We start from the raw sequence: 288,358 nt of genomic DNA on the forward strand, positions 1-288,358 counted from the left end.
AATTAATTCTTGGTGTATGGCGATTTTAAATTTTGATATATCTAATATGTCAGTAATTACTACAGGTTTCTGTTCGTGTTTATATATTTCTTGGATTTCTTCAGCGTTCAAAATTTTAATGTTGAAAACATATATTTTTGCTAATGTAATTGTATCCATTAAATTCATCAGATCGTAAGTGAGCAAGCGAAGACGGTGTTTTCTGAATGAAAATTCTTGATTTGAAATAACTGTTTGAAGATTCTCAGATAGGGTTTTTATTTCTTTAAATAATTTAGAGTTAATAACAAATTGATTGTTATTATTTTGGATTAAATCATCAATTTTATTTTGCACCGTTATCAAATCATCGTGATCGGGAGTCCCTGCTATCCATTTCCAAAGGGTACCTAATTCATTAATTCCTCTTTTTGCCCTATTTGGCAAAATTTGTGAGAGGAGCATTTTAATAATATCTAAATCATAGGAAATTTCCCACTGTAAATTAATATTTTTGTTTATGTGTGCTGATTCGAGTTTGATTATGTCTTTATATAAACTTAAATTAGTTATATGAAATAGGTCAGCGTATGAATCATAAATAAGAATGTCTTTTGTATCCTTGTAGAGGAAAAAATCATGGTTCGTGTAATCCATTATTTCGGAATTGGTGGCCGCTACTATCAATAATACAAATATTATTGAATTCATTTTCTGTAATTTAAGACAAACTGTGTTTAAGATTTGATGTTATCTTTATGAATCGTGCGATTTCTATTGTTTATGATAACCTTATTATGTAAATTCTCCTTAACTACTTGTTTTTTATATCTAGAGTTAAGCTTATTCCTTTCCCCGTGTTTTTTCTCATAAATGACTTCCCGTACGAGATAGTCCTTTTCCTTTCTACCTTTGTTGTGAGAACTTAACATTTTCTCCTGTGCCTGTTTTAATAACTGTGGAACAGTATCATGTTCGATTTTATTGTATAATATATCGTACGGTCGTTGGTTGGTAATGGAATGTATTGTCATGTTATATTTCTGAGCTGCTCTAATTATAACTTCAGAATAATCAACTAAGTTAAGTTCATCTTTGATGCAACGAGCGATTTCAGTAAGGGTTAAATGAGCTCTTTCTATTTGTCCATTGGACGTACTATGGCGAGGATCTGCGAAATATAAATTAATACCGCATCTTTGTGCGAAGGATTTAAATTGTGTTGATGAAAAACTAGGCTCGTTATCCATCATTAAAGTTTTAGCAAGTGGAAAATGTTGCAATATTTCTGAAATTTTGGTTTTTATGTTGAGTTTATTTTGAATCTCCTTTACAACTAAGTATTTTGAATATGAATCAATACAAGTAATGAACATTAAATTTTGAGCGTAAAAAATGTCGATATGCAAATTTTCTCCTTCTTTATTTGGGATGGGTGCTTGACCAATAGGAATTAGTACAGGGTGTCTATTATATTTGTTACTATTACAAATTGTACAGTTCTTTATGTACTCCTGGAGTTTTTTGTTCAAATTTGGCCAATAGTATAGTCTGTTGATTTGCTTGTAATTTTCGTCCAGTCCCCTGTGTGCTCTACAATGAGTTTCTTCTATTATTAATGCTCTGTCTTCAGGGTTTTCTACATCTTGGACGAATATTTTTGTATAAAGGAATTTATTCGTGAAATTTTCTTTAAGTGAGTTTTGAATTTTGTATAAGTCTTCTAAAGTACAGTGAATACCTATTGTTATGTTAGGAGGGATATATTCCCTTAAGATTGATACCAAATTTTCAGGGGTATCAAATTCTATTATATGTCTGGTATTTCCGAATATATTGACCATCTCATGTATTGTATACCTCCCCGTTGCTATTAGCAATTGTTGCTTAAACTGGTTTAAGGGTTTGCGGGTTTCTTGTATAACATTCTCAAAACTACTCTCTGCAGAATGCTGAGTGTTTTGATCTGAGACCGACTCGTTACTGTCCGTTAGGTTGTTAATTTGAATTCTTGATAGGGCATCAGCAACTACATTGGTAGATCCTGGTTTATAAATTATTTTGGGAGAGTAACTCTCAATGAATGAGTACCATCTTTTCATCTCGATGTTTGGATTTTTTTGAGATATCGAGAAAGACAGTGGTTGGTGATCTGTATAGATTTCTATGTTGTTAACGCCGTATAAATAGTTTCGCAAATTTTTAAATGCCCAAAACTATTGCTAAAAGTTCTTTCTTATTGGTGGCATATACTTGTTCGGCTTTTGTTAGAGTTTTTGAAATGAAGGTTATTGGTTTTCCTTCCTGAGAAAGAACAGCACCAATGGCTAGATCGGACGCATCGGTCGTTAAAGTGAATTTTTTATTATAATCAGGTTGTACCAATTCGATTTGTGCAATTAAATTATCTTTGAGCTCGTTGAAAGCTCTTACAGCTGAATCGTCCAACTGTATGGAAGTTTTACGAGACATTTTTTTGGATACTTTACCATTTTGACCTTCCAAATACTTTGTTAGCGGTTTTGCAATTTTTGCGTAGCTTTGTACAAATTTTCTGTAATAGCCGGTAAGGCCTAGGAAGCTTCTAAGCTCTCTAATGTTTTTTGGAATTGGATACTTTAATATTGTAGATATTTTTTCGGGGTCTGTTTTGATTACATTGTGGGAAACAACGTAGCCAAGAAATGTGGTTTCTAATTTAAAGAACTTTGATTTTTCAATTGAAATTTTCATATTTGCGTTCAGCAATATATTAATTATGGCGATTAAGTCCTTGTAGTGTTGTTCTATTGTTTTAGAAAATATAATAATGTCATCCATATATACGTGACATGTTTTACCTACTTGTTCTCTCAAAATATCATGCATTGCTCGTTGGAATATTCTGGGAGCGTTCGTTAGCCCAAATGGCATTCTCAAGAATTCATATTTTCCGTTATTTATAGAAAATGAGGTTTTTTTAATGTCTGTTTCTTTCATTAGAATCTGGTGAAACCCAGACTCCAAGTCGATCGTGGAAAAGTATTTAGCCTTTCCCAGATTTGACAAAATCACTGAAGGATCTTGCATTGGATATCTGTCGGGAATGGTGTTTTCATTTAGTTTCTTATAGTCTATAACTAATTTTAGTTTTGCAGTACCATCTTCATTAAATCCCTTTTTTGGTACCACTAAAACTGGAGAATTATAAGGGCTTTTGCTTGGTCTTATAATTCCTTCTTTTAACATGCGATTAACTTCAGAGTTTACGAAATCTGAAGCCGATAGAGCATAGGGATACTGCTTGCTATAAATAGCTCTATCGTTTTCGGTGTTTATTTCACCGCGAATATCAGTCCTGAATGGGACTTGCATGTTTATCTTCGAGTGCTCTTTATTGATAATATTTATTATCTCATTTTCCAAATCCATTCTTTGGTCTGGAGTTGATTTACTCATATTGTTTATTTCATTGTTGTCGGATAAATCAACGACGGCTTGTTCAGGACTTTTTAATCCCAAACTAGAATTTTTGTCGGATACTTCAACGACGGCGTGTTCAGGATATTTTAATCCCAAACTTGTTTCGCTTTGATTTGCCTCTTCAGACTCAGTTCTGATTTTGGCCTTTTCATCAAAGTATTTTTGTATAATAAATTCCTTTAATGGAAGAATTGTTTTATCTTCAGATAAGGAAAGTTTGTTAAAAGAACTGTCATTATCATAAATTAATTTTTCTTCTTTTCCCCCATATTTTATTACTCCTTTTTCTGTGTCTATTACAGCTCCTATTTTTTTTAATAGGTTGTAACCTATTAGAAAATCTGATTTTAACCCGTCTATTTCATAAAATGTGTAACGCGTGTCAAAGATCGTTACCATGTGATAATATTTAATTATAGAATATCCATTAACCGTAGATACTCTTTTATATATAGGAAGCTCGTTTTTGTTTTTATAAATTCCTGTTTTGATATAGCAGGAGGTTGCTCCTGTGTCAATTAAGATTTTAAGCTTTTTATTTATTTTGCTATCATATCGAATTAGGTAGGGTAATCCTACTCCGGATTCTGGCCTAAAAAATGGTCCTCTTCGATATTATTTAATCGCATAGTTTTGTTTGCCGGTTGGTTAACCGTACCTGTTGGTTCTCTTTTGTTCTGAGGATTATTTTGCTGAGTTGTTTGTGTCTCTGGCTTTTTATTCTGATTCCATTTATTCTGATTATAGTTGTTGTTACTATAATTGTTATAACCCTGATTGTATTTTGGCCTATTCTGAATCTGTAAGGATTCATCTACGTCCATCGGTTCTGGCTTGCTTTGCTGAGCTTTATTGGAATTCCATTGATTATGGGAATTATATTGTGGATTATACTGTCTGCCCTGATTCCAATTATGATTTTTATTTTGATTATAATTGTTTCTATTCTGGCTATCGGGTTGATTAAACCTCAAGTTGTTAGTATTCCTTTGGTTACTATTAAGGTTATTATTGTTACCTTGCTTGGGTCTATTATTTGAGTTTTGGTACCCGAATAAATTTGACTCATAACTCCTGCGCTGTGATGATGTGAAATTGTTAGCGAATTGGGCCCTCAACTGGCCGTTGAGGCCAGTTATGAATACTCTTAGAGCTGTCTTTTTGTGTTTTTCGTTCATTTCAGCAGTTAAAGGCTTATTTCTGCCGTAAGTCATAATGGTTTTATTTATTAGAAGAGTTAGTTTTTTATTAACTAACCCATAATATTCCATTATGGACAGTTTCCCTTGACTTAGTACTCCTAAGTCTTGCTCAATTATATGGATTGGACGTTTGTCGCTAAAAACAAAGTCCAACCTTGCCATTATGGCGTCAAAATTTAGTACCGTTCCATTGTGTGTTAGGGCATCGTTTGCTGTGCCAGTTATTTTGTTCCTCAAGATTGATAATGCAGAAAAGAACCTTTCGCTACCTCTAGCATATTGTCCCATGGCTATTTCTGCTGATTCCCTCCAACTCACATATTTGTCTTCTTCTCCTTTAAATTCCCTGACTGATTTGATAATTTCAAAGGAAGTTTCACATTTAATATTTGGGTCAATGACTTCTACTTGAAAATCTTCAACCTTTTTTATATTTTGATTTAGTTGTGCTTTTAAACTCACGATCTCATTCCTTAAGGGATTCAATTCATTATTTACAATATGTGCAATTAATTCGCTCACTTGGTTATTAGCTTGGCTGCTAGAAGCCATTGCAGGTTGTGGTAGGGGCATTGTGAGAATTCTTTCAAAATCGTTAATGAGGTCTTCCACCTTGTTTGATTTTATTTAAATTTGTCTGCTTATAGTACTTCTTCTTTTCTTCTGGATTTAGTGTGATATCGTCTGTTTTCCTTTGATGATCCTGCTGGGGTCGTCCTTCTTGGTTGTTTTTAGCGAGGGATGGCCCTCAGCTCTTCCTTCAATTTATTTTTCGGTCGTTAATTTTTAGCGAGGGATTGCCCTCAGCTCTTCCTTCAATTTGATTTCTGGTCGTCGCTGTTTAGCGAGGGATTGCCCTCAGCTCTTCCTTCTTGTTGGATTTGATATTTGAATTTTTAATTGTTTTTGAATTTTGTTTCTCAGTTGTTTTTTTTGTATCAGCTTTCACTTTCACAGTTTTTAAATTTTTTTGTATCAGCTTTCACTTTCACAGTTATTAAATTTGTTGTTTAACTTTGTAAATTGTTTGGTTTTATTTTTTAGACCGTTTAGTTTTTTTGTTAAACCGAAGGTTTATTATGTCGATTACTAATTAACAGATTGTTGTAAGTAAAAGGGGATTATTTCATTTATTAATTTCCTCCTTTTATTTTTAACACAAACTTTTTTGTCGGTTGGGTTTTTATTAGACCACGCAAGTTCCTTTTCACTTTAAAACCGTTGGTTATTTATTTTAAAGCGTGGCCCCACGTTGGGCGCCAATTAATAACTTCACTAGTGAATTATTTAAAAAAATTTATTTTTATTTTTTATTCACTAAGTTTAAACTTCACAACATTTCCTTAGTATCGACTTTTATTCTTGGCGGTTCACAATTAACTTCTTATACAACCGATCTTCTCGGATTCAAAAACGGACTGCCTGGCCAAGAGCCGCTTATCTGATAATCAAACCTCGGTTTAAGAGAATTGGGGAACTCATTAAGAGTTGGACAAGGGTTGGACTCAAGAGAGTCGGGAAATCGGATGATCTAATTCTCTGCTCAATTGCCAAACGGATTACGCTGCAGTTTTGGGGCTCGCCGGGTGTTGACCGGATGCTTGTGTTTACATTAGCTGGACCCAGCTTAGTTTATGTTAGGAGGACTGCGGCGCAATTGAATTTTAATAATAAACTTCGATTGAAGTGGGGGAGCTAATTGGGATTCTGTGGGAACGCTGAGTAAGGGGATCCCAGCTAAGAATTGTTTATAAGAAATTGTTTACGACTTGGGTAAGGCGGCTGGGCGCTCGAGCTGGAAGGCGTTCTCAGCTAAGAAATTGTATATGAAGAGTTTGTTTATAAATTGGGTAAAGAGGCTGGGATCATGAGCTGGATAACTTACATGTCCACACACCCACACATACACACACACACATTATGCAGTCACCCTCAAGACACCCTCTAAGAAATAAGAACCCAAATTTAATTGTCAACAAGCCAATGGAAAATTACCGAACTATAAGACAAAGGAAATTTCCATGTAACAAAAAACCACAGTCTGTAGACTAAACAATTAGAACGAGCCGCTGTTTAGACTATCGGCCCGTTCCCACAATTCAGGATGCTCAGATTTCGGGACCCAAGTCTGGAGTCCAAAGTCCAAATTTAGAGAATCACTCAATAGCAATAAGTCCCACTCACAAAAAGCTCTAAAGCTTAAAACCGAGGTATGATCGTAAATGAAGTAGGAGTTAGAGAATGAGTTCAGTTTGAGATTTGTCAACAGCAAGTCGGTGTTCTTCCAAAATATTGTAACCAGTGTAAATTAAATTAAATAAAGTTTTTTTTAATACACTTATGGTGCAGAAATTTAATTATATATATATATTTTATATTATATTATATTTTGAAAGACTTGGTAAGCAATCTTCTTAGTTTTTGCGATACCTTTCGATTGATGTATCACTCGTTACGATCGGACCATAATGGCAGATTTTCAATTCTGCGGCTATATATAGTAGTTGTCTTCGCACGCTCTCTTGCGCGCTTTGCCACTACGTGTACTGCCGTCCATAGTGATAAGATAAATATATAAATAAAAATTAATTAAATAAATCATTTATTATACTACAAAATGTCTTCCTTATTTATCCAGCTAGTTTTTGAAAACCCGTGTTTTTTTCAGTTCTTCTTTATAGAACCGCCCTGAATCGGGCTACCATTTAAATCTTTAAGTAAGTATGTTTTAGGGTATGTATTCTTCACCTTTCTAATTTTAAAGATTTCAGTTGTATAGTTTGGTGTATACCCTTTCTCAAAAACATGTTTGAAAATTCCGTTAGGTTTTTCATGGAAAGAAAATTACACAAGTTGGACTTGCGGTCTAGCGGCCTAGCTGGGGATTTTCCGTCGCGCAAAAAAAGACGCAGCAGTCAAATTCGATATATTTATTGCGCTGGCGCAGCCAGCAACGACAAGAGATTATGCACGACTGCCGCAAACGAGCAGTGCCAACAAATTAGTTTACAATTCTCCATGCTTATCAATATAAGAGTGTACTACATTACAAGCTCGGCTTAGAGTACAAAAGCTCGTATATGAGTATGTGAGTTCTAACATAACTTTAATTTGCATTACTTCAGTTTACCTACTTCAATTTATCTACTTCATTTTTATTCTCTCTCTACTTATAATTAATCATTATTTTAAATTATGGATCGACTGCTCCAACAATGTTTATATTTACTAATTCGAACGTGATCCCCCTTACGGAATTTACTTGCAACAAATATTTTCAGGTGATTATACGATGTTTGTAATATTTGTTTTTCATTGGATGAATTGACATTACTTGGACTCAGGGTATGTTTTTTTATGCTCTTTATGCTCTCGATTATTATATTTATTAATTAATTGTTTATACATATCTATATTTTCCATTGAAACTAAACTCACGCCACATTAATTCTTTAAGAGTTCTATTGAAGCGTTCAACTATTGATGCTTTTAGAGTACTGAAGGTTGAATAATGATTTATCCTATAACTTTTCATTAATACCTTAAATTTAGAATTAAAGAATTCAGTGCCATCTTCAGTTTGCAGGTTTTTTGGTGTTCCATGACCCGATTTAAATATTCTCTCCATGGCTTGGGAAACATCATTTGCATTTTTTGATTTTAATGCCTCACCCCAAGCATATTTCGAAAATGTGTCTATAACAGTCAACAAGTAACTGTACCCATCATTAGATTTTGAAAAGGCTCCCATTTCAACCAAATCTGCTTGCCACAGATCGTTTATACCCCTTGTAATCACTCGTCTTCGTTGAAAGTTTTTTCGAGATGGCCCGTGTAACTCATTTACGATTTCTCGCTTAATCATATTCTTCTAATACGCTGAAAAGCGACACCTTCTAACTCAATTGTGGTTTTTTTCGGTAATGATATCGGTTTTGTGACATATTTAAATATATAGTCCTCAATGGTTTTAATCCTTTCCAGAATTTTGGCAAAAGTTTGGTCAGCGCTGTCTGCCCTCATATTAATCAATTCAATTTTATTTTCTAAGCTTGAAATTTTTGTGAGTCGACGATTAACATTTTGAGTTATAATTTTCCTTAAGTCTTCTCCCAACTTTCCGAGGATCTCATCAGTATATTGTTTCGTTGCTAGATCATTGTTGTCTAAAGGCTTAGATCCATTTTTGATACATTAATTTTTTAGTATTTAGATTACTCATCGATGAATAATCCCTCAGTAGAATTAACACGTCGTTTAAATTTTTTCTGATCGTTCCTTATCAACAGAAAAATTTGCACACTTGTCGACAGACATGATGTTTATAAATGTAAAACATATTTGTCCTTCCTATTTGTACCCATTAAAATATAATCCTTTCTTCACGCAATTCCTCTAATATTGAAAAAATTTCGTTATTGTGGCTTTTGATGCTACTAAAATTTCCAATCGTTCGACTAACTCATTTACATCATTCCAATACACATAGTTTGGATTTGATTTCTGAAGAGTCATGTAACCAAAACCTGTTTTTAATCGAAGTGGAGTAGGCGTAGTAGGACTGAAATCTTTGTCTATCAACTTCTTAATAATATGGCTATATTTTTATGCTCGTGTACCTTTGATTCTGTTATTAGGTTTAAAGCCTACTCTATGTATATTCGTTTCTAAAATAATTTTTTTATGCATTTTCAAGTCTTGATCGGCACGATTGGTAGAAAACCTCAAATTTTGGGTACATTAATTACACGAGGTACCTTAAAATTTTTCTTAGAACCCATTTATTGATGATTTGATTTACGTGCAACTTTAATTGCACTCATAATGTCTTATAGTTTTTGTTTTTTTAATGTCTTAGTAGCAACATTAATAACAGTCGAAAGGTTTGTCTTCTTCATTTTATTCTTCAATATCTTTTTCCTTCCTTTCTTTTCCGTTTTATTCAATCCCATACCAAATTTCTTGGCTTTTACTATATTTGCAACAAAGTATTCTGCTGCTTTTTTACCAAGACTGCTATCTGGTGCCTTCACACGCGACCAGGCTTTGTCAATTAATATGGAGTCTGCCCTATGTCGTTCACTCAATGCCTTGTTTTGAGAATATGCAATATCGTGCTCTTTGCAAGCTTCATCCAATGGGTTTATTCCTTGATCACCACGTTCCAACCGTTTCTGTAACTTTGTACCCGGTCCACAAAAATTATATCCCGGAATATGGGCTTCAAATGGTAATGTATTGATTAGCTTATCGACAAGACCACCACCGTGTTTACAATTAAAAATACGACTGATGCGATTATAAAAACGTTTCCCCATTTTATTGATGTTTAATCATCAAAGATTTCTCATTGAATGAGGTACATTAGATTAAAAGATGCGTTTAATAGGTCAAAAACAAAAAATTTTAGTTAGAAATATTAACGATGTAAACGAGAAAAATCTACCGCCACGACATAGTGCTCTGTTACCGAACAGAATAATGGCTCTAATTGTTGGGCCTTCGAATTGTGGTAAAACTAATATTATGTTAAGTCTAAAGAGAGTCCTAATGGATTAAAATTCGAAAATGTTTATATATTTTCAAAAAGTTAATATCAACCTAAATATGAGTACTTGGAGAAATTAATCAAACCGATTAAAGGAATGGGATATCATACATTCTCCCATAATGAGGGTGTACTAGACCCCAGTGAAGCCAAAAACAATTCTATTGTGATATTCGATGACGATGATCTTATTTTTGTATGGGTCGACATAAAAATATCGACTCTTTTTATTTGTGTCATACGTATAGTCATATACCTAAACATCTGATTCGTGACAATGCCAACTTTATTAAAATGTTTAAACAAGATGATTTAAATATGCGGCATATATATCGGGACCATATTAACACTGATATGATTTATGAAGCATTTGTGAAAATTTGTCAAAAATGTTGGGAGGACAAGCACGGATTCCTATTAATTAGCAAGGATAACGAAATGGATAACGGAAGATACAGAAAAGGATTTGATCAATTTTTTTTATGATTTAAGGAGTAATTTCAACCTTCTTGAATTGTCATCTATTGTAATTAATGGATTTAAGAAAAAAATGCAGACTGACGTTATATATACAGATTTTAGTAAGGCCTTTGACTCTGTCAACCACTCTCTTCTATTATTCAAATTAAATCAGCTTGGGTTTCCATGTAATCTATTAACTTGGATTTCAAGTTATTTGAATGGTAGGACTCAGAGGGTTATATTCAAGAACACTGTTTCAAAATTGATCTACGTGACATCTGGAGTTCCTCAGGGTAGTCATTTGGGTCCTTTGCTGTTTACTTTGTTTATTAACGATCTTCCCTCTACCATAACACATTCTCGTGTACTAATGTATGCTGATGATGTTAAGCTTTGTTTATCATATAATGACATAGCGTCGGGTTTCAACTTACAGTCAGATATTGATTGTTTTCAGGGATGGTGTGAGTACAACCTTTTAAATTTAAACTGCCTTAAATGCAACGTTATGACTTTTTATAGGGGTACTCCTACTTTTGTAAGTTACTCTCTTCAAAACACGTCACTCGACCGTATAGATTCAGTTAATGACTTAGGCGTTCTTCAGGACCCAAAACTTAAATTTGACTGCCACATAATGTCCACTGTCAACAAGGCCATGAGTGTTCTTGGGTTTATAAAGCGTTGGTCAAAAGAATTTGATGACCCTTATACAACCAAATTATTATTTACCTCCCTTGTCCGTCCTATTTTGGAATATTGTTCTTCGGTTTGGAGTCCACAATATCAAGTGCACATTGACCGTATTGAGTCGGTACAAAAAAATTTCTTCTTTTTGCCCTTCGTAGCTTGAACTGGTATCAAAACGTAAGGCTACCTTCCTATCAGAGTAGATTACTATTGCTTAATTTACCTACACTTGTAAATCGTAGAACAACGCTTGGTACTATTTTTATGCAAAATCTTATTAGAGGTGATACTGATTCTGTAGAACTTGTAAACCGCCTAACTTTCAACGTCCCTGCTAGACTAACACGAAATTATTATCCCCTAAATTTGCCACGATGTACATCAAATTTTTGTCTGCACGAGTCCTTTCGCGTTCTATGTAATAATTATAACAACCTTTACCATTTAATTTGCACTTCAACTTCTATCCCGGTATTAAAAACTAATATTTTAACTCATTTGCTTCATTTTTAGTTGCTAATTTTATTTTCATTTGTGTCCCGTCTCTATTTGTTTTTTGTATCTTCCTCGCGAACTCGCATTTTTGCCCAGACAAGCACGTTTGCGCGTAACAAGCACGTGCTTGGTGTCGTTGGGCCACTTGTTTGTACTGCTCGTAGTGCATCAACGTCCATCAATATATAAAAGCTTGGTTAGATACTTACAATCCCACAGTTTATCAAGAGATTTCAATATGTCTAGATCACTTGCATTATCCTTGAATGGAAATAATTCCATTATAAATACAAACTTTTTCCCACCTATCGAATTGCATGGTCGATATGAGTGCGCTCTTATCGATTTTAATATGTGTTGGGGCGGGGTGGCTTGATCGCTGGAATAGATGAAGTCCCAGGAACGGAGGGTACGCAAAAAAACACGGGTGTAGTTTGGGGTTTTTCGCGCGACGGGCATAGGTGTTTATTCGTACACTCATTAAGCCTAACTTAACTTAGGCGCTCCAGAGCGGAGCGGAGACTTAGGGGAGAGATGGAGAGGGAGAGCGGACGGCAGTGCGAGCGCGCGAGATGAAGACATCTGGATAAAAACTGCCGCTCGACACTGTCTCCTGAAACTAAACGCCCTTTTTGACGTAAACATTCTCCCGCCCCCCCCCCCCCCCTTGCGAGGACACCCGTAGCAAGAACCTCAGGATAGTAGGCTCAGGAATATGTTGGGAGTGAAGATCGGTCGTCCGTATGTAGGAGAGTGTGGTGGTCCTTTCCACACTTGTGGCAGTGATGACCACTGCGGCAGGAGTCCTTGGAATGATTGTGATCCAAGCAATTGGAGCAGTACTTCTGGATATGTACTTCCTGGAGCCGATTCTGGGGGCTTAGCCGTAGAAAGTGGTTGCACTTCCGTAGAGGATGGATATTTTGGCAGACTCGGCATTGGTAGGATTTTACACCTCGAGTACGTCTGCCATCCAAGGCGGAGTATGGGACCCAATATTCGGATGGAGTATTTTTAGGAGGGACTTTTTGTACGGAAACTTGCGTTGAATAGGAAGAAATGGTGTGTGGAACTGAGGCGGATACTGGCCTTGGAGGGTCGGATGGAACCGGCAGAGTAGTAGGATTGCTGTTTCAATGCAGCAATGTGTGATGCCGATCTTGGCAAGTGAGACAGTTGTGAGCGCTTGTGCAATCCCGGAATTGATGGCTACTTGCAAAGCAATTGGAGCACAACTGCTTACTTTCGATATAGGCTAGGCGATCGTTTACCGTCATTTGTAGGAAGCGTGGACATATACGCACGGGATGGTTCTTCTTCGAACACAGAACGCAGCCTTTGGGTATCGAAACTAACCTTGTGTTAAAGGAATTTATTTTTGGAAATTCTGCCATTCGATTTGTGTCTTTGGACTGGACGTGGAGTAAATTGGCAGTTCGGAAGTTATCGACGGCCTCAAGAGTTTGATGGCGCTCCGTCAAATAGAATTTCGGCTTTATTTTGGATGGAATGCTCCCATAATGAGAGGGTGAGCTTTGGTAGTTTTGTCGAGCACATATAAACCAGGATAGGATCCCAATTCTCAATGTTAACACCGGAAAGTTTTAAAAAAGTTAAGCAACCTTGAAAATTGCGTTGAAGTTCATTTAAGGCTGCTCCCGACTCCTGTGCTATGGATTGCACATTAAAAAGTGTTTTCAGGTGACTATTCACCTGCAATCGTTTATTTTCGAAACGCTCAGTTAGGTTTTTCCAGGCTGAGCGAAAGACATCATTGGTGAGTAGGGATCTCGAAACTATGGAATGAGCTTCACCACTTGTTTTTGAATTTAAGTGGAATAATTTTTCAACGGGCGTTAGACTTTGATTGTCTATGTATATTGCCGTGAAAAGGTCCCGGAAAGTCGGCCAGCGAAGATAATCGCCAGAGAAAACCTCTGTGTCGATAGGAGGGAGCCGACAGCCATAAGACGTGGAATTTTGGGACGGAGTTATTGGAGCTTGAGGTATTTGGGAGGAGCCTTTTTGGATTTGTTCCATGAGCTGCGCGGAAAACATTTCATAGGTGGAGTACGTTTGGTAATACTTGGATTTTAGTATGGATTTCGTGTCTGAGGCGCCCTCGCCTGCAGCTATAATGCAGTCGGAGCATATGTCGTATGCTGCCTTTACCGTTTGCCACAAGGAATTGAAGTGATCGCGACGGATTTTACAGGCGGATAACGTTGGGGTAGGAGCACCTGGAGCGTTCACAGTGGCCTCAAAGTGGATCAGACAGTCAGCTGTGGCCATAAATCGGGTTAGAGCGGATTTGACTGATGTTGCCATGACGTAAAATAATTTAAAATTTTTAATTCAGAAGTAAGGAAACGGGCTAGAATCCAATTGGAATTTAGGAACCAATCAAGATTATAAATACAGGGGTGGTCAAAAGTATTTTCACAAAACAAAAGTTGAATATACTCATAATTTGAACTTACATCTTGTTAACTTTGGCATCAATGGAAAGGTAATTTAAATGCCGTTTGAATGATACAATACATTTCTTAACCCATTCAGTACTTATTGAAAAGGACGAACTTGTGTGAAAATGTCCGTTTTGAACTTTTTTTCTCGACTTTAAAACTTTAATTTTTTGATACAAAAAGTTTCTTCAAACAAAAATAATAGTAACTGCAAAAAGAATTTTTCAAAAATCATTTTGCTTACATTTTTTATGATTTTTTGAAGGAGACAATGTCCCAAAAAATTTGTATGAAAAAGTGAAAAATATGGCTCAAATGCATGTTTCTAAGCATTTTCAAAAAATCATAAAAAATATAAGCAAAATGATTTTAGAAAAATTCTTTTTGCAGTTACTATTATTTTTGTTTGAAGAATCTTTTTGCATTAAAAAATTTAAGTTTTAAAGTCGAGGAAAAAAGTTCAAAAAGGACATTTTCACACAAATTCGTCCTTTTCAATAAGAACTGAATGGGTTACAAAATGTATTGTATCATTCAAACGGCATTTTAATTACCTTTCCATTGATGCCAAAGTTAACAAGATGTAAGTTCAAATTATGAGTATATTTAACTTTTGTTTTGTGAAAATACTTTTGACCACCCTAGTGTATACGGTCACACTGCCGGATAGGCAGAGTCAATAAATATTTATTATATTGGATGGTCGGAGTTATGTAAAGAATTACGGACTTTAATTTTGTTTGTTTGGAAGGAACATTTATTGTGAGCTCTTGACCCACTGTGCACTGGCGAAAATATTGATATACGTATATGTACACTGTATATGTAAATATGTGGGGTGCGAATAGCGGAATAACGCTGCGGGAATTGTAAAGACTTCGCTTATGCTTGTTTGTCGGTGCGTTTGTTTGTCACCTGCACAACTAAATTGCAGACGATTTGGTGGAGTAAATTTGTGGATATTGTAACTATGTTTTTAATTTTAGAAATAATTTAGCCGTATTTGTAGGTCGAGAAAAGTAGTTGGAGTGGACTGTATTAGAAAGAGTATTTATGTAAATATACACACGCAGCTGGAATACAGTAAAAAATAAGGAGTGCAAATCTTAAGGAAAAATTGTATGATCGGAAATTTTTTACTGTGGCTGGGCTATATTTTACACACAATTGGAATTGAAAATATATTTGAGAAATATTTTAGTTGAATAGTAGCACTGAAATATCGAATGGAATTGTTTCAAGTGTACAATTGTGGGCAAAGGAAACTGGAATATTGTCGGGCACAAGTAACGGAATTGAAAAACATTTATATATTGCCGTTGCGTCGGATTAATCACTTTTGGACAATATATCATACAGAAAGTTAGTCGAAATAGGGTTCGAAAAACTGACTGTATGACCGGCAAAATATAGTAAGTGGAATTTATCTGGAGCGGTTCAAGCCTGCTGGGAAAAAACAAAGGAAACTCCAGGAGAGGAAAATCCAAAGTTTTTAAGATACGGCTTCGACTGGACCAAAATGTTGTGGCGGGGTGGCTTGATCGCTAGAATAGATAAAGTCCCAGGAACGGAGGGTACGCAAAAAAACACGGGTGTAGTTTGGGGTTTTTCGCGCGACGGGCATAGGTGTTTATTCGTACACTTGAAAATAAGAACTCATTAAGCCTAACTTAACTTAGGCGCTCCAGAGCGGAGCGGAGACTTAGGGGAGAGATGGAGAGGGAGAGCGGACGGCAGTGCGAGCGCGCGAGATGAAGACATCTGGATAAAAACTGCCGCTCGACACTGCCTCCTGAAATTAAACGCCCTTTTTTACGTAAACAATATGTATAATTCGATTCCAAATATTGATAAAAAAAACAAGGAAGAACGCTATAGTCGAGTACCTCGACTATCAGATACCCGTTACTCAGCTAAAGGGACCAAAGGAAAATGGAGATATGCAAGCAGCAAATGCGCCACCTACCGGCGGTAGACAGATTTAAGCGTTGTGGGCGTTAGAGTGAGCGTGGCAAAGTTTTTTTTTAATCAATCGATAGGTATTGACAAGACCAATACATTTCAGTTAAAATTTTTTATCTAGCATGAAAATTGTGGGCGCCACAGGCTTGGGCGGTTTGTGGGCGTTAGAGTGGGCGTGGCATATTCGCGTGACAAACTTGCGCTGCGCTCAAGCCTACAGAATCTAAATCTGAAATCCCATTTCTCTATCTTTGATATTTTCCGAGATATCCGCGATCATATTTACGATTTTTTGAAGTTTGTGGGCGGTTTGTGGGCGTTCAAGTAGGCGTGGCAAACTTTTTTTTGGGTCAATCGATAGGTATTGATGAGAACAATACATTTCAGTTAAAATTTTTATTCTAGCATGAAAACTGTAGGAGCCACCGTTTTGGGCGGTTTGTGGGCGTTAAAGTGGGCGTGGCACTCTGCTGAAACAAACTTGCGCTGCGTAAGAAGCTCAGGAATCTGCACGCCAAATCTCAGTAGCCTAGCTCTTATAGTTTCCAAGATCTCAGCGTTCATCCGGACGGACAGACAGACATGGCTAGATCGACTCGGCTAGTGATCCTGATCAAGAATATATATACTTTATGGGGTCGGAAACGCTTCCTTCTGCCTGTTACATACTTTCCGACGAATCTAGTATACCGTTTTACTCTACGAGTAACGGGTATAATAACCTCTTCCACATCGGTGACAAGGTTATTACAATTCCAGCTCGATCATATAAATTGAATGATATCACCGATTTCATTTACAATAAACTAAAAGACTATAGCCTTGAAAATACATTTAAAATTCAAAGTAACAATAATACACTTCAAGTTGAAATAACTACCATGCGAGAGTCAGTTTACTTTAATAAGGAAAGATCGGTTGGACAACTGTTTGGTTTCCATCAAAAAGTACTAGAACCACATCCTACAAAAACCTATCGATCAGATCAGACCGTGAACACATTAAAAATTAATAAAATTCGTTTGGAATGTAATACTATCAGCGGTTCATATGTAGATAATACACCGAATCATACAGTACATGAGTTTGGCATTAATGTTCCGCCTGGGTATAAAATGACAGTGACACCACATCATCTAATTTATTTACCAATCAACTGTGACGAAATAAGAACACTATCTATACGCATAGTTGATCAAAACGGTGATTTGGTGAATTTACTGAAAACGTTTCACTTCGCATGCACATTCGGTTAGTAGAATGATTATTTATAATAAAAGACGTAGCTTAAGTACTCAGCCAAGCAGTAAAAAGAAGCTCACTTACTTTGAAAAATAAACTATTTTTAAAGTCATTAGGCTTGAAGCTTCGAGTATAATATAAAAGGTGGAAAGGAAAACAATGAACGAAATGTTAAATGTTCGAGAAAAGGTTTACTCAGATGAGAGTATTTCGAAGAAAGAGTTCATACTTATTCATTGTATAATCAAACATTTAAACCAAACGATGAAATTCGAATTACTATTCAAAATCAAGACTTGTACGTGCTTCCTCACGAAAGTTACCTTAATTTTCAAGGAATTATTAGAAAAGATTTACCGAATGGACCTACAACTGATAATGTTACCACTTTTTTTTTAAACAATTGTACGGCTTACTTTTTTTATGAAATTAAGTACGAAATAAATGGATGTGAGATTGATAAAAACCGATTTGTCGGTATGACTACAACCCTAAAAAATTATATATCTCTGGATAATCTTCAAAGTCAAAATCTATTAAATTCCGGATAGAGCAGTGGAGACGCAATTTGTACTGAACCCCACTTGAACTTTTCTGTATCATTAAAACATTTGTTGGGATTTGCTGAGGATTATAAAAAGGTTTTGTTAAATTGTAAAAACGAACCAGTGTTGATGCTAACTAAGAATCTTGGTGATATGTTTGAACAAACCACAAATGAACAAACTTTTAAGTTGGAAATGGAAATAATAAAAGTGGTGTAAACCTACCAATTGCATTCCGGAGTTGGGATTCATATGTTAACCTCAAATTGGGGTATGGAAGTCAACACAGTTGGAATGTGAAATTGTCGGCTAACCCCGAAAAACCAAGATTTGCCATAATTGGATTTACACTAAAGGGAGAACTTATCACAAATAACTTATCAAACTTGAAAGTTCACTTGAATTCTGAGTCATATCCATATGATAATCTGAATGTTGATTTTAGTACGAATCAGTATGCTCACCTATATGAAATGTATACAAGATTTAAATCTTGTTACTATAATCGTGAATCACAGCCATTTTTGACCCGAAATGAATTTAAATTGAAGGCCCCTATTATTGTGGTTGATCTTTCATATCAAAACGAATCAGTCAAAACTGGTCCTATTGATGTGAGAATTTCAATAGAACTGAAGACACCATGAAAATACCCAAGCTTATTGTCTCCTCATACATGACCGTTAAGTCGAATATAACCCATTAAACGGACTTGTACAACGAATTGTTTATTAGAATAAGAAAAATGGTGAAAAATACTGTTTCGATTGATGTTCAAGGTTTCTTTGATAATAATAATAATTTTATTCTAAAGGAAATTGGAATTATATTCGAATGATTCGAAATGATTTTTGAAAAATACTTTTTGCAGTTACTATTATTTTTGTTTGTATCATTCAAACTGCATTTAAATTGCCTTTCCATTGCTGCCAAAGTTAACAAGAAGTAAGTTAAGTTAAGGTAATTATGAGTATACTTAACTTTTGTTTTGTGAAAATACTTTTGACCACTCCTGTATAATAAACATGTTCGCAATACCAAAATAAATTAATAAATGTAATATTATGCTACAAAATAAACTTCTGACTTTCTATTTCGAGTTAAAATTACTGGTACGGAGAATGGAAAATATTTCCTTAACTGAGATATGTCAGCTACTTGCGAGTTGTTGCACGGCCGTGAGGTCGTTGGCGTGAGGCCCATGATCTTGTCAATGAGCGTGCGCCTTCAGGCTTGTGCATGTGTCCCTTTTCTTACGGTCAAGTAATGGACAGGTGCGCATGCTCGGGTAGCTCTTGCTTGAATCCCTCTTATGGCATGTGGTCATAGACAGTTGTGGAAAGGAGAGAAACTTGGAAAATTTACCAGTTAAACGGTTTGGGGCGGAAACAAATATGTGTGTTTGAAAATATTCCACATCTGAGAATCATTAACTTTTGAGATTTATTTTATTGGGGTTCTTTTGATTTCTAAATTAGTCTTAGAATCATAGGAAACATTATTCCCCAACATGATCGAACATGTTCCTCTTAGATATCCATCTTTGAATACTTTGGGTGTGCGACCTTTCTCACGTGCACAGCAACACCTGTGACAATGACGCAAAACGGGTACGTGATCACACCTTTCCCCGACATGATCGGATATGTTCCTCTAAGATAATAACCTTTGGATACTATAGTTGTGCTATCTTTCTCACGTGCACCTTTCTTACGTGAGTATTAATTGCACATAATGAGGGGAAGGATACATGATCAATATTGTCACATGGGGATGTGGGGGCGATGGGGGCGATGGGGGCAGTAAAGTATACTCTTTATGGACATGATCGTGACATTTTTATGACTTCAAAGCCCATTAAAATCAGTTAATTTATTGAATTATGCTAATTGTCCTAGAACCCGCATATGTTAATGTGGGGAGGGGGGCCGGGGGGCCATTAATATGCTAATTGTCCCAGAAACCGTCTTTTCATACTTCTAGAGGCTATGCCGGCATTGAAAACAAAATAAATACGAATGTACATAAACACTAGGGTTGTTGATAATGTATCAAAATATCAGTATATCGATAGTTTTTTCTAAAAATGATATATTTATATCGTGATATTTTGCTTGCCCAAATATAGAAATTGCGATATTTTTACCCTTGCCGGGGGTATAATGATTTCAGTCAAAAGTTTGCAACGCACTGAAGGATACGTTTCCAACCCCATAAAGTATATATATTCTTGATCAGCATCACTAGACTAGTCGATCTAGCCATACCCGTCTGTCCATCCGTTTCTACGCAAACTAGTCTTTCAGTTTTAATGCTATCGTGCTGAAACTTTCCCAAAAGTCTTCTTTCTTTTGCAGGTCGTATATAAGTCGGAACCAGCCGGATCGGACGACTATATCTTATAGCTCCCATAAGAATAATCGGAAAAAAAAATTAAGAAATTATATCTTTGGTGTTTTTTAACATATAACCACCTACGCTTGGAAATAACGTTTTTATACCCGTTAGTCGTAGAGTAAAAGGGTATACTCGATTCGTCGGAAAGTATGTAACAGGCAGAAGGAAGCGTTTCCGACCCCATAAAGTATATATATTCTTGATCAGGATCACTAGCCGAGTCGATCTAGCCATGTCCGTCTGTCCGTCTGTCCGTATGAACGCTGAGATCTCGGAAACTATAAGAGCTACAATACTGGGATTAGGCATGCAGATTTCTGAGATTCCTGCGCGGCGCAAGTTTGTTTCAGAAGAGTGCCACGCCCACTCTAACGCCCACAAGCCGCCCAAAACTGTGGCTCCAACAGTTTTGATGCTAGAACAAAAAATTTAACTGAAATGTATTGTTCTCATCAATACCTACCGATCAATCTAAAAAAAAGTGTGCCACGCCCACTTTAGCGCCCACAAACTTCTAAAAATCGTAAATATGAACGCGGATATCTTGGAAAATATCAAAGATAGAGAAACGGGACTTCGGATTTAGATTCTGTAGGATTGAGCGCAGCGCAAATTTGTTACGCGAATATGCCACGCCCACTCTTACGCCCACAAACCGCCCAAATCTGTGGCGCCCACAATTTTCATGCTAGATAAAAAATTTTAGCTGAAATGTATTGGTCTCGTCAGTACCTATCGATTGATCTAAAAAAAGTTTGCCACGCCCACTCTAACGCCCACAAACCGCCCAAGCCTGTGGTGCCCACAATTTTCGTGCTAGATAAAAAATTTTAACTGAAATGTATTGGTCTTGTCAATACCTATCGATTGATTTAAAAACAACTTTGCCACGCCCACTCTAACGCCCACAACGCTTAAATCTGTCTACCGCCGGTAGGTGGCGCATTTGCTGCTTGCATATCTCCATTTTCCTTTGGTCCCTTTAGCTGAGTAACGGGTATCTGATAGTCGAGGTACTCGACTATAGCGTTCTTCCTTGTTTTAATTAGTTTGTTACGTGGGCATATTAGTGCCCGAGTCTTGACAGGGACTTGGGCCGAGGGAGAGGCGTCCAATGTTCAGGCACCATTTGCCGGCATAAGCTACGTCGTATTCGGGTCGTGGGATCTTGGTAAGTCCCTCTCCTCTCCAACATAACGAGAATAAATATTTAAAGTGTCTGAAAAATAATATTAGTCATAAAGTTCGTCAGTTGTCAGTCCACACTGCCCCACAAGCTTAGCTGTCGCTTGATCGCAATACGATCGGGCTGTGTTTCGGCCATATTCCCTCCCCTTCACACATTCGTGTGCCAATGGATCGTCGCGGGCCGCGCAATACGATCCCCTATTGTCAAGGTTGTCCGTAAAAAGTTATGTCATTGTTATTGACCTACTCCACTTCTCGCGTCAGCACACCCCCTCTTGTTAGAGTTCTAGCACACCATGGTTTCGAATTCTTTTTCACATTATAAATTTATTAGGTAATATATTTCTATCGGCGAGTGCCGTGGATGAATAACATAATGTTGGCTAATTCATATGGAAATTAAATTAATTGACAATATTTTGTTAGCGGAGACTATCGAATTTACGACCTGGTGAAGGTGCACACATCAGCAAAATGCTGACTATTGACAACTACAAACGTCGCTCAGAGGGCTCTTGCAATTGTACATACAACCACAAGGCTGATACTCGCCGCTGAACAAGTTTATGGTAGTCTATAAAACTGTAGGATACTGCACGAATATTTATGTATGTATGTTTATAAGAATGGAACCGTGCTCCGACAAACTTACCCCCTCTTTAAATCCTTGGCGATGAGATCTCGACGCTCCGGATCCTGGGCTTTGGAAAATATTATATTGGATATATATATATATATATACGTGCACCAAAATACGTCTGTTCTTAAGTATACCAATTCACTTAAACACAAAATATATATTTCTATTATGCCAGAGGCATGCGACTTCTTCAACGGCTGTTCATCAGGATTCGCACTTTGTCTATCGATTCGGTTGGTTTAATTGTATTTCAGTGCATGTTTGAATGCTTCAAATATTTTTTGTTGATTTTCGGTTGTTCTCCAATTGTATTACTTGAGGATATTGGTCTTTGGTTATGCATGAGTTCACTTTAGCTTTGGTTGGCTCGATTAACATATTTATATTGCACCACTACTTTCTCCAGAGTACGTTATTGGTCACCACGCTTTCGAACGGATGGCTCCTACAGGTGAACAATTTTCAGGAGCATGGGGATCACGGGTACAGCGGCTCCAAACATCACAGTATGTCAGATGTCGTCCTAATTGTTGATCCCCTCCACGTTCTTTGATGACAATGGCGACGCTGATCCAACACATAAGGATCTTTCGAGCAGCGATTTATGTCCTCCTCAAGGACTGTTAGATATGGTGGCTGGTCCTGGTCGCAAAAAACTCCGTGGACGACTACCCCCAGGGAAAGTCGTCTTCCCTCGCAGCTGCCGGCTTCCGTCAGCAAGGCACACAAATGGATTCTCTTCTCTTCTCTAATTGTCTAAGGTCTTTTATACCAGACTAGAGCTTTTACTTGGCAGCCGGTATGGATCGGACCACTTGGTGTTCCCTGCTAGGATTACTATTCCTCGATATCTGCTATCTTGGGAGTCAACGGCCGGCTGTTGCACTTTGCCAGCTACTGGGGTATGGTTACCAGTAGGTCGATCGTGGCCGTTGTTCTGGCCACGCGACACCCGAGAATTGCCGAATTGCATTTTCTTCTGCCTTTACCAGTATGAGTCTGGTTAGTCACATGCACCCCTCCTCCTGTCTAAAGACTCGTCGTTGTTTCTCTTTGTGAATCTTTCTATGTGGTGGGCGTACGTAACAGGCTCGAAGTGATCGATGCGGACCGCATGGAATGACTTCGCAAAAGGAATATGCGTACGACCATCGTTGTCTGTTCCGTGTTTCTTCTCCTTTCACGTGTGGCTTCGACCCACTCCTATGATCAAGAGTCTCATGTTTTATCGGCTGAGCTGTCCGGGCTGATATCTTCACTGCTGTTGCCTTATGTAAAAGGTATATTATGTACTCTAGTATTTTTCATAAACTTGGCGCATGGAATTTGGCTTATGATTTTTCCTCTTAAACATCAAACAGACCAATTAAATCACATTTTTTAGAAATGTTTGATTTATATGTTTAAAAGATGTAAGAACGTTTGTACTATTAGGAAAGCTTTGTAGTGCTGGGCATGTTTTTCGCAGTACTTTATGTACCTTTTGAATTCCGCTAACGAAGTTAATGGGGATGTTAGCAGAAAGCCGCCCATCTGGGAGTTCATGTTGTCTTTCAAAAGCCCAACAAATTCATCTTCAGCGATTTTATGATTCAGTTTGAAATGCAAGTTTTTCATACCGGAGACATAATCGCTGAAGTTTTCGTGCTGTCCTTGCTTGCGTTCCATTAATTCCTTGACTTTAATAAGGTCACTTCCGTTAGTGGATAACGCTCGTTCCATCTCCTGTGTCAACGAATAGTAGTCAAAGTCGTAGTCGTAGTATTCTGCCCTGTCCTCCATTAACTGCCAATACCATTTGGTGGCCGCACCTGCCAGCAGAAGATGGAATTCCCGATCGGTCCAAGCAGAACAGGAAACTTTCAACTGTCATGCCGCAACCGCTTCCGTCGAACTTTAGGTTCCATCTGTCTAATCTGTTCCGATCGATCTCTGGGTGCAGTTGGTGACTCGTCTCCCTTTCGTTTGTTCTGGACTGACTGTGGGACGGGGTGTCCAAATGGTGCAAATGGCTATTGAGCATGTCCTGTGTTACCGGTTCCAGAGGCGGAGTCTCTTGGTACCTCAAGAAGCTGTCGGTTGGATTCAGAACAGTTCGGGGCGGCGAAGGCAGTAACTTCTGCTCGGGTCTCCTGGATGTCGGAGATTGCAATTCTGTAATTTGTGCTTTCAGCGCTTCTATCTGGACGCTCATACCACGCCTCAAGAGCTCCATCAATCGTTGCTCCCGCCGCTCGGCAGCCTCTAAGTTGTCCTCCTCGTGCCTCTGAAATTGGGGAAGCATGTTTGATCTTCCTTTCGGCGGTCCCAGGGGTAGATTCTCCCCACCGGCGGCTCCTTCCATTTCAGTGCATTGATCCAAATTGTTTTCTTCGGACAGGGTAACTATCTGTCCTGGCTGATTCTGTGCGAGCTCCCAAGGCTCTCTTTCAGGTGAATCTCCTAGGCTTGGCGCGCTTGCACTGCGGTGATGATGATTTTCACCGCGCGTTGTTGCTCGGGTCACTCTTCCGGTGCTGGGTTGGAATAGGACCTTCTTCTTGGCCCCCTTCATTTATATGATTGGGCCTTCCTTAAAGGCCTCCGCTTTTTATATTGGTATATTGATTTCAGTCCGAAGTTTGCAACGCAGTGAAGGAGACGTTTCCGATCCCATAAGTATATATATTCTTGATCAGCATGACAGGGCGAGTCGATCTGTCCGTCCGTTTCTACGCAAACTAGTCTCTCAGTTTTAAAGCTATCAGGCTGAAACTTTCCCAAAAGTCTGATGTCTTTTGCAGGTAGTATATAAGTTGGATCCAGCCTGATCGGACAACTATATCTGATAGCTCCCACAGGAATATTCGGAAAAAATTTTTTTATATATTATATCCTTGGTGTTTTTAGCTGATAACCTCCTAAGCTTGGAAATAACATTTTTTAATTAGTTTTGAATCTTGAACTAAATTGTATCGAAATCGTACGACTATATCATATAGCTGCCATAGGAACGATCGGAAATTTGGTGGAAAAATAATATGAAACATATTATAGCTTCGGTGTTTTTCAACATATAACCTCCTACGCTTGGAAATAACATTTTTTAATTATAGGAACATAGGAACAATCGGAAAATTGGTAGGAAAATAATATGAAACAAATTATAGCTTCGGTGTTTTTTAACATATAACCTCCTACGTTTGGAAATAACATTTTTTAATTAGTTCTGAATTGGTGAAATAATAATACAAGGTTAGTTCCAAAGTAAACAGGACTTAAAAAAACAACAACAGAACAAATAGTTTTTTCGGCAAAATCCATTTATTTTATTCAAAATAGTCTCCTTCTGCTTTAATACAGCGTTTTGCACGGTCCAAGAGCATGTCGAACGAGTGTTTTAGCTCTTTGCCGCCAGTATGCCGGTGCAAGCCTTTTGAATGAACTCTACGTCTGCATAACGCTTTCCTTTCATCGGCAAATGCATATTTCCGAAAAGGTAGAAGTCGCACATTGCCATATCAGGTGAATACGGGGAGTGGTTGATGGTTAAAATGTGATTTTTGGTCAAATAGTCGGACACAAGCGTCGATCGATGAGACGGCGCATTATCGTGCAACAAACCCCAACTTCCATCTTCGCGATATTCGGGCCGAACACGTCGAATACGGCGCACCAAACGCTTCAAAACTCCAAGGTAGAATACCGCATTAACGGTTTGGCCGGGTGGAACATATTCTTTGTGGACAATACCCTTGGAATCTTAAAGACAAATCAGCATTGTCTTCACTCTTGACTTCTCCAGGCGCGATTTTTTGGGTTTCGGCTCGTCCGTCATTTATGTCCTCACGACCACTTTGAAAACGTTGAAATCACTCGTGCACTCTGCTACGGGATAGGCAATCATCGCCATAAACTTGTTTCATTAATTGAAACGTTTCGGTAAAAGTTTTACCAATTTAAAAAAAAAAAACTATGTTGGCTCTTTTTTCGAAGCTTATTTTCGCACCGATGACAAAAACATACTGACACTTAAAACGCAATAACCTCACTTCCAATAGATGAAATGTCATGAAATTTTTACTGGAAATCGATAAACGATAGCAGATTCTAACACACCAGTTGACATATAGATGGCGACACTAGAGGGCGCTAGATTCAAAAAGTCCTGTTTACTTTGGAACTCACCTTGTATGAAACGAATTATAGCTTCGGTATTTTTTACATATTACCTTATGCTATTGGGAATATCTTTTTTTGTATTTTTCAGAATTTCTAATTTAATTTCATAATTATAGCTGCAAGGGTATACAAACTTCGGCTTGCCGAAACTAACTTCCTTCTTTGTTTTTTTTTATATTGTTTTATATTTTTTATTTGGTCACTCTGAATTCCAAAGCGGCTCCGAGTGGTACAATTTTAAGCCTTGAGAAAAATGAATTAAAATCGAATTATACAAACATTGAAAACGGAACAGCAAAATGCATACATTGCGAAAGAGTGATTAAGACTAGCGGGATCTGTCTTTTCACTTTAAAAAAAACATCCCTGCAAGCAAAAGGAAAAAGGACGACATCCCTGTCGTCCAGAACGTCGACGACACTTCCAGATGTAACTTCGCCGATATCGCATTCGGATCGCGGAAGTCGGGCAAGGCACACTGGGCTTAGACAACATTCCCCTCGAGCTCACGGTTCCTCGTCGCAGGAGTCTATTGCTCGACTCTGACGCACCCGCCGGGCGCTATGCCATGGTGTGGTCGCGACAAAGTATGAAACACTCCGCCTTGACTTAGGCGTGTGATGCCCTCTGGGCCTCATCTACCTGTATCTCAATTCGGAGATTCCTCATGTCCCAATCCCGAACGTCTCCACGTAGCGATCTTGCTCCTTGTAGGCTTTCCACGGCGCTGGTTACGACGACTTGACTTGTTGTTGATGACTTGTTGTTCTCGTGCTGCTGGTTTACTTTGTTCATTGACCTTAAACTGACTAATCTTGATGGATCAAGTCCTCGTGATCGACTGATTCAGCTCCCAGAGCTCTGCGGCCTTATATCGGGCATTGGATCACAGTTATTTCCCTTTAGCGCACGGCCCGGTGATACTCTTCACTCCAGGAGCAAAGCCCACGTATCCTGTTTTGCCTCTTTGTCCTAGACCAACGGCTACCACCGCGACGTCCCGCTCCTGAAATTTGGCACTTCTTCTTGGACCAGGGTCCACGGGAGAGTCCAAGGTCCGGTGCTTTTCGTTATGTCCTTTTGCACACACCCTCACTCTGCCATCGAAGTCACCACTCTCTCTCTCTCTCCAACCTCTCGTTCTTCAAACTCTCTTTCTCCAACTTCTCGTTCCCCAAACTCTCGTTCCCCAAACTCTATTTCTCCAAACTCTCTTTCTCCAACTTCTCTTTCCTCAAACTCTCATCTTCGCCATGACGTTACTACGCGCTAATTCAATGCTTATCTGGTAGCCGGCAGGAGTTATTCAACTACGCACACGCATTCAAGGAGAAGTCAAGTCCAACTGTTTGGCTACAGTGGCTGTTGCAACTCAGGTTCATCCAATCTATGAGCTGATCGCACGATTTCCTTCTTGGCTCAAGGTGTCGCCTTTGTAAAGCGATTCTTTTAGCGGACACGTAGTCCATCCTACGACAATACCTGAACAGCTTTCACATTTGGAGAGATTAAGGCAGCAAGGATTATTCGTATAAGACAACGCTGTTTCCAAGAGGACCATCAATTGCTTCTTGCTAAGAAACCCCGAAGGAACCGATTGCAGCTGTTCAAACTAGCACCAAAAATCGACGAAAACGATGGTAGGGGGACGACTGCACCAATCTCAATTGTCACGAGAGGCAAAAGACTCAAAAACGCATCGAATCTCGATGCTAGTCCTGGAACACGAGCACCGATTAAGCCTTAACCCTGATGTTTCCTCCCTGCTTGTAATCGTTCAGCAGATGTTCTAGATAATTATATCACGTAATCCTATTCGGAGAATATCACACGATTGTTTGTCCTGCTTTCGTCAACGCTACCACACGTCCCAGCAACAAATGGCTGATTTACCCAGCGTTCATGTCACTCAACCCCTTCCATATTTGTATGTTAGTATGTTTCGATTTTGCAGGTCCCATCTTTCTAAAAGATGTCAAAGTTCGGAAGCCACGTATCAGCATGGGCTACATTTGCCTGTTTGTCTGTATGGTCACCAGCAATTGTATTAATGTCTACAGTGACATTGGAGCAAACTTCATTGGAGCTAAGCGATCCTTAGAAGAAATGTAAGAATTGCTTTCATTGCAATAACATAAGGACATTGTCACAAATGTGAGTCGGCATTTCGCTGAATCAACGGCAATTCAACGCTCACCTTCGAACAGATGCGCACCTTGCTTGCTCAAATCACCGAAAAAAACTACCTAACACCCGCCCACTTCTTAATTGCGGACCGTTAGCCACCGTACCAGATCCTGACTTAGGCCACATCCCTGTGGGCCGATTAGGGTATTGGCAAAGAATCCAGGCTATGCCCAACGTGGGGCGCCAGATGTAACGAACTGATTTTGTTGGTCTGCTCGTTATGAGCCTTACGATTGTGTGTTCGTCCCACCAAATTGATATGACGTGAATGCCCTATATATGAGTGAGAAAGCACAGAATTCAAAGTATAACAATGGGTTTATTTTCGTTATACTTATTTCAGCGGTGGGTGGCTCGGTTGGTCTCGGTGTCGCCTTGCGCTGATTCCAATGGCTGCTGATACTGTTAGTCTTGGCTGGTCGACGCGTTGACTTGGTGATCGCTGACTCCTTTCGGTATCTCGGGACGATCGTAGTGTCCCTCGCCTCTGCTAGCTCGCCGAGGCCGCTTGTCGCGCCTTGGACTCGCAGAGAGATCGGCCTTACGGGCTTAGGGAAGCGTTATCGTTCTCAGACTAGGGTGAACAGGTGCCTTGCTCCAGGGCAACGCCTTTCGAGACAATGACCGCCTCTCCCTTGCTCTGCCCCGGTCGTTCCCACTAGGGTTTCGCTCGTACGAATGTTCCACCCCAGCCTCACCCTATTGCTTGACGTCCTTGACGTTCCTGCGCTCCTCAATGAGTTCTTCGCGGCGGTCGTGACGTGGCTGCCGGTGATGTCCACTGATGTCGCTGCCGATGTCCTCCGCTCTGCTCCTTATCGTGCTTACTGCGAGGCTGGATGTATCGTGGCCACTGGCTCATGAGATCTTGAAAGATCGCCGTTCCTCGGCTTGCCGCGTATCTGGTAGCCGGCAAGCCACCATGTATAAATGCCTCTGCAATTTGTGGGGAGTTATTCAACCGAAGTTATTAAGCCGAATCGTGAGTCGTTCAACTTTACCAGGTATTAATCCCGTAGCCATAAAAGTTCATTTCAACCCAAATGGAAGTCGATGAGGTCAGCAGCCATCACACCCCTGGAAACACAGTCAGCCGGGTTTGATTTGGAGTGACATGATGCCAGGCCTTCCTAGGAATAGTGTCAACAAAAAGTGTCCAACAAAAGTCTTTACTTGGGCTTGTGCATAGGTAAATAACTATTGATGAGTCGGACCAGGCAAAAACAGTTACGTTCTTGTGGCGTAGTCCGAATAAGATCGAGCGAATAAGTTGGCTTAGAAGAAGTGCAGCGCAAAGTTCCGAGCGTCGCAAGGATTGCTGTTTCAGTGGAGCCACATTTGTTTTCGCAGCCACAAGAGACAACGAGAAAGATCCATCGTCATTTGTAACTCTGCTGTTCACCGCAGCAGTATACGCCTTGGTTGAAGCATCCGAAAATCCGTGAGGCTCGATGTTGTGTGCGTCGTGTCTAGTGTCTAGTGTCTAGATCTGCTCTCCACTTCAGCCAGTTGTCCGCCAGTTTAGTTGGGAGCGGGTCAGCCCAATCCAAGATCAAAGGCCAAAAACTTTGGAAAATAATCTTAAACTGGATTACAATGGGTGCCGAGAGTCTGAGAGGATCAAATATACACGAGTCGTCAGACAAAACGTGTCTCCATGTGGAATCAGGATTTACCGCTAGGCCTACGTTGTAAGTCAAAATGTCTCCCCCAGGATATCAGTATAGTTCAAGAACTTTATCTAGCGAAAATTGTGAGTTGGTATCCTCCGTTTGTTTAAATTAGGTATTAGATACCCATATTCCAAGCTCAAGATTTGCGCAAGACATCAGCTGAATTAACTCGTTTCGGCTTCGCAGTAGCTCATCCTCACTGTTTGACCCAGTAAGAATATCATTGACATAAATATCCTTTAGTAGGAAGTATTCAGTTATTCCTCTTGATGAACAGCGAAGTGTTCCAGCACTCGGACCGCCAGGAATGGTGCACACGACGTTCCGTAGGTTACAGTGCACAATTTGAAGTGTTTGATTGGATCTGATAGTTTCTATGCCTTTCGTTAACCCATTTTTGGGGAACATTTTAACGATTTCCGCTTAGAATGTCCGCTTGTACATTCGAAAGCGTAGGCACACAGAAAATATATCTCTTTGTATACTGGGTCCTGTGAAAGAGTGTTATTTAGCGCAGTTATCACTCTAGCACTGGGTGGTGGGGAAGAATGAACTGATTCCCTGTAGCGATTTTTTCTGGCTTCCCAATAGTATATAAACTGGTGTGTTAGCGTCGAAATGTGTATCCGCCAACTGCAGATCCTTAAAAACCTCGATTGTTTATGCTTCAATGTTTTGCCGTCCCAGAGAAGGGGTGATTCTGCCTAGCACGTGAGCATAGAAAACCAAACGATCATCGGATACGCGTGTCTGCTTTTACCGAAGAGATTTTTTTAACCAAGATGCATGATGCTGACCGTGTTAATCTGAGAGCTTAAATGCAACGCTCAGATACATAAGACAGCTCTGATCCAGAATCCAATAGGAGACGGCATGTTACAAGGTCACCACTTGCGTTTTTAACATAACCCATAGCCATTGGTAATATTTTTCTCTTAAAGTCCGTTAGGTGTGTCGATTGTGCAGTGCCTTGTGCACAAACAACTTTTTGGGTGCCCTCTCCTTGGGCCAAATGACTGAAAGTCACTGAGTTGTTGTTGCTGGGCAAGATTCGCAAAGCCTTTGGATTCTGTTGGACATGATGAAGGGAGTGATGATTTCCTTTGCATTGTCTGCATTTGTATGTTGACTTGCACCTGTTGACCCCATGACCTGGGCGCAAGCAGTTGTAGCATAGTGATATCTCCTTCACAAATGATCGCCTCTGCACTATAGACACATCCAGAAACTGCTGACAGCCATATAAAATGTGGTCTATAGAACTATAGAACTTTCAACCGCAACCATCGATTGTGTGATCCTATTTGCTTTTCAGGATGTGTTTTTGTCTTGCTTCAAGTTGCAAGCTCCCTTTTGCTCAGTTCTTCTTCCAGTTCTTCGCAGCGAAAATCAAGGAACTTGAAGAATTCCTCCAGAGTGGGAGTATCTGTTTCCATGCTGCGCTCAATCCACCTGCGCCGTGTGTCAGCGTCAAGTTTCTCTAGGGCTAGATATATGATATAACAATCGCGTCCCGTCTTATTCACCGCATCCAATCCACAAACAATTTCGTTTTCTCCGTCTGAGACCTTCCGTAGAACTGTTGCATCGATCTTTGTAGTTCTTGGCAGGTTCAGAAACTGCTCCAAAAACGAGTTTACAATGTGCCGCGGACGATTGTATCGTTCCTTAAGACGTTCCCATGCAGTGTTGAAAGCTGTCATTAATGTCCAAGTGTCGAACCAAGTTGGCAGCCTCATCAACGATAAGTGTTTTCATGTGATGGAACCTCTGAGTGTTGGGCAAATGCTGTTTGTTATGAACTGTGCTTTCATATATGCAATTTTCGGCAATTCGCTTATAATAGAATTCACCGTGAGTACCGAGTTAGAATTGGCTAATGTGACGTCACCACCAACATGAACAGCCGGGTTCGGTCTGCTCTGAGTTACAGCAAGTCGCTCACATAGTTGTTGTTTTTGCTGCAGCAAGTTTAGGATTGCATCATTGTTTGAATGAAGCCCGCTGCTGCCATTCGCACTGCTTGTAGATGTCCCCGGATGTAGATCAATACTTCTTTCCTTGAGTATAGCGTTTGCCCTTAGGTATTTTGATTCGTAAAGCGCACTGTCGATCTCCGGATCGGCAAAACCTTCCGCATTCTCGTAAAAGAACAATGAAATCGCTCAGCTCGTTGAACTCCTTCCAAACTTCGTATAGGAGCTCTATTCGTGTGAAGCTCTCTATGTGTGCAGCACCCTCCGTTTGTTTAGACAATGCCAAGAAAAGTTTTCTTCAGCAGTTAGTTCATCCTGTATTTTCCTCCTTTTCTTTTCTTATTTTTATTTGTTTGCCCATTTTCTTTTTTTTTAAGCAATATATGTAAGACAATTGGATATTATCTGTAGTTTATTAATAAAGTTTAGGAATATAATAGTTTGTACATATAAGAGTTACATAAGTTTTGATATTGATTAACGTGACTTTTCAACTGATTTTGCGACTGAAATTACTACTTTTTGACCAACGACTTTGTTTCACAACTTCTCTGTCTCTTGATTCGGCTGATGGTGGTGGACTATCGAATATCATTTTAGAACGCAGCGTGATAAGGACTGCCAACCTATGTCCAATCTACCAGCTCACATTCGGCCATCCTGCAAAACATCTGTCCCAGATGCCTCGTCCTCTTCAGTTGAAAGGTTTTCATCTTCGTCCTCGTTGCTAGCATAGCGCCACAGCTTCATGAAGTCAGCGCTAGTAGACGTCTGTAGTGGACCCTCAAAATCGGCTGTTTTCTTTACATCATACCTGCCGTTGCGTTTAACCTGTATGACTTCATATGGTCCCATGTATTTGTTGGCTAACTTTTTGCCGGTTATAAACTGCGTCACCTTGATGGCAACCAGATCACCTAACTGATAACCATGACGTCCTTTTCTCTTCTGCACTGACCTCCTTTAACCGTTTTTGGGGCTTTTCTTCCATTTAAAATTTTTAAATTCCCCACCGCTCCTGCACGAACACCGCCAAAGATTAAATTTCTCTAACATTTGTTTGTTGTACATCCGTACCATAACCATTTTCTTCAATTTTTGTTGCAAGCAGTTTTAGCACTTCGCTCAACTCGCTGCTGTTGGTGTAGACTTCTTCGCGATTATTGTTGTATTTCAGCTCCTGCTGAAATTCAGCTTCGTGTGTTAAATCACTAGTACTAGCGAACTTAACTTGCTCCTCGATATTATTTCCGTTCTCTTCCTCGTCAGGCGGCACGATCAAAGTATGATTCATATTCACCACTGCTGCTGCATTTTGCGAATCTTCTGGTTTAATTTTCTGGTTGTTTTGTTTTCCACCTGGACTGCATTTTTTGTTCTTTTTCGCGGAGCGAAGCATTTTTACCAACTTCTTTGCTTTGTCAAATTCAAAGTGTTCGGTTTTTCCCCGAAATCAGACGACGTTCACTCACACCAACAGATTTTTTACTTGCTCGACGGTTGAGCCCCCATGTAAGATAATTGGATATTATCTGTAGTTTATTAATAAAGTTTAGGAATATAATAGTTTGTACATATAAGAGTTACATAAGTTTTGATATTGATTAACGCGACTTTTCAACTGATTTTGCGACTGAAATTACTACTTTTTGACCAACGACTTTGTTGGTGGTGGACTATCGAATATCATTTTAGAACGCAGCGTGATAAGGACTGCCAACCTATGTCCAATCTACCAGCTCACATATATAAGCGGTTTTTTTTTTTTAAATAATGATTTTTATTGTCAATATTATTAAGTTCTTAAAGAAAACTAATATGTATATTTAGTGGAAAAGTATAAAAACATTGTAAACAAGCACAAAAATTCGGGAGACGCAACAGAAAATGTTGTTTTTTTAACGTTTTTTAACAAATTCATTGTGTCTTACATAAAGTTTATATAGTCTTGCTCACGATCACTAGCTAGTCGATCTAGCCATGTCCGTCTGTCTGTCTCGGAACTACACAGCCTAGAGAGCTGGGATTAGGCATGCAGATTCTAGAAATTATTATGCAGCGCACCCACATTTCTTAATATTTTAAAATAACCCAAATAAGGTTTTTATACCCTTGCAGAGGGTATATTGATTTCAGTCAGAAGTTTGCAACGCAGTGAAGGAGACGTTTCCGACCCCATAAAGTATATATATTCTTGATCAGCATAACTAGACGAGTCGATCTAGCCATGTCCGTCTGTCCGTCTGTCCGTCCGTTTCTACGCAAACTAGTCTCTCAGTTTTAAAGCTATCGGGCTGAAACTTTCCCAAAAGTCTTATATCTTTTGCAGGTAGTATATAAGTCGGAACCAGCCGGATCGGACAACTATATCTTATAGCTCCCATAGGAATAATCGGACAAAAAAATGAAAAAAAATTATATCTTTGGTGTTTTTTAGCATATAAACTCCTAAGCTTGGAAATAACAATTTTTAAATAATTTTGAATTTTGATCATCATATCATATAGCTGCCATAGGAACGATCGGAAAATTTGTGGAAAAATAATATGAAAAAAATTATAGCTTCGGTGTTTTTCAACATATAACCTCCAACGCTTGGAAATAACATTTTTTAATTAGTTCTGAATTTCGAATTAAATTTTATCAAAATCGGACGACTATGTCATATAGCTGCCATAGGAACGATCGCAAAATTGGTAAGAAAATAATATGAAACAAATTATAGCTTCGGTGTTTTTTAACATATAACCTCCTACGCTTGAAATTAACATTTTTTAATTAGTTCTGAATTTCGAATTTAATTTTATCAAAATCGGACGACTATATCATATAGCTGCCATAGGAACGATCGCAAAATTGGTACGAAAATAATATGAAACAAATTATAGCTTCGGTGTTTTTTGACATATTATCTTATACTATTGGGAATATCATTTTTTGTGTTTTTAAATTTAATAATTATAGCTGCAAGGGTATATAAGCTTCGGCTTGCCGAAGCTAACTTCCTTTCTTGTTTTTTTATTATCAAGCCAAAAATGATTAAGTCGGGCCATTCATTAAAAAGTTAAAACCAAGCAATATTCAACATCTTGCAAATTAAATCGAGATGGCCATCACATGCAGCAAATCAGCTGCTTTCACTAATACGCAACCAAGCCGCTTGGGGCGTTATGGGCGAGATGGTGTTATGGGCTAGGTGGCACTAGCTAAGAGCAGGCATATTTCCATCCCATATGTCGATGGGATCGACGAAAGAGTTCTCTATTACAGTTATAAAATAATTCAATTATTTACGCTTCTTTATTTTTCTTTCGTTTGCCTAATATAATTCTATACTTTTGACTTCATTTTATCTTTGCTACTTGAGCTATGTAACCTTAAAACACTTCTCATTTCCACACCACCATAGAGGTAGAGGTTTGTGGGCGTTAGAGTGGGCGTGGCATATTCGCGTGACAAACTTGCGCTGCGCTCAAGCCTACGGAATCTAAATCTGAAATCCCATTTCTCTATCTTTGATATTTTCCGAGATATCCGGGATCATATTTACGATTTTTCGAAGTTTGTGGGCGGTTTTGTGGGCCTTCAAGTGGGCGTGGCAAACTTTTTTTAGGTCAATCGATAGGTATTGATGAGAACAATACATTTCAGTTAAAATTTTTATTCTAGCATGAAAACTGTAGGAGCTACAGTTTTGGGCGGTTTGTGGGCGTTAGACTGCTGAAACAAACTTGCGCTGCGTAAGAAGCTCAGGAATCTGCACGCCTAATCTCAATAGCCTAGCTTTTATAGTTTCCAAGATCTCAGCGTTTATCCGGACGGACAGACAGACGGACAGACGGACAGACGGACAGACGGACATGGCTAGATCGACTCGGCTAGTGATCCTGATCAAGAATATATATACTTTATGGGGTCGGAAACGTCTCCTTCCCTGCGCTTCAAACTTCTGACTGAAATCAATATACCCTCTGCAAGGGTATAAAAATGGCTGTAAAAAAAATAATAACAACTGTTTCTACGCAAGCTAGTCTCTCAGTTTTAAAGATATCGGGCTGAAACTTTCCCAAAAGTCTTATTTTTTTGCAGGTAGTATATAAGACGGAACCAGCCGGATCGGGCAACTATATCTTATCGCTCCCATAGGAATTATCGGAAAAAAATTATATCTATGGTGTTTTTTAACATATAACCTCCTAAGCTTGGATATAACATTTTTAATAAGTTTTTAATTTCGAACTAAATTTTATCAAACTCGGACGACTATATCATATGGCTGCCATAGGAACGATCGGAAAATTGGTGCGAAAATATTATGAAAGAAATTATGGCTTCGGTGTTCCTTAATATATAACCTCCTACGCTTGAAAATAACATTTTTTAATAAGTTATGAATTTCAAATTTAACTTTCTCAAAATCGGACGACTATATCATATAGCTGCCATTAGAACGATCGGAAAATTGGTGGGAAAATAATAAGAAAGAAATTATAACCTCCAAAAAGTATTCAGCGAGATTAGCAAAGTACCCACTTTTGTACATAATAATTTTACAATGGCTTTTAATAGGATATTTGAAAAAGCCAGGAAAATATTATACATCCAATTTACAAAAATGGAAAACCAAAAGATGTACAAAATTATAGAGAAATATCGTTTCTGAACTCAAGAGCAGGATACTCATATTTTTACTAAAAACGATAGCACGTGAATATCGTGAAAAAACCGACAACTTTTTATGTTTTTTATAGATTTCAAGGCAGCCTTCGGAACAATCAACAGGGACAACTTATTTCTAAGCTAGAAAGAAAGGGTATCTCGTAAAAATTCGGAACCTTTTTTACAACAATTGAACACCAGAGATCAAATGAATTGGAAGCAAGTCTTAGAGTAAAAGAAGGATGCGACGAAAGTATGGAGATGGAAACCCCAAGCAGAGGTGGAAAAAAGCCAGAGACATTTCATAAAAAGAATCTTCTATTTACCACAGAACACACCACATTACGCCATACACTTGGAAACCGGCTACTTTCACTTTTTGCCTACACACTGGAAAATCACTTTAAATGTGTAAGGAAAACCCTGGATATGCCACCACATAGATACCCAAATGTCATTGTAAAACACCTCCTGCAGAATAGATCCCTATGCTCCCAAAAGTGGTGTAGCCTGGCAAACGCTCATAACATTGAATTATCGCTGGACAATACAACAGGCAAATCTTATTCAAGCGATAGTTGACCAGGAAAGACTAATGTCTGTAAGGCGCGTCATAGCCTTGCGTGAAATATCTATTCACGATTAAATTACAATCTATCAGACTGAAACTACTTTCAGGGCGAGATGGGGACCGATCAGATATCCTTCATATTCAAGGCAAGAGTTGAAATGCTTCTGCTTAAATATAAAGTGCACCACCAAAGTGTAGATAATGCGGCACGCAGTTTTAAAGCTATCGGGCTGAAACTTTCCCAAAAGTCTTATATCTTTTGCAGGTAGTATATAAGTCGGAACCAGCCGGATCGGATAACTATATCTTATAGCTCCCATAGGAATAATCGAAAAAAAAAATTTTTTTAATTATATCTTTGGTGTTTTTTAGCATATAACCTCCTAAGCTTGAAAATAGCAATTTTTAAATAGTTTTGCATTTCGAATTTAATTTTATCGAAATCGGACGACTATATCATATAGCTGCCATTGGAACGATCGAAAAATTGGTGGAAAAATAATAGGAAACAAATTATAGCTTCGGTGTTTTTTGACATATTATCTTATACAATTGGGAACATAATTTTTTGTGTTTTTAAATTTAATAATTATAGCTGCAAGGGTATATAAGCTTCTTGTTCAAATTGTGTTTGTTCTCTATTTTCTTTTCGTTGTAACGACCCTGTTTCGGAAGGCAGTGGCCAGGGTTCAAGACAGAAATTTATATTTAATCTGGTCCCTATTTAGAGCGGCTTACCTCTCCTTTCTCAAAAAAAAAAGGAAGTGCCTCTAGTCTCAATCTGTTCGGACGCCACTGTAAACTGCGCTATCATTATTTTTAGAGTCCTATTTGCCTTTCGGTCGGGTTCTCCTGAGACGTGTATGAGGCTGTAGGTGGATTGGAGGTACCCCATCTTCCTAGATGGGTTTAGAATTTGCGTCTCGTACACTGAACTCCGTCGTCTGAAATTAGTTTCTTGGGTGCTCCTTACCGCTTCAGGATCTGGTCCCTTATTATTTTTATTATCCTTACGGCTGCCTTTCTTACGTCCGCCAGTTCGATTTTTGTCGTAGAAAACCAGTAGCATGTTGTGGCCGTGGCCTGATCCCGGTAATGGGCCTACAAAGTCCACGCATACTGTTTCCCATCGATGCAACCCCTGCCAGTAGTCGGTGGCCATAACTCGGTGCTTTGTCTTTCTTATGTATAAGTGTTCTGCTGCTGTATCGCAATGATTTTCTTTAAAAACTCGCTCCCATTGCTTTCTCGCCACGCATCGCTTCCATGGTTGAGTATCTTCACCCTTTGCCCATGGTGGTGGCTATTACCGCGTAATCTGGCCAAGCTGCTGGGTCTTTCTTTATTGCTAAGAGTTTTCGTTTTATCCAGCTGTCTTCCTCTATTTGCGCTCCCAGAACTTCCTCTTCAAGCATTCGGGATAGTGCGTCTGCCACCACATTTAGCTTTCCTTTGCGGTAGCGAATCTCAAATGAGTATGGCTACATTGCCAATGCCCATCTGGCTATTCTGCCTGACGGGCTCTCAACTGAGTTTTGAGTGCCACGAAGTGGAATCCTTCTAGGTACATCCTCATTTTATGGATTGCCCAGTGGATTGCCAAAAACTCTTTTTCGGTGGCTGAGTAATTTGCTTCCGTCTTCGTCAATTTTCGACTAGCGCATGCGATCTCTTGCTCTCCGTTTCCCTCCTTTGCGTTAGGACTGCTCCCAGTCCGCAATCACTGGCGTCGGTCTTCAGTATGAAGGTTTTTCTGAAGTCTTGACAACTCAGGACTGGTGCCTCTGCTAGCGCACGCTTCTGGGTTTGTGTTGTCGCTTCCTGTTCTTCGTTTCATTTGAACTTTTCTTCGTTCTTCGCTAGTTTAGTAAAACCTGGTACAAAGCATTTGTACCAAGAAGCTACTCCCAGGAAACTGTGGAACTGTTTTTTTGTCTTTGGGCTTGGCATGTTAAGGATTGAGGAAATTTTTTCCGGGTCCGTGTGTATTCCTCTGGCACTGACTATGTGGCCGAGATACTAAAGCCCCTCCTTAAAGAAGTGGTACTTGTCTGTCCTAGAAGGAAGGTCGTCTCATTATTTCGTTTCGTTTTACCGATAACTACAATATCGTCCAGATATGCGAATGCAAATCGTTCTATCGCCGGTCCGATAACACAATCTAGCACACTCTGAAAGGCTTGTATTCCTTTTTTAACTTTATTACTACAACTAATAAATATACATTTAGAAAATAAATGGGCGTAAACTGCAGATGTTGTGCGGTACGGCCGCAAAGCAATGCTTCGCACAACCGCGGCAGCTTACGTGTCCAGGCCTCTCCTCTCTCTCTCAGCTATCCTGAGTTTTCGCATTACAGACGCGGCGAATTTGGTCGTCGCGTCCCACTCCATTTGGCCTCTTAGCATGGTTGGCACTAGCGTGCTGGGGCTAGTGCTGACAACGGTCGCTATGTCCAGGGCGGTCCTGTCCTCTACGAACCGCACGCACTCGAATAGGACGTGGCGTGCGTTCTCCTCGATTCCAGAGCCGCAGGATGGGCATCCGTCACTCGTGTCGTGTCCGTACTTCTTCAGGTACGACCGGAAGCATCCGTGCCCACTCAGAATCTGGGTCAGGTAGAAGTCCACCTGCCCGTGCCTCCTTTCCAGCCACGGACTCAAGACGGGAATGAGATCGTGGGTCCAGCGTCCAGAGGTTGCGGAATCCCACCTCTCCTGCCACCGAGAGATGGATCTCTCTCTCGCAGGCCGTCTTGCCTCGCGCCTAGCTTGGGCGTCCGTGGTCGTGACCGTTTCCTCCACTTCTACTGCCTCTCTTACCAGTTCTTGCACCGGAACTAGACCAGCTATGACCAGCGCCGCTTCCTCGGAGATTGTCCGGAAGGCACATGATATTCTTGTGCCACATAGTCTGTGCGTGCGAGCCTCGCCACTCATGTACGAGGGCGTCGTGGCGGCTTTAGCCCATACCGGGGCGGCATAAAGTACTTGGGACGTGACGACGCTCGCTATGAGTTTCCTACGTTCCTGCTTTGGGCCCCTTGTGTTCAGGAGAATCCGCGCGAGCGATCTGGCGGTCGCTGCGGCCTTCTTGTTGGCGTACTCTTGGTGCTCTTTGTAGGACAGCCTGGTGTCTATCATGGCGCCTAGGTATTTTATGGCTCTTTGAGAGACTATGTCAATCCCTCCGACCGTCAGCTTGGCCGTCTCGACGAGTTGCCGGCTGCTTATAAGAACGGCCTCTTTTTTATGTGCCGCGAGTTGGAGCCCGGCAAGTGACAGCCATGACTCCACCTTCCTTACCGCAGTGTTCCACTTCGGCTATCGTCTTGGCCACGATCGTGATGGCGACGGCGTCCGCGAAGCCAGTCACGTGGAAGGGAAATGTTCCCTCGCGCAGGCAGGCGTTGTAGAGGTCCGCGAAAGTGCCCGGCCGAAGCCCAAGCGCCAGCTTCATTGCTCTGTTGGGCACTGCGTCGGGACCTGGGGCTTTGTTGTTCTGCAGGCTGCGTCCTGCTTCAGCAACCTTGGCCTCCGTAACTTCCTCGATCTCCCACGTAGGCGCCGTTTCGTGCTGTATGCTTTCCTTGGCGCTACCCGAAGGAAACAGTGTGCGAACAATCTCCCTAAGTGTTTCAGGGTCCGTTGGAGGGCGGCTGCCTGCGCTTACTTGCTTTACCACGAGTCTGTAGGCCCCACCCCACGGATCCTGTTCGGCTGCGTCGCACAGCTTCAGGAAACATTCCCGTTTGCTGTCCAGGATGGCGTGCTTCAGGGTCCTCCTGGCTTGCTTGAAGACGGCGTGTGCGGCCTCGGCCCTGTCAGTCCTTCTTGACCGTTGAAGAGCTCTTCTGCCTCTGAGGCAGGTCCTTCTGAGGGTCGCTATCTCCGAGTTACCGGCTCGTGGTCTCTACTGCATGGTTTGCGCATCAGCATCCCTGTCCTGCACGCATCCTCCAAGCTGGCTGCTATCGCGTCCGCGTTGGTGTCTATGATAGACCCAGCTCCAGCCCGATTGAACGTCTCCTGCGTCCCTTAGCAGCGTAACGTCTAGCGTCGCAAAGGCATTGAGTAGGGTTGGCCCCCTTATGTTGCTGCTGGGGCACCCCCATTATCTTTGACTTTGTAGGGTTCACTGATGACAGCCAGATCCGCCTTACATTCACTCGCTGACTGCAGGAGTAAGTCCTGCGCAGCCCGGCAGTGATTCAGGTTTATCTGGATCACTTCCATTCGCGGGGTTTGGCTACGGCTCTTTTTGCGGCGTGAGGACACCGCCTGCTTCCTGCTTGGTGGTTCCTCGACTTCGGTCCTCCTTCTGTGCATATAAAGCATACGGTCTCTTTGGGACATTGAGCGATTTTGTGCCCCGTCTTGCCGCACTTAATGCAACACCCACTTCTGTCCACTTTGCTATGGCACTTTATAGCAATGTGCCCAATCTCTAGGCACTTGTAGCACCTGGGCTGCGAGTGCCTCTCCTTCACCTTGCAGATAGACCATCCTAACTTGATTTTACCCTTGCAGAGAACCGCTTCTGCGTCTCTGCTCGGCAGTCCAACCACTGCCGTCTGGGTGTCTCTGTGTGATGGACGTAGACTCCTCAATTTGACCGATTCGGCATTCACGGCGAATTGGTCCACCAGAGCTTTGGTGACATCTTCGGCCTCAACTAGCGGGTCAAGGTCGCTAGTCACCACCGTCCTTGTCCTCGCGCTTTCGGATAGCGCTCGCACCGCAGTCGCTTCTCCTAGAACCGCCTCAAGGCTCTCTTTTATTGCCTCCGTGCTGGTGTCCTCGATTCTGTTGAGCTCCAGAAGAAGGTTCCCGTTCGCTGTGCGCCTGACCTTGTTTACACGGGTGCTGAGGTTTTGCAGCTTGCCGTCGTCCCTACGTGTTACCATCGCTAGGACTTCGCTGAAGGTCTTGCCATTTGCCTCCACTATAAGGGCGTCCGGGCGGTGAGGCTTTCGCGCCCGCTTTTTTGGAGCAGCCTTTCTCCAGGCGGTGGTCGCGTCCTTTGCATCGTCCTTTCCAGCGCTGCCTCTCGCGGCTGTTTTTTCTCGTGGGCCTCGGTTTTTGGCATGCTCCTCATGTGGATTTCTCCTCTTTTTCTGCTGGGATCCCGCTGGCGCTCTTCGCGCAGACGATTGCGCTGGTGGAGTCGGGGGCTCTCCCCCGTCTAGAACCGTGCCGGGTTGACTTAGCCTTCGCCACGGGTCTGTTTGCGCCGCGCTGGTGACCATGGGGCCTTGTGTCGCGTTTCGCCAGAACTCCGTTTGAGCGGCGTTGTCCTTTTGAAGACAAACCGGAGTCTGTTGCTCCTTGCTCTCGCTGTTTCGGAGAGGGCCTTTGCATTTGTTGCACTCCGTGGGCTCTTTTTGCTGGTGGGAGTCTCCAACTTGGTTGAAGGAGATCACTGCACCTTCTTGGAGGGACTTCATCCTCGAGAACATCGCTTTCATGGTCACATTGATGTGACGCACCTGCATTACGCTCGTGAGGTGGAGGACTTCGTCGAGAAGCGCTCCAATCTCCGCGAGCTGTTCTGGTCCGCTTTGGGCCTCTTAGCAGAGGCAGTTCTTTGCCCACCGGTTGGGCTGCCTGGGTCTCTTTGGCGCTTGGTCGCGTCCTGCAACTTATCATCTTCCCGAGTGGACGGCTGGCCCGCGGGCTTTTCCAGGACTGGTGACCTAAGAAGCTTCGAGCTGCTCTTGAACGCTCCGGCTGCTTCCGTACCTTTGTTTTCGTTCCTCCTGCTTAAACTTGGTGCATTCACTGTCGAGACGGCCAAGTTCGCCACCGTCTCGCCAGGTTTGTTGTTGGGAATGGGATTTAGTGCCTCCAGAATCCGTGCCCTGGCCGTGGGGGTTCCCACGGGTGGATTTCCACTTGTGTGGTTGCCACCTGGAGTAGTATCGTTTTTGTCGACATTCCTTTCATTTGTTGCATTTTATACCTACTGCGAGGTTATTTGCATTTTAAACCTACTGCCAGGTTGTTTGCATTTTATACCTGCTGCCAGGTGACGTGACTGCCGGCCAATATGGCACAGACGCAGACCACGCAGCCGCCCAGTATGGGCCAGACGCTACGTGGGTTTTTGGCGATAAGATCGGTGTGCGCGGATCGAAGTTTCCACCGGTGGCCGCGGATTTCCCCACGACTTTCCGATGGAGGTTATAACGCCTCTACTCGGTCGCCAGAGCCCCGTTTCACGGTGTACCGCGTTAGCGGAGGGGTTGGCAATCAGTCTGCTCCTTGACCTTTGGCACCAGGAAGACCTCTGCCGTGCAGAAGTGGTGTTACTCGTTCGGTACCGGACTCCTTGCCAAGGAGTTCGAGCAGCAGCCCTTAGATTTATGCTACTGCTTAGCGCCGATCGACAAGTGCAACCCGTAGCGGGTAGCAGTCGTCAGCTAGCAGCAACGCTCAAATGTAGGCAGTACATTCCTACGCTGGGTGCCGCACCAACACGACATCTACATGTAGGGTCTCGGTCTATCATGGCAGGGAGCTTTTGCCAGCTTGCCCTACGATCAGCTGGATCTGCTGACGTTGTGCAACACTGCTCAGGCCAGCTGAGCGTAATGCGACTCAAAGCGTGGGAAGCTGGAGAGAAGGTGCAACAATAATATTTACCCGCCATCTAGAATCACTAAAGAGAGTGCTCCTTGGTGCCGCTTGGTTCCCGAGGAACTTCGATGTCAGCCTAGATGCCTTCTGGAGTTCACGGTGGGTTTGCCTTCATGTGCGGAGACAGGCGAGTCCCTGAGCCGCCCGCTGGAAGCCGCGTGCTGCCGCGCCGCTGTATGTGGACGCTGCTGGCCGACTTTTTCAGCGGAGCGCAGAATCCCACACCTTCACTAACTGCACACACTTCTTCTTCCCACACTCTGAAAGGTGGCTGGCGCTGTGTGTAGCCCAATCGACATTACCTTCCATAGGAAAAATCCTGGTCCTAGGACTGTGAAGGCCGTAGGATCCATCCGTGGTATTGAGTTACCTGTAGTCAATGCACAGTCGCCATTGTTTGTTCTTGTTCTCCACTATTATTACTTGTGCTCTGTACGCTGAACGGGAGGGTTAAGTGAGGTCCTGTGCCAGTAGCTCGTCTTCTTGCTCGTTGATGATGAACTACATCGCCGGATTCCAAGGGTAGTACCTCTGTTTAATTGGCCGGTCGTGTTTCATGAAAATCCTGTGTTTAGCTATGTGACTAACGCTACTTACTTTGGCCCATTAGTTGCAGTTCCTTTCTGAGTGCTTCCTGGATCTCCTCCTCTATGATGTCGCCCGTCGTGAGACCTGTGTGGAGCGTTTTGTTGGATTTTTATTGTGGTGTCTCTTGTTTTTCCTGCTTTGATACCTCTACACTGGATGGTGGCATTGTATTGTTCTAAGAAATCAACTCCCAGGAGTAGGTCTCCCATCATTTCGTCGACGACTAACAGCGTAATTGTTTTTGTCGGGGCTCCCAGTTTTATCGGTACCTCCAGCGCCTTTGTTACAGTTCTGTTCGTGCCGTCCGTTACCCTTATAGCTTCGGCTACTCGCTTTTGTGTCCCGTGTGTAGCTATCCTGTTCACTAGTTCTCTGCATATGGAACTTCTTGTGGCTCCGGTGTCGACGGCACCCTGCAGTCTCCTGTTGCCTATGTTGTTGTTCTATTATTGTTGCGGGTTGCCAGTCGGTGGCCTGGGCCTTGCTTCTATAGACCTTTCTCGTTTCCCGGGGTCTCCTTTCGGCGTGGATTGTGCGTTTTTCATCCTGTCCGCATACCCAGAAGAACAGCCTCGGTGGGTTGTTACATCTCCGTGCTATGTGTCCCATTATTATGCACCGTGAGCCTTTGTTCCTCATGTCGAACGTCCCCGTTACGCATCTGTTTATGGTGACGGATTTCTTGTGTGTTTTTGTGAAAGTTTTAAGAGGCGTCTTGTTATTTCCTCGCCGTGATCCGTTCTAATGAATTCTGAGATCCGCCCTTGCATGTCTTTGCACAGGGTTTCTAGTTATACCCGTTACTCGTAGAGTAAAAGGGTATACTATATTCGTCGGAAAGTATGTTACAGGCAGAAGGAAGCGTTTCCGATCCCATAAAGTATATATATTCTTGATCAGGATCACTAGCCGAGTCGATCTAGCCATGTCCGTCAGTCCGGATGAACGCTGAGATCTCGGAAAATATTGAGATTTGGCGTGCAGATTCCTGAGACTCCTGCGCAGTGCAAGTTTGTTTCAGCAGAGTGCCACGCCCACTCTAACGCCCACAAACCGCCCAAGACTATGGCTCCTACAGTTTTGATGCTGGAATAAAAATTTTAACTGAAATGTATTTTTCTCATCAATACCTATCGATTGATAAAAAAAAAGTTTGCCACGCCCACTTTTACGCCCACAAAGCGCCCACAAACTTCCAAAAATCGTAAATATGAACGTGGATATCTCGGAAACTATCAAAGATAAAGAATTGGGATCTCAGATTAGACTCCGTAGCCTTGTGCGCAGCGCAAGTTTGTTACGCGAATATGCCACGCCCACAAACCGCCCAAACCTGTGGCGCCCACAATTTTCTCGCTAGGTACAAAATGTTAACTGAACTGTATTGGTCTCGTCAATACCTATCGATTGACCCAAAAAAAAATTTGCCACGCCCACCCTGACGCCCATAACTCTTAAATCTGTCTACCGCCGGTAGGTGGCGCATTTCAATCTTGCTTTGCTGCTTGCTTATCTCCATTTCCCTTTGGTCCCTTTAGCTGAGTAACGGGTATCTGATAGTCGAGGCACTCGACTATAGCGTTCTTCCTTGTTTGATGTTGAATTCTTTGAAGTATTATTCCAACTGGGTTTTGCTTATGTTGATTATCCAACCTCGTGATAGTTAGTGTATTCTTATATGGCCTTGTTTTTGTTTTTAGAGGATTATGTGCTCCCGCGACTGATTGAGCAACATCTAAGGGTAAGTGTTCTGATTTCTATTCTTGGTGGTGGTTCCGTAAGAGTGCGGATTTGGATCAGACTCACGATATAGTAACCAGACTTGGCCCGGTCACGATCTCTGAGTCCGGTGTGATTTGTTAGTCAGCCCAGCTCAGTGAGTTCCTCCTAGAAGTCATGTTCCCGTCTTCCGACCCAGAAACGACGCGGGTTAGCAATGAACCGCACCCTAGTAGAACGTACCAGACCCACCAATAAGATCACGAAGAAGCATCTCGTAGCCACGATCACCGAAGCATCTCTCGGCCCTCTCCTAGGGCCACTCTTCGATGCATCTCTCGCCCTTCCGTAGCGCCAATCATCAAAGCATTTCTCGGTCCTCCCGTAGTGCACGCCCGTTGTGCAGAGAGAGGGGAAATGATATGTGCATATACATTTGGATCAATTTGTCGCCGTGCTGTGGGAAGATGCTGACGAAGCCGCTTACTACTCGCTAAAGGCTTATGTGATTAAATTTCGTTTGCACTTGAAGAGTGCTGATCGCGCATATTTATACCCGTTGCTCGTAGAGTAAAAGGGTATACTAGATTCGTCGGAAAGTATGTAACAGGCAGAAGGAAGCGTTTCCGACCCCATAAAGTATATATATTCTTGATCAGGATCACTAGCCGAGTCGATCTAGCCATGTCCGTCTGTCCGTCTGTCTGTCCGGATGAACGCTGAGATCTCGGAAACTATGAGAGCTAGGCTATTGAGATTTGGCGTGCAGATTCCTGAGCTTGTTTCAGTAGAGTGCCACGCCCACTCTAACGCCCACAAACCGCTCAAAACTGTGGCTCCTACAGTTTTGATGCTAGAATAAAAATTTTAACTGAAATGCACCGGCGCCGCCTGAACCCATAGCCCAAGGACAACTGCAGCAGGATAAAAGTGTGGTAGTCATGGCATATCCTCCTACACCTACGAGGGAAATCTAATAAGTATTAGAGACGACGTTGGACTAGAGGAAGCTGCTCCTGTCGAGCAAAGGAGTGCACCGAGCCTACAAGAAGCTCTAGAGGTGTATCCAAACGATGGACCACGCCCCCTCATAATAGCTTACTACACGGCACGCCAACAAAAAAGGACCAAGCCTAAAAAAAAGAGGAGCGGCAAGAGGAAAAAACTCTTGTGCCAACGGAGGTTGGCTAAGAAGTTAATCAAGTCGGCAGCGACACCTGGAGAGGCAGCAGTACACGAAACCGAGCTGGCTAAAATTGAAAGTCAACTTCGCACTGGCATAATATATAGAATTATGGAAAATATTCCCAAGATGGGCCTTGAAGACACAAAAAAAAAACAAAAAAAATGCCTTTTATAATTTCAAGCAATTTAAAGTGTGAACCAATTTCCGATTGTAATGTAATTCAAAACAATCCAAGTATGAGAGAACAAAACATCAAAAAAGTTCCCGTTCAATTTGAATAACAAATAACGGAACTATGTGGAAAATATACTGACATTCTGTCTTGAAACCGAATCAATAACAAAAAATAATTTTTAGCAGAAATTGAGATTGAAGGACGATGAACCGAATTATAAAAAAAAATTATTTATTTATTGGCACAGCCAAGTTGAGGAAATTCAAAAATAAGAAGGAAAATTACTTAAAGACAATATAGTCGAACGATCTGTATGAGAATACAACAGCCCACTTCTACTTGTTCCCAAGAAAGCCCTTCAGGGTTCAAACGAAATGAAATTGCGACTAGTAGTTGACTATCGTCAAATCAACGATGTCATTTTGGATCAACTAGGTAGAGCAAAGACTTCTCATGCCTTGATTTAATGTCAGGTTTCCATTAAATTGAACTAGAACAAAATTCACAAAACATAACGTCGTTTTCAACGAGCAATGGCTCATATCATATATTACCTTTCGGTTTAAAAATAGCCCCAAATTCATTTCAGAGAATTATGACTATTGCATTTTCTGGACTAGAAGCTTCTCAAGGATTCCTTCATATGGAGGATTTAATAGTCATTGGTTGTTCCGAAAAACATATGCTTACAAACTTAAAGGATATTTTTGAAATATGTAGGATATACAATTTAAAACAAGGAAGAACGCTATAGTCGAGTGCCTCGACTATCAGATACCCGTTACTAGGCTAAAGGGACCAAAGGGAAATGGAGATAAGCAAGCAGCAAAGCAAGATTGAAATGCGCCACCTACCGGCGGTAGACAGATTTAAGAGTTATGGGTGTCAGGGTGGGCGAGGAAAATTTTTTTTTGGGTCAATCGATAGGTATTGACGAGACCAATACAGTTCAGTTAACATTTTGTATCTAGCGAGAAAATTGTGGGCGCCACAGGTTTGGGCGGCTTGTGGGCGTTAGAGTGGGCGTGGCATATTCGCGTAACAAACTTGCGCTGCGCACAAGGCTACGGAGTCTAATCTGAGATCCCAATTCTTTATCTTTGATAGTTTCCGAGATATCCACGTTCATATTATTATACACGTTTCATAAAAAACTTCGCCGACTATTCACGGCACATAACTAGATTATGTAAAAAGAATGTTCCATTTGAATGGTCATCCGAATGCCAAAATTCATTCCAATATTTAATAGATAAACTTATAGAACCTACTTCTTTGGAATATCCTGATTTCCTTTAAGAATTTTGTATAATAATAGATGGAAGTAAACAAGCATGTGGAGTGTCCATAACGGACTCCAACTCCCGATAGCATATGCATCACGTTCATTTACAAAAGCTAAAAGCAATAAAAGCACTACAGAACAGGAACTAGCAGCAATTAATTTGGCAATAAAACATTTTGATCATATATATATGGCAAACATTTTAAAGTTAAAACTGATCACAGACCACTAACAGTTCAAAACTCACACGCATGCGGCTCGAATTAGAGGAATATGACTTCACAGTCGCGTATCTAAAGGGAAAATATATCTTCGTGGCAGACGCCCTCTCTAGAATAACAATTAAAGATCTTCAAAATATTACGGCAAATATATTACGAGTCACTACAAGACAAAAAAGTAGACGAAATTCCTGAGCAAGAAAAGATAAAGTAGAATTGCCTAGGTAACCTTAAATAAAAGCTTCTAAGCCCAACGTATATGAAGTCATTAACAATGACGAAGTACGTAAAGTAGTGACCATGCATGTGAATAATAATTTATGTTTTTTCAAACATGGAACAAATATTACAGCAAGATATGATGTTGAAGATTTGTATACTAATGGAACCCTTGACTTGGGTAAGTCTTGAACTGCAGGCTGGTTAACAAAAAATTATCCTACTTAACGTGGCACCATGGGATAATATCTTTAAAAATATTTCAATAAAAAAATTTAAAAAATGAGCAACACAACATTAAAGTCATTAAGAGTAGCGCTCCTCAACCCGGTGACCCTAATAATAACTAATAATGAAAAAGAAGCAATATTGTCTACACAACATGACGATCCTATTCAAGGAGGACATTCAGGTATAACAAAAACCTTGGCAAAGGTCAAAAGACACTAGTTTTGGAAAGGCATGAATAAACCAATAACCCAGTACATACGTAAATGTCCAAAATGCCAAATGTGGAAAACGACAAGACACACTAAAACTCCTTTAACACTTACAGAAACTCGAGAAATGGTATTAGATAAGGTATTTGTGGATACGATCGGTCCACTTCTGAAATCAGATCAAGGAAATGAATATGTAGTCAAACATATTTGACATAGTCACATGACTATATAGATATATGAATATGCAGTTTAATATGTGATCTGTCAAAATACCTTGTTGCCAAACCAGTACAAAATAAAAATGCAAAATCAGTAGCAACAGATATAGTCGAAGAATTTGTTCTAAAGTACGGTCCATTACGTTCATTACGGACATAGGAACAGAATATAAAAATTCTTTAATCGAACACTTATGCCAAAACCTAAATATCAAACATATAACATTGACAGCACACCATCATCAGATTGTCGGAACTGTGGAACGAAGCCACAGAACCTTTAATGAACTTATACGTACATACATCTCAACAGATAAGACGGATTTGGATGTATGGCTAAAATATTTTGTTTATTGTTTCAACATGACACCCTCTATGGCACATGATTATTGTCCACATGAGTTAGTATTTGGTAGGACTTCGAACTTACCAAAATATTTTAATAGCGTAGATAGAATAGAGCCTATTTATAATATAGATGATTAAGCAAGGGAAACAAAGTTTAGATTAGAGACAACTTTCAAAAGAGCCAGATTAATATTAGAATCAAATAAAATAAAACAAAAATGTCATTATTATAAAAACTGTTTAGATTTTGAAAAAAATATGAGATCAAGTTGTATTGAAGAATGAAATAGGTCACAAATTAGAATAAAAATATATGGGAGCATATACAGTAATTGGTAAAGTAGAAAATGGTAATATAAGAATTTCAAATATTAAAAACAAAGAACAAAAATTTCATAAAGATTGGCTAACAATTTTTATTTCATAATCACTTTTAATAAAATTTTTGCGCATGGCTATACATAGAATAAATACTATAAATAAATAAATAAATAAAATAAAATTTTTTTTATGGTAATATAACATATCAATATTTTCTGATTCGAACAAAATTGTTGTTTTGAATAAAATAATGTTTTCCAATTTTTATAAAGCTTTTACGATACAAAATAATTTTTATAATTTTCAAATTTTCATATACAAGGGTGGTCAAAAGTATTTTCACAAAAAAAAAGTTAAATATACTCATAATTTGAACTTACATCTTGTTAACTTTGGCATCAATGGAAAGGTAATTTAAATGCCGTTTGAATGATACAATACATTTCTTAACCCATTCAGTACTTATTGAAAAGGACGAATTTGTGTGAAAATGTCCTTTTTGAACTTTTTTCCTCGACTTGAAAACTTAAATTTTTTGATGCAAAAAGTTTCTTCAAACAAAAATAATAGTAACTGCAAAAAAAATTTTTCAAAAATCATTTTGCTTATATTTTTTAAGATTTTTTGAAAATGCTTAGAAACATGCATTTTAGCCATATTTTTCTCTTTTTCATACAAATTTTTTCTGACATTGTCACCTTTAAAAAATCATATAAAATATAAGCAAAATGATTTTTGAAAAATTCCTTTTGCAGTTACTATTATTTTTGTTTGAAGAAACTTTTTGCATCAAAAAATTTAAGTTTTCAAGTCGAGGAAAAAAGTTCAAAAAGGACATTTTTACACAAATTCGTCCTTTTCAATAAGTACTGAATGGGTTAAGAAATGTATAGTATCATTCAAACGGCATTTAAATTACCTTTCCATTGATACCAAAGTTAACAAGATGTAAGTTCAAATTATGAGTATATTTAACTTTTTTTTTGTGAAAATACTTTTGACCACCCTTGTATATAAGCTCCAGAAGATAATTATACCCGTTACTCGTAGAGTAAAAGGGTATACTAGATTCGTCGGAAAGTATGTAACAGACAGAAGGAAGCGTTTCCGACCCCATAAAGTATATATATTCTTGATCAGGATCACTAGCCGAGTCGATCTAGCCATGTCCGTCTGTCCGTCTGTCCGTCTGTCCGTCCGTCCGGATGAACGCTGAGATCTCGGAAACTATAAAAGCTAGGCTATTGAGACGTGCAGATTCCTGAGCTTCTTACGCAGCGCATGTTTGTTTCAGCAAAGTGCCACGCCCACTCTAACGCCCACAAAACGCCTAAACCTGTGGCGCCCAAAATTTTCATGCTAGATAAAAAGTTTTAGCTGAAATGTATTGGTCTCGTCAATACCTATCGATTGATCCAAAAAACGTCCACTCTAACGCCCATAACGCTTAAATCTGTCTACCGCCGGTAGGTGGCGCATTTCAATCACGCTTTGCATATCTCCATTTCCCTTTGGTCCCTCTAGCTGAGTAAAGGGTATCTGATAGTGGAGGTACTCGACTATAGCGTTCTTGCTTGTTTTAATCACTAGAATTAATTTCATTTTATTACGTTTTAAAATTAAGAAGATGTAGTATGCATGTATCATTGTAGCGAGTACCCACTGTACCGATTCCAACACTGTGTTACAGTGTACTTAAACAAATGCAAAAGTCCCGGCCCGTGGGGCCAACCGAAATATGATCGGGCCTAGAGACCAACTTATGGGAAGTGCTAGTGTCACCATATTCCCATGGCCTGAGTCCAGACACATACAATGAATGCATATACAACTTCTCTCGCGCTCTCGCTGCTATCAGCCAAATACATTTGTGAGCATATACTTTGATATAGACATGATGGCCGCAGCCAATGTTTGCAGGCAGCGCTGCCGCGAATAGTTAGTTGTAAGACACTCTAATTTTGATCATCAAACAATAAAAATCTTGCCTTGGCCGATGGCCACTAAAACCAAATTTAATTATTTACCTGGGTTCAACAACTATTTATATTATGTTATGAATACAATTAAGACAATACTTAAGAACATAAGTATTTTTGGTGCACGTACATTTATATATATATACATATATATATATATCCAATATCGGAACACTGTTCTTTTCTAATAAACATACATACATACATATTCGTGAAGTATCCTATCCTGACCTGACTGTTTGATAAACTTATGAGCGTCGCTGCTGATTTCAAAGAGTTTAAGACCGACCTTGATAATAAAAAAAGGCAGTTGGGTCACCTAAACGCAAATAGAGCGCTCCTTTAAAATCTGTGGGAGTAAAGGCATCAGTCCCAAATCCCAACTTAGTTTCAAACATTTTTACTCCATCGGTAAAGGCAGCTATGTCGGCATCCACTGGCACTGGGCTCCTAAAGCTTCAATTCCGACTGTACCCATAGGTACCGAAAGCTCTGGAGGAGTCCCTGAATAGCAGTCAGCCTAAGGGGTCAAACACTATGGAGCTTTGTGTGCCTACAGATGAACTTAGCTCTGTAGGAGTCCCTGGTTTCGATAACCAGACGAACGATGTTCAGATTGTTGGTGACGGAAGAAAGAGAATCTCAGTGGTTCCATATAGGAAGTATTTATTTGTGTCTCGTTTGACCCCTAAAATCACATCTGCAGATGTTTTTGAAATTTTACACCAGGAATTCACATCTCAAAACAGCACAGTGGAAGAGTTTACATTTTCACATGTTTTTAAGATATCTTCATTTAAAATATCTGCTTCTCCTGAAGTATTTTATGTACTAAATTCTAAAAGTTTTTGGCTTAATGATGAATTGGTCATTGAAGAATTTGTTCCAAACAGGCGGACTTATAAGAGGCCTTCCACGGTAGTACCTGCGCCAAAAAACTGAGCAGTTTTTTTTTGCCTATCAAAATGTTAGGGGACTTCTGCCTTTTCTGAAGACATTCTGGCCTTTACTGAGACTTGGCTGAAACCGAAGATATCAGACTCTAAGGTTCTGTCCAATAATTTTTATACGTATAGAACTGATCGCTTTCCTCGTAGGGGGGTGGGGTGCTGATTGCCGTTACCCCTACTTCAACATCGGAGAGAATATACTTTCTTAATCCCAATGACATAGAATTAGTTGGTGTTAAAGTTTCTTTGAAATTTTTTCTATTTATGTAACTTGTTCTTATATTCCACCTGGATCCGACGTAACAATTTATGAGCAACATTTGTCTGCAATAAAAACTGTTCTATCCCATCTTACCGAAAGGGATCTTTTGATTGTTGGGGGATTTCAATCTCCCTGACATTTCTTGGTCGCCTTCCACTGACTCAATTGTCTCTACCCCTTTATCTGTCCATGACTTCGTTGACGGTCTGTTAGAATTATTACTACAGCAAGTTAGCTTCATACGTAATTCACTGAACAGACAATTTAGTCTCGTATTTGTTTTAGATCCGTCGAAGGCCGATATCATCCCACACTGGAACTTACAATTTGTCTTCCCTGCGTTAATACCCTCTCTCCTTTACTTTCTCCAACTAAAAGTAGATACTTTCGTAAATGTGACTATAATAAACTCAATAACATGATTTCTCAATATAAATCGACAAATTTGTATAATTGCTTGGATATTGAAGTCAGGCCTCCTTGGTTTACCCATGAGCTGCAAAGACTTAGAAACCTTAAAAAAGTTCTATAAAAAATTCAAAAAGTCGGGTAGGCCATCCGATTTTTTAAGATATGTGGTGGCTCGTACTAACTATAATGTACATAAAAGTTATTGCTATTCCATGTATTATAACTTATGTAAATTTGAACTTTCAAAGGATCCGATGCAGTTTTATAACTTTTTTAATGCAAAGCGAAAGTCTTCAGCATTGCCATTATCGGTACGATTAAACTCTATGAGGCATCTATGGATCCCGAAATTGCAGATTTATTTACTGAGTTCTTCCAATCTACTTATAGTTCTGATTCTCGGTCTAATTCTAGCTACCGCAATCACTTAAATAGAAAAATTGTATTTTTATTCTGTAATTACCGAAAGTTCTCTCTTAAGTGATTTAGAAACTATAACGCCAACCTCTTCTCCGGGGCCAGATGGACTCCCTTGTTGTGTGCCTGATCCATTTGTAGGCCCATTCTTAAACTTTTTCGTTTATCTATCTCATCATCTGTTTTTCCTACTATCTGGAAAGATTCTTTTATTATTCCACTCCACAAAAAGGGTGCGAAGGTGGATGTCCAGAACTATAGAGGAATCTCCAAGTTGTCTGCCATTCCTTAAGCATTATTACCTCTCATTTGCAACATTTGTGCTCCTCTTTGATATCACCGTGTCAACATGGCTTTGTTAAGCGAAGATCGACCACCACTAACCTGCTCGAATTGACATATTTTGTAATAGATGGATTTAACAAAAAATTGCAGACAGACGTTATATATACAGATTTTAGTAATGCCTTTGGCTATGTAAGCGACGCTCTTCTTTTATTCAAATTAGATCAGCTCGGATTTCCGAATAATCTGTTAACTTGGATTTCAAGTGAATAAATGGTAGATCTCAGAGGGTTATACATCTGGTGTGCCTCAGGACAGTCATTTAGGCCCTTTGCTGCTTACTCTGTTTATAAATGATCTTCTCTCTGTCGTAACTCACTCTCATGTACTGTAACGAACTGATTTTGTATGTCTGCTCGCTACGAGATTCGTGCGGCTAGCTCAGAAGATTGTGCGTTCGTCCCACCAAATTTATATGACGTGACTGCCCCGTAGATCAGTGAGAAAACAAAAGGTTCAAATGGCAACAGTGGGATTTATTCTCGTGGTATTGGTACAGCGGGTGTGTGGCTATGCTGGCTCCTGTATCTCCTTGCTCTGGCTCCGCCGGCTGCTGGTGCTCCTCCTTCTGGCTTGTCGACGCGTTGACTCGGCTTCCGCTTGGCTCCTGGGTCTCGGGACGCTCGTAGTGGCCGCCTCTGCTCACTCGCCGACGCGCTGCCTCGGGGTCGCTTGTTGCGCCTTAGACTCGCAAAGAGCTCGGCCTTGTGGGCTTAGGGAAGCGTCACCGTTCTCAGACTAGGGTGAACAAGCCTTGCTCTCCAGGCCGACGCCTTTCGAGGCAATACCTGTCCCTTGCTCTGTCCCGGACGGTCCCGCTAGGTTCTTGCTCAGATCGCGCTGACAGTCCAGGCTGTCGCCAGGAGGCTGCCTAGCAGTTCACTTCGCTTTACGCCTAGCGCAGACGAACGTTCCACCCGGCTTCACCCTAATGCTTATCGTCCGTGACGCGCCTGCGCTTCCCAATGAGCTCCGCGCGGCGGTGGTAACGTGGCTGCCGGAAATGTCTGCTGGCGTCGCTGCCGATGTCTTCTGCGTTGTCTCCTGACCAGTAGCTTGTCGTTCTGGCACTCGGGGAGTTGGGTGGTTGCAGTTCAGGAACTTCGCCGGTAATCGCAGGGCTCTCCAGGCGCTCGCCTCTCGAAACCGCAAACCGATCTACCGCTCGTCCGTCACGCCAGGTCCTGCTTGGTCGGGCAAGGTACGCTGGGTCTCCGACAACTTTCCTCCCCGAACTGACGGTTCCTCGTCGTAGGACTCTTCCGCTTGTCTCTGACGGACCCGCCGGGCGACTCGCCAGGGTGTGGTCGCGACAAAGTTGGAAAACGAACGCCTTGACTTAGCCGTGTGTTGCCTTCCGGAACTCAGCCACTTGTGTCTCAATTCGGAGATTCCTGATGTCCCAATCCCGAACGTCTCGACGTGGCGATCTTGCTCCTTGTGTGCTTCCCACGGCGCTGCTTCCGACGACTCGCTTGGTTGTAGCTCCCTCGTAGATTACTTGCTTGACTGATTGTTCACTTGGTACTTTGACTGATCTTGAAGGCTTGACTCCTCGCGATCGACTGATCCACCTGCCAGCGCTCTGCGGCCTTATATAGGGCTTCCGGGAACCGTTATTCCCCTTTTGCGCACGGCACGCTGGATCTCTCCACTCCGGGTCCAAAGTCCGTGCCTCCTGGTTGACCCACTTGTCCTTCATGTACCGCTTCCAATCGATGCTCCGCCCACTGCTGCCGTCCCGCTGACTCCCGTGATGCTTGTGGCACGCCTGTGTGCCACTCCACTGCCGAGATGTGGCATTTCTTCTCTCGGTCCAAAGTTCACGGGAGAGTCCAAAGTCCGGTGCAGTTCCGTTATCCGCTTTTGCACACGGCACTCTTGCTCTGCCCGCCAAGTCTCCATTCTCTCATTCTCCGCTCCTTGGTCTCCAATCTCTCCCGCTCTCCTTCATTGGTCTCCAAACTCTCTCGATCGCCATCCAAGTCTCCAAACTCTCCTGTTCTCCATCCAAGTCTCCAAACTCTCATGTTCTCTATCCAAGTCTCCAAACTCTCTCGTTCTCTTCGCCGCGCCGTTACTACGCGAATTCGCGGCGTATCTGGTAAGCGGCCGGCCATCTGCTGCTGCTTCTATTTGTGGGGAGTTATTCAACTCCTCACATTCCCCCCTTACTTCGGGAAACATTCCCGCGGCGCTCCCTCGTTGCTCCCTCGATGCTCCCTCGACGCTCTTAACTCCCTTGAGTTTCTACAGCGGGGGTCATCCTCCTCGTAGCAACTTTAAATCTCCCGCGCCGATATTTCCTGTGTTCCCACTGGGACATCGATACTCCTGGGCTATCGATCCCCAGCTCGCTGCTCATTGCTGCGTTCCCTTCCTTTTATCGCTTCCTCCGCCTGGTCACACCATTCGTGCGTGATCGATGTTTATTCGTTTATCGATACCGACGGTGCGGCGTTGCCACCTGCTCGTTGCGATATTTCCACCTTGGGCCGATATTACCATTTGACGTGTTCCCATCGATCGCACTTTCATCTAATGCCAATCGATCGCCTATCGAGGCGCCCCCTTCCCTGGCTCGTGGTGATTTTGCAACTTTTGATCTGCCCGCATAGCTTCTGGCTGATCTGTCTTTTCCATTTTATCTTCTCAGCTCCTTCCAGCCTATGCCGTTCGTTGCCCTCAACCTCCAGTACAATGGCCCCAGCGGCCTTGAATAACGTTTGGCCTTCGTTTGTAGCAGAGCTTTTCTGCCCGTGGTGAGTTGCCCTTTTGGTTGAACCGGCATTTACTTTCCTTTCCTTTCAGGGTTTGTTTGTGTTTTTTTTTCTGTTAGCTGTTGTTGCGATGCGTGTTTCTGTCTTTTGTTACCAGCTGGCTACGGTGTAGATCTGATTCTGCACCGTCCTCCCCCTTTCCTCGGGTAACAACTAGACGGGTTCGTGCGACGCCTTCCGTAAAGAATCTCCGGATGCTACGGTGTGCCTGGACTGCGCGCCTTGTGTTGCTTGTCTCCCTCCGCGCATACTCTCTTCTACGTGGCGTAAACGGTTGACTCTGGCTCGCGCCCGACGCTGAAACCTGTTGCCTTGCCTGTCTGTTGCCGTTTTGAAAGTGTCCCTTCCGCCTGGCGTAATCGCGGATGACTCTGGCAACTGCCCGATGCTGAAACCTGTTGCCTTGCGGTTGGGATCACTAACCATCCTTATCCACGTCCTTGTAACCTATCCTTATGGTTGACCTTTCTGCGTGGCGTGTGGATGACTCTCGCTTAGGCCTGACGCATAATCCTGTGGCCTCGCAGTCTGTATCAACGTGAAATCCATATCCATGTCCATGTGCTATCCTGATTGTCCTTTCCGTGTGGCGTATGGATGACTCTCGCTTCGGCCTGACGCCTAATCTTGTCGCCTCGTACCTGTTGTTAGACATCTGACGTTTCCGCTGTCTGCTCGTTTTGTTGTTGCTTGAGCTCGCCAACGTGTACCGTCCTTTCTTTCTTCGACTGTGTGTGGCGAATTTTACAGATCACTGGAGAGACGAAATCCACCACCTGGTAAGGGCCATCGTACCTCGGGGCTAGTTTTGCAGCGAATCCTTCAGCCGCTTTGGACAGGTGATGTTCCTTGGCCCACACTATGTCACCCACCGCTGGTGACCATTGCCTTCTTCTCAGATTATAGTGTCTGGCTTGGTCCTGGGACGCCTTTTCCATATTTCGCCGTACGATTTCGAATACCTCCCTCAGTTTGTTGGCATTTTCCTCAGGGGTCTCCGTAGCTCGTCCAGTGCCTAGGGTTACCTTATCATGTAGGCTGCTGGGTAGACGTGGTTCCCTGCCCTGGGTAAGAAACGCCGGTGTATGGCCGGTGGATTCCGATGTGCTCGTGTTCACTGCTAGCATAATCTCCGGCCACTTCTCGTCCCAGAACTGCGCAATCATGGTCTTGACCGTTCTGTTTGCTCGTTCGGTCGGATTCTCTTGTGGTGTGTATGGCGCGGTGAATTGTTGACTGATACCCATCTCAGCCAGGAAATTTTAAAATATGCGGCTTGCAAACTGTACTCCATTGTCCGTTATGACCACCTTCGGGACCCCGTACCTTGCGATTATGCGCTCCCTAAACGCCTTCTTGAGTGACTCTGCTGTTGCACTGCGTAGGGGCACCAGTTCCGTCCATTTCGAAAACCTGTCTATCATGACCAGGAGCATTTGGTTCCCGTGCTTAGATCTTGGTAGGGGTCCAACGAAGTCTGCACTTACCGTGGCCCATGGTTCCTCCGGCACTTGAGTCAACATCTTCCCGGCAGCCTGCATCTGATTAGGCTTAAACCGCATGCAAATCTCGCATTTTCGTACGTGGGCTCGGGCGTCTCTATGCATGCCTGGCCAGTAGTATCGGGCTGCCAATCGTGCAATTGTCCTTCGGCTTCCTACGTGTCCCGCGGACGGTGCGTCGTGGTTTTCCCTCAACACTGTTTCTCGTAGCGACTTCGGGACGCACATCTTCCATGACGCGACGTCTTCACTGCCTGCTCGGTGAGGTATGTTTCTGTACAGTGTCTCACCATCCATGACATAGTCCGGGTACTTCTGCGGTTGGGTCCTTATCTTTTCGCCCATGTCCTTGATCCAGCTGCACTCTCCTGAAGTTATTGTTGCCGATGCCTCTTTTAATCCTCGTAGCGTCTCTGGTAGTGGTTGTCTTGATAATGCGTCGGCCACCACGTTTAGCTGGCCCTTTCTGTACGCTATCTCAAAGTCGTACTGTTGTAGCTCCAGAGCCCATCTGGCGATCCTTCCTGAAGGGCTTTCGATGCTGTTGAGCCACTTCAGGGCCATGTGGTCGGTTACTACCTTAAAGTGGTAACCTTCCAGATATGGCCTGAGCTTCCGGATCGCCCAGACGATCGCCAAGCACTCCTTCTCCGTTGTCGAGTAGTTCTTTTCCGCGCCGTTAAGTGTTCGGCTCGAGTAGGAGATTACTCTTTCGCCCTTTTCGGTGTCCTGGGTCAGTATCGCTCCGATGCCGTAGTCGCTGGCGTCTGTTTGCAGGATGAAAGTTCTACTGAAGTCCGGGCATGCTAGCACTGGATCTGCCACGAGTCTTGCCTTAACCTCCTCAAACGCCATCTGGTGCTCTGGTGTCCACTCCCACTTACTGCCTTTGCGCAGCAGGTCGTTCAGGGGTTTGACGATTCTGGAAAAATCTGGTACAAATCGGCGGTACCACGACGCTACTCCTAGGTATTGCCGGAGCTCTTTGACAGTCGATGGCGGTTCTAGTTCGGCGATGGTGGCTACTTTTTCTGGATCTGTTCCTATTCCCTCGCTAGTCACTCGATGTCCCAGGTACAGCAGCTCCTTTTTGAAGAATTGGCATTTTTCTGGATTCAGCCTCAGGTTTGCCTCCTTTAGATGCCGGAACACTTCCCTCAGGTTTCTTTTATGTTCTTCCAGCGTGCGACCGATCACTATTATGTCATTATGGTAAGCGAATGCGTGAGGTGACATCTCGGGGCCAATTACTTGGTCCAAGACTCGCTGAAACAGACCTTTGCCTGGTACCGTAAACGCTGTGTATTGCCTGCTACTTTCTTCCAGTGGGATCTGCCAGTATCCATCCTTCAGATCCAAACTGCTGATGTACCGCGCTTCCCTTAGTTGATCTAGGATGTAGTTTATGCGGGGCATTGGGTAGGCATCCTTCACTGACTTCGCGTTGATCTGCCTGAAGTCGACACACAGTCTCCACTTGCCTGTCTTCTTTTTCACCATCACGATGGGGGAGCTGTATGGGCTCTTTGAATGCTCTATGAACCCCATTTGGAGAAGCTCGTCCACCTTTGCGTTGATTTCCCCTTGAATTTTTGGGTTCTTTGGGTAGTATCTCTGCTTGATTGGCTTGTCGTCCTTCATTTTGATCTGGTGTTCTGCCATATTCGATGTTCCCGACATTGTGCTGAAGTCTGCCAGCTCTGTTTCAAGGAACGCTGTAGTATCGTCCAACTCGTTTACTTGTTGAACGACTGCTACTGATAGCTTCTCCTCGAGCCATCCATTGTGTCGGTTCCTGGCTGGTATCATTATTTCGTGTCCAGCACACCTTATCTCGGTTCCGACTTGTTTCAGGAAGTTCCATCCCAACACTAATGGATCCACTACCCCGGGTAAAATCAACAGGCTCATGGTCACTTGTTTGTTGCCGAATTTGACCTCCACCTCGAGCTGCGCATTAATTCCGCCGCACCTTCCATCTGCCAACCTAACTTGCCGTCTCGTCCTGGTAATCTTTCCTAGAGCAGCAATATTGTCCGCCAATTCTTCGCTAACGAAGCTTGCCGTTGCTCCGGTGTCGATTGTGGCTTTGTAACTTTTCCCACCAATCATCACAGCTGCGGACAACTGCTGCTCCTCCTCGATTAGCTTGCCCGTTAGTTTGGAGAGGTGGCGATTGTGCGATCCCCGCTCGCCTCTCTGCGGCTGAGATCGCTGGCCATTTCCCGATCGTTGGCAGCAATCGACGCTCCTAACACTCACCTTGCCGCATATCCAGCAAAACAGCAGCCGCTGGTTACGACATCCTCTAGCCCAGTGTCCGTTCCCACCGCAATTCCGACAGGCCTCCTGCGGGTCTGTGATATGGGTGGCATCTTGTGGCCTCTGTGTGTTGCTTGGCGGCCTCCACAAGGTATTGTTTGGCTGTCTCTGTTGCTGTGGGGGTGGTGTCCAATGACCTCCGCGTGGTGCGTCTGTTGCCTGCTGTCGTCTGGCTTGGTGTGGTGGTGACCATTGGTCGTTTCCTCGTATGTCCTGGTTATCTGTCTCCTCGCATCTTCTGCATATCACCTGTGTTGGTGACGCCGACTTGGTCCTTGAGAACTTGTTCTCCTGTGCGAAAACTTCCCGTTCCTTTTCAAGTTCTTTGTACTCGTCTGCTAATATCATCAGCGTGTCCAGGTCCGACACTTTGTATGCCCTTAGGAAGATCCTTAGACTAGGGGTGCAGTTTTCCTTGATGATCCTTAGGGTCTCTTTAGCGGAGTAATTAAGTGGCCTCACCATCGTCTGCATGTCGATCATGTAGTCCTTGAACGACTCGCTGAAGCCTTGCTTCCTTTGCCGGACCTGGTCCGCCAGCCTGGTGAAGAAATCTCTTGGCAGGAAATATGTGTGGAAACTTTCAATGAATTCTGCCCAAGTTCTCCACTGCTTATTGTTGGCGATGAACCATTTCAAAGCCCTTCCTTTTAGCAACTCCGGCATCGCTCGAGGGATCATATCGAGCTCCAAACCGTACGTGTTGGCGGACCATTCTACTTGCTCCAGGAACTCGAATGGTTTTTCCGCCCCGTCGAACCTGAACGACCATTCACGGACCTGTTTAGCGACCTTTGCATAGTCCGACTGGCTTGGTCTCGGGGTCAGCGCTGCTGCTTTCTTTTCTTGGCTTGATTCTCTCCTGTGGGCCTCTTTTTGCATGTTGTCAATGCTCAGGCTTGCCACCAGGTTGTCCCCTTCAGCGTTCGTTAGCGTAATGCTTGGGCCGGCTATGTCGTAGTATGTTGCCTCCAGCTCGGCCCAGATGTCGACGAGTTGTGGATCATTCTCTGTTTCGGAGTAGTATTCCGATAGTGCCTTCCTCATGTCGTCTAGCCTGCCCTCCAGGGCGACATTGAGCCTCTGTGCGACATGGGCGAAGTCTTCCTTCTTGAGGCGGTAAATCCACTTCTTTCCCATTTTTACTGTGCTGTTCTCACTGTTGGGACAATCACGTTGGGCGCCAGATGTAACGAACTGATTTTGTATGTCTGCTCGCTACGAGATTCGTGCGGCTAGCTCAGAAGATTGTGCGTTCGTCCCACCAAATTTATATGACGTGACTGCCCCGTAGATCAGTGAGAAAACAAAAGGTTCAAATGGCAACAGTGGGATTTATTCTCGTGGTATTGGTACAGCGGGTGTGTGGCTATGCTGGCTCCTGTATCTCCTTGCTCTGGCTCCGCCGGCTGGTGCTCCTCCTTCTGGCTTGTCGACGCGTTGACTCGGCTTCCGCTTGGCTCCTGGGTCTCGGGACGCTCGTAGTGGCCGCCTCTGCTCACTCGCCGACGCGCTGCCTCGGGGTCGCTTGTTGCGCCTTAGACTCGCAAAGAGCTCGGCCTTGTGGGCTTAGGGAAGCGTCACCGTTCTCAGACTAGGGTGAACAAGCCTTGCTCTCCAGGCCGACGCCTTTCGAGGCAATACCTGTCCCTTGCTCTGTCCCGGATGGTCCCGCTAGGTTCTTGCTCAGATCGCGCTGACAGTCCAGGCTGTCGCCAGGAGGCTGCCTAGCAGTTCACTTCGCTTTACGCCTAGCGCAGACGAACGTTCCACCCGGCTTCACCCTAATGCTTATCGTCCGTGACGCGCCTGCGCTCCCCAATGAGTTCCGCGCGGCGGTGGTAACGTGGCTGCCGGAAATGTCTGCTGGCGTCGCTGCCGATGTCTTCTGCGTTGTCTCCTGACCAGTAGCTTGTCGTTCTGGCACTCGGGGAGTTGGGTGGTTGCAGTTCAGGAACTTCGCCGGTAATCGCAGGGCTCTCCAGGCGCTCGCCTCTCGAAACCGCAAACCGATCTACCGCTCGTCCGTCACGCCAGGTCCTGCTTGGTCGGGCAAGGTACGCTGGGTCTCCGACAACTTTCCTCCCCGAACTGAAGGTTCCTCGTCGTAGGACTCTTCCGCTTGTCTCTGACGGACCCGCCGGGCGACTCGCCAGGGTGTGGTCGCGACAAAGTTGGAAAACGAACGCCTTGACTTAGCCGTGTGTTGCCTTCCGGAACTCAGCCACTTGTGTCTCAATTCGGAGATTCCTGATGTCCCAATCCCGAACGTCTCGACGTGGCGATCTTGCTCCTTGTGTGCTTCCCACGGCGCTGCTTCCGACGACTCGCTTGGTTGTAGCTCCCTCGTAGATTACTTGCTTGACTGATTGTTCACTTGGTACTTTGACTGATCTTGAAGCTTGACTCCTCGTGATCGACTGATCCACCTGCCAGCGCTCTGCGGCCTTATATAGGGCTTCCGGGAACCGTTATTCCCCTTTTGCGCACGGCACGCTGGATCTCTCCACTCCGGGTCCAAAGTCCGTGCCTCCTGGTTGACCCACTTGTCCTTCATGTACCGCTTCCAATCGATGCTCCGCCCACTGCTGCCGTCCCGCTGACTCCCGTGATGCTTGTGGCACGCCTGTGTGCCACTCCACTGCCGAGATGTGGCACTTCTTCTCTCGGTCCAAAGTTCACGGGAGAGTCCAAAGTCCGGTGCAGTTCCGTTATCCGCTTTTGCACACGGCACTCTTGCTCTGCCCGCCAAGTCTCCATTCTCTCATTCTCCGCTCCTTGGTCTCCAATCCCTTCCGCTCTCCTTCATTGGTCTCCAAGCTCTCTCGATCGCCATCCAAGTCTCCAAACTCTCCTGTTCTCCATCCAAGTCTCCAAACTCTCTTGTTCTCTATCCGTCTCCAAACTCTCTCGTTCTCCTCGCCGCGCCGTTACTACGCGAATTCGCCGCGTATCTGGTAAGCGGCCGGCCATCTGCTGCTGCTTCTATTTGTGGGGAGTTATTCAACTCCTCACAGTACTGTATGTATGCTGATGATGTTAACCTTTGTTTATCATATAATGATATAGCGTAGGGTTTCAACTTACAATCAGATATTGATTGTTTTCAGGGATGGTTTGAGTACAACCTTTTAAATTTGAACTGCCTTAAATGCAACGTAATGACTTTTTATAGGGGTACTCCTACTTTTGTTAGTTACTCTCTTTAAAATGCGTCACTCGACCGTATATATTCCGTTAATGACTTAGGCGTTCTTCTGGACCCAAAACTTAAATTTGACTGCCACATAATGTCCACTGTCAACAAGGCCATGAGTGTTCTTGGGTTTATAAAGCGTTGGTCAAAAGAATTTGATGACCCTTATACAACCAAATTATTATTTACCTCCCTTGTCCGTCCTATTTTGGAATATTGTTCTTCGGTTTGGAATCCACAATATCAAGTGCACATTGACCGTATTGAGTCGGTACAAAAAAATTTCTTCTTTTTGCACTTCGTAGTTTGAACTGGGATCAAAACGTAAGGCTACCGTCCTATCAGAGTAGATTACTATTGCTTAATTTACCTACACTTGTAAATCGTAGAACAATGCTTGGTACTATTTTAATGCAAAATCTTATTAGAGGTGATATTGATTCTGTAGAACTTGTAAACCGCCTAACTTTCAATGTGCCTGCTAGACTAACACGAAATTATTATCCCCTAAATTTGCCACGATGTACATCAAATTTTTGTTTGCACGAGCCCTTTCGCGTTCTATGTAATAATTATAACAATCTTTACCATTTAATTTGCACATCAACTTCTATCCCGGTATTAAAAACTAATATTTTAACTCATTTGCTTCATTCTTAGTTGTTTCTTTTATTTTCATTTGTGTCCCGTCTCTATTTGTTTTTTGTATCTTCCTCGCGAACTCGCATTTTTGCCCAAATTGATAGAAGGGCCCCGCGCGTAACAAGCACGTGCTCGGTGTCGTTGGGCCACTTGTTTGTACTGCTCGTAGTGCATCAACGTCCATCATATGATTGAATTTCAAAAATGGTTTATTAATTCCATAAGTTAAACAGTTTCACGGGTTGGATAACTTGTATGTATGTACAATGTACATGTGTATGAAATGTACAAACACATGTACATAAGTGTTTGCTTTAAACTATGAATTTTTTTCGATGTTTGGCAAAAGTGCAAGTGTTATTTTCAAGAATTCGGTAAGGACAAATTCATTCGTCTCCACGTGTGTTAATGTATTGTCAGGAGTTGAATAACTCCCCACAAATCTAAGCAGCAGCAGCAGCAGATGGCCGGCCGCCTACCAGATACGCGGCGAATTCGCGTAGTAACGGCGCGGCGAGGAGAGGATGGAGAACAAGAGAGTTTGGAAACCAAGGATGGAGAACGAGACAGTTTGGAGGCCAATGATGGAGAACGAGAGAGTTTGGAGACCAAGGATGGAGATCGAGAGAGCTTGGAGACCAAAGATGGAGATCAAGAGAGTTTGGAGACCTAGGAGCGGATAAGGACAGAGTGGAACTTGCCGGGCAAAGCAAGAGTGCCATGTGGGGATAACGGGACTCCACCGTACTTTGGACTCTCCCGTGAACTTTGGACCGGGAGAAGAAGTGCCACATCTCGGCAGTGGAGCGGCACACAGGCGTGCCGCAAGCATCACGGGAATCAGCGGGAAAGCAGCAGTGGGCAGAACATCGGTTGGAAGCGGTACGTGAAGGACAAGTGGTCAAGGGTCAACCAGGAGTCACGGACTTTGGACCCGGAGTGGAGAGATTCAGCGGGCCGTGCGCAAAGGGGAAATGACCGGAGGCCCTATATAAGGCCGCAGAGCGCTGGCAGCTGGGTCTGTCGATCACGATCACGGTATCGAGTGGAGTTGTCCAGGAGAGCCCTACGGTTTCGACTTGCGAGGTCCCGGAGCGGCGTATCCGAATCCAAAGTATAACAAGCCAGAAGGGAGAGCGGTCGATCGGTACGGTCTCGAGTGGAGTTGTCCAGGAGAGCCCTACGGTTTCGACTTGCGAGGTCCCGGAGCGGCGAGTCCGAATCCCAAGTACAACAAGCCAGAAGGGAGAGCGGTCGATCGGTACGGTCTCGAGTGGAGTTGTTCAGGAGAGCCCTACGGTTTCGACCCGTGAGTTCACGGCTCGGCGTACGCCCGAGTCCCTGAGTACCAAAAGCCACGCTACGTCCAGCCGCGCAGCCAGCACCGCCAGGAGCAGTGCGCAAGACATTGTCAGCAGCAAGCCAGCCACCACATCGCGACAGCCACGCAAACCAGAGCGAGCCACGCGGAAACGTCCCGGACAATAAGCAGAAGGGTGCACCCAGGGTGGATCGTTCGTTTACACTAGGCGTAGAAGCGAAGTAAAGAGCAAGGCAGCTTCCACCTTGACTGTCCGAGCGAGCTGAGCAGAAACCCCAGTGGGACCATCCGGGACAGAGCAAGGGACAGGCGGCGGTGTGTCGAAAGGAGTGATCCTGGAGAGCGCAGCTTTTGATCACCATAGTCTAGGAACGATGACGCTTCCCTAAGCCCGTACGGCTGATCCCCCTCGCGAGTCCGAGTCGTTACAAGCAGTCACCGAGTCAACGCGGCAGGGACGAGCAGCGAGCGAGCATCTTCAGGGAGCCGCAAGGATCTTCAGGGAGCCGCAAGGATCTTCAGGGAGCTACAGGACTGGAGCACCGAGTCAACAAGGCGAGAGGTCGTCGAGACAACCAGGACCGTCGGAAGTACCGAAGGCCCCAAGTGACGAGTCAAGGCCAACCAAGCTGCCAAGACATTTGTAATAATATACCCGCAATAAATCCACCACGAGCCCGTGAATTCTGTGCTTTCTCACTGAGCTACTGGGCGGTCACGTTTATATAAATTTGGTGGGACGAACACACAATCTACTGAGCTAGCCGCACGAATCTCGTAGCGAGCAGACCACAAAAATCAGTTCGTTACATCTGGCGCCCAACGTGATTGTCCCAGCAGTAAAAGCAACTTAAACAGAATGTGAAAGTAGTGGATCTACCGGCTTGAAAAGGAAGACTTCGCCAATGTCGATTAGAGGCTTGATGTCGCCCTGGACGGCAGATTAGAAGACATGAGAAGGGCATTATCCGAGTATTACTCAGAAACGGATAATGACCCACAACTCGTCGACATCTGGGCAGAGTTGGAAGCTACATACCACGACAAAGCCGGCCCAAGCATCACGTTAACGAACGCCGAAGGGGACAACCTAGTGGCAAGCCTGTGCGTTGACAACTTACAAAAAGAGGCAAACAGGAGAGGGTCAAGCCAAGACAGGAAATGTCGAAACGTCGCCGCCGCATTTTCTTACCAGGATGACTTCATAGTGATCGGGAGCTCGCTGGAAGAACACAAGGCTTACTTGAAGGAAGTGTTCCGACGGCTTAAGGAGGCAAATCTGAGGTTAAGCCCGGAGAAGTGCAAATTTTTCAGGAAAGAGCTGTTATATCTTGGTCATCGAGTGACTAGCGAAGGAATAGGCACGGATCCGGAAAAGGTAGCAGCCATCGCCGAACTAAAACCACTATCGACAGTAAGAGAGCTCCGACAGTACCTGGGCGTAGCATCATGGTACCGCCGGCTTGTACCTGTCTTCGCAAAAATAGTCAAACCTCACAACGATCTGCTACGCAAGGGCAATATGTGGGTAAGGACACAGGAACATCAGACGGCGTTCGAAGAGGAGAAGGCAAGACTCGTCGCAGACCCCTTACTGGCGTGCCCGGATTTCGACAAAACATTCATCTTGCAAACTGACGCGAGCGACTACGGCATCGGGGCAATCTTGACCCAGGAAACTGAACGAGGCGAAAAGGTAATCTCTTACTCATGCCGATCGCTCAACGGCGCTGAGAAGAACTACTCAACGACCGAGAAGGAGAGCCTGGCGATCGTCTGGGCAACCCGAAAGCTCAAGCCGTATCTGGAAGGTTACCACTTTAAAGTAGTAACCGACCACATGGCACTGAAGTGGCTCAACAGCATAGAAAGCCCTTCAGGGAGGATCGCCAGATGGGCCTGGAGTTGCAGCAGTACGACTTCGAAATAGGAAATTATTGGGCAATGAAAATCAGTCAAGTTTTTTAAAAAATATTGTAATTAAGCCCATTTATGATCAATAATGTGGAGTCGTGTTTTGAGGGATGAACTTTGCGCCGTGCAGTCTCCAGGCCCAGGATCACGTCTAAAACAAAAAACAGCAACTGGGCATTAATCTTAGAGGTACAGCGCACAACATGAATTATTTCATATGTAAAAAAAATGGTTTTTCCATGAAAAAATGTGAAGTTGGAAAAGTTTTTTTCAAAAAACACACTTTTTTTTCGACTTTGTTCTTAAAAAAAACATGTTATAACAAACAAATATGAAAAATCCTTTTATTCATGTTGTGGAAAATTTCATTTCAAACATAAAGTAAAAAACCGCGTTCGATTAAAATAAAATCTCTGACCTGTACATTGCACGGCGACTTTGAAAACACGACTTTTCACTAGAAGCGTTTAAAGTTTACCTTTGTGAACTCAATGATCCGGTAGTAATGCGTCAAAGATGTCATCACGTCGTCGGCACTGCTCATTTTCAACTTTTTCGCCGACGCGCTGCATTTCTCTTCACTGTCACCTGGAGTTTTCTTACTTCCGTGAAAATGTCTTCTTCGAGGCCGGTTCGGTCGATAGTTAGGTTCGGAAACGGTTACTTTTCGATTCATCGTCAATTTCTATACCCTCACGTGTGGAGCGAACGGATGTCAAGAATAATTATAGGTTATGTTTCAAAGATTCAAAATGCGGTAAGAATAATTCTAGGAACCTACGTTGCCCGCAGTAGGTTCATATTCCTACTGCAGATAAAGGTAGATGCAGTACGAGGCCGGAACATGGTAAGCGCGCCTCACGCGCATTTCAGCTATTTGACACGCACTCACTAAATTGCGTATTACTTTGAAAATAAGTACCGGACGGCTTTATGCTTTTAAAGGCTTATTCCCAGACATATTTAGAGTACATTAAGACAACAAAAATTTTTTCGAAAAAAATAAATTTTCAATTGTATTTTCCCCCTTAAACGCAACGTTATGACTTTTATAGGGGTACTCCTACCTTTATTAGTTACTTTCTTCAAAATTCGCCAATGGACCGATATATTCAGTTATCGATTTAGGTGTTCTTCTGGACCCAAAACTTAAGGGGTTATAGACCTTCTTTGTCGAAGAAACAGAGGAAAGTTTGGATTTTTTTTAGGTATGTAGCAATTATTTCATTACACGAATGTTTAAATTTTTTGATAGTACACTTTATTAACAATGTTTGTGCAAAATTTCGTGGAAAAATATTAAATAATTTTTAAGGGGTGGCTGTTTCCCTTAGAGGCCTTTTTTTGAAGAGCCTTGCGGTGATACTTCCCCAGGTTGAACAGGTCAACTGAAACAATAAAAGTAAACAAATTTCATTAGTTTAGTGTTATTCCTTGTGCTTAAACGATCGTTTTTAAGATTTTTTTTTTGTGCATACGGGAACGTTTTATGCTAAAAATGAACTTTTTGGTCGCAAGAAATTTCACTACAAAATTCATTTCGGCGAAAACAAAAGTCGATCGTTCAAGCACAGAAAAATTTCATTACGAACATTTAAAAAAAAAATTAAAGTAAATCGGTTCAGTAGTTTTCCGCCAATCCATATCACCGCAAAGTCATTTTTCAAGAAGCATCATTTCGAAATATTCGCGTTTAAAGTTTCAAGTTCAGTTTATGGGCGCGAAAAGGCGCGCGCTTAGGAGCGCTGTAACTTTTTTTCTACTGCTCGAATCTCTATCAAAATTTGGGAAAATGTTCTCAAGGAGTTATTCTTAAGGATAAAGCAATAAAAAAATTTTCGATTTCTTGAAAATAAACAAGGAAGAACGCTATAGTCGAGTACCTCGACTATCAGATACCCGTTTTTATGATTTTTTAAAGGTGACAATGTCGGAAAAAATTTGTATGAAAAAGAGAAAAATATGGCTAAGATGCATGTTTCTAGGCATTTTCAAAAAATCATAAAAAATATAAGCAAAATGATTTTTGAAAAATTCTTATTGCAGTTACTATTATTTTTGTTTGAAGAAACTTTTTGCATCAAAAAATTTAAGTTTTCAAGTCGAGGAAAAAGTTCAAAAAGGACATTTTCACACAAATTCGTCCTTTTCAATAAGTACTGAATGGGTTAAAAAATGTATTGTATCATTCAAACGGCATTTAAATTACCTTTCCATTGATGCCAAAGTTAACAAGATGTAAGTTCAAATTATGAGTATATTTAACTTTTTTTTTGAGAAAATACTTTTGACCACCCTTGTATATATTTACATGAGTCGTTCTTCGCCCGAATAAAAAATCAGGAGATTTTTTATATTGGTTGGTTATTCTTTATTAGAACGTTGGAAAAAGACTAATTGTGTGTTACAGAATTGGTTAGAATGAAACCTCGGTTTGCGTCTTAGAATTTACTGTTAGTGCATTAGGTGACGCAATCGCAAGTGGATGATGCTATCGCCACTTCTTTGTTTATGTTTACATAATTCGGTCTTATTTATGGAATTACGTCATTGTTGACATTCGGACTTAATCAATTTTCTTTGTTTGTTTGCATTGCGGGATCTCGAGCTTCTGTATCGTTTTTAATCAAAGCCGAAATTGGCGATTCTGTTTATTTGTGAACGGTTTCGTTCTTTAAACTGGTGGCCGTTGAGAAATCGCAGTGCAGACACGTCACTCCCCCATCACTTAGACAAAATCGTATGGTTATTTATGTGATTTTGGGGTATAGTTGTGGTATTTCTTGTAACTCTTGTGTTTCTATTGTTGGGTCGTCACCTTTTGTGTTATTGTATTTTATAAGTATTCTTTTAGGTATTTCCTTAAATTTATAAAGTAGGTACAGTGATACACTTAATATTAAGAGACCCAGTGTTACAATTACAATTATTTTGTAAATCTGGTTTTCTTTATTTTGTTCAAAAAATATTTCTTTTGCTTGGATGTATGATGTATTGGGTCTAATTTGGTGACATTATTTCTTGTGTATATGCTTTGTGTGTAGTCAGAATTATAATTGCTTATGGATAAATCGTTAATTGCAATTGAGCAATTGTGTATTTTGATCATATTGTTTCCTTCAATTACAATTTAATTTTTAATACAATTTTGATTTAGTATAGTTTTTGACAAATTCCATGTAACTATGATATTTGGTTCGACATAATTAATTTGGGTAGTTAATAGCGTTTTTGTGAACCTGCAACTAGTATTTGTTTGATTAACAAGTCCTAAAAGACATGCGTTGGTAACAGGTTTTTTTGTTTCTTTGTTATACAAACTATTTCTGTACACGTAATATTTGTTTTGGGTGTTATATTGTAATTTTCATCTGGATAAGGTAATATTTCGTATACGGGAAGTTTCTTTATTTCTCTGGGTATGTGGGATATAATTAAAATTTCGTTTGAATCTGACCTAAGCCAAGTTGAGGTTTTTATGTTCAGAAGTATCTCAGAATTAATGTTTGTCAAGTAGTCGTGTTTTAATAACTTTGGATTGAATATTCCTAATCTTGCTAACTGCATTCCCATTTCCAGGTCTTCAATGTATTCTGCGAAATGTTCTAAATTAAAAATCAATAATTCAAGTATTTTTTCGTTTTCGTTGTATTCGAGATGCTTGTTTATTATATCGATGCCTTTGTTAACTGTATCGATTATATTATTTAGTTCGTTTACCTGTACACTGTTTTGAGCTATTACATTGATTTTTTCTTCTAATTCTTCTTTATCATTATTATCTAATGTTCCAAAAAGATATTTGTAAGCTGTTCCTACAAAATTAGCTAATCCTCTTTTGTTTCTTTTAACAATTTTTAACCCATTCATTTCTCTTTGTAGTTTTTTGGTTAAATATTTAATCTGTATTATTTCCTTAAAGCCAAACGCTTGTGATAGCAATTTTTTGTAAGTTTCTTCCGTTTTTGTAATATTAATTGTGAAGCAATGGTATTCAAAACTATCTGGGATGTTGATTGTGTCGGTCATAAATAATAAATAGCCATTGTATGATTTTATAGAGTTAATTTCTATAAATTGGTTGTTACCCATTGGCATCATTATTATTAACATTGATGTCAGAAAGATGATAGTCAAAGCGCTGGGTCTTGATCTGGGTCCTCCATTTTTTCAATTCCTGGGTGCAATAGTTTTTCGTGGTTGCTAACAATAATTTCTTTAAATTCAGCGTAAGTTTTTATGTCCTGTAATTTAATTACTGCTTTAACAATTTTTGTAGTAGTGTTCATAACCTGTTTAAAAGCTTCTTGAATGATTTCAAAATCAGAGTCGTGTTCGATGTAAAGTGCACTTGACTTGGTACAAAAGTGTTTTATTAATATTTGCTTAGCTTTTTCGATGTTTAATTCATTAAACATTATTTTAATCTTGACTTTCTTAAAATAATTTTCACTTTCTTCACCTTCTGTATTGCTTCGAATCATTTCTACCTGTCTTGCGAAATGATTGATTGGTTTTTCAGTAATTGTTATTAAATTTTCATTATCTTCTTCAGCGCTATGTGCTGTTGCTTTGTTACTGCCATAGTATACTTCGTTAATTTTGATTCTTGACAATGCATCGGCTACGTGATTTTGCTTTCCTTCTAAATATTTTATTTCGAAGTCATATTCTCCTAACCTTATCTTCCATCTTTGCAGTTTCATATTAGGTTCTTTGATATTGTTTAGCCAGACTAACGGCTTATGGTCACTTAATATCTCAAATCTTCTTCCGAATAAATAGGGTCTTAAGGTTTTTGTTGCCCATACTATAGCTAATAATTCTTTTTCAATTGTACTATAGTTTTCTTCATGTGCATTTAGAGTCCTACTAATGTAACTGATTGGTTTGTTATCCTGAGAAAGAACTGCTCCTAATGCAAAGATGCTAGCATCAGTAGTTAATTGAAACCTTTTTCCAAAATCTGGACAAATCAGTATGGGATCGTTTATGATAAGTTGTTTTAATTTATTGAATGCTGCAATAAATGTATCATCTTTGAATGTCACTTTAGAACCAGCTTTTAAACATTTAGTTAAAGGTTTTGAAATGTCTGCGAAGTTTGGAATGAATTTTCTGTAATAACCGCAAAGACCAAGAAATGATTTTATTTCTTTTTGAGTTTTGGGAATTGGAAATTTATTTATTGCCTTAACCTTTTCTGGATTTGGCATTACACCATTTGGTCCAACTATGTGTCCCAAAAATTCTGTTTCTTTTTTCAAAAATTCACATTTGTCTAGTTGTAATTTTAGATTAGCGTTTTTAAGTTTTTCGAAAACAATTTTTAATGAAGTAAGGTGTTCGTCAAGAGACGTAGAGAAAACAATTATATCGTCCAAGTATACAAGGCAATGCTTGTTTATTAATTCACGAAGGACATTGTTCATGCATCGCTGAAAAGTTGCAGGTGCATTTTTTAATCCAAATGGCATTCGTGTGTACTCGTAGTGTCCGTACTTTGTGGAAAACGCTGTTTTGTTTATGGAATTTTGGTCCATTTCGATCTGGTAGAAACCTTTAGCCAAATCAATGGTGGTAAAATATTGACACCGTCCTAGCTTGCCTAGTATTTCGTCTATATTGGGAATGGTAAATTTATCACTAATAGTGATCTCATTTAAGCCCTATAGTCTACTACAAGTCTAAATTTTTGTTTACCTGAAGCATCTTCTTTTTGTGGTACTATCCACAATGGACTGCAATAAGGTGATTGGCTGTGCCTAATTATTCCTTGCTTTAACATATCCTGTATTTGAGACTCAACTTCTTTTTCAAATGAAAAAGGATACCCATACGGTTTTTTATAAATTGGATTTTCATGATGAGTGTTTATTTCATGCTTAACAACATTCGTAAAGGTCAAATTTTCACCATCACGATATTGAATGCATTTATATTGGTTAATTAATTTTAATAATTTAACTTTTTCTTCTTCATTTAAGTGTTCTAAGCGATAACTTTTTCCCTCTGCTAATTCATTTTGAACAGCATAATTTATTTCATCAGTATAATTTTTAGATTTTAGCAATGCCTCAAAATCATTTATTTGTGTTGGATTTTTCAAACTAATGTTTTTGTGTAAAAAAATGCGGCCACTAATAGTAGTGCGACTATTTAAATAATCAATATTTGCCTGGTTTGCCTCTAGTAACTTTCGTCCTAGTAGTATGTCATAATTGGAAGAAAAGTCGTGAATATAAAATATTTGTTCTTGAGTAAATAAACTATTAGGTGCAACTTTTACAAATTCATTTAGTTCATAATGACCTGTCATAGTGCGTATAATTGTCGGATCTTTATGTATGCTCCCGTTGAGAAAATTCTTTTTCATTAAGTTAATTGATGAACCGGTATCGACGAGGCAACGATAATTATGATTATTTATAGTTATTTCTATGTATGTAATTGGTCCGAGGCTTGCATTGGAAAATTTTCATTTTCATTATAAACATCTTCTTTGTACTCCTTATTTTGTTGATAATTTTCGTCTACTTGCATTCTTGATTGTCCACTATTACTTTCTCTGACTCTCTTTTGTGATTGGTTGGATACTGAGCCCGATCGTCCACTTGGCTGTTGGCTTTGATTCATTGTATTATTTTGCTGTCCCTGAATTAAATTTCTTCGAAACTCTTGGTAACTTCCCCTATTTCGGTCAAAAGTATTATTTCGGTTATTCGATTGGAACCTATAATTTTGTGGAACCATTCTTTGGGGTTGGTTGGGGTGTGGTTGAATTGAAAGAGCTGGGCCAGGATTAAATTGTTGGGTGTTGTACAAATTAGTGAAAGGGTAGGGGTTACGTGTATAATTTGTTTGTTGATGCTTTTGAATTTTATTAACATTGATGTTATAATGTTTTAAATTTTCATTTTCTTCGTATAGCCCTTCTTGCTGAGCCGCTTGTTTCAGTTTAAGTACTGTTGAAATATCGCTTCTTGCTAATGACATAAAAATTCTATCAGGTAATTTTCGTTGTATTAGGTTCTTTGCAGTCCTAAACATTGCTTCTGTGTACAATATTAATTCATTTGGATTTCCCTCAAGTTCTAATTTGTTGCTTATAACTAACTGCTTAAGCTCGATCTCGTTACAAAATTTTCTTAGATTACCTTGAAAATTAGTATTGTATAATCGCCTTAATAGTTCCTCCACAGGTGTTTGCGTTTTGTACTCGTCGATTAGGGCTGCTCTAAGATCTGGCCAGTTGTTGACTTGTAGAACTTGCAGAATCCTCTGGGCATCACCGGTGATCTGAAGTTCAATTGCTCCAAATATAACGCTTGTCTGTCGATCATTGGTTGTAGGATACAGACGCAAAAGGTAGTTAACTCTTCTGACAAAGGTTCCTAGGGTAGATGGATCTCCTTCAAACGTTGGAATATTCCGGATCTGGGACAAAAGCTGATTTAAGTTTTGCTCCGTCAATGGGTTGGGTGCCACACCAATTTGTGGTTGCCCTTGAGCTGGTGGTTGTTGATCCATTTTGTTGTGTTTAATTAAATTCCACTCAACTTTATTACTGACCGAATTGGATTTATTCAGTAGTCGATTGAAATTTAATTTTTTATATTTTTTGTTCAGTGCCTTTAATTTGCACTTAGGTTCTTTTGCGGATCTCTTAGTTGCACTTCCGAGCTAGTCGAATAAATTGCTTACTTGTGGGCCATTCCACGCGCTGATCTGGATATCCTAGTTGTTTAGAAATATCCTTTTAATTGATCAGTAAGCTACCGACTTTGTTTTTTCGCAAGGATATATTTTTTTAAAGAGATCCTACCGACTGCGCCATTTACATGAGTCGTTCTTCGCCCGAATAAAAAATCAGGAGATTTTTTATATTGGTTGGTTATTCTTTATTAGAACGTTGGAAAAAGACTAATTGTATGTTACAGAATTGGTTAGAATGAAACCTCGGTTTGCGTCTTAGAATTTACTGTTAGTGCATTAGGTGACGCAATCGCAAGTGGATGATGCGATCGCCACTTCTTTGTTTATGTTTACATAATTCGGTCTTATTAGATTTTGCGATCTTATTGGATTTTTACGTTTATGGAATTACGTCATTGTTGACATTCGGACTTAATCAATTTTCTTTGTTTGTTTGCATTGCGGGATCTCGAGCTTCTGTATCGTTTTTAATCAAAGCCGAAATTGGCGATTCTGTTTATTTGTGAACGGTTTCGTTCTTTAAACTGGTGGCCGTTGAGAAATCGCAGTGCAGACACGTCACTATATACTTTATGGGGTCGGAAACGCTTCCTTCTGCTTGTTACATACTTTCCGACGAATCTATATATACCTTTTACTCTACGAGTAACGGGTATAAAAAGGTATATAAACCCTTAAGTTTGACTGCCACATAATGTCCACTGTCAACAAAGCCATGAGTGTTCTTGGGTTTATAAAGCGTTGGTCTAAAGAATATGATGATCCACACAATACCAAATTATTATTTAACTCCCTTGTCCGTCCTAATTAAAAATACTGTTCGTCGGTTTGGAGTCCACAGTATCACGTGCACATTGACCGCATAGAGTCCGTACAGAAACAATTTCTTCTTCTTGCCTTACGAGTTTTGAACTGGGAACAAAACGTTTGGTTGCCTTCTTACTCGAGTAGATTGCTATTGATTAGTTTGCCTACTCTAGTAAAACGTTGAAATATGCTTGATACATAATCTTATCTGAGGTGATATTCATTATGTAGGTTTACAAAGCCGCCTAACATTCAATGTTCCTGTGAAACTAATGCAAAACTACTATCCTATTAACTTGCCACTATGTACGTCTAGTTTTAGTCAGCACGAGCCTTTTCGCGTTCTTTCAAATAATTAAAACACCCTACATCATTTAAATTGTTCCTCAACTTCTATCCCTGTATTAAAAACTAAAATCTTAGCTCATTTGCTTTAATCTTAGTTGGTCTAGAGGGCACTTGTTTGTATTGCTCTTAGTGCATCAACGTTCAACAATAATAATATAAACCTAATATTTTATTGAATAAATTTATAATGTAAAAGGGAATTTAAAACTACGATGTGCTAAATCTTTTCGAAAGGGGGTGTGCTTACGCGAGAAGTGGAGTAGGTCAAGAACAATGACATAACTTTCGACGGACAACCTTGATAATAAGGGAACGTATTGCACGGCCTGCGACGAAACATTTGGCGTATGAATGTGTTAAGGGAAGGGAATATAGCCAAAATACAGCCCGATGGTATTACGATCAAGTGACAGCTAAGCTTGTCAGGCAGTCTAGACTGACGACTGACGAACTTTACGCACTAATATTATTTTCCAGGCACTTTTAAATATTTATTCTCGTTAAGTTGGAAAGGAGAGAAGCTTACCAAGATCCCACGAACCAAAATGCCGGCAAAATGGTGCCTGAACATCGGACGCATCTCCCTCCAATGGAACCACCCTGTAATATTGGTACAAGAATTTCATTTTTCAATTTCTGGCCAATCTTTTTTGGTTACAAATATATTTTTGTATTTAATAATAGGTAACGAAATCAAATATATAATGGTTAAAATTCATAATATACTCGTAAAGGATATAGATATTTGGGTATTATCAACTTTAATGAATGGATTTAAAATATTTATATTATCCAAAGAGAGCTCCGTGTTGTTAGATAATATATAATTGGATATTTTATCATTTTTGAAGTGGTTCGTAGTTATATAGATACGAATTTAGTTCTCTAAATTGAAATATGAAACGTTGTTCATTAAGGTTGTACCATTAAATGTTATTAAGAACAATCCGCATTTATTAAAATGGCATCTTGGATAATGTCTATTTTTTATTTTTCTCTCTTATTCTTTTTAAAACTGATTTCTCACCGTTTAATAATCGTGTGAAATAAGTTTTTTTCATACATAAAATGCAACACTTGTCATATGTAGAAATTTCAAAATATGTATTTGCGCATTTTGCGACATAATTACTTATTAATAATCTTCCATCGGTTTGGGAAATGACTTTAGCGTAATATATCTCATATCTGTTTTTTATTATTGGGTATTTTATATAAATTATTAAAAGCTTTTTATGCAGAGCGATTTTGAATACAGAGATATCCATTAAGTCAGCTATAATTACTGGCTTTTGTTCGTGTTTTATTATTTAATATTTTCATTAAAAATTTCATTAAAATTTTTGGTATAAAAAACATCAATCTTTGCAATGTTGATATTATCAATTAAATTTTGTAGGTCAAATGTTAACAATCGTAAGCGATGTTTTCTTAGTGGTAAGTATGATCAATAAAAACCTTTTTAAAATCTTTAGAAATATATTATATTTTTTTTGAACAATTTGGAATTGATAATAGATTGTGTATTATTATTTTCCTTAATTCATTGATTTGATTTTGTACTTTAATGAAATCATCTTGATCCGGAGTTCCAGGCCACCATTTCCACACGGTGCCTAACTTATTTATTCCTCTTTTGGATCTAGCTGATATTAACTGGGATGAAATTAATTCGATTACTTCTATGTTGTATTTAATTTTCCATTGTGACCTTTTATTTGAATCCCCTTTTATATTATCTGATACTATATTTATTTTTCTTTATAAAAACTTAAATTAGTGACGTGCAATAAATCGTTGTACGATTGTACGAACATCCTTGTTGTCTTTGAGCAGAAAAAATGCATGGTTCGAGTAATCAATTTTTTCTGATCTGGCCAACATTACGATTGATAAAATATGTATTAAGGAATGCATTTTCTGTAAGTTAAAAAAAAAATTGTTTGTGCCTAACCGAAGTAGACACTTCTGGGTTACACCGCGGGACAAGGGGGTAATGAGCACTTGTCGCTGGCACGGGGACGCTTTGCTGGCAGGACGATCGCGTCGCGGCAACGGTAACGATGGTTACTGCGATGCCGGACCACAGGCGATGCTGAGCTGCGCTGAGGTTGATCTAACGTGGTTAGCTGCTAGTTGAAATAGTGTATTACGAGCCCTATTCCCAGAGGTAGGAAGTAGAACCGCGGAGTTATGAGGTGCGTTGATAACTGATTTATTCTTAATTTGCTACATGCTTTTATACTACTTGGAACACGGAAGTTTAGTGTAATGCTTATTGAAATAAGCTATATTCTAAAGTAGGCGTCGGCTGACACTGCAAAATGTGCTGACTGCATTGGCGAGTCACTGTGCCGTTAAGTCGGTGAGACGCTAAGTTAGTGAGACATATAATATGCTGATCAGCAATTCTCATCTGCAGTGAGTGCTACTGAGCGCCTGGTACTGTTCCCAACTTGGCAAATGCTTGATTTGTTGGGTGTGGTCATGTTGAGCACCTTTGGGTACGAACAAAAATGTATTATCTCTTAATATTATCTTTGTGTTTCTTCTGTTCATTATTATTTTAAGCAACTTGACCTACATAATATTGTTTTTCTGATCTGTTTTCATTATGTGTTTCTATCATTTTCTCTTGAACATTTTTCAATTTTTGTGGAATATTTTCGTGTTTGATTTTATTATATATAATGTCAAAAGGTTTCTGGTTTGTTGTGGAATAAATACTCTGATTATATTCCTGAGCTGCTCTTATTAAAATTTCAAAATAATCGGTTGGATTAAATTTTTCGTTTATGCTGTCCTTTCGGACAGGTTCGTTTAAGGTACTGTGCATCGGATCTGCGTAGTGTTAAGTTAATCCGCACCTTTGTGCAAAAGATTTATATATAGCCGATGTAAAGCTCGGTTCATTATCTGTCATAAGTACTTTGGCTTGGGGAAATTGTTGAAGAAGTTCCATTACTTTATTTTCGATATTTAATTTATTTTGAATTTCTTTAACTACTAGGAATTTAGAGTACGCCTCCATAGAAGTTATAAAAGTTAAACTTTGCGCATAGTATGTGTAAGTTTTCTTCTTCTTTGGAATTTTAACGGGGTGTCTGTTTTCATTGCAAATTTTGCAAATTTATATGTATTCTTTTAGTTTTGTATATTGATTGGGCCAATAGTATAATCTACTGACTTACGGTTTACGGGTCTCTTGTAAACATTTTCAAAACTACTTTCAGCGGAATGCTGTGTGTCTTTATCTGAGTTTGACTGTTCAGAAACGTCTATTACGCTGTTTGTAATATAATTCATTTGTATTCGTGATAATGCATCGGCTACAACATTTGTTGTTCCGGGTTTGTATATTATTTTTGGGGTAAAACTTTCAATGATAGAATACCATATTTTCATTTCTACGTTTGAATTCTTATCCGAAATTGTGAACGATAAGGATTTATGGTCTGTTTGTATTTCTATGATTACATCATATAAATAATTTCTGAGATTTTTTAAAGCCCATACTATGGCTAACAATTCTGTTTTTTACCCTTGCAGGGGGTATTATGACTTCAGTCAGTCAGTGAAGGAGACGTTTCCGTCTCCATAAAGCAAATATATTCTTGATAAGCATCACTAGACGGGTCGATCTAGCCATGTCCGTCTGACCGTCTGTCCCTCAGTTTTAAAGCCATCGGGCTAAAACTTTCCCAAAAGTCTTCTATTATTGGCAGGTAGTATATAAGTCGGAACCAGCCGGATCGGACAACTATATCTTATACCCCCATAGGAAAAATCGGGAAAATTTTTTTTTATAATTATATCTTTGGTGTTTTTATACCCTTGCAGGGGGTATATTGATTTCAGTCAGAAGTTTGCAACGCATTGAAGGAGACGTTTCCGACCCCATAAAGTATATATATTCTTGATCAGCATGACTAGACGAGCCATGTCCGTCTGTCCGCCTGTCCGTCCGTTTCTACGCAAGCTAGTCTCTCAGTTTTAAAGATATGGGGCTGAAACTTTCCCAAAAGTCTTATATCTTTTGCAGGTAGTATATAAGACGGAACCAGCCGGATCGGACAACTATATCTTATCGCTCCCATAGAAATTATCAGAAAAATATGTATATCTTTGGTGTTTTTTAACACATAACCTCCTAAGCTTGGAAATAACATTTTTAATTGGTTTTTAATTTCGAACTAAATTTTATCAAACTCGGACGACTTTATCATATAGCTGCCATAGGAACGATCGGAAAATTGGTGCGAAAATATTATGAAAGAAATTATAGCTTCGGTGTTCCTTAACATATTACCTCCTACGCTTGAAAATAACATTTTTAAATAAGTTATGAATTTCAAATTTAACTTTATCAAAATCGGACGACTATATCATATAGCTGCCATTAGAACGATCGGAAAATTGGTGGGAAAATAATATGAAACAAACAAGGAAGAACGCTATAGTCGAGTACCTCGACTATCAGATACCCGTTACTCAGCTAAAGGGACCAAAGGAAAATGGAGATATGCTAGCAGCAAAGCGAGATTGAAATGCGACAACTACCGGCGGTAGACAGACTTAAGCGTTAGAGTGGGCGTGGCAACATTTTTTTTGAATCAATCGATAGGTGTTGACGAGACCAATACATTTCAGTTAAAATTTTTTATCTGGCATGAAAATTGTGGGCGCCACAGGCTTGGGCGGTTTGCTGGCGTTAGAGTGGGCGTGGCATATTCGCAATCGATAGGTATTGATGAGAACAATACATTTCAGTTGAAATCTTTATTCTAGCATAAAAACTGTAGGAGCCACAGTTTTGGGCGGTTTGTGGGCGTTGAAGTGGGCGTGGCACTCTACTGAAACAAACTTGCGCTGCGTAAGAAGCTCAGGAATCTGCACGCCAAATCTCAATAGCCTAGCTCTCATAGTTTCCAAGATCTCAGCGTTCATCCGGACAGACGGTCAGACGGACATAGCTAGATCGACTCGGCTAGTGATCCTGATCAAGAATATATACACTTTATGGGGTCGGAAACGCTTCCTTCTGCCTGTTACATACTTTCCGACGAATCTAGTATACCCTTTTACTCTACGAGTAACGGGTATAAGTATAGCTTCGGTGTTTTTTGACATATTATCTTATATTATTAGGAATATCATTTTTTGTATTTTTAAGAATTTCGAATTGAATTTTGTGATGAACTCGCCTAGAAGGCGCGTACGCCACAATCATTATTACTTTCATTATAATAGCTTTAAGAGAAATACCGTGAATTACAATAAATATTAAGTCAAATCAAGAATAAATAAGGTATAGCTAAGTTCAGAGCCCGGGTTGGCAACGCCAACCGATAGTTCACCAAGACATGTTAAATACTAGAAAAGCAAAGGAGCTAAAATACCAGTACTATGAAAATATTAGAAATCCCGAATGCAGGAAAAGGGCGGAAAAGGGAAGGCGGTCACGCGGCCATCGTGGCGTGGTCTTATCTCTCGGGCTCGCGGAACGGGTAAGACGTGTGATTTAGACACGGCTTAGCGAGGCTTTGAAAACCACTTTCGAGCTTTTCCGCCGGTGGAGAATCGCAGCACAGGCCAACCTCGACGCCTGACGCGACCACTCTCGGCCCTCTGATCGCGCGTGTTCTGACAATCGAAGGCGACCAAGTTCTACGCGGTGGTTACGCGGGTGATTTTAAGATATACAAGGTGAGTTCCAAAGTAAACAGGACTTTAAAAAAAAGACAGAACAAATAGTTTTTTCGGCAAAATCAATTTATTTTATTCAAAAAAGTCTCCTTCTGCTTTAATACAGCGTTTTGCACGGTCCAAAAGCATGTCGGAACGAGTGTTTTAGCTCGTTGCCCGGTATGGCCGCCAGTATGCCGGTGCAAGCCTTTTGAATGGCCTCTACGTCTGCATAACGCTCTCCTTTCATCGGCAAATGCATTTTTCCGAAAAGGTAGAAGTCGCACGGTGCTATATCAGGTGAATACGGGGAGTGGTTGATGGCTAAAATGTGATTTTTGGTCAAATAGTCGGACACAAGCGCATTATCGTGCAACAAACGCCAACTTCCATCCTCGCGATATTCGGGCCGAACACGTCGAATACGGCGCACCAAACGCTTCAAAACTCCAAGGTAGAATACCGCATTAACGTTTTGGCCGGGTGGAACAAATTCTTTGTGGACAATACACTTGGAATCATAAAAACAAATCAGCATTGTCTTCACTTTTGACTTCTCCAGGCGCGATTTTTTGGGTTTCGGCTCGTCCGTCATTTATGTCCTCACGACCACTTTGAAAACGTTGAAACCACTCGTGCACTCTGCTACGGGATAGGCAACCATCGCCATAAACTTGTTTCATTAATTGAAACGTTTCGGTAAAAATGTTACCAATTTAAAAAAAACAAGGAAGAACGCTATAGTCGAGTACCTCGATTATCAGATACCCGTTACTCAGCTAAAGGGACCAAAGGAAAATGGAGATATGCAAGCAGCAGAGCGAGATTGAAATGCGCCACCTACCGGCGGTAGACAGATTTAAGCGTTGCGGGCGTTAGAGTGGGCGTGGCAAAGTTTTTCTTGGATCAATCGATAGGTATTGACAAGACCAATACATTTCGGTTAAAATTTTTTATCTTGCATGAAAATTGTGGGCGCCACAGGCTTGGGCGGTTTGTGACAAACTTGCGCTGCGCTGAAGCCTACGGAATCTAAATCTGAAATCCCATTTCTCTATCTTTGTTATTTTCCGAGATATCCGCGATCATATTTACGATTTTTTGAAGTTTGTGGGCGGTTTGTGGGCGTTCAAGTGGGCGTGGCAAACTTTTTTTTGGGTCAATCGATAGGTATTGATGAGAACAATACATTTCAGTTAAAATTTGTATTCTAGCATGAAAACTGTAGGAGCCACAGTTTTGGGCGGTTTGTGGGCGTTAGAGTGGGCGTGGCACTCTGCTGAAACAAACTTGCGCTGCGTAAGAAGCTCAGGAATCTGCACGCCTAATCTCAATAGCCTAGCTCTTATAGTTTCCAAGATCTCAGCGTTCATCCGGACGGACAGACAGACGGACAGACGGACAGACGGACATGGCTAGATCGACTCGGCTAGTGATCCTGATCAAGAATATATATACTTTATGGGGTCGGAAACGCTTCCTTCTGCCTGTTACATACTTTCCGACGAATCTAGTATACCCTTTTACTCTACGAGTAACGGGTATAAAAATTAATGTTCGAAGCTCATTTTCGCACCGATGACAAAAACATACTGACACTTAAAACGCAATAACCTCACTTCCAATAGATGAAATGTCATGAAATTTTTACTGGAAGTCGATAAACGATAGCAGATTCTAACGCACCAGTTGACATATAGATGGCGCCACTACAGGGCGCTAGATTCAAAAAGTCCTGTTTACTTTGGAACTCACCTTGTATATATTGGGTTGGCAAGAAAGTCATGTCGTTTTTATACCCGTTACTCGTAGAGTAAAAGGGTATACTAGATTCGTCGAAAAGTATGTAACAGGCAGAAGGAAGCGTTTCCGACCCCATAAAGTATATATATTCTTGATCAGGATCACTAGCCGAGTCGATCTAGCCATGTCCGTCTGTCCGTCTGTCCGTCTGTCCGTCTGTCCGTCTGTCCGTCTGTCCGTCTGTCCGTCTGTCTGTCCGGATGAACGCTGAGATCTTGGAAACTATGAGAGCTAGGCTATTGAGATTTGGCGAGCAGATTCCTGAGCTTCTTACGCAGCGCAAGTTTGTTTCAGTAGAGTGCCACGCCCACTCTAACGCCCACAAACCGCCCAAAACTGTGGCTTCTACAGTTTTGATGCTAGAGTAAAAATTTAAACTGAAATGAATTGTTCTCATCAATACCTATCGATTGACCCAAAAAAAAGTTTGCCACGCCCACTTTAACGCCCGCAAACCGCCCACAAACTTCAAAAAACCGTAAATATGAACGCGGATATCTCGGAAACTATCAAAGATAGAGTATTGGGATTTCAGATTTAGATTCCGTAGCCTTGTACGCAGCGCAGGTTTGTTATGCGAATATGCCACGCCCACTCTAACGCCCACAAACCGCCCAAGCCTGTGGCGCCCACAATTTTTATGCTAGATAACAAATTTTAACTGAAATGTATTGGTCTCGTCAATACCTATCGATTGATCCAAAAAAAAATTTGCCACGCCTACCCTAACGCCCACAATGCTTAAATCTGTCTTCCGCCGGTAGGTGGCGCACTTAAATCTCGCTTTGCTGCTTGCATATCTCCATTTCCCTTAGGTCCCTTTAGCTGAGTAACGGGTATCTGATAGTCGAGGTACTCGACTATAGCGTTCTTCCTTGTTTTTCAATATTTTCAAAGATGATTTATTTATATCAGGACTTATAATTAATCAATTATGTATTGGCCGTTTTGTTCGACCACTAATGACCATCTCTCGGGCAGCTGCATAATTCCGCGCTCGAAGAACTTTTGGTCTTTTCCAGCAAAGAATCGAGACAAGTGGTTTTCGACAGCCTCATCTGAATCAAAGTTTTTACCATTCAATGAGTTTTGAAGAGATCGAAACAAATGGTAATCTGAAGGTGCTAAGTCCGGACTATAAGGTGGATGTGGTAGCACTTCCCAATTCAGCTCCGTTAATTTTTGCCGAGTGACCAAAGATGTGTGGGGCCTAGCGTTGTCATGGTGAAAGACTATACCCTTGCGATTAGCTAGTGCCGGCTCCTTTTCTTTAATTTTTTCCGCCAAATTGGATAGCTGGCGACAGTACACATCTGAATTGATGGTTTCATTCCGTCCCAGCAGCTCAAAGTGCACTACACCCTTCCAATTCCACCAAACAGACAGCATAACTTTCCTCTGATGGATATCGGCCTTTGATGTGGCTTGGGCTGGCTCATCTTTCTTGCTCCATGATCTTTTTCGTTGGACATTATTGTAAACAACCCACTTTTCGTCGCCAGTAATGATCCGCTTCAAAAAAGGATCGTTTTTAATCCGTTGCAGCAGAGAATAGCAGATGTTGATACGCTTAGTTAGGTGAATTTCCTTTAAGTTATGCGGAACCCAAACATCGAGCTTGCTTACGTAGCCAAGTTTCTTCAAATGGTTTTCAACCGTTGTATGCGACACACTGAGCTTCTCTGACATCTCCCGCGTTGAATAGCGCCGGTTTTCATCCAGCAAAGCCTGAATTTGTTCGTCAAAAACGGCCGATGGTCGACCAGAACGTGGGGCGTCTTTAACTCCAAAATCTCCAAGCCTGAATTTGGCAAACCAGCGCTGACATTGGCGATCACTCATGGCATCTTTACCATACACTTCGCACAATTTTTCGCGAGCTTCGACCGCTTTTTTTCCTTTTCGGCAGTACATGTAGTGGCGAAGCGCGCAAGAGAGCATGCGAAGACAACTACTATATATAGCCGCAGAATTGAAAATCTGCTATTATGGTCCGATCGTAACGAGTGATACACCAATCGAAAGGTATCGCAAAAACTAAGAAGATTGCATACCAAGACTTTCGAAATATAAAGGGTATTCAATTGCGTTGCAAACGTTTGAAAAGTGTAAAAGTGTTTTATTTTGTATGGAAATTTTGTTGGAACTGCTTAGTTCCAACAAAATTTCCATACAAAATAGTTTTCACGGCCTACAACACCCCAGCCTATGTATACAAATCTGTTGTACTTGTGTAGAAATAGGGGGCTAATAATGGGTAGGAATTTTATCTTAATTACTAAAAATATACTGACAAGTTGGGTTTAAATCCATGGTAATAACAGTGAAAGGATAGAAACAAATTTGAATTTTAAATGAAAAAAAAAAATTTGTCTTCTATAAAACAAAATCATTGAATAACAATTTCAATGGAAGAAAAACCCTCAAGAAAGCGAGCCAGGGAGATCGAAACTAAGCGATGGTCTGAGAGCGAAGTTAATAAAGTCCTAGATTATATGTTGGAGCAATACAAAAACTTAAAAGTTATCTTTCTTTTGTACGTCAACTTCCTGCAACGATGTTTTAAAATAGAGGGCGTTCACAATTCTCGTCTGGCAAACTTACAAAGTTAACACTTTTGCAACGCAATTGAATACCCTAATAGATTTGTTTGGGTGAAAGTGTAAAAGTAAAAACAGAAACGTGCTATATATCTCTGAAAAGATAATTTGCTAAATACACATCATATAGTAAAATTGTCTGAATATAAGAGATTTAGAGTTATGACAAAAAGTTATTTTTTAAAACCACTTTTTGACTATTTTCTCAAAATTGAGTCGAACGATTTCTTTTTAAATTTTAAATCATATAGCCCTTGAGATTTCTCAACTTTTGATGTATAACACTTTTTGCCCTAAAAATGACCGTTTGGAAGATACTAAGCGATAAAAAGTGCAACTCGTTTCAGCTCCGTATACGAAATATTTCATACTTGTTGGAATAAACAAGAAAATAAACCAATTTGATAAAAATATACTTATTAGATTTTTTCAAACGGAAAATCTGTTATGGTTTTAGGGTCCTTTACTTGCATGAAGCTAATCGAAATAGGAAACTTGATCTATTTTTTCTGCAACCTTGGAAAAACCTGCTAGTTCGGCGGAAAATGCAAGAAACGACAGATTTCTCTTGGAATCTGAAACTATACAGCCCTTGAGATTCCAAACTTTTCCTATTAAAATAGGTAATTGAAGCGATAAAACTTGTCATTAAAAAGTTAAATATTCATATTAGATGTTTCAATCTTATTAGAATGTGAATGTAAACAACCCATATCTTATTAGAATAAAGTTAAGCCGAAGTGGAACGTGAAAGTTTATTATAGTCTTTATACATATTTTAGAATTATATATTTATTTACTTAAAACTTATGAAAGAAAAACTTTTCTTACAATTCTTAGAACATTTTAGTAGCTAAGTAACAATTACATAATGTACATTGTACATATATTCATTGATAACTTTTGTAGGTATTGGGAAATATTATCCATTGAAAATAAGTGTGTCCAAGGATAAAAGAAACTATTTCAGGAAAATAAAAAAAATAAAACTCTTGTGCAAAAGAAAACTTCTGATATCAAACAAAAACACCTCTTAACGCGCCTTTAACAAAAATTTCTGATATCAACAATTGTGACAAAAAATGATATTACATTCGATAAAATAAATAAACTGTATTCAATTTTTGTATTCGGCACGCTACAACAGAAAACTTACGTGTAGGTAAATAAATATTGACTGTTGCGGGCCGAAATCTTAAATGTAATATATGTAGGTCCAGTAATTTTTCCCGCCTCCTCCGTAGTTTTTGGGATTTGCGCGTGGACACCCTTCCCGCCTTATCCGAAATCCTAGTTTCCCCGCCTCCTCCGTAGCTTTGGGATTTGTGCGTGGACACCCTTCCCGCCTTATCCGAAATCCTAATTTTCCCGCCACCTCCGTAGTTTTTGGGATTTGCGCGTGGACACCCTTCCCGCCTTATCCGGAATCCTAGTTTTTCCTGTCTCTCCCGTGGTTTGGGATTTGCGCGTGGACACCCTTCCCGCCTTATCCCGAATCCTAGTATTTCCTGCCTCTTCCGTAGTTTTGGGATTTGCGCGTGGACACCCTTCCTGCCTTATTCGCAGTCCTAGTTTTCCTGCCTCTTCCGTGGCTTGTGATTTGCGCGTGGACACCCTTCCCGCCTAATCCTAGCTCCTTCGTCGTTCTGGGGCTCGTGCGCGGCCCCGCCCTCGTGCAACCTTACGCCCGCAAAGTAACTCTTGTAAAGGACTCTTGGATCCGACTGAGATCTGTACTTCCTTTCTTGTTATTATTATTATTTATTGTTTTAGGCTTCCTAACGCTAAAAGTTTTAAAACTTATACATTACTGCGCTAGTCATAACTGATAAACAAATGTAAATTTGAACAAAATTGGTTCATAATATTCTCTTTTAGCTCGTTAAAAACTTGCATAGCTGATTCGTCAAACTGCATTGAAATTTTTGTAGACATTCTTTTAGAAACCTTTAAATTTTCCCCTTCCTAGATTTTTGTTAATGGCTTAGCAATTTTTGCATTGTTAGAAACAATGTAACCAAGAAATGTGGTTTTTATTTTAAGGAATTTAGATTTTTTAAGACAAATTTTCATATTTGATTATTTAATTATTTTAATTAAATCAGCATAATGTTGTTCAAAGTGTTTGAAACAAGTTTTTCCTTTTTGTTCCCTTAAGACATCATCCATGGCTCTTTATTTGTTGCGTTTGTTAACCCAAAAGGCATTCGTAAAAATTCAAATTTTCCGTTATTAATACAAAATGTTTTTTTTTCAATATCTGAATCCTTTGGTGGAATCCTGATTCCAAATCAATAGTTATTTCTGTAATCTATTTCTAGTCTATGTTTGGGACTGCCATCTTCATTCTGTCCGTTCTTTATTTCCAAAATTTTTACTTTCTTATTGACGAATAAATCGACGACGGGGTGTTTTGGATTTTTAGATACCAAACAATTAACTTTTATGTTGACGGCAATTTCATCGTCGGAGTGCTTAGGATTTGTTGATTCCAAATTATTACGTCAACGTGTTAACGATTTTTTTTCCCAAACTTGAAAATTTTTTATTGACGGATATTTCGGTGGGTTCAGGATTTATTGATCTCAAACTTTTCTCGCTACTTTCCACAAATATAGAATCTGTGTAGCGCTTAGCGCTTAGAATCTGACCGCTTAAGTAATGTTAGGCCTATCTAGTTCTTATTTCAAAGTGTACCAATAAACACCTATGCACGTCGCGCAAAATAAACCCCAAAGTACCCCCGTGTTTTTTGCTTACCCTTCGTTCTATTTCAGCTATTTCAACGATCAAGCCACCCCGCCCTAACATTTTGGTCCAGTCGAAGCCGGATTTTAAAATCTGTGGATTTTCCTCTCCTGGAGTTTCCTTTGATTTTTACCAGCAGGCTCGAACCGCTCCAGATAAGTTCCTCTTACTATAATTTTCCGGTCATACAGCCAGTTTTTCGAACCCTATTTCGACTAACTTTCTGTATGATATATTGTCTAAATCCAAAAGTGATTAATCCGACGCAACGGTTATGAATATATGTATTTCAATTCCGTTAGTTGTGCCCGACAATATTCCAGTTTCCCTTGCCCACAATTGTACACTTGAAAGAATTCCAGTAGATATTTCAGTGCTACTATTCAACTAAAATATTTCTCAAGAATATTTTCAATTCCAATTGTGTGTAAAATATAACACAGCAAATTTCCGATCATAAAATTTTTTCTTAAGATTTGCACTCCTTATTTTTTACTGTGTTCCAGCTGCGTGTGTATACATAAATATTCTAATACAGTCCACTTTAACTACTCTTTCTAATACAGTCCACTCCAACTACTTTTCTCGACCAACAATTACGGCTAAATTATTTCTAAAATGAAAAACAAAGTTACAATATCCACAAATTTACTCCACCAAATCGTCTGCAATTAACTTGTGCAGGTGATAAACAAACGCAACGACAAACAAATATAAGAGAAGTCTTTACAACTCACGCAACGTTACTCCGCTACTCGCACCCCATATATGTATGTACTCTGTACATACATACGTATATCGACATTTTCTCCACCGCACAGTGGGTCAAGGGCTCACCATTAATGTTCCATCCAAAGAAGCAAAACTAAAGTCCGTAATTCTTTACATAAATCCGACTATCCGACATAATAAATAATTATTAAATTTGCCTTTCCGACAGTGTGACCGTATTTTTACGGACTTCGATTGGTTCCTAAATTCCAATTAATTTCAAGTCCATTTCCGTTTTCTTACTTCTGAATTAAAATTCTAAATTTTTTTCCGTCATGGCAACATCAGTAAAATCCGCTTTAGCCAGATTATTGGCCACAGTTGACTCTCTGATCCACTTTGAGGCAATTTTGAACCCTACAGGTGCTCCTACCCCAACGTTATCCGCATGTCGCCACCATTTCAATTCCTTGTGTCAAACGGTAAAGGCAGCATATGACATATGCTTCGATTGCCTGGTTGCTACAGGCGAGAGCGCCGCAGACACCAAATCCATACTGAAGTCCAAGTATTACCAAACGTACTCCACTTATGAAATGTTTGCCGCGCAGCTCATGAAACAAATCCAACCGGGCTCCTCCCAAATACCTCCTTCTTCAGTACCTCCGTCACAAAATGTTACGTATTATGGCTGTAAGCTCCCTCCTATCGACACAGAGGTTTTCTCGGGCGATTATCTTCGCTGGCCGATTTTCCAGGACTTTTTCACGACGATATACATGGACAATCCGAGTCTAACGCCCGTGGAAAAATTATTCCACTTAAATTCAAAAACAAGTGGCGAAGCTCATTCTATAGTTTCGAGATCCCCAATCACCAATGATGGCTTTCGCTCAGCCTGCTAAAACCTAACTGAGCGTTTCGAAAATAAGCGATTGCAGGTGAACAGTCACCTGAAATATCTCTTCAATGTGCAACCCATAGCACAGAAGTCTGGAGCAGCCTTTAAAGAATTTCAACGCACTTTTCAAGGTTGCAATTACTTACAATTACAATTTTCAGGCGTTAATATTGAAATTTTGGACCTTATCCTGGTCTATATGTGCTCGAAAAAACTACCAAAGCCCACGCTCTCATTTTGGGAGCAATCAATCCAAAATAAAGCCGAAGTTCCTACGTGGATTGAGCTGAGTTCCTTTTGATCGGGTGGCAGAATTTCCAAAAATAAATTCCTTCAACACAAGGGTAGTTCCGAAACCCAAAGGTTGCGATTTGTGTTCAAGGAAGAGCCACCCCGTGCGTATATGTCCACGCTTCCGATAAATGACGGTAGGCGATCGACTAGCCTAAATCCAAAGGAAGCAGTTGTCCTCCAATTGCTTTGCAAGCAGCCATCAATTCAGGGATTTCACAAGCGCTCACAACTGTTTCACGTGCCATGATCGGCATTACACGTTGTTGCACCGATACAGTGGCCATACTACTACGCCGATTCCATCCGACCCTCCAAGGCTAATATCAATTTCATACACAATATTGTCCTATTCAGCGCACGTTTCGAGAGCACATGGTCCTTCCATGTCATCCGCTCTGTACCCCGTACAAAAAGTCCCTCCTACGTATATTTAATCCGAATATTGGGTTCCATATCCCCGCCTTGAATGGCAGACCCCAACGTACTCCCGAGTTTTTCGTACCTTCGTTCTTGGGACTTCGTTCTTCCAATTTTAGCGATCAAGCCACCCCGCCCTAACACAGTGGTAATATTTAATAATTGAACACCCATGAACTGTAGATACTTTTTTGTAAGTTGATTAATCATTTTTATTCTCAAAAATACCCTTCTTAATATAACAAGCAGTGACTCCAGTGTCTATTAGAATATTTAGCTCCTATTTAGTTTTTCTGTCCACTCCTTTTAAATAAGGCGTTCCTCTGTAGGGGTCTGACCTAAAAAATTATCTTCATTGCTACTATTTAATCTTGATCCCTTATTAGCGGGCTGATTAACTGTTTCTTCCGGTTCCCTTTTTTTAGTTGCTCCCTAGTTTGATTTGTGCGACAATAGTTTGAACGATTATTGTTCTGATAATAATTATAATTATATCTGCCCCAGTTATTATTTGCCTGCCAATTGTTACAAGATTTATTTTGAATTTGGAGCGAAGGATCTGTTTCCATTGGCTCGATAGTTTCTTGTTTTTGATTGTGGAAAATTATTATTTTGATTATAATTCCAATTACTTGCCGTTCCCTTAGTATTATTATTATACCCGTTACTCGTAGAGTAAAAGGGTATACTAGATTCGTCGGAAAGTATGTAACAGACAGAAGGAAGCGTTTCCGACCCCATAAAGTATATATATTCTTGATCAGGATCACTAGCCGAGTCGATCTAGCCATGTCCGTCTGTCCGTCTGTCCGTCTGTCCGTCTGTCCGTATGAACGCTGAGATCTTGGAAACTATAAGAGTTACAATACTGGGATTAGGCATGCAGATTCCTGAGATTCCTGCGCAGCGCAAGTTTGTTTCAAAAGAGTGCCACGCCCACTCTAACGCCCACAAACCGCCCAAAACTGTGGCTCCTACAGTTTTGATGCTAGAACAAAAATTTTAACTTAAATGTATTGTTCTCATCAATACCTACCGACTGACCTAAAAAAAGTTTGCCACGCCCACTTTAACGCCCACAAACCGCCCACAAACTTCAAAAAATCGTAATTATGAACGCGGATATCTCGGAAAATATCAAAGATAGAGAAACGAGATTTCAGATTTAGATTCCGTAGGCTTGAGCGCAGCGCAAGTTTATTACGCGAATATGCCACGCCCACTCCAACGCCCACAAACCGCCCAAGTCTGTGGCGCCCACAATTTTCATGGTAGATAAAAAATTTAAACTGAAATGTATTGGTCTCGTCAATACCTATCGATTGATTTAAAAAAAACTTTGCCACGCCCACTCTAACGCCCACAACGCTGAAATCTGTCTACCGCCGGTAGGTGGCGCATTTGCTGCTTGCATATCTCCATTTTCCTTTGGTCCCTTTAGCTGAGTAACGGGTATCTGATAGTCGAGGTACTCGACTATAGCGTTCTTCCTTGTTTTGTTTTGAATTTGTTGGACTAAATCTTAAATAGTTTCCCTGATTAATCCCGTTACTCGTAGAGTCAAAGGGTATACTAGATTCGTTGGAAAGTATGTAACACATAGAAGGAAGCGTTTCCGACCCCATAAAGTATATATATTCTTGATCGGGATCACTATCCGAGTCGATCTAGCCATGTCCGTCTGTCCGTCTGTCCGTCTCGGAAACTATGAGAGCTAGGCTATTGAGATTTGGCGTGCAGATTCCTGAGCTTCTTACGCAGCGCAAGTTTGTTTCAGTAGAGTGCCACGCCCACTCTAACGCCCACAAACCGCCCATAACTGTGGCTCCTACAGTTTTGATGCTAGTGTAAAAATTTAAACTTAAATGAATTGTTCTCATCAATACCTATCGATTGACAAAACAAAAAGTTTGCCACGCTCACTTTAACGGCCACAAACCGCGCACAAACTTAAAAAAATCGTAAGTAAGAACGCGGATATCTCGGAAACTATCAAGGAAAGACAATTGGGATTTCAGGCTTAGATTCCGTAGCCTTGTACGCAGCGCAAGTTTGTTATTCGAATATGCCACGCCCGCTCTAACGCCCACAAACCGCCCAAGCCTGTGGCGCCCACAATTTTCATGCTAGATAAAAAATTTTAACTGAAATGTGTTGGTTCGTCAATACCTATCGATTGATCCAAAAAAACCTTTGCCACGCCCACTCTAACCCCCACAACGCTTAAATCTGTCTACCGCCGGTAGGTGGCGCATTTCAATCTCGCTTTGCTGCTTGCATATCTCCATTTCCATTTGGTCCCTTTAGCTGAGTAACGGTTATTTGTCGAGGTACTCGACTATAGCGTTCTTCCTTGTTTTGTTTTTATTTTATTGGCGTTAGACTTTTATTCACTTAACTCACTATTACATCAAGGCACTTTTTCTTTTTTTTTTATGAATGACCGATCGCGGCTTCAATCCGAAATAAACTGACTTCTTAATTTTTAAGAACCATTTCTTTATCAAGCTTCTAGATATTTAATTTTTGTTTATATTAAAAACTTATGCTGAAACTGTCGCATTCCGTTCTGAAATGAATTTATGCTGACCGATTCAATTTAATTGAAAATTGGAAAGCAATATGATCTGAACTTAGAACGCAAAAGTTTGGGCTTCGATCGTGAGAGATTGGGTTTCGAACGGAAGCTTGTGTTTACTTTACGATCGGTTTATTTATCTTAGCAGGACAGCCAAGCGCGGCCCTAGAATTAAATGGCAAAGGCAAAGATTCTAAACGATGGCAATATCGCTGACGGCAAAGGCAATATCGCTGAGGGCAAAGACATTATCACTGAGATAAAAAAAAAAAAATATCTACTTAGCGTCGCTTGTGAACAGATGTGTGTACTTTTGTGCTCTGAGTTTTTGTCTTTTTCGGTGATTTTTTGCGAGTTTTTGTTTGTTTTTTAACAAAGCTTAGCCTAATAGTTGTGTTAGTGTTTTTGACTTGATCCCCCAGTAAACGGGTATGTGGCTATAAGAATTTTAACATTTCTATTAGATTTGTTTAATCTCCTAGCTTTGTTAGTGTAATTTTACACTCACTAATCTTGCTAAAACTCTTTTATTCCCACTCTCTCTCCCGCTCTATATTACAACTGTAATTTAAACTCTCTCGGAACCTGCCGATTTTCTGTTAGATTTTTGGTGTGCTATTCTCTTATTCTCTCTCTCTTGCTTGCTTTACTTTGTAACTGCTTGTGCGTAAAGTTGTCAGTGTCCCACAAGCAACGCTCAGTCGATAGAACATTTATTCTCTCGTGCTCTCTTACATTTAAATTAATACGCGATCTCGCGCTCTTATTTTTTTTCGTGTTTTGTGCCTTTGTGGTTTTGGAATTTGATCCCAGTGCTTGATCTTACTTGAGGTATTTTTCATATTTTATTTTATTTTATTTCACCTCCTTTAAATGGCTCTTGTATGCTGTAAGAAAAATTGTACTCTTTCGTCTTCAACTAAAGACCCTTTTATTTTCTGCTGGCTCTTCGAATCGATGATGCACGTTAAATGCTCAGGATTTACTGGCAGAGTCAAAGACTTAATTATGGTCTCATGTGGTCATGTGGATCCTGCAAGGAAATGGTAGTTGAGATGAGCGGCTTTATGAAGCAGACTCGAGACAGCCTTTTGAATCTCTCAGGAGCTTTTAAACAGCTCAACGAGGGGTTAAATTCCGTTTGTGCCCAATTTAATAATAAAAAATTACTAACTGAGTCGCCTAAACGCAAAAAAGCCAGCTTAGTGGCAGTTAATACGGTCACGGTATCCTCCCCAAATCCGAACTTGGTAGCTGTAGCAGTTTCTGTCGACACTGCGGTAAGCGAACCAACTGCGCCTAGGGATATAGCTGATTCAGGTGGAGTCACTGTTTCTCGAAGTCTGGTGGTAAAAAAATCTTCAGTGCCGGCTACGGTGCCGACCGTACCTATAGGTACAGTAGGTACCGATTCTGGCTCTCAGCTTAGTGTGGTTCAATCTGCTGCTGGGGGACGTAAGAAACTGTCAGTTGTTCCTCATAGGAAGCAATTATTTGTTTCTTGATTCACCCCAGATACTACATCTGAGGATGTTTTAAAATTTATACGTGAAAAATTCCCATCCGAGAATATTTCAGTTGAACAATTTCGATTTTCATACGCTCGTAGTATATCCTCTTTTAAAATATTTGCACCGCCTGATGTGTTTAAGGTACTACTTTCTGAAAGCTTTTGGCTTAATGATGATTTAGTAATAAAAGAATTTGTTCCCAATAATCCGAGAACAAATAACAGACCTTCCACTGCGCTAAAAAACTAAAAAGTTTATTTTTGGCTTATCAAAATGTTAGGGGATTAAATATGAAGCTACCCAAGCTTTATGCTGACTCCTTTGCATTTACTGCAGATATTTTGGCTTTTACGGAAACTTGGCTGAAACCAGAGATATCTGACTCTGAAGTTCTGTCAAATAACTTTAATGCCTATAGGACCGATCGCTCCTCACGTAGGGGAGGCGGTGTGCTGATTGCCGTTACCACTAGCCTAACATCTGAAAAAATTTACTATGATACCCATAACGAAATTGAATTTGTTAGTGTGAAAGTTTCCTTGCAACCCTTATCTATTTTTGTTACATGTTCCTATATTTCACCTGGCTCTGATTTAATAATTTATGAGCACCATCTGTCTGCGATAAAATCTGTTCTATCCCTTCTTTCAAACAGAGACCTTTTGATTGTTTTGGGTGACTTTAATCTCCCTGATATCTCTTGGTCTTCTCCTACTGACTCACTTGTCGCTATACCCTTATCCGTCCATGATTTTGTAGATGGTCTTTTAGAATTATCGTTACAGCAAGTAAGCTTTTTACGGAATTCATTAAATAGACAATTAGATCTTGTATTTGTTTCAGACCCGTCTGAAGTCACGGTATCTAGAATTGACGTTCTTGTTGTACCTGAAGACCGATATCATCCAACAATGGAATTGACAATCTGCCTCCCATGCGTTGATACCCTCTCTCCTTTAGTTCCTCAAACTAAAATGAGATGTTTTCGAAAATGTGACTATAAAAAACTTAACGATATGATTTCTCAATATAATTGGACAGACTTGTACAATTGTATGGATATTGAAAGTGCCACTGAACTATTCTATATAGTGTTAAATACTTTTTTAATGAATGCGTTCCTGATAGGCTTCCTTCAAAGCTAAACAGGCCTCCTTGGTTTACCAATGCGCTTCAAAGACTTAAAAACCTTAAAACAAACACCTATAAAAAGTATAAGTAAGCCATCTGATTTTTCGAAATATGTGGTGGCTCGATCGGACTTTAATGTTCTCAATAGTCATTGCTATTCTATGTATTTAAGTCGATGTAAATTCGAATTTTCAAATGATCCGAAGCAGTTTTATAACATCGTTAATGCCAAGCGTAAGTCGTCGACATTGCCTTCATCTGTACGTTTTAACTTAATGGAGGCATCGACGGATTCTGAAATTGCTGATTTATTTGCAGAGTTTTTCCAAACTACTTATAGTTCGGCTGCTTGGTCATATTCTAACTACCCTAATCCCTTAAATAGGGCAAATTGTATTTTTAACCCTGAAATTACGGAAAGTTCTCTCTTAAGGGACTTAGCAACAACAACGCCAACTTATTCTCCCGGTCCAGATGGACTCCCCGGGTGTGTGCTTAAGTTTTGTGCGTCAACCATATGTAAACCGATTCTTAAACTTTTTAATTTGTCTATTTCATCATCAGTTTTTCCTACTATCTGGAAGGACTCTTTTATCATTCCACTTCACTAAAAGGGTGCGAAGGCGGATGCCCAGAACTATAGAGGTATTTCCAAATTGTCGACAATTCCTAAAGCATTTGAACGTATTATTACTTCTCAATTGCAACATTTATGTTCCTCGCTAATATCACCGTGTCAGCATGGTTTTGTTAAGCGAAGATCGACCACCACCAACCTTCTTGAATTGTCATCTATTGTAATTAATGGACTTAAGAAAAAAATGCAGACTGACGTTATATATACAGATTTTTGTAAGGCCTTTGACTCTGCTAACCAGTCTCTTCTATTATTCAAACTAAATCAGCTTGGGTTTCCATGTAAGCTATTAACTTGGATTTCAAGTTATTTGAATGGTAGGAGTCAGAGGGTTATATTCAAGAACGCTGTTTCAAAATTGATCTATGTGACATCTGGAGTGCCTCAGGGTAGTCATTTGGGTCCTTTGCTGTTTACTTTGTTTATTAACGATCTTCCCTCTAACATAACACATTCTCGTGTACTAATGTATGCTGATGATGTTAAGCTTTGTTTATCATATAATGATATAGCGTCGGGTTTCAACTTACAGTCAGATATTAATTGTTTTCAGGGATGGTGTGAGTACAACCTTTTAAATTTGAACTGCCTTAAATGCAACGTAATGACTTTTTATAGGGGTACTCCTACTTTTGTTAGTTACTCTCTTCAAAATGCGTCACTCGACCGTATATATTCCGTTAATGACTTAGGCGTTCTTCTGGACCCAAAACTTAAATTTGACTGCCACATAATGTCCACTGTCAACAAGGCCATGAGTGTTCTTGGGTTTATAAAGCGTTGGTCAAAAGAATTTGATGACCCTTATACAACCAAATTATTATTTACCTCCCTTGTCCGTCCTATTTTGGAATATTGTTCTTCGGTTTGGAATCCACAATATCAAGTGCACATTGACCGTATTGAGTCGGTACAAAAAAAATTTCTTCTTTTTGCCCTTCGTAGTTTAAACTGGGTTCAAAACGTAAGGCTACCGTCCTATCAGAGTAGATTACTATTGCTTAATTTACCTACACTTGTAAATCGTAGAACAATGCTTGGTACTATTTTAATGCAAAATCTTATTAGAGGTGATATTGATTCTGTAGAACTTGTAAACCGCCTAACTTTCAATGTCCCTGCTAGACTAACACGAAATTATTATCCCCTAAATTTGCCACGATGTACATCAAATTTTTGTCTGCACGAGCCCTTTCGCGTTCTATGTAATAATTATAACAATCTTTACCATTTAATTTGCACATCATCTTCTATCCCGGTATTAAAAACTAATATTTTAACTCATTTGCTTCATTCTTAGTTGTTTCTTTTATTTTCATTTGTGTCCCGTCTCTATTTGTTTTTTGTATCTTCCTCGCGAACTCGCATTTTTGCCCAAATTGATAGAAGGGCCCCGCGCGTAACAAGCACGTGCTCGGTGTCGTTGGGCCACTTGTTTGTACTGCTCGTAGTGCATCAACGTCCATCATATGATTGAATTTCAAAAATGGTTTATTAATTCCATAAGTTAAACAGTTTCACGGGTTGGATAACTTGTATGTATGTACAATGTACATGTGTATGAAATGTACAAACACATGTACATAAGTGTTTGCCTTAAACTTTGAATTTTTTTCGATGTTTGGCAAAAGTGCAAGTGTTATTTTCAAGAATTCGGTAAGGACAAATTCATTCGTCTCTACGTGTGTTAATGTATTGTCAGGAGTTGACAAATCTAAGCAGCAGCAGCAGCAGATGGCCGGCCGCCCACCAGATACGCGGCGAATTCGCGTAGTAACGGCGCGGCGAGGAGAGGATGGAGAACAAGAGAGTTTGAACACCAAGGATGGAGAACGAGACAGTTTGGAGGCCAATGATGGAGAACGAGAGAGTTTGGAGACCAAGGATGGAGATCGAGAGAGCTTGGAGACCAAAGATGGAGATCAAGAGAGTTTGGAGACCAAGGAGCGGATAAGGACAGAGTGGAACTTGCCGGGCAGAGCAAGAGTGCCATGTGGGGATAACGGGACTCCACCGTTCCACTGGAGTTCACGGCTCGGCGTACGCCCGAGTCCCTGAGTACCAAAAGCCACGCTACGTCCAGCCGCGCAGCCAGCACCGCCAGGAGCAGTGCGCAAGACATTGTCAGCAGCAAGCCAGCCACCACATCGCGACAGCCACGCAAACCAGAGCGAGCCACGCGGAAACGTCCCGGACAATAAGCAGAAGGGTGCACCCAGGGTGGATCGTTCGTTTACACTAGGCGTAGAAGCGAAGTAAAGAGCAAGGCAGCTTCCACCTTGACTGTCCGAGCGAGCTGAGCAGAAACCCAAGTGGGACCATCCGGGACAGAGCAAGGGACAGGCGGCGTTGTGTCGAAAGGAGTGATCCTGGAGAGCGCAGCTTCTGTTCACCCTAGTCTAGGAACGATGACGCTTCCCTAAGCCCGTACGGCTGATCCCCCTCGCGAGTCCGAGTCGTTACAAGCAGTCACCGAGTCAACGCGGCAGGGACGAGCAGCGAGCGAGCATCTTCAGGGAGCCGCAAGGATCTTCAGGGAGCCGCATGGATCTTCAGGGAGCTACAGGACTGGAGCACCGAGTCAACAAGGCGAGAGGTCGTCGAGACAACCAGGACCGACGGAAGTACCGAAGGCCCCAAGTGACGAGTCAAGGCCAACCAAGCTGCCAAAACATTTGTAATAATATACCCGCAATAAATCCACCACGAGCCCGTGAATTCTGTGCTTTCTCACTGAGCTACTGGGCGGTCACGTTTATATAAATTTGGTGGGACGAACACACAATCTACTGAGCTAGCCGCACGAATCTCGTAGCGAGCAGACCACAAAAATCAGTTCGTTACATCTGGCGCCCAACGTGATTGTCCCAGCAGTGAAAGCAACTTAAACAGAATGTGAAAGTAGTGGATCTACCGGCTTGAAAAGGAGGACTTCGCCAATGTCGATTAGAGGCTTGATGTCGCCCTGGACGGCAGATTAGAAGACATGAGAAGGGCATTATCCGAGTATTACTCAGAAACGGATAATGACCCACAACTCGTCGACATCTGGGCAGAGTTGGAAGCTACATACCACGACAAAGCCGGCCCAAGCATCACGTTAACGAACGCCGAAGGGGACAACCTAGTGGCAAGCCTGTGCGTTGACAACTTACAAAAAGAGGCAAACAGGAGAGGGTCAAGCCAAGACAGGAAATGTCGAAACGTCGCCGCCGCATTTTCTTACCAGGATGACTTCATAGTGATCGGGAGCTCGCTGGAAGAACACAAGGCTTACTTGAAGGAAGTGTTCCGACGGCTTAAGGAGGCAAATCTGAGGTTAAGCCCGGAGAAGTGCAAATTTTTCAGGAAAGAGCTGTTATATCTTGGTCATCGAGTGACTAGCGAAGGAATAGGCACGGATCCGGAAAAGGTAGCAGCCATCGCCGAACTAAAACCACTATCGACAGTAAGAGAGCTCCGACAGTACCTGGGCGTAGCATCATGGTACCGCCGGCTTGTACCTGACTTCGCAAAAATAGTCAAACCTCACAACGATCTGCTACGCAAGGGCAATAAGTGGGTAAGGACACAGGAACATCAGACGACGTTCGAAGAGGTGAAGGCAAGACTCGTCGCAGACCCCTTACTGGCGTGCCCGGATTTCGACAAAACATTCATCTTGCAAACTGACGCGAGCGACTACGGCATCGGGGCAATCTTGACCCAGGAAACTGAACGAGGCGAAAAGGTAATCTCTTACTCAAGCCGATCGCTCAACGGCGCTGAGAAGAACTACTCAACGACCGGGTCCTGGCGATCGTCTGGGCAATCCGAAAGCTCAAGCCGTATCTGGAAGGTTACCACTTTAAAGTAGTAACCGACCACATGGCACTGAAGTGGCTCAACAGCATAGAAAGCCCTTCAGGGAGGATCGCCAGATGGGCCTGGAGTTGCAGCAGTACGACTTCGAAATAGCGTACAGGATAGGACAACTCAACGTGGTGGCAGACGCTTTGTCAACTGGATTCTGGAAATGCGCAAAAAGATAAGGATCCAGCCGCAAAAGTATCAAAAGTATCAAGTAACACCCTGTACAGGAATATACCTCATAGAGCGGGCAGCGAGGATGTCGCAACATGGAAGATGTGCGTTCCGAAAGCTCTACGGGAAACGGTGCTGAAGGAGAACCACGACTCACCGGCGGCTGGCCATGTAGGAAGCCGAAAGACAATAGCACGTCATACCGTTATACCGGACAACGGAGTACAGTTTGCCAGCAAAATTTTCAAGACTTTCCTGGCCGAAATGGGAGCCAAGCAACAGTTCACAGCTCCATACACCCCACAGGAGAACCCGACGGAGAGAGCCAATAGGACGGTGAAAACAATGATAGCGCAGTTCGCAGGGCAGAACCAAAGAGACTGGGACGAAAAATGGCCAGAAATCATGCTGGCAGTAAACTAGAGCGTTTCAGAATCCACAGGTTACACACCGTCGTTTATTACCCAAGGCAGAGAACCAAGACTACCGAGCGCCCTATTCGACAGAGAAACCGTAGGGACCGGACGACCGACAGACGACGGACGGACTTCCGGGGTCGAAGAGAAAGCAAACAAACTCAGGGAAATCTTAGAGATTTTAAGGCGAAACCTGGAGAAAGCATCCCAGGACCAGGCTAGGCATTATAACCTAAGGAGGAGGCAATGGACGCCAAAGGTGGGTGACGTCGTGTGGGCCAAGGAACACCACTTATCAAAAGCGGCCGAGGGGTTCGCAGCAAAATTGGCGCCAAGATACGACGGACCTTACCAAGTCATAGGTTTTGCGTCACCAGTAATCTGCAAAATACGACACATATACACAAAGAAAGAGCGGACCATCCACGTAAGCGAGCTGAAACAGCAACAAACGGAAAACACAAGCGAGCGGCTACAGCAAGCAGACACAACAGACGCAAAACAACATTGAAAGTCCAAGGATATCTCCAAGGATGCCCAAAGGATACTACGAAAGGAGTCCAAGGTTACCTCCAAGGATGCCCAAAGGATGCTACGAAAGGAGTCTAAGGATACCTCCAAGGATGCCCAAAGGATACTACGAAAGGAGTCTAAGGATACCTCCAAGGATGCCCAAAGGATACTACGAAGGGATTCCAAGGATACCTCCAAGGATGCCCAAAGGATACTACGAAAGGATTCCAAGGATACCTCCAAGGATGCCCAAAAGATACTACGAAAGGAGTCCAAGGATACCTCCAAGGATGCCCAAAGGATACTACGAAAGAAGTCAAAGGATACGTCCAAGGATTCCCAAAGGATACTACGGAAAGAGTTCAAGGATACCTGCAAGGATTCCCAAAGGATACTACGAACAAATTCCAAGGATACCTCCAAGGATTCGAAAGGGATACTACAAACCGACTCCAAGGATACTACAGGGCAACTACAAAGGCGCAATGAAACACATAAAGGACATCAGGAGAACGTTAAGAACACGAAGGGAGCAAACCAGAGCGTCTAAGGTCTCGGTTGGGACTGATTGGAGGAAGGGAAAAAAACGCGCATCAACAGTCTGCCGAAGGAAGGGGGAAGACGGCACAAATCAGGGAGCTGTACCGTAGATCTGGGTAGGAAGAAGGGGAGGCCGAAGGAAATAAAAACTTGAATATCGCCGACTGCCGCTCACGTCCTGCCAAAAGAAACCGTTAACCAGTTAGCCCAGACCCAGGTCCAGGTACAGATCGAAATGCCCAAGGAAAACGCGGAGCCATCAGGTGGTGGCGTTCCAGTGGTCTCCAAGGAAAACGATGTACCCCCGCGGAAATTGCGACCCACAAGGTAAGCGACGTCTCTGCCACAGCTTCTGTCAGCGCCAGCAGCGCCTCGACCACGCCCCGCCCGCCCAGGACGACGCCGAGGAGGCGGAACTGCTGGAGCATTGGGCAACACGATGTTCAGCAGTCGGTTCATCCTGCAGACGGTGTTTAAGTTGGTAGAACTGCAGCCGGAATCGCCACTGGGAAAGCAGCTGGAGGACGATCTGAGCAAGGTGTGGGGCATGTCGGTGTCCCCCAAGGTGGTCACTCTGCTATTGGAAAACGAGGCCATCGATACACTCATGTACCCCCTAATGGCCGGCTGTGAGGATGTGCGCCAGCTGAGCTGGCCAGTTGTGCTCTTGTGGAGGAGGAGAACGCTAAGACAGCATTGAATCTGAAGCCTGGGGCGCAGTCGGCGATGGCGTCAATAGCGCCTTCCTGCGACTCCTGCGCGATGATCAGGCTGACGAGTGAAGGGCGAAAGAGAAAAAAGGCTGAGAGGAAACAAATTTTAAAGAAATTCGGAAACTTCCGATGAAAGTTGCAAAAGTACCATGAGCCAGGGAAGGGGGCGCCTCGATAGGCGATCGATTGGCACTGGACGCTAGTGCGATCGATGGACACACGCAAACTGGAAATATCGGCTAAAGGTGGAAATATCGCCACGAGCAGGTGGCAACGCCTAACCGTCGGTATCGATAGTCGATGAAACATCGATCACGCACGGTTAGTGTGACCAGACGGAGGAACCGTGGAAAAGAGTAGGACGCAACAATGAGCAGAGAGCTGGGGATCAATAGCACATGATTATCGATGTCCCAGTGGAAACACGGGATATATAAGCGCGGGAGATTTCAAGTTGCTACGAGGAGGATGACCAGCGCAGTAGAAACTCAACGGAGTTAAGAGCGTCGAGGGAGCATCGAGGGAGCGACGAGGGAGCGCCGCGGGAATCGGAAGGAGCATCACAAGGACTCGAAGGCTAGGATATGCAAGGAAACGCCGGGGAGTGGGACCGAGTTTCCCGAAGTAAGGGGGGAATGTGAGGAGTTGAATAACTTCCCACAAGTCTAAGCAGCAGCAGCAACGGATGGCCGACCGCTTACCAGATACGCGGCGAATTCGCGTAGTAACGGCGCGAGGAGAGAGTTTGGAGACAAGGGATGGAGAGCGAGAGAGTTTGGAGACCAAGAATGGAGAGCGAGAGAGCTTGGAGACCAAAGATGGAAAGCGAGAGAGTTTGGAGACCAAGGGTGGAGATCAAGAGAGTTTGAAGACCAAGGAGCGGATAAGGACAGAGTGGAACTTGCCGGGCAGAGCAAGAGTGCCATGTGGGGATAACGGGACTCCACCGTATTTTGGACTCTCCCGTGAACTTTGGACTGGGAGAAGAAGTCCCACATATCGGCAGTGGAGCGGTACACAGGCGTGCCGCAAGCATCACGGGAATCAGCGAGAAAGCAGCAATGGGCAGAACATAGGTTGGAAGCGGTACGTGAAGGACAAGTGGGTCAACCAGGAGTCACGGACTTTGGACCCGGAGTGGAGAGATTCTGCTGGCCGTGCGCAAAAGGGAAATGACGGTTCCCGGAGGCCCTATATAAGGCCGCAGAGCGCTGGCAGCTGGGTCTGTCGATCACGAGGAGTCAGACCGTCAAGATCAATCAGATACCAAAGTGAACAGGCAATCAACCAGATAATCTACAAGGGAGCAACAGCAAGTCGAGTCGTCGGAAAAACAGCACCGTGGGAGCCTACGGGGAGCAAGATTGCTACGTCGAGATGTTCGGGATTGGGATACCAGGAATCTCCGAATTGAGACGCAGGTAGCTGAGGTCCAGAGGGCATCACACGGCTAGGTCAAGGCGGTCGGTGTAACCATATCGACAAAGTCCTGGCGTTACGCCTGGAGAATAACGAGTAAAACAAGCCAGAAGGGAGAGCGGTCGATCGGTACGGTATCGAGTGGAGTTGTCCAGGAGAACCCTACGGCTTCGACTTGCGAGGTCCCGGAGCGGCGTATCCGAATCCAAAGTATAACAACCCAGAAGGGAGAGCGGTCGATCGGTACGGTCTCGAGTGGAGTTTTCCAGGAGAGCCCTACGGTTTCGACTTGCGAGGTCCCGGAGCGGCGTGTCCGAATCCCAAGTACAACAAGCCAGAAGGGAGAACGGTCGATCGGTACGGTCTCGAGTGGAGTTGTCCAAGAGAGCCCTACGGTTCCGACCCGTGTAGTCCCGGATCGGCGTACGCCCGAACCGAAGTACCAAAAGCCACGCTACGTCCAGCCGCGCAGCTAGAAACCCTAGTGGGACCATCCGGGACAGAGCAAGGGACAGGCGGCGGTGTGTCGAAAGGAGTGATCCTGGAGAGCGCAGCTTCTGTTCACCCTAGTCTGAGAACGGTGACGCTTCCCTAAGCCCGTACGGCTGATCCCCCTCGCGAGTCTGAGTCGTCACAAGCAGTCACCGAGTCAACGCGTCAGGGACGAGCAGCGAGCGAGCATCTTCAGGGAGCCTCAAGGATCTTCAGGGAGCTACAGGACTGGAGCACCGAGTCAACGAGGCGAAAGGTCGTCGAGACAACCAGGACCGTAGGAAGTACCGAAGGCCACAAGTGGCGATATCAAGGTCAACCAAGCTACCAAGTCATTTGTTATAATATACCCGCAATAAACCCACCACGAACCCGTGAATTCTGTGCTCACAGAGCTACTGGGCGGTCACGTTTATATAAATTTGGTGGGACAAACGCACAATTTACTGAGCTAGTCGCTCGAATCTTGTAGCGAGCAGACCACAAAAATTCGTTACTGTATTCTACATACATATATACATATCTACTAATTATGTTATTGGACATGCTTAGTGGTGTTTATCAGAGGTGAGACAGAGATTTCTTTGGGTGAAATTTAAGTGGAATATACTTTTACATCATTACAAGTTCCATCCGAACTCCGTTGTAGCATAACCAACTACACACATATGTATGTATGAGTTTGTAGGTATAAGCACATAAAAACAAAAACACTTATAATTGTCAGAATATTATAAAAAAAATAATAATTTCTTTCACATTTATTCTTTAATTTCCAGATAGATTTAAAAAGTTATAAGAATGTATATAAACCATACTTTTATAGTAATTATCAAGTATTAAATGCCCATCACCAATTTAATTAAAACATGTACCCATTAAAAAACTTAATATTTTTATTTTCCATTTTTCTTCCTTTGAAATAAGTTAAAAATGTTCTTCTTTTGATTCAAAATTAGGATAAAATCAATCACATATTGTTATCATATTGATACCAAAACGTTCTGGAAAATAGAACAAAGTACTTAATTTTATACCATTCGATCAAAATATGTTCTTAAATTAAGACCAAAATTATCTTGAAAATGAAACGAAATCAACTCATTTCACTTTTTTTGTACCTTCCATTTCGTTCTTGAATTAAGAACATTCAGCTCAAAATAAGAACATTTGTACTTACACGGTTTTTAAGAAAGAATGTTCACAATTACAAAAAATTACCTAGAATTACAATTACTTAATTACTTATTACTTATTAGGAAGAGTAACCCACACATAATTTCCCTACATGAAACCCACTTGTCCAACACAATATCTATCCCTAAACCCATAAACTTCTCAATGTACCACAGCCACAGTAAAAACGCATTCGGGGCCCAGTCATCCTAGTGCATAAATCTATATCTCACACGCAGCACCAACTGAAATGATCTTAAATCTATAGGCATTATGATAATTTCCAAATCTAAACTTGCACTACTATCCATATATACATATATCACAGTCAATTTCGCACAAAAACCTCCAAGAAGTCCTTTCCCGAAAAAACCTTCCTACACTCGTTTTAGTCGACCTCAACAGCTGGCACCCCTACTGGGGATTCTAGAGGCAACTATATTCTCCTTAATGACATGTCTCCAACGCACTACTTCACAAACAACACATTCACACACATAAGCCTCTCATGTGCTACTGCCGACATAGCCCCAGAAATAGCATGGAAAGTCATCGACGACCCTCATGGAAGCGATCACTTTTCCATCCTTATTTTTATACCCGTTACTCGTAGAGTTAAAGGGTATACTAGATTCATCGGAAAGTATGTAACAGGCAGAAGGAAGCGTTTCCGACCCCATAAAGTATATATATTCTTGATCAGGATCACTAGCCGAGTCGATCTAGCCATGTCCGTCTGTCCGTCTGTCCGTCTGTCTGTCCGGATGAACGCTGAGATCTTGGAAACTATGAGAGCTAGGCTATTGAGATTTGGCGAGCAGATTCCTGAGCTTCTTACGCAGCGCAAGTTTGTTTCAGTAGAGTGCCACGCCCACTCTAACGCCCACAAACCGCCCAAAACTGTGGCTTCTACAGTTTTGATGCTAGAGTAAAAATTTAAACTGAAATGAATTGTTCTTATCAATACCTATCGATTGACCCAAAAAAAAGTTTGCCACGCCCACTTGGACGCCCACAAACCGCCCACAAACTTCAAAAAATCGTAAATATGAACGCGGATATCTCGGAAACTATCAAAGATAGAGTATTGGGATTTCAGATTTAGATTCCGTAGCTTTGTACGCAGCGCAGGTTTGTTATGCGAATATGCCACGCCCACTCTACCGCCCACAAACCGCCCAAGCCTGTGGCGCTCAAAATTTTTATGCTAGATAAAAAATTTTAACTGAAATGTATTGGTCTCGTCAATACCTATCGATTGATCCAAAAAAAAATTTGCCACGCCTACCCTAACGCCCACAATGCTTAAATCTGTCTTCCGCCGGTAGGTGGCGCATTTAAATCTCGCTTTGCTGCTTGCATATCTCCATTTACCTTTGGTCCCTTTAGCTGAGTAACGGGTATCTGATAGTCGAGGTACTCGACTATAGCGTTCTTCCTTGTTATAATTCCAAACACTTCCAGCAACAACACAAAAAATTACGCATCTAAGTTCTCTCACACATCCATGCAACAGCAATGTAAACAAATAAGATGCACTCATTAAAAAACTTTTATCCAATCTGCCTGTACATCTATCACAACTATTTCACTAAATCGCACAATTTAATGGCGAAACCAGGAACTTACACTAAAATATACAAATACAAAAATAAATGGGAATTACCTTAAAGAAGCATAAACATACAAAAAATTTCGAATTTAAATCTATCTACATGCCCTTCTGAAATAGCCTTCGCTGACCTATGCCCAAAAGAATATGAAGATACAAACCCCATGCCGTTTCATTCGCAATCGCCGCACCCACAGAGTTGCAGCAGGCACTGCAATGAATCGAGTGGAACATCCAAGCCGAGCACTTTCATCAAGAAACATCGTTGCTGCGTAAGTACCATTCCATTCGTAATATTCTAAAAAAACTTAGTTTATTCATGCAGGTCACCGATGGCCTCGAGCTTCTGAAGGTCGGAAAATGTCTGGAGCTTGCAAACTACCCACATTCTCAAAAGCATTAACTTAGACCCCAAGAAAATAATATATGTACCGTTTTTGTGCGTCACTCATGAGTACATTGCGTTCGACCAACAGTAGAAGCGCACAGTCACGTCCTTTTTCAAGATGCGGCATCGACTTTTGCGGGCCAGTAAACGTCTTTCTGCGCATCACAGCGTCTCGGCCTTTTTCAAGATGCGGGATCGACTTCTGCGGGCCAGTCAAGGTCTATCTACGCATCCGCGGAAAACCCCCCAACAAGGCTTATTTAGCCATTTTTATTTGCTTTGCCACAAAGCCAATACATGTGGAGGTGGTATCAGATCTTACCACAGACAGCTTCATAGCAGCCCTCAAACGCTTTATTGCCCATCGTGCGCTCCCATCCGACAACTTCTGCGATAACGCTACGAATTTCGGGCCAAGAACAGGCTTGAGGCGCTGAAGTAGTTTTAATTTAAAGGTAAGGCTGTTGAATTGATCACCAACTTTTGTAATATGCAATTTTGTAACTTTCATTTTATTCCGCCCAGGGCCCCTCATTCTGGGGTTATACACCCTGTATAACTGATGAATTTTGCTACATTAAGAAACTCAAATAATTTTTTTTCAGTGTATGGAATTTATTTTTCTTTTATTCATGTTAAAGCTCAATCAATTTTATTGAATATAGCTTAATTAGTTTTAAAAATAGTGGAATTTAAATGCCCCCCTGCTCGTTGATGGATGTGCGGCATCTTACCAAAAAGTTGTTCATTACTGCTTGGAGAATTGAGACAGGAATAGCCGCAATTGTTTCTCGAATGGATTGCCTTAGTTCATTCAAGTTTGTTGGTTGCTTTGTAGACTTCCTGTTTGCAATAACCCCACAAGAAAAAGTCAGGTGCAGTAAGGTCAGGCGACCTGGGTGGCCAACGGAATGTGGAGTTTCTGGATATCAGCTTATTTGAAAATTTTCGTCGCAATTCTGTCATAACAGGTTGGGCTATGTGAGGAGCTGCACCATCTTGCTGAAACCACACTGAGTTGAAAGAAATTCTCATTCGGCGTAATTCTGGATAGAAAAACTCTCACAACATGCTCAAGTAACGGTCTCCAGTAACCGTAACGGTGTGACCGTTTTCTTTGAAGAAGTAGGGCCCGACAATGCAGCGTGATGAAACTGCACACCACACTGTGACACGAAGTGGATGCAATTCCGCCTCATGGAGTATCTGTGGGTTGGAAGCACTCCATATTCGAGAATTTTGTTTGTTTACGTTGCCGTTTAAATCGAAATGGGCCTCGTCAGACATGAAAAGACAGTTCAACATGTTTCATCCTCTTCCACCATTTGAAGCATCTTCCAAGCGAATAGGCAAGTCTGCAGCGTTCAGTTTGTTGGCCATTTAAATTTTATATGGGAATAAGTCCAAATCTTTGTGCATAATTGACTGTAATGACTGTCTGCTTACACCCATTTGAGCAGATAAGCTTCTTGTCGAAACACGTGGATTGTTTTGTATGGCAGCAGCTACAGCAGCGATTGTTTCCTCCGTTCGAATTGAAGGGTTTCGATGGTAAGGTCTTCTGTTGACTGTCCCATGCTCGGCAAAATTGTTTACAAGTCTCATTATAGTCCATCTGCTCGGAGGATTGGCGCCAAACGTGCGCATATACTTTTTTTGAACCGAAACTACGGACTCCAGTGCGTGATAGCGGCGGACAATCCAAATTCTTGTTTCAGTGTCCCAGTTATCCATTTTGTTAAGTGTAAAAGTCAATCTGCAAAATAAAAGAAAAATTAACCAGATTTATTAAATAGAAAAAAAGTTATTTAATTTTTTTTTGTAGCGGCTTTCATCAGCCACCCTGTACTTAACAAACCCGCACACATCGTACGAAGACAGCTCCACGCCTAGACATAAACGACATGGTCATAGTCCATAGGGATAACCTTCCTCCACAACGGTGTCTACTTGGCCGCATTGTCGACACCATCAAGGATTCGACAACCCGACCTATCCGGAAATTAGCACTACTACCAGTCTCTTGGAAGTTAATCCCATACTTTTAAGGGGGTGGTGTGTTGGGTCAAAGCCCAATTCTGTCAAATTAATTATTACTTGTAAGAAAAAGATATTCCTGATCAGGCTCACTAGGCGAGTCGATCTAGCCATGGCCGTCTGTCCGTGTGAACTCAGTGACCTCGGAAGCTATATGAGTTAGAGAGTTGAGATTTCAGGATTAGATTCCTTCGCTTCGTTAGCAGTGCAAATTTGTTACACTACTTTGCCACGATCAGTCTTACGCCCACAAGCTGCCCAAAACTATGGCGCCCTCAATTTTTGTGCTTGAATGAAAATCTAAACTGAAATGTATTGCTTTTGTCATTACCTATCGATTGACCCAAACTAATTTATCACGCCCACTCGAATGCCACTTACATTTGTCAGAGGAAGATCGCGGCATGATCAAAGGACTGGCTGAATCTGGCCAGACCATTTCTTATATTGTTGCCGGATTAAATAGGCACAGGAATACAATTAGTAACTTTCTTAAAAATCCGGAAAGTTATGGAAAAATAAAGCGAAGCGGCAGGCCCACTGTAATCGACGAGCGGTGCAAGAGACAAATTCGGCGTCTAGCTGTTCAAGACAACAAGTCTGGAGATAAAAGGTCAACTGAATTTTGACATATCCAAGAGACGTATAAACCAAATTTTGAACCAGAACAAAATGGTTACATGTGGTTCACGCGACGCTGTACCAAGGCTATTGAAGCGTCACATAACCGCTCGTCTACAATTTGCTGAGCAATGCAAATTTTGGTCGGAGGAGTTTAAAAAAGTTATATTCTCGGACGAAAAAAAAATTTATAATATAATAATAAGAGATATAATATAAGAGATTCAACAAGATGCTTTGAGCAGCCTTACAAAAAGCTTATCTTCTAACCCTCTCAAATTATGGTACAAGGGACATTAATCGAAATAATATTAATGCAAGAGAAAACGCTATCGTTGACGGTCTCAACTTCCAAATATAAAGCGCCACATACAGGGGTGTCACAAAAACCGGCGACGGATTTGGGGACGGTTGGTTTGGAAACTAACATTAAGACCGTAGGTGTCACAGAAATTCGAGCGATTTCCATTTTTCAGAAAAATTACAGAAAAATGACCAGGGCTGGATACACAAAATATCGGATATTGAATAATTATCGAATTTTATTTGACTATTTTTGACCATTTTCCAATAAGTTTTTACTTAATTTATGCTTTTTGCAAAATTACAAAAAGAATACTTGTTGAAAAATTTGAATTACCCGCCAGGCTACATACTGCAACCCTGAACAGCTGCTTGCGGCTGCTGAATTGGTTTGTTTACATTTGTAAATTGTGAACAATTTTAAAAGCAAACCAAAATGCCATCGGCACGAATTCTTGCTCTAGAGTACTTGCGAGGACAAAAACTTTGAGAGGCTGGGATGCAGAATATGGCCTATGTGCTGCTGACCTATGTTTACCACTAAAAATTGGCAACGTTTTTTAGTTTAAATTAATAATAAACAAAAATTTTTTACTTTTAATTACATGTTTTCTTCTTCTCCATAGCCGTCTTCTTATCTGGCAGAAAATACGATATTTTTCACGACAGTGCTGCCACCTTTTTGCAAAGGCGGCATGTTTTTATAATTTTTCTCAATAACTACAACTTCTTTTAACATGAAATTTTTACTAGAAATAGGTTTTATTATACCCGTTACTCGTAGAGTAAAAGGGTATAATAGATTCGTCGGAAAGTATGTAACAGGCAGAATGGATGTGAGCCGGTGTTATCCCGTCCGGTCCCGGCGATTTGTATGGTTTGAAACTATGAATAGACCATTTCATGTTGCGGTCTGATAGGAGTGGATCTAATTCGACTCCCTCTCCTGCTCCTCTTTCAGGAGGATGACCTGCTTGTTGGCTTCCCGGGAAGTGAGCGTCTAGGAGCAGGTCCAAGGACTCTTTACTGGAGTCTGACCATGATCCATTTGCTTTTTGAAGATAGCCCAAAGGCGCGGCTGTCTTAGAGAGTATTTTCCTGAGCCTTGCGGCATCAGTTGTTTTTTCTATGTCAGAGCAGAAGGTCTGCCATGCCGTTCGTTTTGCTCTTCTAATGACCTTTTTGTAAGAGGCTAGTTCATACTTGTAGTTCAGCCAATTAGTGTCCTTATTTACCGCCTTTGCTCTGTTAAACAGGCATCTGCAGTTGGTTCTGAGGATTGATAGTTGTTGGGTCCACCAAGGGGGTTTTTTCCTTCCTCTTGGTTTCTCTGTGGGGCATGCCACTTTGAAGGCAGTGTTGCATGCCTCTGTGAATTGTATACTGTTTCGTCCAGCTCTTGTGGGTTTGTGATGCTTTCTGACGGTTTCATGGGGAGGATATTTGTCAGAACTTCTTTGTACCTGTGCCAGTCGGCTCGTCTGGGGTTAGCGAAGCTGACCGGAAGGGCGAATGAATCTATGGTCCGAAAAGGAGTGCTCGTCAGAGACTGCCCAGTTTTTGACTGCGCCTACGAGGGAATCTGATACCAAAGTTAGATCTAAGATCGTTTGGCAAGCTTTAGTTATGAATGTAGGGACATTGCCAATATTGCATAAGAATAGGTTCGAATTTAGAATAAAATCAATAAGAGACTCACCTCTGTCGTTGTTGTTTGGGCAACCCCACTGGGTGTGATGGGCGTTGGCGTCACAGCCTATTACCAAACCTTTCCTGAGATTTTCGCATTCCTCTGCTGTTTTCCTTTTCAAAGGCCAAGTAGGCCGATAGGACCCTTATAGAGCCACTTTGCAGCTCCAGGCTTACTGCGGTGTTGTCTCCGTTGCTGTAATTGCGAAGTAGAAATATACTAAGATGCCTTTTGGCTAATATGCAGGTTCGAATTTTACCTTCTTTGGGGTCAAGCATAAGCTTGTATTCCTTTGTTCTTAGTCCAGCAACCTTGCCTCCTACTACCCAAGGTTCCTGTACAAGGACTAAGTCGGCTCCGCCTTCGGTCAGGTGAAGCAGAAGCCTTACCTTGGTGAAGGTTAATTTGTAGAAGTCTTAGTGACATCTACAGCTTCAACCTCCACCACAGTGACGTCGGCCTCCTCTGTGTCGCTGAGGTCTACGTTCTCGATGGCCGGTCCGAGCGCTCGCATCTCTCTGCTTAGCGACGAATCGGTAGAGTAGCCGTCCTCCGGCCCACCAGGTGCCTCCAACTCCTCAGCAAGCACCTGCTCGGCTGGGTTGCCGGCAGAGCTGCTAGCGGCGTTGGAGTCGCCCCTATACACCTTGATGTGGACCGCACTGAACCCGAAGTTCAGCACTCCTCGAACAGTCTCGATCGGAGCAACTGAATCCTTGTTCAGGACCAACACCGCCTGGTTGACGTCCCCTTCATGCTCCTCCACCTTGACGACTTTCCAGTCCTTCGTGCGGAGGTGCGGGTTGCATTCTTGCAACATGAAGAGGATGTCCTCCGGCGCTTTGATCGCTGCTGGAAGCCAAATCCTGGCTCGGGGCCTACTGGGGACATCACACCAGTCTAGCGCGACGATCGCCTGAGTGCCTACCGCTGCCTTAGGCTCAGATGCGCCCGTGGCGGAGGCGTTGCGGCTGGCTTTCTGCCACCCGTCATCCCCAGTTTGGGATGCGGCCCTTTCGGGACCGTGCTGGTACGGATGGTGGAACCAGTGTTCAGCTTATCCATGGGTTTTTTAAGAGTTCCCGTCTCTGTGTTTTGTGTTGTATTGTTAATTTGTTTTTTATGTTCCATAATTGGTCCCACGAGTTGCGGAGAACGGGAAAAGTCCGCCCGGGCAGAGATCCGCGATGCCCGGGTAAGGCGATAGTTAGAACAGGGGGTCGCCATGTCCCTGAGCACACCGTTTGAGACTGGGCTAGTTTTTGATCCGGGCCCCAGCCAGGCTGACTCTTGGAACGGTCCGTATTACACCGTAGTTCGGCCCGGAGTGAGATGTTGTTTGGGAGGGGAGATGGGTAGGTGTTGTGTTGGGAGTGGGTTTGTGTAAAGCAACTATTTAGAAGCGGCTGAAAAACTCGCATCGTCGGTATTGCTTCGTTGCAATATACCCGCTGGCTGTCCGGGACTGTTTATTTACTGGGGTTTCCGTCCACGATTCCGTGTTTGATTTCTCCCACCAGCTTATTCACAGTTATCCTCGAGAGAGGTCGTCCGCTATCCGCAACCTGCGACCCGCTCGGTTGCCCCAGCTAGGAGACTTTGGAACCATCTCACAAGTTCCTCAGCCGAGTTTAGGTGTGTTATTTTGGCTTGGCCATGTGAGTCTTCTGTCGAGGTGTACTCCTAGATAAAGTCACTTCGTTTGCTTGCGGGAGTAAAGTGTTGTTTAGCGTGAGCGGCGGGCAGCTTTGCCTGTTCAGGGTGAACGTAACGTGCTTGCATTTTTGTTCGATCAAAAGTACTACATGTTGACAATTGCTTTACGTAGCGGCGCTGGACATATACTTCTTCTTGCTGTAAAGCTTTGGTGAGTTAAAGTGTGGCATGTCTTAAGCTTTGCCTAGCGGGTGGCGATCTGTGGAACTGCCACTTTCGACATAAGCGTCGCTTTTCGAGGACGAGCTGTTCGATTTGTAGGTTTGCCTTCTTTTGGTTGCTATGTATATTTGTAAATTGAGGTGTTGAAACTCGAGCTTCAGAGACGAGTACAGACTCCAGAGTATTAACAAAGCTGTCTACGTTGGCTTCATCGTTGGGATGAGGACTTAGCTCAATGTGTGGGCCACGCCCACACTAACGCCCACATAACCATATATTGAGATCTTAGGTAGGTGGCGCATTACAATATCGTTTTGCTGATTGCATATCTCTATATCCCTTTTGTCGCTTTGTCTGAGTAACGGGTATCTGATAGTCGAGGCACTTGACAATAGCGTTCTTAAAAGGATATACTAGATTCGTCAAAAAGTATGTATATATATTCTTGATAAGGATCACTAGCCCAGTCGATCTAGCCATGTCCGTCTGTCCGTATGAATGCTGTGATCTCCGAAACTATGAAAGCTACAATACTGGGATTAGGCAAGCAGATTATGAGATTCCTGCGCAGCGCAAGTTTGTTTCGTCAGTGTGCCACGCCCACTCTAACGCCCAAAAACAGCCCAAAACTGTGGCTCCTCCAGATTTAGTGCTAGAATAAAAATTTTAACTGAAATTTATTGTTCTTATCAATACCTATCGATTGTCCCAAAAAAAGTTTATCACGCCCACTTTAACGTCCACAACCCGACCACAAAATTCAAAGAATCGTAAATATGAACGCTGATATCTCGGAAACAGTGAAAGTTTGTCACACGAATATGCCCCGCCTACTCTAACGCCCAAAAACCGCCCAAACCTGTGGTGTCCACAATTTTCATGCTACAAAAGAATCTTATACTAAAATGTATTAGTCTCGTCAATAACTGTCGATTAACCTATAAAAAGTTTTCCACGCCCACTCTGTGACGCCCACAAATTTCATGCTAGAAAACCAATTTTAACTGAAATGTAATAGTCTCGTCAACAGCTATCGATTGACGCAAAAAAAGATTACCATGCCCACCTTAACACCCATAAAACTTAAATCTGTATGCTTCCGACCGCATAAAGTATATATATTCTTGATCAGAATCACTAGCCGAGTCGATCTAGCCATGTTCGTCTGTCCGTACGAACGCTGTGATCTCGGAAACGAGTAGTGGAGTACAATTAAAAGGATTCACAAATTTGTATATAAGCAATAATGGATTTTAAAAAAAGAAAAAAGTATATCGACTAGGTTATTTTAACCGTCTGTCGATCTCCGCTTTCCCAGTGTCAAAACTGCACAGTGTACTACACCTGACTTCCCGGGTCTTCCCCAGATATCAGATCGTTCTACCAATCAGTTTAACAACTAGGTGAGCTGAGTTTCTTGTTGGATTTATAATATGAGGTGTTTAAAAGCTTTCCGTTAAAATGTTGTTTCGGTACTTTAGAGCCTGGTTGATGTAGCTGTAAAGAGTTGACCATCATTGCCCATCCAGCGAATTGAATACATCCCGCGGTTGCAGCTGTGCCTTACCAAAATGCAGCAGGCGGATCTCCCGTAGAATGGGGCAGCGTCCTATAAAGTGCACGACGTTTTCCTGCTCCCTCATATTGCAGATCGGGCACACCGTGTCGCTGGCTGCCACGTTTGGGATATAGCTTAGTGGGAGGATTTCTCCCCTGGCCATGAAAATGGTACGAATCTTCTCAACGGTGAAAGCGTCAGTAAAATAGTTACCAAGTCCCAAATCATAATTAAGGGACCTATGAGACATCCGAGTTGTGCTTCTCCTTGATTCCATTTTGAACTGAGACCTATAGGTTTCGTCTATATGTGCCAGAATATTTTTCGCCCATTGCGACCATTGTGAAGGATCGCCTAACTGTAGCCTTTCTCCGTAGGTCTCGGCAAGCGTCTCCCATTCTATGACCCATTGCTTACGCTCCTGCACCAAAAAGTTCGCTAGAATTCGTGGCAGCCTATGCTCGGGCATGGTTACCACTTTCTGGATATACCTGAAATGCATTTCAGCTGTAAGGATATGCAGCGGCGACAGTCCTGTTTCAAGACATAGCATCCTGTCGGATTGTTCTTTAAGAACAATCTTAGAAGGCTTTCAACTTCTTCATAAGGTGAGATGCCCCAGACCTTCTTCATAAGGTGAGATGTCCCAGACCGGCATGTGTGCCAACGAGCCAGTGACCTGTAAGAGCTCGAACTAGCATACCACAATCTGTGCGGCTAAATTTGAGTAGATCCGAAGTTTTTTTACTGTTTCTCACAGGCCATGTCTGGTGCGAGATACGACACTGTGGTGCGTTTTGCCAATGAGTGTTGGCTTATTTGTTAAAGTTGTTTTTGATATTTAGCTTGCAAGTTGCCGTGGGCATGCCGACATTCTCCTTTTCTGGAAGGAGAGTACTGATGGTGCCCTGCCTGGCTAACTCGTCTGCTATGCAGTTGCCTACGATGTCTCGGTGACCAGGAACCCGTATTAGGCTGATAGTATACAGACTAGCCATCTCGTGGAGAGATCTGCGACAGTCTGCTATTGTTCGGGAGCTTGCGTTTGTCGAATAGACTGATTTAATAGCCGCTTGGCTGTAACTATATATACTAAGGTGTCCTCCTTGGAGGCTTATGTTCCATAAACAGTTATAGCGTGGACCTCCGCCTGAAAGACGCTACAGTGGTCCGGGACTTGACTTCCTGATATCTAACTGTTCGGAGTATACAACTCCGCCAACGTGTCCTTCTAATTTGGAGCCATCTGTATAGAAACAGATTGCGGCCGTCGTGCCCGGTCGGCCCTGCTCCCATCCTTCTCTATCAGGAATCAGGGCCTCAAAGGGTGTGTGACTATATTCAATGGATTTGCATAGATCCGTGATCTTCGGAATCGATTTATCATGCTGGAGAATTAAAAATAATAATAATAATAATCATGCTGAAGAAATAAAATTGGGCTTTCCACTGCCCTGTCTCCCTCAGTCGAATAGCTGCCGATTTGGCCCTTTTCATGCCTGCTAAGTCCAGGCTAGGGAGGTTCAAGATCGCATTCAGAGCTTCATTCGGGGTGGTTCGAAGGGCTCCACTACAACACAAAGCCGCAATTCGCTGTACTTTGTTTAGAGGAGTCAGTATGCATTGTTTGTGCAAGGCGGTCCACCACAAAGCCACTCCGTACAGTAGGATTGGCTTGACTACCGCTGTGTATTTCCAGTTGACTATTCTAGGGAACATGCCCCATCTTAGCCCAATTGCATTTTTAAAGGAGTAAAGTGCAATGGTCGCTTATTTGGTTCTCTCTTGGTTGCTTAAGCCCCATTTCAGGCGCTTATCTAGTAATAGCCCCAAGTACCTGGCGTGATCGCTAAAAGAGAGATTACAATTGCTTAGAATGGGTGGGTTAAGTTGTGGAATTTTGTACCTATTTGTAAATAGAACAACTTCCGTTTTCGAGGGATTTACCCGGAGTCCGTTCGCTACCGTCCATTCCGATAGTATTTTAAGTTTAGCGGTCATAAGATCGCAAAGTGCTTGTGGATATTTTCCATTAAAGATGATGGCGACGTCGTCTGCGTATGCCACGACCTTACAACCTCCTTCCAGAATCCGCAGTAGTTTACTTACTGCGATATTCCACAAGAGGGGTGATAACACACCTCCTTGCGGGGTGCCTCTGTTCACTAGTCTAGTCTGGGTTGAGGTCCCTAGTGTGGCAGTGACCATTCTGCTTATCAGCAATTTATGGATTAGCCTCACCATTGGCGGCTCAACCCCTAGTTCTGTGAGAGATTCTGTTATAGCAGTGGGGAGCACGTTATTGAAGGTTCCCTCTATATCCAGGAAGGCGATCAGTGTGTATTCCTTGATGCTGAGTGATTTCTCGATGCTGCTTTTCTTGGACGTTGATGCACTATGGTCAGTACAAACAAGTGGCCCTACGACACCAAGCAAAGCTTGTTACGCGCGGAGCCCATCACCGTTTTGGGCGAGTAAACATAATCGCGGACAAAGAAAAGGACAATGTAACAATAGACAATTAAAAATACAGGTCAATACACGAATAGACAAAATACATCAAGTAAAACTAATTAGTTACTAGGGAGGATAGTATTATTGATTTAAAGATAGGAAGTGAGTCAGTAGTAGATATTAGATGATATAGTCTATTATAATCATTGCAAAGTACTCTAAAAGGTTCATGCATTGCGTAATTAGAGATACAGTGATTTAATACTAAAGGAATATAGTTTCTAGTGAATCTATTTGGCACATTAAAATGCAGGCGACCCAGTAACTCGGGACTCTCTACATCACCATGAATAAGATTTCTAATAAACGTAATACCAAGCATAGTTCTACGGTTAGCTAACGATGGTAAGTTAATTAGAAGTAGTCTACTAGAGTAGGATGGTAGTATTAGGCTTGTATCCCAGTTAAGTCTCCGTAAGGCAAATATTAAGAAGTTTTTTTGCACAGACTCAATCCGGTCTATATGCACCCCATATTGGGGACTCCAAACAGGAGCGCAGTACTCAAGAATTGGTCGGACTAATGAAATAAACAAGGTCTTTGTGACATAGGGATCATCGAATTCCTTCGACCACCTTTTGATAAATGCAAGCACGCCCCTGGCTTTATTTACCATAGTAGTAATGTGATCGGAAAATTTAAGTCTAGGATCCATGTAGACTCCAAGGTCGTCAGCATGCGTTATCCTATCTAACGCACAACCACTCAAAGTATACGTTGAGTAGTGGGGGCTGACACGAAAAAAGGTCATTAGTTTACACTTAGAACCATTTAAATTCAATTCATTATCCATGCACCATGTTTGAAATGCATTTAGATCCGATTGTAAAGCTAAACTTTGTGCGGGGTCATTATATTGCAGGCACAACTTAACGTCATCTGCGTACATAAGAACCCGTGACTTCGTTAAGACTAATGGGAGGTCATTTATAAATAATGTAAACAGGAGCGGACCAAGATGACTTCCTTGTGGTACACCGGAAGTAACTCGGATTAGGGATGACAAAGAGTTTTTAAAAATGACCCTTTGAGTCCTATCATTCAAATAACTTAAAATCCACCTAAGAAGATCACCTGGAAACCCTAAAAGGTCCAATTTCCGGACTAAAATCGGGTGATTTACAGAATCAAACGCCTTACTAAAATCAGTGTAGACCACATCAGTCTGACGATTCTTTCTAAAACCTCCTATAACAAATGAAGTAAACTCCAAAAGGTTGGTTGTCGTTGACCTACGTTTTATAAATCCGTGTTGACAAGAGGAAATAAGGGACCTACAACTGTGTTGTAAATGAGGCGTAATAATGTTCTCAAAGAGCTTCGGTATTGCTGATAGCTTTGAAATACCTCTGTAATTACATGCGTTCAATTTACTCCCTTTTTTATGAAGCGGGATAACAAACGATTCCTTCCATCTGTGTGGGAAATCGGATGTTTCTAAAGACAAAGTAAACAGTTTGTGCAATGGTCTACACAAAGTCTCAGCGCAATACCTAAGCACACATCCAGGGACTCCGTCAGGACCCGGAGAGTAGACTGGTTTGACCCTTTGCAAATCTAAAAGAAGTGAGCTTTTACTTATAACAGAACAACGAATAAAGTTTGATTTAGGAATGACATATGGGTAAGACTGATCTGGAGGACTTGATGTTGAATAGGTGGTTTGAAAAAACTGTGCAAAAAGATCGGCTATGGCTTGATCAGTGCTAGCAGCCGAATTTTCAAATTTAAGTGATGATGGGTAACTAGAAGATTTACGCTTTGTGTTAACAAAATTATAAAACTGTTTTGGATCCAGTGTAAACTGGGTCTTGCAACGAGCTAAATAGTTTTTATAACACTGGGCGTTAAGCACGGTGAAATCAGACCGAGCACTTAAGTATCGGGAAAAGGCAGCTTGTGAACCTGAAGCTCTAAACTTTTTGTAGAGTCTAGACTTTACATTTTTAAGTCGTGCCAGCTCTTTGTTAAACCACGGAGGTTGGTTTGAAATTTTAGGATAATACGTAGGAACGCATGTATCAAAAACTTCGTTTAATATGTTATAAAATATATTAACCGCTTCATTTATATTAGTACTTAAGTACAGATTGGACCAATCCGAGCAAGCTATAAGGCTATTAATGAGTGCAAAGTTCGCTCTACGAAAGCAGGGGATGCGTTTAGCTATTTTTTCAGATACTTCATACACTTTTGTACCCGTGTCAATAGTCAGCTCTAGCGTTGGGTGATAAGGGTCTTCTGGTAAAGTAATTGCAGAGGTTCTAGCTATGCAGACACAATCTGGACTGGAAACAAAGCATAGATCCAGTAATCGTCCTAAGAAATTTAATACATGATTTACTTGAGACAATGAAATATCAAGCAAACCGTCAAGAAAATCATGCTGCGTTGAAGGTAACAATATATTTGAGGTTTCGACGGTGGACCATGTCGCCCTAGGTATATTAAAGTCACCTAAAACTATTAACTGATCCCTATCTGATAGTTTACTTGAAATAAACTGGATAGCGGACAGATGATTCGCATATGTCGGGAATTCCGATGATGGCGGAATATATGAACATGTTATGTATATAGAAATACCCGGAAGGGATAGTTTTATACACAGAAATTCAATGTCATTTATTTCGTCGGACGTTATTACTTCAGACGTTAATTCTGAGTCAACTGCAATTAAAACTCCACCTCCACGTCGGGACGGACGATCAAGCCTGTAAGTTGTGTACTTACTTGGAAAAACTTCGGAACTTAGAACTTCCGGTTTTAACCAGGTTTCAGTAAAAACAATAACATGGGAAGACAAGGAAAAACTATCAGTATACAATTTGGTCAACTTACTTTGTAAACCTCTTGTATTCTGATAATAAAGCTGAAGAAAAGAATCTAGTTTTTTGAGATAGATGAGGATGTAGATGTGGATGGCTCTTTAAAGGGATTTCCAACTTCCTTTGAACGAATTTTCTTTTTTTTAGCTTCGTACTCTTTAACAAAAATGCCAACAGGCCAAAAATTGGCTGAGCACATAGTTGCAAAATGAGCACAGGGAACACCGATCTTAAAAGATGATACTTCCCTAGCATATGGAAAATTAAATCGTTCAACCTTTAGATCATCAATCTGAACTTTGTTACGGATATAGGCCGTAATGTCCAGGGATGAAAGGTCAGGATTTAGCCGAGAAACAAAAATTTGTTTCCGCTGCGGTACACAGGTGACTGTTTTAGGTACCACACATGTGACAGGTTTTGGTACTACGGCATTTACGGCTGCACTACCAGTTTCATTCGGTACTCCGGACGTTAAGTCAACATGCGGCGTTGGAATTATTAAAGTATTGTTTATAGCAGATTTTTCGGGCGTCTCATGCGGCAAAATCTCGCGTCCTTTGCATTCGGAAACCGAATCTTTTTTAGCTTTCGATCTCAGTACCATTTGTGCGGCGGCTGAGATCGACTGCTGTGCTGCAGACCCCGGATCGCCAGAGAGAGTTACACTAGCGGCTACCGTGGGTTGTCTATCGACCGCGATCTTTTTACGCTTAGGAGAATCGGGCTCAGATAGCATACGGCTAGTGAGCTGCGACTCAAGCGCCACAAGCAGATCCGTATTTTTACGGCTGTTCCGGATTAATTCCGTAACAGTGCTTTTTGTAAGCCGCCTTATAGAGAGTGCCTGGGTTTCATAAGCAATGCATTCATCACAATAGTAGCGCAAGCCACTTCTCATGTCGATTGCATCGCGTACCAGGCCCGAATAGCCAAGGCATTTTGCATGAAAAATATTCTCACACGAATGGCACGGAATGCTCTGTTGTCCAGCCGAAATTAACGACTTGCATTTCTTTAAATTGCAGACAGCCATTATCGCGATATTCCGAACCACAGTGCCAAGAGAATAAAGCTACGCAAGTAAAAGAGAGAGTTAGAGAGCGGGAGAGAATGAGCGGGAGTAAGTAAGCTGGGGGAGCGTAAGTTTTAGATGTTCCAAAAACAAAGTTATAAGCGGGAGTGCGGGAGAGCGGGTAACTACCGTTTAGACACTTACCGCTCCAAACAGCGTTTGGAAGAAAAGAAGAAGGCAATTAGAAAAAAACAATAACAACAAACACTGCACAGAGATTAGACGTGCAAACTAATTTTGTTAATTTAAACACAAAACAATCACTATGCACTCGCGAAGCGAACGGATGTTGTTAGGGACATAAAAAGTTATATAGACGTATGAAAATATGAATTAAACCCCGATGGTTTATGGACAAAAAGAACAAAAATTCGGAGCGCAAGACAAAAACACGACCGTTCGCTGAAAGAGTAAGAGATAGTGTTTTACCACCAAGTATAGCGCCGATTCCATTGACTTACCTTTGGTGTAAGCGTGCTGTTCTTCTGATATTTGTGTCGGGTCTACGGTGGCCCTTATGGCCCTTATGTCGGGTCTACGGTGGCTCTTAAACAGGAATGATGTTAGTCTTATTGGCCCAAAATCCTTTGCTGTGGTGTGAGTGGCCTTCCCTGCCTTGGGAATAAAAATCACCTTTGTTTCTTGCCATGCTGTTGGTAGTTTTTCTACCGCCAGAATGGATTGGAAGATTTTTTTCAACCACTTTATGGCTACTTGCCCTGCTTGTTGGATGTGAGCCGGTGTTATCCCGTCCGGTCCCGGCGATTTGTATGGTTTGAAACTATGAATAGACCATTTCATGTTGCGGTCTGATAGGAGTGGATCTAATTCGACTCCCTCTCCTGCTCCTCTTTCAGGAGGATGACCTGCTTGTTGGCTTCCCGGGAAGTGAGCGTCTAGGAGCAGGTCCAAGGACTCTTTACTGGAGTCTGACCATGATCCATTTGCTTTTTGAAGATAGCCCAAAGGCGCGGCTGTCCTAGAGAGTATTTTCCTGAGCCTTGCGGCATCAGTTGTTTTTTCTATGTCAGAGCAGAAGGTCTGCCATGCCGTTCGTTTTGCTCTTCTAATGGCCTTTTTGTAAGAGGCTAGTTCATACTTGTAGTTCAGCCAATTAGTGTCCTCATTTACCGCCTTTGCTCTGTTAAACAGGCATCTGCAGTTGGTTCTGAGGATTGATAGTTGTTGGGTCCACCAAGGGGGTTTTTTCCTTCCTCTTGGTTTCTCTGTGGGGCATGCCACTTTGAAGGCAGTGTTGCATGCCTCTGTGAATTGTATACTGTTTCGTCCAGCTCTTGTGGGTTTGTGATGCTTTCTGACGGTTTCATGGGGAGGATATTTGTCAGAACTTCTTTGTACCTGTGCCAGTCGGCTCGTCTGGGGTTAGCGAAGCTGACCGGAAGGGCGAATGAATCTATGGTCCGAAAAGGAGTGCTCGTCAGAGACTGCCCAGTTTTTGACTGCGCCTACGAGGGAATCTGATACCAAAGTTAGATCTAAGATCGTTTGGCAAGCTTTAGTTATGAATGTAGGGACATTGCCCCTATTGCATAAGAATAGGTTCGAATTTAGAATAAAATCAATAAGAGACTCACCTCTGTCGTTGTTGTTTGGGCAACCCCACTGGGTGTGATAGGCGTTGGCGTCACAGCCTATTACCAAACCTTTCCTGAGATTTTCGCATTCCTCTGCTGTTTTCCTTTTCAAAGGCCAAGTAGGCCGATAGGACCCTTATAGAGCCACTTTGCAGCTCCAGGCTTACTGCGGTGTTGTCTCCGTTGCTGTAATTGCGAAGTAGAAATATACTAAGATGCCTTTTGGCTAATATGCAGGTTCGAATTTTACCTTCTTTGGGGTCAAGCATAAGCTTGTATTCCTTTGTTCTTAGTCCAGCAACCTTGCCTCCTACTACCCAAGGTTCCTGTACAAGGACTAAGTCGGCTCCGCCTTCGGTCAGGTGAAGCAGAAGCCTTACTGTGGTGAAGGTTAATTTGTAGAAGTCTTAGTGACATCTACAGCTTCAACCTCCACCACAGTGACGTCGGCCTCCTCTGTGTCGCTGAGGTCTACGTTCTCGATGGCCGGTCCGAGCGCTCGCATCTCTCTGCTTAGCGACGAATCGGTAGAGTAGCCGTCCTCCGGCCCTCCAGGTGCCTCCAACTCCTCAGCAAGCACCTGCTCGGCTGGGTTGCCGGCAGAGCTGCTAGCGGCGTTGGAGTCGCCCCTATACACCTTGATGTGGACCGCACTGAACCCGAAGTTCAGCACTCCTCGAACAGTCTCGATCGGAGCAACTGAATCCTTGTTCAGGACCAACACCGCCTGGTTGACGTCCCCTTCATGCTCCTCCACCTTGACGACTTTCCAGTCCTTCGTGCAGAGGTGCGGGATGCATTCTTGCAACATGAAGAGGATGTCCTCCGGCGCCTTGATCGCTGCTGGAAGCCAAATCCTGGCTCGGGGCCTACTGGGGACATCACACCAGTCTAGCGCGACGATCGCCTGAGTGCCTACCGCTGCCTTAGGCTCAGATGCGCCCGTGGCGGAGGCGTTGCGGCTGGCTTTCTGCCACCCGTCATCCCCAGTTTGGGATGCGGCCCTTTCGGGACCGTGCTGGTACGGATGGTGGAACCAGTGTTCAGCTTATCCATGGGTTTTTTAAGAGTTCCCGTCTCTGTGTTTTGTGTTGTATTGTTAATTTGTTTTTTATGTTCCATAATTGGTCCCACTAGTTGCGGAGAACGGGAAAAGTCCGCCCGGGCAGAGATCCGCGATGCCCGGGTAAGGCGATAGTTAGAACAGGGGGTCGCCATGTCCCTGAGCACACCGTTTGAGACTGGGCTAGTTTTTGATCCGGGCCCCAGCCAGGCTGACTCTTGGAACGGTCCGTATTACACCGTAGTTCGACCCGGAGTGAGATGTTGTTTGGGAGGGGAGATGGGTAGGTGTTGTGTTGGGAGTGGGTTTGTGTAAAGCAACTATTTAGAAGCGGCTGAACAACTTGCATCGTCGGTATTGCTTCGTTGCAATATACCCGCTGGCTGTCCGGGACTGTTTATTTACTGGGGTTTCCGTCCACGATTCCGTGTTTGATTTCTCCCACCAGCTTATTCACAGTTATCCTCGAGAGAGGTCGTCCGCTATCCGCAACCTGCGACCCGCTCGGTTGCCCCAGCTAGGAGACTTTGGAACCATCTCACAAGTTCCTCAGCCGAGTTTAGGTGTGTTATTTTGGCTTGGCCATGTGAGTCTTCTGTCGAGGTGTACTCCTAGATAAAGTCACTTCGTTTGCTTGCGGGAGTAAAGTGTTGTTTAGCGTGAGCGGCGGGCAGCTTTGCCTGTTCAGGGTGAACGTAACGTGCTTGCATTTTTGTTCGATCAAAAGTACTACATGTTGACAATTGCTTTACGTAGCGGCGCTGGACATATACTTCTTCTTGCTGTAAAGCTTTGGTGAGTTAAAGTGTGGCATGTCTTAAGCTTTGCCTAGCGGGTGGCGATCTGTGGAACTGCCACTTTCGACATAAGCGTCGCTTTTCGAGGACGAGCTGTTCGATTTGTAGGTTTGCCTTCTTTTGGTTGCTATGTATATTTGTAAATTGAGGTGTTGAAACTCGAGCTTCAGAGACGAGTACAGACTCCAGAGTATTAACAAAGCTGTCTACGTTGGCTTCATCGTTGGGATGAGGACTTAGCTCAATGTGTGGGCCACGCCCACACTAACGCCCACATAACCATATATTGAGATCTTAGGTAGGTGGCGCATTACAATATCGTTTTGCTGATTGCATATCTCTATATCCCTTTTGTCGCTTTGTCTGAGTAACGGGTATCTGATAGTCGAGGCACTTGACAATAGCGTTCTTAAAAGGATATACTAGATTCGTCAAAAAGTATGTATATATATTCTTGATAAGGATCACTAGCCCAGTCGATCTAGCCATGTCCGTCTGTCCGTATGAATGCTGTGATCTCCGAAACTATGAAAGCTACAATACTGGGATTAGGCAAGCAGATTATGAGATTCCTGCGCAGCGCAAGTTTGTTTCGTCAGTGTGCCACGCCCACTCTAACGCCCAAAAACAGCCCAAAACTGTGGCTCCTCCAGATTTAGTGCTAGAATAAAAATTTTAACTGAAATTTATTGTTCTTATCAATACCTATCGATTGTCCCAAAAAAAGTTTATCACGCCCACTTTAACGTCCACAACCCGACCACAAAATTCAAAGAATCGTAAATATGAACGCTGATATCTCGGAAACAGTGAAAGTTTGTCACACGAATATGCCCCGCCTACTCTAACGCCCAAAAACCGCCCAAACCTGTGGTGCCCACAATTTTCATGCTACAAAAGAATCTTAAACTAAAATGTATTAGTCTCGTCAATAACTGTCGATTAACCTATAAAAAGTTTTCCACGCCCACTCTGTGACGCCCACAAATTTCATGCTAGAAAACCAATTTTAACTGAAATGTATTAGTCTCGTCAACAGCTATCGATTGACGCAAAAAAAGATTACCATGCCCACCTTAACACCCATAAAACTTAAATCTGTATGCTTCCGACCGCATAAAGTATATATATTCTTGATCAGGATCACTAGCCGAGTCGATCTAGCCATGTTCGTCTGTCCGTACGAACGCTGTGATCTCGGAAACTAGTAGTGGAGTACAATTAAAAGGATTCACAAATTTGTATATAAGCAATAATGGATTTTAAAACAAGAGAGAACGCTATAGTCGAGTACCTCGACTATCAGATACCCGTTACTCAGCTCAAGGGACCAAAGGGAAATGGAGCTATGCAAGCAGCAAAGCGAGATTTAAATGCGCCACCTACCGGCGAAAGACAGATTTAAGCCTTGTGGGCGTTAGGGTAGGCGTGGCAAATTTTTTTTTTGGGTCAATCGATAGGTATTGACGAGACCGATACAGTTCAGTTAAAATTTTGTATCTAGCATGAAAATTGTGGGCGCCACAGGCTTGGGCGGTTTGTGGGCATTAGAGTGGGCGTGGCAAAGTTTTTTTTAGATCGATCGATAGGTATTGACGAGACCAATACATTTCAGTTAAAATTTTTACTCTAGCATCAAAACTGTAGGAGCCACAGTTTTGGGCGGTTTGTGGGCGTAAAAGTGGGCGTGGCACTCTACTGAAACAAACTTGCGCTGCGTAAGAAGCTCAGGAATCTGCACGCTTAATCTCAATAGCCTAGCTCTTATAGTTTCCAAGATCTCAGCGTTCATCCGGACGGACAGACAGACGGACAGACGGACAGACGGACAGACGGACATGGCTAGATCGACTCGGCTAGTGATCCTGATCAAGAATATATATACTTTATGGGGTCGGAAACGCTTCCTTCTGCCTGTTACATACTTTCCGACGAATCTAGTATACCCTTTTACTCTACGAGTAACGGGTATAAAAAGAAAAAAGTATATCGACTAGGTTATTTTAACCGTCTGTCGATCTCCGCTTTCCCAGTGTCAAAACTGCACAGTGTACTACACCTGACTTCCCGGGTCTTCCCCAGATATCAGATCGTTCTACCAATCAGTTTAACAACTAGGTGAGCTGAGTTTCTTGTTGGATTTATAATATGAGGTGTTTAAAAGCTTTCCGTTAAAATGTTGTTTCGGTACTTTAGAGCCTGGTTGATGTAGCTGTAAAGAGTTGACCATCATTGCCCATCCAGCGAATTGAATACATCCCGCGGTTGCAGCTGTGCCTTACCAAAATGCAGCAGGCGGATCTCCCGTAGAATGGGGCAGCGTCCTATAAAGTGCACGACGTTTTCCTGCTCCCTCATATTGCAGATCGGGCACACCGTGTCGCTGGCTGTCACGTTTGGGATATAGCTTAGTGGGAGGATTTCTCCCCTGGCCATGAAAATGGTACGAATCTTCTCAACGGTGAAAGCGTCAGTAAAATAGTTACCAAGTCCCAAATCATAATTAAGGGACCTATGAGACATCCGAGTTGTGCTTCTCCTTGATTCCATTTTGAACTGAGACCTATAGGTTTCGTCTATATGTGCCAGAATATTTTTCGCCCATTGCGACCATTGTGAAGGATCGCCTAACTGTAGCCTTTCTCCGTAGGTCTCGGCAAGCGTCTCCCATTCTATGACCCATTGCTTACGCTCCTGCACCAAAAAGTTCGCTAGAATTCGTGGCAGCCTATGTTCGGGCATGGTTACCACTTTCTGGATATACCTGAAATGCATTTCAGCTGTAAGGATATGCAGCGGCGACAGTCCTGTTTCAAGACATAGCATCCTGTCGGATTGTTCTTTAAGAACAATCTTAGAAGGCTTTCAACTTCTTCATAAGGTGAGATGCCCCAGACCTTCTTCATAAGGTGAGATGCCCCAGACCTGCTTTTGTAATGCCTGCACAAGTGATAATTAGTTATCCTTTTCATCCAAACTCGACATGACTACTACAACCTTTTATCTACCCGCCTAGTAGTATACTCTATTTTAATAAGAAGGTACCTGGTGCCCTTCCACAGTGACCGCTGCCCGATAGTTTCAACGTTCTCGTTGAGTGTTAGGCAACTCACTGCGGCTGCGACCAGCTGATGGTTACCACCTCTAGTCTTGTTCACTTATTCCCACGCTGGTTCAACTCGTTCGAGCTTTCCTGCCTTTTCCCGGTTTTTCACAACTTTCGCCGAAAAAATGAGTGAAAGCCGAGTTCAGCTTTCTGCAAAACAAAGTGCTGATACTCGTGAGGTACGCTGGTGCACTGCGGATCCTCCGTGTTTTCTTCGGTCAGTGAGCAGTACGTCGTCGCTTGGCCGTAAGTTTGTGTTTTGCTTGCATATCTCCATCTCCCTTTTGTCCCTTTAGCTGAGTTACAGGTATCTTGTAGTCGAGGTACTCGATTTTAGCGTTCTTCCTTGTTTAGAATAAATCGTTCCTCGCTACCATACTTTAAAGTAACCACGGGAAACGAAAAGATCTTAAAACTTGTAATTGACACCGGCTCAAATCAAAACAAGGAAGAACGATACAGTCGAGTACCTCGACTATCAGATACCCGTTACTCAGCTAAAGGGACCAAAGGGAAATGGAGATATGGAAAGCGAGATTAAAATGCGCTACCTACCGGCAGTAGACAGAATTAAGCGTTAGAGTTAGAGTGTTAGAGTGGGCGTGGCAATTTTTTTTTGGATCAATCATTAGGTATTGACGAGACCAATACATTTCAGTTAAAAGTTTTTATCTAGCATGAACATTTTGGGCGTCATAGGCTTGGGCGGTTTGTGGGCGTTAAAGTGGGCATGGCATATTCGCGTAACAAACTTGCGCTGCGTACAAGGCTACGGAATCTAAATTTGAGAATTCAATTCTCTATCTTTGATAGTTTCTGAGATATCCACGTTCATATTTACGATTTTTTGAAGTTTGTGGGCGGTTTGTGGGCGTTAAAGTAAGCGTGGCAAACTTGTCAATCGATAGGTACTGATGAGAACAACACATTTCAGTTAAAATTTTTATTCTAGCATCAAAACTGTAGGAACCACAGTTTTGGGCGGCTTGTGGGGGTTCGAGTGGGCGTGGCACTCTGCTGAAACAATCTTGCGCTGAGTAAGAAGCTCAGGGATCTGCACGCCAAGTCTCAATAGCCTAGCTCTTATAGTTTCCGAGATCTCAGCGTTCATCCGGACAGACGGACAGACGGACATGGCTAGATCGACTCGGCTAGTGATCCTGATCAAGAATATATTTATTTTATGGGGTCGGAATCGCTTCCTTCTGCCTGTTACATACTTTCCGACGAATCTAGTATACCCTTTTACTCTACCAGTAACGGGTATAACTACATTCAAAATCAATTAGTACCAAATCTGAAACCAAACGATAAAGTTTTTTCTTTAGTTCAGTCAGAGGCAGCACAATTAACACAACATCCAATACTTAAACTCCCTATCCCTCCCTAGATACACTAAAAACTTTCCACTGTAAGTGGACAATGTAGTCTGCATGACCCCTTTCGTGTTATTTGTAATAACACAAAATTTGATGTACATCGTGGCAAATTTAGGGGATAATAATTTCGTGTTAGTCTAGCAGGGACATTGAAAGTTAGGCGGTTTACAAGTTCTACAGAATCAATATCACCTCTAATAAGATTTTGCATAAAAATAGTACCAAGCATTGTTCTACGATTTACAAGTGTAGGTAAATTAAGCAATAATAATCTATTCTGATAGGAAGGTAGCCTTACGTTTTGATCCCAGTTCAAACTACGAAGGGCGAAAAGAACTAATTTTTTTGTACCGACTTAATACGGTCAATATGCACAATATTCCAAAATAGGACGGACAAGGGAGGTAAATAATAATTTGGTTGTATAAGGGTCATCAAATTCTTTTGACCAACGCTTTATAAACCTAAGAACACTAATGGCCTTGTTGACAGTGGACATTATGTGGCAGTCAAATTTAAGTTTTTGGTCCAGAAGAACGCCTACGTCATTTGAAGAGAGTAACTAACAAAAGTAGGAGTTCCCCTATAAAAAGCATTTAAGGAAGTTTAAATTTAAAAGGTTGTACTCACACCATCCCTGAAAACAATCAATATCTGACTGTAAGTTCAAGCCCGTCGCTATATCATTATATGATAAACTAAGCTTAACATCATCAGCATATATCAGTACACAAGAATGTGTTATGATAGATGGAAGATCGTTAATAAACAAAGTAAACAGTTAAAGAACCCATAGACTACCCTGAGGCACTCCAGATGTCACGTAGATCAATTTTGAAGCAGCGTTCTTGAATATAATCCTCTGAGTCCTACGATTCAAATAACTTGAAATCCAAGTTAATGGATTACATGGAAACCCCATGAAATAAGAGAAGAGAGTGGTTGACAGAGTCAAAAGCCTTACTAAAATCTGTGTATATAACGTCATTCTGCATTTTTTTCTTAAATCCATTTATTACAATAAATGACAATTCAAGAAGGTTGGTGGTGGTCGATCTTCGCTTAATAAAACCATGCTGACACGGTGATATTAGCGAGGAACATAAATGTTGCAAATGAGAAGTAATAATACATTCAAATACTTTAGGAATTGCGGACAATTTAGAAATACCTCTATAATTCTGGGCATCCGCCTTCGCACCCTTAGGTTAGGTTGGGTAGGAGTGGTTGGAGAGTAGATACTTATCCCCTCACTTAGGCGACATTGGGCCCCTTGTGATACCACATGATCTCTGAACAGATCCGTTTCCCTCGCTCATGGGTTATTTGCTTTCGCGAAGTATTCTGTTTTTCTTAAGAAACATAAGAGTTTTTGGATGCTTACGCCATGAATGGCCGCAAGGTTCGGAAGTGTGTAGCTACCTAGGGTTTGAAAGCGCTTTAGGTTATGCGCTGGGCAGAAGCATAGGAGGTGTTCGATGCTCTCTTCTTCGTCTATCTGTTTGCAGCTGCGGCAGAAGTCGTGGTTACTGAGTCCCAGCCTGAGCGCATGAGTCCCTATAAGAAAGTGGCCCGTGAGGGCATTTAGGAGAGTGGAGATGTCCTCCCTGCTACATTGTAGGAGAGTTTTTGTTCTTTTCGAGTTGTAGTTTGGCCATGTGAGTCTAGGATTGTGGCATGTTGAGATTGAGTTCCAACGGTTGTGTGTACAGCCTGAGATGGAGCTTGCAGGTAGCCATGGGCATACCCACCGTGTCCTTATCACGAAGGATGTCGGCGGTTGTCCCCTGTCTTGCTAGCTCGTCTGCTATGCAGTTGCCCTCAATATTGCGGTGTCTAGGCACCCAGATGAGGTTGATTCTCAGATGAGTGGCCATCTCTTTAAGAGATTTGCGGCATTCAGAGATTGTTTTTGAGTTCGTTGTGTAGGAGTCGAGCCCTGAGGGCTGCTTGGCTGTCCGAGAAGATGAAGATATCTATGTCATGATGTACTGACGTGTCCAGGTGGGTCATGGCTTCCTGAATTGCCATGACTTCCGCTTGGAAAACACTACAGTGGTCTGGTAGGCGGAATGAGACTTTTATGTCTAGTTCGGGGGAAAAGACTCCACCACCTGTTTGGGAGTTAAGCTTGGAGCCGTCTGTGTATATGTTGACGGCGTTTTCGAATTGGTGTGGGAGGTTGTCCCAGTCTGTAAGGGTAGGTTTAAAGATCTTGTATCTTCTTTCGAAGTTGACTATGGGTGGAACGTAGTCTGTACTACGTGGTAGGGATGTATGTTTTGATAGGATATTGGAGTGACCCGTAGAGCCTGTTGTCCATGCCGCTGCTTCGCGGAGCCTCAGCGCTGTTGCAGATGCCCAGCTTTTGGCAAGTAGGTCCAGGGGTTGGAGGTCGAGAATTGTGTTTAGTGCTTCAGTGGCGGTGGTGCGAAGCGCCCCACTGATGCAGAGTTCTGCGCTTCTTTGGATCTTGTGAAGGATCCGGAGGCTGCAATTCTTTTCTAGGGAAAGCCACCATCATGGGGGAGAAACCCCACTTCCTCCCTGTGGCTTTTTTACAAGCGAAGAGGGCTATATCCGCTTTGCGTGTGCGATCTAGGATGTTGTCTGTCCAGAGAAGCTTTTTGTCAAGAATGACACCTAGGTACTTTGCTTGGTTGCTAAGGGTTAGGCGTGTTTGGTGTAGTTTTGGGAGAACTAGATTTTGTATCTTATACTTCCTTGTAAAGAGAAATAGATCGGTCTTTTCTGGGTTAACTGCCAGTCCACAGACAGCCGTCCACCTGGAGAGGGTGAATAAGGCTGTCTCCATTAGGTTGCAAAGAGTTTGCAGGAATTTGCCCTGCAGTAGGATAACCACGTCGTCCGCGTAGGCTACCACTTTAGCGCCCGGCTCTACTAGAAGTGATAGCAGTTTGTTGACCACTAAAACCCATAGAAGAGGTGAGAGTACGCCCCCTTGTGGGGTTCCTCTGCTGACATTCCTGGTCGAGTGGGCTGATCCCATAGTGGAGTACACCACTCTGCTGGTTAGCATGGTGTGTATGAGTCCCACTATGGGCCGCTCAATGCCCAGTTCAGTCAAAGCACCAGTAATCGCCGTTGGGGTGACGTTGTTAAATGCGCCTTCTATGTCTAGAAACGCTTCCTTATTGTGGAAACCTCTCTCTATACTGGACACTAGGGAGTGGAGGGCGGTATCTGTTGATCTACCCTTACGGTACGCGTGTTGTGCGTCAGAGAGTGGGCTTTGGTCGATGGTTAGCCTGATGTGGGTGTCAATTAGCCTTTCCAGGGTCTTCAACAAGAAGGAAGAGAGACTAATCGGGCGGAAGTCCTTTGGGTTGGTGTGGGAGGGTTTCCCGGCTTCCGGTATAAAAATTACCTTAACGTCCAGCCACCTTGTTGGAATATGGTTTAGAGCAAGGCAGCCGTGGAAGATGGCTCTCAGCCAGGGTAGGAAAATATCTAGTGTTCGTTGTAGCTGGGCCGGGAAGAACCCATCTGGGCCGGGGGATTTGAAGGGCTTAAAAGAGTTGACAGCCCACTGAATGCGGCCAGGGTTCGAGATGTTGTCTATCCTCTGGTCGTCTAAGTTCTCCTCTATGTAGAGGTCCTCCACTACATGGGTGTTTTTAAGGAAGTGGGTGTCTAACAGTAGTTCAAGGGTTTCCTGACTGTTTTCCGTCCAGCTGTCAGCATTGGTTTTTAGATAGCCAATGGTTGCTGGAGATTTTGCTAAAATTCTTCTGAGTCTGGATGCTTCCGCAGTAGATTCTATGCTACTGCAGAAATTAGCCCAAGCTCTTCGTTTTGATATTCAAATTTCCTTTTTGTATAGGCTTAGTTTTGTATGGTATAAATTCCAGGAAGATTCGCTATTGTTGTATTTAGCTCTATTAAAGAAAGTTCTACACTCTCTTTTTCTTGACCGTTTCGTATGTGCGTCGGTGGAGCGTGTAGGTTCCTGTTGAGGAGATTTTTGTAGTATCCCCAGTTGGTTAATCTTAGATCAGTAATGTTCTCGACGGGAGGACAGTCTAGAGTCATTGTAAATTCTATGTATCGGTGGTCTGAGAATGAGTGCTCGATCCCCACCTTCCACGCTTCTAGCTGGTTAAGTAGGGGATCAGATATTAGTGTAATGTCTAAGACTTCCCTCCTATTTCTAGTGATGAAAGTTGGGTCATTACCTTTCTTGCAGATGAATAGATTTGATTGAAGGACAGAGTCGTAGAGTAACTCACCCCTTTCGTTTGTGTTTGTACTTCCCCATTGTGTGCGGTGTGAGTTAGCCTCCCCACCCAGGATGAGTTCCTTAGATGAGTGTGTATGTATGAGTTGTTGTGTAGTGGTGTTTGGTAGTGGCCCTTCGTAGTCGTGAGCCAGATAGAATGATGCTATGGTGTGATGAGTGTGTTCGTTTAGCTCCAGTCTGACCGTGGTGAGGTCAGCTTCGCTAAACTGTGGAATAAGAAATGTGTTAAAGTATGTCTTTGTAAGAATGCAGGTTCTGGTTTTACCCTTTTCCTTGGTGTAAAATAACTTGTATAGGGGGGTTGATAAGCCACAGATGTTGTTACCAACAATCAATGGCTCTTGAATGAGGACTACGTCTATGTTGCCTGTTGCCAGGCGGGTGAGGAGGGCAGCGGATGCTGCCTTGCTGTGGTGCAGGTTAATCTGCAAGAACTGCACCATCTTTAGGACCGTGGTCGGGCTGGGTACCCTACGCTTTCTCCGCTTCCTCCGTCCTGGAGAACAGTCCGCCCTGGTCGGGTTATGTCCTGAGTGCACAGCTGCTTCAGGCTCTCTGTCAGCTCCGAGTCGGTAGCCTGTGAGGGTGGCCTCCTCATGCTCCAATTCATCGTCGCTCGGGGGTTCGTACGACGCACAGGCAGCCAGGTTGTCTGCCGCTAGCTTATCGGTGTCGTAGATACGCAGTTTCACCTTATCGAACCCGTAGTTCACCCGGTTTTGCTGGGATGCGAGGGGTTCCAAGCAGGCCTGGTTCAGGAGGATTACCACGCTCATGGTGACGCGCTCGGTTTTCTCCACCTTAACCACCTTCTAACCGTCTATTAGAAGCTTCGGGTTGAACCTGGTCAGCAGGCTAAGTATAGCCTCTGGTTCCGAGGGTTCCGACGGCAGCCACACCCTCGCTCTCGGTCGAGACGGGATGTCTGCGGCCTCGAAAACTGCCAACTTGGCCCCGGGGTAGACCTCGCCGACCTTGTTAATGGCAGCCTTGTAAAATGCTGCCGATCTCTCGTCTTCGCAAGCGATCAACTTGACATTGCCCTGATACCATCCTGCATCTGTGCAATAGGGTGGCGGACCCGGGATTTTGTCCAGCACTTTCAAGGCCACAAAGGATCTCGACCATGTGCCGCGGTTGGTTACTCTGGCCTTCTTGCTCGCTGGTTGAGCTGTCTCCATCGACCTCTCTCGCTTGTTGCTGTTGCTGGTAGTCATAGCGATGTCGAAGTCTGGGATTACCGCCTTTGCCCAGGCTATGTCCTCTTGGATTTTTAGGTAATCCAATTTAGACGTCTGATCCTCACGTATCGGGTTGGTGGCCAGCCGTTTGAGGATCCGGAAAGCTTTCTTACGTTCAAAAGTTCCTGCCTGGTTAGGTGATATCCTCTTGAACTCCTTTGACCTGGTACTCGCCACGAGACCGGCTTCGGCTCTTCTTGTCGTCGTTGGTTACGACTTCCGACTTCTTGAGAGTGTCGGGCTCTTTTTGGTGTTGTTGCCTGTTATGTTGTTTTTATTTATTGACTTTTCCATGTTAATTCCCACGAGCTGCGGAGAAGGGACAGGTCCACCCGGGCAGAGATCCGCTGTACCCGGGTAAGGCTGACTTAGAACAGGCGGTCGCCACTTGCCTGAGCTCACCGTTTGAGACTGGGTTTTTTGATAACTCGGGCTCCTTGTCACGGTTCTCGCCGAGGTCGCTTTTCCGCGTCGCTGTCGCTTGCAGCTGCGCCACAAAGCCAAACTTAGCTTTCTACTACCCTAAATTAAGAGGAAATGCCTAACTCACCCTTTGAGCGTCACTGCTGTTGCAAGGGGCTTGGAACACTCCTCACTGGATTTGATTAAAAAAGGCTAAGCTGCAAATTAGCATTGGGTCAACACCCACTTGTTATCACACTTGGCTCTGAGCGGCTGACGCCAGTGGGCCGCCTTTTATACCCCAACAAGACGCCATTAATCAGCGATTTCACCATTCCGCCGCGAAAATCTTTGCACTCCTTGCTCTCGATTAGTCTCTCCTAGCAAACCACACAGCCACAGTTTTCTCGGACCTACTAGGAGCGCAGCATGTTGCCCTGTTTCTCTCAGATGTTCCTCAGAACCATGTTGTTGAGCTTCCGCAAAAATGTTGCTAAGCATTCGGAGGTGTTGGTCTAAGCTAATCAAATTTCCTGGTACAGGCGCCCTTACAAAAGTATAACAGTTAGAGGGGTTGGGACTTCAGATTAAGATTTCACATGCCACGACCACTCTAATGCACACAAGCCGCCCAAAAACTTCTAGAAATCGTAAATTTGAACGCATCTATCTCGGGAACTATCAAAGATAGAATATTAGGATTAAAAATGTAGATTCCTTAGTGTTGTATGCAGCGCATGTTTATTACGCGAACATGCCTACTCTAACGGCCACAAGCCGCACACAGTTTTCATGCTAGGAAAGTTAACTGAAATGTATTGGTCTCGCCTATCGATTTACTAAAACAAAAGTTTGGCAAGCCCGCAAAAATGTTGCTAAGCATTCGGAGGTGTTGGTCTAAGCTAATCAAATTTCCTGGTACAGGCGCCCTTACAAAAGTATAACAGTTAGAGGGGTTGGGACTTCAGATTAAGATTTCACATGCCACGACCACTCTAATGCACACAAGCCGCCCAAAAACTTCTAGAAATCGTAAATTTGAACGCATCTATCTCGGGAACTATCAAAGATAGAATATTAGGATTAAAAATGTAGATTCCTTAGTGTTGTATGCAGCGCATGTTTATTACGCGAACATGCCTACTCTAACGGCCACAAGCCGCACACAGTTTTCATGCTAGGAAAGTTAACTGAAATGTATTGGTCTCGCCTATCGATTTACTAAAACAAAAGTTTGGCAAGCCCGCTCCAACGCCTGGTCATGTGGCGGCTGTTCCTTTTGATCAACGTAGGACGGTCAATTCTGAGTGGTGCATCATAAATTGATTGTCTGAAGTCTTCGGATAAATTCGAAAAACGAACAAGAGAAGATCATGACTATGCGAACTCTCACACATAAGCTCAAACCAACGCCTTTTTGACCAGCCAAAACGTCCAATTGATAAGTTCTCCGCCGTACAGCGCTGACTTGGCACCCAATGACTTCTTTTAATTCACACACTTCAAGAGAAAAATGAGTGGCTTTCGTCGCAAGAAAATACTGTTGAAGCTAAAAAAAAACATTTTTTGGAGGTGTCTCTTGCTGGAAAATACTTTGACAAACAATAAAAGCATTTTTGTTTATAAATAATTGCTATTTTATTATTAAGTACAATTTTTTTTTTCTTCTGCGCGCGGGTCGAGTGCCTCGACTATCAGATACCCGTTACTCAGCTAAAAGGTGCAAAAGGGAGATGGGGATATACAAGCAGTAAAGCGAGAGCAGCAGATTTAAGCGTTATAGGCGTTGGATTGGACGTGCAAACTTTTTTTCGGCAATCGATAGGCATTGAGAGCGCCACAGATTTGTGCGTTTTTTAGGCGTTAGAGTAGGCGTGGCATGTTCGGCTAACAAACCTTAGCTGCGTACAACGCTAAGGAATCTAAACCTAAAATCTTGTTCTATCTATGATAGTTTGCGAGATATAAGCGTTCAAACTTACGATTTATTTTAAGATTTAAGGTCGTTTGGGGACGTTAGAGTGGGCGTGGCATGTTCGCGTAACAAAATTGCGATGCGTACGAAGATAAGAAATCTAAATCTGAAATCGAAACCCTCTACCTCTTAATCTTTCCGAGATCACAGCGTTCACACGGACAAACGCACGGACGGACAGACGGACATGGATAGATTGACTCGGTGGCTGGTAATGCTGATCAAGAATATATGTACTTTACGGGATCGGAGACGCTTTCTTCTACCTGTTACATACTTTCCGAGGAATCTAGTATACCCTTTTACTCTACCAGTAACGGGTATAACTACATTCAAAATCAATTAGTACCAAATCTGAAACCAAACGATAAAGTTTTTTCTTTAGTTCAGTCAGAGGCAGCACAATTAACACAACATCCAATACTTAAACTCCCTATCCCTCCCTAGATACACTAAAAACTTTCCACTGTAAGTGGACAATGTAGTCTGCATGACCCCTTTCGTGATATTTGTAATAATTATAACACCCTTTATCATCTAATTTGTTTCTCAACTTCTACCCCTGTATTAAAAACTAAGGTCTGAACTCATTTGCTTTAGTTTTAGTTGCTCTTTGTTTTATCCCGTCTTTATTTGTTCTATTTACCTTCCGTATTAGCCCAAAATGAAAAATGGGACCGCCCGTAACGAGCACGTGCTTGGTGTCGTTGGGCCACTTATTTGTACTGCTCTTAGTGCATCAACGTTCATCAAGATACAATATATATTAGGCAATGACACAGTGATAATAAACGGAAAATAACAATTCATCAATTAGCGACACAGGCGCTAAATACAATCGGACCACAAGTTAGCCATATGACTGAATCACAAAAATCAATTATAAATACCCTCGTTTAAAGTCATAAAGTCATACGGAAAACATTACCCATACCAAACATCTTTAAAACAAGAGGTGGAAAAACATATAAATATGATGGACGTTGATGCACTACGAGCAGTACAAACAAGTGGCCCAACGACAACAAGCACGTGCTTGTTATCTTTTATCAATTTGGGCAAAAAATGCGAGTTCGCGAGCAAGATACAAAAAACAAATAGAGACGGGACACAAATGAAAATAAAAGACGCAACTAAGAATGAAGCAAATGAGTTAAAATATTAGTTTTTAATACCGGGATAGAAGTTGAAGTGCAAATTAAATGATAAAGGTTGTTATAATTATTACATAGAACGCGAAGGGCTCGTGCAGACAAAAATTTGATGTACATCGTGGCAAATTTAGGGGATAATAATTTCGTGTTAGTCTAGCAGGGACATTGAAAGTTAGGCGGTTTACAAGTTCTACAGAATCAATATCACCTCTAATAAGATTTTGCATAAAAATAGTACCAAGCATTGTTCTACGATTTACAAGTAAATTAAGCAATAATAATCTACTCTGATAGGAAGGTAGCCTTACGTTTTGATCCCAGTTCAAACTACGAAGGGCGAAAAGAACTAATTTTTTTGTACCGACTTAATACGGTCAATATGCACAATATTCAAAAATAAGACGGACAAGGGAGGTAAATAATAATTTGGTTGTATAAGGGTCATCAAATTCTTTTGACCAACGCTTTATAAACCTAAGAACTGTGAGGAGTTGAATAACTCCCCACAAATAGAAACAGCAGCAGATGGCCGGCCGCTTGCCAGATACGCGGCGAATTCGCGTAGTAACGGCGCGGCGAGGAGAGCGAGAGAGTTTGGAGACCAACGAAGGAGAGCGAGAGAGTTTGGAGACCAATAAAGGAGAGCGAGAGAGTTTGGAGACCGAGGATGGAGATCGAGAGAGAGTGGAGACTTCGCGGGCAAGGCAAGAGTGCTGTGTGCAAAAGCGGGTAACGGGACTCCATCGGACTTTGGACTCTCCCGTGAACTTTGGACCGGGAGAGGAAGTGCCACATCTCGGCGGTGGAGCGGCACACAGGCGTGCCACAAGCATCACGGGGATCAGCGGGATGGCAGCAGTGGGCGGAGCATCGATTGGAAGCGGTACGGGAACGACAAGTGGGTCATCCAGGACGCACGGACTTTGGACCCAGAGTGGAGAGATCCAGCGGGCCGTGCGCAAAAGGGAAATAACGGTTCCCGGAGGCCCTATATAAGGCCGCAGAGCGCTGGCAGCTGGATCAGTCGATCACAAGGAGTCAAACCGTCAAGATCAATCAGATACCAAAGTGAACAATCAAACAACCCGATAATCTACAAGGGAGCAACAGCAAGTCGAGTCGCCAGGGAAACAACGCCGTGGGAGCCTACAAGGAGCAAGATTGCTACGTCGAGACGTTCGGGATTGGGATACCAGGAATCTCCGAATTGAGACGCAGGTAGCTGAGATCCAGAGGGCGTCACACGGCTAGGTCAAGGCGGTCGTTTAACTTTATCCACAAAGTCCTGGCGTTACGCCTGGAGAGAGTATAACCAGCCAGAAGGGAGAGCGGTCGATCAGTAAGGTCTCGAGTGGAATTGTCCAGGAGAGCCCTACGGATTCGACTTGCGAGGTCCCGGAGCGGCGTGCCCGAACCACGAATATAACAAGCCAGAAGGGAGAGCGGTCGATCGGTACGGTCTCGAGTGGAATTGTCCAGGAGAGCCCTACAGATTCGACTTGCGAGGTCCCGGAGCGGCGTGCCCGAACCCCGAGTACCAAAAGCCACGCGGAAACGTCCAGGACCAAAAGCAAAAGGGTGAGGCTAGGGTGGAACGTTCGTTTACACTAGGCGTGGAAGCGAAGTAAAGCGCGAGGCAGCTTCCTGGCGTTACCGCCTTGACTGTCCGCGCGGGCTGAGCGGAAACCCCAGTGGGACCATCCGGGACAGAGCAAGGGACAGGCGGCGGTGTGTCGAAAGGAGCGATCCTGGAGAGCGCAGCTTCTGTTCACCCTAGTCTGAGAACGGTGACGCTTCCCTAAGCCCGTACGGCTGACCCCCTCGCGAGTCCGAGTCGTTACCAGCAGTCACCAAGTCACACGTGCGAAGCGATCAGCGAGCGAGCGTCTTCAGGGAGCAGCGAGCGTCTTCAGGGAGCTGCGAGTATCTTCAGGGAGCTGCGAGGATCTTCAGGGAGCTGCGAGTATCTTCAGAGAGCTACAGGACTGGAGCACCGAGTCTTCAAAGGCGAGAGGTCGTAGAGTCAATCAGGACCATCGGACGTACCGAGGGTCACAAGCAACGAGTCAAGGCCAACCAAGCGACTAAGACACGTGTAATAATATACCCACAATAAACCCAATACGAACCCGTGAATTCTGTGCTTTCTCACTGAGCTACTGGGCGGTCACGTTAATATAAATTTGGTGGGACGAACACACAATATACTGAGCTAGCCGCACGAATCTCGTAGCGAGCAGACCATAAAAATCAGTTCGTTACATCTGGCGCCCAACGTGATTGTCCCAGCAGTGAAAGCAATTTAAACAGAATGGGGAAGAAGTGGATCTACCGACTTAAAAAGGAGGATTTCGCCAATGTCGCACAGAGGCTTAATGTCACCCTGGACGGCAGATTAGAGGACATGAGAAAAGCATTATCCGAGTATTACTCAGAAACGGATAATGACCCACAACTCGTTGACATCTGGGCCGATTTGGAAGCCACATACCACGACAAAGCCGGCCCCAGCATCACGTTAACAACCGTCGAAGGGGACAACTTAGTGGCAAGCCTGAGCGTTGACAACCTACAAAAGGAGGCAAACAGGAGAGAATCAAGCCAAGACAGGAAAACAAATGCGCTGATCTCGAGACCCAATCAATCAGACTATGCAAGGATCGCTAAACAGGTCCGCGAATGGTCGTTCAGGTTCGACGGGGCGGAAAAACCGTTCGAGTTCCTGGAGCAGGTGGAATGGTCCGCCAACACATACGGCTTGGAGTTAGACATGATTCCCCGAGCGATGCCTGAATTACTGAAGGGAAGGGCTTTGAAGTGGTTCATCGCCAACAACAAACAATGGAAAACCTGGGCGGAGTTCATAGATAGTTTCCACACATACTTTCTACCGAGAGACTTCTTCACCAGGCTGGCGGATCAGGTCAGGCAACGGAAGCAGGGCTTCAGCGAGTCGTTCAAAGACTACATGATCGACATGCAGACGATGGTGAGGCCACTTAATTACTCCGCCATAGAGACCCTAAGAATCATCAAGGAGAACTGCACCCCCAGTCTAAGGATCTTCCTAAGGGCATACAAAGTGTCGGACCTGGACACGCTGATGATATTAGCAGACGAGTATGAAGAACTCGAAAAGGAGCGGGAAGCGTTCGCGCAAGAAAACAAATTCTCGAAGAACAAGTCGTCATCGCCAGCGCAGGTAACATGCAGAAGATGCGAAGAGACAGGAATCCAGGAGACGCGGGGAAACGACCAATGGTCGCCACCTAACCGAGTACCACGGCAGCAGGCAACAGGAGCACCACGCGGAGGCCAATGGACACCACCACAACAGCAACAGATGCAACCAGCAAACAATGTTTGGAGGCCACCAAGTACAACACAAAGGCCTCGTGAAACGACACACATCACAGACCCCCAGGAGGCCTGCCGAAAGTGCGGCGGTCATGGACACTGGGCGCGGGGATGTCGGCACCAACGCCTGTTGTTCTGCTGGGTGTGCGGGAGAGTAGGCGTCAGGAGCGTTGAATGCTGCCAGCAGGCGGGAAATTCCCAGCGATCTCAGCCGCAGAGAGGCGAGCGGGGGTCGCAAGATGCTACCTCTCCAAACTAACGGGAAAGCTGATCGAGGAGGAGCAGCAGTTGTCCGCAGCGGTGACGATTGGTGGGGGCACATACAAGGCCACAATCGACACCGGGGCAACAGCAAGCTTCATAAGCAAAGAGCTGGCGGACGACCTGGCTGCCCTCGGAAAGATTACGAGGATACGACGGCAAGTTAGGTTGGCAGACGGAAGATGTGGCGGAATCGATGAGCAGCTGGAGGTGGAAATCGCGTTCGGGAACAAGCGACTGAGCATGAGCCTGCTGATACTACCAGGAGTAGTGGATTCATTGGTGTTGGGATGGAACTTTCTAACACAAGTCGGTACCGAAATTAAGTGCGCTGGACACGAAGTGATAATACCGGCCAGGAATCGTCACAAGGGATGGCTCGAGGAAAAGTTGTCGGTGGCAGTCGTACAACGGGCAAGCGAAGATGACGACACGACGAAATTCCTGGAGGCAGAGCTATCGACTTTCAGCAGCATGAAGGGAACATCAAACATGGCAGAGCATCAGATCACGATGAAAGACGACAAACCAATAAAGCAGCGATACTATCCCAAGAATCCGAAAGTTCAAGGGGAGATCAATGCGAAGGTGGACGAGCTTCTCCAAATGGGATACATAGAACACTCAACAAGCCCATACAGTTCTCCCATCGTGATGGTTAGAAAAAAGACGGGCAAATGGAGACTGTGCGTCGACTTTAGGCAAATAAACGCCAAATCTGTAAAGGATGCCTACCCGATGCCACGAATAAATTATATTCTCGACCAACTAAGGGAAGCACGGTACATCAGCAGCTTGGACCTAAAGGATGGGTACTGGCAAATCCCACTGAAAGCGGACAGCAGGCAGTATACGGCGTTTACAGTGCCGGGGAAAGGTTTATTCCAATGGAAAGTAATGCCATTCGGACTTCATTCGGCGTCTGCGACTTTTCAACGGGTGCTGGACCGGGTGATCGGCCCAGAAATGTCGCCGCACGCATTTGCTTACCAGGACGACATCATAGTGATCGGGCGCTCGCTGGAAGAACATAAGGCCAACCTAAAGGAAGTTTTCCGACGACTAAAGGAGGCAAATCTGAGATTAAACCCGGAGAAGTGTCAATTTTTCAAGAAAGAGCTGTTATATCTCGGTCATCGAGTGACTAGCGAAGGAATAGGCACGGATCCGGAAAAGGTAGCAGCCATCGCCGAACTAGAACCACCATCGACAGTAAGAGAGCTCCGACAGTACCTGGGCGTAGCATCATGGTACCGCCGGTTTGTACCTGACTTCGCAAAAATAGTCAAACCTCTCAACGATCTGCTACGCAAGGGCAATAAATGGGTGTGGACACAGGAACATCAGACGGCGTTCGAAGAGGTGAAGGCAAGACTCGTCGCAGACCCCGTACTGGCATGCCCGGACTTCGACAAACCATTCATCTTGCAAACTGACGCAAGCGACTACGGCATCGGGGCAATCTTGACCCAGGAAACTGAACGAGGCGAAAAGGTAATCTCTTACTCAAGCCGAACGCTCAACGGCGCTGAGAAGAATTACTCAACAACCGAGAAGGAGTGCTTGGCAATCGTCTGGGCAATCCGAAAGCTCAAGCCGTATCTGGAAGGTTACCACTTTAAAGTAGTAACCGACCACATGGCACTGAAGTGGCTCAACAGCACAGAGAGCCCTTCAGGGAGGATCGCCAGATGGGCCCTGGAGTTGCAGCAGTACGACTTCGAAATAGCGTACAGGAAAGGGCAACTCAACGTGGTGGCAGACGCTTTGTCAAGGCAGCCACTGCCGGAAACGCTTCGAGGGATCAAGGAGACGTCGGCGGCGGAAGCTTCTGCAGCATGCAGCTGGATTCGGGAAATGCGCGAAAAGATAAGGACCCAGCCGCAAAAGTATCCAGACTACGTGATGGAGGGTAACACCCTGTACAGGAATATACCTCATAGAGCGGGCAGCGAAGATGTTGCAACATGGAAGATGTGCGTCCCGAAAGCTCTACGGGAAACGGTGCTGAAGGAGAACCACGACTCACCGGCGGCTGGCCATGTAGGAAGCCGAAAGACAATAGCACGTCTGGCAGCCCGGTACTACTGGCCAGGAATGCACGGAGACGCCCGAGCCCGCGTGCGAGTATGCGAGACATGCATGAGGTTCAAGCCGAATCAGATGCAAATGGCTGGGAAAATGCTTACGCAGGTGCCAGAGGAACCATGGGCTACGGTATGTGCGGACTTCGTCGGACCCCTGCCGCGTTCGAAACACGGCAACCAAATGCTGCTGGTATTGATAGACAGGTTCTCCAAGTGGACTGAGTTGGTGCCGCTGCGAAGCGCGACGGCCGAATCCCTAAAGAAAGCTTTTAAAGAACGCATAATCGCGAGGTATGGGGTCCCCAAAATAGTCATAACGGACAACGGAGTCCAGTTTACCAGCAAAACCTTCAAGAGTTTCCTGGCCGAAATGGGAGCCAGGCAACAGTTCACAGCTCCATACACCCCACAGGAGAACCCGACTGAGAGAGCCAATAGGACGGTGAAAACAATGATTGCGCAGTTCGCAGGGCAGAACCAAAGAGACTGGGACGAAAAATGGCCAGAAATCATGCTGGCAGTAAACACGAGCGTTTCAGAATCCACAGGTTACACACCGTCGTTCATTACCCAAGGCAGAGAGCCAAGACTACCGAGCGCCCTATACGACAGAGAAACCGTAGGGACCGGACGACCGACAGAGACCCCGGAAGAGAATGCTAACAAACTCAGGGAAATCTTCGAGATTGTAAGGCGGAACCTGGAGAAAGCATCCCAGGACCAGGCTAGGCATTATAACCTAAGGAGGAGGCAATGGACGCCAAAGGAGGGTGACGTCGTGTGGGCCAAGGAACACCATTTATCAAAAGCGGCCGAGGGGTTCGCGGCAAAATTGGCCCCAAGATACGACGGACCTTACCAAGTCATAGGTTTTGCGTCACCAGTAATCTGCAAAATACGACACATAAACACAAAGAAAGAGCGGACCATCCACGTAAGCGAGCTGAAACAGCAACAAACTTAAAACACAGGCGAGCGGCTACAGCAAGCAGACACAACAGATGCAAAACAACATTAAAAGTCCAAGGATACCTACAAGGATGACCAAAGGATACTACGAAAGGATCCCAAGGATACCTCCAAGGATGGCCAAAGGATACTACGAAGGGTGTCCAAGGATACCTCCAAGGATGACCAAAGGACACTACGAAAGGATCCCAAGGATACCTCCAAGGATGCCCAAAGGATACTACGAAAGGAGTCCAAGGATACCTCCAAGGATGCCCAAAGGATACTACGAACAAATTCCAAGGATACCTCCAAGGATTCGAAAGGGATACTACAAACCGTCTCCAAGGATACTACAGGGCATCTACAAAGGCGCAATGAAACACATAAAGGACATCAGGAGAACGTCAAGAACACAAAGGGATCAAACCAGAGCGTCCAAGGACTCGATTGGGACTGATTGGAGGGAAGAAAAACACGCATCAACAGCCTGCCAGGGAAGGGGGAAGACGGCACAGATCAGAGAGCTGTACCGTAGATCCGTAGATCCGTAGGAAGAAGGGGAGGCCGAAGGAAATAAAAACTTGATTATCGCCCACTGCCGGTCGATGTGCCCCGCGGAAATTGCGATCCACAAGGTAAGCGACGTCTCTGCCACAAGCCTCTGCCAGCGCCAGCAGCGCCTCGACCACGCCCCGCCCACCCGCGATGACGCCGAGGAGGTGGAACGGCTGGAGCATTGGGCAACACGATGTTCAGCAATCGGTTCATCCTGCAGACGGTGTCAAAATTGGTAGAACCGCAGCCGGAATCACCACTGGAACAGCAGCTGGAGGACAGTCGGAGCAAGGTGTGGGGTATGTCGGTGTCCCCTGAGATGTTCACTCTGCGATTGGAAAACGAGGCCATCGATACGATCATGTACTCCCTAATGGCCGGCTGTGAGGATGTGCGCCAGCTGTGCTGGCCAGTTGTGCCTTGTGGAGGAGGAGAACGCCAAGACAGCGTGGAGTCTGAAGCCTGGGGCGCAGTCGGCGATGGCGTCAATAGCGCCTTCCAGCGACTCATGCGCGATGATCAGGCTGACGAGTGAAGGCCGGAAGGAAAGAAAAGGATGAGAGGAAACAAATTTTAAAGAAATGCGAAAACTTACCTAGAAAGTTGCAAAATCACCATGGGCCAGGGAAGGGGGCGCCTCGATAGGCGATCGATTGGCACTAGATGAAAGTGCGATCGATGGGTACACGTCAAATGGTAATATCGGCCAAAGGTGGAAGTATCGCAACGAGCAGGTGGCAACGCCGCACCGTCGATATCGATATCGCACATCGATCACACACGAATGGTGTGACCAGGCGGAGGAAGCAAATGAAAGGAGTAGAACGCAGCGATGAGCAGCGAGCTGGGGATCGATAGCACACGAGTATCGATGTCCCAGTGGAGTCAGGAAAGATATCGGCGCGGGAGATTCAAGTTGCAACGAGGAGGATGACCAGCGCTGTAGAAACTAAACGGAGTTAAAAGCGTCGTGGGAGCATCGAGGGAGCAACGAGGGAGCGCCGCGGGAATCACAAGGACTCGAAGGCTAGGATAAACAAGAAAACGCCGGAGAGTAGGAACAAGTTTAAAATGTTTCCCGAAGTAAGGGGGGAATGTGAGGAGTTGAATAACTCCCCACAAATAGAAACAGCAGCAGATGGCCGGCCGCTTGCCAGATACGCGGCGAATTCGCGTAGTAACGGCGCGGCGAGGAGAGCGAGAGAGTTTGGAGACCAACGAAGGAGAGCGAGAGAGTTTGGAGACCAATAAAGGAGAGCGAGAGAGTTTGGAGACCGAGGATGGAGATCGAGAGAGAGTGGAGACTTCGCGGGCAAGGCAAGAGTGCCGTGTGCAAAAGCGGGTAACGGGACTCCATCGGACTTTGGACTCTCCCGTGAACTTTGGACCGGGAGAGGAAGTGCCACATCTCGGCGGTGGAGCGGCACACAGGCGTGCCACAAGCATCACGGGAATCAGCGGGATGGCAGCAGTGGGCGGAGCATCGATTGGAAGCGGTACGGGAACGACAAGTGGGTCATCCAGGACGCACGGACTTTGGACCCAGAGTGGAGAGATCCAGCGGGCCGTGCGCAAAAGGGAAATAACGGTTCCCGGAGGCCCTATATAAGGCCGCAGAGCGCTGGCAGCTGGATCAGTCGATCACAAGGAGTCAAACCGTCAAGATCAATCAGATACCAAAGTGAACAATCAAACAACCCGATAATCTACAAGGGAGCAACAGCAAGTCGAGTCGCCAGGGAAACAACGCCGTGGGAGCCTACAAGGAGCAAGATTGCTACGTCGAGACGTTCGGGATTGGGATACCAGGAATCTCCGAATTGAGACGCAGGTAGCTGAGATCCAGAGGGCGTCACACGGCTAGGTCAAGGCGGTCGTTTAACTTTATCCACAAAGTCCTGGCGTTACGCCTGGAGAGAGTATAACCAGCCAGAAGGGAGAGCGGTCGATCAGTAAGGTCTCGAGTGGAATTGTCCAGGAGAGCCCTACAGATTCGACTTGCGAGGTCCCGGAGCGGCGTGCCCGAACCCCGAGTACCAAAAGCCACGCGGAAACGTCCAGGACCAAAAGCAAAAGGGTGAGGCTAGGGTGGAACGTTCGTTTACACTAGGCGTGGAAGCGAAGTAAAGCGCGAGGCAGCTTCCTGGCGTTACCGCCTTGACTGTCCGCGCGGGCTGAGCGGAAACCCCAGTGGGACCATCCGGGACAAAGCAAGGGACAGGCGGCGGTGTGTCGAAAGGAGCGATCCTGGAGAGCGCAGCTTCTGTTCACCCTAGTCTGAGAACGGTGACGCTTCCCTAAGCCCGTACGGCTGACCCCCTCGCGAGTCCGAGTCGTTACCAGCAGTCACCAAGTCACGCGTGCGAAGCGATCAGCGAGCGAGCGTCTTCAGGGAGCAGCGAGCGTCTTCAGGGAGCTGCGAGTATCTTCAGGGAGCTGCGAGGATCTTCAGGGAGCTGCGAGTATCTTCAGAGAGCTACAGGACTGGAGCACCGAGTCTTCAAAGGCGAGAGGTCGTAGAGTCAATCAGGACCATCGGAAGTACCGAGGGTCACAAGCAACGAGTCAAGGCCAACCAAGCGACTAAGACACGTGTAATAATATACCCACAATAAACCCAATACGAACCCGTGAATTCTGTGCTTTCTCACTGAGCTACTGGGCGGTCACGTTAATATAAATTTGGTGGGACGAACACACAATATACTGAGCTAGCCGCACGAATCTCGTAGCGAGCAGACCATAAAAATCAGTTCGTTACAGAACACTAATGGCCTTGTTGACAGTGGACATTATGTGGCAGTCAAATTTAAGTTTTTGGTCCAGAAGAACGCCTACGTCATTTGAAGAGAGTAACTAACAAAAGTAGGAGTACCCCTATAAAAAGCATTTAAGGAAGTTTAAATTTAAAAGGTTGTACTCACATTTTTCGATTTTGGCGCAGCGCAAGTTCGATTCAGCAAAGTTTTATCGCCGCTAAACTGCGTAATATACCAACATGCGTTGAGCGACCGAATAATAACCTTGACTTTTTACCCTCTCAAATTATAGTAAAAAAGGACTCTAAGTCAAATAATATTTAAAAAAAAATCCAGGATAAATACCACATAACACTTTTTTTGTATGTTAAGGGTATTTACTTTTGAAAACAGAAAATCGGCATTAGATTTAAGATTATTCACCCAACATTTTGGAAAAATCGACCTTAATTTTATTCTATTTTTAAAAAAGTTTGCCCTTATTTTGTTACCGATCGCCATTGACCCCCGATTTAGGCCAATTTGCCATGTTTTTAGTGCGATTTCACAGTGTAGACGGAATTTAGCGTTATGGGCATTAGAATGGGTGCTGAAACAAACTTGCGCTGCGCAGGAAGCCCGAAAATCTGCATACTTAATCCCAATATTCGAGCTCTTATACTTTTAGATCTCAGCGTTCTTGTGTACGCCGGCTTCCAAAAAATATTTAATAATCTATCGTTCAAACAGTAGCTTTTGAGATACTGAATATGTTACAACATAATTGACAAAAGTTTGAACTTAACCGTGCCCACCGGCTGCCAAGTCGTGGATTCCAGAAAATCGCGATTGAAATGCGTTACGTCGGGCTAAACGACCAGAAGAACATACCTTTTGAAGACTATAGCTCCTAAATTATTGGTCCGATCAAATTATAGTTTTGAAAGTGTAATCTAGACAACTTTACCTAATTAAAAAATTAAAAAAGAAACTGATCTGTACTTTTGATACTATGTAATCCCCTAAAAAGAAAAAAATACTATATGGTGTGAATACCAGATTTGCTTAAATAAACAGAATTAAACTTAAGGTATCCAAACGGATTCCTAAATAAAGATTATAATTAAACGGAAAATAGTATTGTCTCTACTGGCGCACAACAGAGTTTACGCGAACCCGAGAAGTGAAATTAACCAAAGCTCGACCTTTTTATGTGAACAAAACATTTATTTAACAAGAAATCCTGGAGACTAACTGCTGGACACGGTCGTTAAATAAAAAATAAATTTACGAAAGATCTCAAACAAAAACTTGTGCGAAAATAATTCATAATAAAAAAACACGAAAATTAACGATAGATCAACATTTTTTTTTGGGTGAAGAAAATGTTCGTACCCAAAGGTACTCAACATGACCACACCCAACAAATCAAGCAGTAGCCAAGTTGGGGACAGTACCAGGCGCTCAGTAGCACTCACTGCAGATGAGAATTGCTGATCAGCATATTATATGTCTCACTTACTCACCGTCTCACCGACTCAACGGCACACTGACTCGCCAATGCAGTCAGCACATTTTGCAGTGTCAGCCGAGCCAACTACGCAAACTGCTGCCATAATCATAATTTCCTGACCTACTTTAGAATATAGCTTACTTCACTAATCATTACACAAAACTTCCGTGTTCCAAGTAGTATATAATAATGTATCGAATGAAGAATAAATCAGTTATCAAAATAACTCATAACTCCGCGGTTCTACTTCCTACCTCTAGGAATAGGGCTCGTAATACACTATCTCAACTAGCAGCTAACCACGTTAGCTCAACCTCAGCGCAACTCAGCATCGCCTGTGGTCCGGCATCGCAGTAAACATCGTTACCATTGCCGCGACGCGATCTTCCTGCCAGCAAAGCGTCCCCGTGTGCCAGCGACAAGTGCTCATTACCCCCTTGTCCCGCGGTGTGACCCAGAAGTGTCTACTTCGGTCAGGCATAAACAGAAAACGAAAGTTATTTCAAATCTACAATTCTGAAAAAAGTTGCAGATCGCAGCCAATCTGTGAAAACCTAAACCGAAAAAATTGGCGAGGATAATTAAAAATAAAACAAGGAAGAACGCTTTAGTCGAGTACCTCGACTATCAGATACCCGTTACTAAGCTAAAGGGACCGAAGGGAAATGGAGATATGCAAGCGGCAAAGCGAGATTGAAATGCGCCACCTACCGGCGGTAGACAGACTTAAGCGTTATGGGCGTTAGAGTGGGCGTGGACATTTTTTTTTGGATCATTCGATAGGTATTAACGAGACCAATAATAAATAACAATAATAATTTAATAATAAATAATACAATTTTTTTCTATCATGAAATTGTGGTCGCCACAGGTTTGGGCAGTCTGTGGGCTTTACAGTGGGCGTGGCATATTCGCGTAACAAACTTGCGCTGCGTACAAGGCTACGTGTTAAAGTGGGCGTGGCAAACTTTTTTTGGGTCAATCGATAGGTATTAATGAGAACAATACATTTCAGTTAAAGTTTTTATTCTAGCATCAAAACTGTAGGAGCCACCGTTTTGGGCGGTTTGTCTGCATGGTACCTTTCTGAAACAAACTTGCGCTGCGCAAGAAGCTCAGGAATCTACATGCCAAATCCCAATAGCCTAGCTCATAGTTTCCGAGATCTCAGCGTTCATACGGACAGATAGACAGACGGGCATGGCTAGATCGACTCAGCTAGTGATCCTGATCAAGAATATATATACTTTATGGGGTTGGAAACGCTTCCTTCTGCCTGTTACATACTTTCCGACAAATCTAGTATACCCTTTTACTCTACGAGTAAGGGGTATAACAAGGAAAAACGATCTACTCCAGTACCTCGACTATCAGATACCCGTTACTCAGTTAAAGGGACCAAAGGGAAATGGAGATATGCAAGCGGCAAAGCGAGATTGAAATGCGAATCCTACCCGCGATCTCAATATATGGTTGTGTTGGCGGTAGACAGATTTTAGCGTTATGGGCGTTAGTGGGCGTGGAAAATTTTTTTTTGGGTCAGTCGATAGGTATATCCAAACCTGATACATTTCAAGTAAAATTTTTTCTAGCATGAAAATTGTGGGCGCCACATGTTTAGGCGGTTTGTGGGTGTTAGTTTGGGCGTGGCAAACTTTTTTTATCATTCGATGGGTATTGAGGAGACCAATACATTTCAGTTCAAATTTTATATCTAGTGTTTAATCCGCTGCCTAATGGGAGGCAGCCAAAGGTGAAATTTGCCCTTGTGCAAATGCCAGTGGTTGTTGTTATTGCACCGCCTCTGCCCCTGTGCAGATGGCGGAGCTTGATCCAAAAATGAAAACGACGGAGTCAATGATACTTACTTCACGAAGTACTGTGTGAGACTGTATTCTGCTTTTGGTTATACACTTGGTTGGGCTGCGCATAACAAGAAAGCTTATGATTTACCGTTTTCATTGTGGATCATAATGCTTTACAATAGAGGGTAATCTTTTAGCAAAATAAAAAAAAAATAAAATAAAGAGGCAAGCGTGAACATACTCCGCCCGTTGGAAGGACGGTCGTTCTTTCAAGATACAGGTGAGATAGGCAGGGGTGCAACCTTACGAATTGGACGACGAATGACTCCTTTTGCTGTCTTAATATCGACGACTCGGACTCTTCCGTCCGCTCCAGAGCAAGTATTGGTAATGCGTCCCAAGGGCCATTGCTGAGGTGAAGCGTTGTCTTCATGGATCATGACCAGCTGCCCCGGGACTATGTTCGCCTTTGGAGAGAGCCACTTGCTGCGGGCCTGCAAAGTGTGCAGGTAATCTCGTCGCCAAAGCTCCCAGAATTGTTGCTTGATGTGGGTGACCCGTTGCCAACGTGTCAAGTGCGATAGGTTGCATTCCTCAAAACTTGGCTCTGGAAGTGCCTTTAAAGACGTTCCGACCAAAAAATGCGATGGAGTGAGGGCTTCTCCATCGTTTGGATCTTCTGAAAGAGGCGCGAGGGGTCGTGAGTTGACAACCGCTTCAGCATCAACTGCGACAGTTTGGAGTTCCTCGTACGTCAGATGTGAGTGACCAGTGTTTTTTACCAATAAAAGCTTCATGGACTTTACCGCCGCCTCCCACAAGCCGCCAAAATGTGGTGCACGGGGTGGAATGAAGCTAAATTCTACGCCATTGGATGAGGTGAACATTTATAGGTCCTTCAACGCTTGCTGGCTGAAGAGTTGCATTTTAAATTCCTCTAATTGAGTGCGGGTTCCAACGAAGTTGGTTGCGTTGTCGCAGAATATCCGATTTGGCAAACTTCTCCGCCCGATGAAGCGCTTTAAACAGAGAATAAAGGTATTAGTTGACAGATCAGATACAAGTTCTACATGTACTGCTTTGGTGGCAAAGCAAACGAAGACGGCCATATATGTTTTGTATGGAGCCTTTCCGCAAATGCGATAGGACGTCAGAAATGGACCACACAGGTCGACTCCAGATACAGCAAAGGGTTTTGTGAGTGACAACCGGTCCGCAGGAAGTGACCCCATGATCTGGTCCAGCAAATGAGGCTTGTAATGATAGCAGTGGACACAGTTGCGCACCACTTTGCTAACTAGTCGACGAGAATTAACGATCCATACTTGGAGACGCAGGATTCCGATTAGAGCCTTGGGCCCTGCGTGCATGTTAGTATGGTGAAGAAATTCGACGAGTTTATATGTGAATTTGTGATCTTTTGGCAGTAAAAGTGGGTACTTGGCTTCTACCGGGATTTGCGCATTTTCTAGACGCCCGCCAACACGAATCAGTGTCACCGTGCGAGTTCCTATAGCTGATTCCGACAGAAAAGGTGTCAGCCTTTGAAGATCTGCGCTGAGGACTTTACCCTTCTGTAAACAATATATTTCCTTCCAATACGTTTGATGCTGAATAAGTCCTACAATAAACAGGAACGAGTGCTGCAGCTCAGTTGCTGGCATTTCAACCGCTTGCGACACGCAGAGGTTTTTGCTTGCAGGGATCTTGTTAAACGCTCGCAAAACGTAAGCTGTGACTCGAAGAACACGATGATACGAAGAGATTCGATTCAGAATTTGATCAAGGATGTTTCCTTTAGATTCGGTGCATTTGAATGATGAAATTTTTCTTATTTCCAAATCCGCATCTATGGTTTCGATTTTGTCCAACGACTGCGGCCAAAGATGTTCTTCCAACTTAAGAAAGGTTGGCCCCGTAAACCAACTTGTATTTTGATGTTCGCTGACCGTGCATCAGAAAACAACTTTTTGTATGTTCTGAACTTATATTTTATTTTGTTCCACGTATCACAAAGAATTGATGCAGCACAGAGCTCTAGTCGTGGAAGAGAAAGGACTTTAATTGGGGAAACCTTTGACTTTGCTATGAGTAAATGCGATTCTACTGATCCATTTTGAATTGAGCGCAGATATATACAACAGCCATATGCACGCTGTGAAGCATCTGCGAATCCATGTATTTCGCAGTCATGTTTCGGGGAAAGTCCTACATGTCAGGTTATGGCGATTTGGCTTAAATTGTGCAAGTCAGGATAAATAGATTGCCAACGATCTATTAATTGTTGAGGCAGTATTTCGTCCCAATCCAAATGACTCATCCACAGCTCCTGCTAAAATTTTGCATCCTCTAACCACTGGTCCTAACAAGCCAAGTATGTCATATACGCGTGCAATAATTGAGAGAATGTTCCTTTTCGTCATAGCGTTAGTTTTTGGCAAATCGAACCGAAAGCAAAATTCGGCCACCTGGGGCCTCCACGACATTCCTAAGGTTTTTGTGATATCTTTGCTGTCTAACTTGAATCGATGTTCTTTGATATTATCATCCAACTTGCTAAAATTCCATTTGGCTAACTCCAATCCGAGAAACGGTGCACAAGCAAGCCCATACGTGACAGTATTCAACTGATATAATTTCAACGGGTCAGAAATGTTGTGCCTCCACCAAATCAACTGAAACTTGCGGTCATGGGGATCTACAATGAATTGCCGATACATTTTTGTTATATCAGCTGTTACAGCATGCCTATACAACCTAAATAAAAGCAGGGTTAAGATAAGGTCTTGCTGAACTATCGGTCCAACCATTAAAATGTTATTTAATGATACTCCTGTCGACGACTTCGCAGATGCGTCAAAAACTACACGCAACTTTGTTTTTGAGCTGTCTGGACGCAGTACAGCGTGATGCGGGATTACATAGTGAGGTTGGTTTGGGTCAAAACTATCTACAGGTTGCATGTGCCCCAGATCAATATATTCTTGCATGAAATCAGAATACATTTTTTTTTGATCGGGTAAACGTTGTAAACGACGCTCTATTTGCCAAAATCGTTGCTTGGCAATATCCACTGAACTTCCCAATTGTTGGGTAGATTTCGAAAAGGGAAGCCGAACTTGAACTCGCCCATTCTCGAGAAAAGCTGAGTTTTTGCAGAAGTGGCGATCACATTCTTCCTCTTCAGTTGTGTATTGGTTTTGAGATGATTCTGGAAATGATTCGATTTCCCAAAACCTTTTTAGATTTTCATTCAGCTGTTCGGACTGCGAGATTTTGCACATAAGAACATTAGTCTTCGCCCTAGATTGCGGATTGTCAACAACTTGTCCACCAATAATCCATCCGAGTGTAGTGTTAAGTAGGCATGACAGCCCAGGCCCCAGTGATAATTTTCCGCCAGTGAGCAATTCGAAGAATTCCTCGGTGCTTAGTAAAATGTCAATTTTTTGTGGTTTAAAAAACAATGGGTCAGCCAAATCTATTCCGTGAGGGATTGACCACGTTGATGATTCTATTCGAGTGGCGGGTTGAGTCAATGCTATTGTTTTGGTAACAGCAAATTGCAATGACCATTCGTCAGCAGACAAACGTGAGCGTATGGTCGTCGAGACTGAGAACTGAAGTTTTGCTCTAACATCTCCTATACCAGAAACTTCAAAATGTTGACGCTTTCGCTGAAGTTGTAATTTGTTGGCCAAAGTATCTGTGATAAAGTAAATTTCCGAGCCAGAATCAAGCAAGGCCCTTGGCGGGTGGAACATTCCGTACTTATCCTGGATAAGAACTATAGCGGTTGGGATAAGAGCTCGATTTGATTTACGAGAAAGACATGCGACTACCTGTGTGGAGCAACGAGGTTGCTCGTTTGTCTGTTCTACATTTGACTGAGAAGTTTCTTGTGTTTCACTTCTGCGATGTAACGAAGAATGGTGCAACCCGCGACAAGTCCGACAGCGAAATTTTGAAGGACAGTCAGCTGCGATGTGGCCCTTATGAAGACAGTTAAAAATTAGCGCTTCCTGTTTGACCCAAGCATGTCGCTTCTCATGTGGAAGTGCAACGAACGAAGGGCACGATCCTAAATTGTGATCTGCAGAATCGCATTTTATACAACTGCCTCTAGCCGTTAGGAATGCCTTTTTGTGGGGTGATTTAGTTTTTCTGAACGCTTATCATACTGCTTGAACTCCTGGCCTGGCTTTGCGCTGCATTCTAGAAACTGACAATGCCTACCTAATATGTTGTAGAAATTGTCCCAAGTTGGAAACTGCTCATAGTTCTGACCTCGATCATAAGGATGTTTTGAATCTGAATCAACCTTTTGCAAAACGAGCTGAATTAAAATGGCTTCAAATGCATTTTGTTCGGTGCCAAGAGAGAGGAGTGAACCACGCAAAGCTGCCACTGTGTCTAAAATTTCTCGAAGGGATGAAGAATCAGATTTTCTCATTTGAGAAATGGCAAAAAGGCTAGATACATGTTCGAGTAAGATCAACACTTTTTTATCGTATCGTTCCTTAAGGCGCTCCAAATTCCTTCCGTCAAATTTTGGTAGTTTTAGAGAAGGTAATCGATTATGGGAACTGGCCCCTAAGCATGTGGAATTTGCAAACATTTGCACGTTTTAAGAGCGTAGATTTTGTTGCTATAAAATCTGCCTCAAACTGATCGCGAGAATCTTCTTCGAAGTCTATTTCTTCAATTTGCTGTTGAACTTGACACAATTGCCTAAAGTGCGATTCCAAAAGGGCCAAGTGACACTCTGCCGATGCAGCATCCATTGCTGTGTCTGCAACCGCTCGATTCGAAGTTCGTTGCATGTTTCGTTGCAGCAGAGTTCTTTTGCGCCTAAGTGCAGCTAGCTGTTCTTCTACAGATGGTTTGGTCATGTTTGCAAAGAGATGAACGATCAGCCAAACTGTAAGGAAAATGCGTTTGAGAAGCCTTGACAAGTTTTGAAACCCTACAACAGTTTTAGAGTATCTGCGAAACCTTTTGATGTAAAACTAGGGTACAGCAAGCCTGCGTGTTCTGAGAAGCTTTTACAACATAGGTTAAATAAATCACACCTATATATATAGATAAACCCAGACTTTCCTTTTCTTTTATTTGTATTATTTGCGTCCGAAAGATCAAATCACAAGTGAACTGGGTTAAATCTGCCGATTTAAAAGCTTACGTGCTCCAGTAAGTGTCTCAGGTGTACTGGTGACGTAATGGTGTGATGCCGTAAAGTCCAAGTTGAGATAACTTTCCAACTGATCCGCTTGAATTGTAGCTGCTACTGAATCCCTTGTGATCCCTCACAGCCGAGTTGTTAAGGTTTAGAACAGCTGTCCTGTCACGGTCGCCAATGTTTAATCCGCTGCCTAATGGGAGGCAGCCAAAGGTGAAATTTGCCCTTGTGCAAATGCCAGTGGTTGTTGTTATTGCACCGCCTCTGCCCCTGTGCAGATGGCGGAGCTTGATCCAAAAATTAAAACGACGGAGTCAATGATATTTACTTCACGAAGTACTGTGTGAGACTGTATTCTGCTTTTGGTTATACACTTGGTTGGGCTGCGCATAACAAGAAAGCTTATGATTTACCGTTTTCATTGTGGATCATAATGCTTTACAATAGAGGGTAATATTTTAGCATACAATTTCAACTAAAATAAAGAGGCAAGCGTGAACATCTAGCATGAAAATTGTGGGCGCCACAGGCTTGGGCGGCTAGAGTGGGCGTGGCATATTCGCGTAACAAACTTGCGCGGCGTACAAGGCTACGGAATCTAAATTTGAGATCCCAATTCTCTATCTTTGATAGTTTCCGAGATATCGACGTTCATACTTACGATTTTTTGAAGTTTGTGGGCGTTAGAATGGGCGTGGCAAATTTTTTTTTGGGTCAGTCGATAGGTATATTTAAACCTGATACATTTCAAGTAAAAATTTTATTCTAACATCAAAACTGTAGGAGCCAATGTTTTGGGAGGAAAATCACTTAGGCGGATTACGTTAAATTATATAAGGGCAAACGATTCTTATTTAATATTTATCAATACACAACTGTGGAAATATTACATGTATATACTTGTACCAAAAGTGTGCGGCTCAGACAAGACTGAATATATATGTAGGAATCTAAATGAATTACGGCTAAGCCGTACTTACGAACTCTCCAACGAAGTCAGCAGGCCTGATGACGATCGATGTGCGCTGTAGAATAGTTTAATTTAGGTGTATATATGTCATAGTACTATGTCGTAAGCACACACGCAAGTATAATGGCTAAATAGGAATCGTAAATGAAATTAGAAACTTGTTTTAAAAATATTTAGAATAAGAAAATTAAACTACAATCGCTTTAGAGATACAAAAACAAGTTGGCAGTCCCGGCCAAAATTAACTGGAAACCAGAATTGGAACTCAAATTCCAATTGGGATGCGGCATCTGCTTCCGCGGTCTTGCCCGAATTACGCCGAATCGGCGCCGGTGCGATTTTCGCCCGAACTGCAACGCGATCCGACTTGTAGATCGTGGTGCGGACTTGGTAACGTCAAAACCTCACGCGGGTTGACGGCGGCGATCCTTGAAGCCGCTTATGGTTTGACGTTGATGAAATTAATCCAGGATGAAAGATTCCTTTCATGCGGTGTGCGGTATGAGAATCTCAAATGGCGATTCTGGCCTGGCGCTGAAGAAACGTACGGTTCCGCTAATAAACCGCTGCACGCGGCACCTGCTCCTTGCTGTGCGCAGAGGGAGGACTGTAAAACTTCCGACAATTCCGAGAATTCTCACGTGTCTCTGGTCACTGCTGTTTTCCGGGAATTACGATTAGATTCTTTCAATATATTGTCCCAATTATCTTACCACCAATATTGGGAGTGTTAACAAGTCGTATAGTCAACTCAATTCTAAGAATTTTACACGTGGATGTATGGATGCGGACGGGTTTGAAAATTGTAACACTTTACGCAGGGAACGAACCGATCTCGGGAGAAGCTTGCGACAAAGAGGAGGAAATCATGGCGTCTAGAGTGGATGTAGGATGCGCAAAATGCATAAAAATGGTATTTTTGGTATTCGAGCGTGGATATGATCCTTGCTAAACTGAAAGGTTTCATCTGGGCTATTTATGTTAATTACCATGGGTAATGTCCTAACTAGGAATGCCAACTTAGCCGAATATAGTAACTCCCACAAACTCTTTAAAAATGGCAGTTTTTCCTGCAAAACCGAAAGACCTGCCCACTGCTCTCGCACTAGCACAAGAGGCACAGTCTAGCCATGGACGCAGTATATTTGCAGCCACCTTTGCACGACACGTCGACGAAAAATCGGGAAAACCCCCAAATAAAAATACTAACTGGCGGCAAAACAAAATTTTAAACCACAAAATTTTAACCATGAAAACGCTAGCTACAGGCAGCGAAATTTTTCGCAAAAAAAACAAGGGTCAATCGGTACCGGAACCAACGGAAGTTGACCCTTCCCCAGGGACCCGCCAGACGACAAATTCCTAAAAAGTATATAGGGGTAATGCACAAAGTAACAGACAAAAAGTGAATATCACAACTTAGGAACAAGTATACACCGATGACTACGACAAACATGCTCAAGACAATATATGAGAATTCGAAGATGATTTACTCCCAACCGAAGACTGTAATTTTTTAGAGGGGAGTCCCTGCTTTTGTATGTAAGCCGATGGATAGCAGGGACAACGATTCGACTTCTAATAGATACAGGTGCACCGAAAAATTACATAAAAGCTTTGCCGGGTCTGGCACACTTAAAAAACGTGGAGGAACTATTTATGGTCTCATCTCTTCACGGCTCCACTAAAATGGAAAAAAAAATGTAAAATAAACCTTTTTGACGAAAACTCGTATTTTTTATACCCTTGCAGAGGGTATAATGATTTCAGTCAGAAGTTTGCAACGCAGTGAAGGAGACGTTTCCGACCCCAGTATATATATTCTTGATCAGCATCACTAGACGAGTCGATCTAGCCATGTATTTTTGGTATTCAGAAGAGGATCGGATTCTTGCTATTTATGTTAAGGGGGGAAATACAATTAAAAGGCCTAAAATGAGGCCTATCTTTGGGAGTGGATTGCAAGTAGGGAATTAAATGAATCTTAGCGATTCTTTTTGCATGTTATTAGGAAATTATTGGGCAATGAAAATCAGTCAAGTTTTTTAAAAAATATTGTAATTAAGCCCATTTATAATCAATAATGTGGAGTCGTGTTTTGAGGGATGAACTTTGCGCCGTGCAGTCTCCAGGCCCAGGATCACGTCTAAAACAAAAAACAGCAACTGGGCATTAATCTTAGAGGTACAGCGCACAACATGAATTATTTCATATGTAAAAAAATGGTTTTTCCACGAAAAAATGTGAAGTTGGAAAAAAAAATTTCAAAAAACACACTTTTTTTTCGACTTTGTTCGTAAAAAAACATGTTAGAAGCGTTTAAAGTTTACCGGAACATGGTAAGCGCGCCTCACGCGCATCTCAGCTATTTGACACGCACTCACTAAATTGCGTATTACTTTGAAAATAAGTACCGGACGGCTTTATGCTTTTAAAGGCTTATTCCCAGACATATTTAGAGTACATTAAGACAAAAAAAATAAATTTTCAATTGTATTTCCCCCCTTAATTACCATGGGTAATGCTCTAACTAGGAATGCCAACTTAGCCGAATATACTGACTCCCACAACCACAGTTTTGATTTTTAGTCCCTGTGGCTAACAATTAAAGCTGAAAAAGGAGTCAGGAGGGATCACCAGATGTCCTTGGCATGGAATTTACCAAGCGCTTTTCCGTTCGAGGCTTCCAGAACATATAATGATTGACTAAGTTTCTCCTTAGCTCGCTCTTTTGTTTCGACTGGGGCTAGCTTTGCGTTGAAATTGTTGGCATCGTTGCTCAGCGCAAAGTTCCGTTTTGTCACCTCTTGACCTACTTCGAACGATCTAGGCCTCGTACGTAGGTTATATGTGCGCAGGTTCGTCTCATAAGCTTTTCTCAGATGTTTATGGATGCTTGCACGAATTTTCTGACACTCGTCAGTTCTTGAAAGGTTGGCATCACCTTAGGCGAGTAAACCCAACTTGCGCAACAATTTATAGTCCTGTGAGATCATATGTTGCCCAAAAACAACTTGGTAAGGTGATACACCGACTGATGGAGGAAGTTACGAAGTGAGCAATTGATGCTGCTGAGGAAAACATCGCATTCACGCTGGTTCGAGCGGATGTAAGCTCTCAAAGCCGCGTTGATTGAACGGTTGACCCTCTCCGCTGCGTTGGACTGCGGAGCATAGGCACCTGTGAACATGTTGCGCACGCCATATTTCGAAAGGAACTCGGAGAAGTCACGGCTTTTAAACTGAGTGCCGTTGTCCCTCAGGACTGTCTCAGGCACACCAAAGCAGGGAAAGATTTCGTCCTGCAGTATACTGACTATCACTTTAGTGGTGAACTTTTTCACTGGCTTCAGAAAAGTGCATTTTGAAAAGTGATCCAGGATAATCAATATGCCTATGTTTCCCGACTTGGAACGCGGAAACGGGCCAATAAAATTCAGATAGAGTCGTTGAAATATCCTTTCGCTATGGACTTGAGCGCCAATAGGTTGTTTCAAGGAACGCGTAGGATGCTTTGTAGTGAGGCACGTTTCGCAGTTGCGTATGTAGTACCGCACGTTGATTACCATGTTTGGCCAGTAAAAGCGGCGGCGAATGCGCTCCAGGCATTTGGTCATTCCACAATGCGCAGATGATGGTTGGTCATGGGCGGCACTGATTACGCTTTGGCGTAACGACTCGGGTACGAACAATTTCCAGCAATCGTCTAGTGAAGTGTCAATTGAATTGGGAAATGCTGCACGGTGATAGATTTGTTCCGAAGTCCGATTGGAAAGCATCTGATGCGAGATCGATTTCAAGGTGAACTTCAAAATTCAGCGCAGCAACTTTAACGTCCTCGAAAGTACGGGATAGAGCATCCGCCACGACATTTTCATATCCTTTACGATGCTCGGTTTCAAAGGAGTAACCTGAAGTTTGATAGCCCATCTGGCCAGTCTACCGCATAAATCTGATTGATTCATAAGCCAACGCAAACTGGAGTGGTCAGTGACTACTTTGAAATAATGTCCATCAATATACATCCTGAACTTTTTGATTGCCAAAACTACAGCGATGCATTCAAGTTCGGTAACTGTATAGTTACGTTGGGCTTTGTTAAGTTTTTTGGACATGAACGCTATTGGTCGTTCGCAACCAGATTGGTCACATTGGGCCAGAACTGCCCTAACACCATGAAGTGGGGCATCGCACCGCAGAATGAACGGATTCTCATAATCGGAGTAAACGAGACATGGGGCAGAACATAACTTGGCTTTGATGTTTTAAAAGACCTCTTGAGCATGTTTATTCCATTGGAACTCTGTTAGGTGGAATATGACTGAGGAATAGTTGGAAATGAAGCGCTGGTACCAACCAGTCATACCAAGAAATCTTTTCAGAATTCACTGACAGGATTCACTTGAAGTGTTCCTTCTCCAATCAAATATCCCATGTAATCTACCCGTTTCAGACAGAACTGACTTTTCTGGACGTTAATTGTCAATCTTGCTTTTCTCAGCAGAAAGATGTAGAAAATGGTCTTCAAAGCTGTTTGACACCACCAAAAGGTCATTAGGGTAGACTAGCACATGCGACTTCAGCTGATACGGTATTACAAGGTCCATTAAACGGCACATGGTTTGCGGAGCGTTGGTCAAGCCAAATGGCATCCTTTTGAATTGGTACAGCGGACGGCTTGGTATCGTGAACGCTGTCTTTGCACGGGACATTTGATCTAGGCAGATTTGCAAAAACGCATCTTTGAGATCTATTTTAGAAATGCAATGCACTGGCGGTAGACGACTAAGAAGACCTTCCATAATAGGAATCGGATAGGCATCCTTAACGGTAACTGCATTAAGTTTCCTCGCAACGAGACAGAAACGTACCTTGCCAGGTTTGACGTGCAAGGTAACTGGAGAAAACCAAGTCGATGATGGTGCCTCTTCTATAACGTCCATTTCAATAATGCGATCTAATTCGACACACAAAAGTTTTTCCTTAGCTAGCGCTAAAGGATAAAACCTTTGTTTGATTGGTTTCGCGTTCTATCGTTCTATCAATCTGGTCAAACCAAGGCAGTCACTTTCACATGATGGAAAGAAGTCGATTACCTTCTTCAGCTTTGATTTCTGTGCGTTGGATGAACAGATGTGTAAGGGGTCGTCCTCGGGTTTGTATTCAATTTCGTTAACTGAAAACAAATGTTGGATGGAAATGCCAAAGGTTTCCCAGAAATCCATGCCGCATATCACGCTGTGATGAATAGAGGGTCCTATTAAGAATTCAAATTTTGAATCTATACAGTTGTACGTCAAGGGAATGGTGATTGTGCCAGCCACGGATTGTGTTTGACCGTCTGCAGTCCGTCTGTTATACAGCTTGTTAGATATTATTTGTCGGGGAAGCTTTCCACCAATGACACTTTTGTTGGACCCGCTGTCTAAGAGAGCTGAATATTCGAGACCGAATATCTCCACCATTGTGAAAGGCCGAATGTCATTCTTTTTGTGGATGATTGATGAGATAATGCAACGGTTAAGAGCTCGTTTGCGCATCCAGAATTTGCGTATACGCAAGGTAGAACGACGTTTGTAAGGGAAGATAGAATTGACACTAACAGGTTTAAGCCTTCGTTTGAGATACTCTTGCAGGCACAGGTGATATGAATTGAACGCTTTAGTAGTCGGTACATCAGGTTTGGGAGTAGACAAATCAGGTAAATTATACGTTGCCGCAGCATCCGGAGTACTTAGAATATCCGAGGCTAACGGCGGAAATTCATTTTGCGAATGTCCTGCTTGTAGTTTTCAGATACCGTTTTACATTTTGCACAATTTGGTTTATAAAAATCGGGTAAGCCGCAACCGTAACAGAAAATACGGCGAGGTTTTAGACAATCATGGTACCTGTGACCTGATTCATCACAGTTCCAACATATGAATTTGTCTGCAGGCTTAATTGCGCAGACTTCGCCCTCGACATCGGCTTCGTCTTCGGACTGTTGACAAATCGTTTGGTTACATAAAGGCGTTAAATTGGCTTCGACCGAGTGCTACGATAACATTCTTCGTGGCGGTGACACGCCTTTCGCAAAGCTTCCAAAGAAGGGGTGTCAACATGCAGTAACTCAAGTTTCTCTGGCTAGTGATATCATGCATGGCCTCTCGGATGGAATTAGCTATGATAAGTGTCAATAATAGGGCAGTACAGTTGGCAACGTCAAAGGAATAAGACGTGTGCCGTACGCTCACAAGTTAACAAGATTTCTTTATAACTTGTGTTCTTTATATATTTCATTAAATTCCTTGTCAATAAATACTTTATAACCATCTTGAACGAGCGCAAAGGTATTTTTGACAATTCAGAAGTGGGATACGAGCTCCAAACAGCAATAAAATGATATAAAAAGCTGCATTTTATTCACGAAGAAAGGAGAATGAAGGATTACAAAATTTGACAAAACGGCAACGCCACAATGGGCTAAGCAACACGGTCAAAAGTAAGGCGGTAAAACGGCAGAACGGCAATACGGCCACTTTTGAAAAAGCATCTAGGGGGAAAAAGCGGTGAAAAAGCACCAAGAGTGAAAAAAAACTTGAGAAGGAGCCACGGACCACGAGGTTAAATAAAAATGTTAGTTAAACTAGGTCAACTAAGTGTTGCCGATCTGGATATTATTCTACGCACGAACAATATTCCAGTCGTCGGAAACAAACAGGCCAAAATCGACGAACTCACACGGATCTTGGGATGTGATGAACGAACGCGATGACTACGATTTCAATGCAAATACCGTACAATCTCAAATTGACGAGCTGAAGCAGTTGATGATCAGCTTATCCCAAACGGTTCAGGCAACAGGAAAATGCGACTTCGGGGCAAGCTAAAGTAGGGAGCAGAGCAGGTCCACCGGCTGCTTTGGAAAAACAACGTCAGGCGAACACGTTAGGCATACCACCACCAGGCCAAGAACAACCTCATCAAAGGATCAGAGAAAGCTCCGAACGCACAGCTTATACCAACACCATCATCAAGGATGTGATCGGTGTGTTGCCCGAGTGTGATCCAGTTAAGGGAAACATTACTTCACAACAGTTTATAAGCAAAACCGAGCAGTTGCAACGCATTTATGAATGGAATGATGGGACAGAATTGTTTGCCGTACAGCATAAAATGAGAGGAGTCGCTAAGGAATGGTTAGATGCACAGACTGTATTCCAAACTTGGGAACAGTTTAAGTTTACAAGATTTTCCAAGCGTGGTAAACACAGCTGATGTTCACAGGGAACTGATGCGACGTAAAAGAAATCCCAACGAATCGTTTAGCGAATACTTCTACATCATGATGGCAATTGAAAGACGAGCTAATATAGATGAGCCATCTATCAATTCTTATATTATTAACGGATTGAACCAAAGGGATCTTCAGACGTGTTAAGAACTATTTAGGTCTCTGGGCAATATGAAATCAGTGCAAACACTGCAGCAACAAAGTGCTTCTTCTCAGTCTGTTTACACGAAAGGCCAAGATGTAGCAGGTGGTGAGGCTAAACCCAAAGGACCAAAATGTTTTTTTTGTAACCAACTGGGTCACAGAGCTGCTAAGTGTCCAGATCCGCAGAAGAAGCCACGCTGTTCAATCTGTTCAAAGGTTGGGCATGAAGCTAAGGATTGCAGGGTAAAGGTATTATTAGTCGCTCAAGTAGACGCAGCAAATACCAAAGAGTACACACCCATAATGAAGACTATTGAGCTTGGAGAAAGAGAGTTTTCAGCATTCGTCGATACTGGTAGCGATCATACACTGATTAGAGAGTCGGCTGTTCCAAATGGATCAATTCGACAGAAATCGGTAAAACGTCTACAAGGAATTGGTGGATCAATAGTGGAGACTAAAGAATGTATACTTACCTCGGTAAAAACAGAACGCAGCGAAATACATATATATACCCATTCACATTGTACCCGATGACATTCTTCATTACGACGTTCTCATGGGCAGAGACTCACTCTGTAGTAAGGTCTACGAACAGATTGGAAATTCAGACTCGATAATGCAAGCAGAGGAATCAGAAATCAACTTTTATATAAGCGCTGACGTCAGTAGCTCCCAGCGCAATAAGATGAGCTATATGATGCATAGATATACAGATTGCTTTGCCGAAGACCTTTCCCGTATTGGCAGATGCAATACCACTGTAATGGACATCAAGGTGACAACGGCAACCCCGATACTGGGTCGTCGATACCAAGTTGCATTTTCTAAAAGGGATGCACTCCAATCTCAGTTAGATATCCTACTCAAGGACAACATCATCAGTAAGAGCACCTCACCATATGCATCATCGATAATAGTCCCCAAAGCAAACGGAGAAAGTCGATTGTGCATCGACTATAGAGCTCTCAACGCAGTCACTGTAAAAATGCGATATCCAATGCCAATTGTAGAAGAACAATTAGCCAAGCTGTCTGGAAACTCGTACTTTACAACTCTGGATATGACTTCAGGATATTACCAGATTCCTATGGGCCGGGAAAGCAAGATATTTACTGCATTTCTGACTCCCGATGGACTCTACGAGTTCAAGGTAATGCCATTCGGCTTGCTAAACGCACCAATGGTATTTCAGGAGGGCATCATGGACTTGCTACGACAGCTAGAACACCAACGCAACATAATAAGTTATGTAGACGAAGTCATTATACCATCAAAAACAGTTGACGAAGGACTTCTCATTCTAAACGAGTTTCTACAGGCAATCCGTTCAGCTGGTCTAACTTTACGGGCATCAAAATGTTCCTTCCTGCAGAGTAAGTTCAAGTTTTTAGGACACTTAGTAACGGCAAACGGAATTCAGCCAGGAATCGAGAAATCCATATGCATCAGCAATTATGGAACGCCGCAAAACGATGCTGATGTACGCAGATTTCTCGGCATTACTGGATTCTTCCGCAAGTTCTTCAAGGAATATAGCATAGTGGCAGCTCCTTTGAGTAAGCTTCTGAAGAAAAGTCAAGAGTTCCTGTGAGAAGCAGAAGAAGAAACGGCATTTCGAAACTTAAAGGAGGCTATGATATCGCAGCCCGTATTGACTCTTTATGATCCAGCTCGGTGCCACGAAGTACACACGGATGCATGCAGAAAAGGTATTGCATGCGTTCTACTCAGACCTGTATTTTATTACAGACGGCTTTGCTCAGATGCTGAGAGCCGCTACTCAAGCTATGCGCTAGAAGAGTTAGCTTTTACCGTGTCCTTGGAGTGGTGACCGATTGCAACGCTGTAGCAACGCTTAAGGAATCCACTGCTCTACAACCTCCAATCGCACGCTGGTGGCTACGACTACAAGAGTTTGACTTTAAATGCAAACATCGACCTGGAGAGCAAATGCCTCATGTAGAGGGAACAAGTAGAAACGTCCTAAAGATAGTTACCATCGACGAAGACTGGATTTACACAATGCAGATACAGGACCCAAAAATAAAAGACATCTTTGAGGTTTTTGCCAACATGGACGCCAGTAACCAGTGGAGTCAAAATTAAACAGACTATGTCATCTGTAAAAGTCGATTGTGTCGAAAAACTGATGATGGCAACAAGTTGGTGGTACCTCAAGCAATCAGATGACGCGTAACCAAGTGCAACCATAATGAAGCAGGACATTTTGGAACCGAAAATACTTTGGAAAGACTAAATAAATATTTTTGGTTTCCAAGGATGCGTGGATATATCAAGTCCTACGGAAAATCTGAGGGTGAGCTATACTTGCAGGAAGTAGTACCCATACCGTTCCAAACAATTAACATTGATCACGTTGGGCCGTTCATAAGACGTAAAACCGGAAACTGTCACATACTGGTAGTTGTGTGTGCTTTTACTAAATACACCTTTCTAATACGACACGTAATACAAAAACGACGCCAGCTATTAAAGCCCTGAAAGGATTTTTTTTGCGATTTTAGGCAACCTGTACGCCTAATTTCGGATAGAGGCAAATCGTTTACATCAAAGGAGTTCGACCATTTTATTAATGAAAATGGAATTCAGCACATTAAAACGGCCGTTCGCCTCGCGCTAATGGACAGGCTGAACGTATGAATAAAACGTTACTAAGTGCATTGAAAACTAGCACAGCCAACGATAAGGGTTGGGATCACAACCTTGGTAAAATCCAGTGGAGCATGAATACAAACATCAATTCCACCACAAAGTTTACTCCGAACGATCTGGTATTTAACTTCAATGTTAGAGATGTTTCCAAAAATCGGTTAATTCAAGCCTTAACTTAGAACTCTGAACCAGAAGTCAATGTTGAAGTAAATCGCCAGCAAGCAGAAAAAGCAGAGCAGCAAAAAAGGAAGATACGCTATGATGCCAGACATACTTCCCCAAAGAAGTTCGGTGTAGACGATCTGGTTATGATCGATTTTATTCCAGCTGCGACAGGAGATACACATAAATTGGATCCAGCTTTTAAAGGACCTTATATTGTTACAAAGGTTCTGTGTAACGACCGATACGTAGTTGAGGACCTTCCAGACCGTTCAGTTTCTTAACGACGATACAACAACGTAGTATCCATTGATCACATGAAGCCTTGGTATGCTTTAATCCCAGATCTGGATACTAATGATGAAAATTATGACTACTCAACAGAAGACTAACTGTCGTCAGGAAAGGCCGAGATGTCAAAAATAGGGCAGTACGGTTGGCAACGTCAAAAGAATAAGACGTGTGCCGCACGCTCACAAGCTAACAAGATTTGTTTATAATTTGTGTTCTTTATATATTTCATTAAATTCCTTATCAATAAATACTTTATAACCATCCTGAACGAGCGCAGAGGTATTTTTGACATAAACATTGCGTCAAGAAAGTCATCAAAACTTTCGTTGGAACCCTGCTTACGACGACGCATGATACTTCTTATTTCACGGTCTGATCTCTGATCTGAGTATCTCTCCTTTAAGCGTCTGTATAATGCATTCCAGCTCATGTCATCCACTGACCTATGAACACGACAGTAAAAAGATAGAGCAGGACCTGAAAATAGCAAATTTTCAAACTGCGACAACAAATCGAAATTTGCGTTTAGGCTTTGTGGAGTGATACAGTTTACACGGTATATAAAATCCTCAACTGCGATGTCGTCAGCTGACCCACTGAATTTGATTCGCCAGTTGGAAATCACATTCGAAATTCTGTCAGGACGATCCAAAGAAAGATCTCTTTGCACATCTAGAGAGTTCCTAACTCGCTGACTGTTTTGGCACTGATTGTTCTGGAAATCGACTTATCCTGAATTGTTACGGAATTCGTGCTGCGTATTGTTATCCACAAACGTAGACCTCTTCAATTGGCTAAACATCTGATTCATTTTTTCCGTGATTGAATTTGTCATGGTTACTTGAAATATTTTCTGGATCTCCAAGAGGCTTTTTTGAAATGCTCGCATTTGATTCGCAAGACTTTGCTGATCTGGGTCTCCGGCTGTATATGAGTCATTATCACCTAGAGAAACTAGGTTCTCGTTGCTGTGCCTGACCGACATTTTTAAACGATTTAAAACCTAACTCTAATCTCAAAAACTTAAAAAGAGAAATGGAAGACATACGATATGCGATAGAAATATACGATATGCGATAGAAATATACGATAATCATTCAACAATGACAAGACGAGAATGATCCTTGAGAAATACGGAATGCGATAGTATCATAAAAATAAGAGGGGCTTATCCTGAGGAGTAATGTAGCAGCAGGTTGATCGAAAGGTACTAATTATTAACTGAAAATGTTTGCGGAATTAATTACATAAAAATTTATTTTGAGGTCTAACCAATCAAAAGAGGGACTAGCCGAATCTTTTCAGCTAGAACAAATCTCGATTTCAATTGGATAGAAGATGTGGTTTGAAAACTGAAAGCCTGGTATGGAACCGACTTTAAATCAGAACTAAAATTCCGAAGAATAATCAAAATGGAATGTTTTTAACTATAATGTCCGAGTATGACCGAACTGATAGAAAAACATGTAACAAAAGTTTAACATTTCTGCTGGTATGGCTCCGAATCTATCCAGAGTACCATCAAATCCAAGTCAAATAATGAAATACCAACTGAAACTACAAGTTTACAAAAATGGATGGATTTATATATATGTATGAATGTAAATGAATTACGGCTACGCCGTACTTACGAACTCTCCAACGAAGTCAGCAGGCCTATTGACGATCGATGTGCGCTGTAGAATAGTTTAATTTAGGTGTATATATGTCATAGTACTATGTCGTAAGCACACACGCAAGTATAATGGCTAAATAGGAATCGTAAATGAAATTAGAAACTTGTTTTAAAAATATTTAGAATAAGAAAATTAAACTACAATCGCTTTAGCGATACAAAAACAAGCTTGCAGTCCCGGCCAAAATGAACTGGAAAACAGAATTGGAACTCAAATTCCAATTGGGATGCGGCATCTGCTTCCGCGGTCTTGCCCGAATTACGCCGAATCGGCGCCGGTGCGATTTTCGCCCGAACTGCAACGCGATCCGACTTGTAGATCGTGGTGCGGACTTGGTAACGTCAAAACCTCACGCGGGTTGACGGCGGCGATCCTTGAAGCCGCTTATGGTTTGACGTTGATGAAATTAATCCAGGATGAAAGATTCCTTTCATGCGGTGTGCGGTATGAGAATCTCAAATGGCGATTCTGGCCTGGCGCTGAAGAAACGTACGGTTCCGCTAATAAACCGCTGCACGCGGCACCTGCTCCTTGCTGTGCGCAGAGGGAGGACTGTAAAACTTCCGACAATTCCGAGAATTCTCACGTGTCTCTGGTCACTGCTGTTTTCCGGGAATTACGATTAGATTCTTTCAATATATTGTCCCAATTATCTTACCACCAATATTGGGAGTGTTAACAAGTCGTATAGTCAACTCAATTCTAAGAATTTTACACGTGGATGTATGGATGCGGACGGGTTTGAAAATTGTAACACTTTACGCAGGGAACGAACCGATCTCGGGAGAAGCTTGCGACAAAGAGGAGGAAATCATGGCGTCTAGAGTGGATGTAGGATGCGCAAAATGCATAAAAATGGTATTTTTGGTATTCGAGCGTGGATATGATCCTTGCTAAACTGAAAGGTTTCATCTGGGCTATTTATGTTAATTACCATGGGTAATGTCCTAACTAGGAATGCCAACTTAGCCGAATATAGTAACTCCCACAAACTCTTTAAAAATGGCAGTTTTTCCTGCAAAACCGAAAGACCTGCCCACTGCTCTCGCACTAGCACAAGAGGCACAGTCTAGCCATGGACGCAGTATATTTGCAGCCACCTTTGCACGACACGTCGACGAAAAATCGGGAAAACCCCCAAATAAAAATACTAACTGGCGGCAAAACAAAATTTTAAACCACAAAATTTTAACCATGAAAACGCTAGCTACAGGCAGCGAAATTTTTCGCAAAAAAAACAAGGGTCAATCGGTACCGGAACCAACGGAAGTTGACCCTTCCCCAGGGACCCGCCAGACGACAAATTCCTAAAAAGTATATAGGGGTAATGCCCAAAGTAACAGACAAAAAGTGAATATCACAACTTAGGAACAAGTATACACCGATGACTACGACAAACATGCTCAAGACAATATATGAGAATTCGAAGATGATTTACTCCCAACCGAAGACTGTAATTTTTTAGAGGGGAGTCCCTGCTTCTGTATGTAAGCCGATGAATAGCAGGGACAACGATTCGACTTCTAATAGATACAGGTGCACCGAAAAATTACATAAAAGCTTTGCCGGGTCTGGCACACTTAAAAAACGTGGAGGAACTATTTATGGTCTCATCTCCTGACGGCTCCACTAAAATGGAAAAAAAATGTAAAATAAACCTTTTTGACGAAAACTCATATTTTTTATACCCTTGCAGAGGGTATAATAATTTCAGTCAGAAGTTTGCAACGCAGTGAAGGAGACGTTTCCGACCCCAGTATATATATTCTTGATCAGCATCACTAGACGAGTCGATCTAGCCATGTCCGTCTGTCCGTCCGTTTCTACGCAAACTAGTCTCTCAGTTTTAAGGCTATCGGGCTGAAACATTCCCAAAAGTCTTATATCTTTTGCAGGTAGTATATAAGTCGGAACCAGCCGGATCGGACAACTATATCTTATAATTCTCATAGGAATAATCAGAAAAAAACATTTAAAAAAATTATATCTTTGGTGTTTTTTAGCATATATCCTCCTAAGCTTGGAAATAAAATTTTTTAATTAGTTTTGAATTTCGAATTAAATTTTATCGAAATCGGACGACTATATCATATAGCTGCCATAGGAACGATCGTAAAATCGGTTGGAAAATAAAATGAAACAAATTAAAGCTTCGGTGTTTTTTAACATATAACCTCCTACGCTTGGAAATAACATTTTTAATTAATTCTGAATTTCGAATTTAATTTTATCAAAATCGGACGACTATATCATATAGCTGCATTAGGAACGATCGTAAAATTGGTGGGAAAATAATTTGAAACAAATTATAGCTTCGGTGTTTTTTAACATATAACCTCCTCCTAAATAACATTTTTTAATTAATTCTGAATTCCTGCCATAGGAACGATCGTAAAATTGGTGGGAAAATAATATGAAACAAATTATAGCTTCGGTGTTCTTTAACATATAACCTCCTACGCTTGGAAATATAATTTTTTAATTAGTTCTGATTTTCGAATTTAATTTTATCAAAATCGGACGACTATATCATAAAGCTGCCATAGGAACGATCGTAAGATCGGTGGGATAATAATATGAAACAAATTATAGCTTCGGTGTTTTTTAACATACAACCTCCTATGCTTGGAAATAACATTTTTTAATTAATTCTGAATTTCGAATTTAATTTTATCAAAATCGGACGACTATATCTTATAACGATCGTAAAATTGGTGGGAAAATAATATGAAATAAATTATAGCTTCGGTGTTCTTTAACATATAACCTCCTACGCTTGGAAATAACATTTTTTAATTAGTTCTGAATTTCGAATTTAATTTTATCAAAATCGGACGACTATATCATATAGCTGTCATAGGAACGATCGTAAAATCGGTGGAAAAATAATATGAAACAAATTAAAGCTTCGGTGTTTTTAACATATAACCTCCTACGCTTGGAAATAACATTTTTTTAATTAATTCTGAATTTCGAATTAAATTTTATCAAAATCGGACGATTATATCATATAGCTGCCATAGGAACGATCGTAAAATTGGTGTGAAAATAATATGAAACAAATTATAGCTTCGGTGTTTTTATACCCTTGCAGAGGGTATATAGATTTCAGTCAGAAGTTTTCAACGCAGTGAAGGAGACATTTCCGACCCCATAAAGTATATATAGTGTTGATCAGCATCACTAGACGAGTCGATCTAGCCATGTCCGTTTGTCCGTCTGTCCGTCCGTTTCTACGCAAACTTGTCTCTCAGTTTTAAAGCTATCGGGCTGAAACTTTCCCAAAAGTCTTATATCTTTTGCATATAGTATATAAGTCGGAACCAGCCGGATTGGACAACTATATCTTATAGCTCCCATAGGAAAAGTCGGAAAAAAAATGTTAAAAAATTATATCTTTGGTGTTTTTTAACATATTACCTCCTTTCCTTGGAAGTAACATTTTTTAATTTGTTTTGAATTTCGAATTAAATTTTATCGAAATCGGACGACTATATCATATAGCTGCCATAGGAACGATCGGAAAATTGGTGGGAAAATAATATGAAACAAATTATAGCTTCGGTGTTTTTTTAACATATTACCTTCTAAGCTTGGAAATTACATTTTTGAATTAGTTTTGAATTTCGAATTTAATTTTATCAAAATCGAACGACTATATCATATAGCTGCCATAGGAACGATCGAAAAATTGGTGGGAAAATAATATGAAACAAATTATAGCTTCGGTGTTTTTTGACATATTATCTTATACTATTGGGAATATCATTTTTTTTTTCTTAAATTTAATAATTATAGCTGCAAGGGTATACAAACTTCGGCTTGCCGAAGTTAACTTCTTTTCTTGTTTATTATTGAAAACCTTAAGAAATACGACGGCATAGTTGGTCTAGATCATTTAAAGAAAATAAACGCTCGAATTGATCTTAGCACCGGCAAGATTGAACGTAATTCAGGCTCGGAAGATTTACAATTTGCTAAATTCAAAGATGTTAATTTTATTACTTTAAACGTCGATGACGTACGCATTGCGATAAGAAGGGAATTTAATTTAATGATCACTGAACGGGGGTTTCTGTCGATTAGGAGAGGCTGGACAGCTGTTTTCTGGCGACTCTGCGAAGCAGTGGCTGCTAATGTTAGCAGCGCAACACTACGAAGAAGACATAAGGAGAAGCTGGTCGCGTTTATAACCGAGCTTTTATATTTCCTAATTTGTAAATCAAATAGTTAGCAATAAGTCCAAGATTGAAAGTATACAAATGAATACAACTGGTGAAGTTCAACATATTTCTGAGTTTTTATTACAAAGTGTGTGAAAGACCCCCAGAGTAGACTTCTGCTCAACTTTGACGATCGGGTGCGAATCGTCACAACATTTAGGTGGCCCATGAGGGGAACATACACTCATAACTTCATCAGCTTCCAATATTTGTAAACTTACTTCAATCTTTGTGCTTACTTGTTTGCAAATCTACTATTAATTTAAACCAGCAAAGTTACGCAACCTTTGCCACGAACATCGCCATAACGGAGCCTCGAATAACGGAGGAATCAAGAAGTCGAGGAGAATAGCGGATTCAACCCATGCCTATTGCCATCTCATGCGACACACTAGTCTCGTGAAGTTTGCCATCCCCTTCCTTCAAAGTTTGATCGCAATACGAGCGGAACGACTGAAACAGGTGAGTGTGTTTGTGAGAGTATTTGTGCGTGGTATTTCAAAGCAGAGTGCAATAGGAAAACATTAAAATGGGTAAAAATGAAAGTAATGGTAGTGATTTGGCACAACAGAGTTCGGCACCAGTGGCTGTGGTCGAGCCTTTTGCAGGCATGTACGCAATGCAGATGGACTTATCTTCCAGGTTGACCCAACTAATTAAAAATGCTAAAAAGGACGGGCAAATAAAGAAAACTAAATCCTACTATGAGTTTCGCCTCAACAAGCTCAACGAGCTTTCAAAACAATTTTACACAAATCATCAAGCGCTCATTTTACAGCAATGTTCACGATCGCATCCATATTTTGCGGATGCTGTTGAAGACAATTTTGAGCAAGCATACAGCCACATTTATTGTTCATTCGCCGATGAATACGAAACCAAGTTTCCAGTCCCAATACAGGTATCAGGTGATCAATCCATAAACAACACCATTGTGTCCATTCCTGTTTCCACAATTCAGCTGCCCAAATTGCCCGTACCCCACTTTTCAGGAAACTTTGCGGATTGGCCATCTTTTTATGACAGCTTTACGCAGCTAATACATGAAAATCAATCTCTTTCAAACATTCAAAAATTCCATTTCTTGAAGCAAGCTCTACCGCAGACCAGGATATAAACCATATGGCATTAACAGAAACCAACTATTCAGTGGCATGGAACCTTGTGGTAAAACGATACAACAACCCTCGACTGCAGTTCATGTACAATATGAATGCACTGTACGGAATCGAGTCACTGTCCAAGGAGATCGCGGTGGACCTTAGGAATTTGTTAAACTTGGCAAATGTATGTATTAGTGAATTCCGACGACTACACATTGCCATTGATTCCTGTGATCATTGGTTGGTACATCACTTACTTACAAAGCTGCCTATCAGCACAACACAGGCCTGGGAACATTCCCTGGGCAACAACGTGGAAATCCCCACCTTTACAAAACTGGAGGTGTTTCTTCACAATCGATTGGTCAGCATCGACCTAATTAAGAGTAGGAAACTAGCCGTTCCAGTTAGATCATCTATACAATCGACCAACCATCGCCAGACAACCAGACCATCGGGACACTCCACTGTTAGGGGACACAGCTTCCACAGCACTCTTTAGTCTGGATCCATCAGGTGCTTGCTCTGCCAACAGAATCACGTTCTAAGACGGTGCCCGGACTTCCTTGCCAAGGATTGTTTCGCGCGAAAGGTTATAGTCGACCGCTCGAAGGCATGCATCAATTGCCTTAGTGCTTCCCATTCTCTTAGTCAATGCATGAGCAACCGAAACTGCTCGCAATGTGGTCAACGGCACCACACTTTGTTACATTTCCCGAATGCTCAACAAAGTCCTTCATTGACTCCTGGAGCATCCTGACAGCATGCTTCAGACTCTGGTCGGAGCGCAGACGCTATACAAGATGCACCATCGACGCAACTCTTCAGCGCAGTTGCCTCCCATCTGAACTCAAAGACCTTGCTACTGCACTGGTTCGGATCGTAAATAACTCCACCGGGCATCGATCATGGCTCGGAAGGCACCCTCTTCACGGAAAACATCGTTCAAGCGCTTAGACTCAAACGGCATCCTGTTCGAGCTGAGATCACGGGAATTGGTAATACGTCGCATAATCAGTGCAGGCACAGCACCGACTTCACCATAATCTCATGTTCAGGATCGGATTTTAATGCCTACGTATCCTCAGCCTTCATCCTTCGGTCACTAACAGGTCATTTACCTCAACAAAATGTAAACATTAAGTCCTGTAAACACCTCCAAGGGTTATCCTTTGCAGATCTTAATTTTATCAAGTCGGGTCGCATTGACCTACTTATCGGTGTCGACATTATCCCGCAACTAATGATTCCGGACATACGCAAAGGGACGGTTGCGGAACCAATAGCACAAAACACACAGCTGGGCTGGATAGTTTTTGGACCAGCTGAAGCAGCCCAGACGACAGCAATCTCCATTCGTTGTAATTTGGCAATCCTAAACAACATTGTACAGAGGTTTTTCGAATTGGATCAGGTTTCCACAACAAGACAATTTAACGCAGAGGAAAAATGGTGTGAAGACCATTTTCAACAAACTCATATCCGTCAGCCGAATGGGAAATATCTAGTTCGTTTGCCTTTAAAAGCGTTGTTTGACCCCACACAGGTGATCGGCCGGTCAAGGCAAATCGCAATAAACCGTTTCCACACCCTGGAAAGGAAACTTGATCATCGGCCAGATTTTAGTCAACAGTATGTCAGCACTATTCAAGAGTACTTTGATCTAAAGCAGATAAAATAGGTAAAAAGTAGTGAGGAAGAACACACTAGGATCAACGCTCAAAGGCAACTCTCAATCTCTGCGTGCACCGTTCCACATCATGCTGTGATCAAAGACGACAGTTTAACTACAAAGATGCGCGTCGTATACGACGCTTCGTGCAAAACGTCTACCGGGAGGTCTTTGAATGATATTTTATGCACGGGTCCCGCCCTACAAAACGATCTTGGAGGAGTTTTACTCAACTGGCGTCTCCATCGGTATGTCTTCGTGGCCGATATAACGAAAATGTATCGCTGCATAAATATGCATGAAGAAGATGCCCAGTATCAGCGAATTTTCTGGCGCGATGAAAAAGGACTCATCAAGGAATATTTTTTGACTACAGTAACGTTTGGCACTGCCTCAGCACCCTTCACGGCGATTCGAGTCATACATCAGATTGCGTCCGACGAGCGCGAACGCTATCCTCTGGCCGAGCATGTCCTTAAAAAGGAAATCTATGTGGACGATGTTCAAACAGGACACGAGACCATCGACGGAGCTCTAAAAATTCGCAATGATGTCATCGCAGCTCTGCAATCAGCAGGCATAAAGCTCAAGAAGTGGTCATCCAACCATCCAGATATCTTAGAAAGCATCCCAACTACAGATCTCTCTAACAGTAGCATTTTTGAGATAGACAATAAGGACTCCATTAAAACTTTAGGGTTGTATTGGCATCCAAACAAAGATGGTTTTGGTTTTAATCTTAAGTTTTCTCTCAATCCTATATTCACCAAACGTTCTATACTATCCACAGTAGCACGCTTATTCGATCCATTGGGATACCTGGCGCCAGTGATCATCGCTGCGAAAATCCTGTTGAAGGAAGTTTGGAGTTTTCGTATCGTTCGAAGCAACTTGAGTTGATTACACTGGTGCGATTGAGATAAAGTCATCCAGATTCAGAGGACACACTTGCTATAAAGCATACATTGCAGTTTTCATTTGCTTAGCGAGCAAAGCGATTCATTTGGAAGCGGTCACGGGAATGTCGGCACAGCATTTTCTGTAGGCGCTGCAGCGCTTTATCGGACGTAGGGGTTTTTGTCAACATCTATACAGCGACTGTGGAACCAACTTTATCTCATCCGACAAGTCTATAAAGCTGTGGACCAATGAATTCTATATAGGAATTGAAGAGACAGTAGTTCCTGAACTTACTCGTCGAAACATTTAGTGGCATTTCAATCCTCCACATAGTCCAAACTTTGGAGGACTCTGGGAATCCAACGTAAAAGCTGTTAAAACCCATCTTTATCGATCGTTTAATGGTATTCGAATGACGTACGAGCAGCTGTCTACTATTCTTGTCCAGATAGAAGCGTGCTTGAACTCTCGGCCATTATGCCCCTTAACGTCTGACTAAGATGATTTGCAAGCTCTCACCCCTGCACATTTTTTAATCGGTGATTCGATGATGTCACTCCCTGAGCCTAGCCTTAAGGATTCTTCATTAAACACAGAGTTCCCGAATGGTCAAAGGATGTTTCGCCACTTTTGGAGAAAATGGAGTGCAGATTGGCTATCTCATCTGCAGGCGCGCCCCAAGTGGCGCCACGAAACTGACAATCTTCAGCGTAACGACATGATCATCATCAAGGATGATCGAACTGGTCCTTCTGACTGGAAATTAGGGCGAATCATCGACTTACATCCTGGGGCCGATGGGCTCGTTCAAGTAGCTACAATTAAGACCTCAACGGGTATTGACAAAAGGTCTGTGTCAAAGATTTGCCGTTTACCCTTGCCAAGATTTACTGAAGAGTCTACCCAAATACACACCCCATGCACCTTTGAATATACCCGCATTCACTCCATAACACACTTCAACCTTTTCAGAGTTAAGCATGGTCTAAGGCTTTGAATACTGGGTCCAGTATTGGGGGCGGCATGAACGGGTGTTTCTGTCGATTAGGAGAAGCTGGACAGCTGTTTTCTGGCGACTCTGCGAAGCAGTGGACAACAGCAGTTTTTAACAGCGAATGTTAGATTTCGGCTGCTAATGTTAGCAGCGCAACACTACGAAGAAGACATAAGGAGAAGCTGGTCGCGTTTATAACCGAGCTTTTATATTTCCTAATTTGTAAATCAAATAGTTAGCAATAAGTCCAAGATTGAAAGTATACAAATGAATACAACTGGTGAAGTTCAACATATTTCTGAGTTTTTATTACAAAGTGTGTGAAAGACCCCCAGAGTAGACTTCTGCTCAACTTTGACGATCGGGTGCGAATCGTCACAACATTTAGGTGGCCCATGAGGGGAACATACACTCATAACTTCATCAGCTTCCAATATTTGTAAACTTACTTCAATCTTTGTGCTTACTTGTTTGCAAATCTACTATTAATTTAAACCAGCAAAGTTACGCAACCTTTGCCACGAACATCGCCATAACGGAGCCTCGAATAACGGAGGAATCAAGAAGTCGAGGAGAATAGCGGATTCAACCCATGCCTATTGCCATCTCATGCGACACACTAGTCTCGTGAAGTTTGCCATCCCCTTCCTTCAAAGTTTGATCGCAATACGAGCGGAACGACTGAAACAGGTGAGTGTGTTTGTGAGAGTATTTGTGCGTGGTATTTCAAAGCAGAGTGCAATAGGAAAACATTAAAATGGGTAAAAATGAAAGTAATGGTAGTGTTTTGGCACAACAGAGTTCGGCACCAGTAGCTGTGGTCGAGCCTTTTGCAGGCATGTACGCAATGCAGATGGACTTATCTTCCAGGTTGACCCAACTAATTAAAAATGCTAAAAAGGACGGGCAAATAAAGAAAACTAAATCCTACTATGAGTTTCGCCTCAACAAGCTCAACGAGCTTTCAAAACAATTTTACACAAATCATCAAGAGCTCATTTTACAGCAATGTTCACGATCGCATCCATATTTTGCGGATGCTGTTGAAGACAATTTTGAGCAAGCATACAGCCACATTTATTGTTCATTCGCCGATGAATACGAAACCAAGTTTCCAGTCCCAATACAGGTATCAGGTGATCAATCCATAAACAACACCATTGTGTCCATTCCTGTTTCCACAATTCAGCTGCCCAAATTGCCCGTACCCCACTTTTCAGGAAACTTTGCGGATTGGCCATCTTTTTATGACAGCTTTACGCAGCTAATACATGAAAATCAATCTCTTTCAAACATTCAAAAATTCCATTTCTTGAAGCAAGCTCTACCGCAGACCAGGATATAAACCATATGGCATTAACAGAAACCAACTATTCAGTGGCATGGAACCTTGTGGTAAAACGATACAACAACCCTCGACTGCAGTTCATGTACAATATGAATCCACTGTCCAAGGAGATCGCGGTGGACCTTAGGAATTTGTTAAACTTGGCAAATGTATGTATTAGTGAATTCCGACGACTACACATTGCCATTGATTTCTGTGATCATTGGTTGGTACATCACTTGCTTACAAAGCTGCCTATCGGCACAACACAGGCCTGGGAACATTCCCTGGGCAACAACGTGGAAATCCCCACCTTTACAAAACTGGAGGTGTTTCTTCACAATCGATTGGTCAGCATCGACCTAATTAAGAGTAGGAAACTAGCCGTTCCAGTTAGATCATCTATACAATCGACCAACCATCGCCAGACAACCAGACCATCGGGACACTCCACTGTTAGGGGACACAGCTTCCACAGCACTCTTTAGTCTGGATCCATCATGTGCTTGCTCTGCCAACAGAATCACGTTCTAAGACGGTGCCCGGACTTCCTTGCCAAGGATTGTTTCGCGCGAAAGGTTATAGTCGACCGCTCGAAGGCATGCATCAATTGCCTTAGTGCTTCCCATTCTCTTAGTCAATGCATGAGCAACCGAAACTGCTCGCAATGTGGTCAACGGCACCACACTTTGTTACATTTCCCGAATGCTCAACAAAGTCCTTCATTGACTCCTGGAGCATCCTGACAGCATGCTTCAGACTCTGGTCGGAGCGCAGACGCTATACAAGATGCACCATCGACGCAACTCTTAAGCGCAGTTGCCTCCCATCTGAACTCAAAGACCCTTCTTGCTACTGCACTGGTTCGGATCGTAAATAACTCCACCGGGCATCGATCATAGCTCGGAAGGCACCCTCTTCACGGAAAACATCGTTCAAGCGCTTAGACTCAAACGGCATCCTGTTCGAGCTGAGATCACGGGAATTGGTAATACGTCGCATAATCAGTGCAGGCACAGCACCGACTTCACCATAATCTCATGTTCAGGATCGGATTTTAATGCCTACGTATCCTCAGCCTTCATCCTTCGGTCACTAACAGGTCATTTACCTCAACAAAATGTAAACATTAAGTCCTGTAAACACCTCCAAGGGTTATCCTTTGCAGATCTTAATTTTATCAAGTCGGGTCGCATTGACCTACTTATCGGTGTCGACATTATCCCGCAACTAATGATTCCGGACATACGCAAAGGGACGGTTGCGGAACCAATAGCACAAAACACACAGCTGGGCTGGATAGTTTTTGGACCAGCTGAAGCAGCCCAGACGACAGCAATCTCCATTCGTTGTAATTTGGCAATCCTAAACAACATTGTACAGAGGTTTTTCGAATTGGATCAGGTTTCCACAACAAGACAACTTAACGCAGAGGAAAAATGGTGTGAAGACCATTTTCAACAAACTCATATCCGTCAGCCGAATGGGAAATATCTAGTTCGTTTGCCTTTAAAAACGTTGTTTGACCCCACACAGGTGATCGGCCGGTCAAGGCAAATCGCAATAAACCGTTTCCACACCCTGGAAAGGAAACTTGATCATCGGCCAGATTTTAGTCAACAGTATGTCAGCACTATTCAAGAGTACTTTGATCTAAAGCAGATAAAATAGGTAAAAAGTAGTGAGGAAGAACACACTAGGATCAACGCTCAAAGGCAACTCTCAATCTCTGCGTGCACCGTTCCACATCATGCTGTGATCAAAGACGACAGTTTAACTACAAAGATGCGCGTCGTATACGACGCTTCGTGCAAAACGTCTACCGGGAGGTCTTTGAATGATATTTTATGCACGGGTCCCGCCCTACAAAACGATCTTGGAGGAGTTTTACTCAACTGGCGTCTCCATCGGTATGTCTTCGTGGCCGATATAACGAAAATGTATCGCTGCATAAATATGCATGAAGAAGATGCCCAGTATCAGCGAATTTTCTGGCGCGATGAAAAAGGACTCATCAAGGAATATTTTTTGACTACAGTAACGTTTGGCACTGCCTCAGCACCCTTCACGGCGATTCGAGTCATACATCAGATTGCGTCCGACGAGCGCGAACGCTATCCTCTGGCCGAGCATGTCCTTAAAAAGGAAATCTATGTGGACGATGTTCAAACAGGACACGAGACCATCGACGGAGCTCTAAAAATTCGCAATGATGTCATCGCAGCTCTGCAATCAGCAGGCATAAAGCTCAAGAAGTGGTCATCCAACCATCCAGATATCTTAGAAAGCATCCCAACTACAGATCTCTCTAACAGTAGCATTTTTGAGATAGACAATAAGGACTCCATTAAAACTTTAGGGTTGTATTGGCATCCAAACAAAGATGGTTTTGGTTTTAATCTTAAGTTTTCTCTCAATCCTATATTCACCAAACGTTCTATACTATCCACAGTAGCACGCTTATTCGATCCATTGGGATACCTGGCACCAGTGATCATCGCTGCGAAAATCCTGTTGAAGGAAGTTTGGAGTTTTCGTATCGTTCGAAGCAACTTGAGTTGATTACACTGGTGCGATTGAGATAAAGTCATCCAGATTCAGAGGACACACTTGCTATAAAGCATACATTGCAGTTTTCATTTGCTTAGCGAGCAAAGCGATTCATTTGGAAGCGGTCACGGGAATGTCGGCACAGCATTTTCTGTAGGCGCTGCAGCGCTTTATCGGACGTAGGGGTTTTTGTCAACATCTATACAGCGACTGTGGAACCAACTTTATCTCATCCGACAAGTCTATAAAGCTGTGGACCAATGAATTCTATATAGGAATTGAAGAGACAGTAGTTCCTGAACTTACTCGTCGAAACATTTAGTGGCATTTCAATCCTCCACATAGTCCAAACTTTGGAGGACTCTGGGAATCCAACGTAAAAGCTGTTAAAACCCATCTTTATCGATCGTTTAATGGTATTCGAATGACGTACGAGCAGCTGTCTACTATTCTTGTCCAGATAGAAGCGTGCTTGAACTCTCGGCCATTATGCCCCTTAACGTCTGACTAAGATGATTTGCAAGCTCTCACCCCTGCACATTTTTTAATCGGTGATTCGATGATGTCACTCCCTGAGCCTAGCCTTAAGGATTCTTCATTAAACACAGAGTTCCCGAATGGTCAAAGGATGTTTCGCCACTTTTGGAGAAAATGGAGTGCAGATTGGCTATCTCATCTGCAGGCGCGCCCCAAGTGGCGCCACGAAACTGACAATCTTCAGCGTAACGACATGATCATCATCAAGGATGATCGAACTGGTCCTTCTGACTGGAAATTAGGGCGAATCATCGACTTACATCCTGGGGCCGATGGGCTCGTTCAAGTAGCTACAATTAAGACCTCAACGGGTATTGACAAAAGGTCTGTGTCAAAGATTTGCCGTTTACCCTTGCCAAGATTTACTGAAGAGTCTACCCAAATACACACCCCATGCACCTTTGAATATACCCGCATTCACTCCATAACACACTTCAACCTTTTCAGAGTTAAGCATGGTCTAAGGCTTTGAATACTGGGTCCAGTATTGGGGGCGGCATGAACGGGTGTTTCTGTCGATTAGGAGAAGCTGGACAGCTGTTTTCTGGCGACTCTGCGAAGCAGTGGACAACAGCAGTTTTTAACAGCGAATGTTAGATTTCGGCTGCTAATGTTAGCAGCGCAACACTACGAAGAAGACATAAGGAGAAGCTGGTCGCGTTTATAACCGAGCTTTTATATTTCCTAATTTGTAAATCAAATAGTTAGCAATAAGTCCAAGATTGAAAGTATACAAATGAATACAACTGGTGAAGTTCAACATATTTCTGAGTTTTTATTACAAAGTGTGTGAAAGACCCCCAGAGTAGACTTCTGCTCAACTTTGACGATCGGGTGCGAATCGTCACAACATTTAGGTGGCCCATGAGGGGAACATACACTCATAACTTCATCAGCTTCCAATATTTGTAAACTTACTTCAATCTTTGTGCTTACTTGTTTGCAAATCTACTATTAATTTAAACCAGCAAAGTTACGCAACCTTTGCCACGAACATCGCCATAACGGAGCCTCGAATAACGGAGGAATCAAGAAGTCGAGGAGAATAGCGGATTCAACCCATGCCTATTGCCATCTCATGCGACACACTAGTCTCGTGAAGTTTGCCATCCCCTTCCTTCAAAGTTTGATCGCAATACGAGCGGAACGACTGAAACAGGTGAGTGTGTTTGTGAGAGTATTTGTGCGTGGTATTTCAAAGCAGAGTGCAATAGGAAAACATTAAAATGGGTAAAAATGAAAGTAATGGTAGTGTTTTGGCACAACAGAGTTCGGCACCAGTAGCTGTGGTCGAGCCTTTTGCAGGCATGTACGCAATGCAGATGGACTTATCTTCCAGGTTGACCCAACTAATTAAAAATGCTAAAAAGGACGGGCAAATAAAGAAAACTAAATCCTACTATGAGTTTCGCCTCAACAAGCTCAACGAGCTTTCAAAACAATTTTACACAAATCATCAAGAGCTCATTTTACAGCAATGTTCACGATCGCATCCATATTTTGCGGATGCTGTTGAAGACAATTTTGAGCAAGCATACAGCCACATTTATTGTTCATTCGCCGATGAATACGAAACCAAGTTTCCAGTCCCAATACAGGTATCAGGTGATCAATCCATAAACAACACCATTGTGTCCATTCCTGTTTCCACAATTCAGCTGCCCAAATTGCCCGTACCCCACTTTTCAGGAAACTTTGCGGATTGGCCATCTTTTTATGACAGCTTTACGCAGCTAATACATGAAAATCAATCTCTTTCAAACATTCAAAAATTCCATTTCTTGAAGCAAGCTCTACCGCAGACCAGGATATAAACCATATGGCATTAACAGAAACCAACTATTCAGTGGCATGGAACCTTGTGGTAAAACGATACAACAACCCTCGACTGCAGTTCATGTACAATATGAATCCACTGTCCAAGGAGATCGCGGTGGACCTTAGGAATTTGTTAAACTTGGCAAATGTATGTATTAGTGAATTCCGACGACTACACATTGCCATTGATTTCTGTGATCATTGGTTGGTACATCACTTGCTTACAAAGCTGCCTATCGGCACAACACAGGCCTGGGAACATTCCCTGGGCAACAACGTGGAAATCCCCACCTTTACAAAACTGGAGGTGTTTCTTCACAATCGATTGGTCAGCATCGACCTAATTAAGAGTAGGAAACTAGCCGTTCCAGTTAGATCATCTATACAATCGACCAACCATCGCCAGACAACCAGACCATCGGGACACTCCACTGTTAGGGGACACAGCTTCCACAGCACTCTTTAGTCTGGATCCATCATGTGCTTGCTCTGCCAACAGAATCACGTTCTAAGACGGTGCCCGGACTTCCTTGCCAAGGATTGTTTCGCGCGAAAGGTTATAGTCGACCGCTCGAAGGCATGCATCAATTGCCTTAGTGCTTCCCATTCTCTTAGTCAATGCATGAGCAACCGAAACTGCTCGCAATGTGGTCAACGGCACCACACTTTGTTACATTTCCCGAATGCTCAACAAAGTCCTTCATTGACTCCTGGAGCATCCTGACAGCATGCTTCAGACTCTGGTCGGAGCGCAGACGCTATACAAGATGCACCATCGACGCAACTCTTAAGCGCAGTTGCCTCCCATCTGAACTCAAAGACCCTTCTTGCTACTGCACTGGTTCGGATCGTAAATAACTCCACCGGGCATCGATCATGGCTCGGAAGGCACCCTCTTCACGGAAAACATCGTTCAAGCGCTTAGACTCAAACGGCATCCTGTTCGAGCTGAGATCACGGGAATTGGTAATACGTCGCATAATCAGTGCAGGCACAGCACCGACTTCACCATAATCTCATGTTCAGGATCGGATTTTAATGCCTACGTATCCTCAGCCTTCATCCTTCGGTCACTAACAGGTCATTTACCTCAACAAAATGTAAACATTAAGTCCTGTAAACACCTCCAAGGGTTATCCTTTGCAGATCTTAATTTTATCAAGTCGGGTCGCATTGACCTACTTATCGGTGTCGACATTATCCCGCAACTAATGATTCCGGACATACGCAAAGGGACGGTTGCGGAACCAATAGCACAAAACACACAGCTGGGCTGGATAGTTTTTGGACCAGCTGAAGCAGCCCAGACGACAGCAATCTCCATTCGTTGTAATTTGGCAATCCTAAACAACATTGTACAGAGGTTTTTCGAATTGGATCAGGTTTCCACAACAAGACAATTTAACGCAGAGGAAAAATGGTGTGAAGACCATTTTCAACAAACTCATATCCGTCAGCCGAATGGGAAATATCTAGTTCGTTTGCCTTTAAAAGCGTTGTTTGACCCCACACAGGTGATCGGCCGGTCAAGGCAAATCGCAATAAACCGTTTCCACACCCTGGAAAGGAAACTTGATCATCGGCCAGATTTTAGTCAACAGTATGTCAGCACTATTCAAGAGTACTTTGATCTAAAGCAGATAAAATAGGTAAAAAGTAGTGAGGAAGAACACACTAGGATCAACGCTCAAAGGCAACTCTCAATCTCTGCGTGCACCGTTCCACATCATGCTGTGATCAAAGACGACAGTTTAACTACAAAGATGCGCGTCGTATACGACGCTTCGTGCAAAACGTCTACCGGGAGGTCTTTGAATGATATTTTATGCACGGGTCCCGCCCTACAAAACGATCTTGGAGGAGTTTTACTCAACTGGCGTCTCCATCGGTATGTCTTCGTGGCCGATATAACGAAAATGTATCGCTGCATAGATATGCATGAAGAAGATGCCCAGTATCAGCGAATTTTCTGGCGCGATGAAAATGGACTCATCAAGGAATATTTTTTGACTACAGTAACGTTTGGCACTGCCTCGGCACCCTTCACGGCGATTCGAGTCATACATCAGATTGCGTCCGACGAGCGCGAACGCTATCCTCTGGCCGAGCATGTCCTTAAAAAGGAAATCTATGTGGACGGAGCTCTAAAAATTCGCAATGATGTCATCGCAGCTCTGCAATCAGCAGGCATGGAGCTCAAGAAGTGGGCATCCAACTATCCAGATATCTTAGAAAGCATCCCAACTACAGATCTCTCTAACAGTAGCATTTTTGAGATAGACAATAAGGACTCCATTAAAACTTTAGGGTTGTATTGGCATCCAAACAAAGATGGTTTTGGTTTTAATCTTAAGTTTTCTCTCAATCCTATATTCACCAAACGTTCTATACTATCCACAGTAGCACGCTTATTCGGTCCATTGGGATACCTGGCACCAGTGATCATCGCTGCGAAAATCCTGTTGAAGGAAGTTTGGAGTTTTCGTATCGAGCGCAAAGATGAGCCCCCCGCATCATTTGATTGGGACGACCCATTGCCAGATCAACTCGCCGAGCGGTGGCAACAGCTCATTCAAGAGCTCCCCGACATTGAAGAGATACACATCCCTCGTTGGTTAGGCTTCGATTTAAGGCATGTCTGTACGTTGCAACTACACATGTTTTGTGACGGATCATCCATGGCGTATGCAGCATGCGCTTATCTTCGAGCTAGTTGTACGGATGGTTCCGTGCAGGTTAACTTGTTAGCCGCCCGCAGTCGAGTCACACCTGTTAAGCCGCTGACAATTCCGAGAGTTGAGTTATCCGGAGCCCTGCTGTGTACACAATTAGCCAATTGGATTGTCAATCAACTTCAAGCATCACGTCACACCATATCCGTACACTACTGGTCGGATGCAATAAATAGTGCTTTATTGGATCAGCGGAGACCCCAGGCGTTGGAAGACATTTGTGTCGAATAGAATAGGAGAAATCCTGGAGGCAAGCTCGCCATCGCAGTGGAGACATGTTCTTACGCAAGAAAACCCAGCAGATTGTGCTACACGCGGACTCACCCCTTCCCAGCTGAAACATCACACGCTTTGGTGGAACGGACCACATTGGCTGCATCTTTCAGAGGAGCATTGGCCAGTCAATCCAGTTCAGTCCCCAAAATCAAAACTTATTTCAGGAGAGCAATCCTTAAAGCACATCGGAGCTCACATTTGTATAGAAGGGCAACCGTTTATCGAATCATATTCCTCCTATAATAAACTCTTATTCGTTACAGCCTACGTCAAACGATTCAATTATAATACTCGTCACAAAAAAGCGGATAGACTCACCGGCCCTATTCAGGTATCTGAATTCCAACAGGCTTTGTTCGCACTGGTGCGGATGATTCAACAAGAAGTCTATTTGGAAGAATTATCAAGACTACGATCCAACAAATTTCTATCCAAACACAACAAACTCAGCCAGCTATCACCGTTTCTCGACGATCAGGGGCTCATGAGAGTTAAAGGCAGACTTAAGAATGCTTTGCAGCTCTCCATGTCTCAACGTACACCAATAATCCTTCCAAAGGCCCACCACCTGATGATTTTGGTTATAAGGAACGCTCATCACAACACCTTACATGGCGGTGTGCAACTAACTTTATCTACAATTCATTAAGTTTTCTGGATCGTCAACGGTAAACAGGCAGTAAAAAGGATTCTGCGACAGTGCGTAACCTGTTTCAAACACCGCCCGTCACCATCAAGCCAATCGTGTCAGTCCGCCCAAACGGGCGTTCGAAGCAACTTGAGTTGATTACACTGGTGCGATTGAGATAAAGTCATCCAGATTCAGAGGACACACTTGCTATAAAGCATACATTGCAGTTTTCATTTGCTTAGCGAGCAAAGCGATTCATTTGGAAGCGGTCACGGGAATGTCGGCACAGCATTTTCTGTAGGCGCTGCAGCGCTTTATCGGACGTAGGGGTTTTTGTCAACATCTATACAGCGACTGTGGAACCAACTTTATCTCATCCGACAAGTCTCTAAAGCTGTGGACCAATGAATTCTATAAAGGATTTGAAGAGACAGTAGTTCCTGAACTTACTCGTCGAAACATTCAGTGGCATTTCAATCCTCCACATAGTCCAAACTTTGGAGGACTCTGGGAATCCAACGTAAAAGCTGTTAAAACCCATCTTTATCGATCGTTTAATGGTATTCGAATGACGTACGAGCAGCTGTCTACTATTCTTGTCCAGATAGAAGCGTGCTTGAACTCTCGGCCATTATGCCCCTTAACGTCTGACTAAGATGATTTGCAAGCTCTCACCCCTGCACATTTTTTAATCGGTGATTCGATGATGTCACTCCCTGAGCCTAGCCTTAAGGATTCTTCATTAAACACAGAGTTCCCGAATGGTCAAAGGATGTTTCGCCACTTTTGGAGAAAATGGAGTGCAGATTGGCTATCTCAACTGCAGGCGCGCCCCAAGTGGCGCCACGAAACTGACAATCTTCAGCGTAACGACATGATCATCATCAAGGATGATCGAACTGGTCCTTCTGACTGGAAATTAGGGCAAATCATCGACTTACATCCTGGGGCCGATGGGCTCGTTCGAGTAGCTACAATTAAGACCTCAACGGGTATTGACAAAAGGTCTGTGTCAAAGATTTGCCGTTTACCCTTGCCAAGATTTACTGAAGAGTCTAGCCCAAATACACAACCCATGCACCTTTGAATATATCCGCATTCACTCCATAACACACTTCAACCTTTTCATAGTTAAGCATGGTCTAAGGCTTTGAATACTGGGTCCAGTATTGGGGGCGGCATGAACGGGTGTTTCTGTCGATTATCACCCTACAACAATCATGTATGGGTTGTTGATAAAAAAAGGCCATGATGAAAGTGGCAACAAGAAAAAACGTCTCGTTATCGATTTTAGGAAACTAAATCAAAAAACGATTGACGATAAATACCCTATTCCAAAAATGTCTACGATACTTGCAAATATGGGAAAGGCCCAGTATTTTACAACATTGGACCTCAAATCGGGCTACCACCAAATCGAGTTAGCAGAAATAGATAGGGAAAGAACCGCTTTCTCTATTAACAACGGTAAATATGAGTTCTGTAGATTACCTTTCGGACTCAAGAATGCACCTAGCATTTTCCAAAGGGCAATCGACGATGTCCTCCGGGAACAAATATCAAAGACATGCTATGTGTATGTCGACGATGTTATCATCTTCTCTAAAACTGAAGAAGAGTATATGAAGAATATAAACTGGGTTCTTAAAAGTTTGTTGTTGTCGCAGGAAAATTGCCCAATAACTTGGATCTCTAGAACAATCCGGGACAACGAAATGCATTTCGCTACCAATGAGCGAGAACTTTTAGCCATTGTATGGGCACTTAAAAACTTAAAAAATTATTTGTATTGCGTAAGAAAATTAAACATCATTAATTAAACACCTCGACGACATTCAAGCATTGCATATCGCTAGTACCGGATATTCCTGAGCAAACAGAACAAAAGGAAATAGCAACTTTAGAACACAATTGAGCCCATCGAGCGGCTCAAGAAAATGTAAAACAGATTCTGCGGCACCCTTGCTGAAATAGCGCGTTGCCTAAAAATTGGAAAATAAATGAACGACACCGCGGAAGTTATCTTACTAGCCACAACTAAATACAATAGAACCATCCATTCAGTGACTAACAAAACGCCTATAGAAATAATACTCTCTAGATCTGCAGAATTTGAATCAAAGATTAGCACAAAAATTCAACAGGCCCAGGAGAAAAGCCTAGACCAGATAAACAAAGACAGAATTTATAAAAGTTATCAGGTCGGCGACAAAGTTTTCTTGAAATAAAATAAACGCCTGGGGAATAAACTGTCTCCCCTAGTCTCCCTGTCTCCCAGACCTTGGGACGACTGTTCTTATTAAAGGGAGGGTGGTCCATAAGGACAACTTAAAATAAAGCACTAAAAATGATTTTTCTAGAGTTAATTTTAAATTAAGATTTTTGCTTCCATCTTTCTTGTTTTAGGTTAATGCTTTGGACTTTTACTCTGACTATGACCTTTTCGAAAGCCACTGCTTTAAAAATAAATGACTATTCACACTCGGACTACATACCGGTGATGGATGGAGACGTCACAATCTGGGACGAATTTGGGTATCTTGGACACTCCACAAATAGTAGTTCATATGAATTTTACGCACTCGAAACAAAGACTATAATCGATACCTTTACACAAGACCACATGAGACGGATATTGACCGTGGACGTCGGACGGATGATTCCTTAGTGGGTACTTTAAGAGTTCATCATATAAATGCACGGAGCATTCAAATGTTAGGATCAGCGTTAAAAGCAACTGCAGGTAACCCAGTCTTCGACGACTGGGAACAGGTCAAATTTAAACAGAACCAATTAATTGAATCAGAGAGTAATCAGGTAGAAATAAAATTTAGAGTACAAACTCGTTTAAACGAATTAACCAAATCAATAAACGCAATTTACAAATCAGACGAAATGGACGAATGGAGCCTCCTATTTGAAATAATCTTGGCCAAAAATAGAATTATAATAAATGATCTTGAAAACTTAATATTCTCAATAACATTAGCAAATGTTAACTTAATAAATCCTGTAATTCTGGACGAGTTTGATATCAAAGAAATTAACCAAGAAATCTCACAAACTTTAGTGTTACTGATCTTTTAGAAGTATTCCAGATAAAAGCATTTCAAAATAATGACATAATACACTTCCTCATAAAATACCCCAAACCTAACTAAGTAGGATTCTAGACTTTGGGGAAAACAACTTGGTCGCTGATTGTGGCAGAAAGTCGCTTGCCATCCACCAGTGTGACGCTTCAATTGGAACTACCTTCTGCAGAACTGTCGCCCAGTGCAGCACCATTCCAGGCCACCTCAGTCCAATAACAACAATCGACGACGGTATACTCATCATCAACGATGCGGCTGCGAAACTTCAATACGACGGCAGCCCTAAAAAACTTCCTAGGGGCTCATATTTGGTAACCATCGACGACTACGTTACGGTGAACGAGACCTTATTCCAAAACCACTATGGCATACTGAAGAATAAACCTGCAGTATCAATGGTAGCCCACGTAAACATCACGGGCCACAAGGAACAGCTGAGCCTGCCTTTTCTTCACGAACTAAGCCTGAAAAATCTCAACACATTGAGCGTCTTAAAGAAGAAATTGTAACGAAGCCACTTTTATCCAGCGGTATTACTTTAGTAATCGTTACGGTGTTCCTCTTCGTCACCTATCAACTTCACCGACGTTGCGTTCGTAAGCGCCAGAGTAAATTGACAGCTGAACTAAAATCTACGCTGAAGAAGGAGTTAGCATGGAACCCAAAGGTGTTGCAAGACCGGAGGCAATTCTTCAAGTCAGCAGTCTGAAAGAATGAAATCCAAAACCCGAGTCGCCGAGTGGTTGGGGAATGCAGGCACGAGGCGCTAGGTCAGCGGTTCCACGCTAGTGCCGTTGGCCAAAGCGGCCAAGTAACGCAGCTGGCTATGCAGCGGGTGGGAACTACAAGGTCAGCATTCTGCCCATAGCCCCGCCGTCAATTCAGACCGGTGCTGCCGACGTCGGGCCTTCTGCCTGGCTTTCTTATAGAATACTTAAGTTAGCTTTAATCAGTTCTTAACAGACTCGCAAAGAATCCAAACGGATTCCGGGATAAATTCCAACAATAATAATTTATAGTTATCCAAACGGATTTCTAAATATTAAATAAACAGAATTCAACTAAAGTTATCCAAACGGATTCCTAAATAAAGATTATAATTAAACGGAAAATAGTCTTGTCTTTACTTATATGCATGCATATATGTATTTCAGGCTGGACTAGTCACCTTTTAAAAAACCGTAACAATGCTTGGTAGTTCTGGAAAACGTTTTAATCAAATAAATTAGCATACAAGCTTAATTACACAGGTACCCAGCAAAAAAATATCCACGAACCATCACTAGTTTCCCATGAAAATTGGATCCTAATGAGTAAAAGTCGCATACAAACTTGTGTTTCATTACCTACAGGTTCCGCGGTATGGCTAAGAGTACAAAAAACCAGACTTTGCCCACATATTGAATTATGTGGCCTACTTTATTGGACTTATCTTAAATATTTTTGCTGAAACACACTCTCACTACATGACGGCATTACAAAAAAATAGTATGCATCCAAAAACCATTTGACGTCAAAGTAAAAACTCCCAAACTTTTCGAAATTTCTCTGATGGAAAACCCTTTTTGAAGTAATAAATCTTACATGGAACTCATTTTTATTTTTCTTTGAATCGATTGTCCACTGTACGCTTTCATTTCGGTTTAAAGCGATTTCATAAGGAGATTATATTGGATTTGATATAGCAATAAAATCTTTTTTTTCGTCATATTATGTACTCCTAAATGTTGTCAAATTTTACATAAGTCATGGCAACCCATAGACTACGAACAAACGTATATGTTTTTATATATATAAAATAAATTTTTATTAAGTTAAGGCTTCTTCGGAAATATAATTTTTAATACTGCTAAGTAGCCAACGAAAATGTTTAAATTATTTTTTTTGTCAAAAAAATGGCCCCAAGAACCCCTAAAACACTTTTTAATACTAACATTTTTGAAAAATTCGTTTTATTTTTTACTGAAGAAGTAAAAAATATATAGTTTGATATTATTCGCCTTAGAAAGGGTATGGTGCAGTGGCACGCGCCAACAGCTAAGAGTAAACAAAAGAAATCAAGTAATGGGGTGAGAGGAAGACTTGGTGAATTCTGTTTGAGTGATTGAAAGGGAAGCATCCATTTAAATTGTGCGCAGCAGAGTTACTTTAATCGTTTCTTTAAGTTAATATAATAAAGTCAGGTAAGTGTTACATTAAGATTAAGATGTTGTGCGTTGATCTTAGTTTAAAGTTCGTAAATTTTGAACGTATTCAATGGGATCCGCTAGTCGAAAGTAGATGTGCCAATAAAAGTCCCGCGAAGGGTTATACACAGCTCTAAAAGGTAATTATACAAAAAAAAAAACAAATAAAACGCATTTTTTAAACATATGCCAATACATTTTTTCTGGAGCGTTGGCTGAGGATTCGGAGGACCCGGACAAAGGTTTAAGGAATGCGATGACCAATGTAAAAGGCAAATTAGGCTTACTAACAATAATTGTCCTTTAACAGAAAAACTAAATAATACAATTTAATAAAAATGAAGTAAAGAGTAAATAAATATGTATTTTTTTTAAGTTCTATATTTTCATTTGTGAAAACTCATTGGAAACATTCTGAATTTCAGAAGTGATTTCACGTGGGACGTGTCACCGGCAGGTGACAGGCCAAAAGACAAATGAGTATGAGGAACAAGTGAAATACCGATAACTTCGAAAAATTTTCATTTAAATTTTCACTTGTGAAAAAGCGGACATCCCATACAATTGTCTATATGGAGTGTCACTTGTTCTTTACTCGTGCAAGGGGACATGTCCCGCGGTATTCACAAGTGAAACCTTTTGTTGGAACTGAACGGTATATTTGTGGCAACCTAATATGGCAGCAATTCCAACAGAAGCTTGCCAGCTGACTTAAAAGAACGGCGTGGCAACATTCGGCGGATTTATCGGCAAAAATCAGCGAGCGACACACGTGTATTAATAATATTAATAACCTTTGTATTTCTTAGTCTCAATAAACTTAAATGGCAAGTATACTTCGCCGTAGTGGTGACCCCGGAACGTAAAATCATAATAAAAGTTACTTATTGTGTGAAATTGACACACACGTTCACAATTAAGAATTTGCGCACTGAATGAACAGACGCCAATACGATTTGCGAAAAATAAAAGGTAGGCGGCTAAATTTCGACGAAGAAAGCGATCGCTCCGATTTTTCATTCACCATGCCGGATTCAAATCCTGATTTAACTGCATAAGTCCAAGATCTGCTGCAGCAACTCGAGGAACTTCGGACAAAAGTACCTGGCAACCGGGATGAGACTACTCGCACACACAGACGTACGACTGTCCACTTGCCAAAACTCACACATAGCAACCCTCAACTATAGTTTGCGCCAGTGGAGCGGTCATTTCGATTGCCCCAGATAATCGACGACACCGACAAATGCGACCTTGTGACCCTTCACCTGGAGGAGGATGCAGTTTTGGCAGTGGAAGACTTAGTCATTCGACCACCCAACGAAAACAAGTACGTAGCAATTAAAAAGAGCTTACAACAAAAATTTGGGGAATCTCCAGAGTCGAAACTACGCCGACTTCTGCAGGGTGGAGGTACATCTGGATTAAAACCATCTGAGATCCTGGCCAACGTGCGACGACTAGCTCCGGACCCGGGCAGCAAGAACATCATTCTCACTCTTTTCCAGGCAGAGATGCCGGTGTCAATTCGTCCCACTCTTACAGTCTGGACAGAGACGGATTTGGATGAGCTCGCTAAGATCGCAGACAAGATGCTCGAAGCAGTAAACCACAACGCCACTTTTGCAAACAGCACGAATACCACGACTGCAGCGAGCCCACCTGTTTGCGCAACTTCCACCGAAGACCCCTGGAAAAAGATCAACGACAACTTGCAATCGCTATCACAGAAGTGTGACGTATTGCAAAAGGATGTACAACGTCTCCAATTCCAAGGACGCTCACGCAGTTCATCGCGTAGCCACGTACAAACTGGAAATTCGAATCAACAGGCATCTGCGCCTCAAGAGAAGCTTTGCTTCTACCACGACCGATTTGGAGAAAGCGCTCAAAAGTGCCGCCCACCATGTTCCCGCTCCTCGTAGTTAAACTAAAGGAGCTGTCGCCCGACACGCTGGTCGACGGCAGCACTAATATAACCAGCGAGCCCACAGTTCAGCCAGCTGTTCCGCAGCAGCAGCGCCTACACGTCACCGATCGCACATCTCACATCCGCTTCCTCGTTGATTCTGGATATGTGGTTTCCGTCATACCACGAACGCTGGTTAGACAAAAAACTACTCTGAGCGATTTGACACTGTACGCAGCGAACCAGACAGTCACTCATACTTATGGAAAGTACGTCACTCAGGTGAACTTGGATCTACGCCGAAACTTTACATGGCCGTTCATTATCGCAGCGTGCACACAGCTATTATTGGGGCAGACCTTTTGAGCAAATTTCAATTGCTCATTGATCTTAAAATCCAACGCTTGATCGACTCAATTTCTGGATTATCAACAGCAGCATGTCTTGCACAAGCGAAACACAAATCAGTTTCCACAGTGCAGTGTATGTCCAAGGTTCAAAAACTTCTAAGTGAATTTTTCGACGTGACAAAGCCATCGATAAAAGCAGCTAAGCAACATGAAACAAATGGAATACATGTTGCTGATAGACCACGACGCCTCCCCGGTGAAAAACTTGTCACTGCCAAGAGAGAAATAAACTTCTTGATCGAGCAAGGCATATGTCTCCCGTCAAAAAGTCCTTGGTCCAGCCCGTTACATATGGTTACGTCCTGAAACCACATGCCAACTTGGTCGTTTCTTGGGCGTTATAAATTACTATCGCAGATGTTTGGATCGATCATCAAACATACAAGCACCTCTCACTGCGTTGCTAAAGGATGTTACAAAAATGATCAACGTAAAATTGAATGAACATCAGAGCTCCATGCAGCTTTTGAAGCTTGCAAACAAGGCATAGCAGACGCAGCCCTCTTGTCTTTTCCCGCACCAAAATCTGAACTTCAGCTGGTTTGCGATGCTTCCGATTTCGCAATCGGAGCAGTTTTGGAGCAGCGTACACATGGAAGTTGGCAACCTGTTGGATTTTTCTCAAAGAAGCTGAGCAAAACGGAGAAAAATTACTTTACGTACGACCGAGAGCTGCTCGCTATCTTCGAATCCATTAAATATTTCAAACATCTTGTTGACTGACGCATTTTTGTCATCAGAACGGATCACAAGCCGCTCGTGTACGCATTTCAGCAGCGACCAGAGAAAGCATCACCGAGGCAGCTACGACATTTGGCTTACACCTCTCCATTCTGCACGACTATTATGCATGTGAAAGGATCCGAAAATGCTGTCGCAGACGCTTTTTCAAGATTATGCTATATAACAATGCCGACTGTCATCAAATTATCGCAAATAGAAGAGGAGCAAGCGTCAGATCCTGAACTGGTACACATTTTAAAAGGAACCACATCCTTAAAACTTCAAAGGGTTCGATTTGATGACAACATCTCACTCTACTGCGATGTTTCTACAGGAAGCGTTCGTCCTTATGTACCCAAATCTTTGCGCAATGCTGTGTTTTCGTTCATTCACGGTTTGTCTAATCCCAGTGGTCGGTCAACAGTTCGTCAAGTGCGCCAAAAGTTTGTATGGCCCTCGATGAATAAAAATGTCCTCGAATGGTGCAGAGTTTGTCTACCTTGTCAGCGCTCTAAGATCCACAAACACAACAACCTCTCACCAGAAAAGTTCAAAGTGCCAAACGGTAGATTTGACCACGTTCACCTTGACATTGTAGTTATGCCATTACAACAAAACTATCGGTACTGTCTGACGATGATTGATAGATTTACGCAATGACTAGAAGCTGTACATCTCTCAAATATTGCTGCTGAGACAATAGATACGGCGTTCTGGACTCACTGGATATCTCGATTTGGTTCTCCAAAAACGATGACTACGGACCAAGGAACACATTTTGAGTCAGCAGTTTTCAAAGATCTTGCTAATCTGGTTGCAAGTAAACACATACACACGACGGCCTACCATCCTCAGTCAAACGGACTCATAGAGAGGTAGCACAGATCCTTTAAGTCATCTTTGATGTGCAACAGAGGTACTCCGTGGCCGGAGTTACTGCCAACAGTTTTGCTTGGACTTCGTACCTGTTTCAAGGAGGACATCAAATCTTCAGCCTCAGAAATGGTATACGGAACACCTATTCGACTGCCAAATGAGTTTTTTACCGACTTGGACGATACGGTTGACCCCACCTCTTTTTTGAGTATCTTTCGAGAGCACATGCAAAAAGTGCGACCGAAAGTGCAACAGCACATCATACCAAGCAAAAGATGTTCGTATTGAAAGGGATCGATAAATGTACGCATGTATTTCTCCGCACTGATGCCGTAAAGCAGCCTCTGGAAGCCCCATACACTGGTCCTCATGAGATTGTCAGACGCGAAAACGATCGTGTTTTCACTATTAGACTCAATGGCCATGAGACTGCAGTATCAGTTGATCGCCTCAAACCAGCATTTTTAGTAAAAGACGACCGCCTGTTGGATGCAGAAGAAGTTACCCCTAGACTGACCAGGACATATGAGAGATGTCATGGAATTTTCAAACCAGGATTCGTGACGCATTCACTGGAGGGGGAGTACTGTGGCAACCTAATATGGCAGCAGTGCCAACAGAAGCTTGCTAGTTGACTTAAAAGAACGGTGTGGCAACACACACACATAATATTAATAATCTTTGTATTTCTTAATTTTAATAAACCTTAATAGCAAATATACAAGGGCTAATTGTGAAGTGGATGAGCAAAAGCTCAGTAGTAAGACTTGAGTTCCACTCAAGAGGCCAACCATTATACCCCAGTCTTTGAGCGAGCATTCGTTTCGCAACTTCGTTTGGGAATACACCAAAATGGAGTTCGAGGAAGGCGATAGGCTCGCTCCACGCAGAGTCAAACGAGCTAAATGCGGTCGTAGTTTAGTTTAAAAATGTTTCTTAGGGATTTAGTAATGTATTTTTTTTAGTTTTTTTTGTAAGCCAACACAAAATTTCTGAGGAAAAAAAAATTGAAAAAATTTGAATGGGCGAATGGCCAGAAGTGACCTAAGTGCTTTTCTCTTCTCTCTTTCCCACACCTAACGTAAAATAGAAAAAAAGGATAAGGTTAACGTTGTCTCTGCCCAAAGTGATGAAAAGATTGTGATTTTTACTTTCCCCATACAAGTTACAATTTTCAGCACCGAGTTTATCCCAGAAAGCGCTTTCGACGATGGATCCGCGTGGCACGGGTGATTGGAAAATTCTCCTAGTTTGATTGGTTTTAATAACTTTGAATATGCATAACGCTTTGAAGTATGCGTTGTAAGAGAGAAAGTCCTATAGGAAAGTACAAGAAGTTTAAATTACAAATTTTTATTAAAAGGCTGGGAAGGAAGGGAATGTAAAGAAAAAAGTCGAGTGTAAGCTCGATCGAACCTCTTCGAGCGGCCGTTTTCACTCAAGTTTGTTTGGATTTTCGACAGCTCGTTTGATTTAAAGTCCATTTAATGTACCCGTTGTAATGTTTCCTAATTGTGTATTTTCCCAAATTAGTGGCTTACTTTAATTTCCTTTTAATTATATTTTATTTGATTGGCAGTTCCTATTGTGTTAAGTCTGGCTTTAATCTTTACTATACCTATATAAATATTTCTATAACGTTCTAAAAGGAAACCATTATTGGCCCGGCTAACATGTCCCTTTGAGACCCATGGACGATGGGGCTGCTATGGTCACAATGTGTTTTAGGGACTTAGCAGCCATAGGTAGGGAGGGCAAATCAGGCCTCGAACATCTGAGGTCTGGGACGTTCAGGGGGATCATCCGATGCAACAATTATCTTTTTTCCCTAACTTTAGCGATTTACCTCTCTCTGGCTAAGATGTCTAGTGATCCTCAACCGAGCATCGCTTGTCGTTTTGCACGCACCTTGAGGGGCGTGGCAAGAACACCACCCTAATTGCTGGCAAGACATTTTTTTTATTTTATTGTTTTTATCCCAGCGCTACAAGCATGTAGCATACTTATAAATTAAGGCGCTAGTCACAAGTGTAAAATTTGAAAGTTGAACTTAAAGTTGATCTTATATGCTAGCATTTGGGTCGAGTCAGATGGTATGAGGCTAAATAATTACAAATCTTAATAAATACAATTTAAATATATAATCAGTTTCATTATTACTGTTATTACTATTTTTTATTTTTATTTTTATTTTAAATTTATAATTTTAAATTTTAATTTTTAATTTTGTATATATTTTATTTTTAATTAGTTAATTTTAACTTTAAATTTTAAATTTTAATTTGTTTTATTAGTTCTCTCTTTCTCTCTAAATTAAAATTTCAATATGCTAAATTGGTGGTTGCAAAGAGTCTTAAAATAGTCTTGCAGTGCGTTTTTAAATTGAGTTTCGTTACTGATTGCCTTGATAGTGTGGAAGTTGGTTTCAAGTGCGAACAGCATATACAAGGAACTGCCTCCTTGTGCATAGGTACTTATACTTAAAGCTTGTTATGTTTCTGGTTCTTCTTGACGAACTAAGTATAAGTTTTTCATACAGATACGACGGCTCTTGTTTGCTTATAATTTTATGGAGTAGTAGTAGGGCCCTAAGGTTTGTCCAGGATTTAAGTGGCATGTTAAAGATTTTAATTGTAACGTCACTTATATGGTCAGCTCTTTGTCTATTATAAATATATGTTGCCACAATATTAAACGCTACCTGCAGCTTGCGCTGACCTACGGAGCTGCAGTCACTAAATACCTCTAGTCCATAGAAAATTACCGGTATGAGGTAAATATTTGCAACTCTTTAATTTTGGTCGGTAAGAAGTCTTTGGTCAAGTATAAGTTTCTAAGTATTGCATACATTTTTCCCACAGATTTATTAATGTGATCATCCCACGTCAATGTTTGAGTATGTAAATCCTAAATTAATTGCAGTGTTTACATACTCAAAAGGAGCATTATTAATGGATAGTTTTTGCAATGCATCGGTAGCCATTACTCTTTTACCTAGAACAATACATTTACATTTTAGGCCTAGCCCATTGATTTTCGCCCACTTGCTAACAATTTCCAATTCAGTTTGACAGACACTTATACATTCATTAATTCTACGTATAGGACGGCTTACATACATTTGGACATCATCAGCACACATGTGTACTTCACAGTTTGACATATTACTAGGTAAATCACTTACATAAACCGAGAACAGTAACGGACCTAGGACGGATCCTTGAGGCACACCACGTTTCAGACAAAGAAAAGACGAATACACATTATTTACGAAAACCGACTGCCCGCGATTGCTCAAATAAGAACAAATCAGTTGCACTGATGCACGCGAGAAATTACTTAGCCGTTTTAACTTAATACAAAGAATTTCGTCATTTACCGTGTCAAATGCTTTACTATAATCTAAAAGAGTCAAAAATGTTAAGTTGTCAGTATCCATTTTTTCCCTGATGTCTTCAACCATTTTAATTATAGCTTTTGTACAGCTTCTGCCAACACGGAAACCTGATTGCTTATCGGTTAGAATATTGTTACTTGTTAAATAATTTGTCATCTGACCAGCCATAAGTCGTTCGAAGACTTTTGACAAATATGGTAGGACTGAAATCGGCCTATATTCATTTGCAGATTTTGGAATCCGTATAATTTTAGCTAATTTCAAAGAGTCGGGAAATATTGATTGTGTCAGGGCAGTATTATATATAAAAGTTATGTATGGTAAGATTTTTAGCAATAGTATCTTTATAAATTTTGGGTTTATGTCGTCGACTCCAGTTGCATTTGACTTAATTAGTAACATTGATTTAAGGACATCGTACTCAGTTACACACGCGAAACTAAAACTACTATCACAGGCACCATTATCACAGCCGCAATTTATATTATCACAATTTTGATATGTATTTCGAGGTAGGTGATCAAGAAAGTTATCTTTAGATACGTCAGGTACTTTGCAGTCCAAAAAATTTTTGTTAAGTTCATCAGGATTGGCATCACATCGGGTAGTGTTGGATTTACCAATGCCTAGTTTTTTAATATCAGCCCATTTCTGCTGACTCGATGTTGCCCTATTAAATTTTGTATTTGCGTTTCTCTTGATTAATTAATTGTGAAACATTTTTCCTTAGAGTTTTATATGGCGCTGCGTGCTGGCTTGTCTTGTATCGCTTTTTTAAATGCATTATCCCGTTTGTCAATAAGTTAGGCTTGGTCATTTTCGTTACTAATGGTACTGATCGATTGTATAAGTATATTATATTATCTTGTGGGACAATAGACTGTCCCATTAATATTTGTATAGTCAAAAATAGAGTCCTAGTCACATAAATAACGGTCGGTACTTAGCAAGGCGTAGTCAATATTTTTAAAGTCCCTATAAACTATATGGTTTTCTGTTAAGTCTGTATTAATATTATAAATTAAATAAATTAGATCATGTTTTGAAAACATTGGCATTGAAAGTTGACTGTACATGGAAATTTTATCACAGTCAGTTACAAAAAATAAGTCAAGTAGAGTATCACAGGGGCTTGAAAAATTGTAGGTACTGATGAGTTTACTAAATTTAAGCCAATAGATTCGATGTCTTCCGGTAATTTATTTTCTTTTAGAATATTGCTGTTGAAATCCCCAGCAAGAATAACATCCGAATAAGGGATAGATATAGAGGACAATAAGTCAATTAAATTTTGGTTGTTAATAAATCGGTTTGGTCTATAAACGCAGCCTATTAAAGTTTTTGATGAGAATAATGTATTTGTAAGCTGAACAAATATCTATTCAACGGAGCTATCACTCGGATGTTTACAGACAAACTTTGCATTAAGACGTTTACTTACATATATGGCTACTCCCCCAGCGTGGCTACCTCGGTCGGAACGAAAGAGATCATAACCACTACACTCTACTAACGAATCACTAACATAAGACGTAAACCATGTTTCGGACAAACATATAACATCAATGTTAGGATTATCAAATAAATACCTAAATTCTTCAATTTTATTCACTAAGCTTTGAGCGTTAATATGGCATACACGAAGGCTAGTTCTCTGATTTCCAAGTACTCTAAGCATCGTGTAGCTGCTCGCACTCGGCGAGCATACATTGTCATCCATCAACAGACCAGACAATCAGTAACGCATACGCACCTATTGCTTTTGATATAATAACTAGTCTACGCACAACTATTAAACACAAAAAAGAGTCTTGAGAGAGAGTGAGATACCTAATAATTAGGAGAGTCGTAATTTTAAGAGTTTGAAAAAACTTAAGTCTAATGTGAAGAGAATATATGAATTTAAAGTACCTAGTTATAATTACATTAAGATACAGGAACATATCAACGGCGAAATCCCTCACAATTCGCGGCGATTCCGTCCGTCGCAGATGACGAAGTTGCACCGCGCGATGATGAAGAGAGCTGAGAAGAGAGATGAGAGGCTGGCTTATCAGCGACAAGGTCTTGCGAGAGCGCCAAAAGGTGATCCGTACTCTTGATGCAGTAGATTTTATCACTGCACCGGACGTGGACTAGACCTCTGCGGGTAAAAACAGCAGAGAGCAGTCGGCGCTTTTAAGCTTTATTGCCTCTTTAAATATTACATAGTGTCAGGAGCTGCTTATTGACATAGAGAGCGGCATCATATGCAAACTAAGTTTTGATTTTTTCGTGCTGATTCTCCATGCGTATTATGACCACCGGGTCTACAGAAGAGTTTTGTGATTTTCTTTCTTTCTTTGCTGTGCTGCCAATTTTGCCTCGACCTCCCCCACTTTCTCTCTCAGTTTGGTCAGCTCGCCAACCTCCCGATCCAGCTGCTTGACGCGTTGACTCAGCTGATCCCTTCCAGCGCGTAACTGTGCCACCTCGCCCTCCACGATGGTGACACGCTCTCCAAACTGCTTCATCTCGGCTGCAACGCATTCTAAGCGGCTCGTAAGCCCATCTTTAATACGCTCCTCTGCTTCCCGCACATAGGATGCTATTTGCTCAGTTTGTTCTTTGAAGCGCGAGTTGAGCATTTCTAGGAGCCACGGCGGCGGAGCATCAGACATGCGCTCGGTGGGACCCACATTGTTGTTGGTGTTGATGCGAAGTCGTTTGTTTGCTGGAGCCGAATTTAAAGAAGAGTGTGGACGGATAAGTTCGATGTTCGTACACAAATATGGATGCGGCGTTCGACTTTAATTGTTTGTATATTTATTTAAATCAGTTAAAGTGGCCGGTTCCAAAGAAGATTTACAGAATTCACAGTGAAAGCGAGATCTTATTACCCTTTTAAACGGGTGTCTACGCCTATTTTAGCTATAAGTTCAGAGTGAAAACTATTTTTCTTTGGAGCTTATAAGAAAAAAGAACCTTTTCAGTATTGCGTGCGGCAAATCCCCTCCCAAATCCAACATCTCGCCTGAAACTTGGCAGTCGTATCTTTTACGAATGTCAAGATTTAATCATTATTGTTATAAGATATGCAAGCAGCAAAGCGAAATTGAAATGCGCCACCTACCCGCGATCTCAATACACGGTTGTGTGGGCGGCAGACGGATTTAGGAGTTAATGGCGTTGGAATGGGCGTGCAAACTTTTACTGGGTCAATCGATATGTATTGACGAGACCAGTTCACTTCAGTTAAAATTTTGTTTCTAGCATGAAAGTCGTGGGCGCCACAGGTTTATGCGGTTTGTAGGCGTTACGGAATCTAAATCTGGAATCTTTGATAGTTTTCGAGATATCCGCGTTCATACTTACGATTGGTTGAAGTTTGTGGGCGTGTCATACTTGGGTCAATCGATAGGTATTGATGAGAACAATACATTTTAGTTAACATTTTATTCTACCATTAAAACTGTGGGAGCCGCAGGAATCTTTAGAACCCAGTATTGCAGCTTTTATAGTTTCCGAGATCACAGCGTTCATACGGACAGACGGACATGGCTAGATCGACGGCGGATTTCAATCATGGAAATTGTGAAAATGTTGGGAGTTGTAACTTAGGCGTAAAATCCAATGTGTTTCAGCAAAAATATTTAAGATAAGTACAATGACATTGGCCACATAATTTAATATGTGGGCAAACATCGGTTTTTTGTAATCTTAGCTATACCGCGGAACCTGTAGGTGATGAAACACAAGTTTGTATGGGACTTTTACTCAGGAGGATCAAATTATCGTGGAAAACTATATATAAACTATAAATTTTGAGTTGTTGTGTAAACAATTTTAAATCAAACTAAGATTGGCATATAAATCACAAAACAGTTCATTAGACCTTCAAACTCTTTAAAGAACAAAAAAATTTAATACTCTATTCAGTGGTAACTGTTAAGTGTACCAGCAAATTGCTTTGAACGGTTCTTATTCTTTGAATGAGGGCTTTTTTTATGGATTAAACTAGCCAACAAGAGTTCTCAGATTTTAATTAGTTTCAACGTTACTTCTAAATTAGGGGTATGGTGGGCTGGAATATTTTCATTTTTTCTCCCGTAAATGCTTAGGAAAAAACGCTATAGTCGACGGCCTCGGCTAAAGGTATTGCGAGGGGGATAAAGGCATACATGCAGCATATCGGCTGTTTCCCAAATTGAACGCTTTATTAGCTTTTTAACAATTGAACAATTTTTGGGATGTAGATGTAGGTTCCAATTATCATGGAACACTAAAAATAAATATTTTTGTCTTTGTACCTTTGAAATCAGAACACAACACCATTTACACTTTTACAAAATATTAAAAAATGTGGGCGCTAGTCAGGTTTTAGCGTTTTGATCGTTAGAGTGTGCCCCTAGAATCTGTATGCCTAATGCCAACTTCTTTAATTTATAGCATGGGTTGTAAAGAAATAACTTAAAGAGAGAACACAATTTTAACAAAGGGGATCAAATTGATCTGATAAATTAAATTTTATAAATATATGTTACGGCTACTATGATGTTTTTCTCCAAAAAAAAAGGAAAACCAGTGCAGTGGGCCAAACGTGGTTTTAGACACCTAATCTCCTGGGAAATAATGCTTAGAACTGCTCCTAGCTTGTGTTCCAAAATTATAAAAATTTTACTGTAAAATCGCCCTAAACGGGGGTCAATGGCGATTAAGTAACAAAATTAGGGCAACATTTTCTAAAATTAGGCATGTATTAGTCTTACATTTAGGTCGATTTTTCCTAAAGCTAGGGTGAATTTTCCTAATTCTAGGGCAAATTATCTATTTTCGATGGTAAATGCCTTTAACATATGAAAACAATTTTAAATTTAACGGCGATATTTCTTGAATTTTTTATGGTGACTTTCTTATTTTAATGGTAAATAGCCTAAATGAAGGCAAATTTTTCTTGAATGTTTGCTGTTATTTTTGTTTTAAAAGAAAAGCGACTTAAAAACAAGGGAAAGCGCCCTTAAAAATAAGTAAAATTGTTATAAATAAGTGTTGTTTGGACATGTTGTTTGTTGGTTCTCGGCAAACATTTTCTGTGGTAATTTTCCTGTAATTTTTAATGAATATTTGACTTAGTGTTCCATTTCTTACTTTAGTTTGAGAGGGAATGCTAATTAGAATCATTAGATCTGAAAGTAGTCAAAAAACAGAATCAGGGAAATAAACATAAATATCAAAAAACTTACTTTTTTAAAAAAAATCTTTGTGGTCGCTGCGAGAATAGAATTGACGACCGCTGGGTTCGCAGTCGAGAGCACTACCGCTGCACCACACCACATCGCGCTAGGCGACGCGCAAATACGGTTCAGATTTTAATTTGTTGGGATCTAAGAATAATTCTCACTTATAACAACAAATTATGTTTTATTATACCCAATTCGACTAAAAACATTCCAAAACTTATATTTTAATTTACTATACATATTTTTTTGATTATTATTTTTACATGTTCTAAAATTATGTTGCCTTCGCACACAAAATTGTTTAAAAATCCAATTCTTAAAACTTGCACAAAAAAGAAAAATAAATATTTACTCTCTGTGGGCTCGAACTCACGCCATTTTGATGATTTTGAAAGTTCAACGCACTAGACCGTTAGACCACCTATTCAAGGGCGATTTTCTAGTTTCAAGGGGGTTTTCAGATGACTTTTTGTTTTACGAAATATGGCGATTTTGCCCTAAATATGAGAAAGTGTTAATAGCATATGCTCGTACAAATTTCGACTAAATAATTGAACAATTCGCCATTTTCCAAAAATTAAACCTAAAAAGTAGGTTCTATGGCGATTTAAACTATATTTATATATATATATATATATAAGAAAAATAATTCTATGAGTGCAACTAAACGATTTATACCTTTTTTTGCGTCCATACCAAAACTCCAAATTCAAGGCTACTGAGATAATTTGTTTCTTTCGAAATATTTCTATAAATTGTCAATAGATACGTGAAGCTGCACAGTAGACGGCTTGTCAAACGCAGAAAACATGCTTTGGCTCCAGAAGTGCCTCAAGGGAAAAGCCTGAATACCTTTTTTTGACGCCCAGAACATATCCTTGACCGTTTGTTAGACCAAATCTAAAGATCAACGTACACAAGGGCATATTGAAATCTCTCATTAATGTCGCCAGTCGGCAGTACGCAGTGCATGCGCTACTATGGAAGTCTGCAACCTGATCTCTCATCTTGACAACCCAAAGCTTCTGCGCGAGCTTGTTGATAAGGTGAGCACCTTGCTCACCATGTACGAGACAAAAATGCATATGAATTCAAGAATTCAAATCCGCTCATTACGTAGACGATCTCATTGATAGCTATAAAGTCGTCGAGGAAGCCGTTAAAGGGTGTCCTGAAAAGGTGCTTGGTATGTAGAGGGATCTTACGAGTGACGTTTTTAGATTTGCGAGATTGAAAGGAGTCATTTTGAGTGGTGTCACAGCCCCAACAAAACAAGTACTGATGTCCGTGTTCGATCCCCTGGACCTGCTAACATGCACACCATCGGTCTAAAAACGCTACTCCAAAAAGGGTGGCGTACTGGAATCATAGAGTAATTATGTATAGAGGCGTCATTTGCTCTGCCCCTCTCTTTCGAAATTGAGGCTATGATGCCACCTAGGCGAAAAAAGCTTATTTCCCCTCTTTTTTAAAGTTTGATCGAACTTGTAATACTTTCCCACCTCATTCTGCACCGCTCTTGCTCACTGTTTTGGTTTTGTAATTAATCGTAAACCCTATTGCTGTTGCTTCGCACCTAAGTTAGCTTCAAACTTGGCCTTGAATTGGTTCTTAGGAGAGGTTGGGCAGAGGTTCGGGCAGAGCAATTGGCGCCTCTATATAGATTCTTACTCTATGCTGGAATAACATGGGACGAAAAACTGCTAGCTACACTACTCGCCTATTTTAATAATGAAATACTCCGTGCACCTCTCATGGAAGCACAAAACATCATTAACTCCAGACTAGTAACCTTTGTTTCCATAGATTCAGCAGACGATGACGCACTCACCCCAAATCACTTGTTATTAGGATCATCGAACGGCTATAAACCGATGGCAAAACACACTGAACTGATGCTGCGATGGCATGAAAAGTTTTGTTACCGCCGTAATATAAATCGCTAGGCCTGCCAACAAAAGAATAAGATGGTAACGCCGAGTTAAAAAAAACGCCATTTGAGAAAAAACCTGACAAGCGCCAACACAAAGTTTTTTAAAGATTTTATTATAACTTGAATTTTTGATTTAAATAAAACCTCAAAATAAATTTGTCAATCTTAAAATTCTTCGCCTTATTATTAACATCGCTATCTCAACAATAGTTAAGTATAATACTTTTTTGTATACGAATTTTGTTGAAGTGTATAGAGTTTTCATAGTGCCAGTGGGGATGCCAGTTGCGTCAACGAAAGCTCGATGAGCCACGATGTAGTAAAAGTAAATCAAGCGGTCCAAAACGCGGTCGAAGGCTTAAAAAAAAAAGTGACACCGTCGAGTTCTTGGGCGACAATGATAATCGGTAGATCAATAAATAAAAACAAGGAAGAACGCTATAGTCGAGTACCTCGACTATCAGATACCCGTTACTCAGCTAAAGGGACCAAAGGAAAATGGAGATATGCAAGCAGCAAATGCGCCACCTACCGGCGGTAGACAGATTTAAGCGTTGTGGGCGTTAGAGTGGGCGTGAGAAAGTTTTTTTTTAAATCAATCGATAGGTATTGACGAGACCAATACATTTCAGTTTAAATTTTTTATCTACCATGAAAATTGTGGGCGCCACAGACTTGGGCGGTTTGTGGGCGTTGGAGTGGGCGTGGCATATTCGCGTGATAAACTTGCGCTGCGCTCAAGCCTACGGAATCTAAATCTGAAATCTCGTTTCTCTATCTTTGATATTTTCCGAGATATCCGCGTTCATATTTACGATTTTTTGAAGTTTGTGGGCGGTTTGTGGGCGTTAAAGTGGGCGTGGCAAACTTTTTTTTAGGTCAGTCGGTAGGTATTGATGAGAACAATACATCTCAGTTAAAATTTTTGTTCTAGCATCAAAACTGTAGGAGCCACAGTTTTGGGCGGTTTGTGGGCGTTAGAGTGGGCGTGGCACTCTTTTGAAACAAACTTGCGCTGCGCAGGAATCTCAGGAATCTGCATGCCTAATCCCAGTATTGTAGCTCTTATAGTTTCCAAGATCTCAGCGTTCATACGGACAGACGGACAGACGGACAGACGGACAGACGGACAGACGGACATGGCTAAATCGACTCGGCTAGTGATCCTGATCAAGAATATATATACTTTATGGGGTCGGAAACGCTTCCTTCTGCCTGTTACATACTTTCCGACGAATCTAGTATACCCTTTTACTCTACGAGTAACGGGTATAAAAATTTAATTGACATAAACGTGGTTCCCCAAGCTATAGCCGCAATTTTATATCATGAAGAAATGTTAATTAAGAACACGCTTTCCAATAATACCACATAAATGGTGATGACTATTTATTTATAGCTGCTATGTCTAAACTTTTCTTACTATCCTATCCTATCAAAAATATATTTACATGCTGCATAGCCAACGTTTTTTGGGCATTTGTTTAATTTAAGTTCATTAATTTTTAAGCAAATTATATTGTTACTTATCTCATCTTTCGTTCTACGATGTTAATATTTCCATATGAAAGAATATTGTTTTTCGCTAAAAAAAATTAATTATGTATTAACATATTTATTTTGCTTATAATTTTGGGGTTTTTATACATTTCTTAAAATATATCACAGCTGCATTTTAAGATACATTTTTCGTTTTTCCTATGCCTCCTTATATTTTCATTGTAAAAAGTTAAGTAAATCTATTTAAATTGTTTTTCTCTTTTCTTATTTGTAATTGGGCACAGGATACCCGACATAAAAACAGCAACTAACTAGGCTACCTAGTTAATATTAGTCAATGTCCATTAAGAGAGAATTAGTTTTCCTCAGTTAGACAAATACATAACAAGAAAGGAAGTTAACTTCGGAAAGCCGAAGTTTGTATACCCTTGCAGTTATAATTATTAAATTTAATTCTAAATTCTTAAAAATACAAAAGATTATATTTTCAATAGTATAAGATAATATTTCAAAAGACACTAAAGCTATAATATGTTTCATATTATTTTCCCACCAATTTTCCGATCGTTCCTATGGCAGCTATATGATATATAGCTATAAGATATAATTGTCCGATACGGCTGGTTCCGACTTATATAATACCTGCAAAAGAAAGAAGCTATCAGCCCTATTGCTTTAAAACTGAGACTAGTTTGCGTAGAAAAGGACGGACAGACGGACATGGCTAGATCGACTCGTCTAGTGATGCTGATCAAGAATATATGTAGTTTATGGGGTCGGAAACGTCTCCTTCGCTGCGTTGCAAACTTCTGACTGAAATTATTATACCCTCTGCAAGGGTATAAAAATATGGGTAAGTAAAGATCTTGAAGTACTTAACTAGTCGGAGGATATATGAATAGTTGCAGATCCTGGTTTAATAAAGGTGATCCTTGAAGTTCCCCCAATCCTTCGCCGTGTTGTCTGCCTTCCTAAATAGCTGTTGGGGCAGCAACAGCCATTTGTTAGTGCCACTTTGACTTTTGATTATATACATCGGCGCGTAAGTTCTGAGCAAAGCATATTCCTAGGATCTACAAGATTTGAACGTTAAAATCTGGTCCATCTAATTCCGTGGTAAGATAAAAAAAAATAGAACAAACTTAATTAAATAGAAACCTGGAAAAACATCACAGCAATAACAGTAGAGAAAATAATAATTAAATTGTGTTCCATCCATTCTTCGCCAGCTTGAACACAGCCCTTTTCATATATTATTTTTGACAGCTCCATGCCCTGGCAAAAAATTAAAAAGAGCAAGAAAAACAAATTAAAGGTCAGTACAATCTAAAAAGAATAAAAAAAATTGAAGAAAAACCCAACTAGTAAAAATGCAATAAAGGTAATAATTGATGGTAGCTTATTACAAAAATATATTTGTACTTTTACACGGAAAAGTTAAGACTTTTAATCGAATTAGCCATATCCGTCTGTCCGCCCGGCCTTATTACCGCTGTGACTTCAAAAACTATAAAAACTAGAATGATGAGATTAAACATGCCTATTTCAAAGATGCACATCGCAAGATTATTTCATCTGGATGCCACGCCCACAAGCAGCCCAAAAATTGGGCACCCACTGTTTTGATGCAGGAATACACATTTTAACAGAAATGAAATGGTTTCGTCAATTCCTATCGATTGACCAAAAAATAGTTTGCCATGCCCACTATAACGTCCATAGCGTTAAAATCTGTCTGGCCCACATTTTTTTAAAAAGATTTTGTAAAAGTGTATACATATGTAAGCAAAGCTAAACCACTAACAGCCTATTTGAAACAGGCTATATACATGTACCTGATTTGAAAATTTACAAAATAATAAAATCGGCTAATGTTTTAGGTGACTCAAAATTCGAAAACAAAAATCCGGCTGCTGTTTCAGCTAGCTGGCAACCCAAAAGCAAAAATTTGACTGCTTGATCAAATTCAAACGCCAGCAGTTCGCTTTATTTGCGGAATAGCTTTTAATCTTGGTTACAAATTTAAAAAAAAATTATATCCAAAGCCAATGATATAATATTCATCCCTGTTTGTGGGTAAGACAAAAAATATGCCACCCTTATATTTATAATTAATATCGCACGAATAGGTTATATTAAATGTATGGCGTTTATTCGGAGCGGCAGACGGACTGTGACTGTGTAAAAAGCTTGACTCCAAAATCTTCATATAGAGACATGCAGGCTTACAAAGTAGTTGCTGAAAAGACAAGCGACAGCTTTAGTGGTATAAGAAAGCAGGCGACAAAAGATAAGCGAAGAGCGCTGTACACCTATGCGGGTATGACTAGGCGCTGGCGATCTGCTCCGAAAATGTCACAGATTTTGATGCTTATGTCTCAGTATTTCAAACCTATATACCTTCATATAGCCCGGTCCGGCCCGTTCCGACTTGATTTCATCCTGCCTCATGAAGAAGCTTTTCGGTAAGTTTCACGCAAATAGCTCAATAAAAGGCTAATTTCCCTAGAAACGGAAAGACGGACGAACATGGCTATAAAGTATTAAGTACCTTGTGTAAATAATATACAACCCTATTATTTGCACATCCCAACTTCTTTTAGTTGTTATTATTGTTGTTGTTGAACAATTTCCCTGAAATAAATGTTATCGCGTAGCTTGATCTATGCTGAAGCAACACAAAATGAAATGCGAAAGATAGCGGTTCATAGGACAAAGCTAAAGGCAAAAGAAAAAAAGCTTATCAGTTGTCAAAAGTATTTGCACACGTTTTATTCGCGTCAGAAGTAATTTCACAATGCAATTTCGTCATTAGTATTTGGTTTGCAGCGACAAGTGGCGGTTCGTTTGCTCTAATAAATTCAAATCAGGGAAAAATCAATTAAAATAATCAATTATCTTTTACATTCATCCAAACAAAATGCCTAAAACAAGAGAGTTAACCCTTGAGCTCCGGGCTGAAATTGTTACTAAGTTTAAAGCCGGTATTTCAGCAGCTGAAATCGCTGAATTGTATAAAATTTCGCGCAGAAATGTCTACTACTTAGTAAAAAAGATCAATACAGCTGGCACTTTAAAAAATAAGAAAAGATCAGGCCGAAAACCTGTGTTGGACCAAAGACAATGCAGGCACTTACTAGGAGTTGTAGCGAGCAATCCAAGTGCGCGTCCAGTAAAAATTGCCTAAGAATCAAAAAATATAATTGGAAAACAAATAAGTGATTCTACACTTCGTCGCAGGCTAAAAGAACAACCGAACAAAACGCCTTCAATTTGCATTGGAATATATTAAGAAGCCTCTTGACTTTTGGTTTAATGTTTTATGGACGGATGAGGCTGCATTTCAGTACCAGGGGTCCTACAGCCATCATTTTATGCATTTGAAGAAAAACCAAAAGCATTTGGCAGCCCAGCCAATCAATAGGTTTGGTGGTGGCACAGTCATGTTCTGGGGATGCCTTTCCTATTATGGATTCGGAGACCTCCTACCGATAGAAGGAACTTTAAACCAGAACGGATACGTTTGAATCCTTAATGACCATGCTTATATGTCAGGAAATAGACTTTTTCCTACTTATGAATGGATTCTTCAGCAGGGCAATGCTCCATGCCACAAGGGCAGGATACCGACCAAATTTTTGAGCGGCCTTAATCAGGCGGTTCTTCCTTGGCCCCCACAGAGCCCAGACCTAAATATCATCGAAAACGTTTAGGCTTTTATAAAAAATCAAAGAACCATTGATAAAAATAGAAAACGCGACGGAGTCATCGCTGAAATTGACGAAATTTGGTCCAAATTGACCCTTGAATTTGCCCAAACTTTGGTAAGGTCAATACCTAATAGACTACAAGCTGTCATTGATGCCAAAGGTGGTGTAACTAAATATAAATAATGTATTTTTATAAAATTAAGAAAATCTTTTGTTAAAATTAGATATTAAGCTGAAATAAATTAAACTAAGTTTTGTGAAATTACTTCTGACGCGAATAAAACGTGTGCAAATACTTTTGACAACTGATAAGCTTTTTTTCTTTTGCCTTTAGCTTTGTCCTATGAACCGCTATCTTTCGCATTTCTTTTTGTGTTGCTTCAGCATAGATCAAGCTACGCGATAACATTTATTTCAGGGAAATTGTTCAACAACAACAATAATAACAACTAAAAGAAGTTGGGATGTGCAAATAATTGTGTTGTGAAAATAATTTTGACTAGGGTTGTATATGTCGCAAACTTTTAACTAAAATTATACTACCCGCAAGGGAATACAAATATTAAAATCGAAAAATATTAATCGATAAATAGATTAAATTTGACCTAACGGAATATGTGCATAAATGCCTATGAGAATGTCCTGATACAGATTAAGAAAACGGATCCGTTAGTGCGTAGAGGGAACAAAAAAAGTTACAAAGATATTTTTTCTGCACCTGCAGGACTAGCAGGGCGACACAGCAAATCGCTACACAAACAAGATGTGCTTCCAGCCAATCCTCGCCAGCGCGCAAGCACCCGCGTTCATGAATGTTCCTATCCACAGGCTGCTTGCGTACAATTTGTAGATGAAATACGATATGACAGAACCGGCAAACTTACATATCCATCCTTGCGCACATCGTAGCCGCATTGTTTGATCTTGATCTGCTCGTGGGGACGCCTACGACAGCAGGAGAAGGGCACACCGCACGCCTCCCTACTGCCAATGGCAATAGATGAGCAGTTAAAGTAGTTGTTGCTGTCCCAGTCCTTCGGGCCATCAACGCCGCAACACTGTAACCAGTCTTCCTGGATCCAGTCAATAAGATTCTGTTGGTCAGCATCCTCTCGATAGTGACGGATGAAGGCTTTCAGGCCCTCGGTGGCCTGGTTCTTTATCTAAAAAAGGCAAGTGTTAATAAACGTAGGCTCAGCATTTTCAAAACCATTCGGAACTCACCCATCCCTTGTCCTTAAGCACGAAGGCCACGGCACAGAAACCGATCTCGGCGATGAGCAGAACACTGAGGAAGATGGCGTACTACTGGCACAAAGATCACGATTAGCTACGCACACAGAGAAAGATCCACAATCAACGGAGTACCCACCGCTGCAAGGAGACAAGTGTTCTCGCGCAAGGCCCCCACGCTGCCCATAAAGCCCAGCAGAAAGGTTACGCCGCCCAGGATAATCAGGACAAAAGCGGGGTCTAGGGCGATGAAGTGCAGCCGAGTGATGTTGCGGAACATGTCCTTCTCACTCCAAGCCCAGATGCCAACCGACAGGACCAGCAAAGCCGAAAGCCACAGAACCACATTGCTGGCGAAGAGAAGGTACTTTAGGCAGCAGCTGATTTCGCTGGTCTCGCGGCGGAACTTGCGCACAGGAGCTGGCATTACTCCAATTTCAACAATAATAAATATGGCCTAAAAGAAACAAAAACGTAAGTTAGTTTTTGTTCACCAGTGTGACCGTGGATGCACTCTTAAAATTTGGTTTTTTTGGTGTATTATAGCATCTTCCCACAGAGATCCATCCACCATCTACCATCCTTTGAACGGATGATCCATAAGGTTTCGCCGTTCCGAAAATTTCCCAGTTAGTTCCCCATGTAAATTTGAAGGACTCTTTTATGCGATAGTTAGGCGATGTTTTTTCTAGCTGAGCTCTTCTTCTTGACAGTGGAAATTTAAACGTTCTCTACGAAAACTACGAAAACGTAAACAATCATGACAGGGAACAATCGAAAATCTAAGGTGCAGAACAGCAGATCAGCTGTTGTCGGATGATAGATGGTGGATGTGCTCTTCGGGAATGGGAGTTTCACATTAAACAAGGAAGAACGCTAAAGTCGAGTACCTCGACTATCAGATACCCGTTACTCAGCTGAAGGGACCAAAAGGAAATGGAGATATGCAAGCAGCAAAACGAGATTGAAATGCGCCACCTATCGGCGGTAGACAGATTTAAGCGTTATGGGCGTTAGAGTGGGCGTAGCAAATTTTTTTTGGTCAATCGATAGGTATTGACGAGACCAATACAGTTCATTTAAAATTTTGTATCTAGCATGAAAATTGTGGGCGTCACAGGCTTGGGCGGTTTGTGAGCGTTAGAGTGGGCGTGGCACTCTACTGAAACAAACTTGCGCAGCGTAAGAAGCTCAGGAATCTGCAGCCAAATCTCAATAGCCTAGCTCTCATAGTTTCCGAGATCTCAGCGTTCATCCGGACGGACAGACAGACGGACAGACGGACATGGCTAGATCGACTCGGCTAGTGATCCTGATCAAGAGTATATATACTTTATAGGGTCGGAAACGCTTCCTTCTGCCTGTTACATACATTCCGACGAATCTAGTATACTTTTTTACTCTACGAATAACGGGTATAAAATAGGAGGCGCAGAAGCAACAGGTTTGGTTTGATAAGCCACAGGTCTTTAGATCAGCTGTTATCGGATGGCAGATGGTGGATGAGCCCTGTTGGAATCGGAGTCTCACATTTGTCAAAAATCCCAACCGTTTCGAACGGATGGACTCTATGGAAGGGGCTTATTAAGTTACTTTCAATCCGGAAAGTAGGGGAGACTTCTTTTGGCCGTCCCGTTTATACAGGTAAACGCCACCGCGTTTTCGTCTGTTTATGAAAATGAACAAAGATTTCCCACCCAATTCTTATCGATATGTGTGCATAAATGTGTGAGTGTGAGTGTGTCCCTGGAAGCAAAAAAGGGATAATTCTATCACCTACCGTCCAGAAAGTCACTTCTTAGTAACTTCTGAACTATAGAACAACGACAGAACGCATTTTACTCGCGGAAAATGAAGGTCGCGATAATTACCGTTACTTTATTTCTAAAAATTCCTCTGGACTCCATTTCGAGCCACGCTATTGTTTTCGCCCGAGCGTCATTTCGATTCGCGATTTGTCTGTGTTCAGTGCGGATTTGTATCAAATTTATGTGTTTACAAAATACTATAATTTTTTCTAATTGTATAGCATATTAAAATGTCCATCTCAACAAAGGGTGAGAAATTACGAGATTAGAGCGAAGCTGTACGAAACTCTATTTAATTAAAAAATTAAAAATGTAGGGAATGTAGTAATCGTTGATATGTAGATTATTAATGATTTTGTAGGACGTGTATTGAAGGGTGTCTTTATTGATGCCACTTAGGAAAACGGAAGAGAGCTTGTCCAGTGTGACCGTCTCTAACGAACATACGTACATTCAATATGAGCTTATACATTATTAACACTTACTACCTTATTATGAGAATACTGCATTCTCACTATTATTACAGGGAAGTCTCCAAAAAACCCCGCAGGAGGTCAGTGCAGTTGAAAAAGTACGCTTAATCCAAGCTGTTGCCCATTATTGTGAGGTTTCACCGACAGGAAGCAATATTACAACAGGGCAAATCCACGGAGAACAACCACAGAATTTCAGTGTCCGTCCTCGAAAGGAAAGTAAGTTCTGGCCAAAAGAAATTGGTTACGTTGTACAAATAGAAGTATCATTTTAGCAGAACCACCAGAACAACCTCCGACGAGCTCTCCATTGGGGAACCACAGGACTCCACAGCCACCAGATACTTGGCAGCTAAAGCGGAGATGGACGACGAGCTGGCCTCTATACGGAGAAGGAAAAAAGGGCGCCCGCTAAGGAACAGCTGGAGGAGCTATCACCAGCCACTGCCGGGTTGGGAACGGGGTTGTTCCGCCGGATGCCTTAGACTTCCTCAAGGTCCAATTCGGAGCTGGGCTGCAGAGGGCGCGGGAAAGACGGCGAAGCATCCGTGGGACGAGAAGCAAGCTTAATAGTACTTATTTACATAAATAAAAATATTCGTTGAACATTACATTTATTTGAATTTGAATTTATTTGTGCTCCAGCTCTTCTTTTTTAAATTGCTCCAACTGATTTGTTTTTCGTTTAAGCCTAGTACTCACATCGACGAAAACCGCGAGCTAGCCATAGGAGTGAGCGAGAGGCAAACAGGCGGCTAAAGCTTTTCGTCGGGTCTGTTTTTCAGCGCGGTACTCAGTTGAGCTAAGGAAATACCAGAAAAAATACCAGATTTCGCGAGTGGATTTTCGATGAACGACGTTAGCCGCGGCCCAAAGAATAAGAAATTTAATCTTTGGCAGTGTTCGTGCAGAAGCGGTGGGGTATTTAAAAATGAAGAATGGAAGAAAAACACCCAAAACGGCTAAAGGAGCTCAGTGCAGATGAAAAAGGACGCCTAATCCAAACTGTTGCCCATTATTGTGGGACTTGACCGACAGGAAGCAATACCACAACGGGGCAAATCCGCAGAATAGTAAAAACGCTGGAGGAGATCCACTAGAGAATCCCAGTGAGAAGGAACATGGGACATCGCTCGATCTCCATTGAGGACCCGCGAAGGGACAGCTGGAGGAGCCATCACCAGCCATTATTAGCCAGCTCGGAGCTGGACTACAGATGGCGCGGGAAAGATGGCGAAGCATCCGTGGGACGAGAAGGAAGCCTTGAACTTCTAATTTACATAAATAAAAACATTCGTTGAAAATTTCATTTATTTTTATTTTAATTTCTTTGTGCACCAGCTCTCTTCTTTTTTAAATTGCTCCAATTGGTTTGTTTTCCGTTTGACAACAAGCCCAGCTGCTTGACAGTAAGACCATGCCACATGCATGGCGGGTGAACTTTGAAAACTTCGGTCACACTACAAAGAATACGATTTTTCGACCAGTAAAACTCTTAGCCGATCTGAGTACTAGGCTTTATCAACAAACCCAGCTGCCTGACAGTAAGACCATGCTACATGCAGGGCGGGTGAACCTCGAAACTTCGGTCACAGTACAAAGAATATTATTTTTCGACTAGTGAAACTCTTAGCCGATCTGAGTACTAGGCTTTAGCAAAAACACATTTTGGTTCTGATTCCTTAAGAACTGGCTGTAAGTAAATTTCTCCCTTCAACGGAGCTGGACAAAAATCAAATTATTTATCAGCATTCCTATGTGCCAGGGACCGTGTCTACATACCCTTATAAACAAGAAAGGAAGTTAGCTTCGGCAAGCCGATGCTTATATACCCTTGCAGCTATAATTATTAAATTTAAAAACACAAAAAATGATATTCCCAATAGTATAAGATAATATGTCAAAATACACCGAAGCTATAATTTGATTCATATTATTTTCCTACCAATTTTCCGATCGTTCTTATGGCAGCTATATGATATAGTCGTCCGATTTTAATAAAATTAAATTCGAAATTCAAAACTAATTAAAAAATGTTATTTCCAAGCTTAGGAGGTTATATGCTAAAAAACACCAAAGATATAATTTTGTAAAATTTTTTTTCCGATTATTCTAATGGGAGCTTTAAGATATAGTCGTCCGATCCGGCTGGTTCCGACTTATATACTACCTGCAAAAGATATAAGACTTTTGGGAAAGTTTCAGCCCGATAGCTTTAAAACTGAGAGACTAGTTTGCGTAGAAACGGACGGACAGATGGACATGGCTAGATCGACTCGTCTAGTCATGCTGATCAAGAATATATATACTTTATGGGGTCGGAAACGTGTCCTTCACTGCGTTGCAAACTTCTGACTGAAATCAATATACCCTCTGCAAGGGTATAAAAAAGTAAATGTAAAATTGGTAAAAAACTATTTTTCATTGCAGATTTTCCAGTTTCGACCTTAGTGTCAAACTAACCTGTTGTGTTTATTTCGATGACTCCGTGTTCATACAACTTTTATAAAAATTTTTTCCTTTTCATTGTTTGTTTGGTTCTTTTTTGAACTTTGCGTTGTGTAGCTTTTGCCGGCCTTGCCCCCGCTATTGGCAGGCCGGCTGTTCCTCTAACTGTTTCTTTTTTTATTTTATAAGTTTCCGTACGACTGTTGCAATGTCGGATGCCAGAACTCCAATGGGCAAGGATGTTTATTATTTTCGAGCTGCCTCTACGGCTGACGCTTGTAAAACTAAGAAAGCTCACTCGAAGGATAACGAATCACATGGTAGGAAAAATTCAGTGTCTACTAAGGACCAAGTCTGCCGACCGCCAGTCACTACTGATGAGGTCATAAAAGAAGCTGTTTTCAAGACATGCTAATAGATGCCTCTCTGATGTTTCTGATAAATCAGCTTAAGAAGATCTACAAGGGCGGGTGAACCTCGAAACTTCGGTCACAGTACAAAGAATATTATTTTTCGACTAGTGAAACTCTTAGCCGATCTGAGTACTAGGCTTTAGCAAAAACACATTTTGGTTCTGATTCCTTAAGAACTGGCTGTAAGTAAATTTCTCCCTTCAACGGAGCTGGACAAAAATCAAATTATTTATCAGCATTCCTATGTGCCAGGGACCGTGTCTACATACCCTTATAAACAAGAAAGGAAGTTAATGTAGAAGCGAAGTTTCCTAAGGACTTAAATCTATACCATCATTAGCTGTATCAAATAAGCCCAAATGGATTAGCAATAGTGTTGCTAATGAAGAGCGGTTTACTCACTTCCCCCCTTCTATTAGAGAAAAGTTCTCATACTTAGGAATGAATAATAGTTTTGCTATTTTATGTGATAATGGAGATGCAATGCTCTCTACTGGAGATACACTTTTGCCTGAATTATCTCAAGCTAATCATTGTTCGGAGTCTTCAGCCAATGCATCTGGCCAAACAGGGAATAAGAATCGAGATCCTCGTCCTCCTCCCTTTTTATTAAGAGTTGCCTGTGACTGCTGGCTTTCGCCTTAACACGTCTGGTAGATGTAGATCCTCATGTAGAATTACTGTGGATGATGGCAGTATATACAATGTGGTCCAAAAACTATTTAAGGACAATGGGATACCATACAGCACATTTAAATTCAAAAACGAGCGGGCCTTCCGAATTGTCATTAGGGGCCTTAGCGCTTCAACAAAGGTTGGTGAAATCACGGCCAGACTTAAAGAATTGGGGCACAACCCTCGGAATGTATATAACCCACCTGGTGAAAATGGTAAGGACAAACGAAACATATTCTTTGTTGAATTAGAACCAGCTAAAAACAACAAAGATGTTTAAAACATTCGAGTAATATACTATCAAGTGGTTACAATAAAACCACAGATTCGAAGAGAGGGGCCTTTACACCAAGGACACCAAGGACAAGTATAAATGCCTAGCACTGAAAGAGGATCAGTTTGAGTGCATCAACTGTGGGTCAAATCTTAGTGCTTCCTACTGCAATTGTCCTGCCTATCTAGAACAGTGTGAAAAACGTAAGTCCAACTGCACTTCAGAACGTCAACGGCCTCAAAAGCAAACTGTTGTTACTCCGCTCCCGAGCCTAAATGCTTGGTTTCCTTTGCGTCCTCCAGTTTCCACAAGTCAGCCATTGATGGCATCAAATTCGTTTAAAAATGTATTGCGTCCTCTAAGCCAGCCTAACATTGAATATACTACTAAGTGCTCTATGGTAAAACAACCTGCTCAGGACAGGCTCTTGGAATTTATTAATAACTTACAAAAGCAGAAAGAGGCTGCTATGAATTCCCAGGCGGCGACAAATGAAAAACTATTGGAATGCTTTGATCAAATGTTGTCAGTCATGACGACTACGCTGCAAATGTTATAGAGCGTGAGCCACAATGACTAACTACGGTTTGAATATCATAGTTTGGAACACTAACAATTCAGTAAGCAAATCCTTGGAGGTTGAGCATCTCCTGCTTCTGGGGTTGCAGACGGTCCTGCTCTCGTAGAAACACTCTGATGTCTGTTGTCTCCAGCTCAACTATGTAGATTCTGGCCACTGGGGGGCCCACGCATTCTCCCTGTATCAATAATCATCTTCCGACTGCCATTGATTTTGCTGTGTATAGAGGTATAGCGTGTTCGGGCCCTTCCTCTGATCATATTCCGCGCCTGATATATTTTTCTGTTGCTGCCTATCAGGTCATTGCCAAAACAAGGCTTTTACCTCGAAGCTCGGATATTAGAAGTTTCAGTGCCAGGCTTACTGCTTTGACTGGAGGTAGCCCACTGCTTGTCACTACGGAAGACGTCGATTCCTTTGCTCAGCTTTTGGTAGACAAGATCCATCAAGCTGCCCCTCCTGCTAGAAGTGTACCTATTCCGCCGCCAGCATGGGGTTCTTCGAAACCTGAAATTGCAGTCTTGGCCAGAAAAGGTCGTAAACTTCGCCGCGCTTGGATGAGTACAAGGCATACCCTGGACTTGGCAAGGTGGAGGGCTGCCGTGGCAGAACTTAGAAAAGTCGTCCAAATGGCCAAATCAGAATTTTTGTGAATCATCTCAGCGCCATTGATCCCAACCAGTAGCATGGTCTCGCTTTATGGAAATGCATACGAAATCTGTAAAGACAACCCCATCACAGGTTTCTTAAACGAAGCGGTGGCACTTGGGCTCACAGTGATTCCGAAATATCAGATGTATTTGCAAACGATCTGGAAAATCGATTTACTCCATTCGATTTTGCAGCAAGACAGGAAGCTCGATCCTCCTGTTGCTGTGCGACCAGTGGATGAAGAGGAGGTCCGTGATAAAACGATTGGCCCCCACAAAAGCTCCTGGCATGGATAAGATTAATGGTAAAGTTGAAAAGTCACTCCGTAACTCTGTCGTTGCGCTGCCCTGTCTTGGAAGCGTGGTCTAGTTACAATGATCCCCAAAAAGGGTAAGATTCGTGCTCGCCTGAGTCCTACAGGCCAATAAGTCTTCTGTCCACGTTTTCCAAGATTTTTGAGCGGATCATACTTAATAGGCTTTTGGATATTGACACGTTTAATGACATTTTACCAAACCATCAATTTGGTTTCCGTAGTCGCCACTCAGATATTGAACAGGTTCACAGAGTCGTGAACCACATTCTAGATGCTTTAGAAGGTCATAAATACTGCTCAGCCGTTTTTCTTAATGTCAGACAGGCTTTTGGTAAGGTTTGGCATGAAGGTCTTTTCTACAAGCTAATGCCGCTATTGCCTGAGGGACTCTGGAAGCTCGTTGTGTCATTTCTGGACAATAGGATGTTTGCCGTTGACATTCGTGGACATCTTTCTGGACTACGTCAAATTCGAGTTGGTGTCCCACAGGGATGCGTCCTTGGCCCGGTTTTGTACACAATTTACACTTCGGATCTCCCAAATCCAGTAGCTCGTTGTACTCTTCTTGCCACTTACGCAGATGATAAAGCATTCCTAGCCACTTGCAGCACCCCATCCTCGGCCTCATGGCGTGTCCAGACTTTCTTGAATGATTTTGAATGTTGGGCTGGAATAATGAGCTGAACGTTGATAAAACGCAACACGCCACCTTTGCTCTTTGACCTGGCCGCTCCCGTAGCCTTTACTTAGATGGTGATAGACCTAAGCATGAGCAGAATGTATCGTACCCCGGTGTTACCGTAGACCGCCGAAACTGAACAAAATGGACTGGCTACTTCGCCCAGATAGTGGATTATCCTTTCATGCTAAAGAAGGGCTTGTTCTCCCGACCCTTAATTAGGGATAAACATGGGACACCGCTTGCGGCACGTCGATAAGAAGAGTACAAACTTGCATCACAAAGGCCATACAGAGGAACTTGGGGTGAAGTAGCACCATTATGTCGAAAATGGCGTTTTATTTCGTGACACGAGAGTGCCAACCGTTACTGAAATGATAATACAATTCTCAAATCGCTACAGGGATCGCTCACTGGTGCATTCAAACCGCCTGACCAGACGTCTTATCACACCACTTTGTCGACGTCATCTCCGCAGACGACACCCTGCAGTAGAGGTGCAGAAAACATCGCTTTTCCGATGTTTTAAAAGGCAAACATCGATGTAACATCGAAAAACCTCGATGTTTCTTCACCTCTACCCTGCAGACCTATGGATCCTCGGCCGTGATAGACATGGGCGACTTTTATAATTTAAGTTTTATTAACCAGATATAGAACTTGCCCCACTTACGATTCACCCGCTGATTTCGGCATTTTTTTTTGCTTAAACAGCATTCAACATGAAAACAAGAACCTTACTAGTGAGGCATGTAGGCACTATGTGCCTACATAGGCTTATTTAAAAAAAAAAGATTTTCAAATTGGGAAAGGCTCTTCTAGATATCTTCTACAACCGTCTGTAAAGTCACATCTGAGTGACTTCCAAAGTGACTTGGGCAACACTTCCAAAAGTTACTTTGGCGTTATCGCAATCGGATCGCGGAAGCGGCTCCCATCCTGAAAAATGTGCCACTTCGGCGGCACTTCTCGTAGTCACTTCGGCGACAATTTTTAAAGTCACTTCTGCGAGTGTCACTTCTGAGTGTTTTCTCCCCTACAGCGCAGAAGCAGCCACTCGAATATATAATTCGTTTGACTTTCTGTACGATTTGTCCAAATAAAAGTCCGACAGCGGCAATTAATAAATTACTTCGCCATTTTTTCTTCTATTTTTCGTTTGCTACGTGCTGCCATATTGCCCATTTTTTCGACTTCTTTTTTAATTGCATTTGGACGTACATCCATACATACATATACTTATATAAAATCGAGAAAGAAACAAGGGAGAACGCTATAGTCGAGTACCTCGACTATCAGATACCCGTTACTCAGCTTAAGCGACCAAAGGGAAATGGAGATATGCAAGCAGCAAAGCGAGATTTAAATGCGCCACCTACCGGCGGAAGACAGATTTAAGCGTTGTGTGCGTTAGGGTAGGCGTGACAAATTCATTGTTCAATAGAATAAGTTAGCCGCGCACTTTGCTCTCTCTGAGCGCCGGCAGTGCTTTTCTCTTTGCCGCTAAGTTCGGCCGGCAACTATTTACATACACACACATACACGCGTAAAAACATTTCGCACTGTCTGGCTCTGACGTCATAGCTTTTTTTCTTGGGAGGTTTGTGGGCGTTAGAGTGGGCGTAGAAAAAATTTTTTTGGGTCAATCGATAGGTATGGACAAGACTAATACATTTCAGTTAAAATTTTCTATCTAACATCAAAACTGTAGGAGCCACAGTTTTGGGCGGTTTGTGGGCGTTAGAGTGGGCGTGGCACTCTACTGAAACAAACTTGCGCTGCGTAAGAAGCTCAGGAATCTGCTCGCCAAATCTCAATAGCCTAGCTCTCATAGTTTCCGAGATCTCAGCGTTCATCCGGACAGACGGACAGACGGACAGACGGACATGGCTAGATCGACTCGGCTAGTGATCCTGATCAAGAATATATATACTTTATGGGGTCGGAAACGCTTCCTTCTGCCTGTTACATACTTTCCGACGAATCTAGTATACCCTTTTACTCTACGAGTAACGGGTATAAAAATACCAAGCATAAACAAAATATATGCCAAGCACACAGTGAGAATTTTTATACCCGTTACTCGTAGAGTAAAAGGGTATACTAGATTCGTCGGAAAGTATGTAACAGGCAGAAGGAAGCGTTTCCGACCCCATAAAGTATATATATTCTTGATCAGGATCACTAGCCGAGTCGATCTAGCCATGTCCGTCTGTCCGTCTGTCCGTCTGTCCGTCTGTCCGTCTGTCCGTCTGTCTGTCCGGATGAACGCTGAGATCTTGGAAACTATGAGAGCTAGGCTATTGAGATTTGGCGTGCAGATTCCTGAGCTTCTTACGCAGCGCAAGTTTGTTTCAGTAGAGTGCCACGCCCACTTTTACGCCCACAAACCGCCCAAAACTGTTGCTCCTACAGTTTTGATGCTAGAATAAAAATTTTAACTGAAATGTATTGTTCTCATCAATACCTATCGATTGACTTAAAAAAAAGTTTGCCACGCCCACTTTATCGCCCACAAACCGCCCCCAAACTTCAAAAAATCGTAAATATGAACGTGGATATCTCGGAAACTATCAAAGATATAGAATCAGGATTTCAGATTTAGATTCCGAACCTTTGTACGCAGCGCAATTTTGATACGCGAGTATGCCACGCCCACTCTAACGCCCACAAACCGCCCAAGCCTGTGGCGCCCACAATTTTCATGCTAGATATAAAATTTTAACTGAACTGTATCGGTCTCGTCAATACCTATCGATTGACCAAAAAAAAAATTTTCCACGCCCACCCTAACGCCCATAACGCTTAAATCTGTCTACCGCCGGTAGGTGGCGCATTTCAGTCTTGCTTTGCTGCTTGCTTATTTCCATTTCCCTTTGGTCCCTTTAGCTGAGTAACGGGTATCTGATAGTCGAGGCACTCGACTATAGCGTTCTTTCTTGTTTCTTTCTCGATTTTATATAAGTATATGTATGTATGGATGTACGTCCAAATGCAATTAAAAAAGAAGTCGAAAAAATGGGCAATATGGCAGCACGTAGCAAACGAAAAATAGAAGAAAAAATGGCGAAGTAATTTATTAATTGCCGCTGTCGGACTTTTATTTGGACAAATCGTACAGAAAGTCAAACGAATTATATATTCGAGTGGCTGCTTCTGCGCTGTAGGGGAGAAAACACTCAGAAGTGACACTCGCAGAAGTGACTTTAAAAATTGTCGCCGAAATGACTTCTGGAAGTGTCGCCGAAGTGACTACGAGAAGTGCCGCCGAAGTGGCACATTTTTCAGGATGGGAGCCGCTTCCGCGATCCGATTGCGATAACGCCAAAGTAACTTTTGGAAGTGTTGCCCAAGTCACTTTGGAAGTCACTCAGATGTGACTTTACAGACGGTTGTAGAAGATATCTAGAAGAGCCTTTCCCAATTTGAAAATCTTTTTTTTTTAAATAAGCCTATGTAGGCACATAGTGCCTACATGCCTCACTAGTAAGGTTCTTGTTTTCATGTTGAATGCTGTTTAAGCAGAAACAAATGCCGAAATCAGCGGGTGAATCGTAAGTGGGGCAAGTTCTATATCTGGTTAATAAAACTTAAATTATAAAAGTCGCCCATGTCTATCACGGCCGAGGATCCATAGGTCTGCAGGGTAGAGGTGAAGAAACATCGAGGTTTTTCGATGTTACATCGATGTTTGCCTGTTAAAACATCGGAAAAGCGATGTTTTTTGCACCTCTACTGCAGGGTGTCGTCTGCGGAGATGACGTCGACAAAGTGGTGTGATAAGACGTCTGGTCAGGCGGTTTGAATGCACCAGTGAGCGATCCCTGTAGCGATTTGAGAATTGTATTATCATTTCAGTAACGGTTGGCACTCTCGTGTCACGAAATAAAACGCCATTTTCGACATAATGGTGCTACTTCACCCCAAGTTCCTCTGTATGGCCTTTGTGATGCAAGTTTGTACTCTTCTTATCGACGTGTCGCAAGCGGTGCCCCAGCATGTTTATCCCTAATTAAGGGTCGGGAGAACAATGGCTTTGAAGAGCCCTTCTTTAGCATGAAAGGATAATCCACTATCTGGGCGAAGTAGCCAGTCCATTTTGTTCAGTTTCGTCCTTGCTGTCCCACAGACTCGGTCGATCTGACTCTTCCAGCATAGACGGCGGTCTAGGGTAACACCGGGGTACGATACATTCTGCTCATGCTTAGGTCTATCACCATCTAAGTAAAGGCTACGGGAGCGGCCAGGTCAAAGAGCAAAGGTGGCGTGTTGCGTTTTATCAACGTTCAGCTCATTATTCCAGCCCAACATTCAAAATCATTCAAGAAAGTCTGGACACGCCATGAGGCCGAGGATGGGGTGCTGCAAGTGGCTAGGAATGCCTTATCATCTGCGTAAGTGGCAAGAAGAGTACAACGAGCTACTGGATTTGGGAGATCCGAAGTGTAAATTGTGTACAAAACCGGGCCAAGGACGCATCCCTGTGGGACACCAACTCGAATTTGACGTAGTCCAGAAAGATGTCCACGAATGTCAACGGCAAACATCCTATTGTCCAGAAATGACACAACGAGCTTCCAGAGTCCCTCAGGCAATAGCGGCATTAGCTTGTAGAAAAGACCTTCATGCCAAACCTTACCAAAAGCCTGTCTGACATTAAGAAAAACGGCTGAGCAGTATTTATGACCTTCTAAAGCATCTAGAATGTGGTTCACGACTCTGTGAACCTGTTCAATATCTGAGTGGCGACTACGGAAACCAAATTGATGGTTTGGTAAAATGTCATTAAACGTGTCAATATCCAAAAGCCTATTAAGTATGATCCGCTCAAAAATCTTGGAAAACGTGGACAGAAGACTTATTGGCCTGTAGGACTCAGGCGAGCACGAATCTTACCCTTTTTGGGGACCATTGTAACTAGACCACGCTTCCAAGACAGGGCAGCGCAACGACAGAGTTACGGAGTGACTTTTCAACTTTACCATTAATCTTATCCATGCCAGGAGCTTTTGTGGGGGCCAATCGCTTTATATGATCACGGACCTCCTCTTCATCCACTGGTCGCACAGCAACAGGAGGATCGAGCTTCCTGTCTTGTTGCAAAATCGAACGGAGTAAATCGATTTTCCAGATCGTTTGCAAATACATCTGATATTTCGGAATCACTGTGAGCCCAAGTGCCACCGCTTCGTTTAAGAAACCTGTGATGGGGTTGTCTTTACAGATTTCGTATGCATTTCCATAAAGCGAGACCATGCTACAGGTTGGGATCAACGGCGCTGAGATGATTCACAAAAATTCTGATTTGGCCATTTGGACGACTTTTCTAAGTTCTGCCACGGCAGCCCTCCACCTTGCCAAGTCCAGGGTATGCCTTGTACTCATCCAAGCGCGGCGAAGTTTACGACCTTTTCTGGCCAAGACTGCAATTTCAGGTTTCGAAGAACCCCATGTTGGCGGCGGAATAGGTACACTTCTAGCAGGAGGGGCAGCTTGATGGATCTTGTCTACCAAAAGCTGAGCAAAGGAATCGACGTCTTCCGTAGTGACAAGCAGTGGGCTACCTCCAGTCAAAGCAGTAAGCCTGGCACTGAAACTTCTAATATCCGAGCTTCGAGGTAAAAGCCTTGTTTTGGCAATGACCTGATAGGCAGCAACAGAAAAATATATCAGGCGCGGAATATGATCAGAGGAAGGGCCCGAACACGCTATACCTCTATACACAGCAAAATCAATGGCAGTCGGAAGATGATTATTGATACAGGGAGAATGCGTGGGCCCCCCAGTGGCCAGAATCTACATAGTTGAGCTGGAGACAACAGACATCAGAGTGTTTCTACGAGAGCAGGACCGTCTGCAACCCCAGAAGCAGGAGATGCTCAACCTCCAAGGATTTGCTAACTGAATTGTTAGTGTTCCAAACTATGATATTCAAACCGTAGTTAGTCATTGTGGCTCACGCTCTATAACATTTGCAGCGTAGTCGTCATGACTGACAACATTTGATCAAAGCATTCCAATAGTTTTTCATTTCTCGCCACCTGGGAATTCATAGCAGCCTCTTTCTGCTTTTGTAAGTTATTAATAAATTCCAAGAGCCTGTCCTGAGCAGGTTGTTTTACCATAGAGCACTTAGTAGTATATTCAATGTTAGGCTGGCTTAGAGGACGCAATACATTTTTAAACGAATTTGATGCCATCAATGGCTGACTTGTGGAAACTGGAGGACGCAAAGGAAACCAAGCATTTAGGCTCGGGAGCGGAGTAACAACAGTTTGCTTTTGAGGCCGTTGACGTTCTGAAGTGCAGTTGGACTTACGTTTTTCACACTGTTCTAGATAGGCAGGACAATTGCAGTAGGAAGCACTAAGATTTGACCCACAGTTGATGCACTCAAACTGATCCTCTTTCAGTGCTAGGCATTTATACTTGTCCTTGGTGTCCTTGGTGTAAAGGCCCCTCTCTTCGAGTCTGTGGTTTTATTGTAACCACTTGATAGTATATTACTCGAATGTTTTAAACATCTTTGTTGTTTTTAGCTGGTTCTAATTCAACAAAGAATATGTTTCGTTTGGCCTTACCATTTTCACCAGGTGGGTTATATACATTCCGAGGGTTGTGCCCCAATTCTTTAAGTCTGGCCGTGATTTCACCAACCTTTGTTGAAGCGCTAAGGCCCCTAATGACAATTCGGAAGGCCCGCTCGTTTTTGAATTTAAATGTGCTGTATGGTATCCCATTGTCCTTAAATAGTTTTTGGACCACATTGTATATACTGCCATCATCCACAGTAATTCTACATGAGGATCTACATCTACCAGACGTGTTAAGGCGAAAGTCAGCAGTCACAGGCAACTCTTAATAAAAAGGGAGGAGGACGAGGATCTCGATTCTTATTCCCTGTTTGGCCAGATGCATTGGCTGAAGACTCCGAACAATGATTAGCTTGAGATAATTCAGGCAAAAGTGTATCTCCAGTAGAGAGCATTGCATCTCCATTATCACATAAAATAGCAAAACTATTATTCATTCCTAAGTATGAGAACTTTTCTCTAATAGAAGGGGGGAAGTGAGTAAACCGCTCTTCATTAGCAACACTATTGCTAATCCATTTGGGCTTATTTGATACAGCTAATGATGGTATAGATTTAAGTCCTTAGGAAACTTCGCTTCTACATTAACCATATGTAGATCTTCTTAAGCTGATTTATCAGAAAGATCAGAGAGGCATCTATTAGCATGTCTTGAAAACAGCTTCTTTTATGACCTCATCAGTAGTGACTGGCGGTCGGCAGACTTGGTCCTTAGTAGACACTGAATTTTTCCTACCATGTGATTCGTTATCCTTCGAGTGAGCTTTCTTAGTTTTACAAGCGTCAGCCGTAGAGGCAGCTCGAAAATAATAAACATCCTTGCCCATTGGAGTTCTGGCATCCGACATTGCAACAGTCGTACGGAAACTTATAAAATAAAAAAAGAAACAGTTAGAGGAACAGCCGGCCTGCCAATAGCGGGGGCAAGGCCGGCAAAAGCTACACAACGCAAAGTTCAAAAAAGAACCAAACAAACAATGAAAAGGAAAAAATTTTTATAAAAGTTGTATGAACACGGAGTCATCGAAATAAACACAACAGGTTAGTTTGACACTAAGGTCGAAACTGGAAAATCTGTAATGAAAAATAGTTTTTTACCAATTTTACATTTACTTTTTTATACCCTTGCAGAGGGTATATTGATTTCAGTCAGAAGTTTGCAACGCAGTGAAGGACACGTTTCCGACCCCATAAAGTATATATATTCTTGATCAGCATGACTAGACGAGTCGATCTAGCCATGTCCATCTGTCCGTCCGTTTCTACGCAAACTAGTCTCTCAGTTTTAAAGCTATCGGGCTGAAACTTTCCCAAAAGTCTTATATCTTTTGCAGGTAGTATATAAGTCGGAACCAGCCGGATCGGACGACTATATCTTAAAGCTCCCATAGGAATAATCGGAAAAAAAATTTTAAAAAATTATATCTTTGGTGTTTTTTAGCATATAACCTCCTAAGCTTGGAAATAACATTTTTTAATTAGTTTTGAATTTCGAATTTAATTTTATCAAAATCGGACGACTATATCATATAGCTGCCATAAGAACGATCGGAAAATTGGTAGGAAAACAAGGGAGAACGCTATAGTCGAGTACCTCGACTATCAGATACCCGTTACTCAGCTTAAGCGACCAAAGGGAAATGGAGATATGCAAGCAGCAAAGCGAGATTTAAATGCGCCACCTACCGGCGGAAGACAGATTTAAGCGTTGTGTGCGTTAGGGTAGCCGTGACAAATTCATTGTTCAATAGAATAAGTTAGCCGCGCACTTTGTTCTCTCTGAGCGCCGGCAGTGCTTTTCTCTTTGCCGCTAAGTTCGGCCGGCAACTATTTACATACACACACATACACGCGTAAAAACATTTCGCACTGTCTGGCTCTGACGTCATAGCTTTTTTTCTTGGGAGATTTGTGGGCGTTAGAGTGGGCGTAGAAAAATTTTTTTTGGGTCAATCGATAGGTATGGACAAGACTAATACATTTCAGTTAAAATTTTCTATCTAACATCAAAACTGTAGGAGCCACAGTTTTGGGCGGTTTGTGGGCGTTAGAGTGGGCGTGGCACTCTACTGAAACAAACTTGCGCTGCGTAAGAAGCTCAGGAATCTGCTCGCCAAATCTCAATAGCCTAGCTCTCATAGTTTCCGAGATCTCAGCGTTCATCCGGACAGACGGACAGACGGACAGACGGACATGGCTAGATCGACTCGGCTAGTGATCCTGATCAAGAATATATATACTTTATGGGGTCGGAAACGCTTCCTTCTGCCTGTTACATACTTTCCGACGAATCTAGTATACCCTTTTACTCTACGAGTAACGGGTATAATAATATGAATCAAATTATAGCTTCGGTGTATTTTGACATATTATCTTATACTATTGGGAATATCATTTTTTGTGTTTTTAAATTTAATAATTATAGCTGCAAGGGTATATAAGCTTCGGCTTGCCGAAGCTAACTTCCTTTCTTGTTTATAAGGGTATGTAGACACGGTCCCTGGCACATAGGAATGCTGATGAATAATTTGATTTTTGTCCAGCTCCGTTGAAGGGAGAAATTTACTTACAGCCAGTTCTTAAGGAATCAGAACCAAAATGTGTTTTTGCTAAAGCCTAGTACTCAGATCGGCTAAGAGTTTCACTAGTCGAAAAATCTTATTCTTTGAAGTGTGACCGAAGTTTTCAAAGTTCACCCTTAATGCATGTAGCATGGTCTTACTGTCAAGCGACTGGGTTTGTTGCCAAACGGAAAACAAATCAATTGGAGAATTTTAAAAAGGAGGAGTCTGCTGGTACACAAAGAAAGTAAAATAAAAATAAATGGAATGTTCAACGAATGTTTTTATGTATGTAAACTTGTAGTTTAAAGCTTCTTTAACGTCCCACGAATTCTTCGCCATCTTTCCCGCGCCACCGCAGTCCAGCTCCGAGTCCCAATCGGCATATTGGACCTTGAGGAAGTGGGAGCCGGATTGGGAAAGGGGTTGATTTGCTGATGCTGCAGGAAGTCGCCCAGCATCCTGGCCATGGCTTCTCCAACTGTTCCTAAGCGGGCGCCCTATTTTCCTCCTCCCTCCTCCCGCCAACGGGTTCTCCAGCTCCGCTTAAGCTGCCAAGTAGCTGGTGGTGGTGGTGTATGGAGAGGACTTCGGAGATCATATTACTGGTGGTTCTGCTAAAAAGATCCTTCTATTAGGACAACGCAACCAAATTATTTTGGCCAGATCTTACTTTCTTTGCGAGGCCACGCTCGGCAGGATGTCCATGTAGAGAGCGAAGTCCCACTCGGCATGTTCCTTCCCACTGGGATTTTCTAAAGGATCTCCTCCAGCACGTCAACTATTCAGGGGATTTGCCCCTGTTGTGGTATTGCTTCCTGTCGGTCAAGTCCCACAATAATAGGCAACAGCTTGGATTAGGCGTCCTTTTTCATCTGAACTGACCTCCTTTAACCGTTTTTGGGGTTTTTCTTCCATTTAAAATTTTTAAATTCCCCACCGCTTCTGCACGAACACCGCCAAAGATTAAATTTCTTATTCTTTGGGCCGCGGCTAACGGCGTTCATCGAAAATTCACTCGCGAAATCTGGTATTTTTTCTGGTATTTCCTTAGCTCATCTGAGTACCGCGCTGAAAAACAGACCCGACGAAAGCCTTTAGCCGCGTATTTGCCTCTCGCTCACTCCTATGGTTAGCTCGATGTGAGTACTAGGCTTTACTTTTAAATTCATTTCAATTAAATTGTGTTATTTAGGTTTTCTGTTAAAGGACAATTATTGTTAGTAAGCCTAGATTTATATTACGTTAATTTGCATTTTACAGTGGTCATCGCCTTCCTTAAACCTTTGTCCGGGTCCTCTGAATCCTCAGCCAACGCTCCTGAAAAAATGTATGGGCATATGTTTAAAAAAATACGTTTTGTTTGTTTATTTGTATATTTACCTTTTAGTGCTGTGTTTAACCCTTTGCAGGATTTTTATTGGCACAAAACGTTTCATCATCCATTTTCGGCTAACGGAACCCATTGAATGACTTGTGACGATCCTGCCTGACGGCTAGACCGCCACAATATATATATACAAGCAGTAGTTATCTAAGTTTGGCATTGTTATCATTAGTACGTAAGAGATATAAAATGAAGGATTTTGATTTAGCAAGTGGAAAGCGAACATATGGATTTTCGGGTGCAAAACCAAAATAGGTCAAGTTTGGTTCCGCACCAACCGCCCGAGGTGGCAACCAGAGGGAAAAATACTAGAAAATAGAGAAAATACCAAACCGATCTGGCAAGGCAAAGGGAAAAAGGATGAGAGGGCCACACGGCGGTTTCCGGGCTCTATCTGCTCTGGTACCTCGAGGCGAACGGTCGCGCTCGCGGACGAAAGAAATAAAGAAACACGCGGGAAAGAAAGCACGGTCGGTAGGAAGCAAGGTTAGTGAATCGGTGTAATCGGCGCAGTGAAACCCAGGAACAATTAAATACGATAAATAAAACTGAGCGAACTTATACGAAAGGAAAGGACGAGCCGTGTTGATATACATATTGGGATTTGTCCCCCGAGGTGGTAGATCCCTTGTGTCCTATTAACCACCCTCCCACGAGGTGGTAGATCCCTTCGTGCCCTATTAACCCCCACGAGGTGGTAGATCCCTTCGTGCCCTATTAACTCCCACATCGTAGCGGAATGGTAGAACCTTCCGACTTTGACTAACCAAACTTGCTTTTAGCCGGCCAACCACGACAGAATCTGGTTTCGGCCTCGCCCGAAGGTCCAGCCCGTTGAATTTTTGGCCTCGCGAGCCTCATACCTCGGCCACGTACAATAGAACCCGGCTGCGGCCTCGCCCGAAGGTACAGCCCGTGGAATTTTCCGTCACGAAAGGACTTGGTGTTCTGATGTTACCGTAACCTCATAGGTCCTGGAATATCCCCCACCCCTTGGAGCGGATAGGCGTGGAATCTCCGGGATAATTCATCAGAAATCATCGTTCGCCCCGCGAATATTACTCTCTAGCCATATGTCTCAGTGACTTGACAAATTTATCAGATAGTGTCAGATAGTGTCAGTAGCAAGCAAGTCCCACATCACAACAGCCACGCAACACAGAGCGAGCCACGCAGAACGTCCCGGAAAATAAGCAGAAGGGTGAGGCTAGGGTGGAACGTTCGTTTACACTAGGCGTGGAAGCGAAGTAAAGCGCAAGGCAGCTTCCTGGCGTTCCGCCTTGACTGTCCGCGCGGGCTGAGCAGAAACCCCAGTGGGACCATCCGGGACAGAGCAAGGGGCAGGCGGCGATGTGTCGAAAGGAGTGATCCTGGAGAGCGCAGCTTCTGTTCACCCTAGTCTGAGAACGGTGACGCTTCCCTAAGCCCGTACGGCTGATCCCCCTCGCGAGTCCGAGTCGTTGCAAGTAGTCACCGAGTCAACGCGTCAGGGACGAGCGGCGGGCGAGCATCTTCAGGAAGCCGCAAGGCTCTTCAGGGAGCCACAGGACTGGAGCACCGACTCAACAAGGTGAGAGGTCGTCGAGACAACCAGGACCGTTGGAAGTACCGAAGGCCACAAGTGACGAGTCAAGGCCAACCAAGCTACCAAGACATTTGTAATAATATACCCGCAGTAAACCCACTACGAACCCGTAAACTCTGTGCTTTCTCACTGAGCTACTGGGCGGTCACGCTTATATAAATTTGGTGGGACGAACACACAATCTACTGAGCTAACCGCACGAATCTCGTAGTGAGCAGACCACGAAAATCAGTTCGTTACATCTGGCGCCCAGCGTGATTGTCCCAGCAGTGAAAGCAACTTAAACAGAATGGGAAAGAAGTGGATCTACCGGCTTAATAAGGAGGACTTCGCCAATGTCGCACGGAGGCTTAATGTCACCCTGAACGGCAGATTAAAAGACATGAGAAAGGCATTATCCGAGTATTACTCAAAAAAGGATAATGACCTACAACTCGTCGACATCTGGGCTGAGTATGAGGCTACATACCACGAATGCCGAAGGGGACAACCTAGTGGCAAGCCTGTGCGTTGACAACTTACAAAAAGAGGCAAACAGGAGAGAGTCAAGCCAAGACAGGAAAATAACAGCGCTGATCTCCAGACCCAGTCAGTCAGACTATGCAAGGATCGCCAAACAAGTCCGCGAATGGTCGTTTAGGTTCGACGGGGCGGAAAAACCGTTCGAGTTCCTGGAGCAGGTGGAATGGTCCGCCAACACATACGGCTTGGAGTTAGACATGATTCCCCGAGCGATGCCGGAATTGCTTAAGGGAACGGCTTTGAAGTGGTTTATCGCCAACAACAAACAATGGAAAACCTGGGCAGAATTTAAAGATGGTTTCCACACATACTTTCAGCCGAGAGACTTCTTCACCAGGCTGGCGGATCAGGTCAGGCATCGGAAGCAGGGCTTCAGCGAGTCGTTCAAAGACTACATGATCGACATGCAGACGATGGTAAGTCCACTTTAGTATTCCTCGAAAGATACCCTAAGGATCATCAAGGAAAACTGCACCCCCATTCTAAGGATCTTCCTAAGGGCGTACAAAGTGTCGGACCTGGACACGCTGATGATATTAGCATATGAGTATGAAGAACTCGAAAAGGAGCGTGAAACGTTCGCGCAAAAAAAAAAATTCTCGAAGAAAACAAATTCTCGGCATCGCCAACGCAAGTAACATGCAGAAGATGCGAAGAGACAGGCACCCAGGAGACACGGGGAAACGACCAATGGTCGCCACCTAACGGAGTCCCACGGCAGCAGGCAACAGGAGCACCACGCGGAGGCCAATGGACACCACCACAACAGCAAGAGATGCAGTCAGCAAACACTGTTTGGAGGCCACACATCACAGACCCCCAGGAGGCGCTGGGCGCGGAGATGTCGGCACCAACGCCTGTTGTTCTGCTGGGTGTGCGGGAGAGTAGGCGTCAGTAGCGTCGAATGCTGTCAGCAGAAGGGAAATGCCCAGCGATCTCAGCCGCAGAGAGGCGAGCGGGGGTCGCAAGATGCTACCTCTCCAAACTAAGGGGAAAGCTGATCGAGGAGGAGCAGCAGTTGTCCGCAGCGGTGACGATTGGTGGGGGCACATACAAGGCCACAATCGACAACGGGGCAACAGCAAGCTTTATAAGCAAAGAACTGGCGGACAACCTGACTGCCCTCGGGAAGATTACGAGGATACGACGGCAAGTTAGGTTAGCGGACGGAAGATGTGACGGAATCGATGAGCAGCTGGAGGTGGAAATAGCGTTCGGGGACAAGCGACTGAGCATGAGCCTGCTGATACTACCAGGGGTAGTGGATTCACTGGTGTTGGGATGGACCTTTCTAACACAAGTCGGTACCGAGATTAAGTGCGCTGGACACGAAGTGATAATACCGGCCAGGAATCGACACAAGGGATGGCTCGAGGAGAAGCTATCGGTGGCAGTCGTACAACGGGCAAGCGAAGATGAAGACACGACGAAATTTCTGGAGGCAGAGTTATCGAGTTTCAGCAGCATGAAGGGAACATCGAACATGGCAGAGCATCAGATCACGATGAAAGACGACAAACCAATAAAGCAGGGATACTACCCCAAGAATCCGAAAGTTCAAGGGAAGATCAATGCGAAGGTGGACGAGCTTCTCCAGATGGGATATATAGAACACTCAACAAGCCCATACAGCTCTCACATCGTGATGGTTAAAAAAAAGACGGGCACATGGAGACTGTGCGTCGACTTTCAACGCCAAGTCAATAACGGATGCCTACCCGGTGCCCCGAATAAATTATACTCTCGACCAACTGAGGGAAGCACGGTACATCAGCAGCATGGTCCTAAAGGATGGCTACTGGCAAATCCCACTAAAAACAGACAGCAGGCGGTACACTTCGTTTTCAGTGCCGGGGAAAGGCTTATTCCAGTGGAGAGTAATGCCATTCGGACTTCAGTCGGCGTCTGCGACCTTTCAACGGGTTCTGGACCGGGTGATCGGTCCCGAAATGTCGCCGCACGCATTTGCTTACCAGAATGACATCATAGTGATCGGGCGCTCGCTGGAAGAACACAAGGCTAACCTGAAGGAAGTGTTCCGACGGCTAAAGGAGGCAAATCTGAGGTTAAACCCGGAGGAAGTCCACATCTTTCAAGAAAGAGCTGTTGTATCTTGGTCATCGAGTGACTAGTGAAGGAATAGGCACGGATCCGGAACAGGTAGCAGCTATCGCCGAACTAGGACCACCATCGACAGTAAGACAGATCCGACAGTACTTGGGCGTAGCATCATGGTACCGCCGGTTTGTACCTGACTTCGCAAAAATAGTCAAACTCTCTCAACGATCTGCTACGCAAGGGCAATAAGTGGGTGTGGACACAGGAACATCAGACGGCGTTCGAAGAGGGGAAGGCAAGACTCGTAGCAGACCCCGTACTGGCGTGCCCGGATTTCGAGAAACCATTCATCTTCAAACCATTCACCATGCATCGGGGCAATCTTGACCCAGGAAACTGAACTAGTCTAAAAGGTAATCTCTTACTCAAGCAGAACGCTCAACGGCGCTGAGAAGAATTACTCAACGACCGAGAGGGAGTGCTTGGTAATCGTCTGGGCGATCCGGAAGCTCAAGCCGTATCTGGAAGGTTACCACTTTAAAGTAGTAACCGACCACATGGCGCTGAAGTGGCTCAACAGCATAGAAAGCCCTTCAGGGAGGATCGCCAGATGGCCCTGGAGTTGCAGCAGTACGATTTCGAAATAGCGCACAGGAAAGAACAACTCAAAGTGGTGGCAGACGTTTTGTCAAGACAGCCACTACCGGAAACGCTTCGAGGGATCAAGGAGACGTCGTTTCCTGGCCGAAATGGGAGCCAAGCAACAGTTCACAGCTCCATACACCCCACAGGAGAACCCGACTGAGAGAGCAAATAGGACAGTGAAAACAATGATAGCGCAGTTCGCAGGGCAGAACCAAAGAGACTGGGACGAAAAACGGCCAGAAATCATGCTGGCAGTAAACACGAGCGTTTCAGAATCCACAGGTTACACACCGTCGTTTATTACCCAAGGCAGAGAACCAAGACTACCGAGCGCCCTATACGACAGAGAAACCGTTGGGACCGGACGACCGACAGAGACCCCGGAAGAGAAAGCAAACAAACTCAGGGAAATCTTCGAGATTGTAAGGCGGTATCTGGAGAAAGCATCCCAGGATCAGGCTAGGCATTTTAACCTAAGGCGGAGGCAATGGACGCCAACGGTGGGTGACATCGTGTGGGCCAAGGAACACAATTTATAAAAAGCGGCCGAGGGGCTCGCAGCAAAATTGGCCCCAAGATACGACGGACCTTACCAAGTCATGGGTTTTGCGTCACCAGTAATCTGCAAAATACGACACATAAACACAAAGAAAGAGCGGACCATCCACGTAAGCGAGCTGAACCAGCAACAAACGGAAAACACAAGCGAGCGGCTACAACAAGCGGACACAACAGACGCAAAACAACATTGAAAGTCCAAGGATCTCCAAGGATTCTCAAAGGATACTACGAAAAGAGTCCAAGGATACTAAAAGGATACTACGTGAAAAAAAAGTACAAGGATATCTCCAAGGATTCTCAAAAGGATACCACGAGAAGAGTGCAAGGATATCTCCAAGGATGCTCAAAGGATACAACGAAAATAGTCCAAGGATATCTCCAAGGATACTCAAAGGATACTACTAAAAAAAAAGTGCAAGGATATCACCAAGGATTCTCACAGGATACTACGAAAAGAGTCCAAGGATAACTCCAACTGTTCTTAAAGAATAACACGAAAAGAGTCCAAGGACAACTCAAAGGATTCTCAAAGGATACTACGAACACTCTCCAAGGATGCCTCCAAGGATTCGAAAGGGATACTACGAAGTGACTCCAAGAATAACTCCAGGGGCTCGTCAAGGATACTACGAAATAGCTACAAGGACACGATAAGATAAATCCAAGGAATCTCCAAGGATATTACAGGGCAACTAAGGTGCAATGAAATACATAAAGGACATCAGGAGAACGTCAAAAACACAAAGGGAGCAAACCAGAGCGTCCAAAAACTCGATTGGGACTGATTGGAGGAAAGAAAAAAACACGCATCAACAGTCTGCCGAAGGAAGGGGGAAGACGGCACAGATCAAAGAGCTGTACCGTAGATCTGGGTAGGAAGGTGAGGCCGAAGGAAATGCCGGAAATGCCCACTGCCGGTCGCGTCCTGCCGAAAGAAGCCGTTAACCAGTTAGCCCAGACCCAGGTCCAGGTTCAGATCGAAATGCCCAAGGAAGGCGCGGAGCCATCAGTTGGTGGCGTTTTCTCTTCTCTGTTCGCTCGTGCTACTGCACCTATACCCTTTCTAAGGCGAAAAATATCCGACTACACAATTATTACTTCTTGAGTAAAAAATACAATATGAATTTGCTAAAAATGTTAATACTGAAATGTTTTAAATATTTAAATAAATTTTAACGGACTAAATTTCTATAACTAAACTAAAAAATTAAACATAACATTATAAGTAAATTAAATTTATTTAATTTTACTTTTACTTTTATAAAACAATATTAGATGTTTTTTTTCAATATTCAATAATGCTCCTAAAATATTAGGGCATTCACATGTCGCTGCGCCACGAAACTTTTTCCGCCGAAACTTTAGTCGCTAGCCGAACATAACGGATAGCCGAAAAAAAAAAACAAGGAAGAACGCTATAGTCGAGTACCTCGACTATCAGATACCCGTTACTCAGCTAAAGGGACCAAAGAAAAATGGAGATATGCAAGCAGCAAATGCGCCACCTACCGGCGGTAGACAGATTTAAGCGTTGTGGGCGTTAGAGTGGGCGTGGCAAAGTTTTTTTTAAATCAATCGATAGGTATTGACGAGACCAATACATTTCAGTTTAAATTTTTTATCTACCATGAAAATTGTGGGCGCCACAGACTTGGGCGGTTTGTGGGCGTTGGAGTGGGCGTGGCATATTCGCGTAATAAACTTGCGCTGCGCTCAAGCCTAGGGAATCTAAATCTGAAATCTCGTTTCTCTATCTTTGATATTTTCCGAGATATCCGCGTTCATATTTACGATTTTTTGAAGTTTGTGGGCGGTTTGTGGGCGTTAAAGTGGGCGTGGCAAACTTTTTTTAGGTCAGTCGGTAGGTATTGATGAGAACAATACATTTCAGTTAAAATTTTTGTTCTAGCATCAAAACTGTAGGAGCCACAGTTTTGGGCGGTTTGTGGGCGTTAGAGTGGGCGTGGCACTCTTTTGAAACAAACTTGCGCTGCGCAGGAATCTCAGGAATCTGCATGCCTAATCCCAGTATTGTAACTCTTATAGTTTCCAAGATCTCAGCGTTCATACGGACAGACGGACAGACGGACATGGCTAGATCGACTCGGCTAGTGATCCTGATCAAGAATATATATACTTTATGGGGTCGGAAACGCTTCCTTCTGCCTGTTACATACTTTCCGACGAATCTAGTATACCCTTTTACTCTACGAGTAACGGGTATAATAACGGACCGGCCCAAATTTGTCTTTGCGAGCGCGGAGTGCAGGCAGATTATAAGACAAGAAAGAGAGGTGAAATCTCCGAATGTCTGCCTCTCTTTGTTGCACGACCGTTTTCGTTGGGTGTCAACGTCAACAGCGGCACAGCGTTTTAGGATACGCATCAAGTTAGCAGAACAACTTTTGATATCCAAACTTTTTTCCTATTGACATTTTGCCGTTAATTATCCGTAAATTATTCGTGAAAGAAATAAATTTGCCGCTTAATTTTTTTAAAAATTATAAGGTGTTCTGCTAAGTTGATATCAAGTTAGCAGAACAACTCCTTAAACTTGAACTTTTCCAAAATGTTTTTAACTGATATTTTGCCGTTATTTATTTCTTCACGAATGTTGTCCTTGAGCTCTTCTAGGGTCCTTGGCTTGTTAACGTAAACCTTTGACTTCAAATATCCCCACAAGAAGAAGTCAGGCGGCGTCAAATCGGGCGAACGCGGTGGCCAGTCCAAATCACCACTTTTCGACATCAAACGGCCCGGAAACAATTTTTTCAGAAAATCGATTGTTATGCCTTCTTGCTTGGCCTCTTCGGATTAGAAAGAGCCTCACCAGTCGTACATTTTTCGTATAAACGCTTAATGGTGTTCTTAGAAGGCGCACTTTTCACATTTTTTAATTTTTTAAAAGCACGTTGAGTTTTCACAATTGACTTGTTCTGTTGAATGTAAATTTCAACTATTTCAGAGCGCTCGCGTGGCGTGTATTGTTCCATGGTAAAAATCTGCTTGGACTGACGCTTCAAACGCGGTATGTCATTAAGCGATCTGGCATCTCTGTCAAAAGTTATGGCGTCGTCAGATGGGTCCGTCGAATATGGGCAACCCTGTACACATATCTTTAAAATTCCAATCATCTTGTTCCCACTAATTAAAGTTTTCCGTCGGCCATCCGGTTAAATATATTAAAATAAAAATTACAGCATATATGTACATATACATACATATATCTTCTATTGAACCGATCTTCTCGGATGCAAAAACGGACTGCCTGGCCAAGGGCCGATTATCTGATAAACAAACCTCGGTTTAAGAGAATTGGGGAACTCATTAAGAGTTGGACAAGGGTTGGACTCAAGAGAGTCGGGAAATTGGATGATCAAATTCTCTGCTCGATTGCTAAACGGATGACGCTGCAGTTTTGGGGCTCGCCGGGTGTTGACCGGATGCTTGTGTTTACATTAGCTGAACCCAGCTTAGTTTATGTTAGGAGGACCGCGGCGCAATTGAATCTTAATAATTAACTTCGATTGAAGTGGGGGAGCTAATTGGGATTCTGTGGGAACGCTGAGTAAGGGGTTCCCAGCTAAGAATTATTTATAAGAAATTGTTTACGACTTGGGTAAGGCGGCTGGGCGCTCGAGCTGGAAGGCGTTCTCAGCTAAGAATTTTATATGAAGAGTTTGTTTATAAATTGGGAAAGGAGGCTGGGATCATGAGCTGGATAACTCCCCCCCTTCTAAATTGAATCGTCCCGATTCATTGGAAGTGTCGGATAAACTGAATTTAGATGATTTGTCAATTCGACTATAATTTCATCCTCAATGGTATTTTCATTTTCGGACATATTATTTTCGGGGGTTATTTCAATATGAATTTGCCGTGGTTTGAATATTAGATATTTTTTGAATTTAAATACAAGCGTGATAATTATATATATGATCAGTATTAACGTTATTGGAATTTTTGTTTGTTAAATTTGAATAAATGGGTATAATATGTTAATGCTATCGAATGAAAGTTCCGAATCATTTGACATAAGATATTCGGATACTAAAAAATCATTATACTGTTTAGCAGTGATATATTCTATTATTTTATGGTCAAGATTAGAGTAGGGTATATTTTTTATTGTAGTAGTACTACTAAAAGTAATTAAAAATGACCCATTTAAATGAGTATCATTAACGGTTTTATAAGCATTTATAAAAATGGCTCCTTCTTGGATTACATTAATTTGTATACCCGTTACTCGTAGAGTAAAAGGGTATACTAGATTCGTCGGAAAGTATGTAACAGGCAGAAAGAAGCGTTTCCGACCCCATAAAGTATATATATTCTTGATCAGGATCATAAGCCGCGACGATCTAGCCATGTCCGTCTGTCCGTCTGTCCGGATGAACGCTGAGATCTCGGAAACTATGAGAGCTAGGCTATTGAGATTTGGCGTGCAGATTCCTGAGCTTCTTACGCAGCGCAAGTTTGTTTCAGTAGAGTGCCACGCCCACTCTAACGGTGCCTCCTACAGTTTTGATGCTAGAGTAAAAATTCAAACTGAAATGAATTGTTCTCATCAATACCTATCGATTGACATAAAAAAAAGTTGGCCACGCCACTTTAACGCCCACAAGCTGCCCACAAACTTAAAAAAATCGTTAGTATGAACGCGGATATCTCGGAAACTATCAAAGATAGAGTATTGGGATTTCAGATTTGGATTCCGTGCGAATATGGTACGCCCACTCTAACGCCCACAAACCGCCCAAGCCTGTGGCGTCCACAATTTTAATGCTAGATAAAAAATTTTAACTGAAATGTATTGGTCTCGTCAACACCTACCAAAAAAAATGTTGCCACGCCCACTCTAACGCCCATAACGCTTAAATCTGTCTACCGCCGGTAGGTGGCGCATTTCAATCTCGCTTTGCTGCTTGCATATCTCCATATTCCTTTGGTCCCCTTAGCTGAGTAACGGGTATCTGATAGTCGAGGTACTCGACTATAGCGTTCTTCCTTGTTTTTATTATATTCCCTGATTTTATTACAAAGTGATTTTTCTCCATTTAGTAGCCTAGTAAAACAAGTTCTTTTTGGGCTTAGAGTGCCATAATTATGAAATATTTCTGTCTTAAAATTAGAAGTTACATAATATCTATTGTTACATTTAGCGACATGATTATCAATTAACAGTTTTCCATCATTGTGTGATATGGATCTTGCGTTATACACTTCGCAACGGTTTGTTATGATGGGGTATTTTATATATATTACAATTAATTCTTGGTGTATGGCGATTTTCAATTTTGATATATCTAATATGCCAGTAATTACTACGGGTTTCTGTTCATGTTTATACATTTCTTGGATTTCTTCAGCGTTTAGAATTTTAGTGTTGAAAACATCTATTTTTGCTAATGTAATTGTATCCATTAAATTCATCAGATCGTAAGTGAGTAAGCGAAGACGGTGTTTTCTGAATGGAAATTCTTGGTTTGAAAGAACTGTTTGAAGATTCTCAGATAAAGTTTTAATTTCTTTACATAATTTAGAATTAATAACTAATTGATTGTTATTATTTTGGATTAAACCATCAATTTTATTTTGGACCGTTATCAAATCATCATGATCGGGAGTGCCTGCTATCCACTTCCAAAGGGTGCCTAATTCATTGATTCCTCTTTTTGCCCTACTTGGTAAAATTTGTGAGAGAAGCATTTTAATAATATCTAAATCATAGGAAATTTCCCACTGTAAATTCTGATTACTTTTGTTTATGTGTGTTGATTCGAGTTTGATTATTTCTTTATAAAAACATAAATTAGTTATATGAAATAGGTCAGCGTATGAATCATAAATAAGAATGTCTTTTGTATCCTTGTAGAGGAAAAAATCATGGTTCGTGTAATCCATTATTTCGGAATTGGTGGCCGCTACTATCAATAATACAAATATTATTGAATTCATTTTCTGTAATTTAAGACACACTGTGTTTCAGATTTGATGTTATCTTTATAAATCGTACGATTTCTATTATTTATGATAACCTTATTAGGTAAATTCTCCTTAACTACTTGTTTTTTTATATCTAGAGTTAAGCTTATTCCTTTCCCCGTGTTTTTTCTCATAAATGACTTCCCCTGCGAGATAGTCCTTTTCCTTTCTACCTTTGTTGTGAGAACTTAACATTTCTCTTGTGCCTGTTTTAATAACTGTGAAATTGTATCATTTTCGATTTTATTGTATAATATATGTATAATGGAATGTATAGTCATGTTATATTTCTGAGCTGCTCTAATTATAACTTCAGGATAATCAACTAAGTTAAGTTCATCTTTAATGCAACGAGCAATTTCTGTAAGGGTTGAATGAGCCCTTTCTATCTGTCCATTGGACGTACTATGGCCAGGATCCGCGAAATATAAATTAATACCGCATCTTTGTACGAAGGATTTAAATTGTGTTGATGAAAAACTAGGCTCGTTACCAATCATTAAAGTTTTAGCAAGTGGAAAATGTTGCAATATTTCTGAAATTTTGGTTTCTATATTGAGTTTATTTTTGATCTCCTTTACAACTAAGTATTTTGAGTATGAATCAATACAAGTAATGAACATTAAATTTTGAGCGTAAAAAATGTCGATATGCAGATTTTCTCCATCTTTATTTGGGATGGGTGCTTACCCAATAGGAATTAGTACAGTGTGTCTATTATATTTGTTACTATTACAAATTGTACAGTTTTTTATGTACTCCTGTAGTTTTTTGTTCAAATTTGGCCAATAGTATAGTCTGTTAATTTGTTTGTAATTTTCGTCCAGCCCCCTGTGTGCTCTACAATGAGTTTCTTCGATTATTAATGCTCTGTCTTCAGGGTTTTCTACATCTTGGACGAATATTTTTGTATATAGGAATTTATTTGTGAAATTTTCTTTAAGTGGATTTTGAATTTTGTATAAGTCTTCTAAAGTACAGTGAACACCTATAGTTACATTAGGAGGAATATATTCCCTTAAAATTTATACCAAATTTTTCGGGGTATTAAATTCTATTATATGTCTTGTATTTCCGAATATATTGGCCATCTCATGTATTGTATACCTCCCCGTTGCTATTAGCAATTGTTGCTTAAACTGGTTTAAGGGGTTTCGGGTTTCTTGTATAACATTCTCAAAACTACTCTCTGCTGAATGCTGAGTATTTTGATCTGAGACCGTCTCGTTACTGTCAGTTAGGTTGTTAATTTGAATTCGTGATAAGGCGTCAGCAACTACATTGGTAGATCCTGGTTTATAAATTATTCTGGGAGAGTAACTTTCGATGAATGAGTACCACCTTTTCATCTCGATGTTTGAATTTTTTTGAGAGATCGAGATCAACCACTGTTGATGATCTGTATAGATTTCTATGTTGTTAACGCCGTATAAATAGTTTCGCAAATTTTTAAATGCCCAAACTATTGCTAAAAGTTCTTTTTTGAATACTTTACCATTTTGAACTTCCAAATACTTTGTCAGAGGTTTTGCAACTTTTGCGTAGTTTTGCACAAATTTTCTGTAATAGCCGGTAAGGCTTAGGAAGCTTCTAAGCTCTTGAATGTTTTTTGGAATTGGATATTTTAAAATTGTAGATGTTTTTTCGGGATCTGTTTTGATTACATCGTGAGAAACAACGTAACCCAGAAATGTGGTTTCTAATTTTAAGAACTTTGATTTTTTAATTGAAATTTTCATATTTGCGTTCATGATGATGAATTATGATGATTCATTCCTTGTAGTGTTGTTCTATTGTTTTAGAAAATATAATAATGTCATCCATATAAACATGACATGTTTTTCCTACTTGTTCTCTCAAAATGTCATCCATTGCACGTTGGAATATTCTGGGAGCGTTGGGTAGCCCAAATGGCATTCTCAAGAATTTATATTTTCCATTATTTATAGAAAATGAAGTTTTTTCGATGTCTGTTTCTTTCATGAGGATCTGGTGAAACCCAGACTCCAAGTCAATTGTTGAAAAGTATTGGGCTTTCCCAAGATTTGACAAAATCACTGAAGGGACCTGCATTGGATATCTAACAGGTATTGTATTTTCATTAAGTTTTTTATAATCAATTACGAGTCTGAGTTTTGGAGTTCCGTCTTCATTGAAACCCTTTTTTGGTACCACTAGTTCTGGGGAATTGTAAGGACTTCTATTTGGACTTATAATTTCTTCTTTTAGCATTCGACTTATTTCAGAATTTACAAAATCTGAAGCTGATAGAGCATAAGGGTATTGTTTGCTGTAAATGGCCCTATCATTTACGGTGTTTTTTCACCGCGTATATCTGTCCTAAAAGGAATCTGCATATTTATTTATGAATGCTCTTCATTGATAATATTTAATATTTCGTTCTCCAGATCTTTTCTTTGATCTGAAGACGATATTTTTATGTTGTTTATTTTTTGATTGTCGGATAGTTCAACGACGGCGTGTTCAGAATTTTTAAATTCCAAACTTTTATTTTTGTCGGATTTCTCAACGACGGCGCGTTCAGGATTTTAAATTCCCAAGCTTTTGTTTTTGTCGGATATTTCAACGACGGCGTGTTCAGAATTTTTAAATTCCAAACTTTTATTTTTGTCGGATATTTCAACGACGGAGTGTTCAGGATTTGAATATTCCAAACTAGATTCGCTTTGATGACCCATTTCAGATTCGGATCTGATTTGAGCTTTTTCATCAAAGTATTTTTATACCCGTTACTCGTAGAGTAAAAGGGTATACTAGATTCGTCGGAAAGTATGTAACAGGCAGAAGGAAGCGTTTCCGACCCCATAAAGTATATATATTCTTGATCAGGATCACTAGCCGAGTCGATCTAGCCATGTCCGTCTGTCCGTCTGTCCGTCTGTCCGTCTGTCCGTCTGTCCGTCTGTCTGTCCGGATGAACGCTGAGATCTTGGAAACTATGAGAGCTAGGCTATTGAGATTTGGCGTGCAGATTCCTGAGCTTCTTACGCAGCGCAAGTTTGTTTCAGTAGAGTGCCACGCCCACTTTTACGCCCACAAACCGCCCAAAACTGTTGCTCCTACAGTTTTGATGCTAGAATAAAAATTTTAACTGAAATGTATTGTTCTCATCAATACCTATCGATTGACTTAAAAAAAAGTTTGCCACGCCCACTTTATCGCCCACAAACCGCCCCCAAACTTCAAAAAATCGTAAATATGAACGTGGATATCTCGGAAACTATCAAAGATATAGAATCAGGATTTCAGATTTAGATTCCGAACCTTTGTACGCAGCGCAATTTTGATACGCGAGTATGCCACGCCCACTCTAACGCCCACAAACCGCCCAAGCCTGTGGCGCCCACAATTTTCATGCTAGATATAAAATTTTAACTGAACTGTATCGGTCTCGTCAATACCTATCGATTGACCAAAAAAAAAATTTTCCACGCCCACCCTAACGCCCATAACGCTTAAATCTGTCTACCGCCGGTAGGTGGCGCATTTCAGTCTTGCTTTGCTGCTTGCTTATTTCCATTTCCCTTTGGTCCCTTTAGCTGAGTAACGGGTATCTGATAGTCGAGGCACTCGACTATAGCGTTCTTTCTTGTTTTAATATAAATTCTTTTAATGGAAGAATGGTGTTTTCTTTTGTTAAAGAATGTTGGTTCAAAATGTTTCTGTTATTGTTATGTTAATTTTTCTTCTATTCCATTATATTTAATTACTCCCTTAGCTTTATCAATTTCTGCTCTATTTATACCCGTTACTCGTAGAGTAAAAGGGTATACTAGATTCGTCGGAAAGTATGTAACGGGCAGAAGGAAGCGTTTGCGACCCCATAAAGTATATATGTCCGTCTGTTTGTCCGGATGAACGCTGAGATCTCGGAAACTATGAGAGCTAGGCTATTGAGATTCGGCGTGCAGATTTCTGAGTTTGTTTCAGTAGAGTGCCACGCCCACTCTAACGCCCATAACGCTTAAATATGTCTACCGCCGATAGGTGGCGCATTTCAATCTCGCTTTGCTTCTTGCATATCTCCATTCCCCTTTGGTCCCTTTAGCTGAGTAACGGGTATCTGATAGTCGAGGTACTCGACTATAGCGTTCTTCCTTGTTTTTTTAATAGATTATAGCCGACCAGTAAATTTGAGTCTAGCCCATCTATTTTATAAAAAGTATATCGCGTATCAAAAATAGTTATCATATGATAATATTTTATTATTGAATATCCATTCACTTTGGATACTCTATTGTATATTGGAAGCTCGTTCTTATTTTTAAAAATTCCTGTTCTTATAGAACACGAGGTTGCCCCAGTGTCAATTAATATTTTTAATTTTTTATTAATTTTCAGGTCATTTCTAATTAAGTAGGGTAAGCCTACTCCTGACTAAAAAATGGTTCTCCTCAATGTTATTTAGTCTCATAGTCTTGTTAGCCGGTTGGTTAACAGTTCCAGTTGGTACCCTTTTATTTTGGGCTTGGCCTTGCTGAGTGTTCTGGGTATCAAATTTTTTAGTTTGATCCCACTTGTTCGTGCTACAATTATTATTTTAATATTTACAAGGGTAGTCCAAAGTAAACAGGACCTTTAAAAAAAAGACAGAACAAATAGTTTTTTCGGCAAAATCAATTTATTTTATTCAAAATAGTCTCCTTCTGCTTTAATACAGCGTTTTGCACGGTCCAAAAGCATGTCGAACGAGTGTTTTAGCTCGTTGCCCGGTATGGCCGCCCGTATGCCGGTGCAAGCTTTTTGAATGGCCTCTACGTCTGTATAACGCTTTCCTTTCATCGGCAAATGCATTTTTCCGAAAAGGTAGAAGTTGCACGGTGCCATATCAGGTGAATACGGGGAGTGGTTGATGGTTAAAATGTGATTTTTGGTCATATAGTCGGACACAAGCGTCGATCGATGAGACGGCGCATTATCGTGCAACAAACCCCAGTTTCCATCTTCGCGATATTCGGGCCGATCACGTCGAATACGGTGCACCAATCGCATCAAAACTCCAAGGTAGAGTACCGCATTAACGTTTTGGCCGGGTGGAACAAATTCTTTGTGGACAATACCCTTGAAATCATTAAAACAAATCAGAATTGTCTTCACTTTTGACTTCTCCAGGCGCGATTTTTTGGGTTTCGGCTCGTCCGTCATTTATGTCCTCACGACCACTTAAAAAACGTTAAAACCACTCGTGCACTCAGCTACGGGATAGGCAATCATCGCCATAAACTTGTTTCATCAATTGAAACGTTTCGGTAAAAGTTTTACCAATTTTAAAATAAAATTTAATGTTGGCTCTTTGTTCGAAGCTCAATTTCGCACCGATGACAAAAACATACTGACACTTAAAACGCAATAACCTCACTTCCAATAGATGAAATGTCATGAAATTACTGGAAATCGATAAACGATAGCAGATTCTAACTCACCAGTTGACATATAGATGGCACCACTAGAGGGCGCTAGATTCAAAAAGTCCTGTTTACTTTGGAACTCACCTTGTATTATAGCTTTGATTATAGCCGTTGTGAGCCCTATTCTGAACCTGGATAGACTCGTCTACCTCCATTGGTTCCGGCTTATTTTGTGGCTGCCTATAGGTGTTCCACTAATTTTGTTGGTTATTATTAAATCTACCCTGGTTCTAAGAATTATTTTTATTCTGATTATAATAACCATAAGTATTTTTGTTCTGGTTGTTGTCATGATTAAACCTTAAATTATTATTGTTTCTCTGGTTACTGTAATTATTGTTTTGCTGTCTTGTCTTGTGGTTGAAATGTGTTTGTCCATTTCCACTATGTTTTCTCTGAGTAGTTGAGAAACTATTTGCGAAATGAGCCCTCATGTTGTTGCTTTCCAATTCCTGAACTATGACCATTGCATTTGGTAGGTCAGGTGGATTCATTGAGAAAATAGTATCTTAAATTTGGCCGTTGAGGCCGGTAATGAAAACTCTAAGAGCTGTCTTCCTATGTTCCTCATTCATTTCCGCTGTTATCGGTTTGTTTCTACCGTAGGTCATAATAGTTTTATTAATTAGTAGAGTTAATTTTCTATTAACTGTACCATAATAATCCATTATGGATAATTTTCCCTGACTCAATACACTTAATTCCTGTTCAATAATGTGAATTGGTCGTTTGTCGCTAAAGACAAAGTCAAGTCTGGCCATTATGACATCGAAATTTAATACCGTACCGTTATGGGTTAAGGCATCGTTTGCCATTCCTGTTATTTTGTTTCGTAATATTTATAAGGCAGAATAAAATAAAAAAATAATGAATAAAATAAAATAAATAAACTCAAGATCTCATTTCTCAAAGGATTCAAGTCATTATTTACAATATGTGCAATTAAATCGCTTACTTGGCTATTAGCTTAGCTGCTAGAAGCCATTGCAGGTTGGGGTAGAGGCATTGTGAGAATTCTTTCAAAACCACCTTGTTTAATTTTATTTAAACATTTTTTTGCTTATAGTACTTAAATAAAATATAAAAAATAAACAGTATACGCTCACTAATTGTCTTCTTTTCTTCCTGGGATTAATATGATGTCTTCTGTTTTCCTTTGATGATCCTGCTGGGGTCGTCCTTCTTGATAGTTTTAGCGAGGGATGGCCCTCAGCTCTTCCTTCAATTTATTTTTTGGTTGTTAATTTTTAGCGAGGGATTTGCCCTCAGCTCTTCCTTCGGTTTTTTCTGATCGTCACTGTTTAGCGAGTGATTGCCCTCCGCTCTTCCTTCTTGTTGAATTTGTGTTTTTTAGATTTGTAATTGTATTTTGATTTTGTTTCTCAGTTGATATTTATACCCGTTACTCGTAGAGTAAAAGGGTATATTAGATTCGTCGGAAAGTATGTAACAGGCAGAACGAAGCGTTTCCGACCCCATAAAGTATATATATTCTTGATCAGGATCACTAGCCGAGTCGATCTAGCCATGTCCGTCTGTCCGTCTGTCCGTCTGTCCGTCTGCCCGTCTGTCCGTCTGTCCGTCTGTCCGTATGAACGCTGAGATCTCGGAAACTATAAGAGCTACAATACTGGGATTGGGCATGCAGATTCCTGAGATTCCTGCGCAGCGCAAGTTTGTTTTAGAAGAGTGCCACGCCCACTCTAACGCCCACAAACCGCCCAAAACTGTGGCTCCTACAGTTTTGATGCTAGAACAAAAATTTTAACTGAAATGTATTGTTCTCATCAATACCTACCGATTGACCAAAAAAAAGTTTGCCACGCCCACTTTAACGCCCACAAACCACCCACAAACTTCAAAAAATCGTAAATATGAACGCGGATATCTCAGAAAATATCAAAGATAGAGAAACGGGATTTCAGATTTAGATTCCCTAGGCTTGAGCGCAGCGCAAGTTTTTTACGCGAAAATGCCACGCCCACTCTAACGCGCACAAACCGCCCAAATCTGTGGCGCCCACAATTTTCATGCTAGATACAAAATTTTGACTGAAATGTATTGGTCTCGTCAATACCTATCGATTGATTTAAAAAAAACTTTGCCACGCCCACTCTAACGCCCACAACGCTTTAATCTGTCTACCGCCGGTAGGTGGCGCATTTGCTGCTTGCATATCTCCATTTTCCTTTGGTCCCTTTAGCTGAGTAACGGGTATCTGATATTCGAGGTACTCGACTATAGCGTTCTTCCTTGTTTTTTGAATCAACTTTTACTTTCAAAGTTTTTTAATTTTAGTTTAATTTTGTAAATTATTTTTAGAGACCGTTTAGTTTTTTTTTGTTGAACAGTAGGTTTATTTTGCCGATTATTAATTAGCGGATTGTTGTAAGCAAAGGGGATTATTTCATTTATTAATTTCCTCCTTCGTTTTTAACACGAACTTTTCGTCGGTTGATTAGGTTTTTATTTGACCACGCAAGTTCCTTTTTACTTTAAAACCGTTAGTTATTTATTTTAAAGATTTTTAATTAGAACAATTTAAGCGTGGACCCACGTTGGGCGCCAATTAATTATTTCACTTGCGAATAATTTCAAAATATTTATTTTTATTTTTTATTCACTAAGTTACAACTTTACAACTATTCCTTAATACCGACTTTTATTTTACTGTTCACAATATATCTTCTATTGAACCGATCTTCTCGGATGCAAAAACGGACTGCCTGGCCAAGGGTCGATTATCTGATAAACAAACCTGGGTTTAAGAGAATTGGGGAACTCATTAGGAGTTGGACAAGGGTTGGACTCAAGAGAGTCGTGAAATCGGATGATCAAATTCTCTGCTCGATTGCTAAACGGATTACGCTGCAGTTTTGGGGCTCGCCGGGTGTTGACCGGATGCTTGTGTTTACATTAGCTGGACCCAGCTTAGTTTATGTTAGGAGGACCGCGGCGCAATTGAATCTTAATAATGCACTTCGATTGAAGTGGGGGAGCTAATTGGGATTCTGTGGGAACGCTGAGTAAGGGATTCCCAGCTAAGAATTGTTCATAAGAAATTGTTTACGACTTGGGTAAGGCGGCTGGGCGCTCGTTCTGGAAAGCGTTCTCAGCTAAGAATTGTATATGAAGAGTTTGTTTATATATTGGGTAAGGAGGCTGGGATCATGAGCTGGATAACTTGCATAGCATCCTACGTCCACCAAATCATTTGCATATTTTGGTATTTTTATCTTATAAATAATAATACCAGCACTGAAAAAATACCAATCTCGGTCCCAATTATACCATACTATAATATACATATACAAACTCCTTTATCACCGTTCCTAATCCGTATTATTGGGTTTAATTCCGCAAAGTAACCAGGTCGGTCCGTGCTCCAATTTCTACTTCTCCGATCCACGAATTTTTTTGTCGACACCTCGTTCCAATACTCCAGAAGTGTTTTTTATTTTTTCGACAAAAACAAATGCAAGCAGATTTTGACCCAAAAAGGTCATTTTTTTGGCAGGTCCGTTGGAAGTGATAACAACAAGTTTTCTATTCCACCTGCAGTAGTCCCAGGCATATACGTAGATCCACCCACACCCGAACTAAGCGCTAAGTTCTCGTCGCCCCGAAAAAGGGTCACCCATGCAAACGTCAAAATGGCACTAACAGCTTCCCAAATTGCTCTAACCAAATTTATTGAGGTCTCAGATCGGCTGAGTGAATTTGAATCCAGGGCAAACACTCCTTCCCCGGTCCTTCCCCCTCTTTCCATGATTAACATTCGCCGCGAAGAAAAACGCGCGTTATGGGACCGCATCAAGGCAGAGTACGACGAATGCACCGGGTGCATAGCGGAAGATGGAGACAGTGCAGCTGATAGTTAGCCAGTTCTTAAAGCTTAATACAGCTACTGCTATTCCGTTTACGAGAGATGTGGTGCTCAGATCTCGGATATGATAGCACAAGCTCCCCAAGTTCAAGCTTTTCCTACCCACACCTACGTTTCCTCTGGCTGTCGGCTGCCTCCGTACGATACCGAGGCTTTCACCGGAGATTATCTGCGGTGGCCCACCTTTAGGGATCTGTTTACGGCCATTTATATAAACAATCAAAGTCTGACGCCAAACGAAAAACTGTTTCACCTGAATGCAAACACAAGTGGCGATGCACACACTATAGTTTCGAACTCCCTCCTTACTAACGATGGCTTTCGCTCAGCCTGGGCTAACCTAACTGAGCGTTTCGAAAATAAGCGGTTGTTAGTAAATAGCCAATTAAAAATACTTTTCAATGTGCAGTCCGTTAATCAGGAATCTTAGAAATGTCCGGAATTAAAACCAAAAATTGGAATTGTCTCTTAGTGTACATGTGCTCCTCCAAACTTCCTAAGCTCACGCTATCCTTGTGGGAACAGTCCCTGCACAACATGGCCGAGATTCCGACGTGGCAGGAGCTGAACTCATTCCTTATTGAGGGTCACCGGACCTTAGAAGCCATAGACGACGTACGGCCGTTAGGTTCGAGTCAATCTCTGCCAAAAACATCCGCCCCCAGTGCAGCGCCTCGAAAAATAAATTCTTACAAGACACGGGTAGCACCCAAGCCCAAAGAATGTGACCTTTGTAAGAAGGAAAACCATTCTGTCCGCACATGTGCACAATTTCTCCAGATGACGGTCGACGAGCGGTCGGCATATATAAAATGAAAGCAGCTGTGTCTGAACTGCTTCGCACGAGGGCATTAGCTGCTGCAAAAGCACTCACAGTTGCTTTACGTGCCGCGGCCGACATCACACGCTACTACACAGAGGCAACTCCTCCCCATAACCTTCAAATCCTTCTACGAGATCCAGATCAATACCAAATACACCAGTTGCCACCGCTACCGGGTCCACGGACTCTACAGTCCAAAATTACTTCGCGACGGGGTATAGATCCGTCTTGATGGGCATCGCCATTATTGACATATGTCACCTGGGGTCGAAATTTAAAGCTGATAGATTCAGGATCAGAGGCAACCTTTATTACTGAGCGGCTGTTCAAATTAAATAAGTTGCCTCACCAAGTAATCCGAACCCATGTATCAGGCTTAAACCAGACAGTATCCGAGAAACCAGACAGTGACCGAGATCGGAAAGCGTGCCGCCAAAGCCCATGTGGCGTCTATGCCGACAGAAAATTTTCTGGATCGCTTTTCCAAATTAGATAGAGCATTGCGGGTCCTCGCGTATGTCAATCGATTTGTCCAGCGATGCTTAAAACAATCACCGCTTTCCGGGGTCCGTCTACAGGCCCAGGACGTTGCCGCCGAAGAACGGCTCATGACAATTTGAACTCAGCGCAGGTATTTTTCTGAAGAATACCGCTTCTTGAGTCAGAAGCGTCCTGTGCCCGCGGCAAGTTCGATTCTCTCCCTGCACCCCTTTCTAGACCAGAAAGGGCTTATCAGGGCATGCGGCCGCGTAACGGCCTCCGACAGTTTGCGGTATGATGACCGACATCCTATAATCCTACCGTACGAATGTTCACTCTCGCGGCTTCTGATAAAATTTACGCATCTCATTTCATTACATGGTAATCAATTAAAGGTGCGTCTCACCCGGAATAAAGAACTTGGTGAAGGCAGTGGTTAACGCCTGCAAGGTCTGCGTTATCCACAAAAAGAGATTGCAGACGATGGGAAGTTTTCCGAAAGAGCGAGTGTGTTTTTCCCGTCCGTTCACGTACACAGGGTAAAAAAGTAAAATTATACCGGAAGAGCTTGTCTCATTACAGAAGGGTATGTGTTGGTTTTCGTTTGTTTTTCTACAAAGGCCATCCATCTAGAGCCTGCATCCGACTTAACGACTGAAAATTTCTTGCCGTCTTTGCTCGTTTCGTATCTAGAAGAGGGTGTCCTTGCCAAGTCCAGTCCGACAATGGAAAAACCTTCGTTGGCGCTTCCACCGTGCTTTCCCGAGACTTTCTGGAAGCCGTTAAAGAGTCTGTGAACGATGCGTTTAGTCATCAGCAGCTCACCTGACACCTGACAACCTTGTTTTACAAGTCAACCGCTTCACGGAAGTAGACCTTTGAAAAGCTGTCCACCCTCGTAGCGAAAAGCGAAGCTTGTCTAAATTCCAGACCGTTATCTTCCATGTTCGAGGATCCAACTGATCTCTTAGCGTTGATACCAGGCACTTTCTTGTCGGCGGACCTCTTCTGTCCATAGTGGATCCTGAAGTAAAGGGCGAGTACAAGTCCATTCTGAACCGGTGGCAGCACCTAAAGTCTCTCCATCAACAATTGCGCACTCGATGGTAGGATCAGTACCTTAAGGAGCTTCACAAGCGCAGAAAATCTGCGCGTCGGCGATATGGTCGTCATTAAGGATGACAATTTGCCCTCAAATGAGTGACGACTCGGAAGAATATACTCCGTTTTTCCGGGAACAGATGGCAATGTCCGCGTAGTCGACATTCGTACGGCACGCCGCATTGTCAAACGTCTAGTGACCAAGCTGGTTCTTCTTCCAGGAGAGCCGTCCAAAACTACCTAGTAACGAGCTGCGTTCCCTATAGACCTTAGTCCGTAACCATCATCCACGTCATTGTTAATCAGCCCTGTTTGTTTTTTCCTTATCCACACTCTAACCAGGAAAATGGCTCCCCGTTCACGTAGCGCTCAGGCATTGGATAGCAGACGTACGAGAGGTATTCAATCCTACCGACGCAGAGTCTGCCGCGGAATTCATCCTCTTCGGAAGTTTCAGAGGTTCCTAAAGCTGAGCGCAGAGAAGCGGATGCGGGCAGTTCTCATAAACAAGTACTGCTCAAACTGTTTCGCACACGAGCACTCCACTGGTTGCTGTCGTAGCGGTGACCGGTGCAGAACGTGCGACCGGAACCATCACACCCTGCTCCCCATGCACGAACACGTTTCCCAAAAAAAGTCCGGCTCCCAGCAACAGTCCGCTTCTCCGCAGCGTTCACGCCGGCAAGATCCGCCAACTCACCAAACGCTTGCCTCTCCACTGCGCTCAGCATTCTCGACGCCAGCTCCGTCGCTCGCGGCACTTCTCCAACGTTAAGCGTAAACGTCCTCCCGACTGCTTTGGTGATCGTCGAGACCGGGGAGAAGACGATCGACACCGCCGTACTTATTGTTCCGTGCACCCCGACAAGTTCCATCGATGCTTCCATGGCCGCCGCTTGTCGTTTGCCGACAACCAACGTGAGAGATGAGAGCATCTGCACGGCGACGATTCGGTCGAAGACGACTAGGCGATCAAGCTAGAGGTGGTCCTCAAGATCGAACCGAACGTGCGCATCCGCACTCCCATCCGTGCGCTCAGTGAGAGGGTGGTTAAGAAGCTTAGGGAGCTACCGCTCTCGGATGAGCGGTTCCATCGGCCAGCCACCCTGGTCCTGGGCGCGGACGTCTTCACGATGGTGATACAGCCGGGCTTCCACATGGTCGACGAGGGACTGACAGTAGCCCTGAGGACGGTGTTCGGGTGGATCCTCTCCGGCCCCTGTACGCAAGCTTAAGGCGTAGGCGAGGCCGGGTTTCTGTCTCTTTTTGCAACGCAAGCGATTGCAAGGGGGCGGAATGTTCAAGAATATTAGCGTCGGTGACTTAGCGGCGATTGTGGAACGATGGAGTCTGGAACATGGCGACAATTTTTATTTTTTGATTTTCTCATCTTCTTGGGGCCGAATCGAAAAATATTTAATGCAAAATTGTTAAGAATGAAAATATCTACCGATCTTAAAAGTTTTCAAACATATCCGACTTCTAAAAGTATATTAAAAATCTATTTAAGAACTCGGGTCCCCACAATTTTGATTATTGCTCCCCTCACAGAAGTTGTATCAATATGCACGGTCAATCTGGTTATTGGGCGTTAATCAGAGGATGTCTTGGAATTTATACGTGAAAAATTCCCATCCGAGAATATTTCAGTTGAACAATTTCGATTTTCATACGCTCGTAGTATATCCTCTTTTAAAATATTTGCACCGCCTGATGTGTTTAAGGTACTACTTTCTGAAAGCTTTTGGCTTAATGATGATTTAGTAATAAAAGAATTTGTTCCCAATAAACCGAGAACAAATAACAGACCCTCCACTGCGCCAAAAAACTAAAAAGTTTATTTTTGGCTTATCAAAATGTTAGGGGACTAAATATGAAGCTACCCAAGCTTTATGCTGACTCCTCTGCATTTACTGCAGATATTTTGGCTTTTACGGAAACTTGGCTGAAACCAGAGATATCTGACTCTGAAGTTCTGTCAAATAACTTTAATGCCTATAGGACCGATCGCTCCTCCCGTAGGGGAGGCGGTGTGCTGATTGCCGTTACCACTAGCCTCACATCTGAAAAAATGTACTATGATACCCATAACGAAATTGAATTTGTTACTGTGAAAGTTTCCTTGCAATCCATATCTATTTTTGTAACATGTTCCTATATTCCACCTGGCTCTGATTTAATAATTTATGAGCACCATCTGTCTGCCATAAAATCTGTTCTATCCCTTCTTTCTAACAGAGACCTTTTGATTGTTTTGGGTGACTTTAATCTCCTTGATATCTCTTGGTCTTCTTCTACTGACTCACTTGTCGCTATACCTCTATCCGCCCATGATTTTGTAGATGGTCTTCTAGAATTATCGTTACAGCAAGTAAGCTTTATACGGAATTCATTAAATAGACAACTAGATCTCGTGTTTGTTTCAGACCCGTCTGAAGTCACGGTATCTAGAATTGACGCTCTTGTTGTACCTGAAGACCGATATCATCCAACAATGGAATTGACAATCTGCCCCCTATGCGTTGATACCCTCTCTCCTTTAGTTCCTCAAACTAAAATGAGATGTTTTCGAAAATGTGACTATAAAAAACTTAACGATATGATTTCTCAATATAATTGGACAGACTTGTACAATTGTATGGATATTGAAAGTGCCACTGAACTCTTCTATTATATAAATACTTTTTTTAATGAATGCGTTCCTGATAGGCTTCCTTCAAAGCTAAACAGGCCTCCTTGGTTTACCAATGCGCTTCAAAGACTTAAAAACCTTAAAACAAACACCTATAAAAAGTATAAAAAATCGGGTAAGCCATCTGATTTTTCGAAATATGTGGTGGCTCGATCGGACTTTAATGTTCTCAATAGTCATTGCTATTCTATGTATTTAAGTCGATGTAAATTCGAATTTTCAAATGATCCGAAGCAGTTTTATAACTTTGTTAATGCCAAGCGTAAGTCGTCGGATTTGCTTTCATCTGTACGTTTTAACTCAATGGAGGCATCGTCGGATTCTGAAATTGCTGATTTATTTGCCGAGTTTTTCCAAACTACTTATAGTTCGGTTGCTTGGTCAAATTCTAACTACCCTAATCCCTTAAATAGGGCAAACTGTATTTTTACCCCTGAAATTACGGAAAGTTCTCTCATAAGAGACTTAGCAACAACAACGCCAACTTATTCTCCCGGTCCAGATGGACTCCCCGGGTGTGTGCTTAAGTTTTGTGCGTCAACCATAGGTAAACCGATTCTTAAACTTTTTAATTTGTCTATTTCAACATCAGTTTTTCCTACTATCTGGAAGGACTCTTTTATCATTCCACTTCACAAAAAGGGTGCGAAGGCGGATGCCCAGAATTATAGAGGTATTTCCAAATTGTCGGCAATTCCTAAAGTATTTGAACGTATTATTACTTCTCATTTGCAACATTTATGTTCCTCGCTAATATCACCGTGTCAGCATGGTTTTGTTAAGCGAAGATCGACCACCGCCAACCTTCTTGAATTGTCATCTATTGTAATAAATGGATTTAAGAAAAAAATGCAGACTAACGTTATATATACAGATTTTAGTAAGGCCTTTGACTCTGTCAACCACTCTCTTCTATTATTCAAATTAAATCAGCTTGGGTTTCCATGTAAGCTATTAACTTGGATTTCAAGTTATTTGAATGGTAGGACTCAGAGGGTTATATTCAAGAACGCTGTTTCAAAATTGATCTACGTGACATCTGGAGTGCCTCAGGGTAGTCATTTGGGTCCTTTGCTGTTTACTTTGTTTATTAACGATCTTCCCTCTACCATAAAACATTCTCGTGTACTAATGTATGCTGATGATGTTAAGCTTTGTTTATCATATAACGATATAGCGTCGGGTTCCAACTTACAGTCAGATATTGATTGTTTTCAGGGATGGTGTGAGTATAACCTTTTAAATTTAAACTGCCTTAAATGCAACGTTATGACTTTTTATAGGGGTACTCCTACTTTTGTTAGTTACTCTCTTCAAAATACGTCACTCGACCGTATATATTCCGTTAATGACTTAGGCGTTCTTCTGGACCCAAAACTTAAATTTGACTGCCACATAATGTCCACTGTCAACAAGGCCATGAGTGTTCTTGGGTTTATAAAGCGTTGGTCAAAAGAATTTGATGACCCTTATACAACCAAATTATTATTTACCTCCCTTGTCCGTCCTATTTTGGAATATTGTTCTTCGGTTTGGAGTCCACAATATCAAGTGCACATTGACCGTATTGAGTCGGTACAAAAAAAATTTCTTCTTTTTGCCCTTCGTAGTTTGAACTGGGATCAAAACGTAAGGCTACCTTCCTATCAGAGTAGATTACTATTGCTTAATTTACCTACACTTGTAAATCGTAGAACAATGCTTGGTACTATTTTTATGCAAAATCTTATTAGAGGTGATATTGATTCTGTAGAACTTGTAAACCGCCTAACTTTCAATGTCCCTGCTAGACTAACACGAAATTATTTTCCCCTAAATTTGCCACGATGTACATCAAATTTTTGTCTGCACGAGCCCTTTCGCGTTCTATGTAATAATTATAACAATCTTTACCATTTAATTTGCACATCATCTTCTATCCCGGTATTAAAAACTAATATTTTAACTCATTTGCTTCATTCTTAGTTGCTTCTTTTATTTTCATTTGTGTCCCGTCTCTATTTGTTTTTTTGTATCTTCCTCGCGAACTCGCATTTTTGCCCAAATTTATAGAAGGGCCCCGCGCGTAACAAGCACGTGCTTGGTGTCGTTGGGCCACTTGTTTGTACTGCTCGTAGTGCATCAACGTCCATCATATATATGAATTTAGGCTTCTTGTCAGAAAGTATCATTGAGCTTAAGCCGTCAGTTTTTGAGAAAATCGCTTAACAGTGAATGCACCTTTGATTTTCCCCATAAAAAAAAAGGGGGCGAATATTAAATTGCACAGGGCTCCACTATCAGACGTTGTACCAACATGCACGGTATATTAGCAGATTGGGGATCGCCTAAAGCAAGTTGAGTGAAATATCATAAAGATAAAGCCGTCAGTTTTTGAGAAAATCGCTTTACAAAGGGGGAAGATATATAGTTAAAAGAAGTTACGCCAGATTTAAATTTGAAACAGAAAGTTTATTTATTTATTCAGGACACTAACCATGTGGGAACAAATTATGTTTCGACGCTTTCTCTGTTTTCTATTAAATTGACTTTCACAGACGTTGTATCAACATGCACGGTACCTCGTTCGAAAGGAAATTAATTTAACTAATTAACTAATGCGGTACGGCAAACGGAAAGCCGTCAGATTTTGAGAAAAACGCATAGTGCTTTGTGTGCATCTCATTTGTTCCAAAATTGTAAACAGTTCCACCCTGTTTTACGCTCCCAAGACACTAGGTTAGGTTAGGTTAGAGCGGCTGCCGGACTATAGTCTGACACACTTAGACCCCTGTGGGTCCATTGTGATACCCCATGATCTCGTGTTCCTTTTTTTTCGTCCCCTGTCTTATATGCTTCAACCTGTGTTAGGTTGATCAGTATGTCTTCCATCCGGAAAATTTCATAAAAGCGCTTATGTTTTTATCTTCGATATTTCGGTAAGATCGTTGATGAAGGGTTTTCCTAAGTGTTTCAGTCTAAGTCTGCATAGGGCTGGGCAGATGCAGAGAAGATGTTCTACCGATTCCTCTTCTTTTTCATCCCAGCAGCTTCTACAGAATCATTTTTTTGGGCCTTTAACCTGCCGGCATGTGTGCCAACGAGCCAGTGACCTGTAAGAGCTAAAACTAGCATACCACAATCTGTGCGGCTAAATTTGAGTAGACCCGAAGTTTTTTTTACTGTTTATCACAGGCCATGTCTGGTAAGAGATACGACACTGTGTGTGTTGGCTAATTTGTTAAAGTTGTTTTTGATATTTAGCTTGCAAGTTGCCGTGGGCATGCCGACATTCTCCTTTTCTGGAAGGAGAGTCCTGATGGTGCCCTGCCTGGCTAACTCGTCTGCTATGCAGTTGCCTACGATGTCTCGGTGACCCGGAACCCGTATTAGGCTGATAGTAAACAGACTAGCCATCTCGTGGAGAGATCTGCGACAGTCTGCTATTGTTCGGGAGCTTGTGTTTGTCGAATAGACTGATTTAATAGCCGCTTGGCTGTAACTATATATACTAAGGTGTCCTCCTTGGAGGCTTATGTTCCATAAACAGTTATGGCGTGGACCTACGCTTGGAAGACGCTACAGTGGTCCGGGAGTCTGAATGACTTCCTGATATCTAATTGTTCGGAGTAAACACCTCCAACAACGTGTCCGACGAGCCCAGTCGGCCCTGTTCCCATCCTTTCTGGAATCAGGGCCTCAAAGGGCGTGTGACTGTATTTAAGAGATTTGCATAGATCCATTTTCTTCGGAATCGAATTATTATGCTGGAGAATTTTAACGAGACCATTAAATTGGGCTTTCCATTGCCCGGTATCCCTCAGTCGAATGGCTGCCGATTTGGGCCTTTCCATGTCTGCTTATTCCAGGCTAGGGAGGTTCAAGATCGCATTCAGCGGGGCATTTCGAAGGGGTCCACTAATACGCAAAGCCGCCATTCTCTGTACTTTGTTTAGGGGAGTCAAGATTCATTTTTTGTGTAGGGCGGTCCACCACAGAGCCACTCCATATAGTAGGATTGGCTTGAATACCGCTGTATATATCCAGTTGACTATTTTTTTACAGGAGTAAAGTGCAATGGTCGATTTCTTGGTTCTCTCTTACTAACCCCAAGAATCTGGCGTGATCGCTAAAAGAGAGATTACAGTTGTTTAAAATGGGTGGGTTAAGTTGTGGGATTTTGCATCTATTTGTAAATAGAACAAGTTACGTTTTTGAGGGACTTCAACCAAGTCCTTTCTTTATCGTCTATTCCGATAGTATTTTTAGTTTTGCGGTCATTAGATCGCAAAGTGTTTGTGGATATTTGCCATTAAAGATAATAGCGACATCATCTGCGTATTCCACTACCTTATAGCATCCTCCTTCAAGAATCCGCAGTAGTTTATTTACTGCGATATTCCACAGGAGAAGTGATAGTACACCTCCTTGAGGTCCCTAGTGTGGTTGTGACCATTCTGCTTATCAGCAATTTGTGGATCAACCCCACCATTGGCGGCTCAACCCCTAGCTCCTTGAGGGAATCTGTTATTGCTATGGGAAGCAAGTTTTGGAAGGCTCCATCTATGTCAAGGAAGGCGATCAATGTGCATTCCTTGATGCTGAGTGATTTCTCGATAATGCTTACCACCAAGTGTAGCGCCGATTCGGTTGACTTACCTTTGGTATAAGCGTGTTGTGCCTCTGATATTTGTGTTGGGTCGATAATGGCTCTTATGTGTAGGTTTATCATTCTTTCAAAGCTCTTTAGCAGGAATGATGTTAGACGTATTGGCCTGAAGTCCTTTGCTGTGGTGTGGGTGGCCTTCCCTGCCTTGGAAATGAAAACCACTTTCGTTTCCCGCCATACGGTTGGTAGTTTACCGCCAGAATGGTGTGGAAGATTTTTCTTAGCCAATGTGTAGCTAGTTGTCCTGCTTGTTGGATATGTGCCGGTGTCATCCCGTCCGGTCCCGGCGACTTGTATGGTTTGAAACTCTGAATGGACCAATTAATGTTGCGGTCTGATAGGAGGAGATCTAATTTGAATCCTTTTCCGGCACTTCTTTCTGGAGGATGGCCTGTTTGTTGGCTCTCTGGAAAGTGAGCGTCTGGGAGCAGGTTGTAACGAACTGATTTTTGTGGTCTGCTCGCTACGAGATTCGTGCGGCTAGCTCAGTATATTGTGTGCTCGTCCCACCAAATTTATATTAACGTGACCGCCCAGTAGCTCAGTGAAAAAGCACAGAATTCACGGGCTCGTATTGGGTTTATTGCGGGTATATTATTACAAGTGTCTTAGTAGCTTGGTTGGCCTTGACTTGTTGCTTGTGACCTTCGGTACTTCCGACGGTCCTGATTGACTCGACGACCTCTCGCCTTGATGAATCGGTGCTCCAGTCCTGTAGCTCCCTGAAGATACTCGCAGCTCCCTGAAGATCCTCGCAGCTCCCTGAAGATCCTCGCTCGCTGTTCGCTTCTCATGCGTGACTTGGTGACTGCTGGTAACGACTTGGACTCGCGAGGTGTATCAGCCGTACGGGCTAAGGGAAACGTCACCGTTCTCAGACTAGGGTGAACAGAAGCTGCGCTCTCCAGGATCGCTCCTTTCGACACTCCGCCGCCTGTCCCTTGCTCTGTCCCGGATGGTCCCACTGGGGTTCTGCTCAGCCCGCGCGGACAGTCAAGGCGGAACGCCAGGAAGCTGCCTCGCGCTTTACTTCGCTTCCACGCCTAGTGTAAACGAACGTTCCAACCTAGCCTGACCCTTTTGCTTTTTGTCTGGGACGTTTCTGGCTTTTGGTACTCGGGGTTCGGGCAAGTCTCAGTCTCGATCATGCTTTCGTGGAGTGCAGACGCGTTTTTGCATTGCTGCGAAATTCTTTGTGAAGATTCTATGGACAAGTCCACCTTCGTGGCAAATCAATTTGTTTTTGTAAATCCGGCAGCTAAAGCTGCAGTGACAGTGCTCAGACTCTCCGTTAGCTCTGATGAATCGCGAAAACAAGTGAAACAGAGACCTAAAGGCAACAGTTGCAATTTGTTGATCTGGCAAATCACCGCTACTTCGAATTCAAATTCGAATTCAAATTATTCATAAACTCAATAAAATAAAATTTAACAAAAATACAGGCATCCGCTCCCCGTACTGAACCCGGTGCCTCCCGGCTGCAAGGTGCACACCTTGCCCACTAGGCTACGACTGCTTTCGTGGAACCTACTCTAAGTGGGTTTGTCTACTAGAAGTCGGTAAAGCAGTACAAAGCAGTGCACAGCTTCCAATATGCCTACAATGTCGGACTCCGAATCCGATCTCGACATCCATTCAAAGGTGGTTAAGGCGCAACAGACTATGACTAATGCTCTTAATTCCTCGTTACAAAAATTTAGCAGCATTTATAAAGCCAGTTCCATCAACGCCCAGCCTTTACCATCTAATGACATTGAACCCGAGCTAGAAGCCATAGCCGGCGACGATGAAGACTGGTGGACCCCAAGGAACAACAAACGCCGCCCAGAGTCCAGGTCTCCCAGTTCTGCTAATAAAGTGCAGAGAAATTCCACTAGTCCCAAAACCACAGAGTCCGCCAACCGATTTGCTGAGCTTTCGGGCATGGACACAACCGAAGAATATCTACAAGCTTACCAACCAGTCAGCCAGTTGGTTAAGAACCCTGATCAGGCCAGCACCAGCACAGGCTTAAGCCACGGCAGCTCCGGTAACAACAACAACGTCGAACGCAACAGAAGTCAATCCAACAACAACAGTATCGAAAATGCTCCTAGCAGACACCCACCCAATCACAAGCCACCGCCGATTGTAATCAATAACTGCGAGAATCTGAACGGGCTTATTCGATCCATAGATAAAATCGTACACCCGTCTAAATACTCCGTAAAATGTCATTCCAACAATTCTGTTTCGATCCTTTCTGCAGATTCAGACGCGTATAGAGCAATCAGTAAATATTTGATTGCAAAAAAGGCCCCGTTCCACTCCTGGCAGCTTAAAGAGGACAGATCTTATCGCGTGGTTATTCGAGGTGTTCATCACTCCACTCCGGACGAACACATCAAAGAAAGCCTTACCTTGCTTGGCCATAATGTTCGCTTTATCAATAGACCAAAAAGCCGTTTCGACAAATCAAAGTTCGTCAACCTAGTGTTTGTTGAACTAGAGCCATCTCCAACCAACAAGGAAATCCACGAAGTTAAGACCCTATGTCGCCAGCGTGTTCAAGTGGAATTACCGTACAAAAAGGATGATGTCGTACAATGCCATCGTTGCCAGGACTTCCACCATACAAAAAACAACTGCTTTCTGGATCATAACTGTGTGAGATGTGGTCAGAAACATTCCATAGAGGCCTGCGAACGTGATATTCATCCTGTTAAATGTGTTAATTGTGGTGAAAATCACACAGCAAACTACAAGGGCTGTGTTGTCTACCAGCAGACAGTAAGACGCCGAAAAAATCTTTCATCCCAGGGTAACGCTCTTCCCCAAAAAACCTCTACCAAAAGGACTACTGTTCGATCGGATGTCGTGGGAGCTCTGTCGTACGCAAATGTCACCAATGGTCATACTCGTCACCAAAACCAACAGGGTGGCCGATCCAAGTTGCAGCAGCCTGCGAACCTGCACCAGAACCAATTCCCTTCACTGGGAACCAGCAATAGGAGACCTAACCAGCAACATAAACCAAATGACCTCCCTCGGTTACGGACACAAACCATACAGACGACAGACCAACAACAATACCCAGAGACCCGCCATCAGCAGCAGCAGTCCTTCCAGCAACAACATCAACGAAATCACGAGCAATTCCAAAACGATCAGCAATGGAAACGACAAGAACAAATGTATCTACGATCTGAAGAACAACTTTCTGACCTTGTTGCTCGGTTTGACAAAATGCTTCAGATGATGATGTCAATGATGTCCCTTATCACCAACCTTTTACCACAAATAGCGCCACGATCTGCTCAAGCAGCCACTGGTCTCCACTCTGCCTTTACAGCCCGACCATGAGTCAAATTGGACTCAAAATCGGTGTGTGGAACGCCGACGGCTTGGCCAACAAGTCACTCGAGATGGAGCTTTTTGTAAAACAACATCATATCGACGTTATGTTGGTCAGCGAAACTCATTTCTGCTCTAGATCATACTACCAGCTAAGGGGATATGACGTACATCTTTCAAACCATCCTGCTGATCGCCATCGCGGAGGATCCGCAATTATCATCAAATCGTGCCTTAAATACTACCAATTTTTATGTATAGAACACCAAACGGCTCAGTGCGTTGCGATCAAAGTCAGGACTGACCAAGGGGAAATCGTCATTGCATCTATATATTGTCCTTCAAATTCGCCTCTTACAGCTAACCACTACGAAGAGCTTCTTAGTGAGCTTGGGCCAAATTTTATAATTGCAGGGGACTGGAATGCGCATCATCGTCTCTGGGGATCACGTAACTCCGCAATTCGGGGCAGAACTCTAGCGGATATTGTACTCGCATCTCATATGCAGGTTCTTGCTACCGGAGGGCCTACACATTACCCGTACAGCCAACGCATGCCATCAGCCATAGACTTTGCCATTTACAAAGGAATTCGTTCTGATTTACTAAGCATCTCTGAAATTGTTGAACTAAGTTCGGATCACATCCCACTAATAATACACTACAGAGTTTCCGCTTGTAAGCTTTACCGCAAGACGTTCGTCCTGCCCCTGAATGCAAATATTCCACAGTTTCAGGAAGCGATTAACGGCTTAGTGAACCTTAACATGCAGCTGAACACTCCTGATGACATTGACGATGCAACTGAAGTGTTTGTGCGAAATATTCACATCGCTGCCGAATCATCAACCTGCGGCCAAAGACCAAACAGCCCATCTGATCCACCTCATGCCCTTTTAAAACCTGAGGTCCTGGATTTGGTGAGGCTTAAAAGGTCGTTGCGCCGCAGATTTATGCGTTCTCGAGACCCTGCTGACAAAAGAGAGTATCGTCGTGCTGAGGACGATCTTAAGAAACTTTTGCTGAGAACGAAGAGTGAATACTTTGCTGATATGCTCCGCAATGCTGATCCCACAAAGCCGTATGGTTTCAATCTCTGGAGGGCAACAAGGAATATTAAGCGACAGCCCCCTCGCCGAGTTCCAATAAAGCGTGCCGACAACACGTGGTGCAGATCAGACAGCGAAATTTCGATGGCCTTTGCTGAGGAATTGGAAGGGCGCTTTCAGCCATTCAATCTTGCTAAGCCTGAAGACGTGGATAATACCCTAGCATTCCTAAATACCCCCTCCTCGGCGATTGAACCTATCCCACACGTGAGTCCGGAAGAGGTTTGCCTTCAAATTCGGAAGCTGCAACGCAGTAAGGCTCCCGGTTTCGACGGGATCGACAGCAGAATTGCCAAGGCTTTACCTAGGAAGGGTATACTTTTCCTAGTTCTTCTTTTCAACTCCATGCTACGTATCCACCATTTTCCCACACAGTGGAAGTGTGCTGTGATATCGATGATACCCAAGCCAGGAAAACCGGAAAACCTTGAAACTCTGAATGGACCAATTAATGTTGCGGTCTGATAGGAGGAGATCTAATTTGAATCCTTTTCCGGCACTTCTTTCTGGAGGATGGCCTGTTTGTTGGCTCTCTGGAAAGTGAGCGTCTGGGAGCAGGTTGTAACGAACTGATTTTTGTGGTCTGCTCGCTACGAGATTCGTGCGGCTAGCTCAGTATATTGTGTGCTCGTCCCACCAAATTTATATTAACGTGACCGCCCAGTAGCTCAGTGAAAAAGCACAGAATTCACGGGCTCGTATTGGGTTTATTGCGGGTATATTATTACAAGTGTCTTAGTAGCTTGGTTGGCCTTGACTTGTTGCTTGTGACCTTCGGTACTTCCGACGGTCCTGATTGACTCGACGACCTCTCGCCTTGATGAATCGGTGCTCCAGTCCTGTAGCTCCCTGAAGATACTCGCAGCTCCCTGAAGATTCTCGCAGCTCCCTGAAGATCCTCGCTCGCTGTTCGCTTCTCATGCGTGACTTGGTGACTGCTGGTAACGACTCGGACTCGCGAGGTGTATCAGCCGTACGGGCTAAGGGAAACGTCACCGTTCTCAGACTAGGGTGAACAGAAGCTGCGCTCTCCAGGATCGCTCCTTTCGACACTCCGCCGCCTGTCCCTTGCTCTGTCCCGGATGGTCCCACTGGGGTTCTGCTCAGCCCGCGCGGACAGTCAAGGCGGAACGCCAGGAAGCTGCCTCGCGCTTTACTTCGCTTCCACGCCTAGTGTAAACGAACGTTCCAACCTAGCCTGACCCTTTTGCTTTTTGTCTGGGACGTTTCTGGCTTTTGGTACTCGGGGTTCGGGCAAGTCTCAGTCTCGATCATGCTTTCGTGGAGTGCAGACGCGTTTTTGCATTGCTGCGAAATTCTTTGTGAAGATTCTATGGACAAGTCCACCTTCGTGGCAAATCAATTTGTTTTTGTAAATCCGGCAGCTAAAGCTGCAGTGACAGTGCTCAGACTCTCCGTTAGCTCTGATGAATCGCGAAAACAAGTGAAACAGAGACCTAAAGGCAACAGTTGCAATTTGTTGATCTGGCAAATCACCGCTACTTCGAATTCAAATTCGAATTCAAATTATTCATAAACTCAATAAAATAAAATTTAACAAAAATACAGGCATCCGCTCCCCGTACTGAACCCGGTGCCTCCCGGCTGCAAGGTGCACACCTTGCCCACTAGGCTACGACTGCTTTCGTGGAACCTACTCTAAGTGGGTTTGTCTACTAGAAGTCGGTAAAGCAGTACAAAGCAGTGCACAGCTTCCAATATGCCTACAATGTCGGACTCCGAATCCGATCTCGACATCCATTCAAAGGTGGTTAAGGCGCAACAGACTATGACTAATGCTCTTAATTCCTCGTTACAAAAATTTAGCAGCATTTATAAAGCCAGTTCCATCAACGCCCAGCCTTTACCATCTAATGACATTGAACCCGAGCTAGAAGCCATAGCCGGCGACGATGAAGACTGGTGGACCCCAAGGAACAACAAACGCCGCCCAGAGTCCAGGTCTCCCAGTTCTGCTAATAAAGTGCAGAGAAATTCCACTAGTCCCAAAACCACAGAGTCCGCCAACCGATTTGCTGAGCTTTCGGACATGGACACAACCGAAGAATATCTACAAGCTTACCAACCAGTCAGCCAGTTGGTTAAGAACCCTGATCAGGCCAGCACCAGCACAGGCTTAAGCCACGGCAGCTCCGGTAACAACAACAACGTCGAACGCAACAGAAGTCAATCCAACAACAACAGTATCGAAAATGCTCCTAGCAGACACCCACCCAATCACAAGCCACCGCCGATTGTAATCAATAACTGCGAGAATCTGAACGGGCTTATTCGATCCATAGATAAAATCGTACACCCGTCTAAATACTCCGTAAAATGTCATTCCAACAATTCTGTTTCGATCCTTTCTGCAGATTCAGACGCGTATAGAGCAATCAGTAAATATTTGATTGCAAAAAAGGCCCCGTTCCACTCCTGGCAGCTTAAAGAGGACAGATCTTATCGCGTGGTTATTCGAGGTGTTCATCACTCCACTCCGGACGAACACATCAAAGAAAGCCTTACCTTGCTTGGCCATAATGTTCGCTTTATCAATAGACCAAAAAGCCGTTTCGACAAATCAAAGTTCGTCAACCTAGTGTTTGTTGAACTAGAGCCATCTCCAACCAACAAGGAAATCCACGAAGTTAAGACCCTATGTCGCCAGCGTGTTCAAGTGGAATTATGATGTCGTACAATGCCATCGTTGCCAGGACTTCCACCATACAAAAAACAACTGCTTTCTGGATCATAACTGTGTGAGATGTGGTCAGAAACATTCCATAGAGGCCTGCGAACGTGATATTCATCCTGTTAAATGTGTTAATTGTGGTGAAAATCACACAGCAAACTACAAGGGCTGTGTTGTCTACCAGCAGACAGTAAGACGCCGAAAAAATCTTTCATCCCAGGGTAACGCTCTTCCCCAAAAAACCTCTACCAAAAGGACTACTGTTCGATCGGATGTCGTGGGAGCTCTGTCGTACGCAAATGTCACCAATGGTCATACTCGTCACCAAAACCAACAGGGTGGCCGATCCAAGTTGCAGCAGCCTGCGAACCTGCACCAGAACCAATTCCCTTCACTGGGAACCAGCAATAGGAGACCTAACCAGCAACATAAACCAAATGACCTCCCTCGGTTACGGACACAAACCATACAGACGACAGACCAACAACAATACCCAGAGACCCGCCATCAGCAGCAGCAGTCCTTCCAGCAACAACATCAACGAAATCACGAGCAATTCCAAAACGATCAGCAATGGAAACGACAAGAACAAATGTATCTACGATCTGAAGAACAACTTTCTGACCTTGTTGCTCGGTTTGACAAAATGCTTCAGATGATGATGTCAATGATGTCCCTTATCACCAACCTTTTACCACAAATAGCGCCAGGATCTGCTCAAGCAGCCACTGGTCTCCACTCTGCCTTTACAGCCCGACCATGAGTCAAATTGGACTCAAAATCGGTGTGTGGAACGCCGACGGCTTGGCCAACAAGTCACTCGAGATGGAGCTTTTTGTAAAACAACATCATATCGACGTTATGTTGGTCAGCGAAACTCATTTCTGCTCTAGATCATACTACCAGCTAAGGGGATATGACGTACATCTTTCAAACCATCCTGCTGATCGCCATCGCGGAGGATCCGCAATTATCATCAAATCGTGCCTTAAATACTACCAATTTTTATGTATAGAACACCAAACGGCTCAGTGCGTTGCGATCAAAGTCAGGACTGACCAAGGGGAAATCGTCATTGCATCTATATATTGTCCTTCAAATTCGCCTCTTACAGCTAACCACTACGAAGAGCTTCTTAGTGAGCTTGGGCCAAATTTTATAATTGCAGGGGACTGGAATGCGCATCATCGTCTCTGGGGATCACGTAACTCCGCAATTCGGGGCAGAACTCTAGCGGATATTGTACTCGCATCTCATATGCAGGTTCTTGCTACCGGAGGGCCTACACATTACCCGTACAGCCAACGCATGCCATCAGCCATAGACTTTGCCATTTACAAAGGAATTCGTTCTGATTTACTAAGCATCTCTGAAATTGTTGAACTAAGTTCGGATCACATCCCACTAATAATACACTACAGAGTTTCCGCTTGTAAGCTTTACCGCAAGACGTTCGTCCTGCCCCTGAATGCAAATATTCCACAGTTTCAGGAAGCGATTAACGGCTTAGTGAACCTTAACATGCAGCTGAACACTCCTGATGACATTGACGATGCAACTGAAGTGTTTGTGCGAAATATTCACATCGCTGCCGAATCATCAACCTGCGGCCAAAGACCAAACAGCCCATCTGATCCACCTCATGCCCTTTTAAAACCTGAGGTCCTGGATTTGGTGAGGCTTAAAAGGTCGTTGCGCCGCAGATTTATGCGTTCTCGAGACCCTGCTGACAAAAGAGAGTATCGTCGTGCTGAGGACGATCTTAAGAAACTTTTGCTGAGAACGAAGAGTGAATACTTTGCTGATATGCTCCGCAATGCTGATCCCACAAAGCCGTATGGTTTCAATCTCTGGAGGGCAACAAGGAATATTAAGCGACAGCCCCCTCGCCGAGTTCCAATAAAGCGTGCCGACAACACGTGGTGCAGATCAGACAGCGAAATTTCGATGGCCTTTGCTGAGGAATTGGAAGGGCGCTTTCAGCCATTCAATCTTGCTAAGCCTGAAGACGTGGATAATACCCTAGCATTCCTAAATACCCCCTCCTCGGCGATTGAACCTATCCCACACGTGAGTCCGGAAGAGGTTTGCCTTCAAATTCGGAAGCTGCAACGCAGTAAGGCTCCCGGTTTCGACGGGATCGACAGCAGAATTGCCAAGGCTTTACCTAGGAAGGGTATACTTTTCCTAGTTCTTCTTTTCAACTCCATGCTACGTATCCACCATTTTCCCACACAGTGGAAGTGTGCTGTGATATCGATGATACCCAAGCCAGGAAAACCGGAAAACCTTGTTGCATCCTACCGACCAATAAGTCTACTGCCCACCTTCTCTAAAATATTCGAAAGAATATTCCTTAGTAGAATGATGGCAGTAAGAAGTGTGCAGGACGCCATTCCAGACCACCAGTTCGGCTTTAGAAGTCACCATGGAACCCCAGAGAAAGCACATCGGGTAACGCAGCACATCCTTGGAGCGTTCGAGAACAAGCAGTACAGCTCAGCAGTCTTTCTTGACGTCAAAGAAGCTTTTGACCGCGTTTGGCTCGATGGCTTGCTGTATAAGTTGAAAACTCTCCTGCCTACTGCCCAATATCTTCTCCTAAAATCGTATCTCTTAGAACGAAATTTAATGTTAGATGTGAGAGGCGAAAGATCGTCCATCAGATGCATTCGAGCTGGCGTACCTCAGGGTAGCGTTCTTGGTCCGGTACTATACACTCTGTATACCGCTGACCTGCCATACCCTAGGGAACTGGGTACCCTCTTGGCTACATATGCTGATGACACAGCCTTTATTGCAAACTCCACGTGTCGAATTAAAGCAACCCAAATCACACAAAACTTTTTGGATTTGTATGGCGAATGGACGAATCGATGGAACATCTCGATAAACGGAAATAAGTCTCAGCACTGCAACTTCTCTCTTAGAAGTAAAATTCTCCCCAGAGTGAAATTACATGACACACTCATACCGCAATCAGCCCAGGCTCAGTACTTGGGCTTGATTTTGGACAAACGTCTTACGTGGAGGCAGCACATAACCAAAATTACAGCAACATGTCGTTCCAAGCTGCGGAAACTAAATTGGATGCTTAAAGGTAAAAGTGAGCTCAGCCCTAGCAACAAGATGTTGCTGTACAGGTCGATAGTGGTTCCTTCATTCACGTATTGCATACAAATATGGGGTACCGCTTCAGACTCAAATGTCATGAGGGTCCAAAGAATTCAAAACCGGGCGCTACGTACGATTGCGGATTAAGTTGGCTGATCAACGTTAAATAAATAAATTTGTTATACTAAAAAAAAAAAAAATCGGGCAAGTCGAATCCGTAGGGCTCTCCTGGATAATTCCACTCGAGACCGTACCGATCGACCGCTCTTCCTTCTGGCTTGCTATATTTGGGGTTTGGGCACGCCGCTCCGGGACCTCGCAAGTCGAATCTGTAGGCTCTCCTGGACAATTCCACTCGAGACCGTACCGATCGACCGCTCTCCCTTCTGGCTTGTTATACTCTCTCCAGGCGTAACGCCAGGACTTTGTGGATAGGGTTAATCGACCGCCTTGACCTAGCCGTGTGATGCCCTCTGGATCTCAGCTATCTGCGTCTCAATTCCTGGCGGCAGCCTTGACTGTCAGTGCGATCTGAGCAAGAACCTAGCGGGACCGTCCGGGACAGAGCAAGGGACAGGTATTGCCTCGAAAGGCGTCGGCCTTGAGAGCAAGGCTTGTTCACCCTAGTCTGAGAACGGTGACGCTTCCCTAAGCCCACAAGGCCGAACTCTCTGCGAGTCTAAGGCACAACAAGCGACCCCGAGGCAGCGCGTCGGCAAGCAAGCAGAGGCGGCCACTACGAGCGTCCCGAGACCCAGGAGCCAAGCGGAAGCTGAGTCAACGCGTCGACAAGCAAGAAAGAGGAGTACCAGCAGCCGGCGGAACCAGAGCAAGGAGATACAGAAGCCAGCCCGGCCACACACCCGCTGTACGAATACTACGAGAATAAATCCCACTTTTGCCATTTGAACCCCTTTGTTTTCTCACTGATCTAAGGGGCAGTCACGTCATATAAATTTGGTGGGACGAACACACAATCTTCTGAGCTAGCCGCACGAATCTCGTAGCGAGCAGACAACAAAATCAGTTCGTTACATCTGGCGCCCAACGTGATTGTCCCAACAGTGAGAACAGCACAATAAAAATGGGAAAGAAGTGGACTTACCGCCTCAAGAAGGAGGACTTCTCCCATGTCGCACAGAGGCTTAATGTCGCCCTGGAGGGCAAGCTAGACGACATGAGGAAGGCACTTTCGGAATACTACTCCGAAACAGAGAACGATCGTCGACATCTGGGCCGAGCTGGAGGCGACATACCACGACAGAGCCGGCCCAAGCATTACGTTAACGAACGCTGAAGGGGAAAACCTGGTGGCAAGCCTGAGCATTGACAACATGCAAAAAGAGGCCCACAGGAGAGAAGCAAGCCAAGAAAAGAAAGCAGCAGCGCTGACCCCGAGACCAAGCCAGTCGGACTATGCAAAGGTCGCTAAACAGCTCCGCGAATGGTCGTTCAGGTTCGACGGGGCGGAAAAACCATTCGAGTTCCTGGAGCAGGTAGAATGGTCCGCCAACACGTACGGCTTGGAGCTTGATATGGTCCCTCGAGCGATGCCGGAGTTGCTAAAAGGAAAGGCTTTGAAATGGTTCATCGCCAACAATAAGCAGTGGAGAACTTGGGCAGAATTCATTGAAAGTTTCCACACATATTTCCTGCCAAGAGATTTCTTCACCAGGCTGGCGGACCAGGTCCGGCAAAGGAAGCAAGGCTTCAGCGAGTCGTTCAAAGACTACATGATCGACATGCAGACGATGGTGAGGCCACTTAACTATTCTACGAAGGAGACGTTAAGGGTCATTAATGACAACTGCACACCAAGCCTACGGATGTTCTTAAGAGCATACAAAGTGTCGGACCCGGACACGCTAATGATCCTAGCCGATGAGTACGAAGAACTTGAAAAGGAACGGGAAGTTTTCGCACAGGAGAACAAGTTCTCAAGGACCAAGTCGGCGTCACCAACACAGGTGACATGCAGAAGATGCGAGGAGACAGATAACCAGGACACACGAGGAAACGACCAATGGTCACCACCACACCAAGCCAGATGACAGCAGGCAACAGACGCACCTCGCGGAGGCCATTGGATACCACCCCCACAGCAACAGAGACAGCCAAACAATACCTTGTGGAGGCCGCCAAGCAACACACAGAGGCCATAAGATGCCACCCATATCAAAGACCCGCAGGAGGCCTGTCGGAAATGCGGTGGGAACGGACACTGGGCTAGAGGATGTCGAAACCAGCGGCTGCTGTTTTGCTGGATATGCGGCAAGGTGGGTGTTAGGAGCGTCGATTGCTGCCAACGATCGGGAAATGGCCAGCGATCTCAGCCGCAGAGAGGCGAGCGGGGATCGCACAATGCCACCTCTCCAAACTAACGGCCAAGCTAATTGAGGAGGAGCAGCAGTTGTCCGCAGCTGTGATGATTGGTCGGGAAAGCTAAAAAGCCACAATCGACACCGGAGCAACGGCAAGCTACGTTAGCGAAGACTTGGCGGACAATATTGCTGCTCTAGGTTGGCAGATGGAAGGTGCGGCGGAATTGATGCGCAGCTCGAGGTGGAGGTCAAATTCGGCAACAAACAAGTGACCATGAGCCTGTTGATTTTACCCGGGGTAGTGGATCCATTAGTGTTGGGATGAAACTTCCTGAAACAAGTCGGAACCGAGATACGGTGTGCTGGAGACGAGATAATAATACCAGCCAGGAACCGACACAATGGATGGCTCGAGGAGAAGCTATCAGTAGCAGTCGTTCAACAAGTAAACGAGTTGGACGATACTACAGCGTTCCTTGAAACAGAGCTGTCAGACTTCAGCACAATGTTGGGAACATCGAATATGGCAGAACACCAGATCAAAATGAAGGACGACAAACCAATCAAGCAGAGATACTACCCAAAGAACCCAAAAATTCAAGAGGAAATCAACGCAAAGGTGGACGAGCTTCTGCAAATGGGGTTCATAGAGCATTCAAAGAGCCCTTACAGCTCCCCCATCGTGATGGTGAAAAAGAAGACAGGCAAGTGGAGACTGTGTGTCGACTTCAGGCAGATCTACGCGAAGTCAGTGAAGGATGCCTACCCAATGGCCCGCATAAACTACACCCTATATCAACTAAGGGAAGCGCGGTACATCAGCAGTTTGGACCTGAAGGATGGATACTGGCAGATCCCACTGGAAGAAAGTAGCAGTATACAGTGTTTACGGTACCAGGCAAAGGTCTGTTTCAGTGGAGGGTAATGCCGTTCGGACTTCACTCGGCGGCGGCAACGTTTCAGCGAGTCTTGGACCAAGTAATTGGCCCCGAGATGTCACCTCACGCATTCGCTTACCAGGATGACATAATAGTGATCGGTCGCACGCTGGAAGAACATAAAAGAAACCTGAGGGAAGTGTTCCGGCGTCTAAAGGAGGCAAACCTGAGGCTGAATCCAGAAAAATGCCAATTCTTTAAAAAGGAGCTGCTGTACCTGGGACATCGAGTGACTAGCGAGGGATTAGGAACAGATCCAGAAAAAGTAGCCGCCATCGCCGAACTAGAACCGCCATCGACTGTCAAAGAGCTCCGGCAATACCTAGGAGTAGCGTCGTGGTACCGCCGATTTGTACCATATTTTTCCAGAATCGTCAAACCCTTGAACGACCTGCTGCGCAAAGGCAGTAAGTGGGAGTGGACACCAGAGCACCAGATGGCGTTTGAGGAGGTTAAGGCAAGACTCGTGGCAGATCCAGTGCTAGCAGGCCCGGACTTCAGTAGAACTTTCATCCTGCAAACAGACGCCAGCGACTACGGCATCGGAGCGATACTGACCCAGGACACCGAAAAGGGCGAAAGAGTAATCTCCTACTCGAGCCGAACACTGAACGGCGCGGAAAAGAACTATTCGACAACGGAGAAGGAGTATTTGGCGATCGTCTGGGCGATCCGGAAGCTCAGGCCATATCTGGAAGGTTACCACTTTAAGGTAGTAACCGACCACATGGCCCTGAAGTGGCTCAACAGCATCGAAAGCCCTTCAGGAAGGATCGCCAGATGGGCCCTGGAGCTACAACAGCACGACTTTGAGATAGCGTACAGAAAAAGTCAAAGACAACCACTACCAGAGACGCTACTAGGATTAAAAGAGGCATCGGCGACAATAGCTCCAGGAGGGTGCGGCTGGATCAAGGACATGGTTGAAAAGATAAGGACCCAACCTTTGCCGGACTATGTTATGGATGGTGAGACACTGTACAGAAACATACCACACCGAGCAGGCAGTGAAGACGTCGCGCCATGGAAGATGTGCGTCCCAAAGTCGCTACGGGAAACCGTGTTGAGGGAAAACCACGACTGCCGAGCAATTCTAGTGCTTCATTTGGAAGACGCAATTTGTGTTGTACTTTTATTCGATTCGCAAGGTTTACCGATGAAATGATCGGATCTGAGGTATCCAAAGATCTTTGGAATACGTCCTTCAAGTTGTTGCTACGACTGCTTTTCCTCGCATGACTTAGCCTATCCGATTTATAGACTTTATTCCTGGCCTCAGCACCCTCCTCTCCAAAGTAACCCACAGGAAGCATTGTATTTTCAATAATATCACTTGAGTGAATGAGGATTTTGTGAACCGTGGCGGTCATGGGCAGCCAAGGATATTTATCTATTATTATTTCTGCGGTAGCATAGCAAAAGTTTTGAAATTTGGTGACGTTGATTTGCAATTGGCACGACAAAGATATAAGAATAATTCTTAAGTTGTTTATTAAACTTAGGTCAATGCCTGTTATCTCCGCGAAAACCTCGGGTGCATTAAATGCTCGACGAGCGGTATTGCCGTCATTCGTGCTACCGAATCCTCCGACCTTTGGTTTATCTATTTTCAGGGAAAGTTTTTCCCCAAATAATTGTTGGATAATTTTTTTCCTTTCACCCATTATTTTCTTGTCTTCATCATTGGCGATAAGAATCGAATCCACCAATGAAGTGGACTTAACCCGTACTTTAAGTTATCCTGATTTGGCAAAAACAGGATTTGGTTGATCTCGTGCCTGTCAGTGTGTTTAATACTTTTCCGTCTATTACTTTTAAGTATAAAGGAAAGTTTAAATAAACCGTTTTCCCATTTTCGAAAACAAATTTGGAAGACTGCAAACACTTAATATGCTTCCCCAAGTTTGTATGCTCCTTTATTATGCATTCCTTTGTTTTCTTTATGAATTCCAACTTTAGAGGCCTGCAGAACCTGATAGATTGTGGAGTTCGATTGTTCCATAATAGATTTCCGCTAGGATCAATCATTCGTAAAGGAGTTACTGTTGTGGCGAATATACTTCCATCAACATCACACTTCTGTGGACCTGCAAATCCCTGTTTGTAGTTCGAATGACCTGAGCTTCCATCGAATCCATAACTAAGTAGAAGTTCGGCTATTAAAAAGTTTGTCCCTTGATCTTTCATTATTTTCTAAACAACTTTTTTTTGTAAAGTTCGAATGCGGCCAGCTGTGTGGTTAAGCAAACTTTGCAAAGGCACTTCTGCTTTGTGTCGGATACTACAGAGTCATTCGGGCGGCACTCTTTCTTTTTGTTTGCAACTTCATAGTACGAGGGAAAAAGGATGTTTTTTGTTTGATCTCTAATTGAGATATATTGTTGCTTGGTTAAATTTTGATCTAAGAGAAGAGCTAGTGCGTCGTTAACTGGTATTTTCTCCAATTTTGCGACGGGCAGACTTATTAAGGTGCGCATGCTCTTGGCTTTTTCAGGGCAGATAGCCAACAATTTTAAAATATATGCCAGATCTGATTTGCCGCCCTTACGCGCAGCCGCACTAGCTGAATTTATTAATAACTTAATATTTCCAGCCGTGGACTTGACTAAATTTGAAGCTGCTCTTCTCTCAGCCCTTGCTCCCGCCAACAAATAAGACAATTTTGGCCTGCCTGTCGACCTCCTCCTACTTATGCAAACTGAAAAAATTTTAACTGAAATGTATTGTTCTCATCAACACCTATCGATTGGTTAAAAAAAGTTTGCCACGCCCACTTTTACGCCCACAAACCGTCCACAAACATCAAAAAGTCATAAATATGAACGTGGATATTTTGGAAACTATCAAGGATAGATAATTGAGATCTCAGATTTAGATTCCGTAGCCTTGTGCGCAGCGCAAGTTTGTTACGCAAATATGCCACGCCCACTCTTACGCCCACAAGCCGCCCAAGCCTGTGGCGCCCACAATTTTCATGCTAGATACAAAATTTTAATTAAACTGTATTGGTCTCGTCAATACCTATCGATTGACCCAAAAAAAACTTGCCATGCCCACTCTAACGCCCATAACGCTTAAATCTGTCTCGCTTTGCTGCTTGCATATCTCCATTTCCCTTTGGTCCCTTTAGCTGAGTAACGGGTATCTGATAGTCGAGGTACTCGACTATAGCGTTCTTCCTTGTTTCTTTTGAAATGGTTCAAATTCATTTTGCAAGCTGTCCATTTGCGGGACAATCTATAACAAAATGCTTCGGTTTGTTTTTTCAATCCATCCTCATTAGCAACTGAACCAGCTATCGAAGCTATAAATCTATTAAATATGGCCTGGTCTTTCTCTCGCTTTGTCTGTCCAGAACTCCAAATCCAAAACAATTCTGAGTTGTCCAACCTAAAAGTTGTCTGACCTAAAAAGGTAAATTGCGACGAAAGTGCGCAAAAGTGCACTTTAGGATAGCATTCATAAGAACAAGTACTGAACTACCGACAACACAGTGTAAATATTAAGGTGAAACTAGGTAAAACTCACTTTACACCTCTATTTAAAGTTAGTTTTTATTGTAAATTTGTACACGTAAAGCGATTATAAAAAACACTCAATTACAGGGACAACACAAACAAATCCAACTTGTGACGACCACAAACATAAAGTACAAACCGCTATCTTTATAACTTGTTTGGTAAAAACTTTGTTTGGTGCCTTATTTTTATAATTTTAAACCGACTCTTTTTTTCATAAAGTAGATTTCGTGCTCCCGTGACACCGAACAGCTGTTTTAACAGCCGATACTTTAACAGATCGTGACACTGTTAAAATTTCTGTTACGTAACATTGAAGTTTGAAGTTTTCCCAACACTTTGACGTCATTAGATTTTAGTATTAACGACTTTCGAAAAATGGATTTTTGGCCACAAAAAGCGGTCAGCCAGCCTATAGTGCACTGTACAGAAACATACCTCACCGAGCAGGCAGTGGAAGATGTGCGTCCCAAAGTCGCTACGAGAAACAGTGTTGAGGGAAAACCACGACGCACCGTCTGCGGGACACGTAGGAAGCCGAAGGACAATTGCACGGTTGGCAGCCCGATACTACTGGCCAGGCATGCATAGAGACGCGCGAGCCCACGTACGAAAATGCGACATTTGCATGCGGCTTAAGCCCAATCAGATGCAGGCGGCCGGGAAGATGTTGACCCAAGTGCCGGAGGAACCATGGGCCACGGTATGTGCAGACTTCGTTGGACCCCTACCAAGATCTAAGCACGGGAACCAAATGCTGCTGGTCATGATAGACAGGTTTTCGAAATGGACGGAACTGGTGCCCCTACGCAGTGCGACAGCAGAGTCGCTCAAGAAGACGTTTAGGGAGCGCATAATCGCAAGGTACGGGGTCCCGAAGGTGGTCATAACGGACAATGGAGTACAGTTTGCAAGCCGCATATTTAAAAATTTCCTGACTGAGATGGGTATCAGTCAACAATTCACCGCGCCATACACACCACAAGAGAATCCGACCGAACGAGCAAACAGAACGGTCAGGACCACGATTTCGCAGTTCGCAGGGCAGGACCAGAGAAACTGGGACGAGAAGTGGCCGGAGATTATGCTAGCAGTGAACACGAGCACCATACAGGGAAGGGAACCACGTCTACCCAGCAGCCTATATGATAAGGAAACCCTAGGAACTGGAAGAGCTACGGAGACCCCTGAGGAAAACGCCAACAAACTAAGAGAGGTATTCGAGATCGTGCGGCGAAATATGAAAAAGGCGTCCCAGGACCAAGCCAGACACTACAATCTGAGAAGGAGGCAATGGTCACCAGCGGTGGGCGACATAGTGTGGGCCAAGGAACATCACCTGTCCAAAGCGGCTGAAGGATTCGCAGCAAAACTAGCCCCGAGGTACGATGGCCCTTACCAGGTGGTGGATTTCGTCTCTCCAGTGATCTGCGAAATTCGCCACACACAGTCGAAGAAAGAAAGGACGGTTCACGTTGGCGAGCTCAAGCAACAACAAAACGAGCAGACAGCAGAAACGTCAGATGTCTAACAACAGGTACGAGGCGACAAGATTAGGCGTCAGGCCGAAGCGAGAGTCATACATACGCCACACGGAAAGGACAATCAGGATAGCACAAGGACATGGATAAGGATTTCTCGTTAATCCAGACTGCGAGGCCAAAGGATTATGCGTCAGGCCGAAGCGAGAGTCATCCAAACGCCACGCAGAAAGATCAACCATAAATATAGGTCATAAGGATACGGGAAACGTGTAGGGATCGAACCGCAAGGCAGCAGGATTCAGCGTCGGGCAGTTGCCAGAGTCATCCGCGATCACGCCAGGCGGAAGGGACACTTACAAAACAGCACAAGGATACGGGTAACATATCGAGATCCAACCGCAAGGCAGCAGGATTCAGCGTCGGGCAGTTGCCAGAGTCATCCGCGATCACGCAAGGCGGAAGGGACACTTACAAAACAGCACAAGGATACGCAAAAGGATAACATATAGGGATCCACCGCAAGGCAACAGGATTCAGCGTCGGGCAGTTGCCAGAGTCATCCGCGATTACGCCAGGCGGAAGGGACACTTACAAAACATCACAAGGATACGGGTAACATATAGGGATCAACCCGCAATGGCAACAGGATTCAGCGTCGGGCAGTTGCCAGAGTTAGGCCAGGCGGGAAGGACACGGACAAGGTCGACAACAACAGTAGCGAAAGCACATCACGTCAACAAGGATACACCAACAATACCCTAAGTGTGCCCAAAGGACACCCGAAGGACACCCTTGGGATAGCCCAACGATACCCTAAGGATACCCGAAGGACACCCCAACAATACCTCTAAGTGTGCCCAAAGGACACCCGAAGGACACCCTAGGGATAGCCCAACGATACCCTAAGGATACCCGAAGGACACCCCAACAATACCTCTAAGTGTACCCAAAGGACACCCGAAGGGTACCCTAGGGATACCCCCAGGATACCCAAGGATACCCCAATAGTACTCGAAAGACACCTCAAGGATACCCCAATAATGCCCCAAGGATACCAACCAGGAACGCCCCAAAGCAAGGTGTAGGCCCAAGGACAACTTCCAAGGATACTCACCAAGGGTGATTAAGGTAGGGTCTCAAGCAAGTTGGTTACGGAACCGGGAGGTACAACGAACCGCAGCATCCAGAGTGCCACGGTGATCTGAGGGAGTACAACTTGTGGTTTACGAAGAAAGGGGGAAGACGGTACAGTAAAGAGAGTTGTACCGTAAGAGAGCGAGCGCCCCAAAGAAAGCACATAACGGTATCGGGCAAAAGGAAGGCGCTCAACCGAGGTTTCATGTATGGGGAGCCTGGCGACGGTCGAGCATTACAATTCAGAACACCAAGATGAGCACACGCGTCACCAGAGCCGAATCACGCAGGAGGATGGCGGCCCTACAGGAACCTCGCCCGGGGCAAGGATGGTCGGAGACCCGGCCTACCCGAGCTCCACGGAGGGCCCTGGAGCGGACCCGCGACGAGGACTCCGCACCAGAGCCCGCGGTGAGCTCCGACAGCGACGTGGAGGTGGTCGGCGATCCCGCCGTCGAGGAGAGAGAGTGGCGGCTCCGGAAGGCGGCGGCGGGCGGTCGGATACCGCGCGGGACGACGGACGTCGGAGGAGCTGAACTCCCGAGGAGCCACACGGAGGATGTCTGTCGGGCCACCGAGGAGACTCGGAAACGGTTCCGGGAGCCGTCGAACGAGGAGCAGCAGCGGTCGACGGAGGAGGAGGCGCGATGGCAGACCCGGCTGCGGCAGGACCACGAAGCGGCGGCGGCGCGATGGCATGCCCGTCTGCGAGAGGCGGAGGAAGAGGAGCGACGTCTGTGGGAGGCACCGGTGGAGGACTCGTGGGAAGTGCCACTCACCCCCAGATACGCGGCCGAGGAGCCCAGTCCGAGGAGCGAGGATGGGGACGAGCCATGCGCGCCAAACCCCTCCGCGGTGGTTGCCAGAGGTACCACCCACTCCCCGCTACGAGGGGGAGTGGCTCACAGACGACGCTCGAGACAGCGATGGAAGGGCCCCGTTGGCCACGCCGCCGTGGAAGCCGGCCCGGCCACTTACGCCGCGATACATCGAGCCACAGCGACCGGAGGAGCAAACGCCAAGCGAGGAGTCGACCGCGCAGCCGATGCCACAACCGCAGAAGGAGGCAGTCCACCAGGCACGGGCGGAGGAGCCGTCGGTGGTGCGGACGGAGGTGCCGGCCGCGCACGTGAGCCACAGCACACGGGCGTTCGTGGCCAAGGGCGTGCGGTGGCGGCAGCAGACGCTGATATGGAGGGGCCCGCGACAGGACCGACGAAGGAGGAGCCCAGGATATGGGAGGAGGGGGTACCCAAGGTGAATCTTTGGGACCCCCGGAC

At 42.7% G+C, this 288,358-nt stretch overlaps 2 protein-coding genes across 20 annotated transcripts; one reads left to right on the forward strand and one right to left on the reverse strand.

Annotated features, from left to right (window-relative positions):
- Nucleotides 1-70,275: 70,275 nt before the first annotated feature.
- Nucleotides 70,276-220,162, reverse strand: LOC119562718 (tetraspanin-17). 14 transcript variants are annotated; one of them, XM_037875909.1, is made up of 7 exons: nt 220,031-220,162; nt 218,299-218,616; nt 218,151-218,231; nt 217,811-218,089; nt 217,645-217,755; nt 214,375-214,491; nt 213,943-214,289 (listed from the first exon to the last, which is right to left on the reverse strand). In XM_037875909.1, exons 1-7 carry the CDS (start codon nt 220,064-220,066, stop codon nt 214,221-214,223), a joined length of 1,011 nt encoding a protein of 336 aa, XP_037731837.1. In that variant the 5' UTR covers nt 220,067-220,162; the 3' UTR covers nt 213,943-214,220. The 14 variants fall into 14 exon arrangements, 13 of the variants coding, with proteins under 13 accessions (XP_037731847.1, XP_037731846.1, XP_037731837.1 ...); XM_037875912.1 differs by having other exon boundaries at nt 214,359-214,491; XM_037875919.1 differs by lacking the exons at nt 213,943-214,289; nt 214,375-214,491; nt 217,645-217,755 and adding exons at nt 70,276-70,294; nt 78,304-78,377.
- On the forward strand, nt 219,667-221,051 carry LOC119562719. 6 transcript variants are annotated; one of them, XR_005221982.1, is made up of 3 exons: nt 219,667-219,803; nt 220,494-220,659; nt 220,716-221,051. XR_005221982.1 is itself a non-coding variant. In XM_037875925.1 (3 exons), exons 1-3 carry the CDS (start codon nt 220,011-220,013, stop codon nt 220,853-220,855), a joined length of 309 nt encoding a protein of 102 aa, XP_037731853.1. In that variant the 5' UTR covers nt 219,918-220,010; the 3' UTR covers nt 220,856-221,051. The 6 variants fall into 6 exon arrangements, 2 of the variants coding, with proteins under 2 accessions (XP_037731853.1, XP_037731852.1); XR_005221983.1 differs by having other exon boundaries at nt 219,721-219,803; nt 220,467-220,659; XR_005221984.1 differs by lacking the exon at nt 219,667-219,803 and adding an exon at nt 219,879-219,893.
- The last annotated feature ends 67,307 nt before the right edge of the window (nt 221,052-288,358 follow it).

This window comes from Drosophila subpulchrella, unplaced genomic scaffold (assembly GCF_014743375.2).
Source record: "Drosophila subpulchrella strain 33 F10 #4 breed RU33 unplaced genomic scaffold, RU_Dsub_v1.1 Primary Assembly Seq86, whole genome shotgun sequence".
NCBI lineage: Eukaryota > Metazoa > Arthropoda > Insecta > Diptera > Drosophilidae > Drosophila > Drosophila subpulchrella.

Bases quoted from the DNA above. Each gene is read 5' to 3' on its own strand.
- LOC119562719 (XM_037875924.1), top strand. The intron at 220,660-220,715 runs GTAAGTTCTGGC...GTATCATTTTAG, and splicing joins TGTCCGTCCTCGAAAGGAAA to CAGAACCACCAGAACAACCT.
- LOC119562718 (XM_037875908.1), bottom strand. From the start codon at position 220,066: ATGGAGTCCAGAGGAATTTTTAGAAATAAAGTAACG. The intron at 217,756-217,810 runs GTAAGTTTGCCG...GTACGCAAGCAG, and splicing joins ATGTGCGCAAGGATGGATAT to CCTGTGGATAGGAACATTCA. The intron at 215,456-217,644 runs GTGCAGAAAAAA...TTGTCTTTTCAG, and splicing joins TCGCCCTGCTAGTCCTGCAG to CAACTACTTTGTAAGCCTGC.